The 264,241-nt window shown below is 42.8% G+C and overlaps 4 protein-coding genes and 1 long non-coding RNA gene across 11 annotated transcripts; 4 read left to right on the top strand and 1 right to left on the bottom strand.

Annotated features, from left to right (window-relative positions):
- The first annotated feature begins 21,143 nt into the window (after positions 1–21,143).
- On the top strand, positions 21,144–78,947 carry Sgms2 (sphingomyelin synthase 2). Of its 2 annotated transcripts, none has more exons than XM_090356714.1 (7): positions 21,144–21,232; positions 45,702–45,809; positions 61,321–62,002; positions 67,202–67,319; positions 71,815–71,968; positions 76,203–76,369; positions 78,097–78,947. In XM_090356714.1, the coding sequence occupies exons 3-7, from the start codon at positions 61,548–61,550 to the stop codon at positions 78,298–78,300; spliced, it is 1,098 nt and encodes a 365-aa protein (XP_090212840.1). In that variant the 5' UTR covers positions 21,144–21,232; positions 45,702–45,809; positions 61,321–61,547; the 3' UTR covers positions 78,301–78,947. The 2 variants fall into 2 exon arrangements, with proteins under 2 accessions (XP_090212840.1, XP_090212839.1); XM_090356713.1 differs by lacking the exon at positions 21,144–21,232 and adding an exon at positions 23,841–24,404.
- A 17,973-nt stretch (positions 78,948–96,920) lies between these two features.
- Cyp2u1 (cytochrome P450 family 2 subfamily U member 1) lies at positions 96,921–114,481 on the top strand. The gene is made up of 5 exons (XM_090356712.1): positions 96,921–97,447; positions 101,144–101,779; positions 104,393–104,554; positions 110,142–110,309; positions 111,364–114,481. The coding sequence occupies exons 1-5, from the start codon at positions 96,946–96,948 to the stop codon at positions 111,537–111,539; spliced, it is 1,644 nt and encodes a 547-aa protein (XP_090212838.1). The 5' UTR covers positions 96,921–96,945; the 3' UTR covers positions 111,540–114,481.
- Positions 114,482–118,458: 3,977 nt separating this feature from the next.
- Hadh (hydroxyacyl-CoA dehydrogenase) lies at positions 118,459–147,910 on the top strand. Its single transcript, XM_090356711.1, has 8 exons — positions 118,459–118,659; positions 133,235–133,363; positions 134,777–134,934; positions 137,867–137,993; positions 141,152–141,241; positions 143,114–143,186; positions 146,684–146,800; positions 147,738–147,910. The coding sequence occupies exons 1-8, from the start codon at positions 118,528–118,530 to the stop codon at positions 147,854–147,856; spliced, it is 945 nt and encodes a 314-aa protein (XP_090212837.1). The 5' UTR covers positions 118,459–118,527; the 3' UTR covers positions 147,857–147,910.
- Positions 147,911–160,163: 12,253 nt separating this feature from the next.
- On the bottom strand, positions 160,164–253,578 carry Lef1 (lymphoid enhancer binding factor 1). 6 transcript variants are annotated; one of them, XM_090356706.1, is made up of 12 exons: positions 253,366–253,578; positions 250,743–250,809; positions 249,438–249,571; positions 192,213–192,345; positions 188,207–188,297; positions 185,741–185,824; positions 183,264–183,386; positions 182,300–182,462; positions 177,738–177,845; positions 173,197–173,245; positions 172,438–172,478; positions 160,762–160,848 (listed from the first exon to the last, which is right to left on the bottom strand). In XM_090356706.1, the coding sequence occupies exons 1-11, from the start codon at positions 253,576–253,578 to the stop codon at positions 172,444–172,446; spliced, it is 1,200 nt and encodes a 399-aa protein (XP_090212832.1). In that variant the 3' UTR covers positions 160,762–160,848; positions 172,438–172,443. The 6 variants fall into 6 exon arrangements, with proteins under 6 accessions (XP_090212831.1, XP_090212835.1, XP_090212833.1 ...); XM_090356710.1 differs by lacking the exon at positions 253,366–253,578 and adding an exon at positions 252,151–252,159; XM_090356705.1 differs by lacking the exon at positions 172,438–172,478 and having other exon boundaries at positions 160,164–160,848.
- LOC150047307 (uncharacterized) lies at positions 223,144–228,445 on the top strand. The gene is made up of 3 exons (XR_016539422.1): positions 223,144–223,225; positions 225,165–225,223; positions 228,181–228,445. It is a non-coding gene; the product is annotated as an uncharacterized LOC150047307 (long non-coding RNA).
- Positions 253,579–264,241: the final 10,663 nt, after the last annotated feature.

Genomic DNA, 264,241 nt, shown 5'->3' with positions numbered 1-264,241 from the left:
AGAGCACTCATCTCCCTGCAGTGTCTAGGTAACGGAGTTCTTCAGTACACACAGGTGAAGCACCGGCCCAGGAGAGACAGACACTCCAGCCTGCACATTCAAAGGCAGGACCTCAAGTAGTTCCAAAGATGGATCCAATGCTAAATCCATGGTTGGTCAAATTTGGGGCAAGGGATTAGGATGTTCTATCCCTAACGTTCCCATAATCCTTAGGCAGAGGGCAAAATTTCTAAAGTCCAAATTCAGGAAGAGAGAAAGGACTAGAAGCACTTCTGGCCTCCCTTAATCCCTCTCTGTTTTTTCCAGGAAAGAGGAATGATATCTTTTGTTGGTGATATGGAGAAGGAAGGGGTTTGGTTTGCTTTACACAGTAGTTTTCAGGATGTCATGAGTTGTGTTTTCTTTTTCTTTTTTGACAGTTCTGGGGCTTGACCTCAGGGCCTGGGCACTGTCCTTGAGCACTTTTTGCTCAAGGCAAGTACTCTACCACTTCATCTACAGTGCCACTTCTGGCTTTTTCTATGTATCTGATACCAAGGAATCAAACACAAGGCTTCGTGTATGCTAGGCAAGCACTCTACCACTAGGCTACACTCCCGGCCCCTGTGTTTTCTTTTTTAAAAATACTGAATATTTTATCCCCAATACCTCAGGATATGACTTTATTTGGATTTTGCCTGTGTAGAGAAGTCATCAAGTTAAAACAGGGATTATGTGGCTCCTAAGTCAATGTGTCTGATGTTCTTGTAAAATGAGAACATTGGAGCAGGGAGTTTGACCTAGTGGTAGAGTGCTTGCCTAACATGCACACACATCTGAGTTTGATTCCTCAGTACCACATACATTAAAAAAAAAAAAAAGCCAGAAGTGGTGCTGTTTCTCAAGCGGTAGAGCGCTAGCCTTGAGGAAAAAGCCCAAGGACAGTTCCCAGGCCATGAGTTCCCAGGACTGGCAAAAAAATAATAATAATAAAATAAAATGAGAGGGGCTGGGAGTTTGGCCTAGCAGTAGAGTGCTTGCCTAGAAAGCACAAAGGCCCGGGTCCGATTCCTCGGTACCACATACATAGAAAAAAGCTGGAAGTGGTGCTGAGGCTCCAGTGGTAGAGCTCTAGCCTTGAGAAAGGCCAAGGACAGTGCTCAGGCTCTGAGCTCAAGCCCAGGATTGGCACAGGGTGGGGAGGGAGAAAGAGAGGGGGAAGAGAGAAAGAGAGGGGGGGAGGGAGGGAGAATATTTGGGCACAGGTACAAATAGAGAGCAGACAAAGATACCATATGATGGAGGCGCAAGAATGCTGCCACAAGCCAAGCTACCAGAGGCTGGAAACGTCAAGAAGGAATTGCCAACTACCTACAGGCTCCAGAGGGAGCATGCCCCTGCCAACTAAGAGACAATAAATTGCTGTTATCTGAAGTCCTAGCAAATGAATATACATGAAAAATACTGTCTTGCTCAACCTATTGTCAACTGCCTGCCCCTACATGGAAACCTGCTTGCCCTATGCATCTGGTAATGAAGTGTCTTAAACTGCAGAGGTGTAAAGGCAGGAAAATGGTGTGTCTCCTCTGATAAACAGCTTTCATTGTTAACAAAGTCAAAATTTTGACCTGTATTTTCTTTCTCGATTGCTGTTTGTGGGTGTGTGCTGGTACTCGAGCCTGAACTTGAGGCTTCATCTGCTCTCTTGTGGCTTTTTGTGTTCAAGGCTGGTGCTCTGATTTGAACCACTTCTGTTTCTTGTTGGTTAATCAGAAACCATAGTCTCTCAAACTTTTCTGCATGGACTATCTTCAAACCATGATCTTCAGATCTCAGCTTTCTGAGTAACTAATTTTACAGATGTGAGCCACTAGCACCTGGCCACAATCACTTCTGAAATTGGAGTGGAGAAACATAACAGCAAACAGTAACATACAGTAACTTGAGCTTTCACAGTGACTGTCGGACTGCTCTTCTTTGTTCTACACCTGTCTGCGCCTTCTACTATCTTCCTGTCCATGTCTTTTCACAAGACTTTCAGGACCAAGACATTCTTAGCCAGAGGCAAAAGCATTCTACTTTTCAATGGGTACAGATGTCAAGTAGAAATAAAGTTAGGTACAATACATTATTAATAGAATAGAGCCCAACTAGATCTACAATTAATTTCATACAAGATGGTACACATATTTATGCTGTATCAAGGTAACTATTTTTGCACCACGCAAGGCTGAAAATGTCACCACACCTGAACAGCTGGACGTGTCTTATTGAAGGTTTTATTTTTCTATGCTTTGCACCAGAAGGTTGGCTAAATACAACTAAAACCAAATTTTATTGAATACTCACAATTCTCTCAGTGGAAGTGTGAAGATGTTACCCTGTATCTCTTCATGATGGATGGCCACACAAGGTGTGGACAAAGATGTCAAAAGAAAAGATTTTTTGAGCTGGGTATCAGAGGCCCATGCCTATAATTCTAGCTACTCAGGAGGCTGAGGTCTTAGGATCGTGGTTTGAAGCCAGCCCTGGCAGGGAAGTTCATTGGAGACTCATATCTCTGATTAACCATCAGAAAATTAGAAGAGGGAGCTGGGAATGTGGCTTAGTGGTAGCGTGCTCACCCAGCATGCCCAAATACCTGAGTTCGATTCCCCGGAACCACATACACAAAAAAAGCCAGAAGTGGCACTGTAGTTCAAGTGGCAGAGTGCTAGCCTTGAGCAAAAAGTGTCCAACAACAGTTCCCAGGTTCTAAGTTCAAGCCCCAGTACTGGCAAAAAGAAAAAAAGGAAAAAGGAAATTGGAAGAGGTACTGTGGCTCAAAGTGGCCCCCCAACTGACTAAAGAAAAAAGAAATTTTTTTTATCCCATTCTCACCTTGGCTTCTCAGATGTGGAGTTTTAAACTCAAGACCTTGTATTGGCCCATGAAAACTTCTGCCTGGAAAAAAAAAAAAGAAGAAGAGCTTTTATGCTTTTTCTAGGTTAAATAACAAGGGAGAAGGAAGGCGGAGGCTTAAGTAGTAGGCAGCCTGGGTCACAGTGTATGTCATCATTCCACAAGCTACTTTCTAAAGAACCAACTTATTTCATGGGCTGGGAGTGTAGCCTTAAGGTAAAGTGCTTACTTAATATTCTTGAAACCCTGGGTTCCATTTACCACATACACAGAAAAAGTCAGAATTGGTGCTGTGGCTCAAGTGCTAGCCTTGAGCAAAAAGTGTCCAAAGACAGTGCGCAGGCCCTGAGTTCAAGCCCCAGGACTGGCAAAAAAAAAAAAAAGTCTCATGACCAAAGATATGAAGAGAATCCTGGTTGGAAATAGTCATCTTATTTGATGTCCCTGCTCTTCTCGGAGCCTATATTCCATCAGAATTCTGATGGAATATAGAGTACTCAAAATGACCACTGAACACAATTCAGGGAGCCTTTCTCTAACAAGTATTTCAAGGAACACCTATTTGGAAAACAGCAGTCTCTTGGATGAATTATATTCTTTGGCTTGGATTTGCTTCTAAAGTTGTTTTTTCTTTAAAAAAATTATTTCCATAAACAATTCAAAATAGTCCTTTATTTCAAATTTACCAAGCTTTTTGTAGGGTTTGCAGGATGAAGGCTAGGCATGAGATCTAGGACTGAAGCTGACCTTATCTAAGTCACAGCAGGGTAGAAGTGTAACTGCAAAATGAAGAAAGACAAGCTCACTTCAAAGGGAGGCCAAGAGAATCTTACACAAGACCTGGGTCTGAGCAGACTGGGAAGGCTGAGTGGGGATTAATTCTCTTAGGACAAAATTACTCTGTTCCAGGATGGGGTCAGATACTCTGTGTACTCTGGAGGTGGGTGCTGATCCTAGAATGTGGATGGAAGAGACCCCATGTCGGGAGTAGAGCTGACTCTTGTTTAGCGTGTGTGAGCCTATGGATGGATGGATGTCTAGTCTTATTTTAATACAGCTAATCTTGAATCCTCCTGGGACTTTCCTATCTGGTCTCTGAAGACATCTGGGCCCCCCTCTTCCAGATGATCTTACCGTAGGCTTGCCTCGCCTGCTGGCCTTTCAGCATGGACAATAGTGTCATGGAAACAGCACAGAGTCAGGTCCCGACAGGGAATATTTATGAATACCCTCTGGAAATGGATTGGTTCCTCTCAAGTTAGTTACCACAGCCCGCCTCCAAAATGAATTCCCACTCAAGAGCCGTGATGCATCTGTTTGCATTCACCTTAGCTCAAGAGAATTGAAGTTCTGTAATTTTTATGATGGATTATATTATGTTAAAGTAAGCAGATCTGCCATTCTCTTAAATGTGTTGGGGACAGAAGAGAGAGGGGGAGAGAGAGAGAAGGACAGAGAGAGAGAGAGAGAGAGAGAGAGAGAGAGAGAGAGAGAGAGAGAGAGAGAGAGAGAGAGAGAGAGAGAGAGAGGGAGGGAGGGAGGGAGGGAGGGAGGGAGGGAGGGAGGGAGGGAGGGAGGGAGGGAGAGAGGGAGAGAGAGAGAGGAGAGAGAGAGAGGCAGAGAGAGAGACAGAAAGACAGAGAGAAACACAGGAAGGTAAATAATTTAAATTTAACAATCAGCAGGTCTGTATATCATTTTCTGAAATAGACAATTGCATGCTGAATGGCCACCATTTTGCTTATTCTGTATTGGCCTCATTGTTTTACTAGTGTTCAGAAAGTAAGCATTCCATGTTTAGTTATGTTATGGGTATATGAATACATAAGTTTATCCCTACCCAAAATGTGAGCACAAAAGCTACCTTGTGCCCTTCACACACGTTCTGTACCAAGGTGTCATCCAAAAAGGTGACCTCAGCCCATTCTCAGAAAAAGTAGAAATAGTTCAGCCCTCCCATCCAACCTGGCTCTCCAAGCTTTCAGGTTTGCTACAGGCTGAATTGCTTTGTCTTTCATTTCCCTTGGATACCCTCCCTTTGAGGATTCTGGGAATTTTTTTTGGTGGGTTGTGGGCTTGAACTCAGAGCCTGGGTACTATCCCTGAGCTCTTTTGCTCAAGGCTAGCACACTACCATTTTGAGACACTGCTACTTTCAGTTTTTGAAATGGAGATAAACATCTCATAAACTTTCCTGCCCAGGCTGGCTTTGAACCACAATCCTCAAATCTCAGTCTCCTAGCTAGGATTACAGTTGTAAGCCACTGGTGCTCAGCTTTTTCTTCTTTTTCTTTCATTCTTCTCTCTCTGTGTGTGTGTGTGTGTGTGTGTGTGTGTGTGTGTGTGTGTGTGTGTGTGTGCTGGTACTGGGGCTTGAACTCAGGGAAGTGTCCCTTAGTTCTTTCATTCAAGACTGTGCCACTTGAGTCATACATAGCTCCACTTCCAGCTTTTTGCTAAGTAATTGGAAGTAAGAGTCTTATAGACTTTCCTGCCCAGGCTAGGCTTTAAACCGTGATCCTCAGAGCTCAGCCTCCTGATAGCTAGGATTACAGGTGGAAGCCATCAGCCAAGCAAGGCCTGGGACACTGGGATTCTGAGAGACCATCGTATTGTGCAGAGCAGAGGAGTGATGTTGGCCCACTTCAGCTCCCCAGCCCTTCCCTTGGGCCCCACTCCCGCAGGAGGTCTTGGATGGCAGGCAGGAAGAACTGGGCTGGGTCCACCTGATGGCTCATGAAGATGTTCCCTTCCCTCTCCAGGCATCACAACCATCTATACCTTCCTCTCCTAGGCAGGATACTACAGTTCCTCACACATGCCAACAGAAATCAGCATGTAAATGACCACATGTGTGCAGAAAACTGTACGTCAGAAAGAAAAAGCACTTTACTCTTCATTGGAAACCGCAATAATTCATCTGAGAACTAGTTCTGCTACAGTTGTTAAGAAAGCATAACTACTGGATGTTTGAACTGGCACATGTCAAGAATTTCAATCCTCAGCAAATGGAGGTAGGAGGGTTGTGAGTTTGAGGACAATCTAGGCTACATAGAAAGACTTTGCCACTACCCATCCCCACATACACACATATAATAGTTTGGGCTGCCATAGATGCTTAAACTCAGGGCCTTGTACTCTTGACATGGTCTGTATCACTCAAGGCTGGCATTCCACCATCTGAACCACATTTCCATTTCCAGCTGTTCGCTGGTTCATTGAGAATAAGTATCTGAGTGTTTTCTATGTGGAAAGACTTTGAACCTCAATTCTCAGATTGCAACCTCCTACATAGCAAGGATGGTAGTCATGAACACCACTCCTCCTATTATAAACAGGTCTCAAGATGAGTGTGGTTGTACATGTTTATAATCCCAGCAGTAGGAAAGTTGAAGCCACACTGGATTACACAGCGAGACCCTTTCCTAACAGTAATAATAATCATAAAAGATATCATAATATGAAAAAACATACACTATTAAAGCTTATTTCTTGTTCATGGTTGTGAGCCACAATGTCTCCCTCAGGAGATAATTAAGGTTAAATGAGGTCATAAGGGAAAGATCCTAATCAGATAGAAATAGTATCTCTATTTGTAAAAAGGGAAACTCTCTCTCTCCGTCTCTGTGTCATCCTCTCTCTCTCTCTCTCTCTCTCTCTCTCTCTCTCTCTCTCTCTCTCTCTCTCTCTCTCTCTCTCATCTCTCTCTCTCCTAACCCTCCCCATATGAGTCAGGACCTAATATGTGCAAGTCACCCAGGAACCATGATCAACAGGAACCTTGATCTTGAGTTTCCCAGCCTCTATTTAGAACGTTGAGAAATAAATGCTATTTATGTCCCTGAACCCAAGCTGTGGTGTTACAGCAGCCCAAACTAGGACACTCATGTAAGTGTACAGTGGGAAGGTGGACTAGCTTCCCAGAAGCCCTTTTCCATGCATTCATTTAAGGAACAGATTGACAAGAACACTCTATCATCTTTAACACTTTTCTGTGACCTTTGCCTGGGAACCATCTGCATTCAAGCAGCGGAGAGGGAAAAGAGCGCAGAATTATACAGGAAGTTTTTATAGGGCAGGCCTAGAAATGATGCAATTCATGTCTCTTCCTGTTAAAGGGACTATAACTCATTAATATGAAAACATTTAATAGCAAGGTGCTAGGACACATAGGAGAATGTTCTAGCAAGTTGAGAACATGGATTAGGCAGGTTGTTGGCTAACTGCTGCACCTCTGTGTTCTGATTCTCAGGACTTCCCCTTGCATTGCCAGAATTCGGACTCCGCAACCAGTAATCTTATCTAATCTATAGTTTATTAAGATGCTGAAATTTGCTTGATATGGTGGTGCATGCCTATAATCTCAGCACTTAGGAAGTTGAGGAAAGAGCATCATGAGGTCAGCAATTAAGTTCATCTAGATTTTGTATTTTTTTCTTTTTTCTTTTTGGTTAGTCATAGGGCTTGAATTCAGGGTCCAGGCATTGCCCCTGGCCTCTTTTGCCTACCACTTTGAACCACAACTCCACTTCCAGTTTTAGGTAGTTAATTGGAGAAGAGTCTCATGGACTTTCCTGCCCAGGCTGGAACCATGATTCATCCACAGATCTCAGCCTCCTACATAGCTAGGATTATGGGCATGAGCTACCAGCACCTAGCACTTGTATCTTTTTTTAATGCTAAAATCTGGGGCTGAGAGTGTATAGCTGTAGAGTAGAGCACTGGCCTAGTATAGGTGCAGAATTTTATGTCCTTGGGGTAGGGAAAAGACTTCGTTCAAAAGCCTGAAGAAGATAAAGTTAGAAAAGGAAATCTAGGAAGTGGTGGTGTGACTCAAAGAGTAGGACAGAAGCCTTGCGCTGAATAGCTCAGGGACAACATCTGGGCCCAGAGTTCAAGTCCCATGACCAACCATAAAATATAAAATAAAAAAAGAAAAGGAAAGGATATCTAGGGTATCTGGGACGAAACTGCTATAGGAAGAGATGCTACAAGGCCCTGAGATGGAAGTGTACCTAGAGAGTTCTAGGAACAGCAAGGAGGCCAGTTGATATAGCAGGCTAGGGAGGTACAAAAGGTAAGATGAAGGCAGATGCTGGTGGATCACACTTCTAATCCTAGCTACTCAGGAGTCTGAGATGTGAGGATCATGGTTCAAAGTTAACCCAGTCAGAAAAGTCCATGAGATTCTTATTTTCAGTTAACAAAAAAAAGAAAGAAAAGAAAAGAAAAGATAACAGCCAGAAGTGGAGCTGTGACTCAGGTGGTCTTAGGACGGGCTTGAGCCCCCCCCCCCAAAAAAATTTACAGATATAATACCATATCCTCAGTTCAAATTATTCATTTTTAAGCAGCTATTTTTATATTTTATGAATTACACCTGAATCTTCTTATAAATCAAGTGGTTTATCATTGCATTTATAATAAATATATTTCTTACTATAATAAACTAGATTTAGAAATAGCCTCCCCAAATAAATGGATACTTGACAAAGAAGTTAATTTCTCAGTATAGCACTTAATCAATAATCATTAGGATGCAAATGGAGTTCATTGGGCTAAACTTATTTGACTTATGGCTGAGATCACTAAATAGTCTTAACTTGCATAATGTCATCTGGATATGCCAAAGTCATCTGGATATTGCAATGCCTAAAAAAAAAAAAATAGAGGAATAGCCAAGTCAAATAAGGTCCTAGATTAAATCTGTGCCCAGTTCTGGTGTCTTCATTGGAGATACCACAGCTACAAAGACAGAATTTGATGGGAGGAGGTGGTAGAGCCCCTCCCTTACTCAGCCATCCCCTGGACCTCCTCTCCCCAACTATACAGTATTTTCCTATTCAATAGTAAAATTTCTTCTACTTGTATTAAAAGGGGCAAGTGTTCAGACGATCTTTTAAAACAATTCTTTGGGGTGGGGTAACAGGAACTACCAAAACAACAAAACCAGAAGAAGCAGGGCAATAACATTTTCCATTTGAGGGAGAGGAAAAACACACACACAATTATAAAAGCATTCCTTTGCTTTTTTCCCTTTCTGCCACCCAAGTTCTATTTGTATTTGCCAAGGCCAAACTAAACTTCTTTGCCTTGTTAGGAATTTTTGAAGATTTTTTCCATTCTTCTTCTTTTTCTTCTCAGATTGCAGTAATGACTCTTCAACATTAGCTGGTTGACTTCAACATTTCACCTGAATTCCACTGAATTTCTTTCCCATTTCTTTTCCCAAAGCGTCATTTGAGTACATTTGAGTCATTTCAGTGCCAAAAGAATGAGGGAAATATTTTAGTTGAATTTTTTAATGTTTTTGTATAACTGATTACTATGTAGGCAAACTTGAACACTTCAAGGTTTTAAAAAAAAATCATTTCTCTCCAACATGTTTTCATTTGGTCAGATCTATATGCATATATCCTTCTGTAGAGATGGCAGGAAAACTTCGTGGAGGCAGTCTCAGGAAGGACTGGCATTATGAAAATGTCTCTCTTTGCTTTGTTTTGTTAACTGTTTCATTTGTTTCCTTAGTATTTATACAAAATTAAGTATTTCTGCTCTTGTAAAAGATTGCAGCCTTTAGGAGTACGGTGTGTAAAACCAGATACTTAGTCCAATCTAGATGTTTCTTAGCTGTGTAATCACAAAACAAGTGTCAGTAGATAACTCGATCTCTTATTTAATTAGGAAAATGACTGGCATAATCATACACTTTCTCAGTGTTCTTTCTCTTCGTGTAAATATTATATATCATTATTCTTTTGTGTACCTTTCGTTTTGTTCTCTCTCTCTTCCACACCCTCTATAAATGTATTCAATTATCTGCCTCCTGAGTATGCTTATAATCAGTCCCTTCCTTCTCTCCCCTTTCACTGACATGTCTTCTGGAAGCATTTTCCATAGCTGCAGTCATCTGTCTCCTTTTTTCTATTTAGTTTTCAATAGCTGCAGTTTGACTTGCCTTGCTTTCACTTCCAAGCAAAGCTTTTCCACTTTTTCATTGTGTGGCATGGTACCCAAAGAAAATGATTATATTTATTTGGCAAGTCAGGAACTAAAGCTTATCTGTAGCTCTCCTGTGACTAGCTGTGGCTCATAGCACATGGAGTAGGAGTCTTTTTACACTGTTCTCTCAAAATACCAATGGCTTATTGACAAGCTCACTCTCTTCTCTATTCTTAACCTACTCTTTACACAGAGCTGATTGATTTTGAATATTCTTTAGTGAAAATGGCTAGTTTAGTCAACACAGTAGGAATGGAAGCCAGGAAGTAGGTAGAGGTGAAAACAGGCTACATTCTCTCTTTTCCTCATCTACTTGGTTAGAACCCAGTTGTCCTCAGGCAAGGCCTGAGAATCCACGATCCTGCTATATTGTCAGCCAAGGTGGTCAATGGGTCAAAGGAACCCAGAGTTTTAATAAGCTAAGTGACAGGTAAAAATGTTGGCACGTGGGGCTGGGAGTTTGGCCTAAAGTGCTTGCCTAGTATGCATGATGACCCAGGTTTGATTCCTTAGTACCAAATACATAGAAGAAGCTAGAAGTGGTGCTGTGGCTCAAGTGGTAGAGCTCTAGCCTTGAGAAAGCCCAAGGACAGTGCTCAGGCCCTGCGTTCAAGCCACAGAACTGGCAAAAAGAAAAGAAAGAAGTGTTGGCACTCATGAATGACTTTGTGTCTGGGTATTGGGTGGTTTATCCCTGTAATCCAAACTACTTGGGAAGCTCAGACTGGGAGATCTTTGATACGAGCAGAAGCAGAAAAGTCCTTCCAGATCCTCGGAAGCCTGACATAGATGAATCAAGCCAGACCTTATCTCAAAAATAACCAGCACACACACACACACACACACACACACACACACACACACTCACCACAAAAATCCAGGGGTGAAGGTGTGGCTCAGTAGCAAGAAGACCTGCTCAATAAACACAAGAAGCTGATTTGAAATCCCAGTACTGACACCACCACCAACAAAATTACTTTGGGAGTACAGTTCAGTGGTTAAACCACCTGTCTATTTGCACATTCTGTGTGTACAAAGCCCAAGTCTTGGATTTAAATTTCAGCACCACAAACAGAGAGAGAGAAAGAGAGGTGGGGGCAGGCACTTTGTATATTACTCTACCTGAAGAATGACTTCACATATTCTAAAAACTCCAGATCCAGAGCACAGATGAATTAGCTGCATGGTTTTGAACAGGTCATCCAGGGATTCTATGAATCACAAAATTTAGAAATTTAGGGTGTGTTAGTGAGTGTGTGTGTGTTTGGGGAGGGAATGTAAACTTGGAATTGTCCAGGGCAAACTTAGAACTGCTCTTCTTCCTTCTATATTAGCTCTATTTCCTACCAATTAGTTCTCACTATAAAGAGAAGACTTGTCCTGACAAAAGAGCATTTTTTTGCCAAAATAAAAGGCAATAAAACATTAACAAGTTGGCATATAACTATATATTTAAGCAGTATCACCAGTAGTATGGAGAGGCAGGATTAACTACCATAATTCTAGTGTTATGGGCTCTTCCATTTGCCCGGCCATCCCTGTTCCAACTAGGTTGGAGATGCTAGAGTTAACTGCTTTAGAGATGCCTTAGCACAAACTCACCTGCTATAGATGCCAAAACTTTAAAGGTATTATGCTGGTTATTGATTATCCACTTTTCTCTGCCCCTGCTCTACTGAACACTGTACACTGAACCTCTGGTGACACCTCTCTGGAATTTCCTCAACTTTCAGCTTCTGGGTGGGGTCAGCCAGTGGGATGTACCACAGGAAATTTGAGAGGCAGAGAAGAGATATCTGTGATTCTTCAGGTCTTGACTCTTAGTAGTTTTGTATAGTTACATTCTTCTACCTAGAGCTCCAGCTCCTGTCTGGCAGGGTCTTCCCCACAATTCCAACTCTAACCGACCTTGGATCATCCTCTCCCTTTATCTCTTCAGGCCTAAGATTGGTAATGACTTTCCAGTGACTCTGTGTTCTTCTACATTTTTCACTGTACCATCATTCTATCAGCCTCTCTGATGACACACCTTTATAAATAATCCCTTCATTAAGCTCATTTTAGTTAAACTCTTCAAGTATGCATCTTTTGATGAGCATGAGTCATATCAAGATCCTGGATACATGGGTACATGTATTTTAGTGAATATAACTATGGTTATTATTCCAGGTTTTTCTCCTAACTTTTTTTTTCTATTTATATAGTTATCTACAACTTAAATTACCTAGCATGTAGGAGAGACAGTGGGAAGCCAGAAGCTAGCCTGTGGCACTGCCAGGGAGAGTGTAAACCGCTTCCAAGTAGATTGGCATGTTGCCCATAACTTGGGTTGAAAACCTTTGAAAATGAATATGAAATGAGTACTTTAAGTTTTCATTTGCTTGTAGGTAAAATATAATCACATTATGATAAATGTAATCCTCATGGTTTAATCTTGCTGTTCCAGCTACACTGGGAACACTGAAAACAGGAATGTCTTCCTTATAAAATTCAGCATATGGTAGAGACTTGACAAATGTTTATGGGCTGGATTAGTTTAATGGACGGAAAGTGCAATTAGTTACATATGTGTGTATATATATATTAAGGAGCTATAGGCTGCTAATAAAACTTGCACAATATGAAAATGAGGTCATTTCTTTCCTCAAATAAATACAATGAGTAAAATTAGCCCAGTGAAAGAGGTTAAAAGAAGAGTCAGATTAATTGTGCTAAGGAACCAATGAGAAAAAGAGTACAAGAGCATCGGGTAAAATATGGATAAGAGGATGGAATAGAGTGTCAAGAAATTAAATCAAGTGCACTGGAATTTTAAAGCACAAAAGAAGTGGATTTTTAATGGACATTTTTGTATCTTTTAGCTTTATTAATTTTATTTATTGTTTTTTTAATGTGGCACTGAGGAATCAAATGAATGCTAAGCAAGTATTTACTAAGCCACATTCCTAGCCTTGTTTGTTTGTTTTTATTGTTGTTGCTTTTAAATGATAAAAGCCAAGTAATTGTGGCTTACACCTGTATCACTCAGGAGGCTGAGATTTGAGGATGTTGGCTCTGAGGAGCTAGCTTGGGCAGAGCAATCCATGATATTTTTATCTCCAGTAAAGAGCTGAAAGTGGAGCAGTAGTTCAAGTGGTGGACTGCCAGCCTTGAGTGAAAAAGATGAAGGAGAGAACCCAGCTCTTAATTTAAGCCTCATCCCAGCACCAAAACAACCAAAAAATAATGATAGGCAATTTTTTTTCTTCTGAATCTATATGCAATTTAACAGCTAAAAGCAAATGCAGGTTAGAATCATAGAAGCTTAATTTAAGAGGATGTCATAAAGATATAATACATGAGTTAACAGCATATGTTAGGGCTCTGGATTCTTTTCAATAACACCATTAGTATAAATGCAAGGTGTTATTTCATGTTGAGTTTATACATTGTATATATGACATACACTTTAATGGCCACTGTCAAAAAAAAGAGAGCTAAGGAAGGATGAAGAAGGTTCTGAAGTTTATGAAGACATTTTAGTTATTACTCATCCTTTGTGCCCCCTTATCCCCAGCCATATTTAACTACAGTATGGGGAAGTTGTAAAGATAAAAACTGATATAAGATTTATCACATGTTTGAGGTCATTGACTGGATACATATAGAAAGTACAGCCGTGTTATGATTATTATCACTCCATCACAGAACAAGTTGAGATAAAGCGGTAGACTTTGTTCAGTGCACATTAGGCATTTTCTTTTGAACGAATGGCTGAAAAGCCATCTGCATAGTATGTCCTTCAGAAATACTGTCCTCTTAAACATTTTAATTTTTTAAGTTACTTTCAAGATTGCATTAGTTTTTGTTTAGTTTGTGATTCAAGACCTTCTAAGAAGGGTGAGCTGGCACAAGATGGTGATATAGTCATCGACCTGGCATTAAATAAACAATACCAAGGAGGATGTGTGTACTTTTCATTGGAACAGAGCCAGAACAACAAGTGGAAAGGCCTCTGTTACATGAGTGAATGTGACCCAGAAGCTGGCGGGCTGTTCTTGTGTATCCTAAGGAGTGCCACCCCCATATCCCTCAATATCTCTAGCATTTCTGTGTCTGGTTTAAGGAATGTAGAGGAGTGCTGGTGGCACTCAGATGTTACTCAAGAAGGATTAGTGAGCAATAGGCATAGGGAAAGAAAGGATCACCAAGGGCAATAAGCAACAGAGTACAATGGAAATATTTTTTGTGGAGGTCAGATAACCATATGAGAGGCCTGGGGAAGTGAACCCATCCCCACTTCTGCCATACTTACTGGTCCTTCCTGAAGCTGGCCCATCTGAGAGTCTCATGTGATGGAAGACCAGGGGGGTGACTGAGCCACATTCCTTAGCAGAATAAAGTTCAGGAAAAATGTGTCAAGAAGAGAATCATCAAAAAGAGAATAGTGATTCTCTTTTCTATTTGCTGTTTCTTTCGAAGGCCAAGTTGCAATGAGGATTTGTCTTTCATTTTTTCCTCCCTTAGAATGTAAAGACCACTAAACTCTCACTTTAATATACCTAATAACAAATGACAAATAGTATAAGGTTAGGCAGGAGAAAAGCAGTTAAAAAGTACTCAGGAAGTAGGGTGCAGGTGGCTCACACCTATAATCCTAGCTAGTCAGGAGGCTGAGATCTGAGGATCATGGTTCAAAGCCAGCCAGGGAAGAAAAATTGCTGAGACGCTCACTGCACAATTAGGCACCAAAAAACTGAAAGTGGAAGTATTGCTCAAGAGGTAGAACACTCGAAAAGAAAGAAAGAAAGAAAGAAAGAAAGAAAGAAAGAAAGAAAAAAAGAAAGGAAGGAAGAAAGAAAGAAAGAAGCCAAGTGAGACCATAAGCACCTGAGTTGAAGCCCCAGGGTGGACACACACACACACACACACACACACACACACACACACACACACCAGCAGGTAGGTGGAGACAGAGGTGGGGAGGCATACTTCTACTGATCAAGAAAGAAAGCCATGACAGAAACAGGCACATACTAAATCCACTAGCACAACAATGTTCATTGCAGCACTATTTACCATAGCAAAGATATGGAACCAACCCAGATGCCCCTCAGTTGATGAGTGGATCAACAAGATGTGGTATTTATACACAATGGAATTCTATGCTGCTGTCAGAAAGAACAACATCCCCCCATTTGTAAGGAAATGGAAAGATTTAGAATAAATCCTATGAAGTGAAGTAAGCCAGACTCAAAAGAACATAGGCTCAATGGTTTGCCTCATTTGTCATAATCAGTAGAAACCTTGGGCTCTCCTAGCAGAGATTTACAACAGAACAAAACCTAGATACATAAGGCCATATGGAATGACCCCAAATGACAGGATCTCCAGGATATAGAAACAAAGCCATACAATGAGTGATTGTTGTCCTTAATGTACTGTGTTATTTCTCATCTCTTTGGTTATCTCATATTGTTACAGTATTTCAGCTGGTTATCTGATATATTGTATATATGCATATTTGGTTATTTGAAGTTGGATAGGGAAGGGAGGAAAACAAGATGAGGGGCAGGGGTGGAGGGAGGGAAATGGGGACCAGGATATGAGAAAGGGTATCAATGTTTGTGAAGTAATCCACCTCTATCTAGTGAATATAATGTAGCCCTTCTATTAATTACAATAAAAATATATGAAAAAAGAGAAAGAAAGCCATAAAGTGGAGCAGACATGTTACAGAGTGAGTTGATGGGATTACAGAGAACAATTCAAGTATTCATCCATCAAGGGAATATGTCTAGTTGAGACACAGTGGTCTTCCCAAAAGTCCAGGCTACTCTAAGCCTCTGATCTACTGTATGTACTGTATGCACGCTTAACTGGCTAGTTGTGAGATTTTGTCACTTTTCCTAGAGGCCCTCACTCCACCATAAATGGGTAAGTGGAGCTTTGGGAAACATGGCAGATGGCAGATATTCTTCCAATCATCTCCAAAAGGGAAGTGGAAACATATCCTTTGGAAAATTCAGAAGCTGCAAAGAAAAGGAGGCCTTGTGTGGACAATGGTTCCCAGGGAAATTAATATGAGTAAGTATTGCCTCAACTTGCTTGTTTAGTAAGACTCTTGGGCTCAGGTACTAAGTCCTGCTGAAGAGAGCCCTCCTTGGTGTCACTGTGACCCAAAATTTCTAAGTAGCCTTTTGTGCCTTCTGCCAATTTTACCATTTTCTCTAGTCTGTGTGTGCCCTTATTCTCCAGAATGAAGAGCTCTTTTTCCATTTAAACGTTCCCATTGGTTCCACTTCCTTATTTTCATTCATGGTGTCACAACTTTGGGGTTGGAAGAATGAGACACCTACCCCCCACCCCCACAAAGGCTTCCACACCCCACTCCTTGAATCTGTGAATGCCATACACAGCAAGATGGAATTAGGAATATGAGCCTTCAAATAGTAACATTATCCTGGATTATCTAAGTGGACCCAATTTGATCACATGAGTCCTTATAAGCAGAGAATGTACTCCAGCTGAGACAGAGCTATGAATAAAGTTAGAAAGAGTCTAAGTATGACAAAGGAGAAGGAGTCAACACAGTACTACCTGTAGTGGACCATATGTTAAGTGACAGTCCCCAAGCAGCTGCCATTAGAATGATTAGGAATCTGGGTCCTATAACTGGAAGGAAACCATTCTGTTCACAATATGAGTTGCAACCTTCGAGTTTATGAACTTGGAGTCCACCTCACAAAGCCTAGATGGGAAAACCCAACAGCAAACTTGAAGGACTATGAGATTAGACATTTGTGTTGGTTCAAACTGGTAAATTTGGGATCATTGTGACAGCAACAGTAGAAAGCTGACTCATACCTAAATGAAATATTGGAATCATCTAAAGAAAAATATTCAACTTTCTAAAGCAGTCTACAAATATAACTGTGACATGCGTGCTTTCTTTTTCCCTTTTTATATGAATGCTGTTTCTTCTTATCTCTTTAAGCTTGATAATTGAAAAAAAAAAGAATAGTAGTCACACTGGGTTTTAACAACTCTTTTGCTATGTATGGTATTCAAGTCAGTTGAAAAGCAGATCTTTCTCTCTGTTTAATATAAGGCCATTTAAGAAAGAGGCAATTTGAAACACAATCCTTTAAACAAAGTTCCAAAATGCCATTTTATACTTAATACGATCTAGATGTATGAGATATTAGTTTTATGGGTGGGAAGGGATTGAAATTGAATTCATAAGATAGACTAATCATTGAACACTGGTGTTTTTAAGCATGTTTAAGTTAATTAATTATTAATATTTTTGTCTGTTGTGGGGCTTGAACTCTGGGCCTGGGCTCTTTAGCTCAAAGCTAGTACTCTACAACTGAGCCACAGAGCCACTTCTTGTTTTTCTGGTGGTTTATTGCAGATAAGAGTCTCCCAGACTTTTGTGTTCTGTCTGGCTTTGAACCTTGATCCTCAGATGTCAGTCTCCTGAGTAGCTAGGATTACAGGCATGAGCCACCGCCACCTGGCTTTATTGATTAATTTTGTATCATCTTTAAATAGTTGCTATGAGAGAACATTACCTGCCCAGGATGATGCTATTTATATATCACCTCATTTATATATGTATAGGGTTTTCATTTTTTTCTTTGTGGGGCTCAACTCAGGGCTTGCGAGACAATATGGTGGACAATTATAAATAATACTGCAATAAAGACTCCATGCCATCTTTGAAAAAGAACACCTTTCTTATTATTGAAACATGCTTAAAAGAGGCACAGGGTGACCCTTAGATAAACAGCCACAGGCACAAAGTAGAAATGTAATAAGAATTTGTTCATCAAACAAATAGTGTTAGCTATGTTCAGAGCAAGAGTTATTGTAAGAGGAGATAAGTACTGTAGATAAGCTTTCCTACCTTAATCAGTTGGTTTTATCAAACCAAAGAAATATCTATAACACTTGACTCAGAAGAAAACAGCACCCTATATTTGCCAGCCTTAGGCCCTTATTTAGACAGACTACATCCTGAATGCTTCATCTTCCTGCCTCATCCTACCCAGAGCTAGGGTTACAGGTGTGAATCACTGCACCCACCCTACCAGCCCTTTCTATCCCATAGAGCACTCAGGAGTATTATTATTATTATTATTATTATTATTATTATTATTATTATTATTGCCAGTCCTGGGGCTTGAACTCAGGGCATGAGCACTCTTCTTGGGCTTTCTCAAGGCTAAACCTCTACCACTTGCACCACAGCATCACTTGTAGCTTTATTATGTATGTGGTACTGAGGAATCAAACCTAGGTCTTTGTGCATGCTAGGCAAGCACTCTACCACTAGGCTAAATTCTCAGCCCAGCAGTACTACTTTTGTAGGGTTTTGTGGGGAGGGGGGAGTGTGGGGGTGGGGGGCGCTCTCGGGAATCCAACCTAGGACATTGCACTTGCTAGGCGAGCACTTTGCCACTGAGCTATACTCCAGCCTCCAGCAGTATTATTTTTTTTGAAATGTGATAGCTCATAAATTTAGTACAGCTTGATACAATGTAAATAGAAAAAAAGTATAGTTAAAAATTGAAAAGAAAGGGTGGGGAGTTTAGCCTGGTGGTAGAGTGCTTGCCTAGCATGCACAAAGACCCAAGTTAGATTCCTCAGTACCACATACATAGAAAAAAGCCAGAAATGGTGCTGTGGCTCAAGTGGTAGAACTGTAGCCTTGAGAAAGCCCAAGGACAGTGTCCAGGCCCTGAGTTTAAGGCCCAGGATGGCAAAAAAGAAAAGAAAAGAAAGCTGGGCATGAAGGTTCACACCTATCTAGTTACTCAGGAGGCTGAGTGCTGAGGATCTTGGTTCAAAGCTGGGCCAGGCACTACAGAACCTAAAGAACCTGAGACTCATATCTCTAATTAATCACTAGAAAAGGGGAAGTGGGGCTGTGGCTCCAGTGGTAGGGCTGTAGCCTTGAGTTGAAGAGCTTAGGGACAATACTCCGGTCCAGAGTTCAAGCTCCATGACCCACAAAAAAAAAAAAATTAAAAAGAAATCCTATTTTTCTGTGAGATATCACTATTTAAAAAAAACAAAGATGAATACTTTGCTTCCTCATATGTTGGCATTGAGTAAGTAGCATGAAAAAAATACCATTCATTTGTAATTACATTATTCTATTTATTTGGAGGTATTTAAGTGGTATAATAAAACTACTTATTTCACAGTAGTTTACCTGAGGCAAACAGGAACAATGAATTCAGACCACAAATTCACAGGGACTACAAAGAAGAACACACTTCATAGAACCATGCACTTGTTCTTTCCTTGTTTCATCCATATACAAAGCCCACATCATTTTCCTGAGATCTGCAGAAAGATTTTCCTTGTAACTCCCTCTTGTCATGAAATAGGGAGTAGGTGGGCTATTCACCAAAACTTGTCTGTTGTTTATCTCCACATTTGAATCTTGTCCCTCTGTCTTAACCATGGATTGGACACTCAAATTTCTGGATTAGGTCTACAGCTGCCTGCAAAAATAGTTGGCTTGGGGCCGGGAGTTTGGCCTAGTGGTAGAGTGCTTGCCTAGTATGCATGAAGACCTGGGTTCGATTCCTTGGTACCACATACATAGCAAAAAAGCCAGAAGTGGTGCTGTGGCTCAAGTGGTAGAGCCCTAGCCTTGAGAAAATCCAGGGACAGTGCTCAGGCCCTGAGCCCAAGCCCAGGACTGGCAAAAGAAAAAAAAAAAATAGTTGGCTTGAATTTCCATTTACTTTGACTGCACCCTAGCAAACCAATCCATTTGTTATTGCCTTCTGGGCAAAATGCCTGAAAGCTTTATAAAATTGAAAAGGAACTCCTTATTAAAAAGGAAAACTGAACCTAAGGAAAAGAAAGCTCAATTGTTGGTGCTCTCTGCTGGGTTCTTATCTTTCTATAGCTTTAAACAAGTGCATTTTTCGAAACAAAGCTGTTGGTCAATTTCAGGAGCAATTTCATTAGGGGAAGGGCAACTTTTGCATTGTGACAGTAGTGTACAACTGTCAGTTTAGTACTGTTTTTACCCATTCTTAGTCATCATACTTAATAACATCACATTCAATAATCAGACCGATGGTTGTTTATACAAATGCTATCCACACAAGACACCCAGAGATGTATCTCACTTTTGTTGATTATATGGAGTCACTCATAAACCAAGGCAAATCCCAAGTATAAGAAGTGACCCATTGGGAGGAGATACTCTCATAAAGTATCTGCCCATTAAATTCAGCCTGTAATTCTAGCTACTTAGAAGGCTGAGATCTGAGGATCTTGGTCCAAAGCCAGCTTGGGCAGGAATCCATGAGACTATTGTCTCCAATTAACTACCAAAAAAAGCTGGAATTGGAGCTGTGGATCAAGTGGTAGAGCGCCAGCCTCGAAGAGGAAAAGAGCTAACAGATTCCAGGCCCTGAGTTCAAGCCCCAGTATCAGAACACACACACACACACACACACACACACACACACACACACACACACACATACACACATTTCAATAACGAATAGACCAATTCTCTGCCTAGACCCTGTGAGTCTGCCATGGTTGACTTTGAAAACTACCAGCAGGTGTATGAGTAGCAGCAACTCCAAGGAAATGTAGAGCCTTGACCATTTTTAAGACGGCCACTCCTCTTTCCCTCCAGCCCCCCCCCCAAAAAAAACCCCAACAAGCTGCAGCGGTCACCAGAGAAAACCATCTAGTGCCTCCAAAGCTGCAGAACAGCAGCGTCGAGGGTGAGCAGAGAACGGCTTCTTCCCATGTTTTTTTCGGTTCTGGTCTCTTGTTCTCATTTAACAGGACGCATGACAGGGGTGGCTCGCTGGGTTTCATGAACTCGGGGCTTCCTTCCAGCTCACCTAGAGGTGCCACCAGGATGGTGGATGACTAACACTGCCAGGCGATCTTATGACGTCTGGAAACCTATCCCCCTTTGACCTGGGCCTGGGCAACACCCTTTGAATCAGCCCCGGGGCCCTGACCTCCCCACTCCCCCGCCCTTGCACCTTGCAGAGAAGCGGGGGTGGTCGATTCCCCCCCCTCCCCGGCCCCACCCCCGAAAGTTCCAGGGAGTGGCACCGGGGAACTTTCCCAGATTGAGCGCTGTCACCGCTCCGGGAGGTCTGCCCGCCCCGAGCGCTCGACTCCTGCCTGGCCTCCCGCAGCCCGACGGGGTTGGCTGTGCCAGGCCAAGCCCTTCCCTTCTGGCTCGGCATCGTGAAGGAGAGGGGAGGGTCTCGGAGTCGGAGATTGGCTTCTGGAAGAAGTCGCACCGGTTCCGCGAGCTCCGCCGGGCTTCGGGGTGGGAGGCAGCGGCGCAGCAGCGGGGCGCGCGCGGGTGAGTCACTGTTTGCCGGTGGAGAGGGCGGGCGAGGGTGTGCGAGAATGAATGATGTCAGGGGCGCGCCGAGTGCCGGGCCGCGCGCCTCGAGGCCGCGGTAAACACCGAGCCCGGGAACGAGCGAGCGAGCGAGCGAGCGTGCGCCGCGCTGCGCCGGGGCCGCGGGGCCGAGCCGGCCCGGGGAGACCCCGCCCTCGGCGCACACGGAGCCGCCCTCCGCCGCCCCCAGCCCGGCCCGCGGGCCAGCGCCGCCGAGTGCCGCCTCGGGGGGCGGCGGCCCAGGGTGACACCCGCAGAGCCCGGAGGACGAGACCCGGGGCAAACTTTCTCTGCGCTCAGGCCTGTGGGTGGAGCTGGTTGCTGCGGCTGCCGCAGCCACTCGCTCGGTCCCCGGCCGATCCGTCCTCCCCCCCCGCCCCCCATTCCATCCCCGAGCGTCGCCAGCCCCAGCCGCCAGCGGGTAAGGAGCGCGCCCGACCCGGGCTGCAGAGCCCGGGGGTTTCGGGTGGTGGAGATAGATGCTTAGTGGAGCGGATCGGGCCGACCCAGGACATCCTGGCTCGGGGTTTGACCTGCAGGCGGAGGTTGGCTGGCTGGATGGCTCATTCATTTGCAGTTCCTTTCGGGTTTGGAAAGACGGAAGGTTTAAACCACGAGAGAATCCAGAGCCAGTCGGGACCATCGGGAATTGGGCTCAAGTTTGAGTGTGGTGGAGGATGAACTGTCCTTTTTTGTTGTTGTTTGTTTAATCTTAAGAGGGCACTTAGTGATGGTGATGTGGGCACCGTAGAAGCCGAGCTCCGGGCTGTCCGCTCGGAGAGCGTGCCGTTCGGACCTTCGGAGCGGCTTCCCGCTCGCCTTTCCCCGGCGCGCCACGGCGGAGCGTGGAGCCCCGTGCCCTGCCGATCTGTGGGTAGGGATAGCTGGCAACAAGTTTCTAGAGATCGTTTATTTATTTATTCACCTCCCCAATTCCTCTTTCCACTCTTCACTCTAAAATAAACTTAACATCGTTGTGACATAGGTGTTAAAATTGGAATCGATTCAGCCCTATTTATTTATTTATTTATTTATTTAATTTTAATGCCACTGGGTTTTCGGTGATTTTTTTTTTTTTGGACTCCTGCATAACTTCTCCAGTGTTTGCTTTCTCTCCTTGGTCTTAGCTGCCTAAAAGGCAGGGCATCGGGTGTTATTAAAAGCACTCTGAGCTATTAAGTGAGGTGGTAACTTCATGGGATAACTGCATGAGATGACACCGGTGCTTAAGTAAGAATTAATAATGAGAATAGCAAAGGGGGCAGAAACACAAAAGATGTATTGTAAAGTCTGGTACCAAGCAGATTAAAAAAAATGTAACTGTTTATATATAAACACTACTAGCAAGTTCCAGCTGGCTTAGGTAAGGAGCAGTTCTTTATAAACCGGGCGAGTTGAAGGTTAGTCCCTTGGGCTGAGAAGTGATGTTTTCAGAGTTGTGGATATCTGAACTTTGCTTCCACCTGAGTAGCTGGCCCTGCCACTCTCCATATCAAAGTAAGAGCAATGGCCAGGTGACCCGCCTGGAATTGTCAGAAGAGATTTGTGGGAAGCATTCTAACTGTGCCCTTACTGTTCTCTCTCTCTCTCTCTCTCTCTCTCTCTCTCTCTCTCTCTCTCTCTCTCTCTCTCTCTCTCTCTCTCTCTCTCTCTCTCTTAAAGAAACAGTGCAAATTTTCCTTTCTGTAGCTCTTTTCCTTGGCTTGCTGATATTCTGTTTTCACAATGGTCTCCTGGTTGAACTGTTTTAAACAAGTTAATATTTAATTTGATTCTTTTAGTTTCGTTTTGTAAATCAAGCCAGTGGACTTTTGGAGCTTGGAGTGCCAGGGTTACCTGGATGTGTCGTCTTTAGGTCGTTGCTCCTGGGCCTCAATTTCTCTTCCACCTAAATAAAAGTCTAGGATTTCCCAGGAAGAATCTAAAGCATTTGTTCTTATCATGAGTATAAAGATAACCATGGTTAGGGTATAGCGAGAGTGAGCATGATCCCCTGGAGATGTAAGATTCCCCAAGAGTATTGGTTGTAGGACTCTGAGCAAGTTACTCAAACTCTCTTGGCTTGGGGGGAACTATAGGCAAGATATGAGGAGAAAAATAGGAAATAGTTTCATATCTATTAAAATAGGTAATGAAATATAAATGAGAACTTTTTTTAAAGTGTTAGGCTGAAATTTCTTTCTTTCTTTCTTTCTTTTTTTAACTTCTTCCCTCCCTCCTTTGAGCTTTTTTATCCCCTATCTCCATCTCTCCCTCCCTCCCTTCCTTCCTTCATTCCTTCACTATGTAGAAAGCACTATGATAGGTGGTCAAGATGATTACTTTGTGTGGATATAACTGTCATTGTGTTGCTTCTGCTCAAAGGTAATATGTTGCTTATGGAAACTTTTTTTTTTGCCAGTCCTGGGACTTGAACTCAGGGCCTGAGCACTGTCCTTGGGCTTTCTCAAGGCTAGAGCTCTACCACTTGAGCCACAGCACCACTTCCAAACTTCTTTTTTAAAATGGGGGTAATAGACTGGCCACCAGTGGTTCATACTTGTAATCCTAGCTTCTCAAGAGTCTGAGATCTAAGGATTGAAGTTCCTAGCCTGCTCGTCAAGATAGTCCTTGAGACTTATCTCCTATAAACTAATCAGAAAGAGCCAGAAGTGGTGTTGTAGCTCAAGTGGTAAGGCACTAGCTAGTCTTGAGCATAAAGCCCCAGGACTGGCCAGAAATAAAAAGAGGACTGGGAGTGTGGCTTAGTGATAGAGTGCTTGCCTAGCATGCAGGAAGCCCTGGGTTTGATTTCTTTGTACCATATACACAGAAAAAGTTGGAAATGGTGCCGTGGCTCAAGTGGTAGAGCACTAGCCTTGAGTAAAAAAATGTCCAAGGACAGTGCCCAGACCCTGAGTTCAACCCCTGGGGACTGACAAATAAATAAATAAATGAAATAAAAAAGGAAGGAAGGAAGAAAGAAAGCAAAAAAAAAAGTAATCACAGCATTGTATCTCTCTATTGTTTCTCACCCATATGAGTGTATAACACAAAAAGCTAACAGTATTGAGGTGCCGTGGGCCTGACAACATGCCAGCTGCTTGGAAAACTGTGCCATGTGCTGTAATCCTCACTCCAACCTTGTGAGGTTAGTTCTCTTACTATTCCCTTTCTACTGAGGAGAAACTAATTTATGGAAATTATGTAACTTTCATGAAGTTATACAGCTTGTAAGTTATTCTCTACAAACCGGTGTTTCTTCTCTACATACAACTTATAAACTTTTCCCATCCAAGTGTGAAATGGGAAGTGACTTTCAAAGTTTACAATAACATCACCCCTTGGCCCAAGGTCATATTTCCTCTGACACTAAGGTACCCTTAACAGAGCACCGATTTTGGTTTTCTGTTATGTGGCTGCATCTTAAGACCCTGTTGCACACTTGGTTTGTTTTGAGATATCACTTTTTTTGTATGTGTATGTTGGTCCTGAGGCTTTGAACTCTGGAAATAGGTGCTATTCCTGAGCTTTTGTGTGTTCAAGGCTTGTGCTCCACTACTTGAGTTACATTTTGGCCTTTTTTGGGAAGTTAATTGGAGGTAAAAGTCTCTTGGATTTTTCCTTCCCAGGCTAGCTTCTAGCCTCGATCTTCAGATATATATATATATATATATGCCTGTCCTGGGGCTCGAACTCAAGGCCTGGGCACTACTCTTGTGCTTTGAGCCACAGCATCATTTCCAGCTTTTCGTGTGTGTGGTACAGAGAAATTGAACCCAGGACTTCATGCATGTTAGGCGAGCACTCTACCACTAGGCAACACTCTCAATCTTCAGTTCTCACTTTCCTGAGCAGCTAGCATTATAGGCAGGAACCCTTGGTACCAGCTGATTCCACTATTCTATGCACTTCTATGTCCATTCTCTTAATTGCATCTTCTGTGATTATATTCTAGTTACTTTGCATTTTAAAAATTCAACTATGTATAACTGCCTTAAAAAAATTATCTTCATGCTAGGTGTGGTGGCTCACACCTGTAATCCTAGCTATTCATGAGGCTGAGATCTGTTGATCAAGGTTCAAAGCCAGCCAGGGTATGGGAGACTCATCTCCAATTAATCACTAGAAAACAGGAAGTGGTGCTGAGGCTCCAGGGGTAGGGTGGTAGCCTTGAGCTGAAGAGCCCAGGGACAGTGCCCAGGCCCAGAGTTCAAGCCCCATGACCGACGGGGAAAAAAACAATTATCTTCAAGTAGTTGCCTATCTTCCCTCTTTTCATTTGTCTACCTCACTCATTGCCCTACCTTCCCTGACAACATATGTTTTAGCTTCCTGGTATTTATTTTGGTAAACTATAAGTTAGTTATTCAATATTGTAATCCTTCTTAACTGCCTTTTTGAAGACTGCCTTCAAAAATCCAAAATTTTTATTAACTATTCAATTCATATTAAGCCCGTGCTTTGCCTCTGAGGCCCATGTCCAGCCTGGCTGCTTCCTTTTAACTTTAAAATGTAAGTGCAAGTATGTGTGTGTGAACTCAGGGCCTCAAACTCTGGCTTAGCTGGCACTCTACCACTTGAGTCACACCTCCATTTGTCTGTTTTTTTGTTGCTGGTTAATTGGAGGTAAGTCTCAGATTTGACTGCCCAGTTTAACCCTGAACCTCCATCCTCAAATCTCAGCCCCCTGATTACCTAGGATTACAGGCATAAGGCTCTGTCACCTGGCTAAAATGTAAAGCTTTTCACTGGTATTTTTCCCTTAGTGGATCAGCCATTTCTGTGGAGTGAAAAGAGGACATTGGAGCTGGTTAAAGTATTGTTTGTGCTTTTATCTTTAGCCATAGAGTTAAATTTATTTTGTGAGGAAATATATCAGCATGGAGCAGTGCTAGTTTTGCCTAGCTACTTTGAAGAAGCAACGTTATCTTCACAGTTTACTTCCACTGCCAGGGGGAGAGAAAGTTAAGTGTTTTCAGATAGTGCAATAATCAGATTTCACTAGGTTTAGAATAAGTTGCATCAAGTTTAAACAATTTACCTTTGGTTAAACCTTGCCATTTGTCTAATCTCTGGAGAAATGTACTGTTGGTAATGACATTGTTAAATTATTTAAATAAAGTACAAGACTTTCCCATGAGCTAACTTGCCTTATAAGTACAAAGAATTTATTCACTTGAGATTTTTAAATTTTAAAATAATATCACACCTCCTGAGCTACTGTGATTCAAAATTTCCATTTTGCCTTGGGTGTATGTTTCCATGTCTAGGGCCAATTAATTTATCCTTAATGGTTTTGATAAGTCATGTCTGGGTATGAGGGGTATGAAATTTCACCTCTTCAGATAATCAAATTGGTTTATTAATTTCTAACAGTGATTTATAATTCAAAACAAAATTTTAAGAAACTGCTACTTGACAAAGTGTAAACAGGATGCATTATTTGCTAATTGGTTTCCCTATTTCTAAACTCCTCTGTTATCTGCAGATTCAACTTCAAATTCAGATATAATATTTTTAAATGGGTTTTTACTAAACTGATTATATAACTTTCAAACAAAATTTAGGCATTTTTCTTTTGTAAAAAAAATAGTATTAACCAACCGATATGTCATCTTTTCTTTCCCATACTTGTGTGTGGTATATGGGATTGTGGGGGATGGGAGGGTGGTATGTCTGGGTACTGGGGCTTGAACTCAGGACCTGGGTGCTGTCTCCTAGTTTTTCGTTTTTAAAGCTGGTGCTCTGCCAATTGAACTCCTGTTCTACTTATAGCTATTTGGTGGTTAGTTTGAGATTAATGCCTCTTGGACTTTCCTGCCCAGGCTAGCTTCAAACCTGGATACTCAAATCTCAGCCTCCCCAGTAGCTGGGGCTATAGGCATGAATCATCTGTACCTAGCACTTGATAAATGGACTATTTTTTTTTTTTAAGAATGAAAGTAAAACGTCACATAAATTGAGGGCCAGAGAGGCAGAAAAGAGCCTGCTGCAGGAAATCAGAGTCAGAGCAAGACGTCTTAGTGACCTTCCGAGGAGATTAGGTCTCAGCTTCCTGATACTGTCTTGCCACTTGTGTATGTCTATGTTCCCCTGTGGGAAGATTACCAGATATGGGGCCAGCCTCAGGCAAATACCTGCCTCCTTTGTCCTCTAAGATTACCTGGCCATACTTCTTTTGCCAAGACTGTGCTCAGTGAGTATCTGAAGACAAATTGCTATCCTATTGAAACCCTGCTACTAGAGGCATAGAGTGTAGGACAAATCGTCTACCTAGCACTGGAATTTAATCTTCTCTTTTCATTAAAATGCTTAAGAATGCCTTTAAGCTTTTCTTCCTCTGGTAGGGAATGCAGGAAGGGGCCTCCGGAGGGGAGGGAAAATTGGGAGTGAGCCTAAGGCACAGTCTTCCTGTAGAGAGGTAATGACTTTCCTGGTGCGGGCTGGTCTGTGGCACCCCTAGGTCTTCTGTGGTCCAGGAGGCCCTGGTCTGGGGGGCAGGGTGAGAGTTGGCGTCCAGGGCTCTGCCTTGAATATGAGCCTAGAAAGCTCCCATGCTCTAGACACTCTCACACCACCTAGGTGGATGATGGAGTTTTCCTTACTGGGAGGTAACTAATTAGTAGACTTAAGAACACCTAGAGAACTCATGAGAAAATGATTTTTTTTTTAAATTGATGGGAGTAAGGAAGAAAGTCAAAACCCATGGAACCAGTTGGGGAGCCACAGAACAAATACTTTAACTGTAATCCTAGCTGCTCTATAGGCTGAGATCCGAGGATCAGGGTTTAAAGCCAGACCTTGCACCAAGGTACCTAAAACTCTTATCTCTTAATTAACTACCAGAAAACCAGAAGTAGCACTGTAGCTGGAAGTGATAGAACACTAGCTTTGAGCTGAATTGCTCAGGGACAGCTCCCTAGTCCAGAGTTCAAGCCCCATGCTCAACAAAAGAAAAAAAAATCAATACTTTGACATTACTGTCCATTCCTAAACTGGTGGAGACTCACATTAGCTAAAAGTGGAGCTACCTAGGAGGGTGAGATGTAAAGATCATAGTTCTAAGCCATCCCAGGCAGGAGAGTCTAGGAGACTCTTAGCTCCAATTAGCCACCCAAAGCTGGAAGTGAAACTGTGGCTCAAGTGGTAGAGCTCTAGACTTAAGAGATTAAGCCAAAGAAGAACAATGTAACTCTTTAGTGCATTGATCACAGTTAGATAATTCTCAAGTCTGCCATTTTGCTTTTATGCCCATCATTCCAGAAATTTTATGGGTTTGACGATAGGATACAAGAGTATTTTTCCAAAACTACCACATAACTTAATAAAGGAGTTGTTCACAATATAAAAAAAAAAAGAGATTAAGGCAAGAGTGCCAAAGACCTGAATTCAAGTCTCCTTTACTAGCACAAAAGAAGAAAGGGAGGGAGGGAGGGAAAAGGAAAAGGAAAGTTAAGCCTTTGAAATGGGAGCCAAACAATCAATTGGCTAGGGAAGGTGAACCAAAGTGCTATCTTCATTTTCAGAATGCTCTTCTTAGGAGAACTTGTCTGTACTGCACAAATGGGGAAACAAATCAGTAAGGTTTCAGGAACCCATTTGGTATCTGCCTTGTAATCCCAGTACTGGAAATAATGAGGAAGAAAGACTGAGTTCTATTCCACTGCAGCTTAGGATATGTAGACCAGGTCTCAAAACAAAATAGTAGAAAACAAAAAACAAAGACGCACAAACCAAGGCTGCCAAGCTAGTAAGAAAATGGATGGTGCAGAGGTTTGCACCTGTGTAATTCCCAGGCTTGCCAATAGCTCTCTTTCACCTCTCCCTAGCTTTGTGGCTATGCATGGATGAGAGATATAAGAGAACATGGCCAAATCTCCTGGAATAGTTCTCTGCAGCCATAAGGTCATGAAGAAAGGCTCTCAAATAAACCTTAACAGGTTCATAAGGCAAACTTGAACTTGAGTTCCACTACCATTAACCTGTAGGAGGCAATCATATGAGTGCTATGACCTGGTATGTAGAAAACATCCAAAGTAATGGCCTGCCTCATAGGAAGCAGTGGCTCAGCTGTCTGTGGCTTGGTGTCTAATACTTAAAAATGAAGATTTCAATTGCATTGCTGCCAACATTGGCTATTTCTCACACAGACAACTTGTTTCTTCATTAGGAGTCTCCATGGATTATACCTTGCCTGAACTGTCAGGTCCAGGGCTTACCTTTCTGCATTCCTCTGCCTGCCCTTTGGGGTTAAAACACAATAATTGGACTGATTGTGGTGCCTCACACCTGCCTGTAATCACAGAGGCAGAGGTTGGAAGGTCATAGTTCCATGCTAATATGGGCATAAATAATAAATAAATAGAATAAAGACAAAAAAAGAGCTAAGGATTTGGCTTAACTGATTGAATACTTGCCTAGTAAGAGAGATTCTGAGTTCAAAACCCCAGTACCTCAAAAAAATTTTTTTAAAGAAAAGAAATAAAATGGTGGTCTACTACCCTTGAGTTCACACACTTGGATAAGAAGTACATAATGTTGTCTACGATTGCTCACAAGCTTTAGAAGCCAGGACACAATATGCCTGTCCTCTCGGGAGCCCGAGTCTTTCACAGCTGGTACTGTCCCCTCACACAGCCCAGCCTTGTGGGGAGCACTGTACCACCGGCACCACTGTCCCTGAAAATGTGGGGCCATTAAGAATCACAAACCCTACTGTCCTGGCCACGCTGGATGTCGTTCTTTAGGAGGAAGACACTTAACACAGACTGCTACTGTCTCCCAGCATTCGCATTTGTTTAACCATCTATCTGCCACCCTAAGGTCATAGCAACAAAGGGAACAGTTTGTTAAGTTAGCGGCATATACCACAATCTGGAAGAATGTCACGTGACTCATGTATATCTATGTAAAAATACATCTCCTATGATAAAGAGGCCCCAGAATCTGCTTCCTGGCAATAGAGTTTAACTGGCAAGTTATAAGCAGCAAGCAGAGCCATTTATAATTTTATTTAACAAGGATCTCAGTACAAAGTTTGTTCCTAACTCCTTGGAACTGTTACTCATTGACTATTAAAACACTAAAGCATTTGAGACCCAGAGAGGTTAAGTCACTGATGGAAGGTCAAACGACTAACACACACAGAGTTAGGGTTTAACATTGAACAGCCACGCTATGGAGTGTAAGAATCCAATAAGCATCTCATATAGCATGAACCAGCCCCATTTGAGTCCATGTGCTTTCTGCAGAGGAAAAGATCACGCCTGTCCAAACAGCTGCTCCTTCATTTACCATGTGGAGAATTAAAATAGTATTTTAATATTGATGCTTCTAAGCTCCCTGGTGTTAAATTCAGGGGCCAGTGGTGTACTGTTCTCATAGTACCCTAGATTAGCCTGCTCAGCTTGGCTAAGAGGGAAACAGCCTCAGGCCTGCTATCCACAGGATTTTAGTTATTGTTTATAGTGTTAGGGTTTTCACCTGTTGTGAAGTTAGATAATTTTTGAGCAAGAGCCAGTGGTGGTGCAGCAGTAATCCTTGCTGCTCTGGAGACTGAGATCCGAGGATAGTGATTTGAAGATAGTCTGGGCAGGAAAGTCCCGTGAGAGTCTTATTTCCAATAGCCAGCAAAAAAACTGAAAGTAGGGGGAGAGCTGTGACTTAAGTGGTAGAGTACTAGGCTTAAGGAAAAAAGAAAAAGCTCAGAGACAGTGCCCAGCCTGAGTTCAAGCCCATGGGTATGCAAAAGGTACTCATTCACGTCCAAACCCAGAACCTGCAAACTTGTCCTGCTAAATCTAGGGCAGCAAAGCTGGGTGGAGGTGGCTCATGATTGTACTCCTAGCTACTCAGGAGGCTGAGATCTGAGGATCACAGTTGGAGCCCAGCTGGGGCAGGAAAGTTTTTGCAATGCTGGGGGGAACAGCACCCTCAAGCCCCAGCAGTGGCTTGCATGAGAGGAGGGCTGGGCAATGTTCCATGAAATTTTCTTCTAGTCTGTTCCCCTCCGCAAGCCTCCCCCCATAATTCTCTTCCTACATCTTCTCTTCTCCTCTACCTTGTCTTCTCTCTCACGTTCTCTCCTGTGATCATGTCATACATTCTAATTGTATCTGTTCCAGGCAGCTTGATATTTGATATCAAGTAATGATTTCTGAGCCAGATTTTATGGTGGACATGCTGCCCAAGCTGTCACAATAAGCAACTGTTGTACCAGAGCACAAGTAAGTAAACCTTACAGAGGAACCAGCTATTAGCCAAGTGAGAATAGAGGAGGTGAATATCACGACCATCAGGACGCATGCAAAGGCACAGGGGCAGCCATCTCTCTGAGACTTGAGTATTTAGTGAGCTCTTTGTTTATAAACCAAGGCACTATTCCTGAGCTCTTTTGCTTAAGTCCAGAGCTCTCACATTTGGAGCCACCAAACCATTTCCAGTTTTCTGGTAGTTAAGTAGAGATCCTCAGATCTCAGCTTCCTGAGTAGTGAGGATTGCAGGTATGAGCCACTGGTGCTCCTCTGAGGTCTCTCCCCCCCTCTCTCGCTCGCTCTCCCTCTCTCTCTCCCCCCCCCCGTTGTGTGTGTGTGTCTCTCTCTCTGTGTCTCTCTCTGTGTGTCTCTCTGGCTCTGTGTCTCTGTCTCTGTCTCTGTCTCTGTCTCTCTCTCTCTCTCTGTCAGTCCTGGGGCTTCAACTCATGGCCTGAGCACTATCCTTGGACTTTCTCAAGGCTAGAGCTCTACCACTTGAGCCTCAGCACCATTTCCAGCTTTTTCTATGTATGTGGTACCGAGGAATCGAACCCAGGTCTTCGTGCATGCTAGGCAAGCACTCTATCACTAGGCCAAACTCCCGGCCCCTATCTTTATGGAAGTTTTGTTTGTTCCCTGACCCTACTTGGAAGTGGCGCACACATGAGAAAACCTGAGGAAATCACTTATGAATCACTTCAAAACCATCCTCTCTGCACTTCCAGTCCTCGAGTGAAGCGTCTACAGTTGCTTGGTACAATTCACCTCTGTTGTTTTGTTCATTTCCTTTTTGGAGATGGTCTCACTTGAGACCATCCGAATAGGGTGTTGCAATCACAGGGATATGACAACATGCCACGCCATTTATCTGCCCTGTTGAGTGTTGAAGTCCTACAAAATTTGGATTTCACTGGGTTTGTTTCTTTTCTTTGTGGTTATTTTACCACCACACTCAGTAGAAGTGTTTTCTTCTTCTATCCCAGTCCCAGTCCCCTTGTTTTTCACTTCATTATCCTCCCTCCCTCTGCAATGCTCCAATTGTGCCAGTTGCTGGGGAGATGTTAAGTGTACATTAATAGTGGATATTCCTTTAGGTGTGGGGGGTTAGAAGCCGGAGGAAGACAAAATCTTGTTTTTCTGCAAATGTTTCCTAACACAAGTAATTGAGTATGCTAAAGACTGTGCTGTAGACATGGCCATATGAGGTTTGCTTATGTTTTTTTCAGGAGGATTGGCTTTCTTAAGAAAAATATTCATTGTGGATTTGGGACTTATTAGAGGCGCTCTCTCTCTCCCTCTCCCTCTCCTCTCCCTCTCCCTCTCCGCCAATCCTGGGCTTGAGCTCAGGGCCTGAGCACTGTCCTTGGGCTTTCTCAAGGCTAGTATTCTACATTCTAGTCACAGCACCACTTCGACTTTTTTCTATGTATGTGGTACCGAGGAATCAAACCCCAAACCTTGTGCATGCTAGGCAAGTACTCTACAACTGGGCCAAACTCCCAGCCCTCTATCTCAATATTTTTCTGGGCTTTTTTGCTTTTGTTTTTGTTTTTGTGCCGGTAATGGGGTTTGAACCCAGGACCTGGGTGCTGTCCCAGAGCTTTTGGGCTCAAGGCTAGTATCCTGTGACTTGAGCCACAGCTCTACTTCAAGCTCTTTGGTGGTTGATTGGAAATAAGAGTCCTGTGGCTTTCCTGCCTAGGCTGGCTTTGGTTCTGAGATCTCAGCCTCTTGAGTAGCTAGGCTAACAGGCATGAGCCATTGGTGCTTGATTCTGTTCTTTAATTTCTGTCCTTTTCCCTAATTGGATAACATCATTTGTGGATATCATCTTTTAAAATTTATTTATTAAAAAATTTAAAAATGCTTTCGATGCTAGTAGCTCACGCAAGTCATTCTAGCTACTTAAGAAGCAAAGCTTAGGAGGTTCAAGCAACACTTTGAGGTTCAAGGCAAGTCTAGGCAAAATGTTCATGAGACACTATGCTAACATTTTTAGCTGTGTGCCTTCATTCCAGCTACACAGGAAGCATAAGTAGGAAAATCTAGGCCAGCCCATAAAAATTCTTTAAAAAACACTATTTGAGCCAGGCATGGTGGCTCACAATGGCTCACACCTGAAATCCTAGCTACTCAGGAGGCTGAGATCTGAGGATCAAGATTCAAAGCCAGCCCAGGCACAAAAGCACCTGAGACTCTTATCTCTAATTAACTCCTAGAAAATGGGAAGTGGGTCTTGGCTTAAGGGTAGTGTGGTAGCCTTGAGCTGAAGAGCTCAGGGACAAAGTCCAGGTCTAGGGGTAGGGTAGTATCCCTGAGCTGAAGAGCCCAGGGACAGTACCCAGGGACAGTACCCCCAAAAAAAAGAAACACAAAAAAACCAACCATATTTGAAAAACAAGGAGGACTGATCACATGGCTCATATGTTAATATGTCTATCTAGCAAGTATAAGGCCCAGAGCTTAAATCCTAGAAGTAATACACAAAGTTGACTGAAGGAGACATATTTGTACATTATTCCATCTGGTTTCTGTTTCATGAAGTCTTGTGGCTTTTCATAATTAAGAAATTCCATATCCTGGTCTGGCCAGGACGTTGACAGTATGCATCTGCTATCCTGGTATAATTGTTAATTAGTGCAGCATTCTCATTCTCCAAACTGGCCTGATGTGGATGGTAAATTCGATAGTCACTATAACTGCAGACTGTATTTAATTGTAAAACTGGGGGAATGAAGCATAAACATATTTTCACTTAACCCATATACCTTTTATACAGAACACGTATATACATTATGTATTTTTTATTTTAATATTTTCCATTAAACTTATGGGCAAAATCTTATTAGAACTATTTTATTTTTGTTATTATAGGAAATCAGAAGAATTATCCTTTTTGATGGGATAAGACCAACTTCCTCAAGTTATTTTCACAAAAATTCATTTTACTCTCTTTCCATCCTACCTTCCTCCTTCCCTTCTCCCTCCCTCTTTCTCTCCCCCCTCCCTCCTTCCCTCCCTTCCTTTCTCCATCTTTTTCTCCCTCCCTCCCTCCCTCCTTTTCTTGCTCTTGGTCTTGCAGTATAGTTCAGATTGGACCTAAGCTCAGAATATTACTGCCATATCCTGCTTTAGCAATTCTGATTTGAAAGTTCTTTCTACATCTCAAGGTTAATTTTTCTTTCCACAATTATAGTCATCGTTCCACAACAGAATTTGTTCCTCCCAGATAAGAAGTGGGTTTGAACCTATTGCATTGTCTTATCTGTCAGCAGCTGGGTAGTGTATGAAAGTTATTTATACACATTAACCACTAGAAGAAAGGAAAGAGCTCTTAGCACTTGAACACCCTTTAGGACATGAATTACTGTTTTGGCTGGGCACCAATGGTTTATACCTATAATCCTAGCTGAGACTTGGAAAAATCAAAGGAAGATAAGGCCAAAAAAAAATAATTCAAGCAAAATGCTTGACACAGAGTCCTGGCTCAAGTAGGAGAGTATCAGCTGTGCTTGAAAAAAGAACAAAGAAGAGTACAAAGCCCTGAGTTCAAGTCATGGTACTGATGTAAAAAAAAAAAAGAAACAACACAAAACAGAAAAGGAGGCCAGAAGTGTGGCCTAAAGATAGTAGAGTGCTTGCCTAGCATGCACAAAGACTTGGGTTCGATTCCTCGGTACCACATAATTGAAAAAAAAAAAAAGCTGGAAGTGGTGCTGTGGCTTTAGTGATAGAGGACTAGCCTTGAGAAAGCCCAAGGACAGTGCTCAGGCCTTGAGTTCAAGCCCCAGGACTGGGGAAAAAAAAGAAATAAACAGAAAAGTGGGCCAGAAGTATTGCCTAGTGGTAGAGTGCTTGCCTAGAATGCACAAAGCCCTGGGTTTGATTCCTCAGTACCACATACATAGAAAAAGCCAGAAATGGTGCTGTGGCCCAAGTGGTAGAACTCTAGCCTTGAGAAAGCTCAAAGACAGTGCCCAGGCCCTGAATTCAAACTTCAGGACTAGAAAACAAAAGCAGCAATAGCATCAAAATATTTACATTCCTTCTCTAACCCCTTCTTCATATGAAAATGATTATCATAAAAACAAATGGTAATGCCTTCTTAGTGAGTATAAAGCCCTGAGTTTAGTTACTATAACTGGAGGGGTAGAGGAATACATGGAGGGTAGGAGAGAAAGAAAAGCAAATTTGAGGGAGAATAAAACCTCTTTTCATTGAATTATACATGACTAAAGTACATGGGTTAGTGGAGGATAGTTCATGAAATCTACATTGGGATGTAGGAAATGTGTTTGGAATGAGATGAAGAAAGCTATAGGCTAGATCCTTCTCTACCTCCATGGGCTCAAGTGTGTGTGAGAGGAATTTGTATCAGCCTAGTGCCTTTGTCTGGCAGAAAGTCATGGAAAGTAGAGAGAGATGTATTTATCTTAGTAACCAGTCTTGTCATTTCTGGTTGTACTTCTATGATTTGGGGGTTGGGGCTCTTTCTGCCAAGCAGACTTCAAACTTTTGTAGTTCTTACTTTTGTGTTTTCTTCATGGACCACTAGTCATGCATAGACCTTGTGTTTTGTCACGACTCTATTATCCTGGTTATGTAATCCAAGCCTCTTTTAATCTTTTTGTTATTTTGATTTTCCACTTGACATGTAAATTACCTTTAATACGTGATTAGGGAACAGGAAAATCATGAAACTACCCAAAGGCTGAGACTTAAAAAGTTCTAAATGGTTTCATAGGAAAGAGAAAAGTAAAGGTAAAATGACACATTAATCCCTAAGTCCTACTTCTGATTAAATAATGAAACTTGTTAAAAATGGTTCAAGTCAGGTGTTGGTGGCTCATGTCTCTAATCCTGGCTACTCAAGAGGCTGATGTCTGAGGATTGGAGTTTGAAGGGAGTCTAGGCAGGAATGCCAGTGATAGTCTAACCATCAAAAAAAACAAAAAAGTCCAGGCACCTGTCATTGCAAACAACAAGAAAGGCTGAGAGTGGTAGGTTTGGGGTGCCAGGCTAGACTGGGCAGAAAACCTCCATCAATGAGCCTCCTCTCCACAGAAGGAAGCTAAACAAAAATGGGATATGCCTGTAAACCTAACCACTATGGAAAACCTTAAATAGGTAGATCATGGGTCAGGCATATATGAAAAATAACTAGCAGAAAAGCAGGGCTGGTGTCATGCCTCAGCAGTAGAGCACCTGCCTAGCAAGCACAAAGCCTTGAAACACACACACACACACACACACACACACACACACACACACACACACACACACATACACACACAGAGGATGGAAAGATGAATTTGCATGAAGTACATTATATACATGTATGAAAATGTCACAACAAAACTGCTTTGTACAATTAATACAGACTAATAAAAAATGTAAAAATTCTCATTTTTGATCTGTGCCCTGTTGGCACAAGTGGTTCAAATCCTGACCTGTTTTGCTTCTACCACTAAAGAAAATAAGATATTCTTTTTGTTTGAGATGATGTACTTGAACATGACTTTTCCTGCATCATTACTTTATTTTATTTTTTATTGTTGGGATAAGGTATAGAGGGGTTATAGTTACAATTGTCAGGTAGTACTGCATTGCTACTTGTGATGAAAGTCTTAGAGTTGGACATCTAAGTCATTAAATAGCTATGTTTGCATTATAAACATTATTTTTAATCCTTTCAATAAGAGGCTTAAAGGAAGTAAATGACAGAGTGTCTTTTTTAACTTTTTTTTTTTTTTGCCAGTCCTGGACTTGAGCTCAGGGCCTGAGCACTGTCCTTGAACTTTCTCAAGGCTAGAGCTCTACCACTTGAGCCTCAGCACCACTTCCGGCTTTTTTTTTTTTTTGGCCCCCTTCTCTTTCTGGCCCCGCTTGCTCCGGCCCCGCTCGCTCCGGTTGGGCTCCGCTTGCTTGCTTTCGCTCTCTGTCGCTTGTTGCAGTCTCCTCTCTGTCACTTCCGGCTTGGTTGTGTATGTGGGATACCGAGGAATCGAACCCGGGTCTTTGTGCATGCTAGGCAAGCACTTTAACCGCTAGGCCAAACTCCCGGGCCCTTCCGGCTTTTTTCTATGTATGTGGTACCAAGGAATCAAACCTGGGTCTTCATGCATGCTAGGCAAGCACTCCACCCCTAGGCCAAACTCCCGGCCCCAGAATGTCTTTTTTAATTATTGTTCCTCAAAAATATTTTTATTCATTTAAATGACAGTTATCTTCTAAACAAAATCTGGATAGTCTAAATATATGCAGAATTTAAGGAATGCAGCTGTCTGAGGAACCAGACTTACACGGTTAGTTTCTAAACCGCGAGTTTCTTTGTACCGAATAGTTTCTTTGTACTATTTTCGGAAGCAGAAGTAGTAGAAAGTAGTGATGTGTCAGCTATGAGTTTCCATGGATATGCTTGTCAACAAGAGGAGAGGAGTTAGCTGAGGGTGTCATGGCAACTGAAGATTGGAGGTGGAACTCTGAGCCTAGACCTCATGATGGGCCTCCAGCCCTAAGTTTCATTCACTGCAAAACCTCAGAGATCTCTAATCTTACATGCTGGGACTAAAGAGAAAATTCATTGTGCAATGAATAGAATGTGACTTCATAGAATTCATTCAGGATAAACAACCAGGTTCTGGACACAATTCAGAATTATACGTGTCATTCACAAAAATCACAAGAAGTCTCTCCTATTTATTTTTAATGTTTTAATACTACCTTTCAGTAGTTATACAAAGGAATTTCCATTTAACAAAGAAGTTTATGAATATAACATATCTTGATCAGGTTCTTTTAAATTAAGATGCTTTTTTAAAAATTTTAAATCATAGCCTAAGACAAGTAGAATTATAAACATGGCAGAAAAATGTTTGGAGACATAGCTGTTATTACTCTTGCTGTGTTTTGTTTTCTTACCTTTCAATAATTCCGTGTATATTTATTTTTACCAACATTTTACAGAACATTTTCCTGGTCTGTGACTTGACTTTATTTTCTTTCCAGTCATGTATGCTGGTACTGAGGTTTGAACATAGGTCTTTAAACTATGAGTCCTCTCCCCATCCCCCACACCTATATTTTTGTGCATTCAAGGATGGCAGTCTATGCGCACTTGGCTCACAGCTTTTGTTTTGTTTTTTTTTTTTTTCCCCCTGCTGGTTAATTGGAGATAAGTCTCCGGAACTTTTCTGCCCAGCTGGGTTTTTATCCTTAATCCTCATATCTCAGCCTGCTGAGTAACTAGGACTGCAGACATGAGACACTGATGCCCAGTCTTCATGTTTGTTTTGTTTTTTGGGGGGTTTTTTTTGCCTGTCTTGGGGATCAAACTCAGGGCCTGAGCCCTGCCCTTGGGCTTTCTTAAAGCTAGAGCTCTACCCCTTGAGCAACAGTACCATTTCAGCTTTTTTTGTGTATTTGGTACCAAGGAATCAACTCAGGGCTTCATGCATGCTAGGCAAGTACTCACGTTCCTATCCCCCTTCATGTTCTTTTAAAGGGAAAGGTTTTCCATGTTAGTGAAGTTCAGCTTACCAATTTCTTTTTCATGCTTTTAGTATTGTATCTAAAAAGGTGGTGTTACATCTAAGATTGGCTAGATTTTCACATTTCACGTTTTACATTAATATTTTATGGTGTTTCTAGTTGATCAACCACAGCTCATTGGGCAGTACTTCTAATTTAGAGAGACTGAGGCATTGCTTAATTTTTGCTTGAGGTTCCTTGTATTCTTGCTGAGAGGAGGGTTCACTGGGTTCATTGACTGAGAGGCACCTTGTGACTACAAGGGCGCAGGGCATTGCTCTGTCCCCCAGCCATACACCAGCGGTGGGCCTGTTCAGAGACAGAAGGCTCCATGGTTCTGCACTGTCCCTTACAGCAGCTACAAGCCATATATGACTGTTGAGCATGTAAAATCTGGTGAGAGAGGCCCAGAGAAATGAATCTGAAAATTCAGTGACTTTACCTTTAAACTTGTCTTTGACTATTGCATTGGACAATATGCCCTTAGAAAGTTGGGCAAATTGGAGAGATTCTTCATCCAGTATATTTATTCCCTTCAGCAAATACCTGACAAGCATGAGGGTACAAGAATAGAGAGGACAATAAAGGTTGAATTCACCAAAGCCCACAGAAATTAAAGGGATTTTTAATGACCTGGGTAACAACACCAGAGTTCAGATTGCACAGATCTTTCCATTATAACAAGATATTCTTATTCTTGGTTCAAGAAAGCCCGTGCTTTCAGTTTTTGTCTTATTTTTCACTCCTCTTAATAAGATAGGTAGCTCATATGATTAAAATCTCACTAACATATTATTAAAATTTAACCAAAGAACCATGACAAACAAAGTACAGTGCTGGAGGTGGAGCTCAGTGGGGGATCATTTGCCTCTAGGACTATGAAATCCTTGGTTCAATTCCAGGTGCCACAAAACCCAAAGATAACTCTATGAACCACACTGAGACAGTGCATGCACACATTGGTCTGTTAACTGAAACAGAGCAGAGTGCCAGTGGCTCACTATAAATAATCTTTACTACCCAGGAGGCTGAGATCTGAGGATTAAAATTTGAAGCCAGCCAGGGCAGAAAAGCCCATGAGATTAAAACCTCCAAATAACTAGCAAAAAGCCAGAAGAAGAGTTTTGACTCAAGTGGTAGAATACCAGCTTTAAGTGAAAAAGCTAAAGGCATAACACCCAAGCCCTGAATTGAAGCCCCAGTACAGGTACACACACACATGAACTGATTGAAAAACTGGGGCATTAATATCTGTAAACTTTTTAGGAAGGTGAATAAGAATTACCTTTTGCTTTTTCTAAAGTCAGCTTTAGATACTTTTAGGAGGCTGGAGGGACCGGGGAAGTCTATACTAAGCCTTGTCCTTATTTTGAAAGTGCTATATTCTGAGATCAAGGTGACGGAAGCCTATTAATGGCATGCATGAAGTTCTTTCCCTTCTCAAGACTATGAGTTAGGCCATGGCTATCCATGGCTTAGGGGCTCTAAGGAAAAAGCACGTGGCAGATTTATTGACAGAAGGATTACCATTTCATAAGTCAGGTCACAAATACATTTCATTTTTGGATCATTTGTTTTTTCCCCACTTTTCCCCCTGTCATCCCTGCCCACAAGTTTATAGTTCACTTTCCACATAATGTATACTGAATAGCGAGACTGAATTTGTTTACCATTCCTTACTTCTTTCCTGTAATCTCTTTACCCTCCCCCTCCCCCCCAAAAAACACCTAAAAGCAAAAATACCACCAATAACAATAAAAGCATATGTTTCTATGTTCCGGAGTTTGTTTCAAATGTCTAGAGAGGTTACATCTTTGGGCTCCCTAAGGGCTTCCTCATTCCATCTGGCTGTGCATGAATCGCTAGAGTTCTCATGTCCAATTATATTTTAGAAATAGCTTGTACATAAGAGAGAAAACGTGTGTCTCTCATTTTGTGGCAGCCCATTGGAACTTGAGTGGCACCTCAATGATCCCAGTAAGTCCTCCCCTTAAAATCTTTATGCCTCCACCTCTGTGGAGGCTTCCAGGCTTCTGGGTGCGTGATTACTTCATCTGCTTTTATCTTTTTCAGGATACAGTTGCAAACACATTGGACCAGTGAATGTGTCTCTTGTTTCACTTCCTTCTTCCTCTTTTCCAGTTATTCCTCATACTTGAGTTGTCTCTTCCAATGAATGACTCTTTGGGAGTCTTGAGAGCTAATTTTTTGACCTCTACTTTTTTTTTTTTCTCTCAACACAACATCCTATGTCCAGGATGTAAGATGTGAAAGAATTTTCTGTGTGTCCTAAGGGTTTATATAAAAATGCTAATATGCAATTTGCTTTGGGATTCTTTCAAAGGAATGTTGGTAAGTTGCAGGGTATGGATGTCTGACTTGGTTATGACACGTCTTAGAAAACCAGGTAAACTCTTTCTAACAGAAGTACAACCAGCTCAGGTCGTGTGTGTGTGTGTGTGTGTGTGTGTGTGTGTGTGTGTGTGTGTGTTATGTGAGTACTAGGGTTCAAATGCAGGGCCCATTAAATTTCTTGATCATGACTAATGCTCTACCATGAGCCATGCCTCCAATCTGGTATTTTAATATGTTGTGAGACTGGCTTTGAACTTCAATCCTCAGAGCTCAACATTCTGAGTAGCTAGGATAAAGGCATGAACCATCAGTGTTTGGCTTTTTTTTTTTTTTTGTGGGTCACAGGGCTTGAACTCTGAGCCTGGGTGCTGTCCCTGAGCGTTTCAGTTCAAGGCTACTACCCTACGCCTTGAGCCACAGCCCCGTTTTCTATTTTTTAAGTGATTAATTGAAGATAAGAGTCTCATGTTCTTTAGTGCCCAGGCTGACTTTGAACCATGATCTCCATATCTCAGCCTCCTGAGTAGCTAGGATTATAGCTCATGCCTATCAAAGTATTTATTTGCCATGTACAATGACATTTAGATACAAGAATACACTGTAAGAAGATTAAATGAAGTTAATTATCAATTCCATCATCTTACATACTTATCTTGTAGTGAGAACATTTGCAATCTGCTCTCTTAGCAATAGTATTACTATAATCATGGGCATACCATAGACTTCTAGGAGTTACCCGTCTTATCTAGTGAACCTTTTGTTCTGTATCTCCCCAAGTCCCTGGAAAACACCTTTCTACTCTGCTTCTGTAGATTTGATGTTTTTAGATTCCATATATAAGTGAGATCATATTGTATTTGTCTCTCTGTGACTCTTATGTTAATGTTCTCATTTTAATTTTTTTTTTGTTTTTTTTTTTTTGCCAGTCATGGGCTTGAGCTCAGGGCCTGAACACTGTCCTTGGACTTTCTCAAGGTTAGAGCTCTACCACTTGAGCCTCAGCACCACTTCAGGCTTTTTTTTCTATGTATGTGGTACCGAGGAATCGAACCCGGGTCTTCATGCATGCTAGGCAAGCACTTTAACCACTAGGCCAAACTCCCGGCCCCTCATTTTAATTTTTGAAAGAACCTCCATACTGTTTTTCATAAGGCTTTTACTAATTTTCATTCCCACATATAGTCCACAAAGGTTCAAAGTTTCTCTTCCTACTAGTGCTTATTTATTTTTTTATTTTACACAAGCTAAGAAAACTGCTGGTGACTAATGAAGAAGTTGGAATAGACAACTTCTTACAACAACTTTTTTTTTCTCTCTTGGTTAGTTGTGGGGCTTGAACTCAAGGCATGGCTGCTGTCTGTGTGTTCTTTTGCTCAAGGATAGCACTCTACAGTTTGAGCTATGTATGACTCCACTTCCATTTCCAGAGGGGGGGAAATAATTGGAGATAAGACCTTCCTGTCCAGGTTGGCTTTGAATCACAATCCTCAGATCTCAGCCTACTGAGTAGCTAGGATTACCAATATGAGCCAGCAGCTCCTACCTTTACCACTCTTTAGTAAGGAGGACATAAAAGGATAGAGACAGAGTCCAAGAAAATGGACATAGAGGAACACACACACACACACACACACACACACACACACACACACACGCAGAGGTGGGGCATTAAGAGTTGGAGAGCTGGGAAGAAGGAGAGACAGAGACAGAAAAAATTGATTACTACTCAAATATTTACTGTCACTTTGTCTAGAAACTTAGATGTCTGAGATCTGGAGTAGGCTGTCTTCTTGAGCAGCTAGTCCAGTATATGTACATTTTACTAAGTTCTCTGGTGCATACGCCATACTTCTTGTGGGTATGATACCTGTATATACTTTGAGAAGGCTCACACAACAAGTGTCCCCTCTTTGGCAATTTCTTGCTACTATCTACTATCAATGGCCATATTTGCTTCTATTTGACCTTTTTGTGTGTGTGTGTGTGTCAGCAGAGGGGCTTGAACTCTGGGCCCGAGCACTGTCCCTGACTGAGTTCTTCAGCTCAAGGCTATCACTCTACCACTTGAGCCACAGCACCCTTCAAGTATTCTGTTGGTTAACTGGAGATAACAGTTTCATGGACTTTTCTTCCTAGGCTGGGCTTGAACTGCAATTCTCAGATCTCAGTCACCTGAGTAGCTAGGATTACAGGCATGAGCCACGTGCACCCAGCTTCAAATTCTTTTGAAATAAATTATTTCTTGTTTTCAAGAAATAATTTTAGAGTTTTATTTCTATTTTCAAAGACAGGATTTGTTCATGAGAGAATATTCATCACAGTAAACATGTACATTTTACTTTACTTTTAGGACTATATGATTATGTTATATTTAATCTTCAAGGCTGCTTTCTTTGCTTCTTGGTGGTACAACACCACAAATAACATCTTGTGAAAAAGAGAACGTTTTAGATCTTAGAACGGATTATTTTGCTTACCAACCACTACCACACTTCACACACATAGTTACCACCAAGAAAATGAGGTTTGCTGTTTTCAGTCCTTAGTGAATTACATGGACTATATACTTGTCATGATAAACAATTTTTTTCCTAGACTTAATATGGTAGTCGATAATTAGATACTTATTTTGGGAGGTTTGACTTCATCATTTCATTTTTTTATAATAGCAACCCACTTATTTATTTTGGGTTCCAGTGCCAGGGATTAAATTCAGTGCTTCATGCTTTTGCTGGGAAATGATGTTGGTTCCAAGAATGTGCAGGGGAGTTAGTTGCAAATCCTGTCCAATTTCTAATTAAGAATTACATGCAAAGCCTAGTGAGCTGTGAATGGATTAGCCTATTGCTGTTTTCTTTAGCAGTACCCCACGTGTATTAAAAAATCAAAATGAATCCAGGCACTGGTGGCTCACATCTGTAATCTTAGGAGACTGAGATATGAGGATCATGATTTGACACCAGCTCTGGCAGTAAAGTCCATGAGACTCTTACCTCCAGTTAACCACCAAAAAGCCAGATGTAGAGGTGTAACTCAAACACGAGAGTGCCAGAACTTGAGCAGGAAAGCTAGGAGAAACTACGTAGACCCTAGGCCCTGAATTCAGGCCCTAGTACTAGCACATGCATGCATACACACACACACACACACACACACACACACACACACACACACACCACATGAAGATGAAAATACAGGTTGGGAGTGTTGCACTTGGTCTGCACTTGCAAATAATATAAATCTGTAAATAAAAAAGGGCAGGCTTAGAATAGTCAACAGATTGAAGATTGACATCATTGTTATAGTCAACAACTTACTGTGTGCCTCTATAGAACTGAAGAATTGTGAACTTTTTAGAAGAAGCACAAGTTAGAATAAATGTTTCAGGTAGTGGAAATGGCCCCTGCCTCGTCTGATCACTCTACACTGTATAACCTACTAACTGGGTGAAAAGGAAAAGCTGGCAAACCTTTGGGACAGGACTTACAGAACTCTAGATGAGTCAGAAAGTAAAGCTTCCTCATAAGTGTCCATGGATGTATAGAAATGTCCGAAGGAACTAAGACCATTATTAGCTAAAGTTTGCTCTCTGTAAGCCAATCTTTTAAAGGAAATCCATCTCTTAGCCACTTTACAATGAAGTGTATTATCCCACAGTAGCTTAGAGCCCAAGGTGATTATGACAGCAGGAATATTCTTCCAAATTGTTTAATCCCCAGAGATCACTATGGCTGTTCTGCCAGATAATGGCCCTTAAATCCATCCAATTTACAGATTCTTTTTAACACATGGCTTTACTTTGTGATTTTTCTGGGGCTATATTTGGGCCATCTCTGGATATTAGAGAATTGCTTCTGCAAACTTGGCACTATGTTCTCCTCTTCTGACTCTTGCCATCACAGGCATGGCTGTGAAACATACAAGGGAGAGTGGACTGAGAGATTCTGTGGGTAACTGTGTCCCTTGAAAGAGACAGTTCACCAGAGCTATAGCTCTATGTGCCCATATGCATTGTGTGTTGCACTGCTCTGGCTTCCTCCTAGAGCTCATTGCAAGAAGCCATGAAGAACTCTCAATGTCTCATAGGGCCTCACAAACTTAACTTCACCCAGCTGGCCTCAAACTTGAGGCTTTCCTGTCTCTACCCCTCATTAGCTGTGATTACAGATATGACCCTGTTTAAGATGATGGATTAAAAAAAAATCTACTGCCATTTTTTTTCTAGTAGTACTGGGGCTTGAACTCAAAGCCTTGCACTGGTTTAGCTTATCAAAGCATCATTCTAATCATACTTTTGCCCTTCATAGACCTCAGACACTGGCCCTGTACCACTCTTCTGAGAGACAATCTGGAAGGCCTGGGAGTGCCAGCTCCCAGTGAAACCAACGTGGTTTCACTGTGCTGCAACTGCAAAGGTAGGCTGGGGTTTTCCGATGCCTGTGTTATGAGCACATATTGCACCACAGAGAGTGGATTGTCCCTGTCTCTAGTGACTTCTGCTGTCTTCCCTTCCCAGAGAGGGCATGGCCCAAATGCCTTTACTCAGAACTTTTAGCCTCAGGAGAATCTTCACTGTCTAGGTAGCTCAGCTCTCAGGAAACTGTTTCTTCACTCACTACTGAGTTTCTGGTTTTTTTAAATGACAATAAAAGAAATACAGGTGCTGGGGGCACATGTAGTTTATACCTGTAATGCTAGCTACTACAGAGGCTGAGATCGGATGATCACAGTTTGAAGTCAGCTCAGGGAAGGAAGTCTCAGTGAAACTCTTTATCTCCAGTTAACTACAAAAATCCATAGTGGCACTGTGGCTCAGGTGGTAGAGTGCTGGCCTTAAGCAAAAAAGCTCAGGAACAGTACTCAAGTTCAGACTTCAAGCTCCAGGACTGGCAAGAAAGAAAGGGAGGGAGGGAGGGAGAGAGGCAGGGAAGGATGGATGAAGGAGAAGGGAAAAGAAAGAAAAAAGCAAAAGGATGAGAAGGAGGGAGGGAGGAGGAAGAGAGGGAGAGAAGGGAAGGGAGGAAGGAAGGAAGGAAGGAAGGAAGGAAGGAAGGAAGGAAGGAAGGAAGGAAGGAAGGAAGGAAAGAAAGAAGGAAGAAAGGAAGGAAGGAAGGAAGGAAGGAAGGAAGGAAGGAAGGAAGGAAGGAAGGAAGGAAGGGAGAGGAGAGGAGAGGAGAGGTAACATCCAAACTTCTAGCACTGTGTTACTGCCACAAGATAGTGTCCATTAAATACTTGAGGTATTTCTGTAGCTTACAGAAGGTTTGTGACTGGAAAAGTCTTTACCAGGTGGATCAGTCTTTATCAGGCTGGTGCTTAGCACATGCCTGGAGTGCATAGCTGTACAGTTATTCTGATATAGTTGTCTAATCCAAGGTGAAAGAGGTTTTCTCACTGTAGCTCTGGGAACTTTAAAACCCAGGCTCATTTGAGCCTATGATTCTTTTTTTTCTCTCTTGTTATTAGTAAATGTGGTGTTTGCTTGCAAAGATTAGTTAGCTTTAATCTCAAGTTATAAAACACCAACATTTTATGAATAGTTAAGGTCTGTTGCTCCTCCTAGCATTTTGTAGGCGCTTTGTCTTCTGCAAAATTGAAGATAAATCTAGAAATGCTGCTGGAACTGGATTAGCTATATTTGTGATACTAAGAATGCCAAAAATTTTTTTTCCTTTGGGCATTTCTTTTAGCAATTGAACTCAGGGCCTGTCCCTCAACTTGTTTCACTGAAGGCAGGTGCTCTGCCACTTGAGCCACACCTCTACTTCTAGGTTTTTGCTGCTTATTTGGAGATAAAAGTCTCAAAGGTTTGTCCTCCCTGGCTGACTTCAAATAGTAATCCTTAGATGCCAGCTTCCTGAGTAACTATAGTTTCTGGCTGGTACGTAGGATGCCAAATGTAGAAGGCCACTGGGATTCCTACTGGCTTGATGGTATAAGTGGTAGAGTGCTAACCTTGAACAAAAGAAAGGAGCCTGGGAATAATGCCTAAGCCCAGATTTTCAAGCCCCAGGACTTGCAAATCAATCTATCAATCAATCTTGTTTCTTGATTATGAGGTCAGAAATAGTGGCCCAGTGATGTTTATGAGTATGCCATATTAAGTACAAGCACATATGAGGATTACAGGGATAAGAAGCACTCCTTCACCCCTTTATGCATTATCTGAGAGTTTTATAGTCACCTTCTGTCTTAAAGGTTTTCTTGAAAACTCAATAGGAAAAGTAATTTTGTCCTTATTTCAGCCACAAAAGTACTGCTGATTCTCTGCATAGCACAGTGCTTTTGGAATTCTCATCATGCAAACAGAAAGGCCTCAGGAACTTGTAATACCAGTAGGAAAGAGCAGTTCTTAAAAACAAAACCAGCTGTCTAGTGTTGGAAGGAAATCATGCTGAATGTCTATCCCATGGTCTGACTACCTGTGCAGAGTTGCCTTCACCTTGCCAAACAAACACGTTACTAGGCAACAGTGATTCACACATTCTGACCACCTCACTATAATGAAATGTCCAACCTCAATGTTTCCAGGAAATGCCCTTCTTTTAAATCATTGAGGAGGAAGACAAACATCCACACGAGCTCTTGAGGGCATCAGATGATGAGTTGGTAGCTGGGTGTTACAAGGTGGGGGTTGGCTAAGGTTTGGAAGCATGTAACCTTATTGAGCAAATGCAGGTATCACCTCTATGGCAACTCTGATGAGAGAAGAGTCAGAGAGAAAAAGTACACCATTTCTCAATCTTTCCTCAGAATGATTCACAGGAAAGGAAATCCACTGCTTTTAAGGCAAAGGGAAAAACAAAATAAAAAACGCTACATTGACAATTGTAAAAGCAGTCCAAGAACCAAGTGTAGTGGCTCATACCTATAGTCATAGTTAAAGAGGACTACAGGGTCTAAGAGGTTCTAACTAAGACCTAGAGGATCTCACTCTGAAGCCAGGCCAGGCAGAAAAGCCTCTGAGACTCCCATCCTCATATTTGAAGATTGTGATAAAAAATAATTGAAGATAATTTTGCTGATTTATATCACCAAATAAAGCTAGATTAGAAATGTGGTTCAAGAGGTAGAGTACTAGCCATGAGCAAAAATCCTGAGCAAAAGCATGAGGCACAACCCCCAGTATCTACACACACACACACACACACACACACACACACACACACACACACACACACACAGAGCCGAAGATCACAAGTAGTCTCAACATAGCAGAATGGCTACGGGATGGTCTCTAGACCCATACTGCCTGCTTTATCTCCCCTTGCTGTCACTCTGAGTTTCAATTCTAATTCCTCACATGGGAGACCATAGTTAGGCCTGCTTTCTGAAGGACTGGGCAGGCCACTGCTAATATTTAGGTGCACTAAGACCTGTGTCTGTCAGCTCTGGGGAAGGGTGGCGTCCATCTACACTTAACCATTCCCTATGACATGGCAAGCTCGGTTGGGTAGGAATAAAAGAAAGGAAAAAAATCATTTTCAAAAATTCATTTATATTTATTTTACACCAGCACCAGAGCTTGAACTCAAGACCCAAACTCTGTCCCTTTTCTGTTTTTGCTCAAGTCTGCTGCTCTACCACTGGAGCCACAGCTCCACTTCCAGCTTTTTTGCTGGTTAATATAAGAACCTCAAGTACATTTCAGCCTGTCTTTAAATCTTGATCTTCAGATCTCAGCCTTCTGAGTAGTTTAGATTACAGACATGAGCGCCAGCACCATTCTTTTATGCTTTTTGAGAACTTACAAAAATTATAGAAGTTATCACTGGAACTCATTCAGGAAGCCTCTCCAAGCATTTTTTTTTTTGGAGGGGGTGATCAGAATTAGGAATCTTGAAAAACGAAAACTACCTTGAGATCTTGGTCATAGACAGTCGTTTGGGACTTGTGAGGCCTCTCTGAGTTCTGAAGTTAGGTACAAGGTTTGTTAAAAAAAATAGTTTTCACTATATCTCACCTTCTATAAGATAGGTAAAAAATTCAGCCGTGCTACTCACTAGACACATCATTAGAAAATGAACTATACAACTTGTGTGTGGGGATGGGAGGTAAAAATCGGGAAGAGAGCAAGAGAAGGGGGGTGACATTGTCTAAAAAGAAATGTACTCATTACCCTGACTCATGTAACTGTAACCCTTCTGTATATTACCTTTACAATAACAATTAAAAAATGAAAAATAAATGAAGAAAAAAGTCAGTCACACAAATTAAAACCACAGTAAGTTACAATGCAATTTGGAGGCCTTGAATTTGGTAACTCATGCCATTTTGCCTACAGAGGGCTATGTCTGAGGTGCTGTGGGAAAAGATAAGGTCACTGGGCTGGCTGAGTGCGTGGGAGGGCCATGCTGCTAGGGCTTGAAGGCCAGGAGCTTGGCTAGTGGCCAGTGACACCAATACAAATAAGATGTGGACTCTGTCCTCACAGTGCACAACCAGCAGAGCAGAAAGCCCTGCATGAGCAGGGAACTCACTGGCTGTAGACATGTGTGGGTGCAAGAAGGGGAGAAAGCCCATGGTTTTCCAGCCCCACTGGATCTTCTAAGAGTGCTGACTTGTATCTCGGAGGGAGATCTCCATGTGCCGGAAACTTGTTGAATTTAAGGGCTACAGTTCTGTAATACCCGGATGATGATGATGCTCTATTGTGACTGAGTAGAGGGCTCTGAGAGCTGAAAGAGAAGCAAGGTAGGTCATCAGAGCTTTTCTTCTTCCTGAACTTTGAGGAGTATTGTTCTGGCAAGTCTGGGTAAGACAAAAACTGGCAGGTAGCCAAGGAAGTGGTCTGTGCTAAAATCAGGAAAGGAAAGGCTTTGGGGGAGTGCTTTCGATGTCTTTGAAAGCCTGTCATGATGGTGAATGTTCTAAATCACTGGCTCCAACCTAACTTTATTTTATTTACTGTATTTTTATTTACTTATTGTATTATTAAGTTTTTGACTGCTGGGGACTGAGCAACAAAACCTTGCACAGGCTAAGCAGTGATTCTACCACTTAAGCTATACCAGCTCCCCCACACTTTTTTTTAAATGGGGCTTGAAGCCTGGTAGCGATCCCTAAGCTTTTATGCTCTACCACTTGAACCACAGCTCTACTTCTGGTTTTTTTTGAGTGGTTAATTGTAGAAAGAGTCTCATGGGCGTTCTTGTCCCCACTGGCTTTGAACCATGATCCTCAGATCTCAGCCTTCTAAGTAGCTAGCATTATAGACGTGAGCTACCTGTGCCTGGCCAAATATTTGGTTTTAAAAAGAAAATTAAAACTTGCATATATTTAAGGTATGTACATGATTTTATATTTATTAGCAAAAGAGTTACCCAGTATCTTTTCTCTAAATAGGAAGAGATTTTTAAAAACTCTAAAACAGGGGCTAAGAGTTTGGCCTAGTAGTAAAGTGCTTGTCTAGCATGCACGAAGACCTGGGTTCGATTCCTCGGTACCACATACATAGAAAAAAGCCAGAAGTGGTGCTGAGGCTCAAGTGGTAGAGTTCTAGCCTTGAGAAAGTCCAAGGACAGTGCTCAGGCCCTGAGCTCAAGCCCAGGACTGGCAAAAAAACAAAAACAAAAACAAAACAAAACCAAAAAAACCCTCCAAAATATACAGTGGCTTTTCTTGAGACTATGTATGAGACACAGGGCTTCTCTGAATATAGTACTAAATGTTGCATCTGTTTTATATGCAGCCTTCTCTCTTTAACAGCTTGGTATAAACATGTTTACCTGAGAGAAAGACTTCTAAATTTGGCTTTAGAAACAATCTGGTTCTTTTTTCCTACCTTATTACTGTTTATATGAATTTAGGATTTTAATGTTTCATCAGAAGTATATTACTTCATGGAAAATTGGATTACCCATTATTCACAACTTTCAAAAAGAGAAGCTGCTTCTAAATGCTTTAAAGAAAATAAACTTACTTTGTTTATTTTTATTTTTATTTATTTATGAAAGCATTTGAGAGAAGAATTTGTTATTTTAACAAAGTTCTGATATTCGACCAGCTGCATTTCACAGATATTAGGCTTAAGGCTGGGTGTGATACATAGGGTTAATTCTGAAGTGGAGGGGTTGGGATTTAGCACAATGGAAGAGCATTTGCCTGGCAAATGCAAGGCCCTGAGTTCAGTCCTCAGCTGGCAGGGGTAGAGGCAGGTGGGGGGGCGGGGGGCAGAGAGAAACATGAAAAGAAATGAATTAGTCTAATACTAAGAAAAGGGGATTAAATGCAGGTGATCAGCAGAGGGACTGAAGCTGACATGACAGCTGTGATTTCATGACATGTAAGAGTGCTTCTAGGGGCTGAGAATATGGCTTAGTGGTAGAGTGTTTTCCTAGTAGGCATGAAGTCCTGGGTTTGATTCCTTAGTACCACATACACAGAAAAAGTTGAAAGTGGTGTTGTGTCTCAAGTGGTAAAGCGTTAGCCTTGAGAAAGCTCAAGTGTCCAGGCCTCAAGTTCAAGCCACAGGACTGGTCAAAAAAAAAAAAAGTGCTTCTGAAATAAAGACATCATCAAACTGCCATTTTTAGTTTTGTTCAGTATAAGCTCTGGAAATGGGGCTTCCAACCTCCTCTATGGTTCTTGCTAAAGATAATGCAGTAGATATCCTAGAGAGAAACAAAAAAAAATATTTCCTAGTCTGTTCTTTTAATCTTAAAATGTAGATATTGATAGCAGTTAGGGGAAATGGATACTGATTCTGGGACTTGAACTCAGAGCCTGAGCGCTATCCCTGATTTTTTATGCTCAATGCTCAAGGCTAGCACTCTACAGTACCGCTTACACCACAGTTATACTTCCAGCTTTCCAGGTGATTCATCAGAAATAAGTATCTCAAACTTTCACATGAATTGACCTGGTCCTTTTTATATAGGCACAGTTTTATGAAAGAATGTAGTTCCATTTTAAAAACAAATTTAATGTGTTTCATGGATACTTCAGTCTCCAACTATAGATCTTGAGATTGTTTTGATATTTTAGTGAATTTTCTTGAGAGGCTAATTTTTTCCTGTACCCTTGTTCCAAGAGAAATTCTCAGTGATGTAGAGTTACTATTTCAAGAGACAGACTCATGTTTGAAGTTCAGTATATGCATAAAAAGATATTTCCATGCCTGTAACCCTAGCTACTCAGGAGGCTGAGATCTGAGGATCAAGGTTCAAAGCCAGCCCTGGCACAAAAAGACCCGAGACTCTTATCTCTAGTTAACCTCAAGAAAACTGGAAGTGGGGCTTGGCTCAAGGGTAGGGTGGTAGCTGAAGAGCTCAGGGACAACACCCAGGCTTAGAATTCAAGCCCCACGACCCCCCCAATAATATTTTCAAATGATTTGTACAAATTTATGATCTTACCAACAATTTTGTATTGTTTCTATACTCCTTTATGATTATAACATCAATTACATTTGTACGTGCATGTGTGTGTGTGTGTGTTTGCACACATGTGTGCATGTTAATACCAGGCCTGGACCTCAGGACCCTGCATTCTCCATCAGCTTCCTTGCTTATGGATGAGCTCTACTACTCAAGTCACTCCTCCAGTCCAGATTTTTGCTAGTTAATTGGAAATAAGAGTTTCAAAAGACTTTTCTACCTGGGTTGGCTACAGACTGAGAATCTCCCAGTCTTAGTCTATGGAGCAGCTAGGATTATGAATGGTATGAGCCACCTTTGCCCAGCTTAAATTATATCTTAAAGTGTCAAGGCAAACTTCCGTTGTTCCTTATCCATAAAGCACAATAGAGTGGGTATCAGTATGTCAATTTCCTAGTGATACATACTGTGGGAAGTTCCTGTTCTTAGTAATCCGGAGACACTTAGTCACAGGAATTTTGTAGCTAAGATTTGTCATAGAGGAATCCCATTAGAGGGAATCCCATTCCTTTAGAAGTTTTGCTCTTAGCAATTGGACCTCTTCTACTAAAATTTGTCAGAAAGGAGCCACAGAAGGAAGAAAACATAATATGGTGTCATTAGCTTTCCTTTCCACAGTCTCTCAGTGGCCTTCAAGAGTGGCTTTCACCTGTCCCCTAGGAGAGTGTGATAATAAACTGCTGACTTGATAGGCAAGAAGTGCGAAGGAGCAAAGGCCAAAGTGAGAAGAGCAAAAAGCTTTGATCCAAGAAATGTTCCTAATTGTATTTTATATAATACTTATATAGAATTTAGGTACTACTATTCAACTTGAGCATGCTTATTTACAATAAACTAACAATTTCTACTACATGAATTCCCCCCTATACACACACACACACACACACACACACACACACACACACACACACACACACATTAAGGACATCTTTACTTGAAGCTGTGTTTATTCTTGCTAGAGTAGAAATGACCCACCCCAACATTAAAAGTTAGGCATGGCACCATACACTTGCCGTCCCAGCTATGGTGGAAGACATAAATATGAAAGGGAGGTCTAAGTTGGCCCAGACCAAAAAGCAAAACTTGATTTGAAAAATAACAAATCATTGGTAGCTTAACTCTGTAATCCTAGCTACTCAGGAGGCTGACATCTAGAGGACTATAGGTTAAAGCCCAACTCTGGCAGAAAAGTCTATGAGACTCTATCTCCAAAATAACCAGCAAAAAGTCAGACTGGAGTCATGACTCAAATAGTAGAGTACCAGTTGACCAAGCAAGCCAAGTGAAAACACAAAGCCTGAGTTCAAATCCTAGCATTGGCAAAACATACATACATACATACATACATACATACATACATACATACATACATACATACATACATAAAAACATACAATAACAAAGGCAAACGGGACTGGGAGCACAGCTCAAGGAGGCAGGTCCTACTTGGCCAGAATTACACATTCCAACACCAATACTAGGAGGTAGGGACCTTCTGTTTTCCATTTTTCTGTGTTCCATCTCCACTTTCAGGAAGAATATCTTCAAAATCACTAAGATACTGTTACTATCTCCCTTGAATTCATTTTGTTGGTTCAGAGTACTAACAAATATCATCACCAGTATCCCATTGTGTCCTCAGTAAATATCCATGTGTCGAATTCTAGACGTGAGACCTCTACTGAGAAGTCAGTATTACAGTCTGTCTAGGTATCATTTCTACAGTGGAACTCGAGATGGTGTAAGCATCCTCTGCTGAGGATGCAGCACCCCCCCCCCCACTAATGGACTGCCTGTAACATCTGCTCCACGATGCTCCTCCTTACTCTCCTGTCAGCCTGCTTTTTTGTTTTTCTGTCTTCTCTTTCTTTCACTTTCTTTTCCTTCTTTTTTCCTTTCTTTCTCTTTCCCCTCCTTTCCCTCACTCCTTCCTTCCTTCCATACTGGGGCTTGATCTCAGGGCCTGGGAACTATCCCTTAGCTTTTTTCCCCTCAAGGCTGAGAACTCTACCATTTGAGCCTTTTTGGTAGTTAATTGGAGTCTCACCTACTTTTTCTGCATGCGCTGGCTTCGGACTTCAGTCCTTCCATCTTAGCCTCCTGAGGAGCTAGGATGACAGGCTTGAGTCCAGTCCCCACCATTACCTCCACACCTATGAAGGTTTATCTAACTCCTTTCTGCAGGTTTTTACTCTGATTTTTTTTCTACTTTCCTAAAGCAAAGTAGCACTACCCTCTTCTAGTGCAAACAAAAAACAGCAAACTCCTCAAGAAGTCATTTCTACAGATGCATTTCAATAGCTTGCTTATATCTTCCTATGCAACTTTTTGGAGTAGAAAAATACACTATTTGGTCAGACAGTCTGTGGTCACAAGAGAAATCAATAAATACATTTCTAAAATAATTTGAAGGACAAAAGATCTATATGAAAGTAGAGAATTAGGAAGCTATTTTTAAAGGAACATGGTTCCTGCTCCTTCCTCCCTCCCTCTTCCCCCCCTCATCCTGATTTTTCCTGCAATAAAATTGTGCTTCTAAATCAAATACAATTTTTATGGTTGACTAGGATATACACTGTTGACTTTGATCTATTGGCTCACCTACAGTAAGATCTCTACTTTCATTTAGAAGGGGCTGTGTGGTTTGGGGAATAGAAAGTTAAGCTGGGGGACTCAACTTCTGCATTTCTTTCTTAGACCCAGTCAACATTCTTAGGGGAAAAAAATATTAGCACTAATGCTGTACTTAAATGCCTTTGAAAATATTAAATATTATTTTAATGTGTTTCAGATGCCTCTCATATAAACAGGAAATCTATGCAGCTTCCCCTCAAAGTTATAAGTATTCAGACAAAGCTGGAAATATAGGAGTCAATCATTAGCACAATTGTTCAGTTAGACTGTTGAATTTAACCTTTGTAGTAAAGTCTTCAAGGGTTTCTCTTAAATAAGCATTGACTGCTTTGACCATTAACCTTAGAGTAAGGGAGGCAAGTTATGTGGCCTGATATCTGTCTGGTGCAGGTGTGTGTGTGTGTGTGTGTGTGTGTGTGTGTGTGTGTATAAATGGATAAAATTATAGTTCAGATCATTGAAAAGCATCTCTGCTTACCTTTGTGTTGCAGTTATAGTTCAGATTATTGAAAATATAAGCATCTTTTTATATTAAAGGGATTTATGCTAAAGTAAATAAGTATTTTAACAAAGACAAACCATCAGCACAATTTATTCTCCAAGCCCTTGAATTATCATAATTCACTGGCAGTCCAAGAAGGAGTGGACATTATAATATTCCTACCACTTTCTTTCCTTCCTGCCTCCCTTCCTCCCTCCCTCCCTCTCTTCCTTCCTTCCTTCTTCCCTCCCTCCTTTTTCCCTTTTTAGGGGTGCTGGATGTTAAACCCAGGGCCTTAAAAACATTAGTTGGACATTCTACCATTCAGTTATTCCTCTAAGCCCAGAGCCTAATCCTTTCTACTGGGTTCTGCAAACATCTAGAATTTCACCACTGGAGTTTTCTCATCTTACCAAAATTCTGCTAAATGTAGGAAGAAAAAAGGACGGGAAAGGGAGTTGAGACTTTACACCAGCCACCCTCTCCCTAGGCTTAGGAAAAACTTCTCTTGAATTTCCAATTTAGACTCTATCTGAATAGTGAACTCAATGATTATTTTATTTTTACTGTGTGTGTGTGTGTGTGTGTGTGTGTGTGTGTGTGTGTGAAACTACTCAGGACATCATGCTCTTCCTTGACTTTTTCACTCAAGGTTAATAGCCTACCATTTGAACCACAACTTCACTTCCAGCTTTTTTTTGCCAGTCGCTAAGAGTCTCATGGTATTTTTTTTTTTGCCCCATGGTTTATAGTTATGATCCTCACATCTCAGCCTCCTAAGTAGTAGCTAGGATGCAGGAACAAGGTATAAACTCTTCCACGGATGATTTTAAATAATATCCCTCAATCCTTCACTTTATTTTATAGCCCTCTTTGATTTCAGGGTTTGGGTAACCTGCCTATCTAGCTAATGACCTGTCTGCCCATCTGTTTGCTATTTGTTCTCTCACTCAAGCCTTTACCCATTTGTTCACTTCAGCACATTTTCCACACTGCCACACAGGATGGTTAAGTTATCCACTCCTGGGATCCACCTCTCTTATTGCCAATCTCAGCCTCAGATTTCCATCCTATAATATTCTCTCTCCAAAACACACCTGAGTCAGAGCCATAACCAGAATTCACCCGTCGCCAATAAGAAAGATGAACAGCCAGGAAATCGTCTAGGAAAAGAAGCCAAATGTGAAAACATCCTATGGAACATTTTGAAAGTCAGATGTCGCTGAAGCAACATTTCAGGATCGATTTAGCTGAAGTCAAAAATGGTTGCTAGCAGTGAGCACTGTTCTCCAAAGTGTAAAGGATTCCCTTCTTGAGATATACTCTCATTTCCACCATTTATTGTTCTCAGATTTTCACAGTTAATATTTGCCCCGGATGAGCATTTGGTTCAGCTATTGAATGTAGCAGGGAAGGCCCCCTCCATCCATCACATTTAATCTAACTCAGAGGGCTAGGGGTAGATGGCCCAGTGTAGGAGCATTTTGCTAACATACTCAGGATCCTGAGTTCAGTACTTGGAACCATAAGAGTAAAAGCTCAGTAACTCATCACAAATTTTGATTAATTCTATTGGACCTTCATCTGTCTTTTGTCTTGTTTTTGTTTTTTTAAAATCACTTCATATTAGTTCCAAGTTTATTTTTCGGCATACTATGTACATAAATTTTGTTAGACAGTTTGCTTGTTATCAGCTAAGATGGTCTATAGAAAGATCAGAAATGTGTGCTATTTCAGAATTACTGTGGGTAAAGGGCCCCAGTTGGCAGTACAGGTCTTGTAAACACAAGTAAGTATCAGAGAGGCATTTCCTTGGCTTCCTACTTCCTTAGAAATGGTTTAAGCTAAACACTGGTGGCTCATGCCTGTAATCCTAGCTACTAAGAAGCTGAGATCTGAGGATCATGGTTCAAAGCCAGTCCAGCAGGAAAGTTGATGAGACTCTTGTCTCCAGTTAACCACCAGAAAACCAGAAGTAGAGCTGTGGCTCAAAGAAGAAGAGCTCTAGCCTTGAGCAAAAGAGCTTAGGGACAGCACCCAGTTCCCAAGTTCAAGCCCTTTGGCTGAGAAAGAAAGATAATTATAGTAGGATTTTTTAAATTATTATAAAGCCCTTTCATTTCCAGGGTAAAATTGTACAAAGAGAAGCACTAGCAGTCACTCTCAATGCCCACTAATAATCTCCTGCCTTTATTTATTTTGTGCCATTATTGTGGTTTGAACGCAGGACCTGGCACTCTTAGTTAGATTTTTCACTCATGTTGGCACTCTAATCCTTGATCCACACGGTCACTTTCTAGCTTTTCTTGGTGGTTAAATGGAGATGAGAATTTCTGGGAGGGATTTTTCTCTGCCTGGTCTAGATTCTAACCATGGTCTTCAGATCTCAGTCTCCTGAGTAACTAAGATTACAATTGTGGCTCACCAACACCCAGATCTTGATTTCTCTTACAAAACAACTTGATAATGACTCAATTCCCATCTAATTTAATGTGGTTTGGTCAGTAAGTACCAGTTATTTTTTTTTTTTAAAAAAAAACCTTTACCAAGCATATAGAAATTGATTCAAATTGGTTTTTTAATTCTCTTTTTTCCCCAAGGTAACTTCTTGCTTTGGCAGGGAGATGAGTAAAGACCTTGAACATTTTCAATATTATCTAGGTCACCATGGCAGTATTTTGCAATTTGAGAGGACCAAGAGACGTTGGAAGTTGTTTAGTGCTCTAGCATAGTAACCTAAACAAATGAACTAATGGAACTTCCTTCATGGAGAGGCACAAAGGCACCCTTTGTCACTTTCCTACCTACTGCTAGGAAAGGATGAGTATGTTGTCATTGTCATCTTGGTGACAAATAGTCTCAGGGTTGGTTCACACAAGAGGAATGTGCTTTGTATCTTTCATCTTTTTGATGAAATCCCTGGGAAAGGGTCAATTTAGAAGACTAAAATCTAAAGATCAAGGTTCAAAGCCAGCCTAGATAGGAAAGTCTGTGAGGCTCTTATCATCAACAAACCTCCAAAAGAAGCCAAGTGATAGAACATTATACTTGTGCAAAAAAAAAAGTTAAAGGACAGTGCCCCAGCCCCTAGTTCAAGTTCAAGCCCCAGTACTGATAAATACACACACACACACACACACACACACACACACACACACACACACAATTTTAATTTTCCACTAATGGTAATGGACAGGAATGGTACTCAGAGTGCCAAACCCTCCCAGGAGCACAAACCTCTGTATGCTTAATTATTTCAGTCATCCTCATGGAAGTCTCCTGAGATAGACAGCCTCTTTCAGGGGGAAAAAAAAGTAACTAATTTGATTGTCTTTTGTTCCACATTCTGTATTCTAGAACTACCTTATAGAGCCTATCTTCTGCTGTCCAGTGGGTAAACACAGCTTCAGAATCACAAGCCTCTTTTCCATAGGAACACCAGGCGTAGGCCCACATCTCCAGTTGAAGTTAGAAGCAAATGGGGAAGACAGTTTGGCAAGATAAATGCGCTAGGCCAGAGCTGACAGGAAGAAACAGGCAGTGGCTGAGTTAGGGCCTGTCACCTCCCTGAGCAACCCAGGATGGTAGTTTGCTATTGAAATTAGCTTAATGGGGCCGCTTTTTATTACACTTACTAATCTCCTCACTACTGTCCTAGGACATTGTGGAAAATATCCATCAAGCCAGAAGCTTCCTGGCATTTCCCTTCCTGCTCCAGTGAGTCTTTGACTGAGAGCTTTGTAAGGGCACGAGAGGAATGAATAGTGTTAGGAGTTAGTAACCCCTCAGCCTGTCATTCTCTTCATTCTCTTCCAAGCCAACCCGGACAGCAGGTCACCTCTTGGAGGTGACCATTTGTATGTAGTAAGAGTAGGGTGCCACTGGTTCACACCTGTAATCCTAGCCAAGGTAGCAAAGTTTGTGCAAAAAGCCAGAAGTGGAGTTGAGGTTCAAGCGGTAGAGGACCAGCTTTGAGCGAAAAAGCTTAGAGACAGTTCCCAGGCCTTAAGATCAAGTCTCAGTGCTGACATACACACACAAAATAAAATAAAATGAATGACGCGAGCAGGTCGTGCCTGGCCTTCCTTTTCCAATATGAATATTCCATTCTGCCTTTAACTATCTAATCATTGTGGTTCTGTCTCTTTGGGTAGACTGCAGCTGAGCCACTGGCACCAGGCTTAACCAGTCTACCATTTAGCTTTTTCTCTCATTAACTAGACTTAGGTGTTGCTACACTGAACTTTTTCTTATTATTCTTTCTCTGAAACTGCCCTGAAAGGGAGGATTTTTAAACTTGAAGATTATGCTAAAGTTGTCCAGTATATTCAGGGTGGGGACTAATTATGAGGTTTGAAAACTTCAGGTGGCTGGGTTGGAAGCATGACTAAAATAGTGCTTTCCTAAATTGGGAACAGCTGGGCTGTGTTGCTTGCCAGTATAAAAGTCTGTAGTGGAGTTCTGGGTGGTAAAGAAGCCTTTGCCTGTGGAGTTGGAGGAACTGAAGCACAGGTTCCTTTCTCTAGCATCACCGTGGGTAAGTACCCCCAAGTGAACCATCTTTTTTTTTTTTTTTTGGTAAAAATTGTGATGGTGTTAATATTGTTAGCCACCAATTTTCCCATGCCACTGGTATACATTATTATATCCTTCAACAAATTCAATTTGTTTCATAAATGAAGCATAGCTAAGACTTTGGGTATCATTTCTCTTGCATTTGGAAGGCTGTAGGCTTTGTGCGTCTCTGAAAAACCAACAGAGAAACTGAGGCAATGCTGCTTGAAGTGTCTTGACTATGTTGTTCTGGAATTTGTTCTTAAAAATAGTTACCACAAAGTCTAAAGGGGGGGAGAGAGAGAGAGAGAGAGAGAGAGAGAGAGAGAGAGAGAGAGAGAGAGAGAGAGAGAGAGAGAGAGAGAGAGAGAGAGAGAGAGAGAGATCATATATGAAAATTAGAAAGTGGAAATTTTGACAAGTGCAGAGAGTAATAATTATTCATTTTACATACTCAACTCACCTGGGATTTTAATTCTTTAAATTTCATAGAAAAGATCCAGGCTTAGGAAGGAGTGATGTGGCCTCTGAGCAGGTTCTAGCTTATTATGACTTCATAGTTAGCAACAAATAATAGCACCCCAGGAAAGGTTTGCCATGTGGGGGCCTGATTTCTTTGTAAAGAAATTTAAAGAAAACTGATGGGTAGAATGTCCCTATTTAATTTCCACGTCAGCTCAAAAAGAGAAAGGAATCCCAAGATTAAACAGTTCACTATTTTTCAAGTGAAAGTCCACCTTGGCAGCATTAACTATGCTCTGGCAATGTCTTCATAAAGCAAAATGGCTCCGGCATTTGATTCCTTATTTTGAGAATGTTTTTGTTTTGGATGGCTGATAAATGGACAAGCAGAGTTTCTGAATGTAGTTTTGTTTTTAGGTAAGGTGGCAGCATCTTCCTTGGGGAAGGAAAAATCCCTTCACAGAAGCCAATCACCACATGGGAAGATCCAATCCTGCGGCTGCCTTCTGCTTTGGATATTAGGAAACAAGATCGTAAGAGTCCATGTTCATCTTGGAAATAGAAGAATTCGAGAAAGTTAGCTTCCCGAAAAGAGCAAGAACTTTTGCCATCTCCTTTTTGATCTGAAGACTTGGTGGGGGACCATGGATGTTATAGAAACAGCAAAACTTGAAGAACATTTGGAAAATCAGACCAATGATCCTACGAACACTTACACAAGACCTGCAGAGCCTGTGGAAGAAGAAAATAAAAATGGGAACAATAAACCTAAAACCTTATCCAATGGGCTGCGAAAGGGCACCAAAAAGTACCCGGACTATATCCAAATTGCTATGCCCACTGACTCAAGGAACAAGTTTCCCCTCGAATGGTGGAAAACGGGCATCGCCTTTGTGTATGCACTCTTCAACCTCGTCTTGACCACCGTCATGATTACAGTTGTGCATGAGAGGGTCCCTCCCAAGGAGCTCAGCCCTCCACTTCCAGACAAATTTTTTGATTACATTGATCGGGTGAAATGGGCATTTTCTGTATCAGAAATAAATGGGATTATATTAGTTGGCTTGTGGGTCACCCAGTGGCTATTCCTGAGATACAAGTAAGTATATATCTAATATATTTGGGGGGTTGACTCTTGTTTTATTGGTTTGTGCCAGTCCTGAGGCTTGAACTCAGGGCCTGGACACAGTTCCTGAACTCTTTTGTTCAAGGCTAGTGCTCTATCACTTGAGCCACTTTCCACTTCTAACTTTTTGATAATTAATTGGAGATAAGTGTCACAGATTTTTCCTGCCTGTGCTGGCTTCAAGCCCTGGGGTCTTAGTAGATCTCAGCCTGCTGAGTAGCTAAGATTGAAGGCATGAGCCACCAGCATCCACTTCGTTCTTGGTTTATTTTTAAGAGAGCTAATGTCATTGTAGTTGAAATTACTTATTTTGGCTTCTAATAATTTTAAGTCTCATTAGATTTGAAAGGAACACAGTAGATCTACCACACTGAACAAATCCAGTCTCTCTTTTTTTCCAGGACTCTGCATGGAGCAGGTTTGAAGCTGAGTATAGGAATGGCAGGCCTAGTGGCTGACTCAGATTTTCATGACTTTAAGAGGCAGTGCCTTTTTTCCAGCATTGTGGTAGTATGGTATTTTATGGCTTGGAGTAGTATGGTGTTTTATGTCAAGAGGCTTGGAGTAGCATGCTTGTGATTTTGAGGTCCTTGCCAGATTAGGGAAAATAGGCTAGGACATTTCTTTCTCCCATACTCATGATGAGATGACTAAGTCGGCCAGTTCATCAGTGGCCTGCATTGAGGTGTGTGTGTTTTCTTCAGAAACTTAGACTCATTGACTAGGCATCTAGTCACAAGTATCTGTTGAAGAAACCGGATTTAGAACTGGAGCTTTGTGGATTGGGTTTTAGATTTCTAAGGTAAAATTCTCCTTTTCTTCTGGGCACCATCCAGGCGGTTGTGGTTGGGTGGGCTCAGTCACTGACTGGGTTCAGGCATCAGCCCCCTTCCCCTGGTTTCAGAATAGGAGAGAATCAAGAGGGAGAAAGCCAGGTTTGCTCTTTATTTTCTTTGCTCTTTATTTTAAAATTGGGCCCAGCTCTGAAATGGTGGTGTCTGCCTCTGTGGGAATTCAGACTTCCAGTCCTTCAAACTTAAGTATCCTTACATCCTCTTTCATTCATGTTTGATTTCTATTGAGATTTTAGTAATTAAATCACAAAATCTATGTTTGGTCAAAATTCTACCTATAGTCTGGGGCTTTAAAAAAAAAAGTCTATGCTAGCTTAGTTGATAGATACTTCTGGAAAATTCCATGTCAAATAAGATTTCTGTGTTCATGCCACAAGATTATATTTATTTATTTATTTATTTATCTTTTTGCCAGTACGAGGTCTTGAACTTGGGAGCTCTCACTCTTGCTCAGCTTTTTGCTCATGGCTGGTGCTCTACCAGTTGAGCCATGTCTTCGATTTCCAAGATCATTTTTAGAATAAACAATTTGTGCTATAGGTTTTTCTAGTTGGGTGTCACTCTGCAATCAGAGGAGTTCAACAGATCTTTGCCAAACACTTTCCCAAATGTAACACTGTGGTTTTGAAAACTTAATCTACAAATGTAGATAATTCCTAAGCATTTTCTTTCATATAAGTTTCTTAACGTTTCCTGGCTACCTACTGTCCTTTATTTACTAAGAAATGAGTTGCTTCTCCCAGTGTTCATTATGGCATACTTGATTCTAGAAGCAAAAAAAAGAAAAAAAGAAGGCCTAAGATGTGGCAAGGGTACCTTGCCTAGCTAGGCCCCTGGTTCAATCCTCAGTACTGTCAAAACCACCAAACAAAAGCAAAGAATTTGTTGAATGTCAGTGTTTTTCTTTTAGTGCGTCTAGAGTTGACATAGAATATAACAGGGCTTCCTTACGTCCTAGATGTTTTCTTTTTCCTTTAATTTGCCACTGAATTTTATTACTGTCTATGTGGAAAGATAAAATTTTCCAAGGTCTGGGAAGGAGCTGTCTGGCTTCCTGCAGTAGTTTGCACTGTGTTTTCTTGGAATCACCCCCTAGATTACTTACTGCCTCTCCATTACCACCTTCAATCAATTTCACCTAAACAGAACTCAAGTCACCTGCCTGGACCACACATTTTTGGGTGGAATCTGCTGTCTCAGTCGTAGATGACCTAGGGTTGTCTTTTACTTTTGAAGTAGAGGTGGACATTACCATTAACTAACTGGTGGAATAATTCTCTTAACCTATTTGAATATCTAGCCAAGTGAGAAATTCTATGTGTAATCTCTCTCCCTTTAAAAACACCTCTCAGCCTGATGCCAGAGGCCCATGCCTGCAATCTTAACAATTCGGGAGACTGAGTACTGAAGATTGTGGTATAAAACCAGCCCTGGCAAACATCTGAGAGACTGTTATTTCCTATTACCTAGCAAAAAGCTTGGAAGTAAAAGCTTGCCCAAGTTGGTAAAGCAGCAGCCTGAGTGAAAAAGCTAAGGGATATCAGCTAGGCCCTGAATTCAAGCCCCAGTACTGGCAAACCAAAGAAAAAAAAAGAGGGGGTGGGGGAGAAAAGTCCACTTCTTAAAGGTTGTATATTTTACTTATTAATTTGCTGTTCTGAGGCTAATTGAACTGTTGGGATTGACGTATAACAGTGTCTTCTTAATCTACCAGTCTAGTCTAGGTGATACTCTTTTCTACGTTATTTTATACCAGGCTATTTATTCTTTATCCTGGAATAGTCTTTAAATAGCTGTTGGTGACCAGCAGCTGTCTATCTGTCTATGATTCTTTTTTTGTGGGTCCTGGGGCTTGAACTCAGACCCTGTAACCTGTCCCTCAGCCTCTCTCTGCTCAAGTCTGACACTCTACCACTTGAGCCATATTGCCACTTCTGGCTTTTTCTGTTTAAGTGGTACTGAGGAATCAAACCCAAGGCTTCATGTATGCTCTGCAACAACTCCACCACTGAGCCATACACCCAGCTCTACATAATTCTTTAAATTAGAAATCCAAACATTTGGCTGAATGAGACCTTGATTCATGTCAGAGCCACAGTCTTGGATATTAAAATATGCCCTGATATTTTTTGATTTAGAAAGTCTGGGCGCTTTGAGAGTAGGAGTAGGCCTAGAGTAATAATAGACATTGCATTTTAGAGAAGTTACAACTTAACAACCCTAAGGGCAGTGGGTATCTTCATTTTTTTTCCATTCCCAGAGCCCCCAGTTGCAAATCTAAGAATAAAAAAGGAATTTTCACCATGAGTGAGAGTGATGACACCCCGACCTTGGTGTCTATTTAGGAACTCACGGGGAAATCATGCCAGGGGCACTGTGTGGTCAGTCAGCCTCCAGGAACTATGGCCTTGGGCTGCAACTCAGGAAGAGAAGCTCAGGGCACAGCATCAGTCAACATCGCATTCATCACCAGCACTTGAAAGTGAAAAGGGACTTTGGGGGGATTTTTATTATTTGTATTGTTGCCTTCTCCCACCCCCTGTCTTCCTTCTTATCTTTTACTTCTTGGTCTGTTCCTTATTTTTTTAATTTATTTATAAGTGATATTTGAAAAGAGTACAGTGTGATGGTTCGTAACAGGTATATATTGTGTAATGTTCAAGTAGAACGAAACACAGCTGTTTCCCCAAACTCTTTACCGTTCTTTCTGTTGTGTGTGTGTGTATGTGTGTGTGTGTGCACGTGCATGAGCATTTGTGTGTGCTAGGAGGGAGTCGGGGTCACATACTTGATAGGTAGTCATTTTACAGTTTAGGCCTTTTTGACGTATGTGTGTCTTGCACACACACGTGTCAGTGATAAAGCTTGAATTCAGGGCCTCTCACTTTTCTTCGAAGCTGATACTCTACCACTTGCACTAGATCTCCACTTCTGGATTTTTGCTGGCTCATTGGAGATCAGTCTCTTGAGATTTATCATCCTGAACTGGCTTTGAACCTTGGTGCTCAGATCTTAGTCTGCTGAGTAGCTGGAATTGCAGACATGAGCTACCAACATTACTATTTCTTTATGGTAAAAATACTCAAAATTCCTTTTTGTAGATGTTTGGAAATGTAGATAACTATCCGTGCCATGCATGCGGTAGCACACTGGAACTCCTTGCTCCTGATTGTAACCTGGTACCCCTTGGCCCAGCTCTCTCCATTCCTTCCTCCCCCAGTGTTCTTCCCAGCCTCAGCGACCATCATCCTAATTCCGAATGCTATGGAGTTAGCTTTTCACATAGAAGAAAGAGCATGTGTTCCTTATGTGATGTTCCTGGCTGATTACATGCAACCTAAGGATCCCTAGGTACACTCAAGTGTCAAATGATAGCATCTCATTCACTTCATGATTAAATAGTATTCTACTGCTTACATGCACCATATTCTCTTTATTAATTGATATGTAGGCCTTTTTTTCCTCCCATTTCTTGCTTATTGTGAATAGTGATTGCTGCAATGAATATGGACATAGTAAAATCTCTCTCTCTCTCTCTCTCTCTCTCTCTCTCTCTCTCTCTCTCTCTCTCTCTCTCTTTATCTCTCTCTCTCTGTCTCTCTCTCTCTTTTTGGAAGAAAAAAAAAGGAAAAACAATTCCTACACTATTTTTCCATCCCTCTTTTGACAAAATAAAGTGTCAGTAAATCAATCTGTTTACAGCTTTACTATGAAATGTCCCTAATATATTAGGGTTCTTTGGATACATTTAAAATGTAATTCTTGAACAAACCTATTTCATTCAAGAAAAGAGTTCAGGTGTCAGTTGTCAAAGTTGCTTTGGCTGATCCCCAAGCCAACCTTGCTTATCATATAACAGGCATTTAATGGGTTGTCACATCTCCCTATGTGTCCAATTATGTAATATCAGATGGTACATTAGTTTATTCCTCTGTGACCATGGCTCACTTACACCTTTGATGTGTTCTCAAGAGGGTTTTATTAATCTATGAGTAGACTGAAAAAGCAAAGAGATTCATTGAATTCTTTGTCAAAGAGTAATTATTTTAAGGTGTGAGAGGTATCTAGATTCTTTATCTACTCTAGCCATCCCAGCCCATGCCTACATACTTTATTCTTGTGGGCCCCAAACCATCTGGATGCCATGGAATTGCTGGATGGGCAACTCATAAGAAAGCTTCTGAACTCTGTGAAACTGAAGCTTGTTGATGGCATTCTGTGTTCATTATTGTTTAATATGTTAAATATTGCTTTGTCGTACAGAAGGAATAGAAACAACTGGTCAACTTGCTTATTTCCATGCCTCTGTTTTCTTTAGGTCAATAGTGGGACGCAGATTCTTTTTTATCATTGGGACTTTATACCTGTATCGCTGTATTACAATGTACGTTACCACTTTACCAGTACCAGGGATGCATTTCCAGTGTGCTCCAAAGGTAAGCCTCTGAGCTCCCAACCAGAGGAAACCAAGAAAGAAAATAGTTATTGATGGCCTACTTGGTCATAAATTCTTCTACATACTTTTCATAGGTCTTATTGATATTTGCCATGCTAATCTATTTTTTGTTAGATTGGTGGGGACAGATATTAAAAGGTGTTCATCCTTAGGCTGTGTAACTAGTGACTCGCACCTATAATCCTAGCTACTCAGGAAGCTGAGTCTAAGTATCTCAATTTGAAGCCAGCCTGGGCACAAAAGTCCATGGGAATCTTCTCTCCAGCTAACCAGCAAAAAGGCAGAAGTGGATATGTTGTGTTGCTCAAATGGTAGAGTGCCTTGAGCGGAAAAAACACTAAGTAAAAGCATGCTCCGAATTCAAGCCCAGTACCACCATCACCAATAAAACACCCAAACAGCCAGGAGCAATGGCTCACACCTGTAATCCTAGCTACTCAAGAGGCTGAGATCTGAGAATCTCAGTTCAAAGCCAGCCCAGGCACTAAAGGCCATGAGATTCTTATCTCCAATTAACCACTAGAAAACTGGAAGTGTTGCTGTGTCTCAAGGGGAAGGGTGGTAGCCTTGAGCCAAAGAGCTCAGGGACAACACCCAGGCCCAGAGTCCAAGCCCCATGACTGGCCAAAAAAAAAAAAAGAAAGAAAAAAGAAAAGAAAAACACCCAAACAAAAAGAAATGTCTGTTATAAAATACTATTGCTTGCTTTTTCGTCTTTTTAACTTTCTCATTTACTCTCACATTCATACATTTATTCTATAAGTAGCATCCTAGGTACTGGACACTAAAGTAACTGATGAGTCCCTACCCTGGAGCTTCTGTCCTGTGAGGGAGTGACAAATGGTAAATAAATACATCATGTGCCCCAATTATAATTAGACTGACAAAGAAGAATATTATAGTAGGAATTGGTATATAGAAAGATCAGGAAAGAGGGGGTGGGGGAGGAGAAATGGGGACAAAACCATGAGAAGGTGTATTAGTGTGTGAGAAGTAAATACAACTACTATCTGGCAAATATAACTGTAACCCCTCTCTATACATTACAATAAAAAATAAATGAAAGAAAGATCAGGACTTTCTTTAATAAGCAAGCACTTGAACAAGCACCAACTAGCCAAGTGAGGGAGGAGCTACCTTTTCCCCAAAATGGGGAAAGGATGGGAAGGTTAGTTGCACTAGGTTAGAGGAAGTGGGGGTTAGGAAGGGTAGGTGGAGCTGGCTACAAATCTCAGAGGATCTTGAGGCTGTTGTGGGTGGCAGGAGAAGGAATGAAAAGCCATTCCACTTGGGGTGCATGCTGGATCAACCGGAAGTACTAATGACTTGGGGAATGGGGTGGAGAGAGGAAAGCAGAGGGTGAGCCCATCGTTTTTCCACACCTGGAAAAATAGAGGGGCTTTCTGCAGATTCTCAAGTACAGATGTCTTTTGACAGAGTCCTAAGCAACAATTTGCTTCCCTACGTCAAACACAAGGAAACATGTTTCATGACAGAGCTGTTAATCATTGTTGACCCCAGTCCTCCCTGATTTACAAAATGGGAGCTTACAAATGACGGGCTTTCTGGAGAAAGGAGCAGCATCTAACCTTCTATTTTACTGAACACTGTGCAGATGCCTGAGGTGAAGGAAAAATAGAGGTGTTTGAAAGCAGCAAGCCAGCTCCCTTACCAAATATAGGTGTGGTTTGGAGAAGCTGTAATTTTCTAAAGCCCTCAAAGCAGAAAGTTGTCTGTCATTAAAACTGTGTACATATTGAGTTTAAACATTGGTTGACTTTTAGTGAAACTAATTTAAGGCACGGGAGGAGTTCAGAAGCACAATAAACACTACAGATGGCCTCAGTGGAGAAATGACCTGGAAAGGGAAGGAAGGGACCTTCTAGCAACAGATGGGGTTTCAGGGGTGGATTGCTATGATTACATGAAGAAGGTAGATTAAAGATCTTCCTGTATGGAAGAGTTGCAATTTTCAGCAGCCACACGAATAAGCATGTCATGGATAACCAAACCATAGATATCCTTAGTGGATATTCTGGAAACTGCTTTACTAAAAGTTAGCTGCCAGGGCCCCTTCCTGAATTACAATTGGGCTGTTGGTGCCAAAATCCTGGTAAAGTAAACCAAACACAAATGACTGTATGTGACTTGAAGAAATGTGGAATTATAGAATGAGAATTCAGTTCTAAGTTTGGTCCTTTTGGCTTTGAGTAGTGCTGAGCTTTGTGGTTACAAGGCTCTTTAGATAATACCTTTCCTGTGTTACTTACTCTGTCCAATGCCCTTTAGGCTGAGCCAATGACAGAGTTTGGTGTCTCTATGACCAGGTGTCTCATCCAACCACAACCTCTGGTGCAGCTACCCTTGCCTTTGGGTTGATCACCTGGGCCATTCACAGTTTTCCACTTGTCTTCTCCCCAAATTAACCCCCTAATCATTTGAAGTCCTTTGCTTAATATAATTTGCTCCAACTCACAACCCAGGCATTGGTTTTCTGTCAAAATATCTTATATTCTCAGGGTGTTTAGATAAATGGTAGCCCACTTGTTATAAATGATGAAATCATTTTATTTTCCTGGATTATTTTGTCACATAAAAGAGTATTTGGCTAGAATAGGTTTATGCCCCTTTTTCCTAAGAAAGTCTTCTGGGTGGCTCTCCTTTCACATACATGGCAACACATGGCTGAAGCGTCTCTTTTCTTGATGGAAGGGATGTCAGATTTCTTAACGAGAAACAGCCACGTTGGGCTTTCCTGTACCTAATTCATTTCTCTGGGAAGCGTTGTGGGGAAGAGCCTTTAAAGGCACTAGAGCCCCTGTCTGCTTTGGCTGGTTTATTTTTCTGTTTTGTTTTGTTTATTTTAGTTTATTTTGTTTTTCAGGTACTGTCCTGAGATCTTTTTCTCAAGGCTCAGGCCCTACCACTTGGAGCCACAGCTCTACTTTTGGTTTTCTGATGGTTAGTTGGAGATAAAAGAGTCTCAAATCTCAGCCCCCTGAGTAGCTAGGATCACAGGCATGAGCTTCCAGCACCCAGCTAACAATTGTTTCTTGAAGAGAACTTTCTCTTTAACATTTTCATACTGTGGTTAGTCATGAGTAATAATCACAGCAAGCAAAGCCACAGCTAAACAGACTCCTTTACTGCACACAGCATTATTGAGCAGAGGAAGGAAGGGTTGTGTGGCTTATTTCACAGCTGGGATCAGTTGTTGGAAAGAAAAAACAAAAAACAGTGGACCTGCAGAATCATGTGTCCTTTTAAAGTGGGAACACAATGGTTGAGCAGAGTGTCCCCTTTCGTTTGACCTCAGTGTTCAAACCAAGCTCATGATACAAATAAATAAATAAATAAATCTTAAAAGGATGATAACCTATCTGATAAAGCACTGGCTTGATTTGACCCTTGATATCAAAGGCATGTCATACGATGGATGGTTTGACTACATTTTCTACCACAAGTCTCTTTGAGGACCATTCTGCCTGGGGTAGCTTCAAGCCTTGATTCTTAGATATCAGCTTTCCAAGTAGCTAGGATCCCAGGCATGAGCCACCAGTACCTACTGAGGACATTTCTTGAACAGTATCACCCCTTCCTTTTCTGTCTTCTAATTTTTCCCTGCTATCCCCCCACAGGTGTATATAGTTCATTTTCCACATAATGCCCAGTGAGTACCGCTGCTACAGTACGATCATTGTGGTCTCCATACCTTGACCCAGGAAACATTCGGCAGGCTCCTTTGTCCATTGCACAAAAAGTGAGATGCCACACGCAGTTCTAGGAAATATTTTTCTGACCCAATGGTCAGACATTAAGGCAGCTACTTGTGTACTTGAGATATCCATTTAACATAAGGTACCAATGCACTGTAGAATACTAGCAACATCAGAGCCAAGAGGATGCCCTAGTGGTAGAGTGCTTGCCTAGCATGCATGAAGCCCTGGGTTTGATTCCTCTGGAAATAGTGCTGTGGCTCAAGTGGTAGAGTGCTAGCCTTGAGAAAGCACAAAGACAGTGCCCAGGCCCTGAGTTCAAGACTCCGGACTGGCAAAAAATATAAATATATTAATAACATGGTATGCAGCTGAATCAAATACTAACCCTCAGAATCCTCTGGACCTGTGAAAAAGGAAAGTAGCTTTGCCCTGCTTTTTAGCTTATAGCTGCGGTGAAGTCATTGGTTATTAATATTTCTAAAAGCTTTGCCTAAGGACACAGTACCACCACCAAAACATATTATTAGTAACACAATGAATAATTTAAAACCTGTCAATGGAACTAGCCAATACACCGAATAGAACTTGGTTTTCTCCTTGGATTCCTTTGAACATTTTTAGGTTACGAGGGAGGAAAAAAAAGAAAAAAAAGAAAATTCACACCCTGGTATCCTTTCTAAGTGTCACACAATGCAATGCAAATGGTTTAATCCACTGGTAATTTCTGTTCCTTATGGATTCTCTTGTGTCACTCAGCTCAATGGAGACTCTCAGGCAAAAATACAACGGATTCTGCGGTTGATTTCCGGTGGTGGGTTGTCCATCACTGGATCGCACATCCTGTGTGGAGACTTCCTCTTCAGCGGCCACACGGTCGTGCTGACACTCACTTATCTGTTCATCAAAGAATGTAAGTAACAGCGCGTGCCTCTGGGTTGATAGGCATGGTAGGAAGAGGGTCTTAAGCCCAGATCAGTAGCAGTGAGACAGAGCTCAATACCGCATGTGTATGTGTGTTAACTCCTTGCTTGTGATTTGAACTCTGAAGTCTTAAAATCAGGCTTCTGTATATCGTTTATCATGCCCTACCCAGCTCCCTTTCTGGTTAATACTTCTTTTTCTTTCTTTTTTTTTTTTTAACCAGTCTTCTTTTCCTTTTTTTTACTCAGGATGTAGGAGCTGTCCCTGAACCTCAATTTTCTCAAGGCTGGAGCTCAACCACTTGAGCCACAGGGCCACTTCTGACTTTTTCTGAATAGTTTATTGGAGATAAGAATCTCATGGACTATCCTGCCTGGGCTGGCTTTGAACTGTGCTCCTCATATCTCAGCCTCCCGAGTAGTTAGGATTACAGCCGTGAGCCACCAATGTCCAGCTTGTCTGTTACTTCTTAGATATGAAAAACTATCTCTAGAGAGAACATAAACATTAAGTTTCTTGCACAAAGAACCTGTCTATTATTGTTCTGCCTGTTTTCCACTCTAAAATTAAAGTACTTTGGAATTCTCCTCCCTCAAAAAGAATCTGTCCATTGCAAATCCAGATGTAAGTGACTTCTAGAAACAATATGAAGGATACTTTCATTGAATAATTGCAAATAATTCAGTTAAGGTTTTCTCTCTTTCAATGTTTCCTTGTCCTGCTTTATTCCAATTTCACTACTTTCCAGCCACCGCTGCTTTATAAACCATTGGCATCTGTGTGTGTGTGTGTGTGTGTGTGTGTGTGTGTGTGTGTGTGTGTGTGTGTGTGTGTGTGTGTTTGTGCGCGCGCACTTGCATGTACTGGTGCTTAAACTCAGGGCCTCATGTTCTTGCATAACTTTCACTCAAGGCTAGTACTCTACAACTTGAGCCATATCTCCATTTTCAACTTTCTGCTGACTAGATGGGTTTATCTTTCTGGGCTGGATTTGAACTATGATCCTCAGATCTCAGCCTCCTATCAGAAGCCAGTAGTGTTTGGCCTTACTGGGCACTGATCATTTTCTTCCTAAGTAACAAAGGCAGGAAATTGAAATGTCTTTCCATATTTACATACTCATTTCTCATCCAACATAATTTTTATATTTTACAGTACCTTTTTTTCTTGTTTTATTTTTGAGACAAAAGTCTCATGAGCTAGTCCATAATAGTCTTGAACTTTTGCTCTTCCTGCCTCTGACTTCTGAGTACTTTCTCACAGATTCTACTGATGTTCAGTGAAGAGATGTTCTTGTCTGAGCTGCGTAGCTGATCCCATTTTTACAATTCTTTGTGCTTGGAGCCTATTATTTCTAAATGTGCCCTTTGAAGTGGTGCTTATATTTCTTCACACTTGAGACGCTGTTGAGTGTTTACAATCTTTAGTAAGATGCCAGCTCCATGCCAGAATGTTTTAAAATTCATCCCAGTCTTTGTCACTCAGCATGTAGCAAAAAGGGTATCTTTAGGCAGGCAGTGATTTAATCTAGATAGATTTAGCTAAGAATGGGAAATGTCATTGTCCTTGACTTAAAGATCAAGGTCAATCCATACCTGTGCTTTATTTATACTGTCACTGTGGTGAGCTGAAGGACCTAAATCTGTCTCAGCAGCAACATCAGGGGATTGTCTTGTCTTTAAATTTTATTAGCACAGTGCTAAGTGATTATTGGTTGTGGATTCTGAAGTTGTGTGTGGTTTATGGTTCTCTTAATTTTTGTCCAGTGAAGTTCCTTACATAGGCTCAATTATTTTCTGGTCCGGAGGAAATTTTGGCCTAACATACAAGAGGCATGTTTGGATCTTCTCCCTAGTCTGAGGTGCTTATGAAAAAGGAGGATGAGTAGGGCAGATTGCAAGTCACAATGAAGACACTATGGGCAGAAAATCAAAAAGCAAGAGTTGGGTGCTAGTAGCTCATACCTGTAATCCTAACTACTAGGGTGGTTGGGATCTGAGGACTACAGTTCAAAGCTAGCCTACGCAGGGAAGTCCATGAGACTGTAATCTCCAACTAACCACTCAAAAACCCCAAAGGTGGTGCTCAAAGTGATAGAGTACTACCTTGAGTAAAAGAACCCAGAGACAGCATCCAGGCCCTGAGTTCAAGATCCATGACTGACAAAAAGAAAAGAAAAAGAAAAACAAAGTAATGAAGAGAAAATATCCTAGGAAAAATAAGGACCAGTTTTCTAAAATAACTGAAAACTAAAACCAATCAGGCACTATTCAAGTTCTGGATGCAAATAAAGTCATTTATTCCTTGCCACCTTTCTATAAGAGTGACACCGTTTTCCCCATTTGATCTACTTAGGATAGAGAAAGTGGCCCAGACATTGTCCAAGGCTAATATTCAGGCTCAAACGGGTTATTAAGAGGTCATGGTCCTAATATCTCAGCTGTTTAGATTTTTTTTTTAATTTTGGCTGTCTAGTCTTGCTAAAGAATTGTCTATTTCTTTCTGAACAGGATGTATTTCTTACTATTTTCTTGCCCTTACCCCAGAACAACAGTAGATTGATTTTATACTTAAATGAAGGCCCTATAGGATGTCTAGACAGTTTTCTTCCATATATGACTTTTTTTTTGTCAGTCATGGGGCTTGAACTCTGGGTCTAGGCATTGTCCCTGAGTTCTTCAGCTCAAGGCTAGGGCTCTGCTACTTGAACCACAATGCCACTTCAAATTTTCTGGTGGTTAATTGGAGATAAGAGTCTTTTACAGACTTTAGTGCTCAAGCTGGCTTTGAACTTTGATCCTCAAATCTCAGTCTCCTGAGTAGAGGAATACAGGCATGAGCCACAGGCACTCACAGTGAGACTTTCAAATATAGATACAGGTTTGTTTTCTTACTGTTCTACTTGGAATTCATAGAGCAATAGCTGCTTGACAAAAAATACATTTTGTATCTGAATGAATGATATGAATGATAACTACTTTGAAAATTCACCATGCATTTGCTATTCCACCCTTCTGCATTCACAATATATGTCACTGTGAGGATTAAAGTTAAATGTGAAATAGAGGTCAGTTTATTGGATTATTAAACTTTTCTTATGGGCCAGTAAAGCTTTAGAAATTTAAAAAAAAATGGAAACAAATGACCAAGTAATAGGAGATGAACAGATTCCAAGCAGCCCTCTGTCATTAGCGCGCGTGTGGGAAGGCCAGACAGAGAGTATGTGAACATGTCAATTCAGCAAAGCTGTAGGTCTCCTGCAGCCTGTCAAAGATGGGAGCTTCTTAGTAGGCCACACCAGGAAGGCTAAAATGTCTGTCCAACCATTTTCAGGTAGTTACCGGGAGATGGTCTCAGGGACTGTCCTACCAGGGCTGGTTGAGTGTCATTATGAACCCCGGGCTACTTGTGAACTTACTGTATGGTCTAAGATAGCTTCAGATGTGTGAGCCCTCTCTCTCAAACTACCAGGAGTCAGGAACAGAAATGTGCCCCAACACACACATTCATAGAGCACTGTCCTCAGACACTTTCAGCTCAAGGCTAGCACCCTGCTACTTGAGCCACAGCACCACTTCTGGCTTTTTTCTGAGAATGTGGTACCGAGGAATCGAACCCAGGGCTTTGTGCATGCTAGGCAAGCACTCTACCACTAGGCTATGCCCCCAGCCTGACATTTCTCTTTCTAAATAGGGGTCACTTACATGAACCAGTCTAAGCCAGTTCCAGCCAACCTAATAAACAATTCTGTTCACTTTCTGATTTTTGTATTCATTTACTCTTAGAGCATAAATTAACTGTTCAGTGGTGTTTCTTTGTGGTATTTACATACCTGCATATAATGTATTTTGATCTTCCTGACTAACAGTAGGCAAGGCCTAGACCAACCACTGCTGGGTCTGGCCATACCAGTAAATGATTACAATAACTGCTATCATTGCTTTCCTCCTTTTCCTTCCTGCCTGATCAAATCAATTCTTTTTTCAGAGTGGGTCCACAGTTTTCTCCTTCTACAAATAATCTAAGGTCATGAAGACAAACTGAAATCATTAAATTAATCTCTGGGGATTAGAGGGGAAGCGTGGGTATGGCTCGGGATAGAACCTTTGCTTAGCATGGCGGTAGGCCGTGGGATATGGCTTCACTGCACCACATAGAAATGAGTGAAACAATAACTTCATCTCTGGAAATCCTTTTAACTCTTGGGTTTTTCCACCATCCAGATTCGCCTCGTCACTTCTGGTGGTACCACCTGATCTGCTGGCTGCTGAGTGCTGCCGGGATTATCTGCATTCTCGTGGCGCACGAACACTATACTGTTGATGTGATTGTGGCTTATTACATCACCACACGCCTGTTTTGGTGGTACCATTCAATGGCCAATGAGAAGGTGAGAGTAGCCACGATCCCTGAGAGATTTCTTTTCTTTACTCACAGTGGGGTTTTCCTCAGTTGCCACCCAAGGCTGAGAATTGGGTACATTCTCAGGAGCTTAAAACAACCATCCCTGCTTCTTAAAGCAAAATCGAAGAACTTCATAAACATGATAGCCATTGGAGGAGTTACAATGTGGTACAATTACAGAGGTCAGTGGAGTTGTTGTTGCTGCCATTATTGTTTGTGTTCACTAATTTTGAAGAAATATAGGTGCTAAATTTAAATTCAGGGGCCTTCCCTGTGGAAGTCTTGCAGGACAGCTTTGGGGTGGGGTGAGGGGAACAAAAAACAAATAACAAAAAAAAGTACTTTCCAGCCTGGAGCATGGCCTAGTGGTAGAGTGCTTACCTAGCATGCAAGAAGCCCTGGCTTCAATTCCTCAGTACGACATATACAGAAAAAGCTAGAAGTGGTGCTGTAGCTCAAGTGGTAGATCTCTAGCTTTGAGAAAGCCCAAGGACAGTGCCCAGGCAGAGTTCAAATCCCAGGACAGGGGGTGTAGGAGGGTGGGGAATACTTTCCTTTCCTTCAAAGAATTTAATTTTGAAGGAAAGGTGGAGGCTTTTCTCTTTTTTAAAAGACGAATGAAATAGCTTTTAAAATAGCAAACTGAATACATCGTTGAGTGATCGCTCGCTGCCCTCTCTCTTCTCTTCTCTTCTTACCTTTCCTTGTTTGTACTTCCACTTCCCACTTCACTTCTTTTCCCCAGCAATAGTTAAAAAGCTTGCTCAAATGGCCCTCTTCTGGGAGTTTTTCCCCTGATTTTTTTCTCTGGGCCCAAAGTCAATGTATTTTCCTAGCCTTGGCATTGTATCCTTGCTAGAGTACAGTTGATCTGTGTATCAGGACTGTGGCTTGCATTCTACAGACCTTACAATGCTGCCTGCAATTCATAAATCATTCTTGAAGAATCTATCTCAAACATTTCATTTCTACCAATCACTGCTTGATTTCACCAACCAGTGCTCATCTTTCATCTGTTTCCTCAACCTTCTGAGATTTCCTGCTGCTGCTGCTGCTGCTTCTTATGTTTGTTTGTTTTTTATAATTCTAAAAATAAAGCCTCTTGTTTTCTTTCCTGGACCTTCCACTCATTTTTGCCCTGCCATCTGACCACCACATCACCTGAAAAGTACTGCTGAATAGTACCTTGCATCTTCATCCCTGAGGCCCTGTTCTCATTGCAACTGCAAGCAGAAAACACTCTGAACCCCCAAAGAAAAAAAGATGACTTGTTGCCTAGAATCATGCAGTTAGGGAAAAACAACAACTGCCATAGATCTGTATTCATCTTCCCATGTTAATGTACAATGAATGTATAATAAGGGGGAAAAATAGGGTCCAGCTAGACATGGTAGCTCATGCCTATTTTAGCTACTCAGGAGGCTGAGAACTGAGAATGTCTGTTTGAAGTCAGCCCAGGTAGACAAATCTGAGAGATTTGTCTCTCTTTAATCCATTTAAACCCAGAAGTAGAGGTGTTATTCATATGGTAGAGTACCCAGTGTAAACAAAGAGGCTGAGAGAGATCTCAAGGCATTGAGTTTACAAGTTCAAACCTCAGTCCAGGCACAAAATAGATGATAGATAGACAGACAGACAGACAGACAGACAGACAGACAGACAGACAGGAAATCACAGAAGTCTCATTTCACTTTTTATCTCTACTCTTTACAGAACTTGAAGGTGTCTTCACAGACTAATTTCTTGTCTCGTGCATGGTGGTTTCCCATTTTCTATTTTTTTGAGAAAAATGTCCAAGGGTCAATTCCTTGCTGCTTTTCCTGGCCACTGTCCTGGCCTCCTGGCTGCTTCAAGTCATCCTGCAAGAAGTATTCCCGGGTGCAGAAGACTGGTGAGGACAATGAGAAGTCTACCTGAGGAGAGCCTACCAAAGAGAGGCACCAGCTCTTACACCAAAAGAGCCTCATGCTGTAACCAAAGGTATAGCTTTGTTGCTTATTTCAGGAGAACTGACTGGTAAATGAAGAAGTGGACCAAATTTTGTGTGAATGGTTGGAAAGACGAATGAAGTATTACCTTTTGACTTTTTTTCTAAAAAAAAAAAAAAAGAAATCATCCGGAGAAAGATATATTTTCTTGCAGTTTCTCATTCATTGGTGACAAGGCCCCACAATGGGATTTTAAAGAGGTGCCAAAGAATCTGTTATTCCTCTCCTCATTCTTTCTCTACTAAAATCTTCTATCTACTTCAGCCAATGCTTTTTTTCAGGATTGTTTCTTTCAAGGTCAGAAGAATTTGTTAATGTTTTCAATAAAATATCTGGATATATGTACAGCTACCATGTAAAATACAGTAACCTAATGTTAAGAAGGGTTTTGTTTTGTTTTTCGCATGAGGCTCTGTGAGGAGAAATCCAGGCTTAGGAGTCAAGTTCAAGTGCACTTTGCTAGACCCTGTGACCATGAAGATTAGAGTGGGGTCTGTGAATGCCCTCTGCTGGTACCACACAATGCACTATGTTTCATTTTTACTTCTTTTTTGCTTGTTTCTCACTGATGTTATCTTTTTTCAAAAAGAAAGACAAGGAAATGTGAGAGATTGACTAATCCATAGATTGTGTGTGTGTGCACACGTGCATGCACGCATGAATGTGTGTGTGTGTACCAGTACTAGGGATTAAAATAAGGGCCTGAATGCTGTCACTTAGCTTTTTTCACTCAAGGCTGGTACTCTACCACTTGAGCCACACCTGGCTCTTTGCTGGCTAATTGGAAATAAGATTCTCATGGACTTTTCTGCCCGGGGTTGCTTCAAAACAGATTCCTTGAATCTCAATCTCCTGAGTAGCTAAGATTATAGGAATGTGCCACAGCACCCACCTCAGGCATAGATTTCTCCTGTGTGCAAATAGTTCAGTCAAGCCTCTATGACAGACCCACAGGTGCTATGGGATTTTTTGTGCTAAGGCATGGTTCTGTGTACACGCTTCAGATACTACCTGCCTGGTACATTGGCACCTGGAACCGCAGAGCTGCATCGGAACACGCCAAAAACACTTTGAGGAGGGGCTGGGAGTTTGGCCTAGTGGTAGACTAAGTAATTGGATGTTTTACCACATTCTGCTACACTTCAATCTGCTATTAGAATCAACATGTTAGGCAATTTCAGCTACAAAAAGGGAGGGAGGAGATAATTATTAATAAATTTCTTTGGAGCGATGCAAAAAAAAAGATGGATTATAAGACTCTGATCAGACTTAATACTGTCAGTACATTATTTCAAGCTATTGATTCCCTGGGAAAATTCTTGGGTTCATTTCTCAACTACTTGGAAGTTAATTTGTAAGATTTCTAGTAACTTTAGAAGTTCTAAGGTTATAAAAGCAGTGGTAAGGTAGAGGATTGAGACGCCAACAGAGGTGGAAGGGAGGCAGGTATATTTCTGTTGGAGGTGAAATTTTCTGTCACTTAGAGTAGAAAGCACCCCTAATTTATCCTTATGTACAACTCAGCTTCAGCCTTGATTTTACAAAATTGAACCTTAAATTGCTTGGGAAAAAAAAAAGCACAACATAGATCTGCTCAGAGCAACATCTTCCTTTGGTGCTAAAATTCTGTGTATGTTTTCACGATGGCTATTCTTCTGTGCGGTACAAGAACCACTAGAGGGAGCTTAGTTCCATTCAAAGGCAGGAAAAGACTCAAATCTCATTTTAAGAATTTGAGTGGCCAGGAGTTTGGCATAGTGATAGGGTGCTTGCCTCGAGTGTACGAAGACCCGGATTCGATTTCTCAGTACCACATTGGAAGTGGCTCAAGTGGTAGAGTTCTAGCCTTGACAAAAGTCCAAGGACAGTGCTCAGTCCTTGAGTTCAAACCCTACGACTGGGGGGAAAAAGGAATTTTAAACCCATGACGCTGGAAGCATGCATGGCTCATGATGTAAGTGCTGACCACCGAACAAAAAAAGCAAGCCTCGGGTACCAAGTTCAAGTCCCTATCTTGGACCAGAAAACAAAATTGAAACTTTTAATAGCTTTGAAAGGTTTTGAAAGACAAGGAATTTTTTTTCCAGTAATTTCTCTTAGTAAACCAATAAGTGCATGCCTAGCTTACTGGATGTGCTTAGGCACAATTCCATATAGTTTATTTATTAAATATTGACTGTTGTGATAGAACATGACATTCTATTGGAAACACTGATTTTAAATTACTGTTATATGATTATAAGGGAAAACATCTGAAACCAAAGTCTGGGTTTTTCTTTCTGAACCTCTTTCAAAATAATACAATAGACCCAAGAGTCTTTCTTCAGCTGGGTCTTAGATTGCCCCACTTTTATTTCTTTCATTAAATGATGAAAAGTGCTTAAGTGTTCAGAATTATTGTGCATTGATTATTGGACACTCTCGAGAAAAATAAGTCTAGGGCTGGGAACATAGCCTAGTGGTAGAGTGCTCGCCTAGCATGCAGAAGAATTAAAGCCGGAAGTGGCGCTGTGACTTGAGTGGCAGAGTGCTAACCTTGAGCAAAAAGTGTCCAAGAACAGTGCCCGGGCCCTGAGTTTAAGCCCCAGGACTGGCAGAAAGAAAAGAGAAAATAAAAGAATAAATATAAATAATCCAGCTTGATAATACCATCACTTTCTAAAAGATGTTTTAATTTTTATTTTTGTTCTGGTACAGAGGCTTGAACTGAGTGCCCCGGGTTCTCATTAGCTTTTTCTGCTCAAGACTGGTGCTCTACCACTTGAGCCACACCTCCACTTCTGGCTATTTCCTAGTTCATTGGAGATATGATTCTCACAGACGTCTGCCAGGCTGGCTTTGAATCTAAGACTCTTGTGCAGCTAGGAATACAAGTGTGAGCCACTAATGCTATCTAAAGGAATTTAAATCTACCTGTGACCCCCACCTGTAGGGTTCTCCCAATGTAGCCATCTCATAGGTGCTGAAGAAGCTTGTGACTTGAAAATAACAATGGGAGGTAGCAAAGATTCAAAATGAGAGAGATTAAGAGCAAAACTTTTTTTACACGCAACCTAACCCATCATGCTGCTTGGGATATAAAAAAGAAGCAATTATAAACTATAAGCCTTTGATGTGGTAATTTTTATTTTCTAAGACAGAGTCTTCATTCTGAAGCACAGGCTGATCTTCATAATCCTTCTGCCTCAGCCTTTTCAAGGGCTGGGATTGTGGACCTGTGACACCAGGCCCAAACGAAGCAGGAAATTATTGCAACACCCTTTCGCTGCCAGTTAAGTTATAGATCTTACCCATTACTGTGTTTTTGTAATCCCGTGCTTCTGTTTGAAGCTTTTTCTGTAAGTTAGTCCTTCTGAGAAATGTATCTATAATACATAGCTTCTATAAATTATATCACATTTTTTTCCCCTAATTGTTTCCAATGGAAATGAAGCTCTAGCAGATTCTGGTTTTCTGAGCTCCTCCACTAGATCTGAAAAGACAGCATTCTTAATCCCCTATCTCCAGTTCCCTCTGAATTAATTGTGAAGGTGTCTAAGAATTTATGGGCATTTGGGAAACAAGTTTTACTGTGGAAACAGCTGTAGGGGAGTGAGCTTTGAAGTCTCTGGCTTGTGGACAAGGCCACATGAGAATCATTGTTGTGTTACCAGTGCCCCCTTGTGGTAATATGGAATTATATATCGAAATGCAAATGTTACTTTTTCTAATTTGTTGTTGTTGTTATAAAGGTGATATACAAAGAAGTTACAGTTATATAAATCAGGTAAATAGTACATTTCTTTTTGGACAGTTTCACCCCTTCTCTTGTCTCCCAGATTTTCCCTTCCATTCCCAGCCACAACTTCTATAGTTCTTTTTCAACATAGTATCTAGTGATTACCAAGGGTTCTTTTCTTTCTTTCTTTCTTCCTTTCTTTCTTTCTTTCTTTCTTTCTTTCTTCCTTTCTTTCTTTCTTTCTTTCTTTTTTTTTTGCCAGTTATCTGGAAGTACCATGGGAAAGAAATTATTTTAAGTGCATTTTAAATCCTTGCCAGAGAGATGGAGTGGAATTGTAATTCTAATCCTTGTCCATTTGATCAAAGAAAATTTGCAGTCCATTTTTACTTCTTCCTATCACAATCATTAATGTCTCCCTTTATAACTCCATACAGCCTATTTACTTTGAAACTCCAAGTTGGCTGTCTTTTGTATTTTGTTTTCAATTTACTTGCTGGAATTCATAGTTTCTTTTACAACTGAAAGTTCTCATCATGTTTCTTGAACATCATTTCCTTTTGTTTTTGTTTTGTACTGTACAACTGATAAAAAAAAATGTAAGCCAGTCTTAATACACCACTGCAATGTAAGAAAGTGTAAGAAGAAATTTCTTGATAAATGAGTTTACATGTTTAAATCAAGTATATTATAAGTTATATGTAACGTCTTGAAGGTTTTTCTACTTGTATGTATAAAGATTCTTGGAATTTTTATTGTTGTCATTGTGTTACAGTAATTTAACTCCTTTGACTCAGTTGCTAAAATAAAACTTTTATGAAGTGCTCTTGACTTTAAATATCCAAACACTGAAAATTATGTCAAAGGTACCCAAAGATAAGTTTTTATACAGACAGCTCCTAAGTTCTTGTTTATTTTGTTTTCAATGAGCTAACTCTACTGTTCTCTAAATGGGAAGAACACATTGTTGTAGAATTATTTTGAATTGTCCTAGGAAAGAAAAGAAGAGGAAACTAGAAATATAAGCTAATCTACTTGCCAAGTTGGAGTTCATTGTTTAATTTACCTCCATTGTTAATGCTGCAAAGTACATGGTTAAGTTACAAGATAATTATTCTGACAAGATTTGAGACAGTAGCCAATTGTATTCTTTTGGAATTTTACTGTACTTTTTTCAATGTGTTAAGTGCCTTGATGTAAAGTAAAAAATTTTAAGTGTAGAACTTATCATTTTCCTGATATACTATTTTTCATTATATCTACCACATGCTATTGGAATAGTTTTATTAAAATGCTTCCATTTTAATCAAATCTCTAAATCTCAGATTTTTTTCTCAGTACCTTAATCATTGATCTATCAGGGGATTTTTTATTCAGGTTCTTTTTCTTTTTTAATAAAATAGGAAGATGTGTTTCCTTGCTTGTATTTGTGTTTATAAATTTTTTTTCAGGAAATATTTAGGAATCTAACTATAATTTAAACTTTGAAAATGCCATTTTACGTTTACATTTTAAGTGCCTAAATTGTTGGGTCACAACGAATTTATGCTTCTGTTCAAAAAGGAGTATGTGTGTTTGTTTCTTATCTCTTTACCTTTGCTTTAAAAAAAAGAAAAAAACTGCAAGAGCCTATGCTGTGTATTTACTCAATAAACCACAGTGACATCACCAGTCTTTCCAACATTAGCATTAATGTTTCTTTCAACATTAGCATTAATGTTTCTTTCCATCTTTTATAAAAGAGGGTTATAAATTTACTTAAAGGACTCATGAAAACCACTTCGTGCCTGCAATTCTAGCCACTTAGGAGGTGGAGGTTAGGAAGATCACCATTGGAGACCAGCCCAGATTTAAAAAAAAATAGCAAAATGTTTCTGAGCAAATAATCCAGGCAGAGTAGCACTTGCTTGTCATATCAGCTTTGTAAGAACTGTCTCTAGAGGCCAAAGAGTTGGCAAGATGCTATCTCAGCATAAGCACAGCATGGTGGCACTTGCCTGACATCCCAGCTACTGTGGTGGGAGTGTGTGTGTGGGGGTAATAATAGACAAATCAAGGTCATAGGAAAAAAACATTTAAAAAATGCCCACAAAAATCTAAACTGGAACAATAAGGTTTAAAAAAGGGAGGGGCTGTGGGCTTGCCTCCAATGGGAGAAAGCCTTGTGCCTTGCAAGCCTCAAGGTGCTGACTTCAAACCCTAGTTCTGCTGAACATACACACACATTTGAGGCCTGAATACACACACACACACACACACACACACACACACACACACACACCCCACATGTTCCTTTCTTTTTTCATATATTTTATTGTATTTAATAGAAGGGTTACATTATATTATTCACCAGATAGAAGGTGCATTATTTCACAAACACTGATACCCTTTCTCATATCTTGGTCCCCATTTCCGTCCCCCCAACCCCTGCCCTTCATCTTGTTTTTCCCCCCTTCCCTATCTGATTTAAAATAAGTAAATACGCGTATATACAATATATCAGATAACATGGTGAAATACTATAACAATATGATATAACCAAGGGACAGCAAAAGAGATGAGAGATAACATAGTACATTAAGGACAACAATCACTCATTATATGGCTTTTGTTTCTATATCCTAGAGGTCTTTCATTTAGCTTCATACTATATGGCCTTATGTATCTAGGTTTTGTTCTATTATAAATCTCTGCTAGGAGAGCCCAAGGTTTCTACTGATTATGACAAATGAGGGAATCCACTGAGCCTATGTTCCTTTGAGTCTGGTTTCCTTCACTTAATATGATTTTTTCCTAAGTCTTTCCATTTCCTTACAAATGGGGCGATGTTCTTTCTGACAGCAGCATAGAATTCCATTGTGTACAAATACCACATCTTGTTGATCCACTCATCAACTGAGGGGCATCTGGGTTGGTTCCATATCTTTGCTATGGTAAATAGTGCTGCAATGAACATTGTTGTGCTAGTGGATTTAGTATGTCCTTGTTTCTGGATGATTGGGTAAATGCCAAGTAGTGGAATTGCTGGGTCATAAGGGAGCTCTATGTTTAGTCTTTTGAGGAACTGCTTTCCATAGTGGTTGAATGATTTTGCACTCCCACCAACAGTGTAGTAGTGATCCCTCCTGGCTACATCCCCTACAGCATCTGTTATTATTAGATTTCTTGATCATGCCATTCTAGCTGGAGTGAGGTGGAATCTTATAGTTGTTTTGATTTGCATTTCTTTTATGGCCAGAGATGTTGAGCATTTCTTCATGTGTATATAGGCCATTCTTATTTCTTCTTCAGAGAAGACTCTCTTTAAGTCTTTGGCCCATCTTTTAATGGGATGTTTGTTACTTTGGAGGTTAGTTTTGGAGTGATTCAATTTTTTGAGCTGTTGATATATATTAGATATGAGGCCTTTGTCCGTTGTATGGTTAGTGAAGATCTTCTCCCACTCTGTAGGCTTTCTAGTTCATTTGCTAGCTATGTACTTTGGCATACAGAAGCTCTGCAGTTTAATGCAGTACCAATTATCCAGACTTTCTCCGATTTGTTGTGTTTCTTGGTCCTTATTAAGAAAGTTTCAACCTCTGCCAAGGAGACTTAGTGTATCTCCTATTCCTTCTTGTAAAGTTTTCAGTGTGTCTGCTTTTACCTCGAGGTCTTTGATCCATTTGGAGTTAATCCTGGTGCAGGGTGACAAAGAAGAATCCAATTTTAGTTTTCTGCAGGTGCTTCACCAGTTTTGCCAGCACCACTTATTGAAAAGGCTGTCTTTCTTCCATTCTATTGTTTTGGCTTCCTTATCAAAGATTAGGTGGCCATAGGTCTGTGGTTTAATATCTGGGTCCTCAGTTCTATTCTGTTGGTCTTCAGGCCTGTTCTTGTGCCCGTACCAAGCTGTTTTGGTCACTATAGCTCTGTAATAGAGTCTAAAGTTTGGTATTGAAATTCCTCCTGCCCTATTCTGCTAATTCTTCTAATCCAGAAGCATGGAGGATTTTTCCATTTCCTTAGTTCTGCTTTAATTCCCTTTTTCAGGGTTTTAAAGTTTGCATCAAAAAGGTCCTTTACATTCTTAGTTAATTCCTAGGTACTTTATTTTCTTTGAGGCTATTGCAAAAGTTGCTTTCTTGATTGTTGCCTCGTTCCTCTTATTGTTGGCGTAGAGGAAGGCAGTTGATTTTTGAGGGTTAAATTTATACCCTGCTACCTTTCCAAAGTTTTGAATCAGCTCAAGCAGTTTGGGAGTGGAGTCTATAGGGTTCTTTAAATACAGAATCATGTCATCTGCAAAGAGAAAAGTTTTACTTCCTCTTTCCCTAGTTGGATCCTCTTTATGCTTGCTTCTTGCCTTATTGCTCTGACTAGGAATTCTAATACTATATTAAAGAGGAGTGGAGAGAGTGGGCATCCTTGTCTCATTCCTGATTTTAGAGGGAATGGCTTTAGCTTTTCGACATTAAGTATAATACTAGCTGTGGGTTTGTCATACACAGCCTTTATTATACTGAGGAATGTTCCATGAATTCCTAGTTTCTCCAGAGCTTTTAGCGTAAAGGGGTGTTGGATCTTGTCAAATGCCTTTTCTGCATCTATTGAGACAATCATGTGATTCTTGTTCTTGCTCTTATTGATGTGTTGAATTATATTAATTGACTTGCATATGTTGAACCAGCTTTGCATCCCTGTGATGAATCCTGTTTAATCATAGTCTATAATTTTTTTTGATGAGTTGCTGAAGATGGTTGGCCAGTATTTTATTGAGAAGTTTTGCTTCTATGTTCATCAAAGAAATGGGCCTATAGTTCTCTTTCTTTGATGGGTCTCTGTCTGGTTTTGGGATGAGGGTTACAGTGGCTTCGTAGAATGAGTTTGGCAAAGAGCCTTCATTTTCAATTTCATTGAAGAGCTTGAGGAGTATTGGTGTGAGCTCCGCTTTGAAGACCTTATAGAATTCAGCTGTGAATCCATCTGGCCCTGGGCTTTTCTTGGATGGGAGGTCTCTTATTGTCATTTTTATTTCAGTGTTTGAAATAGGTCTGTTTAGTTGGATTAGGTCTTCTTGGTTCAGTGTGGGTATGTTAATATTGGCTAGAAATTCATCTATTTCTTCTAAATTCTCAATTTTGTTGGCATAAAGGTTTGAAAAGTATTCCCTCATGATGCTCTGGATCTTGGTAATTTCTGTTGTGATATTACCATTCTCATCTGTGATTTTGTTTATTTGGTTGTGCTCCTTTCTTTTTTTGGTAAGATTTGCTAAGGGTCTGTCAATTTTGTTAATTTTTTCAAAGAACCAACTCCTTGTCTTGTTGATTCTTTCTATAGTTTTTTTTGGACTCCAATTCATTTAATTCTTCTTTGATTTTAATAGTTTCCTTCCTTCTACTGGGATTAAGGTTGGTTTGTTGCTCTTTTTCTAAGAGCTTAAGGTGTGACATTAAATTGTTGGTTTGCGACTTTTCCAATTTGTTAATGTAAGCACTCACAGCTATAAATTTTCCTGAGTACTGCCTTGGCTGTGTCCCAAAAGAACTGGTATTTTGTGTGCTCTTTTTTTTAAATCAAATTTCATAAACTGTTGAATTTCTGTTCTGATCTCTTTGATGACCCATTGGTGATTCAACAATGTGTTGTTCAATCTCCATGAGTTACGGGGTTTTCGTTGGTGGGTATTGGTGTTCAGTTCCAATTTGATGCCCTTGTGGTCTGAGAGAATGCATGAAATCATTTCTGTGTTTCTGAATCTGCCCTAAAATGTGGTCTATTTTGGAAAATGTTCCATGTGCTGCTGAAAAAAACATATATTGTGATGTTGCTGGGTGAAATAATCTTCAGATGTCCTTTAGATCTAGTTCGTCTATACAGTTGTTCAATTCTGAGGTTTCTTTATTGAGCTTTTGCCTGGTTGTTCTGTCCATAGGTGAGAGTGGTGTGTTAAAATCACCAACAATCACTGTGTTTCAATCTATGTGTGGTTTTAGTGAAAGTAAAGTTTGCTTAATGAAATTCGGTGCACCGGGATTAGGTGTGTAGATATTTAGTATGGTTATGTTCTCCTGGAGGAAAGATCCCTTTATTAGTATGTAATAACCTTCTTTGTCTTTTCTCACTAATTTTAGTTTGAGGTCTGTTTTATCTGATGTGAGGATGGCAACTCTAGCCTGTCTACGGGGGCCGTTAGCTTGACAAACTTTATTCCAACCTCTCACTTTCAAAAACTGTTTTTGGGGGCAAGATGTGTCTCTTGAAGACAGCAGAACAATGGATCTTGCTTTTCACATGTTACTTTCTTTGAGCACTAGTTTCTTGTTGCTGTTTAGTTTGAATGGGACTTTGAACTCAGGACCTCCAGCTGGGTGCTCTACCATTGGAACCATGCCTCCGCTTTGGCTTTTTGGTGGTTAATTGGACAGAGATTCTTTCTGCTCAAGCTGATTAAAAACATGATCTTCAGATCTCAACTTCTGAGTTCAGCTAGGGTTATAAGCATGGACCACCTGGTGAAAAATGAGAGTATTATCCCCCCACCACCTTCCTAAAAAGCAAATCTAGTAAAAAGCATTTTTTCATGAAAAAAATGAAGGGGGGCTCTTGCTCATCCTATGAAGCAGTCACTGGCAGGGTCTTGTATCCGCCAACACATTGGCTCTACATCTGTGTTCGCTATGAAAGCTGCTTTGTAAGCTTTCATGAGAAGATGAAAACCATTTTCAAAAGTGCTGGTGAGAGGAACTTGAAAGCAGTAATTCTCTTTCTTAAACTCACCCCAACTTCAGACTCCATAGGTGATTTTTTTTTGTATTTTTTTATTGTAATTAGTAAAAGGGTTACATGATATTTGCCAGATAGAAGGTGCATTAATTCACATACATTGATACCCTTTCACATGTCTTGGTACCCATTTCCCTCCCCCCCCACCCCCACCCATCTTGGTTTTCCCCCCTTCCCTATCAAATTTCAAATATCCAAATACAAATAAATTCAATATATCAGATAACAAAGTGAGATACTATAACAATATGAGATAACCAAGGACCATAGGTGATTTTTATGTCTGCAGTTAAAGTGGCATTTTGATTGGTAAAGTTCCCAAATAATAAAATCACATTCAATCCAAAGTGAGAGAATAAATGATTAGCCTGCAGGCTTGAATTGAGGCCTCTGCTTCCCTGCTTTGGACTTTATGCAGGTTTAGAGTCTGGTGGCATGCCCAAGCAAGTCTTGGTATCAGGGTTAGAAATTCTGAGACTGGTAAAAGGGCTCCAGCTAGTGTTGCAGAAATTGGGCCATTTTCATCCCCATTATTAGCATATAGATAGTGTTAGAGATAAACGAGTGTCATCTGTACAGTCTTTAACCACGGACTTGTTTCACAGCTGTAGAACTGAAGTTTGTATTTTATTGAGGTCCTGGTCAAACTCAGCATCTTCATTCTCTCCAAATGATAGCACCATGTCGTGAAGAGAGTACTACAAATTCCAGTGCATTCGTCTTCCCTATGTTTTATTTTTTAATATCTTGCTAAAAGATAGGAAAGCAGAAAACTCTCTGTTGTTGACTAGCTGATTGTTACTAAGCCATATCCCACAGCTGCAGATAAATAAAGATATGAATGCCTGTAATATAAAAGTCACTCATAACTACCAAGACAGAATATTGAGTTATGGCCCTGCGTGGGGCTGTCTACCTGTAATCCTAGCACTTGAGGCAGGAAGATGGTGATTTCCAGGCTACTTGTAGATATATAGTGAGATTCCGTCTCAAACCAACCAAACCAACAAAGCATTTTTTTTTTGCCAGTCATGGGCTTGAGCTCAGGGCCTGAGCACTGTCCTTGGACTTTCTCAAGGTTAGAGCTCTACCACTTGAGCCTCAGCACCATTTCTGGCTTTTTTCTATGTATGTGGTACCGAGGAATTGAACCCCAGTCTTCGAGGAATTGAACCCCGGTCTTCGTGCATGCTAGGCAAGCACTCTACCACTAGGCCAAACTCCCAGCCCCAGCATTTTTTTTTTTTTTATCAGTAACATTAAATGGTGTCTTGGGATTTGTAAAGCTTAGAAAATGTTGGAGAAGTCCTTGATAAATGTTATGAGACACTGAGAACTACTTATTTTTTGGGCTACATTTTCACTGGCTTATACCACATCTCTTCTTAGTAGTGGTGTGTGTGTGTGTGTGTGTGTGTGTGTGTGTGTGTGTGTGTGTGTGTGTGTGTGTGAATACATACATACATACTGGGACTCAAACTTGAATACTGTCCTTTTGCTTTTTTCATTCAAGACTGGTGCCCTACCACTTGAGCCACAGCTCCACTTTGGCTTTTCAGTGATTAATTGAAGAGTGTCACAGACTTTACTGTTTGAACTTATTTCAGTCCACGGCTCTCAGATCACAGAGTCTTAAGTAACTAGGATTATAGATGGGTACTATCAACACCCAGGTCTCTACTTAGTAGTTTAGTAGAATAACAATTGGACATGGGATTTCATTTCACCCACGTATTAGGAGAGCAAGTCTCCTCCCATGGCCCCTGATTGTCTTTGTCATCTCCAGTAGGACATGGTGGACAAGGGGATTCAAAGCCACCAGCTGACACTTGGGTTCCTGTCATGCCATGAGTTCTGAAGCCTTTTGTCATTGGCCCATTCCTCTATCTTAGCACTCACTCGTGATAAAACACCACGCTAATCTGGTTTGTAAAAAAAAAAAAATAGTCACAACTGGTTTTTCAGATTTTGACATTTGCCTTTTTGTTTTCCTCTGATAAAATACAAAAGGGATCGTAAGCATGCAAGGAGATTACTCACTTAGGTAAGTTAGAACAATCATGAATGTACATGGGATCCGTATGTGGTCCATTTAATGAGGCACAACTCATCTGAAATTCCCTGTGGGATGTATGCTTGGAAGTCTTTTCCATACTCTGAAAAAAAAGCATGATAAGATTTTAGGAGATAAAGGCATTCACAAACATTAGAGCAGGAACTTGACTTTTGTTTTTACTGCCTATAAAGTTGACAGAATTCTAGATTACTAAGGAAAGTGAATGCTCAAATTACAAAGCTTATGTGTGAACATGGTACTAAAATAGTCATATGCAGCTCTGGCTAAGGATTCCAAAACTATATTGAAGAGAAATGGACAGAGTGGGCATCCCTGCCTTGTTCCTGATTTTAAGGTAAATGGTTTTCTCCAGTTAGTCTGTCATATATGGACTTAATTATTTCAAAGAATGTACCTCCTCAAGAAACTAATCCCCCCCCAAATCCAACAAACCAATTGCTAAATGGACAAGGGAACTAAAGAGAGGCTTATCAGAGGACGAGGTAAAATTGACAAGCATATGAGAAAATGCTCACCATCCACAGTCATAAAGGAAATGCAAATAAAAACAACCCTAAAATACCACCTTACCCCAATATGAATGGTCAGTATTCTGAACTCAGACAACAACAAATGCTGGCGGAGATGTGGAAAAAGAGGAACCCTCCTGCTGCTGGGAATGTAAACTAGTACAACCACACTGGGAGACAATTTGGAGGTTCCTCAAAAAACTAAAAATAGACCTTCTCTACAACCCAGCCTTACCACTCCTAGGCAACTACCCTAAGCATCATAACCCTGGATATGATAAGAATACCTGCACAGCCATATTTATTGCTGCACTAGTCGCAATAGCCAAATGATGGACAAAACCCAGATGCTCCACTACAGATGAATGATACAAAAATGTGATATATATATATATGTATATATGCATGCAATGGAATTCTACATTGCCACCAGATTAGATAAAATAATGGCATTTCCTGGGAAGTGGATGGAACCAGAGATAATCATGTTGAGTGAGACAAGTCAAGACCAAAGGAACAAAAGGCACATAGTATCCTTAATATGTGGATATTAGATCCAAACAGTACAAGAACGAGGACTCGATTCTCGGGTACTCAAGGTCGTTAACATGAACTTGGAGCTATAAATATAAAACTACATAGACACAAAAATCTATGATGGGATATATATTCTATAGTTCGATATGTATCTATGACATACAAATTCTGAGCTTATTTTTAATTTTGTTCTTAAATTTATGTGCCAGTGATTGCAAATAGAGATCCCATTCTTGAATACATGTTTGTTAAACTTGACATATGAAGAATGATCTAAAAATGTTAATGAAATATTTTAATAAAAAATAAGACTGAGGTTATGCCCTACAACTGACAAAAAGGTAGTACATTATGTATATTCTATCATAATTAAAAATATATAAATAATATGTACAGAAAGTTATAATAAACATTTGTTTTTCTGAGGGCCCCCCCCAAAAAAAACAATAAAGGTATGTACCTCCTATTCCTATTTTCTCTACTGCTTTCAATGTGTGTTTTGTCAAAGGCTTTCTCAGCATCCAGAGAAATAATATGATTCTTGACCTTCGCTCTCTATTAATATGGTTAATTACACTGACTGATTTATGACTGTTAAACAAACCTTGCATCTGTGGGATGAAGCCTACTTGATCATAGTGTATAATTTTTAAAATTTGTCTCTGGATTCTGTTGGTTAATATTTTATTGAGGAGCTTTGCATCTGAGTCCATCACAGAGATTGGTCTGCAGTTCTCTTTTTTTTGTTGGGTCCTTTCCTGGTTTGGGGATGAGTGTGATATTGGCTTCATAGAATGAGTTTGGGATGGCACCTCTGCTTCTGTTTCTCAAAAGAGCTTCAGGAATATGGTTGTTAACTCATCTTTAAAAGCCTTATAGAATTCTGCAGTGAAAACACTTGGGCCTTGGCTTTTCCTAATTGGCAGACTTCTGATTGCTTCCTCTATAAAGGTCATTTATTTTTTGAGTGTTGCTCATCACTCCTTTCTTTTCCATCACTCTTTATTCACATACTAAAGTATTCCATCACTGTTGATACTGTAACAACATAAGATATAATGATGTAGCTATATGACATGTAACAATGTAACATGTAACCTTATAGTTTGTAAGATGTACCTAGAGCTACATGAATCAAACTGAAGTCTTTTCAGTCATCATTCTTTCTCTCTCCCGCTCTCTCTCTGCTCTCTCTCTCTCTCTCAACTGATTTTCTTCCTGCTTTCTTTCTTCCCTCTCTCCATCCTTTACTCACCTTCCATCTCCTTTCTTCTTCCATTCTCTTCATTTTCTTCTTCTCTGTCTGTCTGTCTGTCTGTCTGTCTGTCTGTCTGTCTGTCTCTCTCTCACTGTGTTTCTGTCTCCCTCTGTCTATCTATCTCTCCTCTTATGGAGATAAAATTTACTATGGTGAAACTCACGTTTCAGAATGCATAGGTCCAAGTAATCAATATTCCTAGCTGCTGTTAACTATTCCTAACATGCAGAAAACCTCTCCATATCCCCTCCCCCTATAATCTTAATTTTTGTCTTTTTTTCTCATAATGGTTGTTTTGGGCTTTTTTTCTGAGATTCATTCATGCTGTGGAGTTTATTATAATTGATAACATTCATTCTCCCTCCTTCCCCCTTATTACTTCTTTAGGATATGCTCTTTTTCTGTAGTCCACACTGCCATGCATGCACAGTCTTCCGGCCTCTGCCTCCTAAGTGATAGTTTTACAAGTACAAATTGCCACCTCTGGCTAATTTGTTCCATAGTCTACTGAACAAACATCTCCCACTCTCCTGTCACTCTTCTTTTGTCATAGGTCCTCTGCCCTACTTGTCCCAATCATGGCACTGCTTTTGTCCACATAACGAATTCCATTTGGATGCTGTTATCTTTGAGATTCTACTTTCTGTTGACATTTGCAGATTTCAAAAGCTTCCCTCCCTTCTCTCAAGCTCTGGTAGCATCAGGCAATGAAGAGGAGGGGATGGATTATTTATTCTTTTTGTTACAAGGCATTAAAGTGCACCCTAGGAACTGACCCTGGCCAGTCACCCAGTCTAATCTTGAAATGCTTAGCAGGCTAGCAGGGATGAACCGCAGGCATTAACCATGCTCTAACCTAAGGCACACCTGCAGTCTGTTATGAACATGCACACGCACCTGCGAGTCAGTCCTGGGGCTTGAACTGTGGGCTTTGGACGTCTCCATCTTTTTCCACTCACGGCTGGTACTCTACCACTTACACCATACCTCCATAGTCAGCTTTTGTCTGCTTCATTGAAGATAAGACTTTCAAAGATTTGTCTGCCTGGGCTGGCTCTGAACTTCAATCCTCAGATCTCAGCCTTTCTCCTTCTTAGTACTTCCTGCAGTAGCTAGAATGAAAAGTGTGAGCCCCCTGGTCTTAGCTTGAGGTGGTAACTTCTACCTAATGAATCTGGCACACTTAAGTGGTTTTAACAAATGGAGTTTTCTGGATAGTGCTTTTCCTTTTCATCAGTGTGTTGCAAGTCTTTTTTAATGCTAAATTCTCTTTCTTTGTGTTCACTGACTTGTGGCAAATGTGGCGTGTGGCATGAACTTGCCAGGGAATTACAAAACAGCCAGACAATGGAGAATTACAGCGAAACCTAACACCAGTCTTCTTAACAAAGTAAATACTTAGATATTTTGGGTATTCCATTACCAACCATTCTGGCCCAGATTATGGAATAAGTAGAGGGTTCACCATGCTTGATCCCATCTTTCTGGAGTACACTGTGGTAAGTCCATGTTTTAGGATGTGAAGGAAGCAAAGGAGAAAAAGAATTGATTGAATGCAGAGGCTTCACATGTATCTCAGAAGTAGAGCAGGGCACATGCCAGGCTCTGGATCTCATCCTCAGCACCACAGAATACATTTCAAAAGAAAAGGTCTAACACAGACAATTTTTTTTAATTTTTTTATTTTTTTTATTGTAATTAGTAAAAGGGTTACATGATATTTGCCAGATAGAAGGTGCATTAATTCACATACATTGATACCCTTTCACATGTCTTGGTACCCATTTCCCTCCCCCCCTCACCCCCCCACCCGTCTTGGTTTTCCCCCCTTCCCTATCAAATTTCAAATATCCAAATACAAATAAATTCAATATATCATAACAAAGTGAGATACTATACCAATATGAGATAACCAAGGGACAGCAAAGGAGATGAGAGACAACATAGTACATTAAGGACAACAATCATTCATTATATGGCTTTTGTTTAGGAAATGGAAAGACTTAGAAAAAATCATATTAAGTGAAGTAAGCCAGACTCAAAGGAACTTAGGCTCAATGTTTTCCCTCATTCGTCATAATCAGTAGAAACCTTGGGCTCTACTAGCAGAGATTTGCAATAGAGCAAAATCTTGATACATAAGGACATATAATGTGAAGCTAATTGAAAGGACCTCCAGGATAGTGAAACACAGACAATTTTTATATATTTTTATTGTAATTAATAGAAGGGTTACATTATATTCGCCAGCTAGAAGGTGCATTATTTCACATACATTGATACCCTGTCTTGGTCCCCATTTCCCTCCCCCCCCCCCCGCCCCACCCCTCACCTTGTTTTCCCCCCTTCCCCATCCAATTTCAAATAACCAAATACGAATATATCCAATATATCAGATAACAAAGTGAGATACTGTAACAATATGAGATAACCAAGGGACAGCAAAAGAGGTGAGAGATAACATAGTATATTAAGGACAGCAATCATTATATGGCTTTTGTTTCTATATCCTAGAGGTCCTTTCATTTAGTGTCATACTGTAATGGCCTTATGTATCTAGGTTTTGTTCTATTGCAAATCTCTGCTAGGAGAGCCCAAGGTTTCTACTGATTATGACAAATGAGGGAAACCATTGAGCCTATGTTCCCTTGAGTCTGGCTTACTCAATATGATTTTTTCTAAGTCTTTCCATTTCCTAACAAATGGGGCGATGTCATTCTTTCTGACATAGAATTCCATTGTGTACAAATACCACATCTTGTTGATCCACTCATCAACTGACGGACATCTAACACAGACAATTTTATGGCCAAGCTAAGGTCATGAAGGATCACAAAACTTGGCCTGTAGAAGATAGAAAGGGAAGGACCCAGGAACCATGATCAAAGGAAAGAACTTGAAGTCTAGTGTGGTGACTCATACCTTTAATCCTAGAAACTCAGTTATATAGAGAAAGGAGAAAGGTCAAAATTCAAGGCTAGGTGTGTCAAAAAAAAATCTGTCAAATAATAAAACCTAGGTGTGGTGGCTCATTCCCGTCATCTCAGCTACTGCAGGAAGTACTAAGAATGAGGATCACTTAACAGAGTAGTAAGGGTAAGACCTTACTCCAAAAATAACTAAATAAATACATAAGCACATGAGGCAGGGGCATGGCCCAAGTCACAAAGCCCCTTAGCTTAGCAAGCACAAGGCCTGAGTTCAAACCCAAAAGATCTTTGGAAGGCAAACTTCGTTTTCAAAGTATGATGCCATTCTTAATCATCTTTCCCATTTATTAATGCATATTATGGTAATAGCTAATTCATATATTAATAGTGACTTCGATTAATAGCTTGCAACTCTCCTGGACAACCTGCGAGGGTTTCTGCCCTTGGTTGACAAAATCCCTAAAAACCAGGGCCCTATTTTAGGGGCAGCCAGGACAAACCTGAGCTATAGAAAAGGGGTGTAGCCTTGGAGACACGCGGGACCTTTCTTTCCTGCAGCCCCCACCCCTCCCGACCCTCCAGCCCCTCCCGCAGCCAACCTTCTCTGTGGAGTAACAGAAGTATGCGCTGCTGATTGGAAGAGGCGGGGACAGCCCGCTGGGCTCAGCCAATCAGAGGCGCGGCTGGTATCCCGGTCCCCGCGGCTGACCTTCCAGCGGGCAGTGAGCTGCAGGCGGTCCCGGGGAGCGCGCGGCGCCCGGCCAGCCCGGGGATCCGAGCATGTCCTCGCGGGCACAGCCTCAGGCCCCGGCCGCCGACGACCCGATCTGGCCGGTGCGGCTCCTCCGAGCTGTCCCCGGGCTGCTGCTGCAGCTGGACCCGAGCGGAGGCGCGCTGCTGCTGTGCGGCCTGGTCGCGCTGCTGGGCTGGAGCTGGTTGAGATGGCACCGGGCGCGGGGCCTCCCTCCCGGGCCCACTCCCTGGCCCCTGGTGGGCAACTACGGACCGGTGCTGCTGCCGTCCTTCCTGCGGCGCTACGGCTCGGGCTGGCTGGGCCGCCCGGCCAGGGCCGCAGGGGTGGACTCCACGGCCGTGGGCCCCCAAGTGCTCCTGTCCAAACTGACTCGCGTGTACGGCAACATCTTCAGCTTCTTCATCGGCCACTACCCGGTGGTGGTGCTCAACGACTTCCACAGCGTGCGCCAGGCGCTGGTGCAGCAGGCCGAGGTGTTCAGCGACCGCCCGAGGGTGCCGCTCATCTCTCTGGTCACCAAGGAGAAGGGTGAGCCAGGGGGAGGGGGGGCTGGGGACCTGGTGGGCTGAGACCCCCCCTCCCTGCAGAGAGGGATGGGGGGCGTGCTTGGAAGAGGCCACAGGACTTGCAGAGTCTAACAGCAGCAGAGGGAACCTCAAGAGATCGAGGGGACCATAACAAGGGGTGAGGCAAAGGACATCAGATTGTGATACAATAGAGGTCTCTCCTCCCAGATGAGGCCTCACTCCTCAGCTTTTGATCCCCAACAGCTCTAAACGTGGGCCCTGTTAGAAAGAGGGAAGTGGATTATGTACATCTGGTGAGTTTTAACACCTAAGAGTTTAACAAGGCATTTTCCTCTTAAAAACAACAACACCAGGAGTTTGCCCCAGTGATAGAGTGCTTGCCTAGCATGAAGGAGGACCAGGGTTCGATTCCTTGGTACCACATATATAGAAAAAAGCCAGAAATGGTGCTGTGGCTCAAGTGGTAGAGCTTTAGCCTTGAGAAAACCCAAAGACAGTGCTCAGGCCCTGAGTTCAAGCCCCAGGACTGGTCAAAAACAAAACAAAACAAAAAAAAAAACCTTGGAAATGGTAGCTCCTTTTAGCTGCTCAAGAGGCTGCTGTCTGAGGATGGTGATTCAAAGCCAGCTCCAGCAGGAAAATCTGTGAGACTTACCTCCAATTAACCTACAAAAAGCTGGAAGGGGAGCTGTGGCTCAAGTGGTAGAGTGCTTGCCTTGAGCAGATAAAGCTTAAAGACAGTGCCCCAGGCTGGAAGTCCAAGTCCCAGGACTGGTAAACAAAGTTCTTGGCTGGGATGTATGTAACTCAGTGGTAAATGAACCATTGCAACACCCTGGTAGCAACCTCTAGTAGCCCAAATGAAAAGATAGTCCTCACACACAGTTCAAAGTCAGCCTTAGGAGGAAAATCCCTGAAACTCTACTCCCCAATTAACGACCCCAAAGCAAGAAATGGAAGTGTGACCTAAGTGACAGAGTGCAAGCTATGGAGAAACCCAAAGTCTTGTTACTCTATGGGGAGTTGAAGTTGCACAACCTACAATTTGAAAAGTATGCTGTCTACTGTTGGTGAAATACAACACTCCAACAATTGGTCCCCCTTTATCATCTTATTGGCTGGTAGGGCCAAAACTTCTTTGAGTCCCTAATGCCCATTAGATAAATGCTAAGTGAAGTGGCTTTTTCTCTGGAAGCTTCTGCTCACTGCCCTTCCAGATAGACTGGGTTTCCTTGTCAAATCCACTTTTATTGCCTACATGTTTCCCTTCATCAGCTTATAAACCCCAGATTTCCTAACCTTGGAACTGAATATAGGCCATCACCACTGGAGGCTCATTCCTGTGCCATTACTGCATGGTATAGGTAAGGAGCTCAGAATTCTCTTTTAAATGAATTGGTATTTCCTGTCTTTAGAAAAGGGAATGAAGGGATGAGGGCTTTGGGGATCAGGATAAAGCCAGAGTTACTCAGCACATAGAGATTTTAAACAAGGAATAGTGGTCAGAATACTTTAAATGTGCCAAGTGGAAACGTATACCTCACTTTCTCCATGCCATCCCATGTGCTGCCCTGCTTCTACTTGGTTCTCTTCAGATGCCATGGCTGCCAGGAGAGATAAGCAGCCCACAAAGGCCAAAGGTATTCTAGTCAGTCAATCTCTTGGAATATTATCCCAAGATTAAGGCAGGCACGGGCATGCTGCAAATGTGTGTCTACAGCAGGCAGGCTGAAATAGACAAATGTAGCCGGTTTTAGAGGTAGAATCGGGGGCCCTTATGATTTATGATGGTGTAAAAGCAAGACACATTCTGTAGAAAGCACATGTACAGCACAGAGCACCCACTCTTGAGACCACATGGAGTACGCCACTTTATATCACAACATCACTGTGGCGCAAATTAATATTGCTCACTATAAACTACATCTTACTTCATGCTCCTTATTTCAAATACTGTGTGGGTTCTTGATTTGCTTTTCCCATGACTGCTCAAGTCCCATGAAAGTCAGGTTGCCCTTCACCAAAGCTCAAATTTTTACTTACATTAAGGACTCTTTGGGTCCTCTTGGTTTTAGAGAGGCAAATTTTCATAAAATTAAGGGCAAGGAAACACTTAGCAGATCACACAATGACAATAACACACAACTGACCAAGAGTTTCTCCTCCATTGAGCTAGAAGGTGTGAGTGGAAAATTTTTTTTCTTTCTGAAATTTTTATTTTTAATTAATTTTTTTACTATACTTGGTCAAAAACCCCATGTAGTAAACTAGTAAATAAAGTGAGCTTACTGTTCACATTTTTTATTATAAACTATTTGAAATGGGAACTTTTGAGAGCAAAACCACCTTGTTTGTCTACTGCTTTTGCTTCAGATTCTTAAAGAACTCAGGGTTTGTAAGGCACCTAGGTACTCAGGAGGCTACGATCTGAGGATCATAGTTTAAAGCCAGCTTAAAGCCAGCCCAGGTAGGAGAGTCTGTGAGTGTCTTATCTCCAATCAACTGTCAGAAAAGGCCAGGAGGGGATGACATGGCTCACTTGTTAGAGCACTACCACAAAGAAGCCCAGAGGCAATGCCCAGACTATAAATTCAAGCCCCAGGACCTGGGCAAGGAACGGGAAGTTGGGGAGCCAAAAGCAAAGATATGACTGAAATCATAACCTTTTACTAACCTTGAGTAAAAATGCTCAGGGACAGAACTCATGCCCCAAGTTCAAGCCCCAAAAGTGGCAGGAAAACAAAACAGCATAGCTTTATTTGGTATTAAAAAAAAAATCTGTACACACTAGATACTTAAGGTATCTCAATTTTATCCAAATTGATTGATATTCTATTTCACTGGCAATAGAAAGTAGGTAGTTTCTCAGTAATTCTCCAGCCACTAAATCTGCCATGCCTCTTATCCCTGGCATTCTCAGTCCTTGTCACCTTGGCCACCTCTTGCTTGATGGCTGTCAGCTCATGTTAAATTGCTCAGATCTTTAATCTTGAGAGAAGGCTCAGTTCCTTGACAAGGAATCAAACCTTTGTGCATGGTAAGCAAGCACTCTAACACTAGACCAAACTCCAGGCTCCACTTCTGCCTTTTCTGAGTGTGTGATACTGAGGCATCAAACCTAGCGCCTCATACATGCTAGTCAGCACTCTACCACTAGGCAAAGGTCATGGCCAATAATAGTAATTATACAAATATGCTTTAGTGAGTGCTGATGGCTCACACTTGTATTCTAGCTACTTAGGAGGCCAAGATAGTAAGATAGTCCATGGGACTTACCTTCAACAGACCACTCAGAAAACCAGATATGGATCTGTGGCTCCGTAGAGTGCCTGCCTAGCACATGTGAGGCCCTTAGTTCAATTCCCAACACCACCAAAAAACACAAAAGGACATTTAAATGCACACTCAATTTTGGCATTGACACTTACTGGTATTCATTGTGCCAGAAGTCACTATTGATTATATACCTATAGCAAATTCTCTTAATTTAGTTGGAGCTAATTTCTGTTATTGAGCCTAAAGTATCCTCCTAAGTAAACTTTCCTAGCTGTCCTTCATGACTGGTGGTCTTTACCTGAGTAGATGATTTTTCACAAGAACCTTGAGAGTTGTGGCTATGCTTCCTTCTTGGTTGGGTATAATTAGTGTGAGCAGGCAGTGTTCTCTCTCACCTTCCTTTACCCATGTACTTCTGCAGGGCTTGTGTTCGCACACTACGGTCCAGTGTGGAAGCAGCAGAGAAAGTTCTCACACTCAACTCTTCGCCATTTTGGTTTGGGAAAGCTTAGCTTGGAGCCCAAGATTATCGAGGAGTTCAAATTTGTCAAGGAGGAAATGCAGAAACACGGAAAAGATCCCTTCAACCCTTTCCCCATTATTAATAGTGCTGTGTCTAATGTCATCTGTTCCTTGTGCTTTGGCCAACGCTTTGATTACGCTAATGGGGAATTTAAGAAGATGCTTAGTTTTATGTCTCGGGGATTAGAAATTTGTCTGAACAAACAGCTCCTCCTCGTGAACATATGCCCCTGGCTTTATTACCTCCCCTTTGGACCATTTAAGGAAGTGAGACAAATTGAAAAGGATATAACCAGCTTCCTCAAAAAAATCATCAAAGATCATCGAGAGTCTCTGGACAATGAGAATCCCCAGGATTTCATAGATATGTACTTGCTTCACGTGGAGGAGGAGAAGAAAAACAACAGCAATAGTAGTTTTAATGAAGACTATCTATTTTATATCATTGGCGATCTCTTCATTGCTGGCACTGATACCACAACCAACTCTTTGCTTTGGTGCCTGCTGTATATGTCACTGAATCCTGATGTACAAGGTAAATAATTCATCTGGTTCTCTCCCCCTCTCTCCCTTCCTTCCTCCCTCTCCCTCTTCCTCTTTCTCTCCCTGTCCCTCCCTCCCCCTTTCTCTCTGAATACTGGGGCTTAAAGTTTACCTAGGAACTGTCCTTAGCTTTTTCACTCAGCTTTCCACTTTACCACTTGAGCCACAACTCTACTTCCAGCTTTTTGATAGTGAGAGATAAGAGTCTCATGGATTTTCCAGCTTGAGCTAGATTTGAACTGTGATCCTCAAATCTAATTCTTTTGTGTAGCTAGTATTAACAAGCATAAGCCACTGAGCCCATCTCATCTGTCCTTTATTCATGGCAAGTCCAGATGATTTAAATCAGGAGTACTAAATAAACACTGTGATCTGTCTAAGCACTAATGCCTCTAGGCTGGAACACAAAATTAAATACTTGCAATTCACGGAAAGTTGGTAAGAGGTCAGAAGTGAAAGCTCAAATGTCTAAATAGGAGAAGTATGGTCACCCTGATTTTCTCTCTATGTCTCATTCTGTGTGAAATCTTCAATGGTAGAAGGTCTTGAGTGTTGCAGGACATTTTAGAGCTCAGGAATTCTAATGTTCACAGTGACTCAAGAGTGGAGAATCGAGGCCCACACAGCTAGTTTTACTCTGTCAATTCCAATAGATAAATAAAGGAGAATAATATATATTCATTTCTGTTGCTGCTATAACAAATTATTACAAACATAATCATGACCACAAAAATTTGTGATCTCATAGTACTATATGTTAAAATTCATATACATGCCTCTCACTGGATGAAAAATAAATGCAGGCAAGGTTTGGCTCCTTTCAGGAGACCCAAGAGAATTCACTTCCTTGCTATTCCCAGCCTCTTTGGCTGATAACTCCCTCCAGTCTCAGAAATCATAGTTCTCTCTCTCTCTCTCTCTCTCTCTCTCTCTCTCTCTCTCTCTCTCTCTCTCTCTCTCTCTCTCTGTCTCTCTGTCTCTCTGTCTCTCTCTCTTTTCTCCTCCTCCTCCTCTTTGACTCAACTAGGAGAGGTTCCCTGATTTTAAAACTGTGAACAGGCATGCAGGCATGCATTCCCTTAATGACAGAGATGTGCTCTGTGAAATGTATCATGAGGTGACTTCATCACTCTGTGGTGGTCACAGAGTGTGCTTCCACTAAGATGATCACAGCCTCACTAAAATCCACAGGGCATGCATGTGCTCATGTATGTGCTGCGTAGTAGACTGCAGCCTCATCAGGCAGCCCACTACAAATAAGATCATCCAAAACAACCCCCCTGTCTCCTGGTCCTTCACTGAGTTAGATTAGCATAGTCTTTGTACCAATGTGCTATGGAGCCTCCTAAAAGGTCATGTTTAGAAGTTTGGTTCTCAGCATGGTAATGGCAGAGAGGTTTTCGAGCATTAAAAGGAGGAACGGAGCTCCTCTACAGGGTTGTACAGGATTAATATAGCTCTCAGAGGACCCCAGTTAGTTCCCACAATAATGGGTTGCTATTCAAGAGCAAGCTGGGCCTCTGCATCCCTCTGCATCCTGTTCGTGCTGTGATTGCTTGTTCCCACATGCTTACCATCTACCACACTGGCCTGGCCAAAAGATCCTTTGCCAGAGGATATTTAAATGGTGCTGCTTGATTTCTTATTTGCAACTTCCAAAACCTCAAGGTGCACAAACCTCTTTTCTTGATAATGTATCCAGCCTCTGGCCATTTTCTTGTGGCAACAGAAAATGGAACTGGAGACACCAGGCAGGTGATGTAGCACATTTACAAAATAGTAGGAGATTAAGGTGTGGCTATTTTGAAGGGACCACTATTCTTACTACAGATAGAATGGTGCCTGCCTTTAGTCATGCACCGAGTTACAAATTAACCCAGCATTTAGCATCTTTTCGAATAAAACTATTATTAGATCATATAGTTTCTGGGGATCCAGAATCTAAGAGTAGCTTAACCTTGACAATTCTACTCTAGGATTACTCACGAAAGTGCAGTCTAGAGACTGGCTGAGCCACAGTCATTTATAGATTTAAGATTGCAGGATCTACCTCTAAGCTACTATTCACATGACTGCTGGCCCCAGTTCCTAATTCCTTACTTCTGTGACCTTCAAGAGGGAGCCCAAGGTAGAGCAAGGTCACTGAGACACCCTGTAGAGAATGCATGTTGTACTCAGAGGATCCCAGTTAGTTCCCACAATCGTGGGTTGTTATAAAAAGAAAAGAGCAAGCATGGGTTGCTTCTGGCTTCCCACTTGAGCTGGGATTGCTCACTCCCACAGGCTCTCCCTCTACTCTGTTGAGCCCCCAGCCACTTAACTTAGCTTTTTCCTTCCCCCATGGAGAGTGACTCCAGAGAGAATGAGAAGTGAGACGTGCCCTTCCATCAGTTCTACTAGCCTCCCTCCAAGACCTAGTATGGCACAGCCACTCCTTCCTCCACACCAGATGTACCTGACCAGTTCGGAGCCTGAGGCTGAGCCAGTCTGACACATCCTACCCATCCCTTTCATGTAAGCGGTAAAAGGAAGTGGGTATAAGATGCATGTTCAACTCTCCCAGGCTTCACGTCTCCTTTGTCTCGTTTGCTTATTTTCTGCACAGAGAAGGTTCATGAAGAAATTGAAAGGGTCATTGGCTGTGAGCGAGCCCCCTCCCTCATGGACAAGGCACACATGCCCTACACAGAAGCCACCATCATGGAAGTGCAGAGGCTGACAGTGGTGGTGCCACTTGCCATTCCTCACATGACCTCAGAGAAAACAGGCAAGTCGGGGTCTTCCTGCTCCAGAAGTAGCCCCAGTCCATGCAGCTAAGCAGAAGGCAGTGGCAGCCATGGGAGCTAACACTGTGTTCTAGACAGTGAAATGGCCAGTGGATGCTCACTCTTCATTCGCAGTGGTGCTGGCATTCAAGCACTGCAGTTTTACTGTAAGCTCTCTGGACTCCACCGGCACCCATGCTTAGACCACCAGAACAAATAATGCCAAGACTTAGATCCATTGTGATGGCAGAAAACAACAAGCAAACTACAGGATTGCTTCTTATCCTCTTGATGGAAGTCAGGAGAGCTAGTCTAATTATGGAATGAAGGAATTGACCTACTTCAATATGAAAAACCTGTAACCAAACATGAAATGACCATTTTAGAAGGAGCTTGTCTGATTTTTAGAGGTATCCCTGTCCTTCTCTTCCTTACAGTGAGACGTGATATATTAATTGATTTGTGAATATTAAACCAGCCTTGATTCTGTGAGATGAAGCCTACTTGATCGTAACGTATATTTTTTTTATTTATCTCTGGATTCTGTTGGCTAGTATTTTTTTCTTTCTTTTATTTTTATTTTTTCCAGTCCTGGGGCTTGAACTCAGGGCCTGAGCACTGTCACTGAGCTTTCTCAATGCTAGCACTCTACCACTTGAGCCCCAGCACCACTTCTGGCTTTTTCTGTGTATGTGGTACCGGGGAATCAAATCCAAAGCTTTGTGCATGCTAGGCATGAACTCTACCACTAGTTTAGGATGACTCCTTCTGTTTCTATTTCTCAGAACAGTTTCAAGAGTAAAAGTATTAACTCATCTTTAAAAGTCTTACAGAATTATGCAGTGAAGCCATCTGGGCCTGGGCTCTTCTTAGTTGGCATGTATCTGATTGCTTCCGCTATCTCGTTGTATGAAATTGGTTTGTTCAACTGACTTATCTCTTCTTGGCTCAATGTTGGCAGCATATGTTTATTTTTTTAAAAAAACCTACATTTCTTCTAAATTTTCCTGTTTCATTGACTATAAGCCTTGGAAGTACTTATTCATAATGGTCTGAATTTTTTGAACGTCTGTTGTGATTGTTCCCGTGGCATCTCTAATTTTGTTTGAGTCTCCCCTCTCCTTTTTTTGATTAATCTTGCCAGGGGTCTGTCGATTTTGTTGACCCTTTCAAAAAAACAGCTTTTTGACTTACTAAATTTATGTAATTTATAATAGAACTTATTTCAATCTCAGATATTTCAGATTTTATGTTTGCTATTTCTGTCCTTCTAGTTGTTTCAGAGTTTTTCTTGCTCATCTAGGTGCTTTAATTGCTTCTTTAGGTTATCTACATGAGTTTTTTTTCTGTGTTTTTAATATGGGCTCCTAGGGTGAGTAATTTACCCCTTAGGACTGCTTTTGCTGTGTCCCATAAGTTCCCTTGTGATATACTTTCATTATCCTTGTATTGTAAGAAGTGCTCAATTTCTTCTTTGATTTGTTCCGTAACCCAAGTGTTACAGAAGTGTTATTCAGAAGTGTGTTATTTAACTTCTATGTGTTTGAGTGTTTTTTACACTGTACTATGTTGTTTAGAACTAGTCTGATGCCACTGTGGTCAGATAGAATGCAGGGGATTATGTCAATCCTCTTGTATATGCTTAGGATCTTTGTGTGAACTATTATATGATCTATTTTGGAGAATGTTCTGTGGGCTACAGAGAAAAATGTATAGTGTTTTGCCATTGGGTGGAAAATTCTGTGTATATATGCTAAGCCCAGCTGGGCTATGGTGTCATTTAATTCAGAGGTTTCTTTGCTTATCTTTTGCTTGGCTGATCTGTCCTTTGGTGAGAGTGAAGTATTGAAATCTCCCACTATGACTGTATTTGAGTCTATCTTGTCCTATTGCTTGACATACTGAGGTGCTCCCATGTTGGGAGAATAAATGTTGATAGCTGTAATATTCTGGTTATGAATTGACCCCTTTACTAATATATAGTGGCCATCTTTATCTTTATGTACTGATTTTACTCAGAGGTTAATTTTGTTAGAAATTAAGATTGTTACTCCTGCTTTTTTGAATGGTGCATTAGAATGAAAAAAAAAAATTCCATCCCTTCAGATGGTGTTTGTTTCTGTCTTTGGCAGTGAGGTGGGTCTCTGGAGACAGCAAATTGATGGGTCTCATTTTTTAATCCAATCTGCTGTTCTTCTTTCGATTTGATTGTTATGACGGTTCACATTTAGGGTTATGGAGAAATGGTTAGCATCCTTTGTCATTATTTATTATTCCTTCTGAGTTTCTCTCTCTTTTTCACCCCCTTTGTACCTACTGATCTATAGGTGATAGCTTCTTGATGTGATTTCCTGCTGTTCTGCTCTTTGATCTTGATTATTTAATATTTTTGTAATGTTGGCTTAGTGTGCATGAATTCATATGAATATTTTTGTTTCATTATGAAATATTTTTGTTTCTCCCTCAAATGTAAATGCTAATTTTGCTGGATATATCAGTCTAGGTTGTCACTTCTTGATCTTCAGGGCTTGGATGATATTTTTCCATACTCTTCTTGCATTAAGGGTTTGTGTGAAGAGGTCTGCAGTGATTCTAATTTTCTTTCCATTGAAGTAATGTTCTTTCTTTGTTTTTGCAGTGTTTATGATCAGCTCCTTATTATTCAGGTCTCATGTTTTTACTATCATGTGTCTGGAAGAGTTCCCTCTGGGGTCTTGTTTATTACATGATCTATAGCCTTCTGTTATGTGGGTGAGATTGTCTTTTTTTGAGACTGGGAAGTTTTCTGCTGTAATCCTGGTAAATGAGTGTTGCATTCCCTTCATTTGAAACTCCTTCACTTCATCGATTCCAATCATACAAAGATTAGATTTCCTGGCTGTGTCTTCCCATTTTTGGACTTCTCTTTGGTGAATTCTGACCAATTTTTTCCAGATTGTTGTCTCTGTTCCAGCTCTTGTGTTTTATCTTCTGTTCCTGATACTCTATTTTCCATCTCAGTTATTCTATTACCTATAGCTTCTATTTTGGTTTGCATTGTGGACATGGAGCCCATCATATCTGATTTGAGGGTGTTCATCCCATCTAAAGAAGTATAAACTTTATCTATTTTTGTCTCCCTCCACTTCTATTTTAATATTGAGAAATTCCTTAGCCATTTCCTGTTTATATTCCTGGAATGATTTTTGGAATTCTCTTTTTATTTCTTTGGCAGGTCTAATATCATCTCTGAATGGTGTCTTGTCTCCTATCTCTTCACTCTTAGTTCCTTTGGGGTTTGTGTGGGACCTTGGTTATTTATAAATTTCATGATTTATCGCGGTGATTTCTGCATTGGTACTTTAGGGCTTGCCAATTATTGCTATTAGTGTGGTCTGCTGGTGGCCAATAGGAGGTGGTCTTTACTTGGTTTGGGGCTGGTGGTTCTCTCTGGGTATCTGTGCATATGTGTAGTTCTCAGCCCAATAATGAAATTGTTATTGTCTCCCTAGCTGACTTTGGATAGCCGGGTCCAGCTGTGGAAGTGCGCTTTTGGTATTTCTAGGGTTAGGAATTGTGTAGAGCTGGGTTCCAGCAGGGGCACACCGCCTTTGCTGGAATGTCTACTGGTTCCCAGCAGTGGCTCACAGTTATCTGTGTGTATACCTGGGATTCAGCTAGATAGTGCAGCTGTTAGGGCTTGTCCACCAGGTTCTCAGCAGCAGGGACCAGCTATTGATGTGTACCTTTGGTTCTATTGCACACATACCTGATTCCTGGTATGAGTGGGTAACTGTTGCACACATGCCTGCCTGTTTCAAATGGTGGTTGGCACTTGCTATTTGTGCGCGTGCCTATGTCTCAGCTGGATAGCACAGCTGTGGTGATCTTGCACACCTGATGTCCAGCAGTAGGGCCCAGCTGTAGGTGCTCTTTTGGTTTTTCTGACCTTAGGCAGGGCATGTTCTCAATTCCCAATAGTGGGGCGTGTCCTCAATTCCCAGTAGGAGTGTGCCCATGGCCATACGCAGTTGCTGGTTGTGGCCTGGCTTGTGTATTTAGCACCACTGAATGGGTTGAAGAATCTGGTGACCCAGATCCTGGGTCTGAGCATGCGGCCTTTGCTGGTGCTCCCACACATTCCCAAAGGTTGTGTGCACTTGCACACCTGGGCCCCAGCTAGCTAGCACAACTGGTACTAGTTTTCCACCCTCTTCCCAGAGGCCAGGCCCAGCTGAGGATGTGCGCTTGGGGATTTCTGCAGAAGAGCGGAGCAGCGCCTTTCTGATTCTCAGAGAGAGAGGGGGGAAGGGGGAGGGAGAGAAGGGGAGGGGGAGGGAGAGAGAGAGAGAGAGGGAGGGAGGGAGGGAGAGAGAGAGGGAGGGAGGGAGGGAGAGAGAGAGAGAGAGAGAGAGAGAGAGAGAGAGAGAGAGAGAGAGAGAGAGAGAGAGAGAGGGAGGGAGGGAGGGAGGGAGGGAGGGAGGGAGGGAGGGAGGGAGGGAGGGAGGGAGGGAGGAGAGAGGGAGAGAGAGGAGAGAGAGAGAGAGAGAAAGCTCGGCTTTGCTGGTCTACCCTCCCCGCTCGCTCTTTCTTTCCATAGTAGGGCAGAGTGCACCCCTTATTTCTGCTGGAGGCATATGGCCTTAACAATGGCTGTGTGTCTTTCTGTGTCTCAGCTGAGTAGCCGCATTGGTGCCAGCTTGCCAAAGGCTCCCAGCAGTAAAGCACCCCACCAGGTTTTGGCGCACACCCCCCCACACCCACTGTTGGGGCGCTGGCTCTTAGCGCCTGTCAGTCTCCAGTCTCAATGGCCTGGTGGAGGGAGCTCTCTGGAGGAGGGGCATCTTTGGTACAGGTGGCTAATCCAAGCTCTCAGGAGGCTGGGGAAGGAAGATTTCAAGTTTAAGGGCAGCTTGGACTCCAGAGTGCAACTCACACACACACACACACACACACACACACACACACACAGACACACCCCATGCAGATTCCTGCACCTCCTATTATCTCAGTTTACCCTCTCATCCTGTTGTGTGCACAGAAAACTCTGTGAACTGTTTTATGCAAATCATAGGAATTTATAATTCTTAGGAAAAGTTTATCCAGACTGATTATTTCTTAGTGTTTCTCTTTTTTAAAAAAGTATCCTTAAATAGTTGTATAAGTGAGTTCCATGTAAACGTGTCAGTTTATGAGCACAGAATATCTTCTTCAGCGTCACCTCTTTCATCATTCTCCCCCAAATCTCTAAGGCCCAGCCATCCCTTCGATTTTCCATTTTCACAAATATACATTGAATTTTATGGCTGCATTTAGTATTGTTTTCTTAATTGTGATGTTATTATTTCACTGAATTCATTAACTTGATATCCATCAAAGCATCTTCCCTGTGTCAAGCTGGGTTCTGCTGCTGGACAGACAAGCATAAAAACTGACAATCTGATATTTGTCCCTGACTTTAGGGACCCTAGACTTTAGTTTTGGACAATTAAAATGCTGAATATGTAACAACATGTTTGTGCTTTTAAATAGTAATGTTTAAGGATAACGCTTAAGCATGTGGAATGATGCTGTGTTTTTGCTTCTCGTTTGTTTGTTTGTTTGTTGTAGTTCTCCAGGGGTATACCATTCCTAAAGGCACTGTGGTTTTACCTAACTTGTGGTCGATACACAGAGACCCAGCCATTTGGGAGAAACCAGATGATTTCTATCCTAATCGATTTCTGGATGAACAAGGACAACTTATAAAAAAAGAAACCTTTATACCTTTTGGCATAGGTTGGTTAAACCCATGTGTCTACATCTGTGTCTGTGTCTATATGTCTGTATGTATGGGTGTCTGTGTGTGTTTAATGGCATCATTTTTAAAATGAAGCAGATCAGGGGTGTAGCTTAGTGGCAGATCATTTGCTTCCCATGAGGAAGGCCCTGGGTTTGGTCTCCAGCAGTACAAAAACTACATTGGTTAAATCTCATCTTTATGACCATTGATTTTCCTTTCCACATAGCCTGGGTTCCAGTTGTGCCCCACAGAACTAAAGGACTTAAGAACAATTTCTGGAGTTGGGCAAGGATGGCTCATCCTTGTAACTGTAGCTACCTAGGAGGCTGAGATCTGAGGATTGAGGTTCAAAGCCAGCCCAGGAAAGAAAGTCCATGACTCTTATCTCCAATAAACTACCAAAAAAGCCAGATGTCGAGCTATGGCTCAAGAGTGCTAGCCTCAAGCAAGAGAAGCTCAAAGATAGCACCCAGGCCTTGAGTTCAAGCCCCAGGACTGGCAAAAGAATAATATCCGATGGTTGGCTAGGCTGGTAGGTAAGAAGGGTTCTCGGATCATAATGTCCTTTACTTTAGGACACATGACATTTTTCCAAGGAAGGCTTCAGAGGCCCCAATCTAACCTTTTCACTCCTAAGTGACCGGAAAGGAGAGACCAGTCATGACATGATTGCTGACTTCAGTTTCCTAGGTAGATGAGGACAGGGTTTTAAAGTTGGCATGAAAATGTGAACTTGTATGCAAGAGACGCTAGATTTTTTTTTAGGAAATAAAAGTTACTTGGCCTATTGGTAGCGTGCTTGCCTAGCATGCATGAAGACTGAGTTCGATTCCATGGTACCACATACACAGAAAAAGCCAAAAGTGGTGCTGTGGCTCAAGTGGTAGAGCTCTAGCCTTGAGAAAGCTCAAGGACAGTACATAGGCCCTGAGTTCAAGTCCCTGTACTGGCCAAAAAAGTCTAGACATTTCCTATCATTTTTTACTTCTTTTCTGAAGTAGAAAAAAGAAATGGTACTATAACATTTCTTTTTTTCTATCTCATTTTTAGGGAAACGGGTGTGTATGGGAGAACAACTGGCCAAGATGGAATTGTTCCTGATGTTTGTGAGCCTGATGCAGAGTTTCACTTTTGCTTTAGCTGAGGGTTCTCAGCCCATCCTGACGGGAAGATTTGGTCTAACTTTAGCCCCACATCCTTTTAATATAACCATCTCAAAGAGATGAAGAGCGCGTCCAAGAAGAAAAGGTAAACAAGGCTAAATAAATGTCCTAAGCAGATTCTTCTGCCGTGCAGCACTTCAGTCCATGCACGGTTGGCTGATGCTAGCACATGGGAAGAATAAAGATAGAGGGAATGGGCATATGAGAGGCTTCCCAGCAGGATGCCCATGAAGGATGTGGTACTCCCAGGAAGCAGTGGTTGCCATCAAGGGACAGGCCCTCTTTCCTTTCAGAGACTCATCCCATGGCAAAAATGGGGTTGTGGAAACTTGCCTTCTCTTTGCCTCTCTGCACTGAGCAAGTGCTTCAGAAGGTTTTGATCTGATCAAAAAAAACACAGAAGCAGAAGATCATTTACCTTCTGGCTCTGAGTGTGTGCGTGTGTGCATGCGTGCGTGCGTGCGTGCGTGTGTGTGTGTGTGTGTGTGTGTATGTAGGACTAGGGCTTGAACTCAGGACTTTTGCAGTTTGGTTGAACGTTTTCACTCCAGGCTGTCAGTCACAGTTCCACTTGCAGCCAGCAGGTAGAGCTTGGTGCCAGTGGCTCAAACCTGTAAAGCTAACTCCATCAAGGTTCAAAGTCATCCCAAGCAGAATAGTCTCTAATTAACTTAGCTGCAATTAACCATCCCAAAGCCTCAATTTAACAGCATCCCTTTCCATCCTAATGCACTTGTAGAGGGGAGGGTGTCGCAGTGGCTCACAGGGGCTTAATCTCAGGAGAGGGAGGTCCACAAGTGACAGGACAAAAGAGTACTAAGGGGGAATCCTACATCATTTGAATACTTGCAGGTCCACTTTTCTGTGTAAACACAGTTTAAAAAATAGCTGGCATTAGTGGTTCACACCTGTAATCCTAGCTACTCAGGAGGCTGAGAAGTCAGGATCTCACAGTTCAAAGCTAGTCCAGGCTGAAAAGTCCATCTGAGACTCTTATCTCCAATTAACTACCAGAAGAACCAGAAGTAGAACTGTGGCTCAAAGTGGTAGAGTGCTAGCATTGAGCAAAAGAGCTCAGGGACAGCACCCAGGCCCTGAGTTCAAGACCTACAACCAATAGTCAATCAATAAATAAAATAATAAAAGCAGGAAATTTGTTTGGTAATGTCACTTTAATCCAGTTTTTTAAAAAATGAGTAGACTTTGTTCATCATTTAAAGCAATTTTTTTTGGCCAATCCTGGTGGTTAGGGCCCAGACACTGTCCCTGAGCTTCTTTAGCTCAAGGCTAGCACTCTACCACTTAAACCACAGAACCACATCCAGCTTTTTCTGTTTATGTGGTACTGAGGACCTGAACCCAGGAATCATGCATGCTAGACAAGCATGCCACTAAGCCACATTCCCAGTCATTTTTTTTCCGTTCCTTTCCTTTTTTTCCCTCTCTCTCTCTCTCTTTTTCTTTATGCTTGGACTAGGACTTGAACTGGATTGGGCACTGTCTCTTAACTGTTAGGTTCAAGGCAGGCACTTTACCTCTTACTGGTTAATTAGAGGTAAGAATCTCATGGATTTTCCTGCCTGGGCCAGCTGTGAGCTTGGAGCCTCAGCTCTCAGCCTCCTGAATAGCTTGAATTACAGGCCTGAGTCACCAGTATCTTGCCAAAGGGATCATTTCAAAGAACTGTAGAATGGTGCCATGTTTAAGCATAACATGGAATGTAAGCTTCCGGCAGCTGCAAATTGGGCCACAACCAAGAGCGTTGGACTCACATGCCTACAGGAGGGAAGGTCTATGGATGCTCTTGTAAAGGAGAGAAAAAGGAAGGAAAGATTCAGAGTGGTCATTAATTTGAGACTCAAACACAAAGGGAAACACAGAACTTGAACACTTTGGATGGAAGGATTTCCATGACTCACCACTATCTGTGCTTGCTCTGTTTTACAAACCTCAAAGATACCAGGTTTCTCTATTTCTTGTTCCTCCTCTGTCCCTACACCTTGGGCAGTTAACCATTCTTATCCTATGATGGCTCTCCAGGCTAGTTCTGAAAATGAGCCTGACTGCTTGCTTTCTCTCCTCCCTTTCTTCCTGCCTTCCTTCCTTTCCTCCTTTCTTTATGGGGTTGGGTACATTGCTATGCAGACAGCAGGCAGGGAGACAATAGTTGCTTAGTCAAATCATATTACAAGGAAAAAGAAAAAGAGGAAACATCATATGATCAAGTATTGATTTGGTTTTGATCCTGCATTCTTTGTTGCTGGCTTGACACATTTGCTAGGCATGCATGCCAGTGCTTGAGCGACACCTCTAGCTCTTCTTGCTTTTGTAAAATTTCAGATTGGGTCTCCTGCCTTTTGTCCAGGCTGTCCCCAGGCTACATCCTTCCCTACTGCTATCTTCTCCTGTATAGCTCTACCATATCTGGCCCTTCACTCTGGGGTGTTTGATATCTACCATATTGCTCCTTTTCTTTTTGTGAATATAATTAAGCACTTACAAAGCAGATTGGTAGACTACAGGACAATTTTGGATACCTTGAGGATTTGGGCTTTAAAAAAATAAGATAAAAACTAATAGACTCAGAGGAACTGAGTGAATGGACAATATGTATGTGGATTATATCATACATACCTCCACATGGACAGATTGCCCCTGCTATGAAATTCATGTGCTTTTGAGTTGTTCTCATAATTCAGCACTAGCAAGTTTCTCATTTTTTAATTTACATGTGGATTCCTAATATTCCTAACAAGAGAGTTTGCAGCTGGCCTGGAAAAAACAAAACAAAACACAAACCTCTACCTTTGGTGAGAAATTGGATTCAGAAGTTTATTCAGCGTTTAAGTACAGTGCCTCAAACAGCAGTACTTTGAAAATGTCTCTCCCTGTGGCACAGTACTGAAAAAATTCTTTACTTTTGTCCCATGTTGACACTTTACAGTTTTGTACTTCATGGTTGATCTGAAATTGGAAAATAAATGTATGTTTTTGTGTCTGCCTAACATCCAATTTTAAGTTCTCATCTTTATCAGTTTCTGATGCTTTCATTAAACTTCAGATTATAATAAAGACAGTGTTGTGACTGCACTTTTGTATTATTGCTAAATAAAATTTCATCTTTTGTCAAATGTCAGTCAGGAAATGAAAGAGGAAACAGATTTCCAAAGGGATGGGCACAAATATAATATAGGCTGTTTTTTTTTGCGGGGGGGGGGGGGGGAGGGAGACTCGAACTTGTTATGCAATGCTTTCACTTATTGGCTAGTGCTCTACCAACTGAACCTCCAACCCCAAGGCATGGTCTTAACAGAAGAATAAATCTTCTAAAAATATACCCTTAGAATGAAGTTACTCTGCAGATTATAGCACCAAAGAGATATACAGGTTGATTTCCAATTTTTCTTGAATCTCACATCTAAGAGGCAGCACATTCGAGAGAAGGATGAATCCATCTAAGCCCCCTGTGGCAAAATCTTCAGGACCTATCTATCTCTCAAGTATGATATGTTTGAGTACTGAACATATGGTATCTCAGTATGGTGATCATTTTAAATCTGTGGTTCCTGAGAACAGCAAATGCTGGATAAGGCTTTCTCTGAAGTGCCATCATCAACTTCAAGACTAGATCCATCAAAGGAAAATAGCAGTCCTCAATCTTCTTACTGAAATGTCCGTAACTAAGGAAGATGAAACTTTTCTCACAGAAGTGACAGAATATCATGCCAGAAGCCCAAAGTGACTTTGGACCAAGCTGATGTCTCTTCCTTGGATTCATTTACCTTTTGCTTCCTGTAAAAGACTGGACCTGTGTTGGCTCTGGGTGTAGACACTCTCCCTTAGCTTTTTTGATCAAGGCTGACACTCTGCCACTTGAGCTACAGCTTCACTTCTGGGGTTTTGTGATTAATTAGAGATAAAAGTCTCACTGACTTTCCTGCCTGGGCTTCGAGCCTTAATCCTCAAATCTCAGCCTTGTGAGTAGGTAGGTCCACTTGAGCCACAGCTCCACTTCTGCTTTTCTGGTGGCTACCTGGAGATATGAGTCTCAGACTTTCTTGCCCAGGCTGGCTTTGAATGGAGATCCTTAGATGGCCCCTTCCTAAGTAGCAAGGATGACAGGTGCCTAGGTGGAATCTCTTTAAATAAGTATGCCAATGACTGCAATGGAAATATATTTGGTCATCACGATGTGCAGAATAGCTTTCTAGCTTGTTGAAATCCCCTAAGCTTTGTTTGACCCCCTTCATGGTTGTGTGTCCTACATTCAAGTTAATATTAATGACGATTGGGATCCTGTTTACAAGTTCAAGCCAAAGATGTAAGTTCTGTGCACAAAATATGCACATCCTGTAACATGCACATGCATTTCCTTAGGTACAAAGTCAACCAGAATTAATTTGACAGCACAGACTTGCTTGTACTTTTCTGGACTTTGCCGTTGTACCATTCTGTCCAGCCATAGCTTCTGATTTTCTGCCATATGAAATTTAAAAGAAAAAAAATGCTCAACAAAAGATGACACAACATTAAATTTTCACTCATTCTTCTGAGATCTAGAAATCATTAAGTTCCCACAAATAGAAGGAAAATCCCAATTTACTCAATGACTCTTAATCCCATTCATACTCCTAAAAATCTGAGCACTTCTTTGACAGGACAATGACCTACTGCATTCCATTCATATTCTCGCTGCTCTGGAGCCCATAACCCTGTTTGCTGATAAATAATGTTTCTTTGATACCAGTTTTCAAAGTATCACAATCAGCCATACATGGAACAAAAATAAAAGCAGTGATTATTCACTCTGTTCCTGTGCCAGCATTTTATTCTTTTGCCAAAGTTGCCTACTTTCTCTGAAATGGTTCAGTGACCAGTCATGCTTTTCAGCACTAAACTTTGCAGAGAGAAATAAAGACCAACTACAATGATAATGTGAAAGTACAAGCTAGAGACCTCACAGATTGGGATCAGGCTTCCTGACCCCAAAGGACAATGCTCCTATTCTGTGTAGCAACTGAGAATGGAAAGGAGTGGCCAGCACGGTGCTCTTATTTCAGAAGACTACAAACAAGACGAAACCCTCATGATCAAATAGCTGGAAAGTTATTTGTCAGACCGTTTCTTTTCACAGATGAAGGCATTAGAGCCAAGGAGGGTGTTTGTAGATAGTCATGCAGCACGCGGCTAACTATCCCACCACTCTCCAAGTTCACCAGATCTTTCTTCCCTTCCCTTCCCTTCTTCCTTCCTTCCTTCCTTCCTTCCTTCCTTCCTTCCTTCCTCACTCCCTCACTTCCTTCCCTCCTCCTTCCCCCTCCTTCCTTTCCTTCCTTCCTTTCTCCTACTTCCTTTCTTCCTTTCTCCCTCCATCTTTCTTGCTTTTCTCCCTTCTCCTCCCCTCCCTCTTTCCTTCTTTCCTTCCTCCCCTCTTCATCCTTCTTTCCCTCCCCTTCTTCTCTCTCTCTCTCTCTCTCTCTCTCTCTCTCTCTCTCTCTCTCTCTTCCTTCCTTCCTTCCTTCTTTCTCTCCCTTCCTCCCAACTCCCCTCCCTCTCTTCTCCCCACCCTCTCTCTTCCCCTTCCACCCTTTTCCCCTCCCCCCTTCTTTCCTTTCTCCTTTCCCCCCTTCCCATTTCCTTGTTTTGGGATAAAGTCCTACTGTTCAGCTCATGCTCACCTGGAATTCATGATCCTTCTGCCTCTTTACCTTACATCTTTACAGACTGTTACATGACCTCAGATTTAAAAGTTAGTGGGAAATACTGCAAGGGTGATGAATATGTCCCCTCAGATTCCTATGTTAAAACCGAATGTGAGAATATTTGGAAGTGAGCCTTTTCAAGATGACTAGGTCATGAAGATAGGCCTTCACAAATGGGATCCATACTCCCTATAGAAGAGATCCTAGAAAGTTCAATTGCTCCTACCCACATGAGGTTACAATGAAAAGGTGCCATCTATGGGAATGTGAGCAGACCATCCTTAAACACCAACCAAGTCTGTTGGTATCTTGAATTGGGACTTCTGTACTTCCAGAGCTGTGAGAATTATTATTATTGTTATTATTATTATTACTGCCAGTCCTGCGCTAGAGCGCAGGGCATGAACACTGTCCTTGGACTTTCTCAAGGCTAGAGCTCTACCACTTGAGCTTCAGCACCACTTCTGGCTTTTTTCTATGTATGTGGTACCGAAGAATCGAACCCGGGTCTTCGTGCATGCTAGGCAAGCACTCTACCACTAGGCCAAACTCCCGGCCCCCTATTGTTTTACTTTATATAAGATACTCTGTCGTATTTTGTTATAGCAGCTTGAATGAGCTATGACAAATGGTTATCCTTTTTTCCTAAGGAAAAGAAAGCTCTGAGAGTGTACCCTACGTAGACATCCTATTGTGTCTTATACACAAGTTCCTTTAAAAAGAAAAAAAAAAATTTTAATGCCAGTCTTGAGACTGAACTCAGGGACTGGGCTCTGTCCCTGAACTTTTTTTGCTCAAGATAAGCATTTACTAGAGCCAAAGCTTCATTTCTGGCTTTTAGTTTTTGGTAGTTATTTGGAGGGAAGAGTCTCATGGACTTGACTTCCCCGGGGGGGGGGGGGCTGGTTTTGAACCTTGATCTCTAGATTTCAGTCTCCTGAGTAGTTAGGATTGCAGGCATGATTTAAATATATACATTTTTGTGTTACTGAGAAACAGCAATTAGAAAGTATTCATGTGAGATTGAACACGTCCCCCAACGGTGAGAAAGAGATTTCCTTTCCTATAGCTTTCTAGTATGCTCAATTTCTCCCCAACCTTTGCTGTTTGACTTTAAGCCATCCACACAAACCCAGGGCCTTGCCCAGGACAGAGGTACGATGGGCGGGGCTGACCTCGAGCCCCGCCCTTCTGGTGACGTCACGGGGCGTGCGCGCGCACGGCGGCAGTGAGGCCGCGGGGGCTCCGCCCCCAGAGGTCACTCGGCTCTCATAGCCCACGCCGCCTTTGCCGCCTTCCTCACCAGGCTCCGTCGCGTCTACCGCCGCCGGATCCGTGCTCGCCCTACCATGGCTTTCGTCACCAGGCAGTTGATGCGTTCCATGTCCTCCTCGTCCTCCGCGTCGGCCTCGGCGAAGAAAATCATCGTCAAGCATGTGACGGTCATCGGCGGCGGGCTGATGGGCGCCGGCATCGCCCAGGTGAGCGAGGCCCCGGGGCGGCGGGGTCGGGGGTGCTGCGGGCCGCGGACGCGCGGGGGTTGAAATGCCTTACACAGCTCCTCCCCCCCCATGCGGCGTCCTCGGCCCGGCCCCGGAGTCTTCCTGAGGTTCCAGCCGCCCCCCACCCCCACCCCAGGGCCGCCCGGGGCCCAGGGCCGACCCGGGGAAAACGACGCCCCCGGGAGTCGCGCCGGCCTCCGAGTTTTTTGGGTTGCACCAAGTTGAGGCGGATCGCGTGTGTTCCTGCCCCCGTGCAAACTCAGAATTTGCCCGGTGACTGATGCGATTTGAACCCCACCTCCCCTCTCCCCTCTCTCTGTACTTCTAACGGTGAGAATGCTTGTCCCTAAACCATGTCTCCGCCCCCCCATCCCCTCCTTACCCCCCCCCACCCCCGCCCTCATATTTCCTGGGTTATGAAGAGTAAAGGCAGTCCTCACAGTTGTAAGACTTTTAAAGTCACCTACTTAGAGCTTGCTTGAGTGCCTAGGCAAGCTGCCTGGGGCCGCTGGAGGTGACTTTGACCCTTGACCCAGTACCCAGCGTGCTAGAAATCATGTCATCCTGACTGGAGAGTGGGAGGTGGGAGGAGGAGATAAAGGCATCCAGGGCCTCTGTAGAAACCTCTAATCCTTGCAGCTTTAGAACTCTGCCCTGTGCCAGCTGTGCTATGGGTCAGAGGCAGTTAGTTGTGCAGTTGATAACCCGAATACTGTAAAGCTGTTTGAACACTGGAGACTGTTTTATTGTTTTTAAGTTACATGTTGTAGAACCATGGTGGGTTTTTTTGTTGTTTTTTTTTTTTTTTTTTTTTTTTTTTTTTTTTGCGGGAGTGATCGGTTTTGGGGCTTGAACTCAGGGCCTGGGCATTGTCCCTGAGCTCTTTTGTTCAAGGCTAGCGTTCTTCCACTTGAGTCACAGCTGCATGTCTGGCTTTTTGGTGGTAAGAGTCTGGAGTCACTTTTCTCCCTGGTCTAGTTTCAGACCTTAAGCCACCTGCACCTGGCTTAATTTGATTGCTATTCATCCCCGAATTAATATTTCTGCAATACTTGTCCTCGTAACTTCTTCTGTGACCCATCTCTTTTGAGACCACTGTTTCCTTTTTGGCATTATCCTTTTCATTATGTGGATGCCCTGCCTGCTGTTCTAGAGTCCTCATAAACCATATTATAGGTGGGACAGGAGGAGGAAGTGCTTTCAATCTACAGGTTTTACTTACAGGAGTCTGTGTATGGATGCACCTGTGTCCACTCCAGCACAGTAAGTGCTTAGTGCACACGGAGTCCTGATAGAGCTGAGTGTCCTCTGCCTATAGAGCAGCTATCCTCTGTTGTCCTTTTGCTTTCTTACCTATGCTGAGGGAGGTCATAATGTGTAAGTATAAAGCATCAGTAGTATCACTTTTTTTTTTTTTTGCCAGTTCTGGGACTTGAACTCTGGGACTGGGCACTGTCTTTGAACTTTTCTCAAGGCTAGTGCTTTTCCACTTGAGCCACAGCACCACTACTAGCTTTTTCTGTGTATGTAGGAATCGAATCCAGGCCTAGGCAGGCACTCTACCCCCACTCCTGGCCCCCTAGTCCATTTTTTTTTTTTTGCCAGTCCTGGGGATTGAACTCAGGGCCTGAGCACTGTCCTTGGGCTTTCCTTAAGGCCAGCGCTCTACCACTTGAGCCACAGCACCACTTCCAGCTTTTCTATGTATGTGGTATCAAGGAATCGAACCCAGGTCTTCGTGTATGCTAGGCAAGTGCTCAACCACTGGGCCATCTTTAATAACCTTTACTATAAATATTAGCTGATACCAGTATATTCAGGGTTCACTGAAAGGAGGAAGTATGTCTTTCATTTTATTAGTAAATAAGCCATAAAAGCACAGACACAAATTAGTATCTAGTTTACTCAACGAATTCACATTTAGCTTTTTCTTGGAGTCTTCTAAAGTAGTTTTAATCAGATGTCAGATTCTGCTTACAATGTTCATCTATCATCTTCAACATATGTTTCAGTTTGTTTTGAGCAAAATGGAAAAAAAGTAAATAGATTTTTTGTATTTTTTGCATTTTTCAAGCAATTAAGCAATTTCTGACAAGTGAGGGCTGTTGTTAATTTTATGTGAACAGAGTGTACTTTTTATGTGAACAGAGTGAACATGTGTACTTTGCAAGAGTGTTTCCTTTGCTTGTAGTCTCTCTCTCTCTCTCTTTTTTTTTTTTGAATTTTAAAATCCCTTATGCTGCAGGTTAATATTTAAGTCAGCTTGTTTTATGTGTTTGCCTATTATACACTTTTAGGTTGATCTTGATCATCAGTTTATCTTCAGCAGGGCAATAGAGTAGCTTTGTAGCATTACATGAAACTTGGGTGGAGACAGATTGGTTTGGGCTCTTTCGGGGGAGGGGGTGGAAAGGTAGGAAAAGAAAAGTTTCTCAGAATGAATCATTTTCTAATCTTTGCTTTGTTCCTTGCCTTTTGTCAGCTGAGGAGTCCAGAAAGTTCAGGACTGGTGAAATTGTTACCAAGGATCCAGGGGGAATAGCATTTAAGGGAAAGTGAGAGAGCTTAAACTTGAAGATTAAAGGTAAATTTGTCTCACCAGATCTTACAAGCTCCCCCCCTCCCCACACTTTTAAAAAGCACATTTCTTTTAGAAAAGCTCGTTTTAAGCTAAGTAGGGTCAGAGAAGTATTCTCAGCAGTAGGTGAACATTTCTCCAACATTGTGCTCCTGTGTAATGCTCAGGAAAGGAGACTCAGTCGTCTAAAACTTTCTCTTCATCCACTGAGTTTGCTCCCATCTTGCTGCCATCAGCTCTGAAGTTTCTGATGCTGAATGAAAGAAACATCTGGATTGTTTTGTGCTTTTTTCCCCCACCTCTTTGATACTGGGCCTTGAACTCAGGGCCTGGGTATTTTTTGCTTGAGGCTGGTGGTGCTCCACCACTTGAACCACAGTTCCACTTTCAGCTTTTGGTGGTTAATTGGAAATAAGTGTCTCGCAGACCATCCAAGGCTGTCTTTGAACCATGATTCTCAGATCTCAGACGTCTGAGTAGCTAAGATTTATAGGTGTGAGACACCAGTGCCTGGCAAGGTGGGGATATCTTTATTCTCAGGACATGGCTGTGTCTGTTTCATCAGTTCCAATTTGGTTTTTCTCTGCCTTGTTTTACATCTAGTTTTACCTTCTGCTTGTTGGAGGTTTTAATCTCCCTTCCTTTCTGCTAAGCACACACACACTACTCTCCTGTCCTCACCGCCCCCAGTTAGGTTATGCTAATGCCACAGTTCCTGGTGAGGGGTGGTCTGAGCTTGAAAGGACAGGCTCTGTGGTTCCTGCCTGAGTTTAGATCTTAGCTTTCTTCTGGCTGTAGTAACTTTGGGCCAGTCACTCATTACTTCCTGCCTTTCCCCACCTTAACATAATCGTACCTGCTTCACAGTTGAAAGAGTTAAATGAGCTCATGAAGGAAAAATGCTTACAACTAACTAGTCTTTGTTCAGTAGTAACTTTTCATTTGTTCAGTAGTAACTTTTCAGTACTTGGATGCTTTTTCTTTTTCTTTTTAGCCAGTTCTGGGGCTTGAACTCAGGGGCTGAGCCCTAAAAAGGGATATCAGTATCAATGTTCAAAAAGTAATGTACCCACTACCTGACAAATGTAACTGTAACCCCTCTATACATTACCCCAACAATAAAATACAATTAAAAAAAGAAAGGAAGAAAGAAAAGCTGGGAGTTAAAACAGTTTTAGGAATTCTAAAGTGCCACATTAACTCTGTTTGGGACATTGCCATGAGTTCACATCCATAAAGTGTTTAGAGCAGAGCCTTGCACTTAGACACTCTACAAATGTAAAACTTTATTTGGCCATAGTAATATAATATAATATAATAACCCTTCCCATAGACAGTACTTGTGGGTAAAGGTCAGAGACAGAGCTGGAGTTTTTCTACTCCTACTACCTGGGATTCCTGAAGCTGAGAAGGACATTTCTGCCTGCAGATATGCACCTGCCATCTTATAAAGAGGGCCACCCAGGCTGTGTGGAATCCATAGATATCAACCTGTCCTCTCCTCAGCGCTACACTCAGTGTAAGGGGCTGTTAACCTTCTCCCTCTGGATGCGATGCAGCCATCTTGGTCATCTGGACTCAGAGTCAGTCACGTCAGATAGTAATTCATCATGTTCCCTTTCTTCCCCAGAGTTTCTTCCTTCAGTTGTTGCTCTTCTAACCATGTACGTTGTGCAGGCGAGGTCACAGTCAACAGTTCCTCTATCCAGAGAAAAGCCCATCACTTCCCCATCTCCACTGTGATGCGTGGAGGCCTTGTGGTCTGAATTTTCATGGAAGTCTCTTAGCAAAACCTTAAAAAAAAAAAAAAAAAAAAAAAAAGCAACACTGTAACATTGCCACACAGGCAGGCAGTGTAGATTTGTGACTTGTCTTCCCTTAAAGGGCCTATCATGCAACATCTTGCAATGTTTAAGTGTAACTAAGACTTGGCTGTCACCGTTGACCTGTACAATTAAGTTCTCCATTTTTCAGAATTTATGGGAGGTGGAAAGCCTTGGAGAGAAGTGATTTCCCCTATAGTGCCAAACCTGGATATCTACTGAATTAAAAAAAAAAATCTGTATATTTAACAGAATTATAGTCTAAAATTGGCAGTGTATTTTCTTGGCTTTATAAAAGTACTTTATGAAATCTAAAAGACAAGGCCTATTTTTTTTTTTGGTGGGGGCAGGGCTGGTGGCTAATTATCTGTCTTCAGAACAAACCAGCTGGCTGCAGTAGTAGTGGTAGTTAGAACATGCTCAAGAGAGCATGTTTTTCTGATTGTTGAAGACCAGTGTGCTGAAGATTAGTGTAGACAGTGCAGGCTGATGGCACAGTTCCAGGCAACCCTCTCCAGAAGTCACCTTAAACCCAGAACTGCCAGTTCTGAGAGCTGAGGCTGATAGATAGCTTACTTTTCTCTCTGGATCAAATCCAGAGGACTCAAGGGCAGGCATGGTGTAAAGGCACAGCAGCTTGGAAAAGGGAAATGGGGAGCCATTCTTCCGGTGCCTGTTGTGGGATTGGGGAGAAAGTCAGAACTCAGATATAAGGGGCGGGGAGCATGCCCTAGTGGTAGAGTGCTTGCCTAGCATGCATGAAGCCCTGGGTTCCATTCTTTGGTACCACATACATAGAAAAAGCCAGAAGTGGTGCTGTGGCTCAAGTAACAAGAGTGTTAGCCTTGAGAAAACGTGTCCAAGGATAGTGCTCAGACCCTGAGTTCAAGCCCCAGGACTGGCAAAAAAAGAAAAAGAAAAAAAGAATTCAGATGTAAGGAAACTTTGCCTAACTTTGGGGTTTGGGAGAGCCTGTGATGGAGGAAGCACAGCCCATTGGGTATACGACGACATCCACCAGAGCTGTGTTGAGGGATGGAGGGAAAGCTATCACTGGACCAGCTGAGGTAACCTCATTGATGTTGTGCTTCCAGTCTGGTGCTGTGTTTGCAAGGATTTGTAAGTCTAGCACGCTTCTGCTTGCCATGCTTACTTGAGCCCCCGACCAGGGTACTTGGGGGCTTTGAACATGTGTGCTGTTCCCTTGACCTATTTTTATAGCTCTGAAGTACCCGAGCCTAAAACTATTTCCTCTTTGGCTGAGCCTGCCTTCCATCAGGCCCAGGAAAGACATGGAGCTGAGGACACAGCCTTCAAATAAAACATTTTCCATTGCAGACTACTTGTTTTCAGGGTCTTATGTAGGTCATCATAGTGCAAGACAGGAGCTCTTAGTAGGTTAATTTGAATAATTGTCACTTGAGCTTCTTGCCAAGAAGAGTTCTCGTCATTCAAAAAAAAAAAATGTCCACAGGATTCTTTGGGACAGCAATTAAAGATTGAGGTTAAAGAAAAAGTATTGTTCAGCAGATTAAGATTTGCAAATGGTGGTACTGTTAAGGAAGCTCAAGAAGGATTAGTTTAAGGAACAAGAAAGTATAGCTTAGTGATAGTTTTAGACATGTTTGGAATTGTAGGAATCATTGAAATTCAGAAAGAAAAGATAGAGCATGAAGCTATCACTTTGGTTCGGAAGCTCAGAAGATCAAGAAAAGTTCATTTTTATAGCTAAAGAAGGTAGAGATAGTAATTTTGCAATTCCAAAATGGAAACTAATTGGCAGGATTTTCATTTCCTGTGTGCATTGCTGCACAGACATAAAAGATGAAGTCCAGGAATGGGGACTTGCCTTCAGCTTCGAAGGCCAGTGTCTTAGTCTCCTTCTCTTGCTGTAACAGTACCTGAACCCGGATAATGTATAAAGAAAAGAGGTTTATTTAGCTCATTATTCTGGAGGTTAGAATGTCCAAGATTGGGCAGCCAGATTTGGTAAGAACCTCATGCTCTGAGCTCATTTTGGAAAGTAGAAGAATAAGCAGGCTTGTGAAAAATAGGAATAAAAGAAAGAAGCCGGGCTGGAAGTTTGGCCTAGTGGTTAAAGTGCTTGCCTAGCATGCACGAAGACCCGGGTTCGATTCCATGGTACCACATACATAGAAAAAAGCTGGAAGTGGTGCTGAAGCTCAAGTGGTAGAGCTCTAGCCTTGAGAAAGTCCAAGGACAGTGCTCAGGCCCTGAGCTCAAGCCCAAGACTGTCAAAAAAAAAAAGAAAGAAGCCAAGCTCATTTTGTTTTTCTTAGTGTGTGTGTAGGGGGGGGGTGTGGGAGGCGTTGATAAGAGGGTTTTCAGTGCTGGGACTTGAACTCCGGGTTGACAATCTACCGATTCAGCCACACCTCCAGTCTCAGCATTTTTTTTTTGCTGGTTACTTGGCAGCATCTCTTGGGGATTTGCCTGCCAGGGCTGGCTTGGAGCCTTGATCCGTAGATCCATCTCCTGAGTAGCTAGGGTTACAGGCCTGAGCCACTGATATCTGTCTGCCAAACTCCCTTTCTAACAATCTATTCTTGTGAAGACCAGCCCATTGTGGGGAATTAACTCATTTCTCCAAGGAAGGCATTCCTCCATTCATGATGGCTCTGCACTCATAGCTCAAACACCAGTCCCCACCTTCTAATACCAACACTACTGCTTAGGGGACCAAGGCCCAGCAAGAGTTTTGATGGGGCAAATCATGACCAAACAATAGCAGCCGTTGAGAAGCCATCAGCAATTGTCACATAGAACGTTTGGTACAGGCAGCTATTATGATCTGTTAAAGCTTACTCCCTAAGGCAGCAGTATTAAGAAATAGGGCCTTTGATTAGGCAATGTGGACTCTGCCTTCATAAATGGATTTGTGTCTTTACACAAGGGCTTGTCTCTTCCTCGCTGGCAGGACACAGTTGTGCCCCATCCAGGGGAATGCATCCACAAAACCCTATCTTGGAAGCGGAAGGTGGCTTCTCCAAGACACCTGCAGGCATCTTGATCTTGGATTTCTAGCCCCAGCTTTGTGAGAAATAAAATTGTACTGTTTGTAAAGTATCCAGTCTGTGGTGTTTTTTCTGTAACAGCGCAAAGACAGAAGCCACATTATTAGGGCTGAGGAACTGGATAGCCCAGGAGAAAATGGAAGCTCCCGCTGTAGTAGTGAAGAGACTTGGAGTAGTCAGACTGTGTGTACTCGCCCTGTAGTGCTCTAAGCACTTTAAATACATCAGTAATCTCCTTTTTAAAAATTTCCTGAGCCAGGGGGGTGGGCTAGTGGTCAAGTGTTCGCCTAGCATACCCAAAGCCCTGGGTTTGATTCCTTAGTTCATATGCAGAGAAAAGGCTGGAAGTGGTGTTGTGGCTCAAGTGGTAGAGTGCTATCCTTGAGCAATAAAAAGATCAAGGACAGTACTCAGGCCCTGAGTTCAAGCCCCAGCACTGGCCAAAAAAAGAAAGAAAATATTCCTTTAGTGCTGGGGATTGAATGCGGAAACATGTGAGTGCTGAGAACATGCTTTACCACTGAGCTACATCCACAATCATTAACTGTATCCTCACATCGGTCCTGTGGAACAGCTGCCTTACCACAGAACCTAGAGAGGCATCAGAACTTGCTCCAAATTACACAGGAAGTGGCAAGCTCATGTCTTAGTTGGTTCTGTGCAGCTGTAACAAAATGCCTAAGACTAAGTATTTGTTGAAGAATAGACAGTTATTCTCTCATACTTCCAGAGGTGAGAAGGCCAAGATCACGATGCTGAGACTTGATGTCTAGTGGGAGCCTTCTTGCTGTGTCCTCCAGAGGAGAGGACAGAAGAATGACAGAATAAGCTAGACAAACTCCCTTCTTTTATAATGACACCTGATCCCTTTTGCAGCCCAATTCCCTACCTCCCAGTACAGAAACCTTGTCAACACGTGGCTGTGGAGGGGATTATAATACAGTAATGAAGTCTAGTTCTCAAACTTGTTCCTTCAGATATCACTGTGCCACCCAGTAATAAAAGACTTTCTTTGATGGTTAAGGAAGTAAGAGCCTAGCCTGTCTAAAAAAATGGAAGAATACAGGAGGGGAAACTTGAAAAGAGAAGGGAGTCAATCTGTGATCAGAAGCTGTAAATTCAAGCAGAATAAAATATAGTTAAGCCTTGAGCAGGGGGGGTGGGGCTCAGGAGCTTTGATCTCTCTGCACAGTTGAAATTGTGAATAACTTTAGTGTTAGGCCTCAGACCCAGAGCCTGCTAGGCAAGTGTTACACCACTGAACTGCAGTCTCAGTCCCTTAGTGTACCCCTTGTATATAGATTTGACACCTATAATTTAACTAATAGCCTTCAGTTAGCCAAAAGACTTACTGATAATAAACAGTTGATTAATGTAATGAGTGCATGCATGCATGCGTGTGTGTGTGCGTGTGTGTGTGTGTGTGTGTGTGTGTGTGTAAGCCACCTGGCAGATCGAGAACCTGGCAGATCATGTCAATACTTGGTGTGCTGGTGAAAACACACTAGTCATGCAGAGGTGATGCAGATACTTGCACCACAATAATGTTAGAACACAATGAAATGTTTACAGTAGGGCACTATACACAACCATTTGATATGATTAGGATTTGTTACCATATCTTTATGTTTGGTTACCTTTAACTGCTGATGGTACTGTTTTTTGTTTATGGACTGAAACTTTAATACTTTAAACCTTCTTACAATAAGTATTTTAAAGTAGTAAAAAATTACTCTCCAAGAAGAAATCTGGGTATAAGTAGTTGCACACATTTCATAGCCATGTTTAGGGGGGCTGTATCTGTGTCTAGTGTCAGTCAGACCTTAGGCTCTTGCAAAAGGAGTAAGAGAGCACTCTAAAATACACACATTTCACTATTATAATATAGCAGGCACTAGTGTTGGTATCTGACTTAGGTTAACTCATTTAATTTCCCCAGTATTCTTGACTATTCCAGTTTCACAGCTAAGAAAAGCAGAAGCTAAGGATAATTTTCCAGCTCCTAGTTGGCACACTGGCAGTAGAGTCTCGCTCTTGTCCAGCTCAAATGTCATTCAGATTGCTGCCCTCTTGACCTTTGTTTGGAGTCAAGAACAGCATGTGAGAAGGTAGTTCCAGCTTCAAGGCTTACTCACATGCCCAGCTTTCAATGTGAATAAGGCAGCTCTTCTCAATAGCTGTGATGAGGATCAGATGGGATAATTCATAAGAAATGTAGCCTTTCTGAGAGCACGAGATTTGTTTGGCTTACCATTTTATCTCAGGAGTTAGACTGGAAGCAGGTACAAGGCAGATTGTTTAATGAGTCTGTAGCGGGCAATAGTCAATGAAGGGATTATTGTCATGCTACACCCTGCTCCACAATAGTTCTTTTCCATTTTACAGGGCACATGTGTTGGCATGGTCTCAGAAGCACTCACTTCCAGGAAGCAATGCCTTTTTATTTTTGGTCAATTGCAGGACTTGAACTCAGGGCCTGAGTGCTGTCCCTGAGCTCTTTTGCTCAAGGCTAGTGTTCCACCCCTTGAGCTGGAGCTTCACTTCCAGTTTTCTGGTGGTTAATTGAAGATAAGCATCTCATGGACTTTCATGCCTGGGCTGGCTTTGAACCATGATTCTCAGCCTCCTGAGTAGTTAGGCTTGAGCTATCAGTTCCTGGCCCTTAGCTATGACTTTTGATCTTTTGATGGGAATTATTTTCTAGTAAGTTCTGCATTTTTCTCACCCAAACTGTTAAGTCACTTCCCACTGTCCAGACTGTGTACGCCACCACAGTTGCTTGAATGCCCCAAATCCATAGTACTTCTGTTCTTAGTTTTAAACCAGCATGTAATTGAAAACTGTACATAAAGACTTAAAGACTCAGGTTGTTATAGAAGATAAGACTGATAGTTAGTAGGTAAATGTCTTACTCCTCTGTCCATCACCTTTACAATAATTTTTTAAGCAAATGTCTTGGTGGAAAAAAGATACAAAAACATTAGTAATCTGAAATTTCTGTAAAGTGGTATTTTATTATTATTGTATCTTTGAAAACTGGTATCTCAGCAAATAAGATAGCATTTTTTTCGCTCTTTCTTTAACTAGCTAAATTGTAGATGAATTCTGTGACATCTCTGAATTTGAATCCTGACCAGGTGGCCTGAGTGTTCTTGGGCAAGTGACATGCCCTCTCTAATCCCATTTCATCTTTTGTAAAAAGGATGTTGTTTATTTCCACAGAATTTCGTTAGTCAGAAATAGACTTGGGAAAATGAAGATTGGAGGTTGACAAGGAATGCTCTTGGTTTTTTGTTTTGTTTTGTTTTTCTGCAGTTGGCTTTAATTTAATTGAACGTTTGGGCATTTCCTATTAGTTGAGATTAGGTAGAGACTTCCAGTGGTTCTCCTGGGAGGAAGCATGAGTGCATGAACAACACAGGAAGACACACACCAGCCTCCAGAAAGCCTCTGACTGCCTTGCTGCCTCAGCCAGTCTGAACTGATCACCTGCAGTTCTCCTAGACTGCCCAGGGGTGGGCGGGGGGGGGGGGGAGGGCAGGCGGGTGGTAGGGTAGGAGCTGGATAATAATCTACTCTATGATAGCTCTTGGGCTGACTCAGCCAGAGGAGAAAGTGCCATGCCTACATGAAGCAAGGTAGCAAGCAAAGAGGAGTGGACACTTAATCCTATGGATGATCCACGAAGCAGCTAATACACACCAGCATTGCAGCATCACGGACACATCCTGGGCTTTGCAAAGGTGAAGAAGACATGAAGCCGCCCCCAGGAAGCTGTTGATCTCGGATCTCCGGAGCCTCTCTATTGGAAGTGATTGCCAGGATTTGAATGTTGGGTTGATCTTTGCAGATAGTCACTTCAAGTTATGGAGCAGTGGCCCTTCTTGCTCTGCAGTAGGTTGAGTTCTCCTCACAGCTGTAGAAATTCCTCTGGGCATTTGACAGAGGTAGGGGGAGGCTGAGAGCTCAGGTTCCTCTGAGAGATGAAGCCTTTTTCTAACCTGTAAGGTGGAGGGAGGTTTGCAAAGCAGGCTATGATCACTTCTAACATCCTGGAAAGATGTTGGAGTTTTTTTGTTTTCTGCCAGATTTGACCTTCCTTGCATCTACTGCCTCTTCTAATTGAGATAGGAAAACATTTTATACACTCTGATGTGACCATGATTGTATGTCACAGCACTTCTCTCTTGGAACACTGACTGAAAAGCTTGGATTTAATAGTGTTCTGGTCAGCGTCTGCCATGTATGTGGCATGTCTGTTGTATTCGTACAGATACCGGGATGAGGCAAGGCAGAGGTTGAGTTGGCAGTGTCTTCTGTTTGATGGGGGGATGTTTATCAGAGGACTGGTATTGAGGCCATGTTTTCTGGACATGCTCTTTTTAGCTGAACTTACTATTTTTCTAAATGAGCAGCTGGGTTTTGTCTTCATTATAAGGGATTTATCTTCTCTAGATTTGATTCTTCAGGTTTATAAAACATAATTATGAGGCTAGCATGTTGGCTTTTCTGTAACATAACAAGAAATATTAAGTGATTACCTTCAAATGCTATTATAATAATTTACAGCCTGATGCCAGTGGCTCACACCTGTAATCCTAGCTACTCAGGAGAGTGAGATCTGAGATCTGAAGATTGTGGTGCAAAGCTAGAACAAGCAAGAAAATTAGACTCTTATCTCCAGCTGTGATTCAAATAGTAGAGTGTGAACCTTGAATAAAAAAGCTCAGGGCTAACACCTAGGCCCTAAACTCAAGCCCCAGGACCAACATGATAATTATAATAATTATTATTATTATTACTATTATTTAGGAAACAGTATTCTAGAAATACCACCTCCATGCCACTCTCCATCTGTGCGGCAGCCCTCTTCCTTAAGATTGGCACTCACTCCTTTGGACATAGTGGGTGGGCTCCTGGGCAGATAGGAGACCTGGCTGCACAGAGACCTAATACCGACGTGAATAAGGGCCAAGGGCAGGTCTCTTGTGTCCCCTGTCACAGGCATTGCCAGCAGAGGAGCCAAGCCAAGAGCAGGCAGTCCTCAAGGCACCCCTGCCTGCAGGTGGCAGACCCTGTCAAGCAACCATCCCTCCTATCTGATTGCTCCTGTCAGTTAAGGTTCCTCACCAGCTGCACCTGGAATTTCAGATTGCTTCTCTTACTTCCTGTGTCAGTTTGGTGTCTCTCCTACAGTCGGTCATTCTCTGGTGGAATTTACACAAAGGTCACGCAGTAAAGGCAGCAAGGGGAGAGGAGAGGCTGGCAGTGGAGTGCAGGTGGGCAGGAATGCTGGGATCCCCACAGCAGGTTGCAACAACACATGTGAAATGGTGACTGGGGAGCCAGAGACTCAGTGTCCAGGGTTTTTACTCTAACAGCAGGCATTCAGCAGAAAGCTACATTGTTTGCATGGAATAGTTAGGCCCCAGAAATTTGTATACATTGTGCCATTCCAGGAATGGTGAGAAGTCTTGTAATCTTAAATTCTGAAGGTGATTAATTGTGACCAACCTTGCAGGGCAGGCCTTCCCAGGGGAGCAGATTTGAGCCTGCCACATTGTCTTTTCTTAAAGTGTCGGGATCTATGACTCTGAGTTTAGTGGACTACTGGTCTCGTTTGTGTTTGCTGTTTGGGCCTCTGTCTGTTGCCACTGGATTGCAAGTTATCTGTCCTTTTATCAAGATGACTCATTCCTCTTGCCCTCATTGCTGGGTTCCCATCAGCCCTTGGGGCCTGGCAGCTTTTCTGTTCTCTGGTTCCCACACAGCTGTCAGCTTTGGGATCCTGGTGGCACCCTTAGTCCCACGGTTACAGACATGCATCCATCACATGGGAGCAACCAGGTGCAGTGGTAACTAACTGGCACCTTCAACTTGTCTCATTTTCAAAGGTGTTCTTGGAAATCTTGCACTGGAATGTAAACATTTTCGCATTTATATTTTGGTTTTTTGTTTCTGTGTTCTTTTCCTAGTGATTTTCTGCTTTCAGTTTTAGCCATTTGGCTTTAAAATCTCACACAGTGACAGTGGCTTGCTTTCATCTCCTCTCTGTGGACACATCAAGTCAGCCTACCCTTTTCCAGTCAGGCTGTTGACCCAGTGGCTCTTCAGAGGTTTTCTGGATCCTTAGGAGCCTCGCAGTGTTTACTAGCCTCTCCCATCAAGTTTGCAATAGGTCACGGGCGTCTTTTGCTTCTGGCTTGAACTGATTCACTTGTACTTTGTAAAGTGACCTGGTGGGCTATTTTTAGCCACATTCTTGCCAAAGCTCTTAATAACTGTGGTTGAAAAAGGAATCGCCTTGTCATTGACTGTGGCTAAACCAAGATTGGGGCAGCTTCAGTAAACATCTCTGGAATTGCCTGGCAAGGGAATTGCCTGGCTCACTTGGTTGATGCCTTCAATCTTGACTTTCACTGGAATCTTGTTTCTGCATGCACTAAGGGGACAAGTTGAGGGTTTGTTGTGGTTGTTTTTTTTGCCGTCAGTGTTAGAATTTAGAATCTCCCTTGCTTTTGATGGAAGAGTGCAGAAAAGACAGGCACAGGGGTGAGCTGTAGAGGTGAGCTGCAGGGGCTCTGCTCCTCACTAGCAGGGCAGTGCTAGCTTCTCTGCGCAGAGGACTGTTGCTTGGCTTTGGACTGTCTATGTGGGACACTGGGATGCCCCTTACCTCGTTTGTTGCATTACACAGAAAGGGTGAAGAAAGTTCTGGGGCAAGAAGTTTGTTTTTATGCTTATGTGCTATTTTTTATTTTATTCTATTTTTCCTTTGTGCTTGTACTGAGGCTTGCACTCAGCATCTGGGAGCTGGCCCTTTGCTTTTTCACTCAAGATTGGCACTCTGCTGCTTGAACCATGGCTCCACTTCTGGCTTTTTTGTGATTAATTGGAGACAAGAGCCTTCACAGACTTTCTTACTTGGGATGGCTTTGAACTACGATCCGCAGGTGTCTGCCTCTTGGTAGCAAGGACTATAGGTATGAGTCACCTGGTTCCAGTTCACAGGCTGCTTTGAATAAAATGGTGATAGAATTTATGTGGAACATAAATTATTTTTTCTTCTATGTTCTCTGTCTTTTAAAGTCAGTTTATTTATTTATTTTTGGCTGTAGGTTGCAGCAGCAACTGGTCATACAGTAGTGTTGGTAGACCAAACAGAGGACATCCTGGAAAAATCCAAAAAGGGAATTGAGAACAGCCTGAGGAAGGTGGCAAAGAAGAAGTTTCCAGAAAACGCTAAGGTAAGGTAATTTCTTATTAGAGATGCCCTAAAGATCAATCTCTGACTTCTTATTTGTGAACAGTTTCTAGTTTTACCTCACTCTGTGTGTGTATATATGTGCGTGCTATTTATGTCAAAATAAAACTGACTTTCATAGGATTTTATTTGGGGGAGCTGATTAGGAAACAGAAGTAGGGTTGGATTTGAGGTTGAAGAGAAAGTTTCTGCAAGCCGTGATCTCATTCTAGAAGAATGCTGAGAATTCAGGACTGAGGAACATTGCTTTAGCCAAAAGAAGAAGAGAAGAAAGAGGAAGATAGTTTTTGTATTTGCAAGGTAAAAACAGAATAATATAATGAAGATTGTGTTGCTATAGAAACCTCTAGTTGCTTAGGATAAACTGGAAAGGCAACGTAGGGCAGGTCCTAGCCTGGGAGAGCATGAGAAGGAACATGGAATGAACAAGGACCCTGGCTTGCGGACTCTTTTTCATATTTCTCTGAATAATTCTGATGTAGCTGTTTATTTATACCATATCAATTGGGGGGTACTTTTTTTTTGCTGATTTTGACTATTACTGTGCCTTGTGAACAAATTCTATCTTGAAGTGGAATGGCAGCTTATAAAGGCATTAGCCCTGAGTCTGTGCTTAAGCCCAAATATATTTGTGGACCCTGGGCCCACAGGAATAAGAAAGGACAAGCTACAGGCTTTGGGGGAACAGAGATTATGTCTGTCTCTCTCTTTTTTGGCCAGTACTAGGGCTTGAACTCAAGGCCTGGGCACTATCCTTGGACAGATTTTGCTCAAGGCTAATAACTCTGCCACTTGAGTCACAGCACAACTTCTGGCTTTTTCTGTGTATGTGGTACCAAGGAATTGAGCCCAGGGATTCTTGCTAGGAGAGCATTTTGCCACTAGGCCATGTTTTTGAAACATCAGTGGCTGGCACATAATTAGGTTATGGTTATTTGATGAATGACCACCAAGTTTGGCCTTCTGCCTCCTGTTAGAGGCAAATGGTAGTGAGTACCACTTCTTAACAGTGCTCAGCCATGCTTTTCTCCCTAGGCCAGCAGTTGAAGGCTTCTCAGATACTGTAGAGAACAGGTAGAGTGGGCAGGGCAAGTGCCCTGAACAATTTAGCTAGTGAAGCAGAGCTGCCTGGGAACTGGAAAGGTCACCACTGACAGTATGGCAGTTGGTGGTTATTGGCCAGTTGGGGTATTCGGGCAGAGTCTTGCCCTCCTACCTGGAGCACACAGCTGCCATGGTCCCTGAGCTGAAACGTGGGCAGCTTACTCTTCCGGATATGGTCACACTTGGTCTGAGCACTTTGGTCTGTCTAGCCCTCCATCTTTCTGCCTTAGCAGCAAGGTACACTGCTGCCCTGCAAGCCCACTGACCGCTGTTGTCCTGTCCTCCACTTTAGGCCAGCGATGAGTTTGTGGAGAAGACCCTGAGTAGTATATCGATCAGCACAGACGCTGCATCTGTGGTCCACAGCACAGACCTGGTGGTGGAGGCCATTGTGGAGAATCTGAAAGTGAAGCAAGAGCTCTTCCAGAGGCTGGACAAGTTCGCTGCTGAGTATGTGCTTCTGAGTGACCCGCCAGGCTCTGAGACCTCACTTAGTGGCCTTGAGCTTTCCTCCTCGTGGATTGCTTTTCCTCAGGAAGGAAACATATGCCTCACGTCCCTTTTCCTCCTGTCAGTTATTTCCAGAAGGGCAGTGCTGTTTCCCTTGTCCTCAGGGCTCTAGCTTGTTCCTCCTCTGCCCCTGCAGCAGACAAGGGGGTGTTGCCTAGGGCTCAGTGGAGGCCCAATCAGGGGCAGGGAGTGGGGCCTCCAAGCCTGGAAATGCGAATGTCAGAGCCCGTTGTGTTGCCATACATTTGGATGTCGGGCTGAATGGGTGTAGGTAAAAAGTCCTGTCTCCAGGACTCCACTATTTTCAGCTTTGTCAGGACTTAGTTGAAAGTCTTGGGACGATGAGTCCTCACAGGACTTCCTGGCAAGTGTGGCAGAGGCAAGTACACCTTGGTGAGCCGTGGAGTGCCAGGCTCAGGACCAAGCTCACATTCATATGACTCATTCACCTCCGACCCTTCCCAGCTTGACTGCTGACCTTGACAGTGGTGACACTGCAGGTTTGAACCGAACTGTTTATAGCCTACTTGGCTTCGCTCACCTTCTTGCTTAGACTTGTAAAGCAGAGTGAGATTATATGAGAAAGGAATTCCCACGAGCCACCAGCAAGGGCTGATACCATCACATCAGCCTGCCGGAGCTTTGTAGCCTTATCTCCTGTTATCTACCTGTCACTCTATGGGCTGAAATGTCATGTGTCAGACAGAGAATACTGTTGGTCCTTAGGTTGTCTCTCAGTTGAGCATATGGAGCCCTGAGATATAAGGGAGCACTGCCAGAGAAGGGAAGCCTAGCAAGGCCTGTCAAGCAGGGCTTGATGGCAGAGTGCTTCTTCTTAGTGGCAGGGAAAGGCCCCCTGCCCGCTGCCCCCTGCCCTCTGCTGGTTGTGTGAGTAGGGGATAGCAGGGCACTCAGCAGCCCAGCCTTCTCTCCTCCCTCTTCACTGAGTCCTGCAGCAGGCTTGAGGTAGACCATTTCCATCTCCTCTCCGCTGTAGCTATACAGCAGGGCCATCAGGACATTGTAGAGTCAGGAATGAATTTAATTCACCTAGTGTCACTGTGTGTCATAAACAACCCTAGGCTCTGGAAACACACGTTTCCCAGCCCATTGAAGACTTTCAGCCACCTTCTCTGCAGTGTTTCGTGTTGGACGGTTGTGGGGCTTGAGCTCAGCAGAGCCCAAGGGGAGACAGGGTAGAGTTCTGGAGGCTCCGGGCTGTGCTCATGTTGTACTGTTCCCTGTTGTGCAGCCTATGGTCCTGTGCTAGCACATTCCGAGCATCAGACCCTTCGCGGCCTGTTTTCCGGAGGCGGGAGGCTCTTCCTCCGGCAGTGGGAGATACTTTCAGTCCCAGTGACCAAGAAAACTTGGAAAAGTGAAATCTGAAAAATAAGCCACTTCCATTTTTTTTTTCAGAGGGGGGGAAGAGCCTTGGCCTGACCTTTCTGTACCTGCCTATCTGGTTGGGGAAGGCGGGTGTGCCTGCTGTGACAGAAGGCTCTCCTGGGCTGACAGTGCAGACCTTTGTCCTTCAGCTACCCACCACACTGCCACACTGCTTCCCCCTTTTTCTTTTTTCTTTTCTTACTATGTAGCCGTCAAATATATCATGTTCCTGCCTCACTCAGCCCTTTCTTCTTTCTTTCTTTCTTTCTTTCTTTCTGTCTGTCTGTCTGTCTGTCTGTCTGTCTGTCTGTCCGTCTGTCTGTCTGTCTGTCTTTTTTTTTTTTTGCCAGTCTGGGGGCTTGAACTCAGGGCCTGGGCTTTGTCCCTGAACCTCTCTGTGCTCAAGGCCAGAGCTCTGCCAATTGAGCCACAGTACCACTTTCAGCTTTTTCTGAGAAATTGAACCCAGGGCGTCATGTATGCTAGGCAAGCACTCTACCACTAAGCCCCCTTCCCAGACCCTCACTCAGCCTTCTGAGCGTCTGGGATTATAGATGTGCACCACCACCCCATAGCAAACCTCTTCTCTCTTCTTGTCCAAAATTACGGTTTTCTTCTTGTCCTTCTCTCCTACCTGCCTTCATTTTAAGCTCACTGTAATATTGCCATTTGAGTAAGCAGAGCCCCTGAGACTGGTCAGCCAGGGCCCACTGCTCCCTCTGTACAATAACTGGTAATTGGTATTGGTGTGGTTTCTGGCCACAAGGTGGCACTGTAGGAAAGCCTAGAACTCCTGCCTGTCTGCTTAAAAGATTTACCTGTCTTGACGTTGGCATCTTCCTTCACTCAGGGGTCTTAAGATTTCTGATACAGTTTGAATTCAGTATGAATTTCCTTATTATAAGCTAATGTTTCATACACACAAAAATATCATAGTGCTTTTTCAGGAGACTATGAGAATACCTTGAGTATGTGTCATATATTACTCATAGATGCTCCTTTCCCCAAATCTGCCTCAATGACCTAACATTCCTTTTGCCCCTATAGTTCAGAAATTCTGTTTTCATTTTAATCTAAATATAGTGGACAGACAATTCTTTATTTGAAAGGGAAGCCTCGTTTCTCTTCATAAGTTGATCACTTAGAGGTTTTCTTTGTGGTTGAGGGGTTTTAACCTGCTTGATCAGTTAACTGCCTCCATCTCCCTCCCCCACATATGAAAATTACCTACAGAAAATTTGACCCTGAAAATTAATGAAAGATGGGTGAAGATTATGCTTCTGGAACAGACACCTAGCTTTCCATTTTCCAAATGTAAAGAAAAGTGCACTCACTTGACTTTTAGCCTCTCCCACGGAGATGTCCTGGACAGGTTGGGGCTGCAGCGGTGGCAGGAAGCAGTCATCTTGAGGACCGCTTTCGCAGCAGGGTTCACTTATCACATGACTCATGTGCTTTCCGCCCTCTCTCTCTCTCTCCACAGACACACCATCTTTGCCAGCAACACTTCTTCTTTGCAGATCACGAGTATAGCCAATGCCACCACCAGACAAGATCGGTTTGCCGGCCTCCACTTCTTCAACCCCGTGCCCCTCATGAAGCTTGTGGAGGTGAGTGTGTGTGTGTGTGTGTGTGTGTGTGTGTGCAGGGTGGGGGGAGGACTCCTGTCTGCTTGCCCTCCAGCCTCTGCAATCCTGCTGCTTGCTGACCACACTGGCTCTGCCATACGCACCTTGTCAAATAGATTCTCAGATCTCTGTGTTGATTTTTCTCTTGCCGCAATCCATCTTCCTCAGGGCCAAAGACAGAAGCAGCACCTGATGTAGGGAAGACCCCTGAACTTTACTTCTCCACAGTCCTGGGTTCTGATCCCATGTCTAGGCTGGCTGATACTGATAAGAGCTGATGGGAAGTGATGGTCAGCTGAGGCCATTGGCTTGAGGAGACCACAAGAGGGAAAAGAGGCCCCTAGGCATGGTCATTATTAGCCTGTCCAGGTCGGCTTGCTTTGTGGTATAAACAGGTTTTGTTAGACCTTCTGCACTACCCAGTCTAACGCCTCTGGGTTGGATTCTAGAGCAGTGCTCTGGCATTCCCAGGTGAGGTATATCTTTTTGTTGGCATGAGAGCTGTTGAGCTTTGAAGCTGAGAGGTGGAGGAATGGGCCAGACAAGGCTGGCCAGTTTCCTATATGGGCTGCTTCTGCTTCTGCTTACTTGCTTGCTTGCTTAGGGATCACTCTGTGAGGGTAGATAATTTGTACCCTAAATGTGGTGACTTGCCCTTTATAGGGGTTAATTACAGGGTCTGAGGAGCTGCTGCTGTTAGAGCAGCATTTCTTCAGAGGCAGAGGAATCATCACTCTGTGAAGTGTGGGGGAAGCTGTTGCATGGAGCCAGGCAGGCTTCCAGGCTTGGCTGATGCCTCTGGTGGTGTGGGTCAGGCTTGTCCACTTCTCTTTCAGCCCTGTCTTCCTTTATCCCCCTCACAGGCACCCCACAGCACATAAACATTTTTTAATTGGTTGTCACAATCCCATGTTCTTGTACCTTCCCGCAGTGGGATTTTACCATCCTTGTTTCTAGGTATCCTCCAGCTGCCCGCCTGTAAGGCTGCTTTTAAAGGCCTTGAGCTCTGTGGAAACAAGAAACAGCATTCCTATTTGGGAGAGAGCTGAGATGTGGCACACAATAGTCACCTTTGAGCACTTAGGAAGTAATTAACACATTCAGTGAGTGTGTCGTGTGCATGCCTTGTAGATAAAGACATTTTTCTATAGTGCTGCTTGAAATACCAATAATATTGTTTCAGCCACATTTACCAGATTCTGTCTGCCTGTATCCTTGGAAATGTAGTGTGTTGGTTTTTATTTTTTTTGTGTGGGCTGTGAAGCTTGAACTTGGCCTGGGCACTGTCTCTGAGCTCTTCAGCTGAAGCTACCACCTACTCTTGAGCCAAGCCCCACTTCCCATTTTCTAGAGGTGAATTGGAGATAAGAGTCTCAGGTCCTTTTGTGCCCAGGCTGGCTTTGAACCTTGATCCTCAAATCTTAGCCTCCGGAGTAGCTGGGATTACAGGAGTGAGCCACTGTGCCTGGCCGTGTATTGGTTCTTAACAGCAAAAGCTTACCAAATGCTCTCATCTTCTAGAAGATACTGTGTGGAAATGTGCGACTCTACTCCATTTGGACTCCCATCAGTTTTCACATGGGTTAAGATAGCACAAAGATGAGAGAGCAAGCCCAGGGCTCATCACCCACTCGGGACCTGGCCTGAGGAACTATGCAGAGACTCCTAAGAGCTTGTTGCTCTTTGCTGAGTGGCTGGATGAACCGAAGTCCCACTCCTGTTTACCAAAGCAGCCATCTTGCTCTCGACGCCATCCCACTTCACAGCTTGTTTAGGACTCAGTCTTAGCAGCCTTGCCCCGGCTCAGAGTGACCTGATTGGTCAGTCTCCTTTGGAGCTGCTTCCTGGAGGCTGTCCTGGGTCTGTAAGCCTTGCTGAGCAGATCTGGTCCATCTTGTCCCTTTCCACCTCCTGAGTATCCCTGGTGCTCTGTGCACTGACTTGTTTGTGGCCCTGTGGCACAGCATTCACTCTGAACCCCAGTTGTGCTCCTTTACTTTTTTTTGGTGGGGGAAAGGACAATCATGGAGTTTTAACTCAGGGCCTGGGTCTGTCCTTGAGCTCTTTTGCTCAGGGCTAATGCTTTACCACTTTAAGCCACAGCTTTACTTCCAGTTTTCTGGTGCTTAATTGTGAGACACAGACTTTCCAGCCTAGGCTGGTTTTGAACCACAATCCTCAGATCTCAGCTCCTGAGTAGCTAGGATTACAGGCATGAGCCACTGGCACCTGGCATCTTCTGTTCTTTAGTTAGCACCTTATAGTCCAGCCATGGCTACCTTCCCTGAAGGACCTGGAAGGGATCCCACTGCCAGTGTAGGCAAGAGAGCTGAGATAGCAGCGTGGGTCACATAAAGAGTCTGATAGAGAAGCCATGCATGCTTGCTTTGATGCTGACATTTAAATTCTGGGATTTGGGTTCATTTACCATGATTCCTCTTTACTCAAATCTTACTCCTACCAGTTGGAGTCCTACTGTCTCCCTCAGCTGCCAGCAGGCCTACAGATGTGCCCTTACCTGGCCGAGAGTGATGGCTGTGAACTAATGCCTTCCTGTCTGGGAGGACTTGGTTGTGAAGCACAGAGGCGGAGCCCTGGGGCCCCTTGGTGAGAGGGGGTGGGTGAATGGAAGGATGTCCCAGGAGTCCCCTAGGCCTGTGATTTGGACAGGGGGCCCCCTTGCCTGGGCCTTCTCACCCACAGAAGAGTGCTCTCCTGCCCCATGCCATCTACTGCACTGAAATAATTTACCGTCACAAGTCTAATGGGAAGAAGAGCCAGCATTTCCTGAGCACCTTACACCTTACTTGCTGTGCTTTCTATTCCACCCATTCCACTCATTTCTTCTTGCCTCAGCTCCTGGGGGTGGATAGAGTGATTTGTGTCACCTGAAATTCAAGAAACATACCAACAGCTGGGCACGGTGGCTCATGCCTGTAATCCTAGCTACTCAGGAGGCTGAGATCTGAGGATTTTGATTCACCTTTAATGACATTCTGATAAACATGTTATTTCTGGTTTGATATCTCTACTTAGGTGGTAAGACGGCAATCATTTTTGTCCTCTGTCTGGTGTTTCCTTGACCTATTCTATTGCAGTTGCTTACTGACTCTCCACTATTCTCTGCTTTGCACTTCCAGGTTATTAAAACCCCAATGACCAGCCAGAAGACATTTGAGTCTCTGATGGACTTCAGCAAAACCTTGGGAAAACATCCTGTTTCTTGCAAGGTAAAATATGGTAATGTGCTTGTCCCTTTTCTGTGACTATAACTAAATACCTCTTTACAAAGAAAGAGGTTTGTTTAGCTCCCAGGTCTAGAGATTCATAAGCATGATGCCAGCTTGGTTTCAGTTCCCATACAGACTTCATGGCCAGTGGAGGCACAGTGTCCAGAATACAAAAAGGAGGAAAGATCTTGTTTCTACACAGGAAGCCAGAGAGAGTCCCAGATTAGGCTCTTGCATGAGCTCACTCTAGGAATCCAGTTTTCCCTTCATGGGCAATGTTTCCAGTGATCTAAGGACTCCCCCCTCCAACCCCTCCCCCCCACATGCCAAGAGACCAGGCTTCCAGCACAGAATCTCTGGAGCGACAAACATCCAAAAGATAGGTAAGCCTGGAAAGAGGTGATTTTCCCTGGAACCTGACTTAAGCCTGATAGGATATTTGTGATAGAACGATACAAGATACAGGGCACTTTTACTGTCTACTGTCCACAGCTGTAAGAGCAGACTGTGGCTCTATTCCAGCATGTGGGCCAGGAAACCCGACTGCTAAGCCATGTTCAGGGCATATCAGATCTGAGATCCAGACAGAGCCCTGATGGAAGACTCCAGGTTTCTAGCTGGTCACTGGCTTTCTCAGCACAGTGTTTTTCAATAATGGTTTTGCTGATCCATCACCTTTAACTATTGGCCCCTGGAAGTCGAAGCCATGTGTATCAGATACAGCCTTGTGGACACACATCCCTAACAGAAACCAAGGCCTTAGTCTTGGTACAAACACTGCAGGTGGTTAGGCAATAGCTGCTGGAAGAGACTGGCCTGCCCAAAGTAGCATTAATGAAATGATTCTTGTTGGAATATGCTACTATGTTTCTGCTTTGTGTTATTTTATTCTTCCTTAAGAAACCTGGTTGCCTGGAAAGTGTTTATCTCCTTTCTTAAGAAACTCAGTTATGCTCTTTAAAATGAGCTGAGCTGCTGCAATGATAACCTTCCCTCATCAATAGATCACCCGCCTTCGGCCATGCCATGTGCTTTAGCTCTCACTAACCCTTCTGAGACTTTTACACAACCTTGTAGTTGTGTAAATTTCCAAATTATTCAAAGTCACAGATAAAAACAACAGTCATGGTGGGGAGGGGAGTGGGAAGCAGGAAAAATGAGAGAGAGGGTAACAGTGTTTAAAAGAAATGTACTCATTACCTTACATAAGTAACTGCAACCCCTCTGAGGATTGTAGTTCAAAGCCAGCCCAGGCACTAAAGACCATGAGACTCTTATCTCCAGTTAATCACTAGAAAACCAGAAGTGGTGCTGTGGTTCACAGGGTATGGCGGTAACCTTAACTGAAGAGCCAGGTCCAGAGTCCAAGCCCCACAACCACCAACAAAAAAACCCTGGGAGGATCAAAAAATAAAAGTCCAAATTCTACACTGGTTATCCTGGGGGGAAGAGTTGATCCTGAGCTTTTTCCTTGGAGGGAAACAGTGAGAGAGCACAGGATTGAGGAGTCTCCTCCCAAGGCCAGGGGCCTAGGTGTTATACTGTGCCATGCAAGGCAGCAGGTGCCATCTCCTTGGTCCTGAAACTTGGATCTCCCAAGTCAGGACCATGTACATGTACTGGTCTCATGTACTGATACATGAGAGGATGCTAAGTAGCCCAGGAAAATTCCAAGGAATCCTCTGGAAGTATTGTTCAAGATGCAGTGGTACCATTTCTGAGAGGAAAAGGGGAAAGGATGCCTGCAGATAGAAATAAGATACTTTAAAACAACTTTGGAAGATGGATACAGGGAACAGCATGCACAGTAAAAGAAGATTCACAAAATAGTGGGTTTAATCAAGTCACTTTTCTGTCTCTTTCCTGAAACAGGACACCCCTGGCTTTATTGTGAACCGCCTCCTGGTGCCATATCTCCTGGAAGCCATCAGGCTGCATGAGCGAGGTATCTGTCGAGGACCAGCCCGGGGTCTGACGCTCTCATGCAGTGTTGAACAGAGAGCCAGGCTCTGCAGAGCCCAAGGGGACCTTTTCACTGTGTCCCCAGGGCTCGGGTTTCCCATGTGGTTTTGAGATGCTCTTAACCCAGTCCTAACCAGAGTAGTTGCCTAGCTGGTCCAGATTTATATCTTGGATCTCTGCTTTTCATTAGAAGTTTAAAACTGTAAGCAAATAATCAAGTAAAATCACTATACTGGGGAATGTTTAGTTCACTAAGATTCTAAAATTTGTGACATTATGGCAGGTGATAGGAAATAAGGGATGAGGCTGACATGGATAAATATTTCTAACAGTAGTGAGAGATGTCATAATATACTTTTTATTTGTTTTGTGAAGGTACTGGGGCTTGAACTTGGGACCCTGCACTCTCTTAGGTTTTTTTTTTTTTTTCTCACCACTGATGCTCTACCACTTGAACCATGTCTCCACTTCTAACATGATACACTTTTTTGTGCCTCAAGAAAGGTCTAACACATTTTCCTCCAGACTTGGTTGACAATGAGCAATGCCCTGTTACAGAAACGTAAGACTTGGGTATCAGCCCAGGGTTGTAATTGATGTTCATCCTCCAGACTCTTCTCTGCCCAGGTTTGGGAAAGATAGCTCTCATGTCTGCTTCAAAGGCAAACGTGCCATAATTGGACTGGATTAAAAAGCAAGTGTAATCATTGTTTTCAGGGACTTCATTCACAAACACTCACTTGAAGCTTGTCATTTCTGAAACAAAACCTTTCTACCTGCTCTTCCTGCGAGATGAAAGCACATTTGCTTCCTCAAGGTCTGCTTTAAATATTCGACTTTTCTCTATGGCTTATGGAATTGCCTTTTGCTCCAAGATCAAACCAACACTTCTGTTTATCTATCAACAACTATGCCTAATTGCACCTCAAAGCACACAGCACTTTTCCCTGCCTTAAAAGATGCCCCCCCTTCCTTTCTTAATAGAATATAATGGTTTGGGATGTAGCATCTCTTCATAGTGTTTTTCCCATGGAAATGCACTGTCCCTTTGATACTTTTTCCAACGTACCTAGTCTGTGGTGCTCAGGGGAGGTCATTTTCCTCCACTGTGTCCCATCACTGCGCTCTGTTGGGTGAAGGGAGAAGGGCAGGCTCTGATCCTGGGAAGCATACTTCATTCATGCTTGGCGCTGCCCTGGCAGTGTACCATTGATGTTCCCCTGGCCCTCGGGACAGGTTGCCAGCACTCCATGCTGTGCTCCGACTCCCTCATGTCACAGCACAGCCTCTTCCCATGACCCTCTGGGAGCCAGCACAGCAGCATGCTTACACACACACACCACTCCCCTCTGCCTCCTCAGCTGTGTGTCTGCAACTCAGCAGGTCCACATCAATACCGAAGCCCATGGGTGCTCCCTCTCTTGTCTGCCGTGCCTGTAACCTTGGATTCCCCCTGCCGTGCCTGTTCCCTTTATTATCCCCCCTCCCCACTGTGCTTGCTCAGGAAGTGTTGCACTGCACACCGCCCGCACACTTGCCCTGTGTTCTGTCACATGGCAAAGCTCCTGCAAATGCAGCGACTTCCTCTTCCCTACCTCCCCTGGGGAGGACTCTGCGTCAGCTCTTGAGAACACCTGGGGCACGGTTGGCAAAGGCTCCTTGGAAGGATGTGTGGCCAGCTGCTCATCATGGCCTGACAGCTGCACGGCTTCCAAGGCACCGCAAGGCCCCACCTCCACAGCTGCCCACTGCCCACAGGCCCTAGCGTGGCCCCAGCCATCTTACCGCCGCTGACTGACCGCGCCTGTGTTGGGCCTTTGTGGTCTCCTCCTCGCTCACAGCTGTCCTTATGGCTCAGCTGTCATTTTGGCACTTGCCCAGATGTATGTCTGTTTCTTCTGTACTCCTCAGGGGCAGTGTCCGAAGGGCAGCTGGTCTGCATGCCCCGGAAGTGCTCAGCGTAGGCACTTAGCGCATCCATGAGTGCACACACGGGGTCGGGGACAGTTCCTTCCTCCTGGCTCTTCTTGATGCCAAGGCTTGGCAATGCTAAGAATGGCTGATAGGTAGTGCTGCTGAGTTGATGAAAGACAGATGTTAAGGCAGGTGCCTAGTCTCTCCCCAGCCATACATCCATGAGAGTCAGCGGGGAAGCTTTTTTCTTGTTTGTCTTGGTAGAGTTAAGGCTCTGAGCCTGGGGCGGGAGAGGAGTGGCCCGGGGCTTGCTCAGGTTGACAGAGACCTTGTGAGCATGCACAGCTTGCTGGGTGGTCCTCGAGCAACTAAGAGACTTTACAGAGGTTTAGGGAATATCGATTAAAATATGGTGTGACACGTCATTCTCACCTGGCCCGCCAGTGTGTGTGTGTGTGTGTGTGCGCGCACTTGCTGCAATTTATTTTTCTTTTTTTTTTCCCATTATACTGCCTTGGCTTCCTATTGCTCAGAACAAAAAAAAATAGTTTTTTTAGAATGATGCCACCTTTGCAAAAAGTGTTGTGAGAGTTTTCTCTACGGTGCACATGGTATCTTCCTATTATTGAAACAAGTCCTCACATTTCTTAGTCTGTAACCTTGCCTGTTAGGGTTCATTGTCCTGTTCTTGAATCCAGATTTAATTAAGTGGCTTTAGGCCATTAGATTTCTGTCCCCACAGAGTGTGTGTGCCATTGAGAAGGGACTGCCTGTGTCAGCGGGTCAGTAGGCAAGTCTTAAGCTTGACTGATGATTGTGGAGATGGCCAGTGTTGGTGTGAAGCCTGGCCAGGGCTCACCACATTGGTTTTATAAGCAGCAGGAAGGGAAGGTTCCCATGTGGTAGGGGGCCTGAAGAGGTTGTGCTCTGACCGTGTAACAGTGGAATGCCCCGGACCCAAAGCCACGCACAGAGTGAGGCGTGAGCCAGAGCCCCACCTGGGTGTAGAATCCAGAGACAGTTGTGCCATAGAGCCTCAGACCATGAAATCCTGAGCAGAATCTACTTTCCAGTGTGGATCCCAGACATGGAACTCAGACATTCCATGCTGGTGGTTCTGTCTGCTCACAGTGGCCTTCCCAGCCGTGTGTAGAGTCCACACCCTTCTACAGCACGGCTGTCTGGCTCTGAGTGTCTAGTGTGCAAAATTAGAAAATCTGTGTGTGTGTGTGTGTGTGTGTGTGTGTGTGTTACAGCCCATTCAGAACACTGGATCTGGGAAATGGAGCCCACTAGGAGTAGCCACTGTTCCTAGACACAGGGCTTCTTTCTCTATGCACCAAACAGCAGGGCTTCAAGCTCACCTCATGTGGTGCGTGCTTTGGGAAGCATATGAGCTACTTGGCATGTTCCTCTGAGATACAGTCTTTCCCAAGCCAGATACAGACTCTCTAGACTTGTTCTGCATGAGCAATTATGTAAAATTCTTACACCTCTGGGACTGCTGCTGTGATAGGGAGAATTTGGGGTGCTGGTGGCGACTCAGTGCTGCCCTTTTCTCCTCAGGGGATGCGTCCAAGGAGGACATTGACACTGCGATGAAGCTGGGAGCTGGGTACCCCATGGGTCCATTTGAGCTTGTTGACTACGTGGGTCTGGATACTACCAAGTTCATTTTGGATGGTAAGAACTGGATTCCTTTTCTGTCTGTGCTTAAACTGCACAGTTTGAACTGTGAATTACTGTCCTTATGAGGGATATTAGCCTTTCCCTAGTCCTTCCTCACCAGGTCTTCATATGTCTCTTGATAAATGAAATAACTGTGGCTGGGGACTGGATAAAGGAAAGAGTTTTGTTTGACTTGTGATTCTGAAGGCTAGAACGACTAAACAACCAGGTACTGAGCAAGGTCTGCCCCGACTGCCACACCCTGGCATAAAGGAAGAATCAGCTAAAAATTTTAGATTCACAGAAAGTTGTGGATATAACACATACAGGTCTTACATACTTTTCATCCAGTTTTCCCACTGCTTACATCTTAGAGCTAGTACAGTATTGAAATCTGGAAAGTGACACTGGTATACTGTGGTATTTTATCACTCTGGTTTGTTTGTATAATCTGCATGGAAATCAAGATGCTGTGACTATTTAAATGTGGCAATTCCAAATACTGGATAAAGATAATTCTTAAAACTGGAGCAGTGATGAGTGTAGTTCATGACTTGTGTGTCAACATGAAGTTGTGTATTGCCAACACCTGGGGTCCTGGTTGAAGTTACAAAAGTGCAGTCAGTGGAGGTTAGCTTTACTTACCAGATGTTCTGAAAGCTAGCATGCTAGGTTCTTCGTGCACCCAGCACCTCCACTGATTTGGAAAGAGATTGGGAGCATCTGTAGTAATTTCTGGGAAGATACGGTGGAGATACACTGCTAAGAAGCACTACTAGGTGGCAGCAAGCTGACCCTGGCCCAAGTTGGCTGCACCCGGGAAATTACAGGGGACACTGTGCAGAGCCCACTCCCCATCCGAGCAGGGTACCCCACTCTGCTATGCCCCTAGACATGCCCTGGGCATGCTAAGCTCAAAGTAAGTCCAGTTCTTTGTACTTCCTCTCCATAGGGTGGCATGAAATGGATGCAAAGAACCCCCTGTTTCAGCCCAGTACGTCCCTGAATAAGCTGGTAGCAGAGAAGAAGCTGGGCAAGAAGACCGGAGAAGGGTATTACAAATACAAGTGACTGTAGCTTCTGCACTTCCATCAAGACCGCCATTTACTGGGAGAGCTGGCGCTCAGGCCCTCCCTCCCGTGGGGCAGAAGCTTTGTTCAGCCCGTGCCTTGCAGCAGAGGCTGCTCAGTGTACATCTCAACGTAGTCTAGCTGAAGTAATTGTCTCACTAGTTGCAGTAATAACAGATTCCTCTACCGAGAACTCCTTTTTTAAAAATCTATTTTCTGTGGATTTTCTAAAAAGCAGGATGTACCTTGGTGCCTTACAGCAAACATTGTTTTAGAATCTTACTGTTTTCTTAGCTCATTTCCTTGCTTCACTCCCTCACTTCAAAGGGGTGTGAGAGCCTGCCGGGTTGTCACAAGTCATCACCTCCCTGGTGCCTCTCAGAGCAGCAGCCAGTGGTGCCTGAGTCTCCCTTTTCTCCGAACAGTTTGCCACTTGCAGCTTTGAGTCCTTCCCTACCTTCTGGGCAAGAGACAATATGTCATGTTTTTATTCAGTTCATCATAGAGTCAGCAGTTGGATTGGTGGGAAAGCGTGTGGGTGCCCAGTCTGCAGGAAGGTGTCTCTTCACGGTCCTTCAGATCCCTGGGTGTTACCACTAGGCCTCTCCTTCTCTGTGGGGAATCAGTGCTACAGTCTGCCTTAGGAGTTGATTCTACTGAAATGCAGTCCTTTAATCTGTGAACATTTAAATGGAAATAAACAAGGGTAATTGAAAATTACAAAACGCTTAACTGATTATAGAAGTTAAAGGTTGTTCATTTACACTGAAGCTGTGATTTTATAGGGTGCCAGCTATTGGGGAGGAATGGCAGGAGGCTGTGTGTGTGTATGTGTATAAAGTCCGCCTACAGCTGGCCCATTTCTGACATTAAAGTAGCCAGAAGGGCACACAGAGTGAATTTTAAGGAACATCTGTTTGTGTTTGCCAGCTCAGTGAAATAATGTAACATAAGCTTCTTTTAATCACTGGCTAGAGAAATTGTCTTCCACTGAGGCATCAAGGACATTGGAACCCCTGAGGTCCAGTGGCTTCATTAGCAGTGAGCTTAAGAAACCTGTTAAAGGTCATCTGATAGCTTATAGCAGAGCCCAGATCAGATCCAAATTCTAATGATTAGAAAAAGAAAAAGGGAACTTGTAAACTTCCAATCTAAACTTTTAGACAGGACTTTTCCCAGAATGGATGTTCTGGCTTGCTATTTTGGGTCATACTTCTAATGATTGGTTTTCTTTTTGCACTTTGTGATTTATAAAGCCGAGTAAATATTTTTTTAGAAATTTGTATTTTGAAATATACATATATTTCTACCATCCTTAAACTCGGTTTTCAAAACTTTTAGGCTAATCTCTGTGTGTGTGTGTGTGTGTGTGTGTGTGTGTGTGTGTGTGTGTGTGTGTGTGTGTGTGTGTGTGTGTGTGTGTGTGTGTGTGTGTGTGTGTGTGTGTGTGTGTGTGTGTGTGTGTCTGGGGTTTAAACTCTGGACCTTGAACTTGTCTAGGCAGGCACTCAACTGCTGAGCCAGACCTCTAGCCAGCTTGTAGGCTATTCTCGAGTTGCCCAATGACTAACACCCTGCCCTTGACCTTTCACATGGTACCTGGCCTGGGAGTTTCCTCACCCTGGCCAGAGTGGGCATAGGGCTCAGGGTTCTTGTCCACTGGAACTGGCAAAGCTCTTTTTTTTTTTTTTTTTGCCAGTCCTAGGGCTTGAACTCAGAGCCTGAGCACTGTCCTTGGGCTTTTTCTGAGGAATTGAACCTAGATCGTTGTACATGCTAGGCAAGCTCTCTACCACTAGGCCAAACTCCCGGCCTGCAGAGCTCTTCCTTGACCACTAAATTCCAGGAAAGATACAGATAACAGAGTGACATTCCACTGAGAACTTGGGAAAGCTGGTTCATAGCAATCTTTTTGTCTGGCATTAAAAAAAAAAATTATTCCTCAGTACCACATACATAGAAAAAAGCCGGAAGTGATGCTGAGGCTTAAGGGGTAGAGCTCTAGCCTTAGGAAAGTCCAAGGACAGTGCTCAGGCCCTGAGCTCAAGCCCAGGACTGACTTGAAAAAAAAAATTATTATTGTAATAAAGGTGATATACAAAGCAAGTATAGTTATCTAAGGTAAAGAATTTATTTCCTTTTGGACAATATCACCACTTCCCTCACGATCTCCCATTTATGGCTGACACTTTGAAACACTTTAAATCCTACCAAGTAGTTAAAAGAACTGGCCTCTAAATTCCTTTTAGCATTTTCATAATATCAGTTTGCACACACTACATTTCAGAGGAACTGACCAGGAAAGGCTTTGAGCACTCTCTTCTTAAACCTTGGACTTGAACAGTGGCATCTTTTCTGACTCCATGGCTGTGCCAGGGAGAGCAAGCTACACAACGGGACACGACGGGAATGAAGTCTCTGCATTCACACACAGAGCAGCCATGGCTAATGTAGACACCGGTGTTATCATTTCCTGTTTGTGAGTTTCTCTGCTCATACCTGTGAGACAAGTTCCTTGATTTTAATCTCCATAACATTTCAGTCACCGACTTAAGTCTATCAAAAATGTAGGGTGTGTCTATAGCGGTAGAGCACTGATTTTTGGTAAACAAGCGTTGATATTAAACAATAAATGTTTTGAACAATGAATGCATTATTATACTTTTTCAAAACCACATTTTTTTTGCCAGTTTTGGGGCTTGAACTCAGGGCCTGCGTACTCTGAGCTTCTCTTGCTCAAGGCTATAGCACTCTACTACTTGAGCCCCAGTACCATTTCTGGCTTTCTCTGTTTATGTGGTACTGAGGACTTGAACCTGGGGCTTCATGGATGCTAGGCAACACTTTACCACTAAGCCATCTTCCCAGCCCAACTCAAATCCGTTTTTAAAATGCATTCTGTCCTATCGTACTTTTTAATTGGCCTCAAAATTTCACCAGTTTTTTACATCTATTTTAGCAATCTTGTTTTGAAACAACCATGGAGAGACGGAGAAGCTGTGGCTCCTAATGCAGGGTGCTCCCCACTCTGCAGCTGAAGCTGCTGTGGAATCAGTAGTCCAGTTAATAGCACGGGCTTGGAAAGGAACTGCGTGTGGGTTACGGCCCTCAGCATCACTGTCTTCACCTGGGACCTAGAGGTTGTTCTCTGTGTACCTGGGCGAGCTGGCCACGGGGTAAGGACCTGTCCCCTGAGATGGCCAAGCATGCGGTGCTGGGAGTCAAGTAGGGATCACAGTCCCTCATAGACACATTATGAGGGAATTCGGTCACCTTCCTTAGCTATTAGCCAGGGTTTATACAATAACCCAGTCATTCTGGGGGGCTCGGAGCCTCCCAGCAATAGTTACCAGCAGAGTCAGTTTAATAGCGCAGTAGCTACTCTCCCCTCTTTGGTCTGAGAGAGAGCAGCCTGAACTTCAGTGGGGCTGAGTTTTTCAAGGTAAACACCACATGCAGGTGGCAGTCACCATGCGACATCATGTTATGATGACCACAGTCAATAACCATGAGGATGAAACCACACGCAGGTGGGCCTAACCACTCACAGCGGGTGGAGCAGGTTAAGCATTTTTAAACACACACAAAAACAATTTGGCAGTTAAGCCTGCCGTGTTATTACAGTTTACACCTGTGGAGTGAGCTGAAGATGGGATGCGGGCCTTAAGAGTCTTACAAGGAGGCTCGTAGGCTTCCTGAACCACCAGGCCCCTGCCACAGTGCAGGGGAAGCCCGGGAGAGGCGCTGGTCCAGCAGAGTGGGAAGCGGCGCTGGATGCGGTGGCTGGCTCTCAGGTTAGTGCATGCATGTGCAGTAGACTGGGGTTGAGTGGGGGCGGTGAAAGCATGTGGATAGGAGGAGAGACTCTCAGCCATGTCCTGAGATGTGCGGGAGAAGCAGGTGAGCAGCAGAGATTGTGGAGGACACTTGGTGAGCATCGAAAGTTTTCTTTGCGTCCGAATTTTGGGAGCAAGTCTCCAGGAAGTACAGTGGTTATTTCAGAGGGAGTGGTGGCAGAGCCGCCCTTAGGGGGTGACATTAATTCAGGCTGGTGTGGACTCTTGGTAGAGGAGGAGTGAGGCTGCCATAGCTGCCTAAAATAGCCATGCAAGCCTGTGTGACCCCCAAGTTGTTTGTGTGTAGGTCACTGTGCTAGATGTCTCTGGCATTTTTTTCTGTAGATGTCCTTACTGGAATATTCCCCCAGAAAATGTGGTCTGATTTAAGGCATGTGAATAAAAGAAGGAGGAAAGCTGCTAAATGAACAGGCTTGTGCTGCCTTCTCGTGTAGGCTCGCTTGCTTTGGGAATGCCAGGTGAACAATGTTTCTTGATGGGGCTTCCGTAGCTGTTCTGGGGGAGAATTGTCTGAAACTTTTGGGGGAATGTTTGATGCCGCATGGAGATTTGGTTGGTGCCCTTAGTTAGTGTCCATGGTAAAGGGGTAGAGAAAGAGTGAGGTGCAGAGTGGCTTTCCTTTCCCCTACTCTTCTGTCATAGGACCGGAAATGCTGGGATAGAAGGCTAGTACTACTGAAGATTTCTTTTCCTGTTCTTGGCCCCTTAACTGAGTATATGCATGTGCTAGGAGTTCTTGGTGCTAATTTTTGGCTTCCTTTTATTATTTTCATTTTTTTATTATAAAGGTGATGTCCAGGGGTGGGGAATTTGGCCTAGTGGTAAGAGTTGCTTACCTAGCTTGCATGAAGACCCAGGTTTGATTCCTCAGTATCACATATTATAGGGGGAAAAAAAAGCTGGAAATGATGCTATGGCTTCAGTGGTACAGCTATAGCCTTGAGAAAGCCCAAAGACAGTGCTCAGGCCTCGAGTTCATGGCCCAGGACTAGTAAAAAAATAACAATAAAGGTGATGTACAGTAGGGTTATAGTGTCATATGTTAGGTAAGTGTCACTCCTCCCCTCATTCTCTCCTCCTCCCGTCCATTCCACCTACAAGCTGAATAGCTCATTTTTAAACATAGTATGTGGTGAGTACCTCTACTACTTTTGTTTACCTTGGGTCTTTTTTGGGGGGAGAGGGTCCATTGTGGGGCTTGAACTCTGGGCCTGGGTCTGTCCCTGAGCTCTTCAGCTCAAAGCTATCACTCTACCACTTGAGCCACAGCACCACTTCTGGTTTTCTGGTGGTTAATTGGAGTTGAGTCTCATGGACTTTCATGTCTGGGCTGGCTTTGAACTGTTGTTGTCACATCTCAACCTCCTGAGTAGCTAGGGTTACAGGCGTGAGCCACTGGCACTCGGCCCTGGCTCCCTTTTGATGGAAATCCTAGCTAACCACAATGGAGAGGTGAGAGGCGGTGTATTTCATGGATATGGTTGTGGCCCCCACAGTCTCCCATTGGGACTCTGCCTAGGATTTTGTGACACAGGACCTCCCCTGTCACTGGTGATTAAAGGCATCATCTCACCGGAGGGGCTGTTCTGGAGAGAGGGCTGAGTGACAGTGTCAGATCATTTGGAGTAAAATTTGGGCGCCAGATGCATCTCAGCACAGTTGAAAGCTGCAAAAGTAGAGCAGCTTTGCAAAGGCCTGGCAGGTGCAAGTGCTCCAGGCCAGGCGCCCTGTTAATGGGAACCTGAGTAGGGCACTGGGCTCAGCGTGTTCATATGCCAGCATGTGGCAAGCACATGAACTTGCTGACTGGCACCTCTGTGCTTGGGTAGATTCCTCAGGGAGCACTGTGTAGCCCTCGTTCTGGGAGCCATGGAAGGACATTGCTAGTGCTGATTGAGGGGACCGGGCTGGATCTGGAAACCATTGTCTCTATTATTGTGGGTACCTTAAGGAACAGGTCCATTTGTGGGGCTCAGTCTTGCCTTGAGAGAAAATACTGTGGCATAAAGCATAGTTCAGAGACTTCACTGAGTTCAATTCCAAAACAAGTTCAAGGTGGAGAAAATGTCGATCCGCTCAACCCCTTGGACTGCCAAGAGAGACAGGATGCTGCAGGCCTATTCCACATGTTCTCATCTGGAAAATCCATTTCCTACCTCTTTCCCCCATATGCAATGGAGGTAAGGACTTCGTTTATCCGGTAACCTCTCAAGCAAGTACCATTGAAGAAAATTACTTTGTGTGAAATCCCAGTATTCAGGAAGTGGAGCCTGGAGATTCAAGAGTTCAAGGCCAGCCTGGACTAAATGAGACAATCTCAAAAAAGTAAAAAGTGAAGGACTGGGAATATGGCTTAGTGGTAGAGTGTTTGCCTGGCATGCATGAAGCTCTGGATTTGATTCCTTAGTACCACATAAACAGAAAAGACTGAAAATAGTGCTGTGGCTCAAGTGGTAGAGTGCTAGCATTGAGCAAAAGAAGTTCAGGGATAGTGCCCAGGTCCTGAATTCAAGCCCCAGGACCGAGGGGAAAACGCATTATACTCAGGAATTGATATGTTGAAAACCTTTTTATAGAATTACTTATGGATACTAGTTTTTTAAAACACCAAAAGGCTAAAATAAACCCATCAATGTGGATGGTCCAGTGATAGTCTAAGAACTTAATCTTGATTTCAAAACATGATGGTGAGTTCACTAGTTTCCCCAAAGTCTAGTGTTCTACAGCTGAACATGATAGAAAAAGGACATTTTTACGTTGGACCAAAACACTTTCTAACAAGTTATAAAGCAAAGGGAAATTCCTTTCTAGCCATTCTCAGTGCTGGGCATCTCCTTTGCCAGCCTCTGTGCATTTTCCCAGGAGGCCCTGTGCTCTGAGTGGCTCTGGGACAGTGCCCAGTGACAGGCAGTGGAGTATGGCTAGGTCTCACACTCCAGAGCTAAGCTTCCCTTTTATGCCCCCTCATCCTTATATAAGAAAACTTCAGCTGTAATCCCAGCTACTCAGGAGGCTGAGATCTGAGGATTGCTGTTTGAAATCATATTAGGCAGAAAAGTCCCCGGGAGATTCTTACCTCCGATTAACCACTCAAAAACCTGAAGGGGTGCTATTGCTCAAGTGGTAGAGCGCTAGCCTTGAGCATAAAGAGGCCAGGGACAGTGCTTAGGTCTTGAGTTCAATCCCTACAGCTGACAAAAGTTTTTTTTTTTTTATTTAAAGTCTAAGTTGCAGAGGAAAAGATATCACAAATACAGATAGGAAACAATTTGACAAAAACAATAGTTTTCTAGTGTACCGTGGTTTGACATAGCCTATTGGCATGTGTCTAGTAAAAATGAATGAGTGCACTGATTACTTCTGTTATTGTAATTTTCGATAGGATCTTGTTATGTAACCCATACTGGCCTTGAATTTGATTGCAGATGTGCACTGTGACATCTGGCTAATTACTTCCTTGAATATGTTTTCTGTGACTCATACAACATGATAAGAAGCATCATTAGTATTGTTTCTATAATAGGGAAAGATGGCTGGATTTCACTTAAGTTCTCAAGTTATTAATTTTTTAGGCCTAATATGTATAAGGTTGGTTGGGAGTTGTTTCATGCTAATACTACTTATTTCATATTGTTACCCTTTGGTGTCCCTTTTGTCCCCTTTTATCTCTGAGCCATTCCTGGAAGTTTTTGTTGTTTTTGGTTTTTTGTGGGTTTTTTTTTTGCCAGTCCTGGGCTTGAGCTCAGGGCCTGAGCCCTGTCCTTGGACTTTCTCAAGGCTAGAGCTCTACCACTTGAGCCTTAGCACCACTTCTGGCTTTTTTCTATGTATGTGGTACCGAGGAATTGAACCGGATCTTCATGCATGCTAGGCAAGCACTCTACCACTAGGTCAAACTCCCGGCCCAGAAGTTTTTCCATTGAAAGAACTGCAGACATTTAGAATAGCAGCTTCTGGAATGGTAGCCATGAATGTCAGTGATTTGGTTTGTTGCAATCTGTGTAAATGGCATTTAGAATCATGTCATTCTGTTCATATTAAGGATCTAGCCTTGCCAGACACTGGTGGCTCACACCTGTAATCCTGGCTACTCAGGAGGCTGAAATTTGAGGATGGTGGTTCAGAGACAGCCCGGGCATGAAAGTCCATAAGACTCCAACTAACCACTAGACAACTGGAAATGGTGCTGTGGCACAAGGGGTACAGTATTGTCCTTGAGCTTTCCTCACGGATAGCACCCAAGCCCAGAGTTGAAGCCCCATGACGAACCAAAAAGAAATATAATGATCTAGGTTCATAGAAAACATCTGTAGTTTGTACTCAAAAATCACTTGAAGCTTTTCAAGTGTGTAGATTTCACAAGGCAGCTCTCAAATCTCCCCAGGCTTCATGTATGCAAGAGCCCAATGTTTTTCACTTACAACTCCTTTAACTATAAATGATTGATTTCCTTTGAGCTCATGTGTGGAACCTCTTCCTGTGGTGGAAGTCATTAGTTATTATGCAACTGTGATGTCATGTGAGATTCAAATTCCTTTTTTCTGTTGGAATCATCTATTATTCTTTTCTTTTTATTTTATTGTAATTAATAGAAGGGTCACATTATATTCACCAGATAGGAGCATTACTTCACAAATATTGATACCCTTTCTCATATCTTGGTCCCCATTTCCCTCTCCCCTCCCCCTGCTCATTTTGATTTCCCCCCTTCCCTATCCAATTTCAAATAACCAATTAAGCACATCTAAAATATATCAGATAACAAGGTGAAATAGTATAACAATATAATATAACCAAAACAGATAAGATATAACATAGTACATTAAGGACAACAGTCACTCATTATATGGCTTTTGTTTATCCTGGAGGTCCTTACATTTAGTGTCATACTATTTGGCCTTATGTTCTATTGTAAATCTCTGCTAGGAGAGCCCAAGGTTTCTACTGATTATGACAAATGAGGGAGACTCCTGGGCCTATGTTCCTTTGAGTCTGGCTTACTTCACTTAATATAATTTTTTCTAAGTCTTTCCATTTCCTTACAAATGGGGTGATGTCATTCTGACAGCAGCATAGAATTTCATTGTGTATAAATACCACATCTTGTTGATCCACTCAATCAACTGAGGGACATCTGGGTTGGTTCCATACCTTTGCTATGGTAAATAGTGCTGCAATGAACATCGTTGTGCTAGTGGATTTAGTATGTCCTTGTTTCTGGACGATTGGTCATCTATTATTCTTTATGACTTTTCTTTCAAACAAAAGCCACACCAACCAACCTTGTACTGTTGCTCACAGGCCTTTATTAGTGGCCCCTTTAATACTATGGCAGCCTCACACCAAACCATGCAGGCAAATGACTGCATACAGGCCAGGTGTAGTCACATGGCAGTTGGCCAGCCACTTGTCATGGAACAGGTATTGTCAGCACCCTAGAAGCACAACTCAAAGCAGGAGGAAAGTGGCTGCTTAGGAGACCCAGTGTTGCAGCTATGACCTCAAAAGATCAACTCTCAGGGAGAGGGCTGCTCCATCTTCCTCTCCTTGGCACAGAATTTAGCTGTTTTTGCCTGGGGGAGGGGCCAAGTCCCATGTGGGTCCCACAAGCAGTAGGTAGAAGAGTTGCCATGTTACTTGGTGGTGGCAGTGTGTACATGGAGTCTTGACTGTCTTCATGAAGAAAAGTAGTTTGACCAAATAGCCAGCAGTACAAGGCCTGGGCAGTGATCAGCTGAGAAAAACTGCTCTGGATAAGGAAAAGTAGGAGACTGAATTTGTAGGACTGACTCATGGGCCAAACAGTCTTTTCTCTTGCACTTTTTTTTTTGGCCAGTCCTGGGCTTGAGCTCAGGGCTTGAGCACTGTCCTTGGACTTTCTCAAGGCTAGACCTCTACCACTTGAACCTCAGTACCATTTCCGCCTTTTTTTTTTCTATGTATGTGGTACTGAGGAATCAAACCCGGGTCTTCATGCATGCTAGGCAAGCACTCTACCACTAGGCCAAACTCGCGGACCTGCACTGTTTTTTTATTTTTTATGGAGCTATCACTGGGGCTTGAACTCAGGACCTTAGGTACTATCCCTTAGCTGTTTTGCTCAAAGTTAGTGATCTTCCACTTGAGCCACAGTTCCTTTTTCTGGGGGCGGGGAGAGAGGAGATGGATGCTGGCTAATTGGAGATCTCACAAACTTTTGTGGGCTGGCTGATCCTCAGCCTTCTGAGTAGTTTGTATTACAGGTGTGAGCCACTATTTATTTTAATAGGTCCTAAGACCCATAGAAGAGTGTAATGGGCTTTGGTCAAGCCCTGGACTTCCAATTTATACCTTACTATATCTATTCCTGATCAGCATCAGTAATTGCTTTTTAAAATTCACAAGAGGGCTGGGAGTTTGGCCTCGTGGTCGAGTGCTTGCCTAGCATGCACGAAGACCTGGGTTCGATTCCTTGGTACCACATACTTAGAAAAAGCCAGAAGTGCTGCTGAGGCTCAAGTGGTAGAGTTCTAGCCTTGAGAAAAATCCAAGGACAGTGCTCAGGCCCTGAGCTTAAGCCCAGGACTGGCAAATAAAAAATAAAAAAATCACAAGAACTCCCATCATCTTCTCCAGGGAAATAATGCTATAGTGTTACCTCCCCTGACACTTTAGTGACTTTTCTGGTTCATTGTAGAACACACTGGCTGCTTGAGATTCTTCCACTACTTGATGCGTGTACACTAAAGACAGAACTTTTGAATGAAGTTGTAACTAGGCCTGAATATGAAACCTTTTATAACAAATAGGTCCCCTTGGATGCAATACTTATTTTTTTTCCCCTGGTTCAAGTTTAGGACTAAATGAAGAGGAATTGGAGAGATTCCAAAGGACAGTAATGAAAATGATTAAAGGACTGATGATGAAAGGTTGGAAGAATTGGGATTACTTAGCCTGGAGATTTGAGGGGTGATTTAATGGCAATCTTTAAGTACATCATGGGGAGGGTTATTCTAAGTATGGTGGCCAGCTGTTTCCCAGCTGTACTGAGAAGGTTGAAAAGGGAAAAATAACTAGAATTTCAGGGAAGGATTTAAGCTATTCCAGTGATATCAGTGATCTCAGTCTAGCCCACAGGGCGGCAAACTTATTACAGAAGGCCATGAAATACTGACCTTAAGTATAGAGTTTCTGCTGGATCCGATACCAACTTACAGGCAAGAACTACAAAAGCTTGTGGTAAAATTATGGACTGTAAACCCAAATCTGAGGAAATGCTGACTCTGGAGATGGGCAGGAGTGACAAACTTCCTTTGCCACTGAACCTCATGATTTGGGGAGTTCAGGTCAGGACCCAGCAAGCTGTTAAGATAAAAGGTAGGTGATATAGTGGGACAGAAAGAAATGGCATGACAGAGCTTGTGGGGCTCAGGGGGGCAAAACCCCCTAATATTTAGACCCAGTGACTTGGCTCCCCTCTGACCTTACTTTTTTCTTTTTGTATGTGGTACTAGGGCTTGAACTCAGAACCTCAGGCCCTAGCTTGGCTTTTTTCATTGTCAGACATGGGGCTTGAACTCTGGGTATGGGCATAGTCCCTGAGCTCTTCGGTTTAAGGCTTTAACTCTACCATGTTGAGCCACAGGGCCACTTCCAGTTTTCTGGTGGTTAACTGGAGATGAGTCTCACCGGCTTTTGTACCTGGGCTGGATCTGAACCAGATCATCAGATCTTAGCCTCCTGAGTAATTGGATACAAGTTAGGTTGGCTTTGAACTGGAATCATCATATCTCCTGAGGAACTAGGATGAAGACACAAGTCACCAGCACCCGGCTTGACCTTGTCTCTTATTTACCTCTGGCAAGGCCACAGGCCTGGGGAGCAGGGGATGGGGTGGGGTACTGAGGAGATGGTTGGGAAGTACTACCCTAACACACAGCCCAGTTCTGCCAGTGGCTTCTGTTCGTGACCAACTCTAGCTTCTCAGGAACTTAATCCTTAATAACATGACACTTTAAAAAATGTTTTATTACAAAGCTGCTTTTTAAAAAAATGCTCAGCATGTTAACTGAAACTGGAATGACAAACAGGAGATGACAGTTCAGAGCAAAGGCTGTGCCTTGCTGTTTAAAAATAATGGGTTAACATCAATGCTTGTTTTAAACAACTGGCATAAAATCCCACTAATTGGCTAATAAAAACAGATACAAATACAGAACATTTAAAGTAGTAACAATTCAAGTGCTGGGCTTTTTTACAAGAAAGGAATAAAAAGGAAAACATGAAAATGTTAACTGCTCTGCTGAGAGTATTTAAGGTTTATTACTGGAGGAAAAGAAAAAAGAAAAATCAGAAGAAAAATCGATCTGCCAACAGAATGGATCTGGCTATGATGTTTATTTAGCTCTATCAAACACCTTTATAAAGACACAGGCCACGAGGTACAGAGATGAAATCTCAAAAAAAAAAGTCTCAATTTTCATTTTGTTTTTATTCCAAATTCTTTCTGGCCTTTGGATTTTATTTAAAACCTCATAGCTAGCAACATAGACAACAAGAAAATAAAACTAAAAAAAGTAAATTAAAAAATATTCAAGTTTAAAAAAAAGCCAACATGAGATTGATCTTCTTGCACTATTAAATAAAAGCTTTACGAGAAAGACAGACAGAAGGAGAAGGTGGGGGGGGGGGACAGTCTCAGAAGTCCTGTACTGGGATGCTCCTGCTGTGTTGCTGGCTCCAGTTTTGTGTGGCAGGCAAAGTTGGTCAAAGTCACTGTCCTTGCTGGAGAGGTGACAGGTATGCTCACAAGATGTGCTGGGAAGTGGACTCAAGACAAAGGGAAAAGCCGTTCAGCTGACAGGTGCCTGCTAGCATTCTTGGTGTGCTTTTTAATTTCTTTTAAAAACAAAACCTTGTTAATGTTTTTGGAACTTGGCTCTTGCAGTAGATAGAAGGGGGCGTTGCAGTGATTGTCTCTGTGGAGAAGCGTCTCTAACAGCGACCGCAGGGGAAAGTTGGTGTCAGTGCTCCTTCAGGGTCAGCTGGACAAGCTGTTGGAGATGGGTCTGAGTTTTTCAACAAGCTTCCATCTCCAGAAGAGGTCCTGGGGTCGCTGCCTTTGCTTTGCACGTGGGGAATGAGCTTCGTTTTCCACCTCAAGAAGGAACAGATGAAATACTGTTAATACATTTGTGTCTCTGGCCTTAAAAATGGCAACTTCTGTATAGGACACCCATCATCCACTCTGGCTCTGCTGATGGTTCTAAAACCATTCCCCTTGGGGAGCTCCAATTCCTCACCATACAATGCACCAACCTTTTTACTTTTGACTCTGTCTCTGTGCATAGTACAGAGTTCTGATGGGAGGTTTATCAAGTAAATCCAGTCGTGGTAACAAACAAACTATGAAAATGATTCAGGAGGAAATGGACAAACTTGAATTTGACAAGGGAAAGGCTATTCTGAAGTGTTCTGCTTGTTTGGGGCCACTTGGGGGAGCTCTTGCATGGCTGTAGGGAAGACTAAAAGGCTTTTCATTATCCAGTCCGCAAGCCCAACATAGCGTGCACACTTCCATGTTTCCATCAGCTCTTACAGTCCTCATCTTCGTAACAGTCGTGATCTCTAGAGCTAGCCTTGGAATGAACACTCCAAATGATTTGAAAAAATAATTTTCAAAAAGAACTTCTCATATATTGAAAGCTTTCATGATCTGAGCGTGAAAAAAAGTGATTGAAAGTAAAATGTAACTTTCTTAATGAGATGCTGCTCAACTTTCCTAACGAAAAGAGAAAGGCACTGCAAAGTTCAGATCTTCTCCAGATAATAATCCAAGCACTTTCTCCTCTAGGGAGTTAACCCTCAGCCTTGTCTGTCCTTGTGATCATGGTCTCCTCAGAACAAGACAAGGTCATCCTTTGAACCATTAATTCTGGCTGAACCTTGTGGCTTATGTCTATAATCCTAGTGACTCAGGAGCTTGGATCAGAAGATCATGGTTCAAAGCCAGACTGGCCTGGAAAGTCTGTGGGACTTTTACCTCCAGCAAAAAGCCAAAAGTAGAGTGGTGGCTCAAAGTGGTAGAGTGCTGGCCTTAGGCACAGAAATCCCAGGGACAGCTCCCAGGCCCTCAGTTCAAGCCCCAGGACTGGCACATACACAAAAACTATTCTTAATAATAGTAGGGATGCTGCATGCTTTTGATGTGAATAGAAATTAGATGAAAAATGGAACTCTAACCTAGGTTTTTGTGTGTGTCGGTGGGGGGGGAAGAGGTGGAGGCAAGACAGTTTAAAGCATTTGCACTGGATTTGCACAGGAGAGTAATCTATGTAGGGTGACTGAAGGCACCTGCTCCTCAGGCCGTTTTGAGAGTTCTAGCTGACACACATATTGTACAAAGTGCAAGGTGAATAGTGAGCCTGAAACCACAACCAACAACTATGCTTACAAATGACTGACTTCAAATATGAAGAAGCTTCATGTACCTGGGCAGCCTTCAGCTACTGGGAAGGGAAAAAGAAGAGATAAAACTGGAGGATATTAGCCACAGAATGTTGCACCTGTCTCCAATGCCATTTCCAGTCTTACTCTGCAAAACTAACCTTCCCCTGTTTAACAGGAAAACACACTGTAGTGTCCTGAGAGTTCTTGTTTTTTAACAAGGATTCAAATTCTTAACAGAGCAGATCAAAGAGCTAGGAAGGACCTCCATCTCCAAACAGACAGGAACAGGACTCAAGTGGAGATTGGGTTGGCCTTAGGGCACCCCACAGATTCTTATTTACATTGTTCTTCCTCCATGCCAGACTTCCAAAAGCTTTTTGGTCTAGCTTATGCTTCCCAGACTGACCTGAAATGTGTTGATTCCCAACAAGGACTCTACTAGTCCCTGCAAGCTCTGGGTGACAGGCCACAGGCAATGTCTTCTACTGAGAGGGCCGCCTGTCCTCTGGAGGTCTGTCCTTAACGGGTACCATTCCATCCTGAGATCCAGCTCTCCGGCCCTCACTGGGAAGCAGGCCTTGGACAAAGCCCATCTGTGGTGCCTTGCTCCACAATCTTTGTCTTTCCTGCAAGGATGCTCTCTTCCTCCCTTCTTAAAGTGACTGCAGTGAGCTGAGCTCACACTCGGCACCACTGACTCCTGATTATCATCCTAGCTATTCAGAAGGCTGAAATGTGAGGATCATGGTTGGAAGCCAATATGGGCAGGAAAAGTCCATATGTCTTTTTCCAATGAACCACCAAAAAGCTGGAAGTGGACCTGTGGCTTATGTGGTAGAATAGTAGCCTGAGTTCAGCAAAAGGCTAAAGCCCCGTGTTCAAGGCTTCCTCCTCCATGCCAAAAGGAAAAAAAAGAAAACTCCACCCTATGGTGATCAAGACAAATGGCTGCTAGAGAGTGATCTGCTCCAAGCACAGGTGTGATATGCCTAGAGAGAAACTCACAACTGCTAAGGAAGTCACTCCTTTCTACACCCATGGCTTTGAACCATTTGCATCCTTGTCAAGCTGTAGTGTCACTTTGCGAATCCGCCCCACAAGGTGGTCTAAGATCTGCACTGCGCCTTAAAGAGCCCAGTTGCTCTAGGGCACTTTTAGAACCATGCACTGTGCTTTAAAGTGACAGATTTTCTTCTTCCTGCCCCATTAGGCCTGACTGTCCTTAGTTGCTTTGCCTGAGTCCAGGGGTCAAAGCCGGGCAAAGCCATTCTTACCTTCCAGGGGGAGCTTGGAGCCTGTGAGCATGGCTTTTGCGGATACAAAATGGATCAAATCAAGATTTCTTTTCAAGAAACCACAGGCATGAGGCTCTGGAGACGGGAGACTTCCCACATCTAAGACTGCAGTGGGGGGCTGCGGGCTGAGGCTGGTTCAGGCCCCAGGAGCCCCAGCAGAGCCACACCCACCTAAGGCCTGCGCAATCAAAGCTGCAATTATCCCTCCAGCTGCGGCAGCTTCAAAGGCAGGGCAGCAGCTTACAGATGTGAAGGCTGGGCCCCCTCCCAGAAGCCAGCACTCTGCCATTTGTGCAGTGGACTGAGGCAGCACAAGACCCCCCCCCCCCCAATGCTCTTCTGGACCAAACTCTTGAACCCCATAGCATCAGAAACTGTGAATGGGCAGTAAATTGTCAAGACTCCAGGTGGTAATGGCACATCTAAAAGACCCAAGCCTGGCACCGTCCCTGAACTATGGGGGTTTTAGGCCTTGATGCACAATGATGAGATCCCTTCCCTGTAGGTACAAAAGCAGAAAGTGCTTGGCTAACGCTTGGCCTGCAGCCCTCTGGCTGGAGGGGTCACGCTGGCCTCAGTACCACCAGTGCTCAATGGCCACTACAGCTCACACCAGGAGTAATGAAGTCCCTGGGTCGACAAAATGCGGACCCTCTTAGAGAGGGCTGTCAGCAGAGACCTTGGCCTTTTGCGCAGAGACCTCCAGGTGGTTTCAGTTACGTGAAGTTTGAGGAGAGGACTGAGTTTGGTGAGGTACAGAAATGGCTAACTGCAAGAAGCATCACACAGCAGCAAGCTGCATTTCCTGCCCTCAGCCTGGGGCTAATCATGGGGCTTGAACTTGGGGCCTGAGCACTGTCTTAGGGCTTTTCTCAAGGCTAGCACTCTGCCACTTGAGTCACAGCACCACTTCCAGCTTTTTCTATGTATGTGGTACCTAGGGATTGAACCTGGGTCTTTGTGCATGCTAGGCAAATACTCTACCACTAGGCCAAACTCTCAGCCCCACCCAACCCTCTTGGCAGTAAATGGGAACAAAATTGTTCACTTTGCTCTTGTTTGTGGTCAATGGGGCTTGAACTCAGGGCTTAGGTGTTGTTCCTGAGCTCTTTTACTCAAGGCTAGCACTTTACCACTTTAAGCCACAGCTCCACTTCTAGCCCTTTTGTGGTAGTTAATTGGAAATCAGAGTCTCAGATTTTCCTGACTGGGCTGGCTTTGAACTGTGATCCCCAGATCTCCACTTCCCAAGTAATCCTAAGATTACAAGGGTAAGCCACCAGAGTCCTGCACAATTATTTTGTTTTTACATGCTGGAACTTAAACTCAGGGCCTAGGGCTTTTTAATTCGATTGGTACTCTTGCACTTAACCACTTCCAGCTTTTTACAGACTAAGCAGAGGTAAGTTTCAATAATTTTATCTGCCTGAGCTGGCTTTGAACTGTGATTCTCAGAGCACAACTTCCCGAGTAGTTAGGACTATGGGCATGAGTGACCAGTGCCTGGCATCACCCTTTTCTACCTTCCTTCTGTCTGTCCATCACAAGACAATAGCAGCTTTGCCCTGGGGGAGGCGGCCAGTCTTCCACCCAAGGTACCACACCCAGGCTGTATTTGAAGGCAGGATGATGAAGAGAACCAAATATATCCACAAATGGTGAATTCTCAACTCTACAAAAGCCAGCTTCACCAACCTGGCACCTTGTATTTCAGAAAAGAAACAATGGAGAGAGGTGGTGGTGGTCCTGGTTGAGTTTTGTTTCTACAGCTGAATCCACCCACAATCTGACCTGACCTTTTGGATCAGTCAGTGCCTAACCACAGCATGCAAGGTGTATTCCCAGAATCCAGAGGAAGGGAGGGAGGGAGGGAGCCTTAGCCCTATCCATGGACTTGCATTAGATTACAGCAGGGTCGTCTGCATGAGCATCCTTCTCTCCCCCAGCATCCAAAGTGAGTTAAGACTAGTGTGCAGGCAAGTGCAAGAAAGACACGTGAGTGTGAGTAAAGGAATCCAGGGGACCTGCAGATTTCTCTCTACAGCTACACCCACTAAGCTGAGTCTCCGCTGATGCTGTGTGTGATTGGGCTGACTCCAGGCAGACCACTGGCTACTGCTGGAGTCTGAATATGAAAGAATCAGTCACCCAGTCCAGCCAGGTGCCAGTGTCTCATGTCTGTAATCCTAGCTACCTAAGAGGCTGAGATCTGAGGATGATGGTTCAAAGCCAGCCCAGGCAGGAAAGCTGGTGAGCCTCTTATATCCAATTAAGCACCCAAAAGCCAGCAGAGTTGATGTTTCAGTGGTAGAGTTCCAGGCTTCAGAAAAAAAAAAAGTTACAGGCTAGTGCCCAGGTCCCAGTTTATGCCACAATACCAGCACCCCCAAAAGTTTAGTACTATAAATTTTAGTTCCTATAAATTTAGCTGGTCTCTTCCAACTTCCACAGCTTTCACCTGAACAGAAGATGATGCTAGCTTTATTGCCCAATAATAGCAACAGCCACAATCAGTACCTACTCGTGTCTGTGTTATTTGCAGCCTATTTCGCTGCCCACTGAGTCAGCCTATGCAGGGTAGGGCAGTGGCTATGTGCCCAGCCTCTATCTGCAGAGAGACGCCAGATCCCCACTTCCGGTCAGTACACTGGAGGTGAAGGGGCACAGAGGAGCTGGGCAGGAAAAGCTCTGCAGGGCACGGAAAGCAGTCATTGCTGTCACGAACACATGCTTGGAGTGAAGGGATGGAAGCAGTAGATCCAAGCAGCACGTGACTCGGGTTGAGCGTGTCTTCTCTATCACGGCTAAGGAGATGACCAGCCATCGGCCTCTATGGAGAAGCCACAGACATAATGTGTGGACCAAAACGTGGGGCCCCACCGCTACTCTCCCAGGAGGCACATGGCAGGTCAGGGGGGCAAGACTTGTAGGGTTTATAAAACTTAGGGTGGAAAATGAAGTCCAACAGGGCATTTTGTACAAAAATATAAACCACCTTTTCAGAAAATAAGAAGCACTGCTCCCTGAAGAGAGGCCATGCTGAGAGAGGAGGGGGAAAAGAGATGAGGCACCAGGCACTGGTGCTTTTTGGAGATTCCATATTTGAAGTTATTGGAAATAGCTGTCCACCATATTCACTGGTTCTTCTGTTCTATGACCATATACTATGATATGAGTGTGGAATGACGGCATGAGGAGAAGAAATCTCATTAACAGTGACTTTACTTATGATTACACGTGTGAGCCCTTCTGCCCAACTACTCAGGAGGCTGTGATCTGAAGATCAGAGTTGAAAAAGTCTGTGAGACTCTTTACCTGTAGTTAACCAAAAAGCCAGAAGTAGAGGCATGGCTGAAGGGAGCAAGCACCAACCTTGAGTAGAAAATATTCTAGCAGGAGCTCCAGGCTCTCTAATCTCAAGCTTTAGTGCACAAGCTATTTTCGTGCTTACAAACACACACAGTTTTGAAATGCGAGTACAGCTCTGATAGTGCTTTAGATGGGCAAAGTTCTGAGTTCAATCCCTTGTACACTGAAGACAGGAAAAGGAAACCATCCACGTTTGGATACTTGGGATGGGGAGAGCAGCTGTGATCCCTAGGGGACATTTCCCCAAATTTCAGCTAGCTTAGCGAGAAAAAGCATTCTATTAGAGAAGCTTTCTTCAAGATCAATCTTTCTCTTTTGTAAGTCATTTGATTTAGCACGTTGGTTGTAATTCTATCTCACGGGCTTTTGAGCACCTGCAGTATAAATGGCACCCGGTGCCATGCTGACATTCAGCTGCATAACACAATGACTCACCCCATTCTTCCTTGCCCCATGTCTGGATTTCCTAAGGAACACTAACTATGCAGAGTCTTAACCTAGAACATTCTCTCTAAGAAATCTGTGGCCAGTATAACAAGGGTTTATAAATAGAATGTACTAGAAGGAGAAACCTAAGCCAGCCATCCTCTCCTCCTGGATATTCCCAGGAAGGAGCCTTGAGGAAGCCTCTTCTGCACATCGACACCACTGGCTGAGAATGAGCACAATCCAAAGGACTGGAGGATGAGGAGGAAAGAAACATGGCTGCTGGATGGCTTTCTACTTAAGGGATAATGCTGGGCAAACCTGTTTCTCTTCTCATGCCAATGTGGGCCCACCACCACCTACAACACCTGGATCTCCTGATCTGCTGGTCACCCTCCTCTAGTCCCAGGCTCCCTTCCCCACAGTTCTAATTCCTGAGTGACAGAAAAAATTCTCAACTGTGTTAACAAAGACGAGGAACAGAACATAGGGTTTCAGTTTTTCACTTACTAGCTGTCGAAGGCTTCATTTTTTTTTAAACTTCTACTGTTCTGGTGTCAGTCTTAGGGCTTGAACTTGGGGTCTGGGTGTTTATGCCCAAGGCTAAGTATTCTACAGCCCTTGAGCCAGAGCTCCACTTCTGGCTTTTGGGTAGATAACTGGACATAAGAGTTTCATGGACTTCACTTTCCAAGTTGTCTTTGAACCACAACCCTAAAGATTGCAGTCTTACAAATAGCTAGAATTATAGGTGTGAGAAAGCAAAGCTTGGACAAAGCCTTAACGTTTACTTGAGACTTTGGACAAGCCTTAGGATTTTTCCAGCTACCTCCTACCAGTTGCATTGTTCATTTTCTCTAGTGTCCGGTGAGTACCACTATTACAATGTGAACTAGTTCTTTGTTACAATCAAAGGAACCATATTAAAAATAGCTCCATTATCTTTCAGTCTGTATGATTTTCAGTCAGCAAGTTTCTGAAACTGCTCTGTTAAAAGCAAACATTAAACTTGTTTAGAAAGTTAGCGAATTCAAGAATGATCCATGTTTTCCAGTGATGCTTCAAAAGTTCTAGTTCTCCAACTAATTTGCATCTTAATAAGGGGATGGGGGTCAAAAGAGGGGAGGAGAGAAGGATGGAAGGGCTGACACTGGATCAAGATACATTGTAGGCTAGCAGCACTCTACCACTTTGAGCCACAGCACCACTTTGTTTTCTGGAGATAAGTCTCACAGCCTTTCTTGCCTGGGCTGGCTTCAAACTTGGATCTTCAGATCTCAGCCTCCTGAATAGCTAGGATTCCAGGTGTGAACTACTGGTGCCCAGCTGGTTTTAAAGAGCTTTTTAAGCACTTGAACTATATATAGAGAGATCTGAGCTCAAAGATCATTCATATTTAATAAGAATCTTCTTTAACAAAAATTGTGTTTAATGTAGAACAATGGAATAGAGGGCCCAGAAACAAACCCACTCGTCTACAGCCAACTGACTCCTGAGAAAGATGCCAACAACCTATCTAGAAGAAAAGACAGCTTCTTTAACCTGGGAAACAAGCAGGTGCAGAAGATTAATGCTAGAGCCATTCTAACCAATTCAAAATGGATCAAAGCCATTTGGGGTTCATGCTGGTAATCCTAGCTAATTAGGAGGTAGAGCCCTGAGCATCAAAGTTCAAAGCCAGCCAGGACAGAATACTCCATGAGACACTTTTCTCCAACCACCAGAAAACCAAAAGGAGAGCTGTGGCTCAAAGTGGTAGAGCACTAGCCTTGAGTGAAAAGCTCAGGAACAACCCCCAGAGTTCAAATCCCACAATGGTTCTGCAGAAACAAAACAGAACAAAAACTAGAAAGATTCATCTGACCCAGGTCTGAGTGGCTCACCTGTTAGCTACTCAGGAGTCTGAGAGGTGGAGGATCACAGTTTGAAACCAGAGAGGGCTGAAAAGTCCGAGACTACTATCTCTAATCAGCAAAATGCTAGACTTGGGGTATGGCTCAAGTAATAGGTCATCAGCTGTGAGCAGGCAAACATGGGCACAGGTCCTCAGCACATACTGGAAATGTTAACTGTACACCAGTCAAAATGGGTGTATCAGACATGTATACATGTGCACACACAAATGCTGACGATGCTGAGGAAACAGGAACTCATACATTTTTGGCAGGTATGTGAATTAAACAAGTATAGAAATCCGCATGGAGGTTTCTCAAAAAATGAAAAAAATGGGGCCAGGAGTTTGGCCTAGTAGTAAAGTGCTTGCCTAGCCTGCACGAAGACCCAGGTTCAATTCCTTGGTACCACATACAAAGAAAAAAGCTGGAAGTGGTGCTGAGGCTCAAGAGGTAGAGTGTTAGCATTTAGAAAGTCCAAAGACAGTGAAGACAGTGCTCAGGCCCTGGGCTCAAACCCAGGAATGGCAAAAACCAAAACAAAACGAGAGTGAAACAGAATCCAGCTATCCCACTCCTTGGTATACACTGAAAGGAACCAAAGTTGGCAACAGAGAAAAAGCTTAGTGAGCTCACAAAATCCTGAGTTCAAGCCCCAGTAGCCATGCCATGCATGCGTGTGTGTGCGCACACGCGCGCGCGCACACACACACACACACACACACTGAATGGGGGAAGACAAATGGGAATGTTATTTCTAATTGGCTGAGGTCCCTCTGAATGCAAATCTGTGCTTCTGTCTGCTTCATAGTTCTTATCAAATGACTACCAGCTCTGTTCTCCACGGTGGGGTGGAGGATTCAGCTATCCTGGCCACACATGGGTGAGAGGAAGAGGGATACAACACAAAGGACTGCCAGCTGCAGCCTCATGCAGTGGTAATGGCTTGGCAAGAATTCTCTTTTTACTGTAGGTAGAAGTAGAGTTGCTCTGTTTCTCTTGCATGGGACAGACTTTTAGTGAAAGAAAAAAAACTAACAAATATAGTGAAGAAAAGAAGTATGTAGGGTTTACCTCAGGGTTAAACCTCAGGTTTTGCACAAAAATAAACATCAAGGTACATCTTCAGGCCCCAGTAGCTCACACCTGTAATCCTAGCTAATTCCATGGAAGGCTAAGATCTGAGGATCATGGTTTGAAGCCAGTCCAGGCAGGAAAGTCTGTAAGACTCTTATTACCAAATCACCACCCAAAAAGCTAGAAATGGAGGTGTGGCTGAAACGGTAGAGGATCAGCCTTTAGCAAAATTTAAATGAAATGATAAATTGTAACCCAAGGACAGTGCCCAGACCCTGAGTTCAAGCCCCATGACCAGCTATCCTGTGGTGTCCCCACCCCACTCCAACAAAAATGACTTAAGTGCTAGAGTGCATGAGTGCGGCCAGCCCTCAAGAAGCCAGGCATGAGAAGGACAGCACCCTTTCACAAAAGTTTGACCAAGCTGGCTTCTCTGAGGCTGGAGCTCCTTGTGAAGGGCACCAAGATGAAGTCATCACAAGTGCCCCAATAACTACGCCACGTGGACACCAGGCAAGAGGACTAGGAGTGAGGAAAGATGCGCCTGTCACCTGTGATATTTTGGACATTGAAAGGACTGGAGCTTTACTACGCAGAGTGAAGCTAGGGATTAGTCTAGAACAGCTCTGGTATCTTAAAACAAGATCAAGAAAAGCTTCTCCAGAGAGACAGACTAGGATTCCAGTAGTGGAAGACAAACAAAACCCCAAACACCTGCAGGTCACAGATCAGAGGAGGCAGACATTAGAAAGCTAGAATATATGGTGGTCAGCTGATTCGAAAATCAAATCTAGCTGGAGATAAAATTCGCTGCCAGGACATTTTCTTGGAGAGAGCTGCTCTAGACTTCAGTGACAAAATGGATAGCTAAGAGCTTTGGCAATGTCACCTGGTTTAGTGAGGAATAAATGTCTTATAAGCTGATGCTTTCCTAAGAAACACTATACAGGTCTGTCTGTACCTCATTAAGCATGAGCCATGCAGTGTTGGGGGAACAGTCAGTAAATTTTGTTGGACAGAGAAACTGGCACATGGGCTGGAAGTGAGGTGGAGAGCAAGCAAAGTTAAAAACATGAGGAAGGAAGGGGCAGGTCCTCAGGCCATAGGAATGCTGATGGAGGTTTGTAAGTAGAGAAGTACCACTAATCAATTTGAAAATCTCTGCAGGGGGAATTAGCAGGAACACACACACACACACACACCCTTCACATAAGACAACTCTCCAGGGGCCACACACACACACACACACCCTTCACATAAGACAACTCTCCAGGGGCCATCCATGACATGAGTCAGATGGGAAGTCTGACTTCACTACACCAGTGACTTTAGACACAAGATACCCCCTTACTAACTGACTGCATGTGGCTTTCCAGAAAGAAAGCAGAATCAAATCCGATGAGGGGACTTATCACCATAAGATGCACATATATTGTAAATTCAACCTTCATGAACACTAAGGCTCTGACTTATAAAGTCAGCTTTCCCTGGGCTACTCATTATGTGGACAGAAATAAAAAGAACTGGGTAGAAAGAAAAATACTCTAATAATTACTGCTAGATTTTACTCTAATCTTAATCTTAAAAAAAAAACACTTGATGGAAGAAACATGGTAAATTGCCCATGACATATTTTAAAGTAATAATAGATGAAACACTCTACATTTCATTTCAACTGAGAAAATCCCCAAGGAAGAAGCAAATTTGAATGTGGCTAGAATGGTCCTTAGACACCTCTGGAGCCCTCAGAATTGGGGGCTTTTTTTAGGCAGATTTCCTTAAGAAAACACTGAAGTTGAGGAGGAAGGAGAGAGAGAGTGGGACAAGGGGTAGAAGGGAAAGCATAAAGACATCTTGCAATGTGGCTGGTATAAAAACCATCCGTTTTGCTATGCCTGTAATCTTAGCCAATCTGGAGTCAGAGGAAGATCACCATTCCAAGTCAACCCAGGCAGACTAATCCATGATGAGACTTGTGTCTAATTAGCCACTAAAAAGGCTGTAAGTAGAACTGTGGCTGAAATGGGAGATCTCAAAAGCTCAGGCTGTTGAGTTCAAACTCCTGTACTAGTATAAGAAAACCCAGAACAAAAAGCATCCATTTTGAAAGCAGCAGTTTGCGTTTGGTGGTTGCCTCTTTTAGGAGATATGCTGCATGGGTTGGATGGACTGGGAAGAGTCACAGGCAAGGGCCTCTTTCTCTAGCTACTCAGCGAAGGACCAGAGAGTTGTTCTTACCATGTTTCAGATGTAGGCAGCTGTCATTCTTGGACCTGTACCTGCAGAAAATTGTGTCTTTAACAAATGCTTCTGGAAGAAGTTTCTGTACATTCCAAACACGCAGTAGCTACAACATCCTGAAGGTGTGTTTGCTTTACATATTTCCATGGGGCTCATGCTAGCCATTTTTTTAAGAATCTGTGCACTACGAGGGGTGGTGTCATTTTTTTAAAGGGGCCTCGCCAATTTTTGGAATGAATACATAAGAAAGGTAATCCTTAGTGTATTTGTTAGTCTTGAAAACCCAAATCACAGAAAAGACTTTCAAGGGGACATGAGATAGCCTGTTGCAAAATTATCATCGGTGACATTTTAAAGGAGGATACAAAGAAAAGTGGTATGCAAAGAGAAGAAAAGCCGAAGTGTTAAAGCACAGAAGAGTGCACAGGTACACACACACACACACACACACACACACACACACACACACACACACACACACACACACACACACACACACACACACACACACACACAATTTCCAACCTGGCTTTCAGGCATCAGGGCTGGGAAAGTGTTTCACATATACCTCTGCATATCCACACGGACAAAGAAAAGACTTTTAGAAACATTGAAGGATTTCAGGAAGGAAAGTGGAGCTGGAGCATCACATGTGACGGCCACAGAACAAAGCAGAGAGCGTGGGCTGGCAGGTGCCCGCTAGTGTACAAGCTGTCAGAACCCTAAGCACTAGTGCAACAGTGACCCGCTGCCTACCTGAAGTGGATTCCTGTAGTTTCTCTCTCTTCCTCTTCTTCTTCTTACCCTGGAAGGAGAAAGGTACACTGTCAGGTCACAGAGCACAAAGACAAAATGATACCCCAAAGTAAGGAAAGCAACAGAGAATCCATGTAGAGAGAATGTGGGGAGGGGAGACAGCAGGGGTGAAGAGGTGGGGAGAAGGGAGGGAAAAAGGAAGGAAAGGGTAGAGGAGATGAAGGAGGGGAGGGAAGAGTAGAGGGTGGGCAGCTGAGGAATATAGTGGAAGAAGAGGAGAGGAAGAAAGGAGCTGAGAGGAAATTGGAAGACAAAGGAGGAAGGTAGGTCGTAGGCCTTCCAAGAAAAGCCAGTTTGGTAAAGGAGTCCTGCTCCAGCCATGAGGCTGAAATACACCAGTGTTCTGTCAGCACTGGAGGGGCCGGGAGGATAGTCTTCTCACAGACTAACACTGCTCTTCCTTTCAAATGGAAGGACTTCACACCTGTAACCCCAGCTACTCACGAGGCTGAGATCCGAGGATTACAATTCAAAACTAACCCAAGGCAGAAAAGTCCATGAGCCTTATCTCTAATGAACCATCACTCACTACCTAAAGATCAGAACAGAAATTTGGAGGCATGCAACAGGCACTGCTGGCTACACTAATTCAGCCCAGCCCAGAGAAGGGCAAAGGGCAGATCCACAGGAGGTGACAGCTTGACATTTCTCTGGGTGGGGAAATGTTTTTTCCACCTCCATGGCGCAGTACAAGCTGCTCCAAGAACAGAAGCCTAGTTCAGGGGTAGAAATTCTTCAACAAAGCAGACTGTTTTAGAAGGTCCTAAGAAATGGGACTCATCTACCCAGGACAGGAAGCTGCTCACATCCTGCCCAAGAGAGACCTGGGTGTGAATTGCAGCTTAGGCGGCCACAATGCCACCTACTTACAAAGCCTTGAACCAAGTACTTAGGCTTGCCAACCTCTCCACTCCATCTTCTCATCTGCAAAATCAGGAAGTGGATGCCACTGGATGTTTGTAATGATTGGAAAGGAACAAATATATTTAAGACAGTTTCCCAAAATCAGCATACAGTTGTTATGAAAAGAACTGCTACAGGGCCTGGAGTTTGGCCTAGTGGTTAAAGTGCTTGCCTAGCATGCACGAAGACCTGGGTTCGATTCCTCGGTACCACATACATAGAAAAAAAGCTGGAAGTGGTGCTGAGGCTCAAGTGAGAGCTCTAGCCTTGAGAAAGTCCAAGGACAGTGCTCAGGCCCTGAGCTCAAGCCCAGGACTGGCCAAAAAAAAAACTGCTACAACCAGTGGCTCATGCCTGTGATCCTAGCTATTAACAGGAAGCTGGCATGTGAGGATTATGGTTCAAAGTCAGCCTGGGCAGGAAAATCTGTAAGACTCATCTCCAATTAACCAACAGAAAACTTGAAGTGGAGCTGTGGCTCAAAGTGCTAGGACACTAGCTTTGAGTGAAAAAGCTCAAGGACAGTGTATTGTTCAAGCCTGAACAACCAAGGCGGGAGGAGAATACAGCTAGGAGTAAACGGGTAACTGACTGCTACTGATCGTAAGGAACAAACAGTTGGATTCCAATATCCTATGTAACCAGCCAAGCACCAGTGACAGCTGAAGTGCCCATTTTGCCAGCTATTCAAGAGCCTAAGATTTGAGGATCAAGATTTAAAGCCATCCTGAACAGAAGGTCTGTCAGGCTCCATCTACAATTAACACAAAAAGCTGGACTGGAAGAGTGTCTTAGGTGGTAGAGTGCAAGCTCTGAGCAAAAACACGTGAGCAGGCGTGCAAGGCATAAATTCAAACCCTGGTACCACTATAAGGAAATAGGAAAAAGAAAATGATAGAACAACAACATCAGAATCCCAGTGTTCAAATTCCAAATTCTGACTAGCAAAGTGATTTTCTGCAGAGCACATCATAGGAAATAAATTACATGACTCATTCCCAGAAATGAGTTTACATGTGCATTGAAAGGGGTTTGGTGATTTATAAGGAATGTCTGACCTGAGACTTGAATCTGTTGACATCTCTGTGGGAACTCCTGCCTCCCCAGAGCATTCAGCAGTGAGGGTCCATGGCTCAAGGCTACCGTCCCACCCCTGGAGCCACAGCCCCACTTTCCATTTTCTAGTGAGATAAGAGTCACATTCTTTAGTGCCTGGGCTGGCTTTGAACAGTGATCCTCAGATCTCAGCCTCCTGAGTAGCTGGGATTACAGGAGTAAGCCACGGCACCTGGTTGGGGCACTTTCTTTTCCAGACACCCAGCCTGCCAGTGCATTGGAGTTAGACCTTGAGCCATAAATGTCTGCTGTTTAGAGACTGTCGTGTCTGTTGTTGTAGCAGTCTAAGCAAGCCATGTTTTTCAAATTAAATTGTAGATGGATACGGGTGGCTTACATCTGTCATCCTAGCTACTCAAGAGGCTGAGGTCTCAGGACTATGGTTCAAAGCCACCCCAGGCAGGAAGGTCTATGAGTCTCTAACTCTTCTTGAGCCATGAGTCAAATGGGAGAGTGCTAACCCTGACTGGAAAAAAGCTAAGGGATGGTACCCAGGCCCTGTGTTCAAGCCCCTGTGCTCACATTCACACACTACTTTAGTAAATGATGAAAATGACCACTTTCCTATAAAATGATCAAACTTCTCAGCACTTGTAATACACTTTCTCAGATAGTCTTTACCATATCACGATATAGCAAGATAATCCACGTATGTAGCAATTAAAAAATCCTAGCAAGGTAAGTGAAGTTATAACGATTTAATCTGCAAGAACAACTTACACACCACACCACAGACACTTTGTCTGAACAAAACACACAGTCAGTGTCCAGGAATATTAACATGAAAGGAAAAATGTGTATAACACTAATTTTCTGTGGTAACACAATCACAGGAGTACATTGTTTAGAAGAACTGTAAAGTTATACAACTGGCTGGAAAGAAATCTGACAATATGTATCAAGAACTTCAAAATATTTATATCCTCTAAGTTAACATTTCCGCTACTATGAATCTGTCAGGCAGAAGTAACAGTCTTCTTTCTACTTAGGACAAACCTGTCACACTTGCAAGGCAATGTGTGTTTGTAAGGAAACTTAAGTGTCTAAAAGGAAGTAGGGAAAAAAGATTAAACTATGGCCTTCACCTATTAGGATACTAAAGTATAAAAACAAAGCTGAATATACATAAAAGATGAATATGTGATTATAACAAACCTATGTATAATCACACCTACATCTGATTAGTATATCTGATTATAAAAGATAGCAACTCAGAGGTAATATAGTTATGAATGATTTTGCCACTATATATTTTTTTGTCATCTGCTTTTAAATCAACATCTTAATGCTATTTTTATTTTATTTTATTTTTTTTTGCCAGTCCTGGGCTTGAGCTCAGGGCCTGAGCCCTGTCCTTGGACTTTCTCAAGGCTAGCACTCTACCACTTGAGCCTCAGCACCATTTCCGGCTTTTGTCTATGTATGTGGTACCAAGGAGTCGAACCCGGGTCTTCGTGCATGCTAGGCAAGCACTTTAACCACTAGGCCAAACTCCTGGCCCTGCTATTTTTATTTTTATTTTTGTCAGTCCTGGAGAATGAATTTAGGGCCTGGGCACTTCCTGAGCTTTCTCAAGGCTAGTACTCTACAACTGAGCCAGGAATCACTTCTGGCTTTTTCTGTATATGTGGTACCAAGGAATTGAACCCAAGGCTTCATGCATGCTAGGCAAGCACTCTACCACTAGGCCCCTCAATGGTTAATTTTTTCAAATATTCATTTAAGCTGGGTGCTGGTAGCGCATGCCTATAATCTGAGCTACTCAGGAGGCTGAGATCTGAAGATCACAGTCCAGAAAGGAATATCTATGAGAGTTTTATGTCCCCTAACCTCCAAGACAGAAGAAAGAGGAGGAAGGAAAAGAAAGAAGAGAGAAGGAGCAGCAGCAAAAAGTGGAGCCGGGACTCAGTTGGTAGATCACTAGCCTGCCTACTTTTTTGCTCAAGGCTAGTGAGCAAAAGCAGCTCAGGGGCAGAGCCCAGGACCTCAGCTGAAGCCCTAAGACTGGGACCAAAAAAAGAAACAAAAACAAAAAACTCATTAGCACGCATGGCGATATGTGATTATACATATATATATATATTTGTTAAGGTATTATATAAAAATGTATATTATTTATGTGATACACAAATATATGCATATGAAAGCTTATGATGCGATAGAGCCATTATTTCAAACCCCATGATTTTCCAAAAAGGAAACCCCTCCTCAACACTATGAACAACCTATATATACTCTTAGAAAAAGCAAAAGGAGGGCCGGGAGTTTGGCCTTGTGGTAGAGTGCCTGCCTAGCACACACGAAGACCCGGGTTCGATTCCTCGATACCACCTACATAGAAAAAAAGCCGGAAATGGTGCTCAAGTGGTAAAGCTTGAGCTCAAGCCCAGGACTGGCAAAAAGAAAAGGAAGTGTGAATGTACGGAAGCGGGTATGTTGGGGTGGTAATAGAAGGGACTTACATAATTGTCTCTTGCCGACCAGCCGGGATAAAGCTGCATGTGTAGTTGTCTTTCTTTCCGCGCTAATTCGTAATATTTAGCCTGTTCTTCACGAGAAAGGGCATGCCACTGGAATGAAAGGGGAAGGAGGAAAAAGAACAAAAGTAAGCAAATCAGCAGGAGTCCACTTCACAATTCCAACTTTGAAAAGTGCTGACACTTCTACATTGATTTCTAAATGGCAGACAGCCGAGCAGCTACTGCCAGCTCTGCCCGCGAGGCAAGGCTGGCAGGAGGAGTGAAACTCCAACGCTGCTTCTCTAGCCTGTCCTCAAATATCACCTGAAACACATGCAAAGTCCATCAAAATGCTTTAAGTAAAAAGATGGCCCGCCCTTTTCACCACGGTAAGTTAAAAAGAACATTTGATTCACTCTTTTCCATCCCTGGTAGCAGAATCTAGTTTCTAAGCCCAGGGACCATTGATTAATGCAAAATATGAAAGCTCCCAGTTGCCTTTTAGGATAGACACAGCCTCTTCTCAGACAGATGGACATTCTCTCACTGAGTCACACACAGAAAGAGTCTGGAAACAGAATCATATGATCATTTCTATCAACAAAAGCATCAGATGTCTGTCTCCATCCCCTCGCACTTACACACGCCCACTGTCTGTGGAAGAACACTAAAGACATTGTACCTCACATTATGCAGTCTGACTGTGGTTTTTTAGTCTCCTTCTAATGGAAAGCAAAAGGTATGATCTGAGTTTATTTTGCCATCTAGAGTTTGTGAAATGATGACTTCCAATACTAACGGGACCGCTACTAATCCCCCCTCAAGCTTCCCACCTCCTTTATAGAACTGATGTGTTTGTTTTATCATTAGTAACACAGCTCCTTTGGGGATTTCTGAGTGGCTTCCATTACACCTGACTTTGTAGGTTTTTGAATGCATGCACACACACACACACACACACACACACACACACACACACACACACACACACACACACACACACACACACACACACACACACAGTGAAGCAATCCAGCTCTTGAGTATGGTGCTTTGCACTTTTCATTCTTCCCATTCATGGTTCTCCTGTGTGTTGGTTTAATCTTCCTAACCTTGTTTTCCAAGTATGACTTAGAATAATCAAGAGTTAAGGAAGGACAGAAAAGAGGAAGGGAGAGTGGTTTAGGAGAAAAAATAATGGTCCTAGAAGATTCTGGGCCTGAATCCTCATCTTTCAACTGATGCTCAGAAGTTTCTCTGCAGGAAAAAACATCCCATGCTCAGTGTCTACAAGGAAAGAAGCAGCTGATCACAGGAGGAAGATCCCGGGTTCCTTCTCACAGTTCCCCCAGGCAGACACTGCCAGTGTCCACAGCAGAGCCAAAAAAAAAATATCCATTGAAATCTTCTGTTGGTGTGAGGCAGGGCACATGACTTCTTCTTGTAATTGCTTCAGAAGCCCAGAGTGTCAAGTTAAAAAGCAAGACCCTACCTCAGCAAGATTTGGTGTGAGCTAAAGGCAAATCAGGCAAGAAGCTTTTGTCAAATAAATGAATTTTGTTCATTAAAATAAATTCAAAGAAGGTGACAAAAGAGAAAAACATTCTTCAAGGAAGGAAGGAAGGGGTATGGAGTACAGATTTTTGTATTAGCACAATAAAAATGAGATAATTGGAGTGAATGAGAAAGGCAATGATGAAAGTGATACAAGGTGGGCAGAAGATACCATGCTGTCTTTAGCAGCCAAACTAGATTGGACAGAAGAGATCACATTTGCTGTTTTCTGAGAAAACACAGATTAGTAATAGTGCCACCACTAGCTCTAGTGTTAAATGTGATTTCTGGAAGGGGGTGTTGATATAGGGGACAAGAAAACAAAGACATGGGGCTGAGAGTTTGGCCTAGTGGTAAGGTTGCTTGCCTAGCAGCACCAAGATCTGGGTTCGATTCCTTGGTACAACATACATAGAAAAGCCGGAAGTGGTGCTGAAATCAAGCCTAAGACTGGCAAAAAAAAGACAAAAGGACAAATGGCTCTCCTTTTAAATATGTTCATTCATTTGACTATCCTTTTATATCCCTCACCTTTTATTGTTATACTGTATTACTGTAGTTTTATATGGGGCAGTTTTATAACTTACTGAGAAAACATAGAACTAGAAATAAAAATTAACTCCCAAATACAAGAGAAGTGAACCAGAAAACCTCAGACTAACAAAACCAAGGAAAACTGGGGGGTGAGGGTAGGAGAGGCAGGACATAAAACTCTCACCTTGCATATCTTAACTGCTTTAGTTCTTTAATATTTCTTTTTAGTTCTTTAATAGTTCTAATGCACAAAACCTGCTAACATTTAAAAGCTCATTTGCCAGTTTCAAATAGATAACACAATGATATTGAAATCTTACAATGAAAACAAAAATAGAGCTTAGTAATGACTAGAAAGGAGGGCTTTCCTTACAGAAATTAAAAAAAAAAAACTAATGAAAAGCACCTAATGTTTTGCTTACTGGACAAAAATATTTTTTTAAGTACTTCTGAAAATTTTTAACTAGCTTTTTTAAAAATCAACTTTCACTGTTGACATCTTGCATGTTGCAGTGGGAAATCCCATTAAATTTTAAGAACATAAACTGTGCTAAAGTATTCTTTTATATTAGGGATGGGAGGTATTAGTGATGGGACTTGAACTCAGGGCCTGGATGCTGTCCCTGAGCTTTTGTGCTCAAGGCTAGCGCTCTACCACTTTGACCCTCAGCTTCACTTCCAGGTTTCTGGTGGTTAACTGGAGATAAGAATCTCACAAACTTTCCTGCCTGGGCTGGTTTTGAACTGTGATCCTCAGATCTCAGCCTTGATTAGCTAGGATTACATGCATGCACCTGAGCTAGGTCTTCTGACAATAAACTTATGGACTTCCTTTAAATAGCCAGAAAGGCTTGAAAAATAAGTGTATTTTCAAGTAAGACTTGTGCCACTTTACCATAAAACTTAAAACATTGTTTCATTTGAATGAATTTCTACTTTAGTGATGCAGCAAAGATGAATTTAAAGGAAGAAAATCAAGCGATTAAATATGCCAGGATGAATTTAAGATCCTCTTTTAAGAAGTCTAATCATCCCCATGTAAAACTTCATGATTTTTAAAGTGAGGACTTTAAAGAGCTAGCAAAGATGGCCCAGCCAGAGGGGAGAAGAAAAACCTGATCTTAATCAAAGATCTCAGAGGCCTATAAATAGAAGCAGGTTTCTAAATCAAAGACAGACAGGGATCCCCCAAATGAGAACCATTCCCAAGGACACATGCTTACATCAAGAGATTGCTGAGGGAGCTGAGAACGTAGAAAAGGTTGAAAACGTGCATTAAAAAAAAAGTCGGATGCTGGTAGCTCATGCCTGTAATCTTAACTACTTAGGAGGCTGAGATCTGAGGCTCAAGGTTCAAAGCCAGCCTGGGCACAAAAGTCCATGAAACTCTTACCTGCCATAAATCTCCAGAAAATGGGAAGTGGTGCTGTGGCTCAAGTGGTAGAGTGCTAGCCATGAGCTGAAGAGCCAGGGACTGCATTCAGGCCCTGAGTTCAAACCCCACAACTGGCCACTGCCCCCGCCAAAAAAAAATTACCTCCAAGTTCTCTTCACCTGGGAGTACCAGGGGCCTTCTAACTTAAAAAGGAAGAGTGAGCTACGAGTGTTACCCAAGCTGAAGTAAAAACAGCCACCCTTTTAAACAGTCAGGGAGAGTCGTCAGCAGCCTCTAGCTGTCAAGGTGGGGTTCTTCAGAGATGATAGGAATCATTCATCTGTTATGATCTGGCTTGGGAAATCATTGTAATTATCATTATTAAGTATTTGGGAATCCACAGGGAGACAGGGTACTGCATCCAGGATACCACAAAACTACAATCTACACCCCACTCCTGCTACCCTGGTGTCTTGCAGATTGGAAATAGCCAGGCCCATTCCCTGCCTGCTCACATGGGTCCCGAGTTTCCCGAATGCTTTCTGTTATGAATGCTCAAATGGATTGTTTGGAGGTAAAAAGAATGTCATCAATAGCTGATGCTGGCTCCTCTAGGTTTTTTTCTGACCTGGGTGTTCAATTCCAAATCATGAATTTCTGTAAAGGATGCAAAACACATAGGGGTCACCCTACATTAAAAAGCTACCACACAGCCAGGAGCCAGTGGTTCATGCCTATAATCCTAGCTCCTAGATCTAAAGATTGCAGTTCAAAGCCAGCCTTTAGGTAGGAAAGTTCATGAGACTCTCATCTCCAATTGACCACTCAAACCCCCAGAAGTGGTACTGAGGTTAAGCGGAAAAGTCTAAAGGACAGGGCCTACAGGTTCAAGCCCAGGGTCGGGGAGGGGAGGTTTAAGAAAGAAAATTTTAAAAAAGTAAAAAACGTGACCAGCTCTAGAAGCTTCTTATGTACCCAGGCCAGCATAAGCTGTTTACCATGTGTCTTATCATTAATCTCCCACACCCTCAGCCCTCTCCATTTCCCCAAGTCCCTGCCTATACAAGCCTCTGGTGACTCTTTACAGATCACCACTACTTACCCTCCTGCCTAGGATCTGGTTGATAGCCGCGCTTTCCTTTAGCGTGCACTCGGCGACGACATTCGCTCTCATTTCTTTCATGTATAACATGAAAGCATTCAGAGGCTTCTTTATGTGAGGTCTTTTGGGCTCCTGCTCTTTTCTCTGTTCATGTTGAGGCTTCCTAAAAAGGCAGAGGCAGTGGTGGTGGTGGTTAGGGAAGGAGGTAAGAGGAAGGAAGACACGACAGGAGGCGGAGGAGCTGAGCATCAGGTTCCCATGGTGGTTCTCAGCCTGGGGAGCCCTTCCCTGCGCTCTGCAAACCCCAGGGAGGCCATCAGCTTTGAAGAGCAACTCGTGGCTCATCTGATGAGAAACACTTAACTGCAAGCCACCAAACCACATGGCTTCTTATCTATTCACTGGCTAGTTAATCACTAAAAAGCCAAAAGTAGAAACATGGCTCAAAGTGGTGAAATATCGATCTTGAGCAAAAGACAAAAAGATAAAAGGATAGCACACAGGCCTTAAATGCAAGCCCCAATACCAGCACACTCAATAACAACCATAATGATGATGAAAACAATAACATGATTCCTTAATTCTTGTAACCAAAGTGTGAGTGCATTTCCAGAAGGCAGCTCATTAAAAATGCCAATCTGTTTCACTCAGGGACTCACAAGTTCCGGCCTAAACTCTTGAGATGAATTTAAACCCAATGGGGTCTGTGGTAAAACAGATCCAGACTCTTCATGGTTGGCTTCTGAACATTCTTCCACTCTGGTGATGTTTCCTTGAACTACTTAAGGCCTGCGTTCTTCCCAATCTTCATGTCAAATTACTGCGGTGAGAATCTAGCTGTCTGACATTCTCAGGGACACAGCCTTCAGGGCAGAGCTGTGTGGAATGTCATAATGACAGACAAGGGCGGGGGGAAGAAGTATCAGTGTTAATGCTCAGTCACGGCAGAGGCCAACCTACTTACACGTGCATTAGGTCGCTGTCAGAGTGAGAATGCTCCTGTTTGACCTGAGGTGTTACAATAGCTGGATGAGGGATGCCAGTTGTGTGGGGACCAGGAGGACCAGGGATCATATGATGGGAAAACCTGGGAGGAAAGAGAAGAAAATGGTCAGACACTCTTGCCTGTCATGTCCAAAGTCAGGTGGAGCTTCGAAATAACCCACTCACTGCAACTGTTTACCAGTGAAAAATACATTTTTATGCTCCCAAATGTTAACTACAATGACGGACAGCAAATGACTGATAAATGTTTTGTTTTGTTTTCTGCATTCTGGTGGAAGATGTAATTATTCTCTGTAGTTTCTTAAGACTAATAGCAGAATTGGATGTTTTTCTATGGATGGTAGTGGGCCCTAGGATAAATAATTTTTGATAATTTTCAAATAAAAATATCAATCAGAGAAATTATTGGGAACATGGCACATTATTAACATTTCATGTTTTAAATGGAAAACTAACATTTTGGTAGCTTTGCCTGTAGTATAATGTAACCACCACCTGAAGAATTTTCTTACAGCATTGGCTTTGGCTTTTGTGTATCAGAAAGGGAAAACTGAGAACAGAGAGTGTAATGATTGTTTTCAGTCCCTCCCTCATTTAATAAAGTTTCCATGATGACTGTCTAAAATGATCTTCTAATAGAAATAAACACTTGAGAGACTGAATCTTGTAAAAAATTGATAGACTGGGAGCAAGAGGCTCATCCCTTGAGACGCTATCTCCAATTAACTAGCAAAAATAGCTGGACGAGAGGTATGGCAAGTGATAAGAGCACCAGCTGTGTGTGAATATATTACCACCAACAGTTGATAAAGAAAATAATGGAAATGATTTAATTAAAGAGAGGGATACAAAGCTTTGCATGAATGGTAAAAAAACAGTCTGTTAAACATGTTTTGTTTTATTTTGAATTTTTTTACAAGTATGCTTGTACTACATTAAAAATTTTCTTAAAATATCTATTACCAGCCAACACAAAGGAGGGAAACGGCCATGCAAGAAAAATAAAACAAACAGTCCTTTCAACAAAGACTAGGGATACATTCTGACATGCTTCAGAAATTTTTGCTTTTTGAAGCTGTCTTAGAGGTAAACATTGAATTCCTTCAGAACAATATTGTCAGGTCATTCATCAAACAACCCAACTCCTTCATCAGTGAAAGAAGGAATTTTGCTTGAGGATAGGATATTTCAAAACCAAAGTTTCAAACATTAGGGAGGGATGTTTAAAAAAAATTACAGATAGATGCCAGTTAATGGCATCTACCTGTTACCCTAGCTACTCAAGAGCCTGTGACATCTGAGGATCAGGGTTTAAAGTCAGTCAGGGCAAGAAAATCCATGAGGAGCTGAGCTCTCACGAATTACTGAAAAGCTAGTAGTAAAACTTTGGCTCAAGTAGTTAGTGTTAAGCTTTGAGTAAAAAAAGCTAAGGGATAGCTTATAGGTCCTGAGTTCAAGCCCCAGTACCAGCACAAACAGATAGTAGACCAAATAATAAAGTTTCACTAATGTATGTCTGCAAAAATATAGGATATTGGTTATTTGTGAGAAAAATCTAGCCATCAGACAAAAATTTAGAAAAAAAAATCTGCACTAGGGGAAAGGGTATTAATTCCATTCTTCTACTCCAGTCAGCTACATTTAGAATTCATAGAACATATAACGTATATCCGGATGTATTTTCCAAGCTGAAATTCACCACAGAGACGGTGAATTTCATGCTTACATTAAAAAACATCACAACCCATCCATTTGACTTCTGGCACAAGAAAGCTAGCTCCTGCTAGCTGGCACGCTGGACACACAGCTCCACCATGATGTGTGTACATCGAGCACAGGGCAGGCACAAAGCCCCCCTTCCCATAAGCAGAAGCATCAGAGCAGCCTCCCGGTGAGGCATGGCAGGTCTCAACGAGCTCCGCTTGCACTGAGGTGTCCACGCAGGACCTGAGTCGCACACTAGGACGCACACACCAACCCTTCTCTGGGTCCAGAAGAATCTGGACTCTCAGAGGACATTTTCAAGCTCTGCCACATCCAACTGATAGGACTTTCCTCAGAGGAAGCAAACTGCTGAATTTCAGATCACACTACAGTTGTTTTTCCACCCCCCACCCCTTAGCATATTTCAATTCGATTAAACTCTTTGTATGAAGGTTCACTCTCAGGACATTTTCATCCCAGAGTCAGGTGGCAGTGACTTCCATAAAAGGCACTATTTCCCAATATGGCAGATCCTGCTGGGCGTGGTGTGTGGCTCCTATCCAGGAATTGCCTTGACGCCTAGTGTGGGAGCCAGGCACACTGCAGAGAGACACGCGCGCACACACACGCAGTGGCTGGGTTATACACCCTCTTAGCCAGCCGGCTGGGAGGCAAGCAGGGCGCACGAGATGCAAGCACAAAAAGAGCGACTTGGCCTCCACCTCCACCTACCTGGACATGGAAGTGTCGACTGACAGTGAGGATGGGTAGGGTTGCCTGAATCCACCCGTGATGGGATATACAGGCTGACCTTGCCTGAGGTCACAGAAGAGAGGAACCCATCAATGATAAAACACGAGTTACCAACCAGCAGTAAGAGTCCGGCGAGGAGAGAAGAGGGAAGCGTGTGGGCATACCACAGGCATTTCTGCACACGGACTCCTCCCTTCCTCACCCTCCCCCCAAAAATCACCCTCAGACTTTACTGTGAAAGCCAATCAGTCCATCAGTGATTGCTCTTTTTCACTTCCCCTTTTCTACCCATGTTAATAATTGCTTTGCACTTAAAAGAGCTGGGCACTGATGGCTCATGCCTGTAATTCTTTTATAGATTTTTTTTTCCAGAGCCGGGGACCGAACCCAGGGCCTTGTGCTTGCCAGGAAAGGGCTGTTCCGCTGAGCAAAGCCCCCGACCCCTCATGCCTGCAATTCTTAGCTACTCAAGAGGTTTGTGATCTGAAGCCAGTCCAGGCAGCAAAAGTCTATGAGACTCTAATTTCCAATAAACTACTCAAAAAGCCAGAAATGGGGCTGTGGCTCAAGTGGTAGAGTACTTGCCTTGAACAAAAGAAGCAGTGTCCACAGCCTAGGACTGGTAGGGGATGGTGGTGGGGGCAGTGTGTGAGGTAGCTTATAGGATGTAATGTAGGCTCCATGGTGAAACATTCCCCTTTGAGAAGCAGCTTAGGGAATTCTTTATCTGAATCTTGGGCAATTTCAGAAAAGGGAAGAAAGCAAGACATAACTTAGAGCCAAGTGGCTCACGCTGCTAAATCCTAGCTATGCAAGGGGCTGAGATTTAAAGATCATGGTTCAAAGCCAGCCTGGGTAGAAAAGTTTGTGGGACTTTTAGCTCCAGTTAACCACCAGAAAGCCAGAAATAGAGCAGTGGTGTTCTAATGGTAGACAGAGCACCAGCCTTGGGCAAAAAAGCTAAGGGACAACATCTTTGCCCTGAATTCAACCTGAATTGGCACACACGTGCTCTCACACACACAGTTTATACTTAATAAAAATGAATAAGCATTTCAAAAACACTGTACCACTCCGCCCCCATTTATACATGTTAGGACATAAAAGACCAAAGCATTACAACTGTTTCTCTGCAAACTGAGAAATCCATCTTTCTGTTGTTTTTCCTCTAGCTCAATTTTCATCAATATCCTCTATTTCCAGCCACTAGTGATACAATTCAGTACCAGAGTTTCTCCTGAGTAGCTACATTCCCACAGAATAATGGGTCTAGGTTTGAAAGTGTGTAAATAATTAAATCCAGTGACACACTGTGCAATTCAAGTGCTAAGTAAGGAAAAAAAATGAGAAAACCATAGGATGAGAACATGTACACCAGAATCTCATGGCAGGATGGCCCTTACTTCCTGAAGAGCTGATATCAAAAGTCTGAGTAACAGCTGGGCCATGATAAGTGGGGATGGAGAGAGAAGGGGAAAGTTTGCTCAAGTGGTAGCTCTGTTTCTAGGGAGAAGAAATGAGGAGGGAAAAATGGAGACAGTGTAGAATGAGACCAAGGAACACTGCATGCCAACAATCAAATGGTGGAGATAGGCTACATTATGTAGAATCATTCTTTCGTCCCATGACATATTTTGTTTCCCTAAATAATTAAAAGACATTCACCACATAATAAAGAATATTAGTATTTGAATTTCAAAGAAAAGACAAGTCTCTCAAACCAGGCACCAGTGACCATGCCTGTAATCCTGCCCAGGAGGCTGAGAGCTGAGGAGTGCAGTTTGAAACCAGTCTGAGTAGCCACTAAAAATCCAGATACTTCTCTGACTCAATGACAGAATACCAACCTTGAGTTAAAAGCCAAGGGACAGTGCCTATGCCTCCAGTTCAAGCCCCAGTACTGGCACAAAAGCCCTCAAATCACTGCTTTGCATCTGACATGGAACTGTATGCTTATTAACCTTCAAAAGAAGCTTGTATTTTATTGGATTTTTCTCTAATTCCATGCCATTTGCTTTACTTGTCCTCTTAAAAGAAAGCAAAAGGAAATATTCCATGTGTCTAAATTCATGTTTCAAAAGTTTGAAGATGGGCATTTAAAAAAAAAAGGAAGAAAAAGAAAAGCTAAAAGAAAAAAAAACTCTAACTTTGTACAGGCATAGTAAGTGCCCAAAGCCACAAATTGAATCCATAAAACTATAAGCTTCAAAGCAAATGCTACACAGTCATTTTCTACACATATTAGTGAACGGATTCAATCCATTTCAAAGTCTGTATGGTTTTTTTTAATCTTTTAAATTGAAATGAAATAAAGTTAGCACCTTGCTTGTTGATGTGAACTTTCCCCTCCACAAATGTCACCATGCCCAGGGCTCATTTCCCACAAAGGAGAAATGGAAAGCCATCTATTCTACTGCCTGCCTGATGGTTGCAGAAGGGTCTTACCAGCCAAGCGGCGGGGTGATTTGTCCTACCCCACTGGGAGACAGAGGGTAAAAGGTGGGGATGTCAGGGGCTGGAGGATGTCTGGACATGCCTGTTAAAAAAGAATAGAGAGTTTTTCAGAGCTACAGGACACTCAATTAGCAGAACAACAACAAAAGCAATATAACATTTGGGGTCATTAAACTTATGATCCAGAAACAATATTTATTCTTTAGATCCAAAGAATGAATATCAAGTGTGTAAGCGTTGCTGAGGATTTTAACATCTTGGGTCTTCAGATTATGAATCCTGTAGGAATAAACATGCTGCAAAGGAAAACAGTCAGGGAAGTAACAATTGTTAAGTGACTTATTTTGCCCTTCTTATTTCACTGTAGTGATGAGTATGCGGGAATGGGTATTTGGGGTAGAATGAAAAATGATGCTTTGACAGGCCACGGGCCTCCAGGGTTAGGTACACTGCTGGTTCCCTATTGGGGCATATTATACCCCTGAGGATTGGAGATTAATTAGGAATCATCTCATGCCCCACAGTGGTCACACTTGATAAGATTCACTTAGTCTCTGTCTGCCTCTGCAGCTCTGACTAAGCTCTTCATCAAGCCCAGTCCTCCGGGCCCCAAGGTCACGCTGTTCTGGATTAGTTGTGTTCCACAGGCAAGGAGAGTGCGCCCCAATTGTTTCTCAAGCCCACACTCCTCAAGAGGACCCTGCCTGTGACTGGGAAAAAATACACCACCCAATCCCAGTTCCCAAAAGACACTTTTACCTTGGGTGCAGGGAAAAAAAGAAAAGGAGAGCAAATGGGTGAAATGTACAGTGTACGAACTTGAGATGTAATGCATTTGGGGGAGGAAATGATTCTGAAGAGAGGGGAAAGAAAAGATTGTCACTTCACACAGCGAGGCATGGATTTAGAAGGCCATTTCTACACAGAGTGCAGGGACACATTCTCCCGTGTAACACTCTGTGGTTGTGAATTCACTGTCTACCAAGTAGAACGGATCCATTCCCCACAGTGATCCATATCACCAACCCCTCTCTATGTGCATACGGGTACAGGATGTGGCTCAGCTCATTCAAGAGGCAGAATGTGAACCCAAGTTTCTATTAGCAAAGATCTCTTCAAGTGTGTGTCTTCACACCTACCCATCACAGCTTTAGAGATTTAAAAATTCATACATAACTGCAATAAATCCAATTCTTGCCAGGTACTGGTGGCTCATGTGTGTAATCCTAACTACTCAGGAGGCTAAGATCTGAGGATCATAGTTCAGAGCCTGCCTAAGCAGGAAAGTCCCTAAAAATCTTATCTCCACTGAGCTATTAAAAAACAAACAAATAAAAAACCCTTGAAACAGAGGAAAGGCCTTGAGAGAACAAAAGCTCAGCGGCAGTGCCCAGGCCCTGAATTGAAAACTCCTTGATCAGCAAAACTAAAATTTAAAATTTTTTAAAAAAAAAGGAGGTAAGAGAGGTAGAATTGGATATATTGTTAATAGGAAACCAACCTGAATTTATTTCTCGACAAACGAGAAGGCTTTCAAAACCATTTTATAATTACCCTTTCTGCCTAGAGTTAAAGCACTAGATGTGCTAATCTTCTCTATCCTATCTATCCCTCTTATTTATTTTTTTTATTTTTCTGGGCAAAACTGACTGGCCTATTAGAAACACTGAATCAGCAACTTTGGCTCCACCATGCTATCTGAACTACATAATATACCCCCAAAAGAAAGTTTGCAAAGTGTGGGGTTTTTCTGGAAGGGAGTGACAAAGAAAAGAACACAAATGGACTTATATAAATGCAGTATCGTGTAAATAAGCAAGTGCTTTTAAAGTTTGCATATCCTGAGGTGGCTAAAGCTCAAGACAAATGTGTAATTTAAAAAAAAGGATCTTTATATTAAAACAAGCACAGATATTATCTGTGCAAAATCAAAGTTGTTGTTGTTTTGTTTTGTTTTTTTAAAAAAAAACATACCAAGTCAGTCGTAAGAAACTGTAAGCAAGCCTGGTTCTGGTGGCTCATGTCTATAATCCTAGTAACTCAGGAAGTTGAGATCTGAGGATCATGGTTCAAAGCCAGCCAGGGAGGAATGTATGTGAAATTCTTATCTCCACTTAATTCCCTGAAAACCAAAAGTAGAGTTGTTGTGACTCAAAGTATTATGGTGCTAGCTTTGAGACAAAAAGCTCAGGGACAGCACCTAGGCCCTGAGTTCAAGCCCCATGACAAATTAAAAAAAAATGAAGGGAAGGGAGAATGTAAACAAGCAACTTCAGGTCCTGTCTCTTCTTGGTAGTTCTGTAGACTTGGTTTAAACAAACAAACAAAAAAAGAGGTTTGAAAAGCAAGGATATAAATTATAAACAGGCTAAACTCTCTCAGGAGAGCTGTAGAGATGCAAACAGAAAACATGAATGTATTTGCTAGCCAGTTACAAGCCTGTATATTTTTAAAAAATGAACTGTCCCAGAATTCTTGAAAGGAAAAACAACTGAACTGTGATTTGTCATCCTTTAGTGAATACTTCAAAGTGTTTCAAAAACAGGACCTAGGACACAGAAAGCATTATTTAATTGCAAAGTAAATACTTTAAAAACGAACTAAAATACACTGCTGGGTTCTTTTTGCAAGTTGTTTGAGACTTCTAAATCTGTATTTGTCATCTGCATCTTTATGGTTCCCAGATGTATATGCCAGCTCAGACCCTGGGCCAAGCCTGTACCACATACTGACCTGCCCGTGTCATGTCTCCCCTGCAAATATCCAAAAAGATGGTCAAATGCAGCATGACTAAAATAACACTGGGTATATCTCTGCATGAGGAGGGGCCCAGACAGGGAGATAAACCCAGGGCTCCACTTACTAGGCAAGCCACACCCTCAGTCTCAACATCCTTACCTCTCAGCCTGCTTCCAAGACTCCCCTCTCATTACTTGCTCTTTGAAAGTTCTTATTCTTGACAAACAAAACAACATAGAGGAAGGACTAAAACGGACCAATCCAGAAATATCTGTACAAGTGGTTCATCTGTCTCTCCTTCTGTCCATCTATCTATTGTGATGGTACTCAGGGTCTGCTGTCACTTAACTTTTTTCACTAAACATGGAACACTACTCCCTGAGCCACTGCTTCACTTCGTGGTGACTAACTGGAGAGAACACGCAAATGTAGTTTGGGTGTTCACTTGGGTGTCACCCTCTCAGTCCCTGCATGGCATATAAACCATCCCTTTGGCCCTGGTTTCAGGCCATCCCCACCCATCAGTTACTTACAGGTATTTTGCCTATCTTACCAACTGATCTACTGTCCAAGGTCTTAAAGGCATTGTTTTTAAATAACTCTTATTTTAAAAAATGATCCCGAACACTTGAGTTGGTTATTTGAATATGCCAAAGTAAAGCCATAGAGTATAGCTTTTATGCAAAAAAGTGCAAGTTCTGGATCAATGAAAACATGTGTGTTATATATGTACATATACATGTATATAACACATATACATGTATATATATAAGTATATACATGTATATATAAGGTCATGGGTTTCCAGGGTAAATATGTGTCTCCTATTTATAAAATTCTGAAGAAGGAAAATATAAATTGTGTTAGTTTTGTTGTCTTACCTCAAACCACCATTAAGTTATAAGTTATAGCCGTAATTTGTGTTAAGTACTTAAGGTGGAAAAGGAGTCCATTTGAAGGTTAGGAATATGCATCCCTGAGGATAGGGCAAGAAGATGTCTAAATAACTGTAGACAACTGAATTATTAGTCCATTTGTACAATAAACATGTTGGTATATTTTGTGGATTCTCAGAGCTGTCCCTTGGGAAAGGACTCTACCTTGGCTCTTCTGCTTTTAATCCTGAAAAATGAAAAAAAAACCAAAGCCCTGCCCCCTCCCCCAGGCTTATGGGTTCCTAAAGAACTCCTGAGCAAAGGATGTGAGGACAGACTCCTAGAGTAGCAGAAAAGGTGTGGGGGTAGGCCGAGGCTCTCACCTTGTTTGGAGCTGACATCGGATGGGATGTGTGAGGGGTGAGATCCAGGAGAAAAGTGCTCGTCGCTGTAGGTGATGAGGGGGGTGAGGGGATGGACGGCATGGGAGGGCTGCACCACGGGCACTTTGTTTGACTGCGAAGTAACCACAAGGTTCACCATTAGTACAGGTACCCAACTCTCATCTCCTCTCCCCAAGGAAACTAACCAGCAGAAAGCCATCAGCAGCCCCCACCAAAGATTCTTCTCCAGACTGAAGACAACTTAAGCTCTTTATTCAGAACGTGCATCTGGCAGAACATGAAGAAATAAATGACTTGACTATTGCCAATTTGAAGGATAAATATGAAGGGACTCGGTAAAGATTTATAACTTACAAATTGTACCTCTATAGCTGTGTATCTTTTAAGAACCATTAATAACGTAACTATTATTATTGTTATTGCCACCTGTAGCTTTGCCAAACCTGACTGACTGTTCATTGGGTTGTATCTCTACTAAGTCTATCTTGTTTTATTTTGGGGGGGGAGTCATGAGGCTTGAACTCTGGACCTGGGCCTGGGCACTGTCCCAAAGCTCTTCAAGCCCAAGGCTACCACCCTACTTCTTTCTTTCTTTTTTTTTTTTTGTGCCACTCCTGGGCTTGGGTTCACGGCTTGAGCACTGTCCTTGGACTTTCTCAAGGCTAGAGCTCTACCACTTGAGCCACAGCACCACTTCTGGCTATTTTCTATGTATGTGGTACTGAGGAATTGAGCCCGCGTCTTCATGCATGCTAGGCCAAACTCCCGGCCCTACCACCCTACTTCTTGAATCATAGTGCCACTTCTGGTTTTCTAGTGGTTAATTTGAGATAACAGTTTCATGGACTTTAGTGCCTGGGCTAGATTTGAACTATGATCCTTAGATCTCTGCCTCCTGAGTAGCTAGGATACAGGCATGAGTCACTGTACCGGGCTTACTAAGTCTATCTTTTACTCCTCCAATTTCCAGACGGATTACTGACAAGGGGAAATTTACACTCCTGAGTTTAACTACATAACAGAAAGAAAAAATATGGTTTAAAAGAACATTTAAGTTGTTAGCTTTTATATTTTGGCACATTTCATCTATCTTAAGACTAGATTACAAACAAATTTTATTATTTAACTTAGAAGTCAAAAACTATGTTAACGGTAAGACTCAGCATCTTATCAGTTTAAAATCTGTGATCATTTTAATGACAAAGTTGAAGGGACCACTGGCCAAGGAAATTCTTACTAAGTAAATCTGTTATGGGGCTGGAATGCAGCCCAGTGGCAAAGTGCTTTCCTAGCAGGTACAACATCCCCAGTTACCCAGCCCCCCACCCCCCAGTAAATTACTTATGTAAAAAAGGAGATCATGGGCTGGGAGCCTGGTCTAGTGGCAGAGTGCTTGCCTAGCACGAAGCCCTAGGTTTGATTCCTTGGTATCATATACACAGAAAAAGCTCAAAGTGGTGCTATGCCTCAAGTGGTAGAGTGCTAGCCTTGAGAAAGTTCAAGGAGAGTGCCTGGGCCCTGAGTTCAAGCCCCAGGACTGGGGGAAAACAATATCATTTTAAAGAAACTCTAGTTAATAAGAACATATTGTGCTCTTTTTGTTGTCTGTTTGAGACAGGTCTTGCCAGGTAGCCTTAGACTAGTCTCTAAATCACGATTCTCTCCCCTCTGAAGTTCTGGGATTGCAAGCATATGCCACCACACCTGGCCCTGATTATTCTTAAAAATGTGAAGCGTGGATATTAACTGTTCTCACCACAAAATAACTCTGTGCAATAAGTCATGCATTCATTAATGAGATCTGACTGCTCCATGGCATACAGATATTTCAAAAGATGTTAAGACACAATAACTACATGTAGTTATCTATGGAAAAAAAAAGAACATAAAAAGAATAACATACATGTAAAGAATGGTTCTGATTTTAAACCCATACACTGATTACAGTAGTCTTTGGAGATCTCCACTTTGAAATAGCACAGTCATGAGGAAATATGGGTTTAAGGAGAACAGGATGTCATAAACTCACATGTTTGGGCAAGCCCTCCTCACAATTAGTTTGAATTAAGATGATTTTACAATAGTAAGATACATGTGAAATAGCTTTCTCCAGAAACAAATGTCCATATTGAAAAGCAAATTGTGACTTGAAAGATAAATTGCTAAAAATCCAGACCCCTGTCCAGAAGGCTGACTGGTCCCCACGACACCCCTGTGTCTGGGGGTAACGCCTATGGACAGTCATTTTACATAGGGTGGTTTTTGCCAATTAGATAAGGAAGTATGGGGCTCTAATGGCAGGGAAGCAGACATGCTAGTTAATTTCAATTCTCCTTATACTCTTATCATGGCACTCTATCAAAAAAAAAAACCCACAACTCATATGTGTGAGGGAGAAGGGGTGGAGATAAAAGGGTGAACTCAAATTTTTAGAGAATGCTGTAATTTCTACATGAGATTTTTTTCTCTACTTTATAATTACCAGCTCATCTCAAATGGCAAAACTTGCATGGCTCATATAGCCTGTGGCGTGTATTAAATAGAGCGCCATTATCAAAGCCACACAATTTTTCCCTACATACCTGAGTACAAACATCCATGCATATAAATGTGTAAAAGGTTACATCCCCCCCCAAAAAAATCTTCTAATACTTTTCAAGTGTTAACGATGTAGTTAGACAAAAGTATCAAATGAGCCTCTTAAATACAAGGAATTTAGAATGCTGGGGGTGGGGGAGGGATATTATTATAAATCCTTTCTAAAAATGGATAAAAAAAGAGTGACATTGATCAAAATTCCTTGTACTCAAACTGTTATGTTGAATTGAAACCTCTTTATGCAGTTAAAGATAACAAAAATATAAAATGGGAAAAATGAAAGTGTAAAATATAACAAATAGAACATAGGAAAAAATAACAGAAAATTATATAAAATAGCCAGGAAATGGAAACAAGAGTGATTTTTTTCCTTTGTTGCGATTATCCTTTGCTTCTTGTCTTTTTTTTTTTTTTTTTTTGCCAGTCTTGGGCTTGAGCTCAGGGCCTGAGCACTGTCCTTGGACTTTCTCAAGGCTAGAGCTCTACCACTTGAGCCTCAGCACCACTTCCAGCTTTTTTCTAGGTATGTGGTACCGAGGAATCGAACCCAGGTCTTCATGCATGCTAGGCAAGCACTTTAACCACTAGGCCAAACTCCCAGGCCTGCTTCTTGTCTTATTTGTTCATGTATCTGTCTTCAGGAGGGCAGAAAAGGCACAGAAATGTGGGGAAAAGGGTGAACATATATGCAGCAGTGGTACTCAGTGGAGACTGTGGAAAATGAACTATACAGCTTGTGGGTGGGAACACTGGGAGAGAAGGAAAGGGGTGACCCTGTCCAAAAAGAAATGAACTCAGTACCTGCCTTACATAACTTATAGCCCTCTATATACCACCTTTATAATAACAATAAACATTTTAAAAGGAAACACTTAAAAATTATATAAAGTAGAAACGATATCAACAGCAAAATGCTGAAATAGAGTTCAACTGCATCTTAGGATAACTTCTTTGGCTTTCATTGTCAAAGTGTCAAAAGAATTATAATTGCCAAATGATCTACAAAGATATTTTCTTAGGGATGTTAATAGTAGGCACTGCAACAATATATATATATATATACAGATATGTATATCATGTATATATGTGCATATTATGCAGTTATGAAAAACTTATGTATATATGCATATACATTTACAGACACACACACACATTCTTTCCAGAGCAATGCCTTAAGGAACGTGTATTATCATTTCCCTAATGTCTGACCTCTCCTTCTAGCCACAGAGCTCAGAATCCGGTGCCTTGAATTCTTTTTTTTTTTTTTTGCCTCCTTTGCTAAATTATGCTATCCTTGCTCTCCTCTTAATTTTATGGTTTTCAACACAGATTTGCTTTCCTGTGGGAAGAAGATAAGGAGCTGTGGATTTTCATTTAAGCCCTGGCCTTGTCTTATATTTTGCAAGACGGATCGTGAAAGCGGTACTACGAGGTGTGTTCAAGCCAACAAGGATTATGTCCATTTTCCTAGCCAAATAATAAAAAGCAATATGAAATCGCCAATAATAAGCAGGAGCCAAATTCTAAGGGCTATATTTGCCTCCTGCCAACCATCTCTACCAAGTAAGGAGGACAGAACAAAACAGATTCCAGCCCCCACTGCAGATACATGGCATGGTGACATTACAACCAAGTGTCCGCAGGCTTGAATTTGTGGGCTGCTTCTGATTTCAAAAGTTACTTATGCCCTTGAGGTGACAAGCACACAAGAGGCTAGGACTCTGGCTCTGATATTTGGTTAACTTTTAAGAGATACAGATAAAATATCCAATGCTGTCCTTTGAATCTCTGAATAACCATGTGATGCATTTTCAGGTAGGGAATAAATGAAGGAAAGAAATAATCACTATTACCTTAGTAAGTCTTGATAGAATTATGAAATACTTCATGCAGTTATGTGTGTGTGTGCAGTTAGGTATGTGTGAATGTGTATATATGCATGCAGTTACATGAGTGTGACCACAGCTATCTATGTGTAACTGTGCATTTATTTATTAAACATGTACAAATTTGCAGGCAGTATTCTAGCACTGATCAAATGCAGAGAAACCCTCTGATGTCCTACAGCTTGTTTTCTAAGGGTTTGCAAGTAGAGACAGGTACCACAAATTTTTTTTTGTTGTTTGCTTATTTGGTCAGCCTTGGGGCTTGAACTCAGGGCCTAGGCGCTGTCTCTCTCACCTTTTTTGCTCAAGGCTAGTGCTCTACTTCTATGATTAGGTGATTAATTGGAGCTAAGAGTCTCACTGACTTTCTTGCCTGGACTGGCTTTGAACTAAGATTCTCAGGTCTCAGCTTTCTCAGCAGCTATGATTTACAGGTGTTAGCCACTAGCACCAGGCTAACAATGTGTTTAAAATTTTTTAAAAACCAAGCAAAAATTGAAAAGACAGCACCAATTGCTATGACAAAATGGGCCAAGTAATGGATGAGGCTGTGTGGGTTTTATTTGATGCCTAAGTATCATAGTAAAGCTCTAAGAAACCAGATGCACATTGTTTTACAAGACAGAAGCTTGAGAGACAGATCACAAGGGAAGAGGTGCTCAAGCCAGGACTATGGCAGCACCCCAAATCCTCCTACTACCCTCTACTGCCTGATACAGGGACATCAGGTGGTAGGTCCTTTGTTTACGACCTTATGCTGGGTACTGCACACATAGTATCTCACTCAATACTACCCAAGATTCCTGGTATCTACTCAGGTGCTTTGCAAGGAGGGAGCAGGGGAAAAATCACTGATTCTGCTTCATTGAGATAGGTCTTACTTTCCAGGAGAAAACTGCCAAATGTCCCCAGTGAGTCCTCTGTTTTATTATCCAAGCAAGAGAATGCATGATTCCCGCTCTAACAGACACTATCCCCAATTCTCTATTCTGCCTCCAAGACACTTAGTAACTTGCTTAAGCTCATATGACAGCACGTAGCTAAATAAGGCCCAAGATTAATTTTCAGATTCCAGTTGCAGGTGATTTAGGCTTGGGCAAGTAAGCAAAGGAAGAATAATAGAGAGTAAAATGGAGAGTAAAGTCAGGAGGCTGAGATATGAGAATTGTGGTTCAAAGCCAGCCTGGGCAGGAAAAGTCCTTAAGATTCTTATCTCCAATTAACAACCAAAAAGCCAGAGAAGTGATACTGTGGCTCAAGTGGTAGGCCACCAGTCTTAAGTGGGGGATGGGGGGGGGCTCAAGGATAGTGCCAGGCCTTTGGGAATCTTGAATTCAAACCCAAGTTTTAGGGGGAGAGGAGGAGAGGAAGCAGATACAGGAAGAAGAGAAGGAAATCCACCAGGTAGACTCTGGAAGAGCCTCTCTTTCCTGCACTCAGCCCTTTAACACAGGTGAGCATATCATACGATGGCTGACATCATTTCTCAAACTTGGAATATCACCCAGGCCACCTTATCCCCACACATCAGTGCAACTACCACCTGCCAGGGCTTACGGTATACACACTTCATCCTCACAAACACCTTTGAGACAGAACTCCTACTATCCTCCTCTTAAAGACTGGCCAAGAGGCATGGAGAAGCAAAGTAAAAATTTCCCAGGGCCACGCTGCTCCTACGTGGAAAAGCCAGGATTCAAACGCACCAAATCCAGCCAAGTTCACCGCTAACACACCATGCGGCCTCCTGGATTAGCCAGGCTCGTAAAATCTTTGGGACACCGAATTGACCACCAAGGCCACACCTGAGGGTGGGTGACATCTTTGAAGTGACTTGTGTGGTCTCAGCTCCAAGTGCGGGAATCCCATCTGACAAAGAAGCGCCTCAGGAGAAGTGGTCAGGGTGGCAGAACCTCAACTGCTGGCCTTTTTCTGCAAGACTAGCCTATGTCCTGAGAAGTTTTGCTTGGCTGCCACCCAGGCTGGTCCCTGCAGGTAGGAACTTCTGGGGCATCACAGCCAATAAAACCCACACCTCCTGCGGATACCAAGTGGGTGCCACTTGAGGATCTTGAGAAGCCACCCCCCAGCATTCAGCATTCCCAGAAATGACCCACTCACCACTGGCAGGAACTCAAGGTACCATGAAAGTTGTGAGCCTCCCACGATGTGATTTCTGGGAAGGACTGGGCAAAAGTGGTTCAACTCACTCCAGGTTAAGGCCTCCAGCCTGCTGGCGGGTGAACTGCTGCAGGAGAGGCCTGGTAGCTACTCAAGTGAAACACTTCCTTCATCTCCAATGGGGCTACCGACCATTCCCGAGAGTGACCTGTTAGCACAGGGCTATCTCCACATTACCAGGAGCCCCAGCGTCTCAAATCCCAACTTTCCTAGGGCCCAACTTGGGCAAAAGGTCAATCTAGTGACCTCTGCCATGATCACACACCTGGAACAGTGTCCCAACATGGAAAGGATCATGTCCCCAGGGAAGGAACATGGTTTGAACCCCTACTAAATACCAGTCAGCACAGCAGTGCTTCTGTACAGGTTTTGACACGTTCCCCCACATGTGGGTGTGGGTATCACTACCCAGTGCTTATAGGTGAGGAGGCTGAGTCCTTTTAAATACAAAGCTAACTAATCATTAAAGGAACACAAGAGCTGTGCAGGTGCTGGTTTGATACCAAAGCCCCTGCTAATCCTGAACCTCTGTGGCCCTCACTCTAGCTTTGTCCCCATCCATGTAGTATAGCCTACCAGGAGCCTAAACAAGGAGACCTCTGGATAGGAAGCAACCTCAGAGAGCAGGCTGCTGCCACTCGAAACCAAGCTACTAGACAATTTACTTTAAAACTATCAAGCATTGGGCTGAGAATGTGGCTTTGTGGTAGAGAGCTTTGCCTAGCATGCATGAAGCCCTGGGTTTGATTCCTCAGCATCATATAAAGAGAAAAGGCCAGAAGTGGTGCTGAGGCTCAAGTGGTAAGAGTGCTAGCCTTGAGCAAAAAGAAGCTCAAGGATAGGCCCTGTCTCTGGACAAGCTCAGGCCCTGTGTGTTCAAGACCCAGAACTGGGGGCGGGGGGAGAACAAAACAAAAACGAAACTACCAAGCATGGAAAAACTGTTCCCCAGTTCTCTACAAGGTAATGATCTCACAAGCATTAATAACCTCTGAAACCAACCCTACATTTGCTGTTAAGAGTTCTGCTTTCCTGGGTGCTGGTGGCTCATGCCTATACTTCTTTCTAGCTGCTCAGGAGGCTAAGATCTGAGGATCATGGTTCAAAGCCAGCCTGGGTAGGAAAGTCAGACTTCTATCTCTAATTAGCCAGCTAAAGCCCAAAGTATAACATGGATTTTTTCCTTCTGGGACTTCCACAGATCTCAGCCTCCTTGGTGGCTAGGATTACAGATGTGAGCCATGGGCACTCAGTTCTGGTGTCTGTTTTAGTAGAGACAAGTGGATTTTCATAATCTGCTTTTGAATTCTATTTTCCATCACTGAAGATACACACTGTCCAGCTCCACAGAAACAGGCTGTTAGAAAAGAGGCTTGTTTCAGTAGCTTTTTGAGTTACTGAGACCTCCTCCTCTGAAAACACCGAAGTGTCCTGAATGGCAGTTGCAGAGTAAATCGCACATCCTAAAAACACATCTTCTTAAGTCTTTACAATGCACACCACCATCTGGCTTGAACACTCAGGTGTTTTGTTTTTTTTTTTTTAATAACCATGCATTATTTTGCAAACTCACACACCAGCCATTTAGAACATACTAGTTCATTCAGTTGAGAGATTTCACGACAAGACTATCAACATTCCTTAATGCTATCACCCCTTCGTGAGCCAAGCTCTCAGGATTTGGGAAGCGATCAAGCTCATAGTTTTCTACAATATTTCTGTTTACTTGAAAAGTTCAAATGTTTATCATTGGCAATAAATGATGCCGATCTTTTTTTTTTTAATGGAAGTGACACACTCCCTATGCTCATATGTCCTAAAGTTGGGAAAGATAAAGTGTATTTGTCAGTTATGTGGTCAAGAGTGAAGGATTAATTGATCATTTTTAACTGCTTTCTCATTTTCTTTTCTTCTTGAATGGTGTATAGTTGCTGAATTCAATGTCTCCTAGCATAGTTTACCAGGTATGAATTCCTACCACTCATTCCTTTTGGGCTACCAATGTGCCACACAGTGAAGAAGGCAAATAATGTTATCAGATATCTCAAGAGTCTGTCCTTAAGGGTTCAGGCCACACCTCAACAATTATCACCAGAGAGTAAAGTAGCAGTACAGAATGAGTTGTTGATTGTAGACAATCCAAGCCAACAGTATGAAGGAAAGGAATTACTTCAAAAGATACAGAAAGAAGCTGATCTGTGGATTACAAGTATGGAATGGTTATAAATATATTGAGCCATCTTTCTGATTCTTATTTGCTGGGCTACTCAATGTATAAATTTTAAAAAATTAAAACAGAAGCAGATATACCATATGTGAATATTTTGAAAGATTTGTTTAGTTGGCCATGGGGCTTGAACTCAAGGCCTTCACACTGTCCCTGAGCTTTTTTCACTCAAGGCTAGCGCTCTACCACTCTGAACCACAGCACCACTTCTGGTTTTCTGGTGGCGTAGTGAGATGATGTGCACTCTGAAATTTATGGTATTTACTTCACAGTTATTGCCTTTAAAATCATACTAAACAGCCATATGATATCATTAGAGAATTTCATGTTCTTCTATTTTTCTAACACACAAGTTGGTAAAAGTTTATGTGATTGTACTTTTGTTTTATATATTTATCTATGACCTGCTCTTAGTAAATATACCAAACGTATTGCATTAAAAAAAAGCAAACAACAAAAAAAAACATCTCATAGACTTTCCTGTCCAGGCTAGCTTTGAACCTCAATCTTCAGATCTCAGCCTCTAGAGTAGCTAGGATTACAAGTAGTCTCCTTTGCCTTCAAGTTAGCAATGGCCTGTTGAATTTTTCTAAGTTTCCAATCTCTGACTTCCTCTTCTAGGATCAGCAGAAAGATTCCTGTATGTTTAAAGGGGTTGTTTAACTATGGCAGGCCCACCCCAATATGCAGTTTCCTTGTATGCATGATGGGAGAGAAAGAGGGAGCCAAGGGAAAGGGCAGCTGTGCGAGATTCTGGTGCTGCAAGGCCTTCTATCATCTGTTATGAAGAAGAGAGCACTTTTTGTGCTAGTTCTCAGACTTGAACTCAAGATCTTGGCACTGTCCCTGAACTTTTTCTGCTCAAAGCTAACAGTTCTACCAACTAACTGGGCCACAGCTCCACCTCTGGCTTTTTGGTGGTCATCTGGAGAAAAGTTTTCACAGACTTTCCTGGGCCTTGGGGCTGACATCAAAATGTGATCCTCAGATTTCAGCATCCTGAGTAGTATTACAGGCATGAGCCATCAGAAACCCTCTTAGAGAAACATCCTTTTAACTTCCCAGGTTGCCTCTGTTTTCACCAATTAATCCTTTGCAGATAAGAAGGAGGGGCCATTAGAAGCACTATCCCTTGATGTTGTAATTACTGTGCTGGTGCATTAATTATCCTCAGAAACAGTCCAGTTCTCAGGTCTGGCTGGGTTTTGTCTTTTTCATCCAGAGACTGTAGCTTGTAGCACATGCACACTGTCACTCACTAGGGAGGCGGTGCTGGTGGAAGGACCAGGAATTCACACTAGTGTGCCTGCTGCTAACCTACCTCTAGGCAATCAGGAAGAAAAGCAAGGAACGCTCCACTGTCACTGAGGGACCAAGGCTCAGGAAGCACTAGGCAGAGTTGAGGTTGAAGAAATAAGTGTTTTGAAGAACATTTTACAAGAGCTTTAGCTTGTTGTCAACATGAACACAACATCTGAACAATCATTTGTTGTCTAATTACTTATTGGCTTGTTTGTGGTACTGAAATTTGAACTCAGGGCCTTGTACTTGCTAGGTGGACATTACCTTTCAAGCCCTGTGTCCAACCCTTTTTGCTTTTGTTATTTTTCAAATACGGTCTTTGTGCTTATGCCAATGGCAGCCTGTATGGCAATTCCTCTTATCTGCACTTCCTGCCTTGTTGAAGTGACAGGCATATCATATGCCACTATACCCAGCTTTCTGCCTTATCTGGATGGAAAACTTAGATCTTCCCAATCTCAGCCTCCTGAGTGATGGGGATTGTAAGCATGAGACACTGGTTTTGAATAAACATTATTTTATATTTAAGTGCAAACTAGTCTGATAGAAGGCTATAAAGGTTAAGCTTTAACTAAATTATCTGACTGTCCTTTGGAAACAAAAAGAAAGCACTAGAGCCAGTCAACATAAAGAAACCAAAGAAACAAACCAAAACAGAGTTGGGATTTACTGGGCAGCTGGTAACGATTACAAGGAAGGTGGCTAGTGCCAAGGTCAAATAAAGCGAAGAGGCCCCTGTGAAAGAAAGGCTAGCCTGCTTTGTCTAAGGACCCAGATCAACAGCGCTGTTGTAGGAGCTGCAGACACCGAAAACCTAAAGAAAGGCTTGTGTAATCGTTTTTAAACATAAACACAGTCACACACCAGTGGATTAGAGTGAGCACTTCAGTGCACATGGAGAGAAGACGGGGAATGAAGCAGCTCATGATTCCTAGATTAAAAACTGTTGCCCCGGGCTGGGATGTAGCTCAGTGGCAAAGTGATTGTCTAGCAAGCACAATGCCCTGGGTTAGACTCTAGTATCAAAAAAGGGAAGGGGGAGTAGGAGGTGAAGGGAGGGGGAGGGGGCAGGGGAAGGAGGGGAAAGCAGCAGCAGCAGCTGGGTGCTGGTGGCTCATGTCTGTAATCCTAGCTACTCAGGAGGCAGAGATCTGAGGATTTCAGTTTAAAGGCAGCTCAAGCAGGCAAATCTGAGGAAGTCCTGACTTCAACGAGCCAGCAAAGTACCAGATAGTCGAGTGTGACTCAAGTATGAAAGAACTCCGGCCTTGCCTTGAGTGAAAGAGCTAAAGAACTGAGTTCAAGTCTCAGTATACACATATACACAAGACAGTATTTCTTCTGTGAGATAATATGATCAATCTAAAGTTCTGAAAGGATATTTCAATTTATTTCCTTGCTATGAGTTGTCTGGCCCTTTTAAATGCTGGTGCTTTGTGCTTCAGTGGACATGAGATTTATAAATGACTGGCCAACAGAAGTTTATACAAAAAGTAGGAAAAAATAAGACATTCCTGAGGGAGCAAGATAATACAATCCTGTGATGACGCATGCGCACAGCAGGTGGAGACAAAGACAGATTTGAGGGAGAGTGGTGGGCAGATCCTTTGGGACACTGGAAGGCTGTCACCTGTCAAGAGTTCGAGTCCTAGAGTCAAAACCAATCAAATGCAGGTCTTTCTTGTGATACTGCTAGGGCTTGAACTCAGGGCCTGCGTACTGTCTCTTAGCTTTTTCTGCTCACGGATGGCAGTCTTACCACATAAGCCATACCTCTACTTCTGACATTTTAGTGGTTAACTGGCGATAAGAGGCTCATGGCCTTTCCTACTCAGGCTGGCTTTGAACCATCATGAGTCACTGGTACTTGGCAACAGTCAATTATTTTAAGATGGCCTAACACCACATGGTTGCTAGTAAACAATGTATTGGTAGTAGATACACCAAAGGAACAAAGTTTCTGGAACATTAAATTATTGTCACTTGTCCTCAAATGTATTACTAAATGGATTTCTTCTTGTTCAAGGTTCTATAAGGTTGTATCTACCATCGGGACTGAGGGCCCAACCTACAGATGAGATGTAATCATCCTGATAAAATGTCACTGAAGGCTGCTCCTTTTATGCCCCCCAAATCTGCCTCAGATCTTCACCACCCAATTAACGGTCACTAACAGACTCAGCTGACAAGTGTACACTACGGAAGTTGGCAGCCACCCACTAGTTATAGAGCACAGAGAAGACAGCCCAGAGGCTCCTGTGGTGGCGTGAGCCAGAGCTGCATGGCTCTGACTTCCATGGTCTGTATGTGCTCAGAGATGGAGTCCCATGCACAGCCACAGAGATGAAGCACCCTGCCCCAGTCTGGATGCCTAGTGAGTGCAAAGTGCTGAGTTTAAGCCCCAGGACTGCTCCTCTCCCACCTACCCCCCCCCAAAAAAAAACCATAAAAGACAGGTTGGAAAATGAAAGTTCCTCAAAAAGTTCAACACAAGGCAGGCGCTGGGTGGCTCAGACTTGTATAAGTCAGGAGGCTGACATCAGAGGATGGAGATTCAAAGCTACCCTGGATGGACTAAATTAAGAAAATCGTATCTCCAATTAGCTAGGAAAAGGCCAAAATGGCAGAGCAACAGCCTTGACTTTTAAAAGCTAAGGGACAGCAAGTATACCTGAGATCAAGCCCCAGTACAGGTATACCCCACCAAATGAAGCAAAAACCCCAAAAGATTAAACATAGAATAAAACTATAAGACCTAACTATTCTATTGTTAAGATCCAAGAGATCTTATACATACTTATACACAGATATTCCTATCAGAATTATTTGTAGTAGTCAAAATGTATAAATAGTCTAAAAGGTCCATCAGCTGAGGAATAAATTGTGATATACACAAATAATGGAATATCATGTAGCCACAATTAATTGAGAAAAATCGGACACCAAAAGCCACAATTCCGTTTATTTAAAAAAATCCAGAATAGGCAAGTACATAGAAAGAGTAGATACAGAAAGGGGCAAAAAGTTAGGAGTGGCAACTAATAGGCACAAGTTTCTTTTTAGAAAGGTTCTAAAATTAGTACTAATAACGAAATAATAAAACAAAATAAATACACTAAAAATAACCAAACTGTATACTATTTATTGACTGCTTTATTTATTCAGCATTACTTGGGTTTAAACTCAGAGCTTTATGCTTGCTAGTCAAGTACTCTACTACTTGAGCCACACTTCTTGTTCTGTTTTGCTTTATGTTATTTTTTAGATAATGTTTCCCATTTTTACCTGGATCATGATCCATGGATGTGGCTTAGTGTCTATGAGCCTCTTAATAACCAGGAAAAAGCCAGAAGTGGGAGGTGTGGCTTAACTAATACAGAGACAGCCTTACACAAAAAAGCCAAATGAGGCCAGGCACTGGTTACTCATGCCTGTAATACTCGTTACTCAGGAGGCTGAGATCTGAGGATCACAGTTCAAATCTGTGTACCACCAGAAAACTGTAAGTGGAGCTATAACTAGTCCTTGATCAGGGACAGAGACCAGGCCCTTAGTTCAAGCCCCATTACCAGCAAGAACAAGCAGGCAAACAAACAGACAACAATCAAACAAGTCCTTCCTGTTGTACTTACAAGACTCTCCTCTCCCTCCCACTCCTACCCCTATTACCCTCTTAATTATGTTCAACAGAATCAGAGTAAAGATCTCACAAACACACTTAAGGGTGTTTTTCATTCTCTCTCTGCAAGAAGAACCCAGGTCTGGATCCAGACCAGGCCTACTCACTTGCTAGGTCTCTTCCCAGGTTCCCAGTTCCCTAGACACAAAAATTTCACATTTCTACCTGGTGGCTGTGATTTCATTAACAAAGGATCTTGACAGATGACAGTTATTTTGTTCAATCTGCGGTGGACATTCAATACCGAGGCACAATGTGTTAGCACTACTTAACTTAGGAAGGCAGGGGGAGAGAGAGATTTAGGCCTTGGAAGACCTTCATGTTTGAGCCTGAGCCTATCCCCTCCATCATCCCCATAATTAACAGACCAAAACTGATCACTGGATGTGCCAAAGGCTGCGACTGAAAAGAGGAGAGACTGTCTTCCACTGAAGCAAGCATGAATTCAAGGCCCAGGCTGTGAGCCTTGAATATCACTTCTAACACCAGCTAAGTGGTCTCTGCCAAATCACCAAAAGAACTGGAGTGCCCCCCAACAGGCCCACATATTGATACATGCAAACCACTGGCACACGGAAAATACTGTGTATACATTAAAAATACAGGTATGGCAAACTAACTGCTAGTGGCTCAGGTCTATAATTCTAGCTACCCAAGAGACTGAGACTAAGAGGATTATGTTTGAAAATCGGGAAGTCTGCAAGACCCCTTCTCTAATAGACCAAGCAAAGTGCAGGGCTGGAGAGGTGGGTCAAATGGAAGAATACCAGCCTGGCTAAGTACTAGGATTCCAAGTTCAAATGCAGGCAGGCATGTGTGTGCGTGCACACACACATACATCTGTGGTATATTAAAAACAAAGCCCCATATGTTTACATATTGCCACTCATAGCTATTGTAAGTTTTAATCTAGAAAACAAAGCTTGGGGGCCTGAATACTACGACATTCTATTCCCTCCTGTTAGATACATGCAGATTGTTTTTAATATCCAGAAATTATTTTCTACCATCTATCAAGTCCCAGACTCTAGGGGTGACAAAGCAAAGACCACAGGACCTGAAAAACACACATAACCCCAATCCACCATTCAAACGAAGCCACCACTACAGAACACAGCCTCGATGTTCCAAGTTCACAGGAAGCTTTACCCCTACAAATTACCTTCTCCCAGGATTTCAAGCAATTATCACTTTTAAAGTCAGAGGGGGAGGGGTGTGAACAGAAACGTAATGAGGATGAGCTTAAGGTATTTTCCCTCCCTTCTACTGCTTAGCAGCCCTGTGCAGAGGAGAAGGGAGGAGAGGGGAAGGGAGGAGAGGAAAGGAGGAAGCAGGTGCCATGTTTACTAGACAACTTTCCAGATAGAAAATAAAACATCTTCAGAATGCTAATGTTTTCTGTCTCTGCTGATCTGCCTGTGGTAGTGGCACGTTATCCTGCTACAAGCATTGTCTTACCTGTGAGTTTTCACTTTCTCCAAGTAATACATTCCATAGTTCACTCTCCTTTCTCTCAACTGGGAGCACCTCTTAAGCCCGTCACAGGAATGTGCTATCTCCACCACTCATTTCCATCTATCCCTTAGTGCAGCTGTGTGTATCCTCTGTCCAGAAGGACTCGAAGAGAAAGATCATTGCCTTTGAGATTGAGCTTGTGTTACTGATGTTTAAAAAAAATAGTTTTATTTAAAAAAAGATGTTAGCTAGGCACAAGTAGTTCACATTTGTAATCCTTGCTCCTAAGGAGGCTGAGGTTCTGAGGATGACTGTTCAAGGCCAGCCTGGGCAAGAAAGTCCATGTCACTCCAATGAACTACCACAAAGTGGAGCTAAGTAAAAAATCTAAGGGGCAGCACCCAAGCCCTGTGTACTTAGTACTAGCAGCCCCTCTTCCTGCAAAAAAACAAAAAACAAAACAGGTTTAAGTTGTTTTATCAACAGAGACAAGTATACCATCATTCTCGCACTTCACCCTCCTGAGAATGGGGCATTACTTCATCCCAGCTTCTCCATGCCTCCCCGCCCCTGCTTCATATGCTAGCCTTCTTCTATGATCCAAAGTTGACCTCATGGGTTCAAGTAGTATTTCTGGTTACTAACTCTTATCTAGTTCCTAACCCCTGTCATGACAGCTCTTAAAGTAGATAAGACAGTATTCATTTGTCTATAGCATGGTACATGTCACATTCTACCCCTCATAAAGTAGCGTATCCTGGGTGTGTCCGATCAGTGTAACTTCTTGGAAATCTATCCTAACTCTGCTTACAACTCACATTAGGCCACTATAAGAAAACTAAAGGATACCTTTAAAAACTAAGGGAAAGAGGGTCTAGAGTTTGGCCTAGCGGTTGAGTGCTTGCCTAGCATGCATGAAGACCCAGGTTCAATTCCTCGGTACTACATACATAGAAAAAAGCTGGAAGTAGTGCTCAGGCTCAAGTGGTAGAGCTCTAGCCTTGCAAAAGTCCAAGGACAGTGCTCAGGTCCTGAGTTCAAGCCCAGGATTGGCAAAAAACTAAGGGAAAGAAAGATGACTTCACAACAAGTAACATTGAATAAATAGTTATCTCCTTCAATTTCTTCTAAAGTAAAGGGCTAACTAACATCTGCCTCCTGTCTACATTTTCATAGGAGCCACTAAATGGATAAACCAACAAGGAAAAAGAAGGGATGGTTTGTGACGGCTCTCTTCCTCCTGCTAGATTGGCTCAGATGCTCTCTGCCTGCCTTCCATTCTTGTGGCAAACACGTGAAAATACCTGCTAAATGTAGCGAGGGCCTCAGCCAGGAGGCCAGCCTTGCAGTCCCACAACTCCTGAAGAGCAGAGAAAGGGGGAAAGAAAACAATTCCAGACCCAACTCATCAGGTTATTTCCACCAAGTTACTTAGTCATAGAAGGGAGATTACAAAAAGGGTGATACTGAGGAAGACCCAAGAAGGAAGGAAGGTCTTGGATGCCTCACCCAGCCTGGAAGTCAGAGAGCCATGCTGCTACTATTGAAGACACACACAGGAACACACACACAGAAGGCCGGTACCAGGCAGGACAGCCAGGTAGCTGGATCTGAGTGGAGGAAAGTCCAGCCAGCCAGCCAGCCAAAGGGGAGAAAAGGACCAAGTACTAAATGGACTGTCCTTGGACAAGCCTGGAGACAAATCCACACACAAACAAGACTGAAGTGTTGTAGGGAAAGTGGGGATCAAAGGCAAGGGTGCCACCCTACCACAAGCATGTTGCTCTTAGTCAGACTCACTCCAAACATCCTGTTTTGTCATAGGTCACAAACACCCAAAACCTGGTCTACACAAAGTGCTGTGAAGATACCAAAACATACAACACCTACACGTCTGCTCTTCAAAGAATTCTACAAGATTCTCCCTCAGTGCTCTTTCAAAGGAGAAGACAGACAAACTAACAAATTGGCAGTGACTCTGATTGGAGGGTGAGCTGTGGACAGACAGGTGAGAGACAGAAGAGGAAGAGTAGGAGGAGGAAGGGGAAGAAGAAGACAGGAAACATGCTATTGCTGGTTAAGTACCACAGTCACTAGTTCTAGACCCTAAGTCCTTTAAAAAGTGAAACAAACTACTAAAAATAACATAAAATAAATCAAATAAAATTCAGGATGGCTGGGGTTCCATAGAACCAGTCAGAGTGAAAGAGTTCATGAGACCCTCATCTCAACTAATAAAAAGCATGAGTATGGTGGTTTACATGCCTAACCCCCCTAGCTACTCAACTTGAAAATAGGGAGCTCACTGGCCAGGTTAACTTAGCTATAAACATGAGATCTTGCCTCAAAAAATAACTACAGCAAAAAAGGAGCTGTAGAAGTAGCTGTAATGGGAGAGCATCTTCCTAGCAAGTACAAGGCCCTTGAGTTCAAGTCCTATCACCACTGCTATGTTAAAGATAAAAATAAAAAGAAGCAAATACATAGCAATCTGCACTCCATTCTTTACAAATGCTAGTGCATTAATGAAACTAGAAAATTACAATTTTCCAAACCTTTGGTCCATCCTTTTTACTAAACTTTCAAAAGCCGCTCTTTTCCTTGTAGAATTATCAGGTATATGTAAATCAGCAGTTGCATTCAACTTCTGTGATTCCTGTAATGGCCCAAAATTATTTAACACTTAGGAAAAAAGCAAACACAAAGAAAAGGAGTCCTTCAGAAATTTTTCCCTCTCCTTTACATGCGAATTTATTTACTAAGCCAAATAGCCTAGACAATACTTTCAGAGCCAAAGTGAAGGAATCTGTGACAAGCAGCCAGAAAGGAAGACTCCGCAAGGCAAAATAAAAAGAATAAAAGCCTCTTGAAGGCAGAGCTCCCCCCACAAGATAGTATTGGTATCATCATCATAAATATAACAAAACATATGGAGGACCAACTAGAATCTTCCAGGAAACAGTACAGCAGGGAACAGGTGCAGCTGCGCATGTGCACATGTTTGACCTGGTGTGAAAGGATCAGATGGTGCAAAGAGCACAGGCACGTGGTGCAGCTGTGCACCTCTGGGAAGGTGTGGCTGTGTGTTGTCAAAACAAATGTGTTCCTTGGATGCGACATGATTCAAGACCTGAAGGGACAATCTCCATAGAGCTAAGACTTGGCAGACTTCATGATTAGCGAGGAAACACTGAATATGAATCAGTTAGCAAAGAACATGGCGAACTCCTTGCCCACTGGAGAAGAGTTTAAAGAGGGGAGTCAATACCGCTTTGGGGGTCGGGGGACAGTGGAAGAGCTGCCTTCCACAGAAACACCAGCCACCCAGTCCTTTCTTCGCCTAGCATTGTCATTCCAGGCAGTTGTTTCCCAAGGGCTTGGGAAGGGGAGAGTGACCGAATGAAGAGAACAGGAGGGAAAGAGCATTTCAGCTTCGATCCTCAGGCCTGGTAGACACAAGTCTGCAAGACTGAATTTAAAAGCCATTTATCAACTTTCAACGAAAAAGTTGTTCCCCCTAGGTACTGGGCTCTGAGTACTCTGTGTTGAGACAGAAGGTTAGAGTACGCAGAACCCAATCTACTGGCCAGGAAAGCTAACAAACATGTCTACTGGAAATGAGCACACCAAGACAGCAGGCAAATAGGCAGAGCCTAGTTGTGAGCAGAACCCACACAAAGCCTGAGGGAAGAGAATCGGGCAGGAGACGGCCCTGCTCTCTGCTGGCTGCGGTAAACTCATGGCATTGCTGTTAAAGGCCTTAAAGAAAATTCAGGTTGATGCAGTTCACTTTGAAAAGATGCTGGTCTTTTTTGATGTAATTTGGCTTATTGACCCAGTTACAGGGAAGGAAGAAGGGGAGAAAAGAAGATAAAGGCGAAGGAGTAGAAGGGGAGAGAGAAGGGGAAATGAGAGGAGGGTAAAAGGACAAGAGGGGAGGAGAAGAGGAGAGGGAGGATGGAAGGGAGGGAGGGAAGGCTGATATTATTTTGTTTTGCTAGTCCTGGGACTTGAACTTGGATCCTGGGCACTGTCCCTGAGCTTCTTTTGTTCAAAGCTAGCAGGCTACCATGTGAGCCACAGTGGTACTTCCAGCTTTTTCTGTTTACGTGATTCTAAGGAATTGAACCCAGGGTAGCTTCAAGCATACTAGGCAAACATTCTACCACAAAGCCAAACATTCGTAGCCTGACTCCAACACTGATCTGTGATCTAATTCTCTGCTCAATATGTTATTTCTTCCCCAGTATACTCAAAGTTACTTTACCATCAGTTAGTCCCTTTCTAAAACAGACTGAGTCTCTATTTTCCTATTCTTGCCTTTTTGCATATCTTAAAAGAAAAAAGAGCATAATCAAGTTTTCCCAGACACCCTAAACAATTGCCCTCCCTTCAGCTTCTCCCCAGTCAGCTGCATCCCAGAGCTCTGCCCCTCTGAGCTGGAGCTGTGCCCACATGGCACAAGATGGTAGAGATGAAGGGAGAGAAGGGGCAGCTCTGGGAATGCCTGACCTTCTCAGGCTTTGATCCCTAAGCTCCTACAGAGCAGTAACTGGCTAGGGAAGCTGTGCAGACAGAAGGAAGAGCCAGGGGGGAGCCAGGGTGGTCTGAAGACCCTCCTCTGGGCAGTTTGCCAAGCTCAGAAGAGGTTGACTCAAGCTGACTTAGAAGAAATCTTCCAAGCTCACCAACCAACTCCTCCTCCATCAGAGAGATAAGGAAACCAAGGCTTAGGAAGCCTAGCAGGACTTAATTAGTACTTGTGAAATACAACTTCATATTAGCCACGATAAGAACCACAATTACTGTTCCTACCATTTAAGGCCCTTAGAGGAGCCAAGCACTGTTCTGACAAACATTCAATCCCAAGGCCAATCCTGGCAGATATTATTGGATGGTGAAGAGTTAACTAAGACCCCCTAGCTAATTAACTAAATTTGTCTTTTCCCCAAAGTCTGTGCTCCAAATAGTATGTTATAAAAGTAGACAGTGATTTTTACTTCCATTATATTGCAGACCGTTTTTGTTTTATTTCAATGCAAGTAGTGAGCTTGAATTTAGGCCTGGGTGCTGTTAGCTTGTTCCCTCAAAGCTGGCACTCTACCACTTGAGTCATATCTCCACTTCCAGCTTTTTGGTGGTTACCTAGAACTAAGAATGTCTCATATTTTTCTGCCTGGGCTGGCTTTGAATTGAGACCATCCAAGCTTGAACTCAGGGCCTGGGTGAATTTTTGCTCAAAGCTGGTGGTCTACCACTTGAGCCACAGCTCCACTTCCAGCCTTTTTGGTGGTTAGAGAGAACAGTCTCAGAGACTTTCCTACTTGAGCTGGTTAGAACCATGATCCTCAGAACTAAACCCCTTGTGTGAGCCACTAGTACTTGGCTTTATGGGGGGGGGGTGTATGTGTGTGTGTGTGTGTGTGTTTGCCAGTCCTTGGCTTAAGCTCAGGGCCTGAGCACTGTCCTTGGGTTTTCTCAAAGCTAGAATCCTACCACTTGAGCCACAGCACCACTTCCAGCTTTTACTATGCATGTGGTACCAAGGAATTGAACCCAGGTCTTTGTGAAGGCTAGTGAAGTACTCTACCACTAAGCCAAACTCCAAGCCCTTTGTTTTTTTTCTTTTTACTTACTGCTAATTTAGAAGATACTGGAGAGTTCATGCTCTTCTCTATACTTGTACCTTTTAAAATTTTCTCTATCTTTATGAACGTTTACATTTGCTTAACTGTGACATAAAAATATTCAACATACCTGATGTGTGACAGTATTCAACCTCCACATGTTTCCTATGGAAAACAGCCAGGCACTGTAGTTGCCTGGGAATGACAAGAATAAATGCCATGGCTCACTTGACAATTAGCAGGAAGTGTGGCTAATACACCTGTTCACCTGTCCATCCCTTAAGTGACAGATGGGGAGACTTTTCTTCATTTCCTGAGGAGGCCACTTCAGGTTTGGCAAAGCCTGAGGCTAACAGAAGTCCCCTCCCTCCACCTCCACCAGAACATAATTATAATGCTTCTCCGAGATGATTATCAGGTGGAAGATAAAGATGTCAAGCCATTTGTGTGTGTGTGTGTGTGTGTGTGTGTGTGTGTGTGTATATATATATATATATACATTTGTATATATATACACGCATATATATGTGTGTGTATTATATATATATATATATTTTAAGGCTCTTCGAAAAACTCCTGTGAACAATTTAAACCAACATCTGGGGCAGGCAGGATGAGACCACTACTGCCCATTTCAGTGGGCAAAATGTGCTGAATGGGTGCAAGTTAATTAGATCCATCTTGACTCATTTTCTCTAATGAGACAGTGCAAAGCACAACATTCACCAGACCTGTTTTCTGGGCTGTGTGTGACAAGACATTTGCTGTTGTGGTCTATAATCCACTCTTGAGCTGCTTTTTGGGTTGATTCAAAAACTTCCTATTTTTTCCCAAGCAGAAATTTTATTTATCTATTCATTCATTCATTTGTTTGCATTACTGGGCACCTAAACACAGGGCCTCTTGGGCTTGCTTGGCTTTCAGCTCAAGGCTGGCACTCTACAATTTGAGCCATACTTCCACTTCTGAGTTTTTGATCGTTCATTAGAAATAGGAGTCTGGGTGGCTTATAAACCTTGACACTCAGATGAGGCTAAGATCTAAGGATCGAGATGCTGTGTCAGCCCAGCCAGGGCAGGAAAGCTGGTGAAGCTTTTATTTCCAATTAATCACTCAAAAGCTGGAAGTGTAGATGTGGCTCAACGTGGTAGAGTACTAGCCTTGAATAAAAGACTGGTGAGAGGGTGAAAGGGGTGAGGGGAAGGGTGACGAGGGAAGAGAGGAGAGAGTCATCCTGCAAAATAAAAAGTCAACCCTGCAGAAATATTTTCCTTGAGACAATCATGGGACTTGCCTATATCCAGAAATGCTTTCATAGACTTCCCATTTCATTCTAGAATATTAACAAGGCCGGTAGTCAGGGTCTAGGTTTAACACAGCTAAGAACTTTCACTGGTTGACACGACTGACTAACCAAAGTGCATGGCAATGAATACCACAACATTACTAAAACAGCTGTGCTCTGCTGTGGTTTGGACTATGTCAGACAGTCTATCCACCACTACTTTCTTAATACCATGGTAAATGTCAAAAGTGACATTTTTGAAAGTGACAAAAATAGGACTCACTACTGCTATGCCAACAGTTTGTCTCATGAACCTCTAAAACTGTCCTAAACCCCAGAAGTGCCAGGATTATCATTTGACAATCTACTTATGAAACAGAACCTGCCAACACTGATTTAGAGGCGCTAAGGCCTGGCTTGCTCAAAAAGCACTAGAGAGGCCGGGAGTTTGGCCTAGTGGTAGAGTATTTGCCTAGCATGCACGAAGATCCGGGTTCGATTCCTCGGTACCACATACGTAGCAAAAAGCCAGAAGTGGTGCTGTGGCTCAAGTGGTAGAGCCATAGCCTTGAGAAAAAATCCAGGGACAGTGCTCAGGCCCTGAGCCCATGCCCAGGACTGGCAAAAAAAAAAAGGCACTAGAAATGCCTGGGTTCCACCTTGGCACTGAAGAGGCACACCCAAGTACAAGCCACCCGTGCCATGATATTCTGGATATTTTGGCATTATCACATCCTTCTTCCTACCCTTCATCAGCTGTTTCTAGTAACTTGGATCTTGAACAACTTCTAGTAAAGTAATGGGCTCTTCTTGAAAACCTTGAGGCAGATGGCTGCTAAAGGTTGGTTGCATGGTATTAAAAATCACTCTTCATGCCTTAATCTCTTCAAGCTATCACCCCCCTCCATAATTCTAGTTTTTCTTTGTTTGCAATTATAAACATTTAAGGCTTAATTTTCCCCCTTAGTAGCCTTTGGATTCATACCACTGGTTTTGATACAAAAAAAATTTTTTTGAGACACTCTTACTATGAATTGTGGCTTCCAAATAATGGAATTTCAGGTGTGTACTACTATATCCAACACACAATGTAAACTCTGTTACCCTTTACTCATGAGTATTTCTTTTTGGTCTGTGATACCTTTAAAAGAGATGGTTTACCCCTGTAATTCTAGCTACTCAGAAGGCTGAGATCTGGGGATCACTGTTTGAAGCCAACCTGGGCAGAAAAGCCCATGAGATTCTTATCTCCAAAAAACTACTCAAAAAGCCAGAAGTGAGTGCTGTGGCTCCAGGGTAGAATATTAGCCTCGAGCAAAAGCAGCTCAGGGACAGAGTCTAGGCCCTTAGTTCAAGCCCCAGATCTAGTGTACCCACTCCCACCCCCACCCCCCCACACACAAAGGTTTTTCTAGTGGCTTTCTCCTAAATTAATGGTTTTGTGACCAGAGAATATAGGGTTTGATAATTGTTTGAAGTTTGTAACATTCAACTCATAGCCAGTATTTCATATTTTAAAGAAGTTGGATATAGCAATTAGTACAATCAATTTAATACTATGGCTCCAATCTTTTACAGGGTATATAAGTCAAGTAAAGAAAAATAGAACTTGTTTTAAAAAGTCTCACATTATTGTTGACCAGCTTTGACCATCAATTTAAGTTGTGAAGGCACTTGGATTTCAGGACCTATGCGGAATTCCACATTCTTTGTCAATCATGGGGCTTGATCACTGGGCCTGGACATTGTCCCTGAGCTATTTTTGCTCAACGCTAGCATTCTACCACTTGGAGCCACAGCAGTACTTCCAGTTTCTGGTAGTTAACTGGAGGTAAGAGTTTCCTCCGTGGGCTGGCTTTGGACTACAATCTTCAGATCCCAACTTCCCATGGACCTAGTACTATAGGCCCGAGTCACCCGTGCCTAGCTCCACATTCTTATTTGCAAGCAAGCTGCCCACATCCAAGCTGGATCTCCCTCCCTCCCTCATTCTTGCCCTCTCCCTCCCTCCCTCTATCCCCCCCACCCCAACCTCCACTCCAGTCATGGGGATTGAACTCAGGAGCTAGGCTTTTTTTTTTTTTTCGCCAGTCCTGGGCTTGAGCTCAGAGCCTGAACACTGTCCTTGGACCTTCCTCAAGGCTAGTGTTCTACCCTGAGCCACCGCACCACTTCTGGCTTTTTCTATGTATGTGGTACCGAGGAATTGAACCCGGGTCTTCGTGCAGGCTAGGCGGGCACTCTTACCACTAGGCCAAACTCCCAGACCCTGTCTCTGAGCTTCTTGAACCACAGGGCTACTTTCAGCATTTACTGTTTATGTGGTACTGAGGTATCCAACACAAGGCTTTATACATGCCACATTCCCAGCCCTTGAGACATTATTTTTGACTTGTTAAATCTCAACTGAATTCTTTACTGAAGGGCAAATTATATAGAATTCAGCAACTCTTGGCTCAGAAATCTAACACACCAATGTAATGTCCCATGACAGATGGCAATTATTTCTCTCTGGATTCAGGCACTGACCTCATTACTATTCATGGCATGAATGTAATTCAGCCATCTCATACTGAAGAGTAGAAGGCACCAACTCTTTCAAGTTCAGTTTTCCATATTCATATTCTATCATTTGTTAGCTTCCTGCCTTTACACGTGACATGTTTTTGTCTTCAAATTTATTGAACACACTAGTCAAAATTTGTGGCAGTGATTCAAATATGTAAGAACTATGATATTTTAACGTGGCATTGTAGAAGGTGGGCAAACTGGAGTCTTTCAGAAAAATCATTTGCTTGCTGCAAAGTATCACCTTGAGAACTTTTAGTTTGAGTTTTGTTTTGTTATGCAGTCAAGGCTGGCCTCTAACTCTCGATGCTCTTGCTTCAACCTGCTCAGTGCTGAGATTACAGGCATGTACAAGTCAAGCCCTCCAGGCTTAGGATCTACATATGTTAGAAGTTTAGTGGGTCCAATTTTGCAAACAACTGACCTAGGAGGTACTTTAAGATAGTTTAAACACAGCAGTGTGATTCTTCAGTCTTTGCCAGAGAAGAGAGATCACGGTTTGTTTGGAAATTCAAGTAATCCCTAAAAGTTGACTTGATCCATTGTGATTTATATATGACTTAAATCCCATATTATGTCATTCCACATTAAATCGTAAATTCAAAAAAAAAATTACTAAAAGCCAAATCTGGTACCTCATGCTCGTAAATCCTAGCTGCTGAAGGGGCTGAGACCTGCTGAGGACTGTGTTAAGTTTAAAACCAGACAGGAAAGTCTGTGAGACCCTTATCTCCAATGAACCACCCGAAAACCATCAGTGGAGTAGGGGCTCAAAGCAAAAAGCTCAGCGACAGTGCCTAGACCCTGAGTTCAAGCCCTACAACTGACCAAACAGACAAAACATCAGCTACAAGTAAGGACAGCAATAACACTGCCATCTTCCATTCATCAACCACCAAACCTCACTAAAATACCTATCGCCTACAAATTCAGGATGTTTGACTTCTTGGATGTCAAGGTAAGATGGAAGGAACAACAATGTGGAAAAGGCTGTAGGTGAAGGAATATTCAGGACACCTAGAGGCTCAAAGGTGGCCTCTTCAGGAATAGATAACAGGTAAGCTGGGTCTGAGGCTCCATCCTTGTTTTCCCATGGGTGAGAGAAAAAGCAGTGCAGGCCCAAAGGCTGCAAAAAGCCTCTCACACCAGGGACCACTTCAGGGATCAGATTTGAGGCACCTCAGCCGACAAATGAGTTGTTAGGGGCAATCTCTCTCTTTCTGTGCCATTAAAGCCCTCTGAGTCTAGGGGACAATAGTGAAGGGATGAAAATTTATGTGCAAATTATGAAAATCCTTGACAATGTTGCACACCTAAGCAGAGGAATCGTGTGCACATCTCCTGGGTTCAGGAAGAGAGGGGGAGGGGAAGGGGCAAGAAGAAATGCCAGTGAAGGCTGATGATAGAACTACTATTACATACTTGGAAATTTTTTGTTCACCTTCTCCCCATGTCATGCCACCACAGTGAGTAACAGGCACTTATAACATATCTCACTGAAACAGAACATCTGGTGTAGTCATTTCTAACTTGTTAGTCAATGCCTAGCTGCCTCTGATGACATATAATATTTATTGAAATGAACTCCAGGAAATGGAAACAGGAGTTTTTTTTTTTCCTTAAAAAAAGAAGAGAAAAAGAGGAAGATGAGGAGGAGGAAGAAATGATCTTTAAAAAAAAAAAAAACCAGCCATACAGGGTTGTGGAAAAAAAGGAACCTTACTGCACTGCTGGTGGGATTATAAACTAGTTCAGCTACTCTGGAAAGCAGTGTGGAGGTTTCTTAAAGAATTGAAAATTGACCGTTCCTATGATTCCCGCCATACCACTCCTGGGTATCTATCCTGAACATCATAACCCAGGATATGATAAGGACACCTGCTCAGCTATGTTCATCTCTGCACTACTCACAATAGCCAGGCGATGGAAACAATCCAGATGCCCTACTGCAGATGAATGAATACACACAGTGGATTTTCTACATAGCCAACAGACAAGATAAAATAATGGCATTTGCAGGGAATGGATGAATCTAGAGCAAATCATGTTGAGTGAGGTAAGTCAAGACCAAAGGAACAAAAGGCGCATGGTATCCTTAATATGTGACTATTAGATCCAAATAGTACAAGAGCTATGACTCAATATTTGAGTACCCAATGTTATTGACATGGTCTTGGAGATATAAACATAACTACATAGACATAAAAATCTATGATGGGCTATATACTCTATAGAAATAATGTTTTATTACATAGATTAATATGTATCTATGAAATACAAACTCTCAGCCTAATTTTAATTATGTTCTAAAATCTAAGTGCCAGTGATTATATAGAGATTCCCTTCCTGAATACTTGTTTGCTAAACATGTCATTTGAAAATCAATGTTAATACATTCTTTAAAAAAATCAGCCATTGGGCTGGGAGTTTGGCCTAGTGGTTAAAGTGCTTGCCTAGCATGCATGAAGACCCGGGTTCGATTCCTCGGTACCACATACATAGAAAAAAGCCGGAAGTGGTGCTGAGGCTCAAGTGGTAGAGCTCTAGCCTTGAGAAAGTCCAAGGACAGTGCTCAGGCCCTGAGCTCAAGCCCAGGACTGGCAAAAAAAAAAAATCAGCCAGCCATATTATATATATATATGTTCGTTTATTTGAAATAAGGGGGAAAACAAGATGACTGGGAGGGGGTGGGGGAAAGGAAATGGAGACAAAAACAGGAGAAGGCATATCAATGTGTGAATATAACTGTAACCCCTCTATACACTATAATTAATAAAAAGAAAGAAATCAGCCATCAGTTTTAGGGAAGCTGAGACCATAAAGGAAATTTCAGCCCAGGAGTTTGTGGCCAGACTATCTATCCATCTCCATAACAGTCTAGCAAGAAACTGGAACATTACTAGCAGAAAAGAGGGGATTAAAATTCTTAAACAAACATATAAGCAGAGAATTCCCAACCTTCCCAAGGATAAACTGATGGCTGAAAGTTGAAACACTTGGCATGTGTGTGTGTGTGGTGGTACTGGGCTATGAACTCAGGACCTTGCATTCTCACTTGGCTTTTCTACTCATGGATGGTGACAACTTGAACCACACCTCCACTTCTGGCTTCAAACCTTGATCCTCAGATTTTAGCCTCCTGAGTAGCTAGAATTATAGGCGTGAGCCACCAGTGACTGACAGGAGTTAGACTTCTTTACACACTTTGGGAAGACACTGCTGTTTAAGGCTGGCTCTTTAGGTTAAAGTCCTTTGTTATACTGTAAAACAGGTTCAGTTAAACTAGACAATAAATATTTAGTTAAGATTCTCTCCAAGATTATTGAAAGAATCATCAGTAGACTCCATTGATTATTGTAATCAAGACCAGACAGGATTACATCCTCCCCTCTGGGTGGGGGTGGGGAGGGAGATTGTAAAATAATGAGAGGAGTGACGGGTTTACTGGGGTGGTAAGCCTTGTGTGATGGAACTCATTTTTATTTCCTGTGCGGTTGCTTTAGGATAGATAAAAAGATTAAAAATAAGGAAAAAGAAACCAATAAAAGCACCTTGCATAAATGGTTGTTTATAATAATCAAACACATAACTGATAAAAGACCACTTCCTAAATATTAAGTCAACACTTTCACTCTGGAAAGCAAGGCCAAATAAAACTCTGTGGAGGGGCAAAACAAGATGACTGGGAGGGGGTGGAAGGGAGGGAAATGGGGACAAAAATAGGAGAAGTAGTTATCAATGTGTGAGAAGTAATGCATTTACTACCTGGCAAATATAACTGTAACCTCTCTATACATCACCCCGACAATAAAAACAAAACAAAACAAACCCAAAACTGTATGGAGTGTGCCCTAGACTGCACCTTCTTCCCTCTACTCACCATGAACAATCAAGGATATTGCCTCTGATTCCCTTCTTTCTCCAGCTCCTCCTACTACCAATTGTGTGTGTGTGTGTGTGTGTGTGTGTGTGTGCATACATCGTACATAAGCCTATTCTGGGCTTGAACACAGAGCCTTGTCCCTTAGCTTTTTCTGCCACTTGAGCCACAGCTCCATCTCCTGCTGTTTAGAGGTTAGTTGGAGATGGTCCTGTCAGATTTCCCTGCCTGGACGGGCTTTGAACTATGATCCTCAGATCTCAGCCTCCTGAGTAGCTAGGATTACAGGTGTGAGCCACAGGAGCATTGGTGTAAGCCTTTGCTTCCAAGGCAGGAGAGAATACTGAAAAGCAATTCCCTCTAAATGCCTCTACAATCTTTCTCATTATGTGGGACACTGGTCAGTTCTGAATTATTTCTACTATAAAATGTTATCAACATCAATGGAGAGAAAAATCTAGCCAACCAACTAACTGGGTGGTAGAAAATACAAATGCTTTCCACACCCCAAACCAGTGGCCAATTACCATATTTTCTTTACCTCTAGCATTCCAAGAGCACTGAAATTCCAAAGAAAATTATAATTTGGGGAGGAAAAAAATCACTAAATCATAGTTTCCCTAAGCTTCAGAGCTCTTTTTTTTCCTATAAGGACTAGTGAGAAGCTCAAACGATGTATGGATTGCATGGATTTTGAATGCTTTGTTATTAAAATTAAATAGCATGGTCCTTCATTAAAAATAATGGAAAGACAGTCAGAGAAAGAACAATCCAAGTAAAACATTTTTAGGTGGAAGTGAGAGCAAGATTCTAGAAAATTCTAGAAAACAAACCCTGCTAGTATGTTCCACGTCACAATCAAAGAAACAAAAATAACTATGATAGATTCTCAAAGTTTCCAGCAACCCATTAGTTAACAAGGCTAGACCTTCATATCCTAATTGTTTAATAGTTAGACATGTGCCTATATTAGCCACACACGCAACAATCCCTATGTAATTGTGCAAGTGATCACCATGAAAATACCCTTCCATGTATCACGAGACTTTCTGACCAAAGAAAAGGTATCCAGAACAACAGCATAAAAAACAACCTCTACTCACATACAGCCTGTACAGTGGGAAAAGGAGTTACTGCTGAAGATCAACCCAACAGCCTTTGTTAGAAGTAAAAGCCAGGCATCAGTCAACACTGCCACTAGTCAAAGACAGCTTCTATGACACATGGGGTTCTTTGAAAACATAAACCAATTTTTTAAAAGTTTTTTGACAAAAAAGCTTCAATGTCCCAAGCTGCATTGGTACAACTGGGACATAAATTGACATGTTGAACTGAAACTCCTTTGTAGAACCACTTAAAACATTTAAAAGAATGCAAATTAATGCACCTTCTATCTGGCACATGTCATGTAACCCTTTTATTAATTACAATAAAAAATATTAAAAAAAACATTTAAAAGAAATAATTATAAAAACTGGGATTTTTTTAAAACTTTTTAACAGCTTGCTAAAAACCAGTTTTTTTAACAAGAATATAAGAAATAGGCTTTTTTTCTTTCTGGTTTACCAAATACACCGAGGTGGCGCTGGGATTCAGGGTCACTGGCAGAGGAAAAATTACAAATGCAAATTCAGGGTGTCAGTGCTGGATTTACATGGTGGTCTTGTTGGGCAACCGGCCTGAGAGATTCCAGTACCTTGAACATACTAGGCCCTGGTGGCTCATGCTTACATTTCTTGCTATGGTGAATGGCTGGGACCTGAGGATCCCAGTTTCAAGTCATCCAAATCCAAGAGACTCATCTCTCTCTCCAATGAACCAAAAAAAGTGGAAGAGGAAGCGTAGCTCAAGTAGAGGAGCTTGAGCCCTTAGTGAAAATTTAAGCCCTAGTACCACCACACACACGCATACACTCTCTCTCACTTAGGTCTTAAAAGCACACCTTTTCTCCCAAATGCCCCCTTTCTCATTGCCCCAGGCATATTCTATTGCTCTTCTGCATTTTGTGTCTCATCTATAGCCCTCCAGGGGACAGCACCCGGACCCAAGTCACTTAGATCTATCTCCCAGCCACTCTGAGACTCCTAGGTTCTCTATTGTTTCTTCACAAAGAGGAATCAATAATGTTCAATGAGTCAGTCAGCCTACATCACAAGGATCCACATGAATCGATGAAACTCAGGCTCCTGGACTTTACCCTACAGAGTGGTCAGTAAATCTGTGATAGGGAGCTGCTAATTACTACTGATCCCAGGTCTACACTGATAGCCTCTTACAAACAAAATTAATGTACTCTCTGGCAAGGTAGGTTTAGATAATGCCCTCATGTTTACAATGGGGTCCAATTTATGGCTTATTCTCCCATAGAAACCTGTGTTGAAGTTTACCCAATTATAGCTAAACTGTCTCTTTTTTGGGGGGGGGAGGTGGAATAGGGGGGAATAAGGATCAGCTATGAGGTTTGAACTCCAGGTCCCTGAGCTCTTTTGCTCAATCTACCACTTTGAGCCACAGCTCAATTCTGGTTTTTCTGGTGGTTCAGTGGAAATAAGAGCATCTCAGATGTTCCTACTTCAGTTGGCTTTGAACCACCTTCCTCAGATCTCCACCTCCTGAGTAGCTAGGGTTAGGTACAGGTCTAAGCCATCAGTGCCCAGCTGCTAAACTGTGTTTTAAGTTAATAAATGTGGGGTTGGAGAGACTTTAAGAGATCCAGTTTCCCACTCAATAAACTCCTAGATAGTCTTAAAATTACAAGCTCCATAGATACTGCCCCTGGCCTCCACTGTGAATAACTTGGCTTTCTCATATCATTTTTTACTGTCCAATCCAAGCAAATCTTCCTTACACCAGGCTGGTTGTTGTCCCTATGACCATCAAATTTTTGGATCTTAGCAAAGTAACATGACACACACAATATAACAATACTTATTGTGCCTAGTGGCATCCAGTGCTTTATAACCAAACACATTTTGGCGGGGGGAGTGAAGTATAAGAGTACTTATTATTACTGGAATAATAATTAGGACTAAATGCTGCCATCTAATTTATTTGCCCTATTTTTGCCTCTCTGGCTGGGCCCTGGTGGTTCCAAGCCACTCAAGAAGCTGGGAGCTGAGTATCACATTTCAAAGCCAGCCCTAGCCCTGGGCAGAAAAGTCTGTGAGGCTCTTATCTTCAATTAACCAACAAAAAGCCAGAAATGAAAGTGTGGCTCAAGTGGTATAGCACCAGCCTTGATTGGAAAAAGCCAATCAAGAGCACAAAAGTTAAGCTCCAGTAATTGGCCCAATTTTCTTAAAGTATCAGTTATCTTCCAATTGCAAACTTACTGTAGAAGACTCTGGTGCTATATAGCTCCGTTCTCAGTGTATTCACCGATAATCTCACTTACCTCATCCTCCACTCTATCAGTCCTTAGTTACCTGAAGCCTGTCACACTCATTCCTGATGTCCCCTTCTTCGGAATTACCAACTGACAAACTAATCCAATGTGATAGGGGAGAGCCAGGGAAAAGCTCATCTCATACAAAGAGACTGCTTTGTGGGCACTAAGATAGGGCATAAGAGGAGGTGTCAAAAGTAGCCTTCCACCCTGGAAATGAAGAGCTGAAAAAACTGATGGGTGATGTAGCTATCACAGTACTTCAAGATGAATTAAACTTTATGTGATTCTAAAAGAGAGAAAGGGAAAGGAGGGAGGGGGAAGGGGGGAAAGAGGAGGAGGAAGAGAGAGGAAGAAGGGAGAGGGTGGAGGGAATAAGGAGGCGTAGGAAGGAGGAGGAGGAGAGAGGAAGAAAAAGGGAAGGAGAACTGATTCTCGACCACTATGTACTACGTCCTATCTGCTAACTGCTATGTGCTAATGGCACATGCTTTACCTGTTCAGTGAAGGAGATGGTAACATCGTTTTACAGAGGAAATGAACAGCCTGAGCAATTAATTGTTCAACATCACACAAGCCAAGGGCACCTCTGAGATTCTTATCTCATCTGTAAGTGTAACCAGAGCTCTACTAATATATAATCAACCCACAGGCTCCTAACGAATGGCTCAAGAAGCCTGTGTGTAGCCCTATTTTAACTCACATTTTAATCAATGGTTATAGAGAAGGCAGAGACCAGAAAAATGAAAAGACTATGACACCAGATCACCGATTTAAATGGGCACATGATATTGAGAAGGGGGAATTTACATGGATGACTATCAGACTTTGCTAACTAATGTGTTCCACCCCCAACAGGATGGAAGACATGAGCCCAGGTGTCCAGAGGCCATAGACATCGGAGCACCTATAGCTGAGTGAGTAGAACACTGATGTCCAGTGAGGGCTTTGGTGCTCAAGCCTTACCCTGCCCAAGTCAGACCTAACTCATCATGTAGGTCAACACTGAATCTCCTACTGAGCTAAAACAGAGACTATGATAAGAAAAGAGAGCCAGAAGAGAGTAAAGATTTAGAAGGAGCCAGGTGCCTGTGGCTCACACCTATAATCCTAGCTACTCAAGAGGCTTGAGATCTGAGGATCATAGTTCTAAGCCAGCCCAGGCAGGAAAAATTCAGGAAACTCTTATCTCTGATAAAGCACCCCCCAAAAGCTGGAAGTGGAGCTGTGACTCGAGTAATAACACCAGCCTTGAGCAAAACTGCTTAGAGACAGTATCCAGGCCCTGAGTTCAAGCTCCAGGACAAGTATGAAGAAAGTGTAAATGAGGGGAGATGAAGAGAGCGGAGGGGAGGGGCTTGTTTTAAACCAAGAGCCAGTGGCTTTTGCTAGTAATCCTTGCAATTTGGCGGCTGAGTTCTGAAGATGCAGGTTCAAACCCAGCCCAGGCAGGAAAGTCTATAGGGTTCTGACCTTCAACTAACCACCAAAATGCTGGAAGTGAAGCTGTGGTTTAAGCAATAATCAGTTTTGAACAGAAAATCTGAGTGACAACGCCCAGGGCCCTGAGTTCAAGCTCCAGTGCCAACACATTCACATACAGAGAATGGGAAAAGTGAAAGGGAGACAAGCAAAGCAGATGACAGCAGTCTCTGATACATGTGCAGTGAGTATAATTGTACTTATCTTTGGTAATGGCCCTAAAAATGCAGGCAGGCCCCTCCCAGGGACGCTTCAGATGGCAGAAAGAGTAAAGAGAGGATGAAGGAGTTATTCTTGCATCCGGGTTGGCTTGCTTAGAGGAAGAGGCATAATACAGTCTACTAGCCAGAATAGTGGGCCAGACAGTTGTCTGTCGTGCAGGCTTGAACAAGGCCTAGAAGCAACAACGCCCTGCTTTGTCTCTGGAGAGCCTCTACCAGTGTGAACCAGGGAAGCAAACTGGCTGAGTGACACTTCAATGGGCTGCCAGCAGGGGAGGTATTTTTAGGCAAGTGGAGACTTGAAACCCTCCTCCAGCCCTCTAGGGTAGGTAATTATCTCCTGACTCCTTCATGGGCTGACCACTTCCATCCTGACATGGGCATTTCCTTCAGCACTCTTCCCCCTCCCCCAGTGGGCTGCCTTCCAGAAACTTATTTAGTTTGGCTTCATTCCTTCCCCCAGCCCTGCCCAAATATGAACCATACATCAGATCATCTATGTGAATGCATAGATTCTGAGTCCATTCCTTCCTTGTCCATTCCAGGGCAAATAGATTGCGGGCTCAGTGACACTGAAAACCAATGGCACTCAGAAACGGACATATCCATGAGACCCCTTTCCACATCTATGAAAGATTATGTAAAGTTTTGATCACTAAATTTGATTACATGAAATTTTTTTAAAGGACTTGTCATCATAAACTGGCAAAACTGGCCAGTGGCATAGAAAGGTAGTGGAGGGAGACAAATACTTCAGGGATGAAAATTCAGTACAAAAACAAAACATGGTAGATAAAGAGAAAGAAAAACTCTAAACTTAAATATGCCACAATCTTAAAATTTCCCCATTAACAATTCTTAAATCAAGCATAGAGTTCATCTTTTTTAAGAATACAAAAGTTGATAGTGGGACAGGAATGTGGCCTAGTGGTAGAACGTTGGCCTAGCATGCGCAAAGACTTGGGTTCGATTCCTCAGTACCATATACAAAGAAAAAGCCGGAAGTAGTGCTATGGCTCAAGTGGTGGAGCAGTTGCTTTGAAAAAGCCCGAAGACAGTGTTCAGGCCCTCAGTTCAAGCCCCAGAACTGGCAAAAAAAAAAAAATCACATTGTGATGAATACTTCTAATAAATGATGAATATGCCACCTTTCTTTAAATGTGTTTCACAAAAGGTAATTTCAGGCCCTTAGCTGCATAGAACCCATTTCAGATTTGGACACGTGACCCACTTCTCTAAAGCCCAGCATTATCTGTGACCAAATGCCTGAAGCTAGCTCATTTGAAGTATTAGAACTGCCAAACCAGAGTTATATGTTATACACAGCAAGTATTTACAGATTACTTGAATAATTTACAGTCACTTGTTCTCCAATAAGATTTGTTGTTTCTTCAGAAAATCAATTTTTAAAGATAAATAACCATAAATATCTAAATTATCTTAAAATAATATAACTCTAGACATCAAGGTACAAAAGGGAAATCAGTTCCAATATGAAGTTATTATATAACATAGGTATGCAGTCTCTAAAAAATAAATAGCTATCAATAAAAGCTCTATATTTTCCCTTAAAATTCTCATAGCTTGGGCTGGGAGTTTGGCCTAGTGGTAGAGTGCTTGCCTAGCATGCACAAAGACCCGGGTCGATTCCTTGGTACCACATACTTAGAAAAAGCCAGAAATGGTGCTGAAGCTCAAGTGTAGAGTTCTAACCTTCAGAAAAATCCAAAAACAGTCCTCAGGCCCTGAGCTCAAGCCCAGGACTGGCAAAAAAAAAATTCTCACAGCTTTTTTCTAACATGTTGTTTTACTTTTGAATGAATAATATTGTAGTTGTTTGGTCCATTTTCTGCTAACAATGAACTGTTTAATTTACCTGAACTTTTTTAGTTTGTCAAAAACAAAATGTGTGCTAAGTCAGTCTTTTTATTTTAAATCCTTTAAAGTGAACTTTAAGTAACATTAGTTAAAATCTGTACCTCTGCCTCCTCTCAAAGTAATAACTACATTTCAAATAGTACAGAATTCTGAAACTTAAAAATGAATAAGCATAGTACTATAAATTATTTTCATCCGTTTTTTTAACAATATGAATCATAGAAACTAATTTCCACTACATTTGAAGGTTCAAGTAATAATTCACACATTGTAAAGCTGTCTTTGCACTGCAGCTTAGATGATCAATTCGGAAGATGTGTGTAGTAGCAACAGCCTTGAAGCTGGGAGGATTTCTATCAAAAGCAGAGCAGAACTGCTGTCCCTGCCCAGAAGAGGAGCCAGAACAGAAGGCAGAAGGAAGTCACTCTCTCTGCTGCCCCCACTGCAGCCAGGTTTTATCCTGGAGGTTTGTAATAACCTATTAAGCCTGATTCCTCCTGCTTGTTATAACTCACCAGACCCCTCTTTATGACCAACACTCCATCTTTAACCCATTTTATTTGTGATGCAAAATATCTCTATAATGGCTTTCCTTTTGGCTATTGCTAATGTGAGTGAATTACAGATGCAACAGTCTGTGTAGCAAACTCTTAATATTGCCTTCTAGAAGATATCTTAATAAGTACAATGTGCCACATAAAACAGTGATGTGCTTTTAAAACCTTTTTTCCACTCAAAGAGATTTTTAATTTCCCTTACTGTATGGGAAGGGAGGGGAAGCTAAGGGAATACGTAAATTATGGTTATCCTCTAAATTCCAAATTACTGAAACCTAGTTTAACAAACTGTCAGTCACACATTTTGTTTTTCTAATACAGACTTAGCTGAGACATACCTTCATGGACTTAACTACCATCATCTTCACCCTGGCTTTACTGTGAGCACAGATCAAATGTGGAAACTCAAATTGGAAACATAAATAAGAGAGAGACTGCATCTCACATACAAAAAATTCAAGGGCTGGGAATGTAGCTTAATGATAGTGCTTGCCTAGCATGTACGAAGTTCTTGGTTCAACTCCTTGGTACCACATACACAGAAAAGCCAGAGTGGTGCTGTGGCTCAAGTGATAGACACCTAGTCTTGAGAAAGTTCAAAGACAGAGCTTGGATGTAGCTCAGCGGCAAAGTGCTTGCCTAGCAAATGCAACGTCATGGGTTCAATCCCCAATACCAAAAAGGAAAAGAAAAAAAATACAGAAAACTGAGAATTAGCTGGATAAATAGCTTGCACAATCTCCCTCAGCTATTAAAGTGATAGAGCTGTGATTTCAGTATACACCATATAACTCATGAACTTTTTATTTTTTGTTTCAGTATGTGGCTTGAACTCAGTGCCTGGATATTGTCTCTTAGCTTTTTTGCTCAAGGCAGGCACTATGCCATCTGAGTCATACCTCCACCTCCAGCTTTTTCTTTTCTTTTTTTATTTAATTTTTTTATTGTAATTAGTAAAAGGGTTACATGATATTTGCCAGATAGAAGGTGCATTAATTCACATACATTGATACCCTTTCACATGTCTTGGTACCCATTACCCTCCCCCCCCCCACCCCTCACCCGTCTTGGTTTTCCCCCCTTCCCTATCAAATTTCAAATAACCAAATACAAATAAATTCAATATATCAGATAACAAAGTGAGATACTATAACAATATGAGATAACCAAGGGACAGCAAAGGAGATGAGAGACAACATAGTACATTAAGGACAACAATCATTCGTTATATGGCTTTTGTTTCAATATCCCACCTCCAGCTTTTTCGTAGTATAGTAAATTGAAAACAAGAGCCTCTTAGATTTGTCTGTATGGGCTGGTTTTGAACAAGAATCCTCCCATCTCAGTCTCTTGAATAGCTAAAGAATGTTGGTATGAGTCACTGGTTCCAGGCTTTAACCTGTAAGCTTTAAGCACTATATCATATGTACAAACCCATCCACACATAAGTTCACAAAGACACATAGATTAACATGTATGACAATAGTTAGAATACACACACACACACACACACACACACACACACACAAACACAAAAGGGGCTTATGGACAGAAATATGGTTGAACAAGGTATTAGATGTTGTTTCTTGAACTCTTTTCTGACTGTTTTGGGGTGGGGAAGGGTGTTGCTGGGGACAGTGGTAGCCAATATCTCCTCCCTTTGCCATGTGCACCCTCCTGCCTAAGAGGGATAGAATTTGGGACTCAGGTCTGAGACTGCTGGGAACTGAGAGATGCTTCCACTGAGGACAGTGAGCCCCACAGTGAGCCCCACACAGGACTAAGTACAGCACACAGCGTCTTGCCCTACACTTCCTCCCTCATGTGTCAACATGAAGACTTACCAAAACATCCTGTAAGGAGCCTGGAAGGATAACAAGAAGGGATTAAGGATAGGAAATAGGGAGAAAGACTGGAGTGGAAACACTAGCTGAACTCAACCCAAAGGAGACTCAGAGGACAAAGACCTAAAAATACCAACAGAGACCCTCTGACAGCTTCAGTCTAGGAAACTAGAAAAGCTTCACTCCATTTTTTTTTTCTTCCAGGGCCTAAAGCACGTATAACTAAGACTCACTACTTATAGTGAAGTACATTCATTAATAGTTCCACAACAAGGGGCGGAGGGAGGGAGGGAGGAAGAGAAAGCTTCAGATGTGTGAAAATGGCTCTGCCATTTTTCTACTCATTAACGCTACACTGGGAAATAAAAAGTTACAACTTGCAGTGTGTGGTTGTTTTCTATTTGAGTTTACTTAATTTTCAAAACAGTGAGTCATCTGTACTATGCAAATGAGAGTTATGATGGTTTCATGTCAATGATGAACTACAGTTTATATATAGAACACTGTTCTTTAAATAGCAAGCTGTCTAGTTCCACGAAGCCAGGCGGCTGTCCCCTTCTCTCATCAAACCTAGGAACCCAAATCCTGAACAGCTGTGAAGTGTGTCCACATCTGGCAAATGGCACAGCAAAGCCCATACTGGTTGAGAGATAGAGGGGCCAGGCCCCTACCTGGCCTGCAGACAAAGCCTCACTCTCCTAGTGAGGAAAATAAAGAATCAAAAGAAAGGAATAGAAGAATACGTGTTTTCCTATTTTATGGCAAAGCCTCAGGGATGCCCACAGCAGGTCCATCTCAGAAACATTTACAACTAACAGTTACTATTATATGAGAATATAGCTAAAAATGGAAGCCTTTAAAAAATGTGTAACATGGGCTCATAAACATGTATGCTGGTTCATGTATCAAAACACTGGCTTCAAATAGTTACATCTCCCCAAAATATCTGCCATTACTAATAAGAAACATGTATTTCTTACCTCTGAAAGAATGCACAGGGCTGGAAGTGTAGCTTAGTAGTAGAGTGCTTGTCTAGCATGCATGAAGCCCTAGGTTCAAATCCTCAGTACTACATAAACAGAAAAAGCTAGTAGTGGAGCTATGGCTCCAGTGGTAGAGCGCTAGCATTGAGTAAAAGAAACTCAGGGACCAGTGCCTAGGCCCTGAGTTCAAGCCCTAAGACTGCCACCCACCCCACCCCCATCATCCCAAAAAAGAATGCACAGGGCTTTCCAACTCTTAGAAATTTGGCTTGAAGGGCCAGGAGCATAGCCTAGTGGTAGAGTGCTTGCCTAGCATGCACAAAGCCCTGGGTTTGATTCCTTGGTACTACATACTCAGAAAAAGCCAGAAGTGGTGCTGTGGCTCAAGTGGCAGGGCACTAGGGACAGTGCCCAAGCCCCGAGTTCAAGCCCCGGGATTAGCAAAAAAGAAAAAAAAATTGGCTTGAAAAAACACAAACTGGAGAGATTTGTCTTTTTCATTTAAATCTCAACTTCCCATAAATAACAAATGTATATGTATCACACACACACACACACACACACACACACACACACACTCCCTTCAATTTATATTCAAAATAGCAAGATATTATCAAAACCTCTAAGTTGCTGTTGAAGTCTATGGCAAGGTTTTATACCTTACATAAAATGCCATCTAATTCTTAGGTGGTTAGATTTCAAAAGGGAGATGGCAACTTTATTGAAGCCAACGCTCCAGACAACCCTGAAGCAGCCTGGATCCACTCTGACAAAAAGAACTGGCAACCCTAAAACTTTTTGATAAGATAAAAACGCCTTGATGTTGGCTCACACGAGGCCCACTTCAACTCTGCGCTTGTCCTCCGTGTTTCCTTGACATATCGGCTCCTTTCCTCTATCGGCTTTAACGTAACTTTCTTTTCTCTTTTATCTTTCGATAACTGCACCCAGGGACCGAAGGGAATTGATTTTTTTTTCTGTTGTTTTGACTTATTGTTTGAAGATCTGTAACTCAAAGCAGCTCTCACGCTTCTGATGTCTAAGCTGAAGCAGCATAAAAAGTAAACCCAGAGCCTTATAATCATCCATCTAGGTTTTCATCTTATTTTCTGCCTCCTTGGTCCCCCTAACATACACACACACACACACACCCCTAGTTAGCAAAATGCAAGGTGACTCCTATGCCTTTGTGAGGTGTGAAGGGCGTGTTAAAATAAAAATAAATGCCTTGACAGCTTTGCGTGCCAGGGCTGTGACTGAATACACTTCTTAAAGCAAAAAGTTATTTCCTAGCTAGAAGAAGGGGGGGGAGGCATTGCTTTTATTCACAATGAAAGGAAATTTCTACAGATTGCTTTAGAAAAAAATAACCCATGAAAACAGGGGATTGGGAACCAACTGACAAAACTCATTTCCCCTAATAGGGTTTAAAACAAGATGGAAAAGCAGAATGTGTTTGTAAGACAGATTCACAATTTAAAAAAAAAAAAAAAAGTTACTACTGAATCAAAAGATGCTTAAAGACAGACAGGCCCACATATCAGTAGAGAAACTTAGCTAGCTTCTCAGAGTCCTTTCTTAGAAGGACACATTCCAAATCACATATTAACAACCCAAAGTTCTTCCAGTGTAGAATTATGTTAATTGGGCCAATATCCAAGTCACACCTCCTATACTACATAAAGCATATCAATAACCTCAGGAGGGTTTTTTTTTCCTGAGGTCTAGTCCCTGAAGTTGTTCAGCTTGCTGAAATATGGTTACATATGCAAACATTATCTCCCAATTGTAACCTCATTTTCTGCTCTGCTGGACAGCGTGACCAGCATTTGTCATCAAGCCTTCCCCCACCGCCACGTCATTCATATGTCTATAATTGTTATTGAGATGGGGCATATCAGCAGGACTCCAGTGTTCTCTGCTCCCTGTCTCCACACAGCCACTCAGGTAACAAACCCGTAATCTCGTCCTGTTTTCATGATGGTTGAATTACACATAATTGTTTCTGCACAGTGATTGATTTCTGCCTGAATAGAGACCTCTGCCTTTTTTCAATGCGAGCCAGTGGCAGCCAAGTCTCTCCATCTAGGAGGAGGCAGCAGCCTTTGAAGAGATCAAAGCCAAGGCCGCAAGCAGTTGTGCGCCCTGGGAATATGGAAAGCCTTTATGCTCTCAGCCCCATTTCAGCATCATGTTGGATCGCAGCTGCATTACATTCTGCCAGCATTCTTAATGCTTTTAGTATTGACTCTGACATCACCGATAGCTGTTTTAAAGTAACAAAAGCCGAAAGATGACTTATTTTCACAACTCTGTAATTGGAACATGCAAAGATGGGGGGGAGAGAAGCAAGGAAGAAGGGGAGGGAAATACATTTGCTTTTAATTTAAAGCAGCAACAAAAGAGCCTGGGGGGGGCAAAAAAAATTATATAAGTTTCCACAAATGAAAAACATGTTTTCATATGGAAAAAAAACAGCAGGGGCATTTTTATAACTCAAGACCACACAAAACGAACTGATGGCTGAATAATAAAAAAAAAGAAAACAGAAAAACAAAAACAAACGGATGAGTAAAGTGATTATAAGGGAGCAAGATTCCTTCAGGACACTCTGGAGTAAAGGTGAGGCAGGCACCTGATGCAAAAGTACACACAGTTCAGCTGTTCAGGCCTGCCCCACCCCCTCACCTGTTTCCCCTGGCAACCAAATGAGCCCAACTGAAATTTGCAATTTTAAAAAAATCACAGGGCTTTTTTTTTTTTTTTTAATGCAGGCAATTGCAAAAGCTCCATTCCTCCTAAGCAGAAGAGCAAAGAAGTCAAAGGAGCTTTTCAATTCTGGCTGCAGAGGCAGACACACCATAATGCCAAGGTCACACCTGGACATCTGAATCTCAAGCCGAGGCTACCAAACAAGGCAGGGAGACTCTTAAAGGCCATAATAGCCAGAATACATCAGCATTAATATCCCTATTCTGCCTTAGAACAGAAAATAAGAATGGAACTATTTCTCTGTTTAAAAAAATAATAATAAGGCCTTCTGGAACTTTCATTTAGGATATTATGTAAATAATCCCATTATTACATTTTTCCTTTCTTTTGTAGTATGAAGGGGTTACAATTCAACATATCAGTTGATGAATGCAAGGCATCTTGATCAATGTCACCCCTTTCATCATGCTCCCTCATCTCTCTCAACCCCACCCATCCCCTCAATTTTCCTACTTCCATTTTCACATGTGTACATTGAACATTATGACTGCATTTCCTGACTACTACATCTTAAATCAGCATAGCAAACAAGCAGGTCAACCATAAATGATCCCTTATTACCTCTCCTGTTATATGTAATGTTTTTGATATCTTCTGATATTCCATTTCTAATACTTAAATTGAGGCTTTTGAAAATAGCCACTGCAATGTGGAAATCCCAAATGTAATAAAATGGCATGACTTGGGGTGAAGGGTGGGAAAGGAAGAAGAAAAGTCTCAACAGAATTTACAGAATTAAAAGAATGCCACTCAATATGGTCCCCTTTTAAGACTTTTGTAGAGATAGTAGCTAATGAACCAATAGTTTTGCTTCCTAAGTCTGCAAAGTTCTAAAACTCAGTGACATTAAAGAAATGGCAGAAATAGCTGCCTCCTTTCATTCTGTACAAAAACCCTTAGTTCTGAAACACCAAGTAACTGCTGAACAAAAGCTGTCTTTGTTTGATGAGATTTGGAACCAAGAGACCTGGCTGCAAGGTACCCAACAGTAAATGTTCTTTGGAAAAAATTTGCCTGTGTTCAACTGGAAAACCCTTTGAACCGCCTGCACATCTCCATCAATTGAATAGGTTACAATTTAAATGCTCGTTTAGATAGAGCCCTTGTATTTTGTTTGTTGTGTTCTAGAGGAAAGGTGCAAGCAGTATACACTCAGAACTGCCAAAGCAAAACCAACAAACATAAATATGAATCCAAATACTCAAAGTCTACATCTTTTTTCTTTTGAAAAAATTCCATTGCTTCTGAATTTTACCATCTCCAGAAAATGCCAGAAACACATCTCCATGTTATTAAAATATATTTTTCTCTAGCTTGCATTCCTAATAAGCTTATCATATTTTCCATGTCCCAGGGCCCCAATCTCATGGCACATTTTTGGGCAAATGACATTTCTTGCATGGTTCTATCATTAGCCTTCACAGCAAAGTTAACAAGCAAAATAGTCACTGGAGGCATCCAGGCTTCTCAATCAAACCTGAAGAAAAGACAACATATACAGTCAGTGTTCATAAACAAACCTCCAACTCTTCCTCAACTTTCTCCAGTGAGCCCAACAGTTTTCTAGGCTCTCCTCGGAGAAACAGGAATTGAGAAAGTAGGCATCAGAAAAGCTTATGAGAGAAGACCACACCATTTGTTCAGCCATCAACCAGAGACTAACTCAAAAGCAAAAATCTCAGTAGCCACAGTAGCACGTGGACCTCACGTGCTCGTCAAACTACCCCTCTACAAAAACTGCCATCGCTGAGAACTAACCACACTGTCATAACCCATGGGAGACTTGTTAGGTAGCATAATCTATAGGCTGGGCTATTTATTTTTCCCTTCGGGAAGAAATATAATCTCTTGAAGGTCTTGGAAGGGTTGTATGTTGCTTACTACAAAGAAAGTAAGTGTCTCAGTGGGGAGGAGTTGGAAGCAAGTCAGGCTGGTGGGGAATGGGAGCCATAAGTACAGCTGGGGGAGGGGGAGGGACACTCCAGGTAAAGCATTTCAACCGCTTCAGACAAACCAACACTTATTCTCCAACCCTTCCAAAAATCAGCTTCTATGCTTTCCTTGGCTAAACCATTCCAATGTTTATTAATCCTTCCCCTTCTGAAGTAATTCTTCCAACCTAAATTCGTATAACAATTTAAGCCTATTTCCTTTGGTTATTTCTTTAGTGAAGAACAAAGCTGGTCACACAGGGCTGTTAAAAAGACTGTCCCTTATATGTGGAGAGACTTTTTCCTGTCTGTTCCCAAGGCAAACAGCCAGCTTCTTCGCAGGCAAGAGCCCTCTGGGGACTGGGATCTGCCATCAAGACCCACAGGAACATATCAAAAACTGGATCGTGTCCAATTTTCAACACGCTTGTCAAACATGGAGAACGGTCGCAGCACAGGGCGTTCCTTTCGAGCAGCCTAATCACCTGCACAGGCAGTACATTTTTTTTTCCTTTAAAATAGCAAGCACCCTAAGCAGTCATCCATCCATCCATACAGAGCTGCTGAAGAGCAGAGCCACTAGAATGATGAGGAGACACCACTGGGTCTGCCAGAAGGCCAACTCTGAGTGGTGGAACTCAATGGCCACAGCAAGCTCAGGGTGAAACAGTGTCAGCCCCCAGCCCAGGGAGCAAAAACCCAGGCAATTCTCAGCAGTCTGCAAGTAACCAATACAACAACCCACCGAGTCCAAACCACAGTTTCAACCTGCCCCTAAAGAGGAAGTTTCACAAATACTATATAAACTGGTCTCAATTTTAAACATGAAACATAAAAATAAGAAACCACTTTCCAATGAAACACCTATCAGCAAGACTGTCAGAAGTATTGTAGAAGACCAAATAGGAATATGGAATCTGGTACTGGTAGCTCATGCTTGTAATCCTAGCTGCTAAAGAAGCCGAGATCAGAGGATCACAGTTCAAAGTCAGCCCACAAAGCGAAGTCCATGAGATTCTTATCCTCCAATTAACAATCAGAAAATTGGAAGTGGAACTGTGGTTCAGGAACAGCACTAAGGCCCTGAGTTCAAACTCCATGACTGAGCCCCCCCTCAAAAAAAAAAAGCATATATCAAAGCTAAAGTTATGAGAGGATCAAAATTAGAAATGATCAGTTACATGAAATAGCAATTCTATTTTTACCAATAATCAAGAGACAGCTGAAGGTGTATTGTGTGACCTGAGTTATTTGGCAGTTATTTAGTCCAGGTACATAAATAATAAATACTTATACAAATGCTATAACTAATAAGGATCTGCAGTCAAGGAAATTCTTACCCCTGGATTAGGCTTTTGGTTCTTACTCTTCCTTACTATTATGCTAAGGCCCCTTTTTGCATCAGAGTGAAGATCACCCTTTCAGAAAACAAGGTGTCCCCATGGAAAGTCAGAGTGGAAGAGCAATACAGAGTTCTGATTCAGAACACAGCGTTAATGAACCCTGGCTATCTCGTGCTAGGTGAAGGCAGCTAGACACAGAATGTAACTCTGGGTAGAGAACTCTGTTTTCCTGCAAGGTCATCTAAAGATAGAGAATGTGGCTGATGATTGGCTTAGGCTGGACACTGAAGGAATGGGAGGTGAAGGAAAAAAATAGTGATTATCTCTTGGATAGATACGTTCTCCATGAGTGTAGAATACACCCAGGAGGAGGAATTCCAGGCCTGAGGTATGAGAAGAGAAAGTAGGCTGGAAGTAGATACGAGTTAGAGGCACAGATCATGCTTGGTACAACCAATTGGAGTGAGAAGAGGGGCACCCAGAACCCGACTCATGCAGGAGAAGCCTTCCCAGAGCTGGACCACAGCAGTTCTCCATCCATTCCCCTCCTTCTTCCTGCCAGCAAATCTGGCTTCAGCTCTCCAACAGAGAAAACCTCATTTGCCAAAGCGGTGAAGTGAGATCTGATGCTTTCAAAGCCACCTGGAAAAGTCCAGTGACAACAAACTCAGGGCCTTCTACTCAAGGAAGCACCATTTGCTAAGTCCATCCTCCCTATTTACTTAACTAGGTCAGGGACATATGGCTAGTCAGAATCTTATCTAATTCTCTGTTACCACCTTTCCCCATCAGGAGAGCAGCAACAGACGTGTAATTTAAATCATTTAAGAAGCCTTTGAAAATGTTTTCATTGGTAGCCACATATTTTCAAGTTTCACAGGTCATAGGTATTAGGAATTATTTAAAAATAAGAAGTAATAAAAGAATAAAATATTCAGGAATGATTAAAATAACAAGAACAAAAATCACCAGGTGTACCTGAACAATGAATTATTTCCTCATCATCTGTCATACTTCCTCCACCTTTATCAGGCGAGGAGACCTCCGTTTTCTAACCGATACCCAGCTAGGTCAGGAGGGAACATCTCTTTGTAAAACTCTTATTATGCACTACTTAAAAGGTAGAATCAAACACTTTGGGGCCTGTATTCCATCTCTCTGCTGATAGTTCATTCTTTGCAGTACAGTGATTCCCTTCAGTGTATCTTAACCAAATATTTATTTGCTCTCTATATCAAAAATGTTTTCAAAGTATCAGAAATGGAAACAAAAGCCGGGCACTGGTGGCTCAAGCCTGTCATCCTCGCTACTCAAGAGGCAGAGATCTGAGGATCCCAGTTCAAAGCCAACCTGGAGCATGAAAGTCCATGAGACTCTTCAATTAATCACCAGAAATCAGAAGTGGTGCTGTGGCTCAAAGTGGTAGAGCACTGGCCTTGAGCTGAAGAGCTCAGGGACAGAGCTTAGACACAGAGTTTAAGTCCCTTGGCCAAGCAAAAAAAAAAAAAAAAGGATTAAAATCATTTTCTCACTGTATACCTGGTAAGCAGCTGGATTCGAGGGCAAACAATGGAGTTGTGTACTGTTTTCAGGCATACGCAGGGGAAGTAAGTGGTAATCTATTTTCATGACAGTTCCTCTACCTAATTCTAGGTATAGTCAAGTTTGACAACAACTTCAACTGGAGTTAAAGAGTACACAGAACCTGGGCACTCAGGAGGCTGAGATCTGAGGATCACGGCTCAAAACCAGCCCTGGCAGGAAAGTCAGCAAGACTCTATCTCCAATTAACCACTGGAAAACCAGAATCGGGGCTGCGGCTCAAGTGGTAGAGTACTAGCCTTGAGGTGAATAACTCAGGGATAGGGCCCAGGGCCCAGAGTTCAAGCCCCAAGACTGAACAAAAAAATGCACAAAGCTGGGTGTCAGGAGTTCACACCTATAATCCTAGCTATTTAGGAGGTTGAGATCTGAGGACTGTGGTTCAAAACCGCCCAGGCAGGAAGGTCTGAGATACTCGTATCTACAATTAAATCACCAAAAAAGCCAGACGTGGAACTGGAGCTCAAGTAGTAGAGTGACGGGGCTTGAGCAAAAGAAACTTAGGGACAGTGTTCAGGCCTTGAGTTCAAGCCCCAGGACGAGCACTAGAGTGAATCATGCTGAGTGAGACAAGTCAAGACCAAAGGAACAAAAGGCTCATGGTATCCTTAATATGTGGCTATTAGATCCAAACAGTACAAGAGTGAGGACTCAATAGTTGCATACCCAATGCTATGGACATGGTATTGGAAAGACCAGACATAAAAACCTATGACTCTGTAGATATGTTTTATTTCATAAATTAATATGTATCTACGATATACAAACCCTTAGCCTAATTTTGATTATGTTCTAAAAACTAAGTGCCAGTGATTGTATATAGACTCCCTTCTTGAATATTTGTTTGTTAAACATGTCACTTGAAATGTGATATAAAAATCAATGTTAATAAATTATTTAATAAAAAAGTACACATGGCAGGGGCTGTGAGTGGTAAAGGGCTTGCCTAGCACGCACGAAGACCTGAGTTCGATTCCTAGGTACCACATATATAGAAAAAAAACTGGAAATGGTGCTGAGCTCAAGTAATAGAGCTCTAGCCTTGAGAAAGTCCAAGGATAGTGCTCAGGCCCTGACATACAGCAATGTCTTGCAGGTAGAAGATTCTAGAGGTTGTGCCAAGAAATAAGGACATAAATGAAGGGTTGAACTCCAGACATGTTTATAAACTTTTCAAAAGGCTTTCTAAATATCGCTGAGTTAATTTCTTAAGCAGTCTTGGTTATTGAATAGGTATACCTTTTTAATAAAAAATAAAAATTTATTATCAAGCAACTTTTCTAGCTCAGCCCAAACAAAGTTACCCACACAAGCATTCTTCAAGTAAATTAAACATTCCCTTCTCATGTGCCAATGGGCAACACTCACCTGAAATTAGGTAAAGAGAGCCCACAGCACCTAAGGTACAAAGTCCCAGGAATAGGCTGTGTCAATCTACGGTGAGCTGGCTAATCTCTGTCCACTCCAGCCTTCCTGCGTTTGCTATGATAGATGAAGCCCCCATTCATTCTTCACCTATGTGCATCTGCATGGGTCTCTCCCTTACATTCTGTGAATACTCAAAAGATAGCTACTCAGCCTTTGTTCTTATACACATGACATGGGGCTCAGTATATTGACTGGCCAAATATATAACTACAGGAAGTATTTATGAGCTAAATCCTGAAATATAATTTTTCAGTGTCTGTTTTCATTCTGCAGATGCCTGCTTGACCCCTAAACCATAAGGCTAATTCAGAGACTATTATAGGTATCTTCTGATGAATATATATGATAGTTACTGTACTCTTCTACAAGAAATTAAGGGGGGGGAAACGGTGGCTCACACCTGTAATCCTAGCTTCTCAGGAGGCTGAGATCTGAGGATTGTGGTTCAAAGCTAGCCTGGGCAAAAAGTCCATGAGATTCTGATCTGCAATTGACCACAGAAAACTGGAAGTGGCACTGTGGCTCAGTGGTAGAGCACTAGGCTTGAAGAGCTTGGGGACAGCGCCCATACCCTGAGTTCAAGTCCCAGGACCAACCAAAACCAAAGACAATAACAAAAAAACCCTATTAGCACTTTCTCTCTCTGGAACTAAAATGTAAATAATGAGCCAGATGGAAAGTATTTTCTTATATTAAAAAGCTAATTATTTACATAGTAATGGCACAGTAACAAATAGAAAAATAGGATTTTGGTGTGAAATAGTTTTGAATCATTATTTTAAGAGAACTTGATACAGGTATGGTGACACAGGCCTATAATTGTAGCACTGAGAGGGCTGAGGGCAGGAGGATCAAGAGTTTGAGGATAGGGACTAGAAATGTGTCTTAGTGGTAGAGTGCTTATCTAGCATACATAAAGCCTTGAGTTCAACTCCTCAGTACCACATACACAGAAAAAGTCAGAAGTGGTGTGGTAGCTCAAATAGGAGAGTGTTAGCCTTGAGCAAAAAGGTCAGGGACAGTCCTAGGCACTGAGTTAAAAAAAAAAGCTTAAGGTATAAGACAAAAATAGATCATACAGAAGAAATTGGATCTCACTGTAGCATTAAAACACATTATAGGTAATGGAAATATAAACATAACTATATAGACATAAAAGCCTATGACTCTACAGACATGTTTTATTTCATAAATTAATGTTTCTATGACATACAAACCCTTAGCCTAATTTTGATTAAGTTCTAAATACTAAGTCCCAGTGATTGTAAATACAGATTCCCTTCTTGAACACTTGTTTGTTAAACTTGTCATTTAAAATATGATGTAAAAATCAACGTTAATAAATTCTTTAACAAAAAAAAACACATTTTAGCCTGTAGCCAGTGGTTCAAGCATGTAATCTTAGCTACTCAAGAGGTTAAAATTCAAAGATGATGGTTCAAAGCTAACTGGGTCAGCAAAACCTAAATCTAATCTAATCTTCAATTAACAACTAAAAAACCCATGACGTTGAAATGAAGCTGTGGCTCAAGTAGTACAGTGCTAGCTTTGAGCAAAAAAGCTCAAGGACAGCACCCAGGTTCTCACCTGGAGCCCTAGGCCCAACACAAAATAAATTAATAAAGAAAATTTTAAAACTCCACATCCATAATAGGATACAATCAGCAAATTTAAATATTTATATGTAACTGCATGGTATTCAATCATTACAACCAATGATGAAGACACTTATTCACAAGAAAAGAATGAATATACAACATATTTTCAATGAAAACAAAAATGATTATCACAGAATAACCTTATGAGCTCATTTATAAAAATGCTCCCCCACTCCCCAGGGCTGTGGGGCTTGAACTCTGGGCACTGTCCCTGAGCTCTTCAGCTCAAGGCTAGTGCTCTACCTCTGGAGCCACAGTGCTACTTCCAGTTTTCTGGTGGTTTACTGGAGATAAGAGTCTCATGGACTTAGTGCCTGGGCTGGCTCTGAACCAAGATCCTCAGATCTTAGCCTTCTGAGTAGCTAGGATTACAGGTATGAGCCACCAGGGCCAGGCATAAAAATGCTTTTATTATAGATGTAGATTCAGAAAGACCATGTGACAGATGTATCATCAGAATGATATTTGAATGACAGGCACACAAATACTTTGTTGTTATTGTTGTTCGTTATTTTAAGGGCTCTCCCTTAACATTCTAGAAAAAAAATGTTTTCTTAAATTTATTTATTTATTTAGCCAGCGCTGGGGCTTGAACTCAGGGCCTGGGCACTGTCCTTGAACTTTTGCAAGGCTAGCACTCTACCACTTCAGCCACAGCACCACTTTCAGCTTTTTATGTATGTGGTACTGAGGAATTGAACCCAGGGCTTTGTGCATACTAGGTAAGCACTTTACAACTAGGCCACACTCCCTGCCCAAACATATTACTTTAAACAATCCCCACCCAAAAGACATTTCCATTTGAGAAACAGAAAAGACTTCCTTAACAAAAAAGTTTTCTTCACTTCAGAGAAAACTCACTGTTGTCACTTCACAGGAATGATCACAATTCCAGTTAATCCCAACTAATTTCTCTTACTTACCCCAACAGTATGATACCACAAATAAAATTCCTGTCAACTGCTTCTAAAAGCATAACACTTCCCAAACTGAAATTGCTTATTGTACAAAGAACACTGGCAGATTATTGCCAGCAAATGCTTAATTCTGATGGAATAAGGAAAAAGCATCCTTTGCCAGAAAGAAACTTTTCATGATGTAGATTCTTAAATTCATCTGTTTAGCCCTTTAAAACTTGACAATACTGGGACCCTAGAAATGACAAACACCAATTCCTACATAACCAGACATTAATCAAAAATTATGTTAGAAGGCTGAGAGTTTGGTCTAGTGGTAGAGCGATTGCCTAGCAAGCACGAAGACTAGGGTTCAATTTCTCGGTACCACATACATAGAAAAAGCCAGAAGTGGTGCTGTGGGGCTCAAGTGGTAGAGCTCTAGCCTTGAGAAAGCCCAAGAACAGGGCTCAGGCCCTGAGTTCAAGGCCCAGGACTGGCAAAAAAAAATGTGTTAGATGCATTCATGGAACAAATACTTCCCAGGAATTTTTGTGAACACATTGAACAATTTCATGTTTATACTTTGAACAAACAGGCAGACCATTTTCAAATATTCTTACAACCTGTTATTTAAGCCACCACTAAAGGCTAGTTATTTAGAATATTTAATAAGATAATCATCATCCTTTTGAGAGCAATATTAGTTTATAAGTTGGGTCTTATCTCTTGAATCAGACACATGGCTCTGAATTTGAGTTTTTCCACTTACTAATTTAGAGCTGCAGACATCCAAGCAAACTTTCTGTTCTCAGGTTCTTCACTGAGAAAATGAAAATATTAGTACCACTAACTTCACATTGTAATAGTGAGGATTTCATAGGAAGATGTAAAAACTGGGCACTGATGGCCCATGCCTATAATCCTAGCTATTCAGGAGGCTGAGATCTGAGCATAGTTCAAAGCCAGCCCAGGCAGAAAAGTCCATGAAACTCTTCTCTCCAATTAACCACAGACAACCACAAGTGGCTTTGTGGCTCAAAGTGGTAGAGCACTAGCTTTTGAGAGGAAAAAGCTCAAGGACAGGCCCCAGGCCCTGAGTTCAAGCTCCATGACTTCTGTCCACTGACTTCTACAAGAGAAAGTATGGACCAAATAGATAACCATGATGCCGAATGGCTTGGTTCTACCTCTTAGCCAATCTCCTGTTTGATTTTTTAATCATACAGGCAAAATCTTATGCCTAAACTAAACACAACAGTATCTGTCTTCAAACCTGCTCCCCTTTCTAAATTCACTGTCATGCAACACTGTCCCTTGTCATCAGACAAGGTGCAACATCTTTATTCAATCTCCCACAACTCAGCATCTAACTATTGACCTTTGAACTTCACATTCTCTGATACCCATTTCTATCAAAACTAGTGATAAGTAAGCCCTCAGGGATTGGAGGTGTGGCTCAGGTGTTACGGTGCCTGCCAGTGTATGCAAAGACTGACTTAGAAAATATTTCTTCTGTCTGGCAAATATCACGTAACCCTTCTAATTAATTACAATAAAAAAATACATGAAAAAAAAAGAAAATATTTCTTCACAGTACCACCGAGGCTAGAAAAAATAGGACTTGTTAAATTAAGTGCTGCTACATAAGACTACTTTTTTTAATCAAACAGGCTGTCCACTATAGACTGGTGAGAAAAAGAAAGTTACAAATGGGTCCAATTGGGTACCTTGAATTCTCCTTGCCATTAATATATGGCAAGTGTTTACATACAATTACACATGTGCTTAAGAAGTAGCCAAAGTTGTGTAAGCAGACCTTTCGATGAAAACGTTTATTTTTTGAAGCTACAAGTATGTGTAGCTTCACAAGTTCAAGTTCAGGTGTGAAGTTCTATCTCTGTTATAATCACACAAAAGTATTTGACCATAGCCATGATTAGATGAGAGCTAAGAGGCCAATGGGAACAGTGATGCCTACACGAAAAAAGGAGAATTACTTCCAAATAGGATTCTTGTTTCATTCATTCATTTATTGCAGGTGGCTCAATGGTCTTGTTTATGTGAAGTTATTTGAGAATCTTTGGGGTTGTTCTCATGTCTTTATAAGTGAATAAAAAAACATTGGATCATTTCAAAAAACACGTGTGAATAAGGAGCAGTCATGAAAATACAAGATTGGGTCCTGAGATCTCATGGAAATGTGATAAGCAAAGTCTCGCTCATGAAATAGCCAATCCCTAAATGAAGCCAAAAAGTAATATTTCCCAATTCTTCTATAATCCTCTTTCATCTCTGCAGGCATGCAGTTAGGAAGAGGGCAAACGAAGAGTTGGAAGTTCTGAGAAGTCTTCTCATGTAGCTTCCTGACACGTACTTAAAAATGTACCATGGAAAGCACTTCCAAAAATGTGTGTTTGAGGTAAAGAGGAAAACTTTATACACGCTTAGCTTCGGAAAGCAAACAACTGAAAAGGGGAAATTAAAAATAATTTACCAGTAAATCAAATTACACAGATTCTGAAATTAAGCAAAAAGAGCTTCTGCCTTCACTTAACATCTTGCTTGAAACCAGGCACTGGTGGTTTATGTCTGAAATCCTAGCTACTTAGGAAGCTGAGATCTGAAGATCCTGGTTCAAAGCCAGCTGGCACAGGAAAATCCACAAGACTCTTAATTCCAAGTAGCTTCCAAAAAAGCCAGAAGTAGAGCTGTGGGACACTAGCTGAGCAAAACTGCTAAGAAACAGTGCCAAGGCCTGAGTTCAAGTCTGAGCACTAACACCAAGGAGAAAATAAAAATCCTGCTTGAAATGTAAGACTTTTTTTTTTTTAATGTTCCAGGTGTGGCTCAGTTGGTAGAGGACCATCCAATGAGCAAAAGCACCAGATACCAAGTTCCATTCCCCAAACAAATTGTAAAAAGAGAGAGACATAAGACAGTCTATCCTTGAGTTATTGTTTATAAGCAAATATACTATTTATAAGCAAATCTACATACAGAGGTAGAGGCACAATGAAGTTAGACTATCGTTCAGTTAATCTCAACAAAATGTTGGTTCACTTAAGATAAAAATCATACAACAGAACTGAGTTCTTCTAAATAATTAAACATGAATGCCTGCAGCATAATCACAGAGATGCGTACTTTAAAAATAAAAACGTTAAGGACAGCTAGAGGGAGAACGGAACTATCTTCTTCACCTCAAAATTTCACACTAAAGATCACAGAGCAGCAGAAACAAGGGAACTGCACAGTACTGTACCAACTGGCTAAGTGCTGCTCTGAGCAGCTTCCTGCATTATTATCTCCTGCCTCTTGGTCCCCAGGCATCTGAGGAGAAACACAAGGTTTCTCTTCTAAGGTGTTAAATGTCTGGGCTGCAGGTGGGACAAATGGGAAGTTTGACAGGGAAGATAAATAGCCACAGGGTAATCAACCCTGGGAACTTTCACTGTTAAAGCCAGCCAAGCTCATTGTTCACCTGGAAGTCAGGACATAGGACCTAGCTTGGGCTGGAAAGCACTCATCTTTGGTTTCTCTTTTAATACTCTATCTTGGCCTCCAGGTATTTTTCATAAATAAATAAACCTTCAAAGGAAGGTTTGAGAGTATGTGAATAAATTCTCCAGGGTCCTAACTCTGAAATATTTAACAGGCAGGCCTCTGAATTTCACCCTCTGGGGAGAAGAACCACCTCAAGCCACAAGGTTTACTGTGCTTAAGAACTCATGCTGATGCCATCTACTGTACTGGTCAGAGCTGCTTGCTTCTTTAAATCAATTTCTCTTCTGCTTATTTAAAATGGGCTAGGAGAGGACCCATTCCTTAGATTTCTAGTTAGAAAGTCACAAGGCTAAAATTTCTAGTTCTAGGAGGAGGGAATTTTTTTGATTAATATTTTTCTGCAGAAAGGGGAAAAAAAGCTAGAGGTGGTTCTCCCGTGCAAAAATATGTGGGCAAAAGTATGGAGAACTGCTAAACTAAGACTGGAGCAGTGTTTGTGTATATATCATGGCTGGAGTTCTCAGAAGTATATGCAGCAACACAAGACTTTGCAGAGAAAGGTGATCGGGTCTCTCTCCTTTCCCCAGATGTTTCTCTCCACAGCCCTTTTGGGCAACAGATGTGGTCAAAGAGCAACTGTTTCTAATGCAAATTCAAGTCACCTGGAAACTCTCACCCAACACCCAAACACAAACAAATGGTCACTGGGCACTGCACACCCTCGGGGAAGTCCACCATTGCAGGAGCCAGTGACACAAACACTTAGTTCTGCTAAGAACAGAATTCAAGAGCAAGGAGGCAGAAGTGTGGTTAGGCGTGAAGAAGGCAGGCTGTCTTCCGGTTATAGTGTTTTTGATCTCAGACACATTAAAAACAGCTGTTAGGTATTAAAAAGAAAAGATTGTAACTCACTTGGGCTGGACCCTTTAAAAAAAATTGACATACCCTTGTGGTTAGAGCTGAAAAGCTTCTGGAATTGTGCACACTGCAGATCTCAAGGGGAAAAAAAAAATCCAAATTCTAAATGTAACAGTAAATAATGTAACGCATCAGATAACAGGGCCAGGTAACCATTTCCTGATTGTGCCTTGCCTCCAAGCTGAACGTTTATCCTGCCCACAAATCTTTCCTAAGCAATGAATGACTGCTTCACTTACCTCAAAATTTCAATACAGACACTAACGAATACCTCCATTGTAGCCAAATTGCAAAATGATGAGCTTTAGAGACTTGGAACAGAGGGTTAGTTTAAAAAAGGAAACTGAATGGTTAATGTTAATAGGGGTTACTGATAAAGGCCAAAACTTTGTATTACATTTTTTTAAATAATCCAAAGTAGCTCATCTAAGGAATAAATCCTCAACTAAGCGCAAGCTGTGTACACAAGCTTCAATGTATTACACTATTTTCTATTATTAACTAAGGCTATAATTCCCTTTGGCAAGTTACTGGTCCTCTCAACAAACATCTTCAGATTCCTTATCAGAAAAGCATTCTCTCTCCCTCCTAAACAATAACAAAACACCTACCCATTTCTACAAAGGGAATATCTGGCATGTTTGCATATCCAATTCGGCAAGTGTTAAATTCTACAAGTGTTAAAATTCATACACGTTAATTTGAAGTAGTTGCTAAATAAACTGCATTTGTTTATTCACATTTAGGTAGACGATTTATATGTACCACAAAACTATTAAATCTTTTAAAAATCTTATTCCCTATGATCTTACAAGATGTACAAGATTCAACCCTCAAGATCTCCATTTTAACTGCTTACATGGAAATTTAAAAAATCATATTCCCTATTAGAGAGGTCAAATATCCTTTTGAAATTTGTGAGAAATTACAATATTTTCTGAATTGGTGCCCACAAAAAGCAGTATTGTACATAGCCCTCACTTAAGTGAAAACAAAAACATTTCTGTTGATAACCTAATAATCAGACATTCCTCTTTATCAATTTGGTGAAGAACCTTCTTATTCTGAGATTCTGTTCAAGGAGGCGTTACTGACTCTACTTTTCCAGATGTTTGTCACTAATTTCCCATACACACACTTGTAAAGCTCACAGGCCCCATTTCAATGACAGATTCAGTTCACAGGAGTGGAACTGAGACCCTAAACTCCAGGCAGACAGACAGACACATACATGTGTATGTTCTTCATTGGAGAAAATGTAAAAACACTGATGATGACAAACCATCACTGCTGCTTAGGGGGATGGTTTTCAGAGATCATCTACCACAACACAGTCATGTTCACATACTGCACAAGTTACTATATAAAATGTTTTCTCACTACATAAGTGGTGTTGCTATTTCCCAAGAGAAACAGCATCAAATAACAAATGTGAAATTCATAATCGCATTCATCTGCAGAAGGCTGTTTGAATGCCACTGCATTTTTAGAACTTTAGAAGTTAACTGAGCCACAACATTTTAAATATATACAGAACTCCAACAGAGACTTTCTCAGCAATTGACACTGAAGTGAAAGGAGCTCATCCACCCCTTATAAAAGATTTTAATTAAAAGCAAGAGCCAATATAATAAGATATTTTTGAAAACCAAAGGAACCATGCAAATGTTTAGCAGTTCTGACGCCAGATAGTTAATGGGGAGGTGAAAGCTACATGAACCTTACTAGTTAATGGAATAAATCCATTTTTTTTCCTGTTTTCCTTATACAAAGCACAGCGTGTGCGCACACACGCACGCGCATGCACTCAAACACAAACACCCACATTCATGGATTTGTTGGTTTAGCTTCATTTCCTAATGTTAGATCCGTTATTTAATAATCTTAGCCAATCAGCCAAAAGCTAAAATTCCAAAAGCCAGACATCAAAGACAGCACAATGCTAAGACGGGCATTCCTTGTAACAGCTCTTATTTGGCGATGACTAGCCACAGTCACATATCATAAAAGCACTTACAATGTGTTTGAGGAGAGGAGAAAAAAGCATTCTGTCCTAACACAAATTAATTTGCACTTGGGAAAATAATTTGCAACATCAGCATGTTACTCACTGTTCTGGGGATGGGAGGAGAGAGAGATCCATTTGACATGTACGGGTCATTATTCATGTTAGGCATCATAATGTAGCCAGAATAGCTGGAATAGGAGAGTCCCTTGCTGTAGAGGCCTCCGTCTGCATGTTTTCCTGAGAAAATCCAAAGAACAATCAAGAATGCAGCTGACATCCTTTTCTATCATTGCTATTTTCCCTTAGAAAAATCTTACTGTTTTAGGACTAGTCAGATTATTGCATAAAAGATGTGTTTATAAAATACTTGTCACTGGATTATTATGCTCTTAATTTCAGATTGACAGTATTTATACTCTTAAATGGTTTAGAGCAAACCAGATGTTTGGAAAAAAAAAAACAACAAAACCATGTGGTTTGATTTACTTCCACTACTGGCTGATGTTTTTACGAAAAAATAATAATAAGTGCTATCCATCTAACTTATTTTACTTTAATACTAACAAACTGGACTACGAAATACAGGAATATAAAGGAACACATACAATCCTAAAACTGTAACATAAATATATCAGGTCATCTATCCATACACACACATGTATTTATTTATACACTGGAAGTTATACTTTACATTTTAGGCCAACTCAAAAATTCTCTGTATGTTTTTAGATGTCTAGCCAATTTCTAGATTTTACTGAGAGAGCTGTATCTACTATACCCAAGTTTATAAAGGAATAATAGAAGACTTAATTTTATGTGCTACCCTTACATCATTCTGCCAAAAAGATTTGTGTTTGGATGATAATCAGTAATCTGTTTAAGTATTTTATTACTGGGAAGAAAGCCTTAATGTTTGGCATAAGTGTATGTATAGACAGTCCATTCTAGCCAGGCCAAATTGTTAAAAGAGAACAGAAATGCAAAGTGGCCCTACTGATTCTTTTCAGGTCACAAATTCTCCTTAAATAAATGTATAAATAAAATGTCAAACTTTCACTGTAATTCCCAATGCTAAGTTGTATAATGTTATAAGCTAAATTTTGTATCACTGGGGCACATTCTGTCTGTTAAGTCTGCCTTCCCAATGTAATTTAAAAAAAAAAAAAAAAAAGAAAAATTCATTACAAAAACTCCAGTCAACTGAAATTCTAGGATTGCCCTATCTCAAACACATATAATGCATATATTAGAGGTGAGCAATATGTTTGGGGGGGTATTTTCTTTCCCATTTTGTTAAAATATTGCATAACGTCTTGTCAAATCTGGTCTTGGTCTCTTGAACTCAAAATGTACTTGAATCACACAGGTCCTACGCTAAAGTGAAGAGAAATAAACTGCAGCATCTTACCATCATCGGGATGTTCTCTGGCCTTGTCGTGATAGGATTCCTGAGAGGTTTGTGCTTGTCTGGCCACCTAGCAAGAGGAATCCCCACCCCCAAAAGAAAAAAGTCACCTTTGAGTTTGCGACAATATCAAAAATAATATCCACAGCTAACTTAAAGAGGTTTGAGTATAACTCAGTCTATACGTTTCCTTCCCCCAAAGCAAGCTGGAGCTGAGTTCTGACATGGTTTTCCTTTTCCACATGTACTTCTGAGGGATTATTAGCTCCTCAGAACCACCACATCGGAGTGCTGACAAAAAAAATAACACAAATATAGCCCATATGGGAAGGCCCCACATGTTGTCCTGTCCATCAAAGCCTACCCAGGGCCTGAGTGCCTCACATGGTGACAATTGGGGTGCGTAGTTTTGTTCCCAGGGCTCATTTAACTAGAGCTTATTTAAAAAGCCAGCTTGAAGCAAGGTGCCAATGGCCCAGGTCCATCCATAATCCTAGCTACTCAGGAGGCTGAGATCTGTGGATCAAAGTGCAAAGCCAGCCAGTGGGACAGGGAAGTCCATTAGACTATTTCCAGTAAACTACCCCCCCTCAAAAAAAAAGCAGGAAGTGCAGCTCAAGAGGCTAGTTATGAGCAAAGGAAGCTCAGGGGTAGTGCTCAGGCCTTGAATTCAAGCCCCAGTTGGGGAGGGAGGAGGGAATGGTGGAAACAGCCAACTGCAATGTTGTGCGACTGAAAACAACAGTTTAATACAAACAAGACAACCACTCAGGTGGGTGTCTAAAGGAAAATTGCCCATAGGAGACCCAGTCTCCAGCTGAAGGCCCACTCTGGCAATTTACAACCTACCCTGGGCCAGCAGGCTTGAAAGAAGACAAGGTGGAGGACACTTCTGTGGTTAAAGGGAGGGGGGAAGGGGGTGGGGAAATGGAGATTCAGGTTTTACTAACATCTAAAAAAAAAAAAAATTAGCCCAGTTAACATCGCAATTGGTAACCACCATCCGCCCTGGCTCAACCACGTGCTAATCAGCGGTATCGCCCTCCACTTGGTAAGCTGGTGCAGTATTTAGCATCACAAGGTTCACAAGTTCTAACACCTGGGGCTACGAGTTTCCCACACAGTGCCTTCTCCCCTAGAACAGAAAAGTGCAGTCCATGGCAAATTTAATGATGAACTCTAAAAGGATAAGCTAACTAGGTGGAAAGCTTGATAAAAAAAAAAAAAAGCTCTAGTGGGGAATCTTTGTGTTTTTTTTGGGGGGGGGAGGAAGTTATCTGGTTCCGGCTGGCTGCACCCTAAGGCCTCCTTCCCATCTCCTTTGAAGTGAATCCAGCGGCTTAGGAACACCCAAGGATTCACCTGGGCTCCCAGGCGCTCCCACCCCAGCCCTGCAGAAGTCTGTACTCACCCCTGCCATCTGAACCCAGGAGGCAAGTGAGGGGTTCCTCCCTGCGTGGTTTAAGACACCCCGTGTCCCCGCCCCCAAGCCCACGCGCTTTCTTTCCGAGGACAGAAGGATGCCATTTAAGGGGAAAAGGACGCAGACCCGCGTTTCTCTAGCGGGAAAGGTGTCGGTGGGATCATGTGGGTGGCACTTTTCTAGCGGATTTCCCAGGAAGTTTTAAATTTTTTTTCCTCCCTCCACCCCTTCCCCTCTTCCAGTTTCTGAACACGAGAAGCCAGCGGGGTATCACCTATCAGGGGCCCATCTCTTCCTCCCATTCGAAGGCCCTGCGGAGCCGGGACGGCCGCCGGCAACCGCGCCGCCCCGGGCACCCTCGCCCCGGCACCCACGTGTCTCTATTTACGCTACTCGGGTTACCGGCGCGCGGCGGCCCGCAGCCGGGCCCGGAGAGCTCCGGGCGCCCAGCTTCCGCTGCTTCTGCCTAGATCGTGGGCCTGATTAAGACCAGCGACCCCACTTCTCCCCGCCCCCCCAAACCAGGCCCGCCTTGGGTCCAGATTGCTGGCGGTGGAGACGCACGCGGGAATGTGTGCGCACGGGTCGGTTCGGCCCCGGCGCCCACGGTTCCCGCAGAGAGCTGGGGTGCCGCCTCCACAGCCCCCAGGGTGCAAGGCCCTGTACCCCGGGCGGTTGTGATCGGGGCGCCTGCCCCCACCCCCACTCCCCGGCCCACGCCCGCCTCGCCTTCCTCGGGGAGAAGAGTTTGGTGGTTTAACGCACGGGCGCAAAGACATCCCCCGAGAGATAGCGGCTGCATTTTGTTTCCTGCGGGGCGGATCAACTTTTCTCAGGGCAGTTTAGACATCCTCGCTTGAAAGCATCGCACGCCTCAACCCCGCCATAAAGTTCCCAGGCGAGGCGCTCTGGGTTAAGGGGAAGGGGGGGAGGGTGTTTCCTGTCCTCAACCAGCCGTTTAGCCACCGAAGCCCCACGCTGGGAAGAAAGTTTCTCCACTCGTGGAACACAAGCTCACCCCACACTCCGGAATGTTGGCCCTGGGCCTGAAACCACCCAGCACATCCCCCCCACTCCCCACAAGGACCCCACTCTAGACGGGTCCGCCGGCCGGGCCCCGCGCCCAGGCCCCGGCGGCCTCTCCACCCTTCCCCCGGGGACTCGCCACGCCTCCGGGGCTCGGCAGGGTCGCAGCCGACTCACCTCGTGTCCGTTGCTGGCCGGGATGATTTCGGATTCATTCACCAAGGAAGATTTGATGTCGGCTAAGTCGCCTTCCTCTTCGGGGTGACTGATCTCGGCGAAGATCTTCTCTTTCTGGGGATCGCCCTCGTCCTTGAAGGGGATCATCTCATCCGTGGCGCAGAGTTCCGGGTCCCCCCCGCCGCCGCCGCCTCCCCCGGAGAGCTGGGGCATCCCGGCGGCTCTAGAATCTCCGCTCCCGGGCGGGAGCACCCAAGGCGGCCGCAGGAGAGACGGAGGGGTCCGCGCCAGAAGGGGAGCGCGGAGGAGAGTCGCGAGGGTGCGCGGGGGAGGACGGCGGGCGGAAGCGAGGCGGGGGAGCGCCGGGGCCACCGGCCGGCAGCCGAGTCCCCGCGGCCGCCCGCGCTTTCCCGCTGCGCCCACACCCACACGGGCGTCCGCGACCCGGGGGACACCGGATCTGGAGGGCCGCCGCGGCGGGGCTTCGGCGCGGTGCCGCGTGCTCCGGGCTAGCCTGCCCACGCCCCCTCGAGTCGTGGGGGTGGGGATGGGGGGTCTGATCGCTTCGGGAAGGGATCACGAGTCCGCAGAGTGCCCCGGAGGATCCGGCGGCGGCACGGCGCAAAAGCTCTCCGGCGTAGATTCCTCGGATGCCGATTGCGGTGTTGGGTTTGCAAGAAAAGGAAAAGAAGCGGAGTGGGGGCCAAAAGGCTGCGTTGGCCCGAACCGAGGTGCCCGGAGAAAGGAGACGGCGAGGCAGAGTCCACTCCCTGAAGGGTAAACAAAATAAAAACGCCGGAGCCGTCCGATCTAGAGCCTCTTCTTCCCTTGCCTTCCGCTTCGCTTTTCCTCCTGGAGGAGCAGCATTTAATCTGCTGGAGGAGGAGGAGGAGGTGGAGATGGTGAGGGCGGAGGAGGAGGGGAAAGGAAAGAGAAGTTTGCCAAGAATAAAGTTTGTGCAGACGAGCCTGGGAATCGGTGGTGGAGGGCACGGTGGGGTCTTGGGGAGAGGGTGGAGGAGGAGGAGGGGGGGGTCACAGCAGGAGCCGTGGGCCCAAAGGCTTCAGCCTTGAAGCTCCAGCCGCCACACACACGCACACATCACACTGCCCCGCTCCCTCTTTGTTCCCGGCTCGAGTTTCTCAGCCTGGCTCGCTCGCTCGTTCTCAGCCGCCGCCGGCTCTCCACGCCTCCCCTCTGTCAAAGCAAAAAAAAAAAAAGCGGAGGCTCCCCCTTGGGGTTCACCCGGCCCGTGGGAGGGGAGACGCCCCGGAGCGTGGCCGCCCGGAGAGAGATTTGGGGCGCGTCCGGCTTTCCTCCGGCCCAAGTGCGCGCAGCCGGGCCCCTCCTCCACGCCCGGCCCCGCAGGTGAGCGCGCGGCTGCGCCTCCCCGCCGCCTCTCCTCCTCCCGCGCCTCGCCGGCGCTGAAAAGCCCCCCACTTGCGTCGTCGCTTCTCCTCCCCCGCCCCTCCCCCGCCTCCTGCTCTCCCAGGCTGCCCGCTGCGGGGGGTGGGGGGGGAGAGCGAGAAGGAGGTGGTGATTGAGGGCTCCCCCTTCCCTTATTTTCTTTTCCCAGAGCTTGTAGGACGAGTCCTAGTTTCAGATTGCCTATGAGTGTGTGTATGTATGTGTGTGTGTGTGTGTGTGCGCGCGCGCGCGCGCGCTCCTGGAAAAAAAAAACAACAACTATCATCTGGCAACCTGAAGGAGGAACAGGACCTGCACTCTTGGCACCCACGGAGAGGCCACACGTTGCCCGCGTGAAATTGACAAGAAACTCTGCCTTGGATGGCTTAACTTCCTCATCTAAGCATCTCCTCGCTCGTCCCCTCCCTCTCCAGTCCTGGTCCTTTGCTTTGGTGAATTTCCCCGCCTCCCCCCTCCACCTCCTTTCCGCCTCCCACTCTTCCTCCCGAGCTCTGGCTGGAGACGGAGATGAAAGGGGAGCCGCCGCCGCCGCCGCGGTCCCCAGCTCATTGATAGATGCTCTGACAGAGGGGGTGAGGCGGGAATTGGGGACTGGGAGAAGGAGGAAAGGGATAATCGCAGACATTGCTCACCTAATTAAAAAAAAATAGAAGGGAGAAAGGACCAAAAGAGAGTTGGGACTTTACTAAACAATGTCCCCCCTCCCCAACACACACACCCTGGGGGGACAAGGGATGAGGGCGCCCACGCTAGAAATAAGCATCTCCAAGCTTCACCGAGGGAAGAAAAATAGAACGAAGAAGAAGTGAAGACTGGATGTTAATGGTCGCCTTTTCAACAATCTCCCTTTTTCATGGAATCACCACTGCGGGATGTGCGGGGGGCGTTCTTCCAGGTCTCTCCTGGATTTTCTAGCCTCGGAGAGATGGGAAGACAACCCAGGAAGGGAGAAGGGAAGGCAGAGACCCAGGAGAGGGAGGGGGACAGGGCCGTCCCGGCACCCTGGATTGAGGCTCTGAAAGGGGACCCTTGAGGATGCAAATCTGAATCCAACCTCAAAAATGCCACTGCCTCTTTGATGCATGTTGTGAAAAGGACAGAACTTTTGAGGAGATGCTGGGTCAAAGTGACAGTATGAGCCGAGCTGGAGTTTGAAACACATTCTACATTTTGTTCCGTGGTTTTCAAGCTCTCAGTTAAAAATCCAGGTAAAATTTGTATCCAATGCAGTAGCCATCTTTAAAACCCCAGCACACTAAACACAGGGCAGAATGGTATGACTCGATCTCCCTTAAATTGGAAATAGGGAAAACACTATAGAATTAGACTTTAGTGTGATTATACAGGAATGGGCAAAGATCCCTTCTTTTTCTAAGGATAAAACTGTAGGCTATTGGACATTGGACATTGTATAAGGGTTGTTTAAAAAAAAAAACAAAAACAAAACGCCGTGAGTGTATAACATTGCCTACTGCTGACTGTTAGAAAGATAGAATTCACTAGGAAGTAGTTTTAAAGGCTGATTCATTGAAAGGGTTCAGTTGGTTCCATAAAACATGGCTAGTAGTCACATGTAAATTCTGTTAAAAGAAAAAAGAAAAAGAAGAAAAGTGAAACATTTTCTAGTTTTCAATAACTGACCGTGCTGTTCCTTAGAAAAGCAAAAATAATATTCTACGTTGTGAAAAAAGTAATAAAAATTAGATTTAAAAAAATGTTGGCTAGTGGTGGTATGCAAGTTTCATTAAAATTAAGCACCAGTAGGAGTGAATATCCCGGAAATACGAACGCCAGACGTCAGCCCCTGTTCTAAAAGAAATATGGCTTTTTAAAAAAAAAAGTCAAAATTCCTCCTATAGCAGCGTCAATTTTGACCGACAGTAGTAGAACAGGGAGACGCAGCTTCATCAAAGCAGCCAGCGTAGACGTTCCTTTCATCAAACTCTGGAGAGGGAGGGGGCGCGCAGAATGGCCAGAGGGTATTTTCTGAAAGCCAAGAAGAGATTAAATGACGACTCCCAACATCCAACATCCCCACCACCATCCCTATTTTAAGTGTTGCAACTAATTCGAATTCCCATTTTCTCCTTCAGTTAATTATCTGAACTCCCTGCGTCATTTGGAGCTCAGCTCCAGGTGTCCTGGAGATTAAGAGCTTGAAGATGGGAATTTTGGGAACAATAAATAGAATGGGAACTTTTTTTTTTTTTTTACTAGAAGGGTCGAGGATAGATGGTTGCATTTGCAGTTGGTGTTTAGCTGTAAGCATCTTCTTTGGAAACATTGTTTCCAACGAAATCACCTTTACGCCTGCATTCTGTCAGCCTGGTTGTAAAGTGTGCGTGGTTATTGGCTGTCTTTCGAATCCTTGCAAATCTTCTTAAATGTGGCTTTACTAAAAAAATAAATAAATAAGTCATGTGCCCGATTTAAAAAAAAAAAAAGGGTCTGTGAAGGAAGGAAGTTGATATTTCTATAAGATGTGTCTCTCTGGAAGGGAAAAGGCAGAGACATCGCCAGAGGGGAGAAGTAACCCCAGGAAAGAAGTTCCGATCTTCGGGGTGGTTCGCGGCCAGCGCATTCCGGCCGCCTGGCAGTCGTCACTAATTCTATCAACCTCAGGCGGCGCCGGTTCGGGTGCAGGGAGCGGCGGCGATCGCAGGTCGGGGAGGCGGAGGGCGCGGCGCCGGAGCCTCGCCGCCCACCGGCCTCCTGGCCCCGGAGGCAGGCCGGGGCAGGTTGCTCGTGTGAACTGCAACGAACCTCTGGGAGGTTGACTGTGGTCTCCTCCACACAGAGCTGTCTGTTGTACGTTCACTCCTTTCAGGATGTGGGTTGGGGGAGTGGGGGGGGCGTTGAGACGTGATTTAATTCCGACCATGAAACAATTGCTGGATGGCTGTGGATTCCTCCCCCTCTTCCTCCCCCCCCCTCGGTGGTTTTGAAGGGAGCACTCGGGCGATCGCGACACTTCCTTGGGTACCTGGCACCCTACCGCCCTTGGGGAGTCGAGGCTCCCCTGCAGCGCAGGAAGCCAGACCTTGCCAGGACAGCAGACACCAGCCTGACTGCCCACGCGGCGGGTGGAGCTCTGCCCACTCCCCACACACTCCCTTCCCCGTGGGCTGCCGACCGAGGAGACCCCTCCTCCCCACCCCCTGGTGATTTTCTGCCTGAGAGTGCCCCCAATGACTGGGCCCCCCTCGGCCGTCCGCGCCCTAACCCCCCACCCCCGCCCAGACCCCCGGTCTCTCCCTGGTGTGGCCTGGACTCTGTCCCGGCGGCAACTTTGGTGGGAAGCCAAGGAGGGGATGCGGTGGGGGGGGGGCGGTGTACGGAAGAGGATGCGCCGAGCCAGAGAAGCGAGGATGGGGAGGAGAAAAGCCAGTCCCCATCCCCTCTACTTCCCACCCCGATGCGCCCGACACTAAAGACGTGGGCACCTTCCGTTGAACCGGCGTCGCGGAAAAGGGGGAGAGAGGATGAGGGAGTGAACGGCAGTTCGTGTCCCCGAGGCTCTTCCGGCCTCCACTCCCCTCCTCCCCTCAAACCTCCCCATCCTCTGGGGTGAGAGAACTCCTGGGACCCCTGAAAATGTCCTTCCCAAATCCGGCCGCCTGCGGATCCGGACGCTCTCGGGGCTCCTGCGAGCCCACCGCGCCCACGCGCGATCGGGGTACCTCAGAGGGTACAGTCCCCCCACCCCCAGGTGCGTCTCGATGGGCAGATCCACCGGGGACAGCCACATGCCACCGGGCTCTTCGGGTCCTCGGCCAGGCTGGAGGCCAGAGCGCCTGTCCAAGACTCTGCCCACCGCAGAAGGGGCCACGCTGGAGTGACTTGAGGACCAGGGGCGGGGGGACCGGGTTTGGCCACGGTGAAGCACCTCGATCCCCAAACCGGCTGCGCCTTGACGGGAACTCACGCCCCGAAGGGGGTGGACCAGGAATGCCCAGCATGGAGGTGGGCGCTGGGATAAATGTCAGGGGCTCACATTCCTTTTTCTCCTCCCTTCTGGCAAACTTTTCCCAGGCGCCTGAACTTGGCGAGGGCACGGGCCTGGGAAAGAGGGGTGGATAGAGCCGCGCCGAAGTCCGCCCCCTCGGACGTCTCCGGCCCCTCGGGCCCCTCCGGCTCTTCATCCTCCCCTTCCCTCCATCCTACCCCCCCCCTTCCTCTGCCGCCCACCCCCCGGGCCGGGGACGCGCGCAGAGGCCGCCCGCGCGCCCCGGCCGCGCCTTATATCCGCGGAGGGCGGCGCCTGCGCAGGGCCCCGCGCGGCGGCGCGGCCTTTGAAGTCGCGGCGGCTGCCTCTTTCATCCTTTATTTTTTCCCTCGCAGGCCCCTTTGTGTGACTAAATTTGGCAAGAATATGGATCCCAGCCAGTCTTTCCACGTGTGCTCCCAGCTCCCAGCTGAGAAGGCCAAGGGTTCTCTTCCGGGTAAGGAGACAGGGAGAAAGATCAAAGAGTTTGGGGCGCAGGATCTGAAATGTGAATTGAAAATAAAAATCAAGCCTGGACACATTCCAGTTTCTAAAGCAAAACCAACCCTCAGCAGAGGCCATCTCACTATGGCTCTCCCCTCTCTCTCTTTCCCTCTCTCTCTCTGCCTCTCTCTCTCTCTCTCTCTCTCTCTCTCTCTCTCTCTCTCTCTCTCTCTCTCTCTCTCTCTCTCTCTCTCTCTCTCTCTCTCTCCCTCCCTCCCTCCTCTCTTTCCCGCAGTTATTCTTGAGCACATGGAATAAAATAAAAGGAACAGAGGGAAACACTTAGTTTCTCCAGATTTTGTTTTGCACTTATTTTATTAGGGAAACTATCTTGTTCATAATTACCGTTATGTGAAGCTGAATTTCTTCAGCCATAAATATTGTCTGGATTTTTTTTTTTTGTCCTTCAGTATGCTTCGCACTTTCTTCTGAGGCCACATTTGGGAAGCGAGGGCTCAGACGTGACGCTGGTGCGTACTGGTGTCTACGTGTTTGCTATGCACACTGCTCACTTCTGTGTGGTATACTGCATGGCTTTCTTCCACAGAAATTAGGTTCTGGAAAATCAGTGTTAGTACTCTAAAAAATAAATATTTTCAGAGCAGAGCAAGCATCCCCACAGTTGATGTCTATGATTCAAAATCATCTTGTAAAAATAAACAGCCCAGATCTTTTGTGCCCAGACGTTTCTAACGTTGATGATGAGAAACTGTATCTTGGGAGGTGTTTCTGTCACTCGTGGAGTAAGCAATGTGGACAGTTTTGCAATGCTGTGTACAGACTTAGAAATATTCGGTTGGCCGTGGGCTTGTGCATGCTGTCATTACATGGATGATTTTAGAGAAACCATGTAACCTCTCACGCACTCACTTTCCTCTCTGAAGAAAAAGGGACATAATAACAACCCACTGTTCCATGAAATAAGACATGTAGAAGTATACACACATGCAAAGCTTGTGTCTGTGAAGCAAGAATGATCCTTTTAAAGTGAACCTACCAATGGCCAAACCCAAACTCTGAAAGCTCCTGGAACCCCTTCCTACTGGAGCCCAGGAATTGGTGTCCCCCGCCCCCTGCAATCCATTCATCACCATCCCAACCTAGGCATTTTCTACTCCCAGAGCGAGTGGAGTGGAACAAGAGACAGAACATTCCAAGGAGAAAGGGAATGTGCTCCAATATTATTTAGGATTGATACAGTGAGTTCCTAAGAGGACAAAGAAAAACAACACTAAAAAGAATACATTTTTTGGTGACACATGTAACACAGCTCACAGTGTATCTCTGCAAAGAGTTTTAGGAGTGAGTTTTGATCCGGAAGTGGAAGAATATATATATATATATATGTATATATATATATATATATATAAAATGCTTGCTTCCTAGAACAGCAGTTAGAGCCTTGAGGTGATTGGAAGGTATATAAGAGGTATTGGGGGAGGGGATAATTGTGTAAATATCACCAGAATGGCATGGAATAGAATAAATGATGAAAATAGGGACTCCTCTTTCAGGCCTCTCTTTAGTTGGAAAGTCTCACTGCATTTCTTTTTTCTTTTTATTTATTTATTTGTTTGTTTTGTTTATTTAGCCAATCCATGAGCTTGAACTCTTGGGCTGAGCATTATCCTTTTAGGTGCAAGACTAGCGCTCTACCACCTGAGCCACATCTCCACTTCTGGTTTTCTGGTGGTTAATTGGAGATTAAAATCTCACAGAGTTTTCCTGCTCAGACTGGCTTCAAACCAAAAGATCTGGGATTACATGCTGAGCCACCAGTACCTAACTTCACTAAAAGTTAACTCTGTTTACCTTAAACATAATAGAACAGAATAGAATAGAATTATATATCTCAGGCAATGGCATCTCAAGTTTACAATACAGCAAAGATTATGGTTAGGATGGCATATAGAGTGACAGGAGTTTGAGAGGGCTTAGGTCAGTTATTTGCTGAACTTAATATGTCCACCCTTTCTAGCCTAAGGAAACTCACTGACGGAAGAATTTCCTGAGTTCTGCCACCCAGTATAAAGTTTTCCATGTAACCCGTGTATAGAACAGATGAGATGGATGGAAGAAGGAGGAGAGGGGAGTTATTTGTGTTCATATGTCCTTTTGCTATGGCTCAAGGCCGCCCAGGTGCAGAATGTCCTTCACTCTGTGCAAGCATAGCAATGTTGGAAGCATTTAAGAGGCACGTCCTTTTTCTTGTGTATTCACACTGGAAGTTGACTTGGAGCAAGTTTCCTAGTCAACATGATCCTTCCTTTCACTTTATTGGCGGAGGTAACTGTGGATTGAACTCAGATCATTACTCTTGCTAGGCATTCTGACCCCTGCCCCTCCGATCCTCTTTTCACTTTTCATTTCAAAAGAAGCCTTTGTGAGTGTGCGGCTACACACTGGTCTTCAACTCAAGGCCTCAAGTTCTTGACTGACTTCTCCCCTCAAGGCTGGTGCTCTGCCACTTGAGCCACACGTCCACTTCTGGCTTTTTTTAATTAAAGAATTTATTAACATTGATTTTTACCTCATATATCAAATGACGTGTTTAACAAACAAGTATTCAAGAAGGGAATCTCTACATACAAACACAGGCTCTTAATTTTTAGAACATAATCAACATTAGGCTAAGGGTTTGTATATCATAGATACATATTAATCCATGTAATAAAACATTATGTCTATAGAGTCATAGCTTTTTATGTCTATGTAGTTGTGTTTATATTTCCATTACCATGTCCATAGCATTGGGTATGCAACTATTGAGTCCTCGCTCTTGTACTGTTTGGATCTAATAGCCACATATTAAGGATACCATGAGCCTTTTGTTCCTTTGGTTTTGACTTGTCTCACTCAACATAATTCGCTCTAGATTCATCCACTTCCCTGCGAATGCCATTACTTTATCTTGTCTGTTGGCTATGTAGAATTCCATTGTGTATATATACCACATTTTTTATATCCATTCATCTGCAGTAGGGCATCTGGATTGTTTCTATCGCCTGGCTATTGTGAATAGTGCAGAGATGAACATAGCTGAGCAGGTGTCCTTATCATATCTTGGGTTATGATGTTCAGGGTAGATGCCCAGAAGTGGTATGGCAGGATCGTAGGGAAGGTCTATTTTCAGTTCTTTAAGGAACCTCCACGCTGCTTTCGAGAGTGGCTGAACTAGTTTACAATCCCACCAGCAGTGTAGTAGGGTTCCTTCTCTCCACAACCCCGTCCACTTCTGTTTTTTTTTGTAGTTCATTTGAAATGAGTCTCACAGATTTATTTGTCTAGGCTGGTTTCAAGCCTGGGTCCTCAGATCTTAGCCTCCTCAGTAGCTAGGATTAAAGGCATGAGCCACCAGCGTCCAGTTATAGGTGATGCCTCTTAGAAATTTTTTTCTAGCCCCTGTGACTCACAACTGCTGGAAGTGGTCCTGTGGCCCAAGTGGTCGAGCACTAGCCTTGAGCAACAAAAGCTCAAGGACAGAGCCCAAGCCCTGAGTTCAAGCCCCAGGACTGGCCAGAAAAGGAGGAGAAGAAAAAAAGGTATTTATTCTTAGCCAAAGTAAGTCACTGAGGAATCTGTTTGGGAGTGGCAGTGAGAAGGACCTGAAAATACTACAGGAAACCTGGGGAGCTTTTGAGAAGAAAAGTCTCTGAAGAGGGAGACATAGCAAAGGGATTTACTTGTTTTTATAAATGTTTCCGCTGTGGATATGGTATGGAGCTATTCTCCAATCATCATAGATGCACTTCCTAAAATGGATGGCCTTGCTTGTATCATGTGCTTCCTGGGCCCTGCTATCATTGGGCAAACTCCTAATCCCTGGTTGGAGGCTAGGAGCCAAAGCTGCAACCTTCATGCCTGAAGGCAACAGCAGAACCAACTGAGCCATATGGAGATGAATGCAGAACAAGGTCATTAGTCTCTTTGTTTATCCAGTTACCAGCAGCACAGATTTGTGTAAATTTCAGCTACAGTGGTTGCAGCCTGCCTTTGATGTCTGTAACCTGTGCATTTTAGTCCTCTAGGAGAGTGCCTGAATGACAGCATCTACCTCCAGTGCCTAGAAAATATATCCACACAGGCATAGCCAAGCGTGGAGTGTAACAATTTTCCAGTGAGTTCCAGCAAAGTAAATATACCAGCCTGGAGGGTTTGGATTGTGCTGCCTCTTTCTCATGACATATTTTTTGGGGGAAGTCTTTGTGTATCATTTGTATTTGTTTTTGTTTGCAATTTGAAAAATATATGATTCTTGAAACCTTAATTTATCTCTAAGAGGAGCAACCTTTGACTGTGATGATGATTCTGTTTTGGTGTTGGTGTTGGTGGTGGTCCTGGGGCTTGAACTCAGGACCAGAGCTCTGTTGCAGAGATTTTTTTGCTCAAGCATAGTGGTCTATGACTTTGAGCCATACCTCTATTTCTTGGGTTTAGGTGGTTAATTGGAGATATGAGTTTTATAGACTTTCCTTCCCAGGCTGGCTTCAAACACCCATCCGCATATCTGGAGCTTGCTGGGTATCTTGAGTGAGATTACAGGCGTGATGATGATGATGATGATGATGATGATGGTGATGGTGGTGGTGGTGGTGTGTGTATGTGTTGTTCCTTTTTTAAGTAGTAGGGTTTGAACTTATGGCCTCAAGCTTGCTACATTAGCACTCTGTTACTTGAGTCACACCTCCATCCCCAATTTTTGCTGATTATTTTCATAAGGGGCTGACCTGGAACAGAGGTTTTTCCGTTATCAGCCCACAAGTAGCTGGAATTATAGACCTGAGCCACCAGCACCTGCTATTGTTTTGACAATTCTCCAGCCCATAAAAACAGATTCAATGGATACATTTTTCTTAATATATCTATGCAAAATATAGCTAGCTTGTAGTACTTTTGCTAATTCTGTCTTGCTGTGTAGCTACAGTTAATCAGAATGAACAATTGGAAGAGTAAATTCAG

The sequence above is a fragment of the Megascapheus bottae genome, chromosome 23 (genome assembly GCF_031878675.1).
Source record: "Megascapheus bottae isolate mThoBot1 chromosome 23, mThoBot2.hap1, whole genome shotgun sequence".
Lineage (NCBI taxonomy): Eukaryota > Metazoa > Chordata > Mammalia > Rodentia > Geomyidae > Megascapheus > Megascapheus bottae.
This window is presented reverse-complemented; position numbering and strand designations above follow the sequence as displayed.

Coding starts and splice junctions, on each gene's coding strand:
- Cyp2u1 (XM_090356712.1), top strand. CDS start 96,946: ATGTCCTCGCGGGCACAGCCTCAGGCCCCGGCCGCCGACGACCCGATC. Junction 97,448..101,143: donor TCTGGTCACCAAGGAGAAGG/GTGAGCCAGGGG, acceptor GTACTTCTGCAG/GGCTTGTGTTCGCACACTAC. Junction 110,310..111,363: donor CTTTATACCTTTTGGCATAG/GTTGGTTAAACC, acceptor TCTCATTTTTAG/GGAAACGGGTGTGTATGGGA.
- Hadh (XM_090356711.1), top strand. CDS start 118,528: ATGGCTTTCGTCACCAGGCAGTTGATGCGTTCCATGTCCTCCTCGTCC. Junction 133,364..134,776: donor AGTTTCCAGAAAACGCTAAG/GTAAGGTAATTT, acceptor CCTCCACTTTAG/GCCAGCGATGAGTTTGTGGA. Junction 137,994..141,151: donor CCCTCATGAAGCTTGTGGAG/GTGAGTGTGTGT, acceptor TTGCACTTCCAG/GTTATTAAAACCCCAATGAC.
- Lef1 (XM_090356705.1), bottom strand. CDS start 253,578: ATGCCCCAGCTCTCCGGGGGAGGCGGCGGCGGCGGGGGGGACCCGGAA. Junction 183,387..185,740: donor GTCGACACTTCCATGTCCAG/GTAGGTGGAGGT, acceptor CTTTCCTCCCAG/GTTTTCCCATCATATGATCC. Junction 173,246..177,737: donor GGTCGGCAAGAGACAATTAT/GTAAGTCCCTTC, acceptor TTCTCCTTCCAG/GGTAAGAAGAAGAAGAGGAA.
- Sgms2 (XM_090356714.1), top strand. CDS start 61,548: ATGGATGTTATAGAAACAGCAAAACTTGAAGAACATTTGGAAAATCAG. Junction 62,003..67,201: donor TGGCTATTCCTGAGATACAA/GTAAGTATATAT, acceptor TGTTTTCTTTAG/GTCAATAGTGGGACGCAGAT. Junction 76,370..78,096: donor ATTCAATGGCCAATGAGAAG/GTGAGAGTAGCC, acceptor TACTCTTTACAG/AACTTGAAGGTGTCTTCACA.